The sequence below is a fragment of the Chrysemys picta genome, chromosome 5, assembly GCF_011386835.1.
Source record: "Chrysemys picta bellii isolate R12L10 chromosome 5, ASM1138683v2, whole genome shotgun sequence".
Lineage (NCBI taxonomy): Eukaryota > Metazoa > Chordata > Testudines > Emydidae > Chrysemys > Chrysemys picta.
Window position 1 is genome coordinate 50,125,911 of NC_088795.1, and position 288,358 is coordinate 50,414,268.

At 40.0% G+C, this 288,358-nt stretch overlaps 2 protein-coding genes and 1 long non-coding RNA gene across 3 annotated transcripts; 1 reads left to right on the forward strand and 2 right to left on the reverse strand.

The window, feature by feature from the left end:
* Positions 1–68,001: 68,001 nt before the first annotated feature.
* On the reverse strand, positions 68,002–70,779 carry LOC135983634 (uncharacterized). Its single transcript, XM_065596384.1, has 2 exons — positions 69,825–70,779; positions 68,002–68,830 (listed from the first exon to the last, which is right to left on the reverse strand). The coding sequence occupies exons 1-2, from the start codon at positions 70,399–70,401 to the stop codon at positions 68,355–68,357; spliced, it is 1,053 nt and encodes a 350-aa protein (XP_065452456.1). The 5' UTR covers positions 70,402–70,779; the 3' UTR covers positions 68,002–68,354.
* A 10,678-nt stretch (positions 70,780–81,457) lies between these two features.
* Positions 81,458–224,135, forward strand: LOC135984111 (uncharacterized). The gene is made up of 5 exons (XR_010602019.1): positions 81,458–81,586; positions 211,035–211,122; positions 211,429–211,591; positions 219,597–219,769; positions 221,863–224,135. It is a non-coding gene; the product is annotated as an uncharacterized LOC135984111 (long non-coding RNA).
* Positions 224,136–273,750: 49,615 nt separating this feature from the next.
* On the reverse strand, positions 273,751–276,376 carry LOC135983635 (uncharacterized). The gene is made up of 2 exons (XM_065596385.1): positions 275,023–276,376; positions 273,751–274,420 (listed from the first exon to the last, which is right to left on the reverse strand). Exons 1-2 carry the CDS (start codon positions 275,561–275,563, stop codon positions 274,029–274,031), a joined length of 933 nt encoding a protein of 310 aa, XP_065452457.1. The 5' UTR covers positions 275,564–276,376; the 3' UTR covers positions 273,751–274,028.
* Positions 276,377–288,358: the final 11,982 nt, after the last annotated feature.

Consider the following 288,358-nt stretch of genomic DNA (forward strand, 5'->3'; position numbering starts at 1 on the left):
GTTCAAAAGTTGAACCCAATGATATGGTTCAAAACAAATGCTATTGACAAGTCAACAATAATTAACCAACCCACTAGAAATTGGAAGTACAACCAGAAAACGCCAAAGATACATGACAAATCTGAAAAAAGTACTGTCAAAGGGTTAGTAAATAGTAGGTGGCTCTGTCTTTTTAAAACTCAGATGACAAATGAAAACTAGCAACTGTGAATTTCAGCACATAGAAAACACTTTGCAGACTGCATTCATATACAACATCAGCGGGAGATCCATACAACTGGAGAAAAGACAGTTGTAGTCAAGTTCTGCAAGGCATACCTGAGTACTGAATTTTGCCCATTTTATTAAGAGGAAGAATAATTCTCTGACTTGCCAGAAAAACAGACTAAATCATTTCAGATTTGACAAGAGAAAAAGGTTTTATTTGTAATTGTTTTAGTTTAATAGTGGTTATAAAGTCATGTGAATGAAAGCAACAATGGAAATTGTATCCATACTGAAGAAGAGACAATGGAACAAATGTAACAGCAGTATCTTAAAAGAGCAAAAGTAGTAATTAAGAAGCACAGTAAAATTCTCATTTCAGCAACCAGGGTCAATTTTTGTTTGTTTCTGAGAAAAATGTACAGATTAGAGCTATGTGAATATGAAAAAAATCTTATTTTTGGGTGATTCATTACAAATTAATCTCAGAACATATTTGTGGACTGATTAGTGGATCACTTCCCTTATCAAGTAACCCCATCAGAATCATGTAAAATTTGTGAATGCATATCACTTTTATGAGAAGCCAGGACATTTTGATTGAATTTCACCTTGAGATTTTTGGCTCATTCTGATTTGAAATTTAAAACAAATTTGTCAGTCCATGTGGATCAAGATTAAAGATTTTCACACAACCAACTGTGTCTTCCATTGCTCTAGTAGTGATGTGTATATGTTGGTATATATTACTGTTTATGCAGTAGTCACCATTGCCAAAATAAAATAAATATTCCAAATACTCCACTATGTCTGAACTACTGCAGTTATTCACAGGTCTGTTTACCACTGTGTTGGTAAATAATGACTTTTTAACGGCAACCATTGTAATAATAAAGGGTTATGACAAGCTGTTGAATAAAGATGGTTGGCTGACTCACAAACTGCCTGTCAGTACTCATGTTTCACATTCCACAGGATGTAGATTCAACATCCTTCAACATCTTGCTCGCTCATCTAGCAAATCATTTCAATTAAAAAAAAAAAAGTCTTTCTGCCAGATTTTTAGTGGGTGAGTTCAGATTTATGCCCCTTGTGCTTTATTTTTCAGGTTGCAGTATGAGTAATTAACAGCAGTGCTTGAAGCCTAGTAACGTTGTTTTTAATTGGTGTTGATGTTTTTTTTTTTAATTGTTGGCTTAAAAATTACTTTACCTGACTTAAGCTATTATTTTGTACAATGGTTTTAGACTGCTTTGAAACCATGGGGTTTGAGTAACTAGTGCCAGTTTATTATTCATTTTGATTACTATGTTGTCTCTATTTTAAGCTCCGAGTTTTGACCGTTCTTCTGTAAGAAAGGTGGGATGAACACCTGAGCTCCTTGATGCTGGCCTAAATAAGATAAACACAAGATGTTATCTGGTTAGCTGAGTCATATAGAGTTTTCTCACAATCTACTTAAGTGCAGGAAAGGTACAAGCACTTACAATTAGCCAGGTTCAATTACATTTCTAGGGGGACTCATCCCGCACATAGTATTTGGGATTAAAGCTGGTCTCAGACTTGATAGGGATGCAGCAACCCCAAGAGTATGTTCAGCATGGTAGCCAGCCCTAGACTATCTTGCTTTCCTCTCTACTAAGTGGCACTATGGGAGGTGGTGTGGCACAGAGTTCCCCTCATTCCCTGCATGTAAATATCAATATACTGTCACTATAAAGTAATTAATAAACTATATTAAAACAAAGAGAAATATAAAAATTGTACTAGTATAGATGTGAAGGAACAGACCTGTCAGAACAAAAGTATCACAGGATTGGCTAGGATCAACCATGTTCAGATATCAAAATGCCACACTAAACAATGGAAGATTCCCCTGAACTATGGCAGATAAACTTTTTTTTTAATGAACAAATTAAAGAGGGAATGGCAATTTTAATAGCACTTTACTTTTCACATTTTGAAAAGGTAAAAAAGTAGTAATTTTAAGCAATACAATTATGCTTTCAAGAGTCTGGGTATTTTTTTTCTCGTTCTTTTTAGAGATGGTAAAAATTTTCTCCTATGGGTAATAGTAATATTTTGAGTGTTTTCAGCTTGAATCAGGATAAACAAATCAAAATATCAAGAATGTTAAGATTCAAAAATGTTACCAAAATTTCAACTTGGTAATGTCAAAAAGAAAAATGTCCATTTAAAAATCAAATATATTTTAGTTTTTAAATGTCAATTCAAAATTAAAATCTGTATTTCCTAACAAAAATAAAATAAAACTTTCTTTTGGATGAAATAACATTTTCTGACAGGAAAAATTTTCACTTGAAAAATGTCTACTTTCTCTATTTTTTTAAGTGGGTATTGATGAAAATGTTCACAATAATACATGAAACTATGTGAAATATTTACTTTCATATAAAAAACATACAAATTAGACTGTTAATTTTTTTTAACATAGAAGCCTTCCTTATTCAATAGACAGCCCCTTTATTCATGAGGAAAGGAACCCTCATTTCCTCAAAAACTTAGAACCATTTTAGATAAAACTTTGCTTAGTTACACTATTTCTGAGATATTAATGAATGTGCAAACTAACCCCTTATCCCACTTCTGCATTTTGACTAGTTTTAATATTTTTATTATGAATTTCTCAAACCTCTTCCATCTATTTCATAGTGATAACTTAGGTAAACGGAATTTGTTTGAGTCTATTATTTTTAAAACTTTTGGATGGTTTTGCTTCTCTGGTATATGTATGGAATATGAATGCCTACAAAACTCAGAGGTAGAGTTTTAATATGAATAGAATTTAATATATATCTTGGTAAATATTTGTCAAAGTTTACATTGTGTCCAATTTACCAATATGTGTAATTTTCACATTTTTGGTCTGACACCCAAAAACTTACCCCACCCACCACAAAAAAAATAAAAAAATAATAATAAATCCTTCAACAGAAAGTATTGTGGCATGTCAGTGACTGGTCACAATAAAATTGAAAAAAGCTGACAGACGTTCAGCACTTCTGAAAACCAGGCCTCTTATTTAAATACATAGTTATAAAGTTAAATTTAGGTACCTATTTTTAAAGATTTTTAAAAATCTAAAATAACCCTCTAGTCTAAACTCAGTCTATAGTAGACATCTGTACACATCATAAACGTGCCACTAGGGTAAAGGCAATTATCAGTCCTTTCTGACAACGGATCTAGAACCAGGGCCACCCAGAGGATTCAGGGGGCCTGGGGCAAAGCAATTTCAGGGGCCCCTTCCATAAAAAAAAGTTGCAATACTGTAGAATACTATATTCTCATGGGGGCAGCTGTGGGGCCCGGGGCCTGGGGCAAATTGCCCCACTTTCCCCCCTCCCCCCATGGGTGGCCCTGTCTAGAACTTGCATAGAACCCTCTCCCCCCCCCCCCCGTCACTCTGTCATTCAGTTTCATAGACACTAACATCCATCAAATACACTTTTTAACGCATGTGTGTGTGTGGAGCTTGAAACTCACTTGAGGCCACTATTACTCCCTAAATAATGATCAGAAGAGGTAGAGGTATTGTAATTAAAGATGTGTTAAGGTAGATAGCAAAAATGAAAGTACTTGAATCACAAATTAGAATGAAAAACTACAATGGAAGATAATCCCCACTATCTGTGGATTATCCACATTGGTCTTCCTGTATCTTTTAATTTTCTTTTGCTGATTTAGACGCTGTATCTCTGCTAGCAGAAAATTCTCTTTAGTCTGTGCTATGTACAACTCATATATTTTTCTAAAACTGGAAGCAGGGAAAAGCAAAGGAGATGGCTCTCTGTTTCTGACAGTGACTGACTGAACTATTGCAGACCACCATCTACTGGTTAATAGAACATCATGGGATGAGCATGGTTCCCAAATGATCAGAATAAACAAAATACTTGCTGCCAGCTATTTTCACTTATGATTGAATATTACTACTACTAATGCACAGGACGGAAGACACATACATGGTTATTTGCAGTACATGCCAGTTTGCATTGATTCCATGGATATGAATTTTGCAATGACTGCACATATTTAGTTCAGTATTTTTAATGTGAGACCTGAACATACAAAGGATACACTTCAAAGAAACTAAGTGAATGCAGTGGTGATGTGTGAGAGTAATGAGCACTGGGTAAATCAGGGATACTCCACTGCAGGGATTCTCACAACAAATTTTTTGATGGCCTCAGAGTGCAGAGTGCAGACACCAACCAACTCTTGCTCTGAAAATTGTTCCTAAAATACTTTAGGAAAAACAAATAAATATGTACATATACATGTCCAAATCATTGTAATGTATTGTAGAGTTTCTTTTGCAGACTCAATAAAAATAAAGTACAGTTGTCTCTATTCTTTACAGGACCTAAATAGAATAAAAACACAAATAAGGTGCTTTGCATATTCCTATCTTTTTTGTTGTTGTTTCTTTTGCTTTTTGGTTGCCTTTAATAAAAAAAAAAGACTTGCTAGCTAGTAAGTCTGCTGCTGTGAAAATTAATATTTGTATGTTAATATCACTTTTCACAGCAGACTTACTAGCTAGCTGGGAGGCACTGAAAAGCGATACTAACAAACATAAAAATATCAATTTTCACAGCAGACTTACTCAGGTCTGGCAAGCGAGGGGACAAATTAATCCCTCGATGTGGGGAGGTGGGTAAGGAGGCAGCAGGGGCCAGGGCCAATGATGAGCTGATGGCCTGCACCACCCGCCTTCCAGCTGGAGGTCCAGGACCAGAGCCCGAAACCCCATGACCAGAACCTGCCGCCCACTACCCCATGGCTGAAGCCCAAGCCTCACTGCCCCCAGGAAGGTGCAGAACTCACTGGCTGCCTGCTTCTCCAGAGTTTGTGGCTCCAGAGGGGGCAGGGCCCAACCCCTGCTGGTGGCCCTGGGGGAGAGTCCATTACTTTTCCCCCTCTCATCCCCCTCCCGGTTACTGCCCAGGAGGCTGTAGCCACAAGAAAAGTCCCTGGTGGCCACATGCGGCATTTGAGAAATGCTGCTCTAGTGTGAATGCAAACAGTGCAACTTAAAGGACTGCTTATTTCATGGTTAAGACACTTAGGGTATGTCTACATTGTATACTATGCATGAGTCTCTGGGACCTGGGCTTGTGGACATGGTGTTCCCAAGCCTGTGCTTAAGCATCCACACTGCAAAATGACACTACCTGGACCTGAGTCACAGCAGAACTTGGGGTCTGACCCACCCTTCTAGTAGGATCCTAGGACCCACATCCTAAGTGCTTGCTGTCTCAAGTCAAGTTAATTTGTATGTGGATGGAAGGGAGACTTGGGCTCAACCCTGAGTCAAAGTCCAGGCTTAGTGTGCAGTGTAGACTTACCCTTAGAGTTAGAATCAAGGAATATTGTAACAGTTCCCAGATCTGCTTAAGAGACCTTGTGTGATGTTTGGCAAATTATGTATGTCTACGTGTATTTAAGAGTGGTAGCCGTGTTAGTCTGTATCAGCAAAAACAACGAGGAGTCCTTTGGCACCTTAGAGACTAACAAATGTATTTGGACATAAGCGTTCATGGGCTACAGCCCACTGTATCAGATGCATGAAGTGAAAAATACAGGAGCAGGTATAAATACATGAAAGGATCGTGAGGTCAGTCTAATGAGATAAATCAATTAACAGCAGGATACCAAGGGAGGAAAAATAATTTTTGAAGTGGTAAGAGAGTGGCCCATTACAGACAGTTGACAAGAAGGTGTGAGTAACAGTAGGGAGAAATTAGTAATGGGGAAATTAAGTTTAGGTTTTGTAATGACCCAACCACTCCCAGTCTTTATTCAAGCCAAATCTGATGGTATCCAGTTTGCAAATTAATTCCAGTTCTGCAGCTTCATGTTGGAGTCTGTTTTTAAAGTTTTTTTGTTTGAGAATTGCCACTTTTAGGTCTGTTATTGAATGACCAGAGAGATTGAAGTGTTCATCTACTGGTATTTGAATATTATGATTCCTGATGTCAGATTTGTGCCTTTTATTGACACCCAGCCAGCCAGTTAGCTGTAAAATTCCTCTTGGTGTCTGTTCTCTGCTTGCTTTACCTGTAAAGGGTTAACAAGCCCACAGGTAAAAGAAAGGGAGTGGGCATCTGAGCAACAGAGCCAATGGGAAGGCTAGAACTTTTTAAAATGGGAAAAAACTTCCCCTTTGTCTGTTGTTCTCCAGAGAAGGAGACACGGAGCAGCAATGCTATAAGCAGGAATGCTGTGTAAAGCTTGAACCAGCTATACAAATTTATCTTCCATCTCTAGAAGAAATAATTGAATAGGGAATGTTTAAATAGACACAATCAGGTTTATTTCTTTATTTTTGGCTTGTGGATCTCCTCCGTGCTAAACCCAAGGTGCTTTTTCTTTGCTTGTAATTTTTAAGCTGGACCTCAAGAAAGTTATTCTTGGTACTTAATTTTTGAATTGCTCTTTTAAAATCTAGCAAAAGCCTAAGTTCCAGATGTATTTTCTTCCTTTTTGTTTCTAATAAAATTTGCCTTTTTTAAGAACAGGATTGGATTTTTGGTGTCCTAAGAGGTTTGTGAATGTTGTTTGATTAGCTGGTAGCAACAGCTAATTTCCTTTGTTTCCTTTCTCAGCTCTTCCCCAGAGGGGGGTGAATGGGCTTGAGGGGTACCCCACAGGGCAGAATTCTCAAGTACTCCTTCCTGGACTCAAAAGGGTTATTTTGCATTTGGGTGGTGGCAGCGTTTACCAAGCCAAGGTCAAAGAAAAGCTGTAACCTTGGAAGTGTAATACAAGCCTGGAGTGGCAAGTATTAATTTTTAAGATCCTCGTGGGCCTCCACCTTCTGCAATCGAAGTGCCAGAGTGGGGATTCAGCCTTGACAGGAAGTATACAGTCAGTTTACAGCAGCTGAGGATTTGGACTAGTGTATTTTGTTTGGTGACAATCCAGAATATTTGTAGCAGTTTAATTCAATGTTTTTGCAAATAAAGTTCTAGTTGATTGCATAACTCCTCTTTTGATGTAAAAATGGGGGATTTCTCTCTCTCTCTCTCTCTCTCTCTCTCTCTGTGAATGCGTATCTATATAGATCTATAATATACTTGTACTTTTAAAAGTAAAAGTTTAATTCCTACCTGGGGGGTAGGAGGGGACCGTGAAAATCCACAGCCATAAGAGGACATTTCTTTGTTATACATGATTAGACAGTTCCTACCATTAAGTATTCTACAATAATACCTATTTCTCTGATACTGGTTCATTATCACAGTTTGTTTAGAATTTGTGAGTAACCTCTAGGAGGCAATTAGGCAGTGAGTGCCATCCTTTGGGGTACCAGTTACCACTGCCACAGCTTTACCAATCGAGGCACAAAACAAAGGCATCAGACACTTCAACATAATGACTTGGTAACCAAAAGCAAGTATGTTGCCAAGGCTTCCAGAATGTGTGTGGCACCAAGGGCTGACAAATTGCCAAAGACTATCTTGACTGAGAACCTGAAAGAAATGTTAGCAAGGAAGACCTTAGGACAGAACAGTGAGGATGAAGCTAGAGAAGGCTGCCACCCCCAGCATATTACACCTAAACTGAGATAATTAAATATTCCCCCAGTAAGGGACACAGGGCAAAACTGATGGATTATAAGTTAAATGCAGAACCTGGGAACAATACACGCTGACCGAGAAAGAGATCAGGCAACTCTAATTACTTGTTCTGTGCCAGTTAAATGCACCACTAAGACTAAACAGTGAAAAATAGATTACAGAGACACTGTCAAGTTTACAATCTTATACTGTACAAATTGTCTTCAGATCCTAATAATGCTATAGAAAAATATATATTTATCTATTTAGTCTTTTTTATAATCTATTTCACTTTCTTATTTTCAGTGCTTCAGTGTTTGGATTTCAAACACTACAGGGGAAATATTTTGTTTTCAGGAGCGAGGGGAGTTGTGATGCACCACCAAATTGGATAATTAAGTTTGCTAAAACTAAACCAGTTTGTTGTTCTCGGGGGGAAAAACTGATGAGCCCAATCTAGTTTTGTGAAATATATGAGTTTTAGGGAAGCCAATGTTATCTTATTACTCTTACATTAGTGTTTTTGTTTGCTGAGATTTTGAGATCTGCATTTTGTTGGGATGCATATATTTGTCTTTTTGATCTTCGTCCATCTCATGAAATATGCATGATCCAAACAAAACACATAGAAAGTTTAGTTCCTGCCATTTTGATAGTATTTACTTCCTATCCCTGTCATTCACCACTGAGCTATATTTATGAATTTTATGAAATTTTCCTTTGGCATCCTCTCCAATATCATTCCAGTTCTGTGCTGCCAAACTACGTCTTTGAGTCTGTCATATTCCACCTCATCCTATAGCTTGCTGCTTATAGAATGTACTAGTATGCAGTGCAGTAGCACCAAGACATGTTGTCAATATGTCCTCACCTGTGAACCAACAACTCTTTGTGCCAGGGGTCAGCAACCTTTGGCACACGGCCCATTAGGGTAATCGACTGGCGGACCGCAAGACATTTTGTTTATGTTGACCATGGTTTGTCGTTCCCAGTCAACGGGAGCTGTGGGAAGCAGCGGGCCACAGGAATGTGCTGGCTGCCGCTTCCCGCAGCTCCCATTGGCCGGGAACAGTGAACCACAGCCACTGACAGCTGTGGGGGGCCGTGCCTGAGGAGGGTCAACGTAAACAAAATATCTCACAGCCCGCCAGTGGATTACTCTGATGGGCCATGTGCTGAAGGTTGCTGATACCTGCTTTGTAGCATTGGAATCTCTTCAAAGGCCACTTGTGGGAAAGAACAGGTGGGCAGGTCTGTGAGGTAACTTTGAAATCAGCATTGTGATAAACAAGATTAGCAGAGAATCAATATATGTCTTTGAGAACTACTTCACCAACTTGCCCCCTCTTGAAGACAACAAAACTAACTCCAGGAATGGGCCTTAAGAACTCTACAAGAACTCTTGTAGCCCTCCAAGATAATCTCTTTTTGAGGACTTTTCTTCTTACAGAAAGTTCCATAAAGGAAGTGAAAATAAAATGTACAACTGAATCCATCAAACAGTCTGAAATGGGTTTATAAGAACTGTTATCCCCACTTATTAGCTATATTAATGAAGATGGAGAGATTTCATAGTTTAACAAATTTTATACTAATTCAGACACAGTTGAAAAAATTCAAAGAGGGAAGGTTTAACATGTGAGGGATTTTCTATAGCATGTAAAGCAGATTTCATATGGAAAAGTATCATATAGTTTTTAATTTGTCTTTTGATAGGTAATTTTCTTCATAGTGAGAATATCCTAGACCTTTGTGAATCACTTCTCTGTTTGGGGGATAAGTGCATTCTTGCAGTGGACTGCAATAGTCAATCTGGCTGCAAGCAATTGAAGCTTAGATGCATTTTATGATAACTTATTGTTTTCTATCGCTAATAAAGCTTGTGCTGTGGAGTTTCATTATTTTGTGTATGGAAACACTGTGTGTATGCCCTGGATCAAAACTGTAAATAAATGCAGAAAAAAATCAGAGCTGGCATAAGTAAATCTAGAATCGCTGGCAGAACCATGAGATTTGTGCTACTGTACAGCTTTGTTTCTGGGGTTTGGGGGGTTGGGTGGGGAAGGATTACCAACTGCCTATGGCATTCCTAACTGTTGGAGTCCTGATCCCATACATTTGGCATCCACCCTGAAGTGATTCTGAAATTAATTATTCTGTATCTTAATTATTTTCTGTGATTCAAGTACATTACTACAGGAACCAGTTTTTCTTTTTTTCTGCCACTCAGACATAGTAGTTTATAGCCCTACCTTGAGTGGATTTTACCTATTGTTGACAGATATCAACAAGGAAAGTCAAGGAAAGTGTGGGCCCCTTACTGAATGAGGGAGGCAACCTAGTGACTGAGGATGTGGAAAAAGCTAATGTACTCAATGATTTTTTTGCCTCTGTCTTCACGAACAAGGTCAGCTCCCAGACTGCTGCACTGGGCAGTACAGCATGGGGAGAAGGTGACCAACCCTCTGTGGAGAAAGAAGTGGTTTGGGACTATTTAGAAAAACTGGACGTGCACAAGTCCATGGGGCCGGATGCGCTGCATCCGAGGGTGCTAAAGGAGTTGGCGGGTGAGATTGCAGAGCCATTAGCCATTATTTTTGAAAACTCATGGCGATCGGGGGAGGTCCCAGATGACTGGAAAAAGGCTAATGTAGTGCCCATCTTTAAAAAAGGGAAGAAGGAGGATCCGGGGAACTACAGGCCAGTCAGCCTCACCTCCGTCCCTGGAAAAATCATGGAGCAGGTCCTCAAGGAATCAATTATGAAACATTTAGAGGAGAGGAAAGTGATCAGGAACAGTCAGCATGGATTCATGAAGGGGAAGTCGTGCCTGACTAACCTAATTGCCTTCTATGATGAGATAACAGGCTCTGTGGATGAGGGGAAAGCAGTGGATGTGTTATTCCTTGACTTTAGCAAAGCTTTTGATACGGTCTCCCACAGTATTCTTGCCGCCAAGTTAAAGAAGTATGGGCTGGATGAATGGACTGTAAGGTGGATAGAAAGCTGGCTAGATCGTCGGGCTCAACGGGTAGTGATCAATGGCTCCATGTCTAGTTGGCAGCCGGTTTCAAGCGGAGTGCCCCAAGGGTCGGTCCTGGGGCTGGTTTTGTTTAATATCTTTATTAATGATCTGGAGGATGGTGTGGACTGCACTCTCAGCAAGTTTGCAGATGACACTAAACTAGGAGGCGTGGTAGATACACTAGAGGGTAGGGATCGGATACAGAGGGACCTAGACAAATTAGAAGATTGGGCCGAAAAAAACCTGATGAGGTTCAACAAGGACAAGTGCAGAGTCCTGCACTTAGGACGGAAGAATCCCATGCACTGCTACAGACTAGGGACCGAATGGCTAGGTAGCAGTTCTGCAGAAAAGGACCTAGGGGTCACAGTGGACGAGAAGCTGGATATGAGTCAACAGTGTGCTCTTGTTGCCAAGAAGGCTAACAGCATTTTGGGCTGTATAAGTAGGGGCATTGCCAGCAGATCGAGGGACGTGATCGTTCCCCTTTATTCGACATTGGTGAGGCCTCATCTGGAATACTGTGTCCAGTTTTGGGCCCCACACTACAAGAAGGATGTGGAAAAATTGGAAAGAGTCCAGCGGAGGGCAACAAAAATGATTAGGGGTCTGGAGCACATGACTTATGAGGAGAGGCTGAGGGAACTGGGATTGTTTAGTCTCCAGAAGAGAAGAATGAGGGGGGATTTGATAGCAGCCTTCAACTACCTGAAGGGGGGTTCCAAAGAGGATGGAGCTCGGCTGTTCTCAGTGGTGGCAGACGACAGAACAAGGAGCAATGGTCTCAAGTTGCAGTGGGGGAGGTCCAGGTTGGATATCAGGAAAAACTATTTCACTAGGAGGGTGGTGAAACACTGGAATGCGTTACCTAGGGAGGTGGTGGAGTCTCCTTCCTTGGAGGTTTTTAAGGCCCGGCTTGACAAAGCCCTGGCTGGGATGATTTAGCTGGGAATTGGTCCTGCTTTGAGCAGGGGGTTGGACTAGATGACCTCTTGAGGTCCCTTCCAACTCTGATATTCTATGATGCTATGATTCTATGATATCTGAGAGGCCTATCTCTGATTTACACTTTAACACCCATATTGCTTGTTCAGCCAATGAAATCTCCCTGAATTTGAAATTCCTTGCAAATTATTCTCCAGTTAATATGTTAAAAGAGACCGTTATGCTCCTTCACTCATCATGGTAGTTCACACTAAGAATGAAAACTTCTCCACACAGCCGCAATTAATTGTATCTAGCAAATTTTTCAGGCACCTACCTTGTGAAAATAATTGGCTTCCTATCCACCACGTTCACACCACTAAATGCACATGGCAGGCTTTCAGACTTTGGGCAGTGAGATGATTCTTTGGGACATCTGCATACCTATCTAAACCTTTTTAAATAAGAGAGTCAACTTTTTCCCAAAGTCCTGCTTTAGAAGTGGAACTGACTCATTTGTGACGGGGGCCCAGATATAGTTGGCAACATTTAAACATGATTTCCAAGGGACAATTATCCTTATAAGTAGGAAAGCTCTGTCTACATGCAATCTGATTAATTAAAACATTTATTAGTATGCAAGATAAGTGTTATCCACTACTGTAGAGAGGTAGAAACAAAGACAGAAGAGTTAGGGACCAGATTTTCAAAAACACTCAGCAATTCTTGTCATTCTCACTAGGAGCTGCTGGACCATTAGTGCTTTCAGTTAAGTGTCTAAAGGGGAGAAAAAAACTCTTGAAAATCTGATTCCAGTTCTGGGGGATGAGTGCTTTTGAAAATGTGGTCCTGAATGACTTGAACTAAGGCCACAAAGGAAGTCAAGTGCAAGGCTGGCATTAGAATGCAAAGATAATTTGCTCTCAATTACACATTTAAAAAAGGATCCTTCTCACATTTCGAAGATGCCCCACCCTTGTGGTCAGAGATGTTGATTGCTTCAAACATGTAACAGCTTGTCTGAAAGGACAGGAGACATTAATCAGGCCTCAACTTTATTATTAGATTTCTGGAACTACCTGGCAGATAGCAGTGTACCGTGCAGGTAACCCCATTTTTATTTCATAATTACCTGGGGGCCTTTTATCAGCTCCCCCTCTTTTTCCATCCAGGTCTTTCCAGCAACTCCCTTGACAAAACCTTACCATACCTGGGGGCTTCCACCAGCTCCCCTTTTTTTTCCCTACAGGTCCCTTCAGCAAATCCATGGCCAGGACCTTACTATCAACCCCACCCTCACAGGAGGGTTAAGGTGGGCTATAAGAATGGGGAGTTGGCTCCCTGACATACCAATCATAGGAGTCCCCAACCATCCCTCGTTCTTTTAATGAACACCTCTTTTTAAGTCCTTTTCCAAGCCATTTATCCGGTCATTGTATAGCTTTCCTATGGAGTACCTGCACTGGACATCTGCCACAAGAAGGTGCCAGCAATTAGCTTGGCTGCCTCCTCCCCACCAGTTGGGTTCCCAGATATCTCCTAATGCCATCTTTTATATCGGTTAAAAACATGACAGCATCTAAGTTGGACAGGTGAACCCCATCCTCCCAAAACAGCTCTGCTGCCCCTATAATGCCAGGATGTGAAATTACTGCCCCTACTATGGTCCCAATGAATTTGGCCACCTTCTTGTTCACATACTTCCTTGGCTTGTCCACCATGGCTCCTCCCCACCAAATGAAGCATGTTTGATGAAAAAATGTTAACGCCTGGAAAAAGTTCAATGATCAGCCCCTAGTCCCTCCTTGCTCTGAGCATTAGTTCTACCTGTTTTAGCGTTCCCAAATAATTGTCCCCAAGATGCACCACAATTATATCTGGTGGCCGCTGACAGGCCTGCACAGCATACAGCAGCGGTATTAGTTGGTCCCATAACATGCCCCTTTTTGCATGCCAAATGAGTACTGCTTCACCACTAAAGCCCAGCTGCAAACCCTCATGCAACCTGGACGCATGCCTATGCACCCAAAAGGCAATACTGTGCCCACAGATCCGCACCACCGTCTGCATGGCTGGTCATCCAACATCTGTAATAAGATTACAACAAATGAATGCTGCCCCAATTATGAATGAGTGGGACCATATTCATGGGCTGGCTGCGCCCAACCTCATAAGCCCCTATCTCAACACAGTAACAAATTGATATGCTGTCAGGGGACTCCCATCACCATTCATAAGAAGGGGGCCTTGCCCCCTTCGGCTGTAGGCCTTCAAAGCCTGACAGGGCAAACTCCAGGCCCACCATCCTCCCAGAGCATAACAGATTCACCCCAGATGATTTGATCTGTGTAAAAAGGAAGGCTTGAGGTGACGAGTGCCCCTTTTAAATCCTGCATTCCCAGGGGATGAGTCAGCTACTACTCTGACCCCTTTTTGCAGCATTTTTCATCTCCCCTCCCACCAGCCATAAAGCACTGTTCCCTTCACTCAGCCAGCCAGCCAAACAACCCCCACCTCCCTGCTTAAAGGTGCAGGGTGGTCAAACTCCTACCGGCAAAGACAGTGAATCATGTGACTGAACTATCTATAAGGTAAAAATTGAGACCCAGGAACTGACAGCTTTCTCTGTTTTGCTACATAAAAGGTCTAAAACTGAGACTACTTGTTGCCGGTTCAATTCACTATCATGTGTGTCTCAGTGGCCTGATCATGAGAGAATTTACAGCATCAGGAATCCACTTAATTTTACTTGAATTGCTATTCAATAGTAAGTAACTCTTAACTTTAGTCTGTATACTTGTGATGATGGTGATGGGTGTAGCCAGATGTGCCCTCCCCCCATTTGCTCTTTCGAGTGCAGTCTGCACAGTTTCCTGTTATGCTATTACAAAGCCACAAGCAGCGGAAGCTCCCTAATGATATTAGATGCTTGCTTACAGCTGCATTGCTCTATATTACCAATTGTATTCATGCAAATATAAGGAATGAGTGAGATAGTGCGAGTGACAGCCAATGGCAAAACAAAAAGCAAATATTGCCTTTTATGGAACCATGGTATTTTCTTGGTGAAGGTATAAATCTCAAGACGGGCAGCCAGGTGGAGTACCAACAAGGAAATATAACAGTACGCTAAACTCAGGACTGGACTGGAAGTAGTAGAGCCCTCCTGCAGATCCAAAGGGACTTCAGTGACTCTTGTCGCCTAGTAGCCAATCTCCAGGCATCTGTCGCCTGATCACCCTCAGCCAACTGTGAAATCGAAACCAGCATCCGTGTCTGCAGCCTGCCAGCATGAATGTGTTGTGTGTATGAGTATAATTGTGCAAGTAAGGGATGCCAATAAATCAACCCTCCGTGCTGCTCTAGTTCAACCTTTGTTTGTGGTTTGGCTGGTTCCAAGAATGGGTAACAGTGGGTGAGGGGGAAGAGAATAGAAAAAAGATGATAACGATGTAATACACAGCAGTGGATGTCACTTTTTTGTGGCTGTATTCTGACATGGGTTGCTCCCAATCTTTTCTGTTGAATCTGTTCCACTGTGTATAAATAATTAAATATTCATTGGAGCAGGGGAACTAGACCCTGAGCATATGTCTACTCTGACATTTAAAAAAAAAACATGGCACTGAGTCTCAGATCCAGGTCAGTTAACTGACACTCATAGGGCTCTGGCTGTGGGGCTAAAAATAGCAGTGTAGATGTTTAAGCTCAGGCTGGAGGCTAGGCTTTGACATTCAACCCCCTCATTGGGTTTCAGAGCCCAGGCTCCAGGCTGAGCCCGAACAGCTACACTGAAATTTTTAGCACCATATCCTGAGACCCACAAGCCCAAGTCAGCTGATCTAGGCCAGCTGAGGTTGTGCTGTATATTTTTTATTTCTGGTTAGATATATTCATTGATCAGTAGAGGAGTTGGCTTACCTACAGAAAGCCAACTGGGTGGGATTTTATGGTAGTTCTAGTCCAGGCAGCACCACAGTTCCCAGGCAGTTCCCAACAGCTGTGCCCCAAAACTTACAGGGCTCATGTAGAGACGTGTAGTAAGAATGGAGATTGTGAATAACCTATGGTCAGTGGAGCACATAATGAGAGACTTTCAGTGATCAGTTTATAAAATTAGTATGTGTTCAAGGCCATTTTTGCAAGGATAATGGCTTGAAATTTCATTTAAAAAATAAAGCTTCATTCACCCTTTACTTTTGCAGGTACTCAAAATCATGGATAGGGGTCAGAGTGTTTGTGAACTTGAAATGCTGTCTCTAGTAATCAGTATGGGAGAATATTAGAGCTGTATAAAATAATATTTATCAGTTGATGAAAAAAATTCTACTAGCACTGCTATTGAGAGAATGATGAACAAGAAATGAAGGGTTTTGGTTTTTTTTTAATCTACAATTCAGTTGCAATTGTTCATTCCAATTTACTTCACAATCCCTGCCACTGTTATTTTTTGTCTATGAAGTTCATTCTTAGACAGGTGCTTGTGTGTCAAATGATTTCTAATTTCCTATATTTTGGAGATCTGCTATTTTTATTATTTGCTGATTTTACAGCACACTCCAAGTTGTTCAATGCAATGACAACTCCTCTGTTCATACCTTCTTTCATTGCTGAAGAATATTATTTTATACCACAAGGTTAATGCTCCCTAATGTATGCAGATCTCTATATTACACCTCCCACGTATGCCTCAACTTCTAACAATGTAAAACACAGCATCATTCAGTCTAACTGTGCAGTTCCCATCACATCAATTTGATAGGAACGTTACCCTAGGTGACCATTAAAGGGAAGACTGAATTCAAAATGAACATATTGACTTTCAAGGTGCTTAACTATGTCTCCTGAATACATTTCTGACTTACTAACCCGTATCTACCATGGCTGATTTCCAAATTCCTTAGTGGGAATATACTTCAATTTGTATGTCTGTTTAAAAAATATTGAAGAATTTTTTTCACTTGGTTTCAGTAAAGTCTTTAATGTTATCACATTTATCAGATTTCTGTGAGTCTTCAACTCTGAGCCTTCCAATCAAAATGAATACCTGAAATTTAAACAGAGTAAGTTATTCTTTAATCTTTTTTTTTCTTGGTTATCGAACATCTGCTTCAGTGTTATATAACGTGTGTATTCAAACAATTTTTTATAGTTATCACTATATTTCATCTACATTTCCTGAGCCCTATCCTAGATCTGTGAGAAACCCCAATATGCCAGATGTATTGGATGTATATCCAAGATTCCATTGCTTTTCCATCTAAATAACAGCAAAGACAATTTGATTTACTGAATTTAAAGATAAAGCAAATCTTTGTGGGTTAGAAACATTAGTGCAGGGCTCTGGTTAAATTCTTCTCTACTTCCAGAGCCTATGTGAACTCCTGATCCATAACACAACTACTTAATATTTGGGAAACATAGATAGGAGAGTTTTATTTAGAGTCAACTGGAAACATATAAGTAGATGAGACATAAAACAAACATCCCAAACTGCTGTTCCTGTTGACGATCCCATAGTACTTTTAGTACTCCCCCTCCCCCCCACAAATTCCAATACTGGTAATTACATTTTTCCTACCTATTTTCCCCTGGAGTTTCAATTGGATATAATATTTATACTTTACTTTCCTAAATTATTATGTAGTTTCTCTGTATGCTGTTGTATAGGTGACACATTCCACCAAATAGATCTTTGTGATTCAATGGAGAGTGAAGTTATTTCTTTATATATAGGCATTTGGGATTATTTTGGGTGAAAGGTACTACATAAATAATGGACACTATTTTCTATGATATAAATGAAAACATTACTGTATTTTGACCATGTTTGAATAGGTGGGGATTTCTGATATCACTCTGCACCAGCTGAGTACTGGTGTGGATTGTATTTAATGTACTAGTAACAGCACAACCATGAGAGCATGCTACAGTATGTCTCAGATCTAGTGATTACAGTCACTCGTCTGTAAACAGTGGTGATATTCAGTTGCAGCTGTGTAATTGTATTTATTTCAGAGGAGGAGTTGGAGTTTCATAGCTTATATCTATTGCTAGCGACAGAGGCCTTAAAACTGACAAGTTCAAGAAGCAACGGCATGAAGTCAGTCAGTGATACTCACTAGCCCAGAAGCAACATGTTATAGGTTATACTCATTAGGTCACACTATGTCTAGGAGGCTGGAAGTTACAAAATGTCAGATAACAATTAATGTGTAGCAATGATGATACTAATGAATAGTGGCAAAGAATGCTGGTTTTGATTCACTGCAAATGACACTACTAGATATGTTTGTGTAAACACAGAAGGAAAGGTGAAAAAGTGCTAGTCTGCCAAATAACATTTTATAGTCCTAGATTACCTTTATCTCTTTAAAAGTGTATTTAATGCTAAAACTCCACCCGATCTATAAGCCAAATTTGAAAAAAGTTGGTTCTATAATTTTAAATTTATTAATGTTAAAATATTGGCAAAAGTTTCTTTTATCAGTGTATCCTTAACTAGATTGGGAGATAGCTTGAACTGCTAATAATTTTAGTTTGAGTACCACTAAACTAAAACGTGGTTGATTATAACTAATACTGTAAATTACTGTATTCAGAGATTTACAAAAAACAAACCCTCCTCTACAAATAAAGAGAAGAAATGTTCTGGGTGCATAAATGTGTTCTCTTTCATCATGTTTCAGCAAGATTTTAATCTTGTACCTAACTTTAAGCATACGAGTAGTCTCATTATCTTCAACACGAATCCTTATGGGCTAGATCAGGGGTGGGCAAACTTTTTGGTCTGAGGGCCGCATTGGGTTTTATAAATTGTATGGAGGGCCGGTTAGGAGATGGAGTCGTGGCCCGGCGTCCACCTCCTATCTGCCCCCCCAATTCCTGCCCTGCCCCATCCACACACATCCCCGTTCCCTGATGGGCCCCCCAGGACCCCTGCCCCATCCACACACTCCCACTCCCTGTCCCCTGACTGCCCCCGGACCCCCGCCGCCCCATCCAACCCCTTCTCTCATTCCTGACAGCCCCCCGGACCCCTGCCCCATCCAACCCCCCCTTCTTCCTGTCCCCTGACTGCCCCCGGAACCCCTGCCTCTGACTGCCCCCTGGCGCCCCATCCAAGCCCCCTCCCCCCGACTGCTCCTCCGGACCCCTGCCCTCATTCAACCCCCTGTTCCCCCCAACCCCTATCCACACCCCCATCCCTGACCACCATCCCTAACTCCCCTGCCCTCTATCCAACCCCCCTTGCTCCCTGCCCCCTTACCGCACTGCCTGGAGCACCGGTGGCTGGCAGCGCTGGAGCCAGGCCATGCCGCCACCACCACCATGCCGCACAGATACCGGTTCAGGCCGGGGTCTGCAGCTGCACCACCCCAGGACCTCACAGCCCCGCCGCCCAGAGCATTGCGCCGGCAGCGGAGCGAGCGAGCTGATGTTGCGGGGGAGGGGGACAGCAGAGGAGGGGCCAGGGGCTAGCCTCCCAGGCCAGGAGTTCGGGGGCTAGGCAGGATGGTCCTGCAGGCCGGATGTGGCCTGTGGGTCATAGTTTGCCCACCTCTGGGCTAGATCCACAAAGCAGACTTAGGTTCATCATTGCAAGACCCTGCTGCTTAGTGGGATCCATTGCCCCAAATTAGGTATCCAGGTTCCATATACAAAGCATGGAGAGATTTAGGCACCTAAAAATGGGATTCATGAAAGCCAGCGCACTGAGTAGGGAGCTGCCTAAATGCTAGCCAATAGAAAATGCTGAGTAGAGGAGGGTGGCCTCAGGCCCCTAACTCAAAGGAAGTTAGATGCTGCCCTTCACTTGGCATTTGTGGATGTAAACCTTTTCTTGAAGTCAAGTACCTAAGCCAGGTCAACCATTTGTCACAAAAATCCAAGGACATGGTGCCACATTCCCCTTTACCCATTAGGCAGCAAACACAGGTTCAAATCTCCAGTCTGCTGGATGTGGGGCAGGAGCTTTAACTCTCACCTGTGCTATATGTGCCTTAGCCACCATGTTGCAGGGTATTCTACGGTGGGATTCTCTCACTCTCTTCTGTGGAAACTGTTCTACTTTGTATAAATAATTAAATAGCCCCTGGAGGATAGAATGGAACCAGGGTCTCCCAGGTGAATGCCTACACCACTGGGCTATAGAGTTGTTCTCTCACTCTTTGGCCTAATGAATATTGGAATGTTTATACAAACTGGAAGAGCTTCAAGAGGACACACTCAGAACAACTTACTTCCAAATAGCTTATAGCCCAGTGGTTAGGGCACCCTCCAAGAAGGTTGAAACCTCTGTTCAACACCTATATTTCCCACCTGATGGTTGAGTGCTCTAACCACTTTGACATATGGTTTAAAAAAAAAAAAAAAAAAAGGAGCAGCAGCAGCACCACTTTGTGTGAAGCCTAATCTGTGAGGCATACTCTGAACACATGTGCCAAATTGGGCCCTGCAGGCAAGACAAAGTGGGGAATGGCTACTTTATGAATCCTGCTGGGGTTTAGGCATGAGCGAGTTGCCAGACATTAGGACCTATACAACAATGAGCATGTGCACTAGCAAGAATTTAGGGAACTTTATGGGTGCAAACTTAGGCACCTATAGGGTTAGGCAGCAGCTGAATGGGGGATTTGAGGATCTAAATTTAGGATGTAGGAGGCCTAAATCCCTTTGCAGATATAGCCCTTTCTGCTTAAAAGTTAAGATGTGCTTAAATACTTTCCTTGGTTTGGTATTTTTGTTAAAGATGATGTCAATTACTTTCAGGCTTTACATAAATCTTAGATTTTAAGCCAAGTTTGAGGTTTCTAGCTTAACACCAAAAACTATGAGAAAGTTAGGTACAGCTAAAAATGTTGGTAGTGGGTTTCAACTGAAAGTTGGAACTCATTTCTAACTGTAATGTAGAGAAATGCTTAATTAAGTTGCCAATCCTGTAAGACAAATAGTTTATAAAGAAAATTATATAGTATCTACAGTGATATCTTCAGTATTTCAGTCTGAGACTGTTACAGCAAAAATAATAAAACCTTAAAAATATGGTTTTCTAATGGAAATGCTAAAAAATACTTACTGTCATCGCTGCTGCGCTATTAATGAAACAAGAAATGGGCTTGAAGTAATGGCATTCTAAAAACAAAGTTGATTTACAGGGAAGTGGGCTACATGAATAATTCACAATATTTTTTTTAAAATAAATCTGTCTTTTTATAATTGGTACTGGGGAAAGTGTTACTTATTAATACTTAGGTTCTTAACAAACACAACAAAAACTAGTCAATAGCAAATAATATTAAAATGGACATACTTGCATATAAAACAATGTCTGAAAACACCACTCAAAAGTTAAAGATTATAATGAGTTAGTTTTTACAAACATCCCAATAAAGTTACAACTAATCATATAAAATTCTGTTAAGAACCAGTTAATCCATTAATGTTTGATTTTAGTCTTCAGGTATATATTTTGCAGGTTACAGTATTTCATAAATCATAATGCAGTCTGCAATCATTTACTTAGGTATTTAACTTTACTGCTATGAGTAGTTCCACTGAAATCAAGTGCATAAAATACCTGCAGGTTTGGGGCCCTAGTCTGAATTATTATGAGCTCAATTATCATGCTCTTAATCAGGCAAAAGTTCACTGTCTTCAGCTAGGTTGCGCCCTTTAATCATCAGTGCAGCTACTCAATTGAGGAACATGTATATTCAGTATCTACAAATATAAATATATATTAAAAAAAGGAGTTCTGAAAAGAAAGATGATCATTCTAAACCCTCCAACCAATCCTCCATCCCCTCTTTCCTCACCTTTTTCACCTTTTATATTCAAGGCTAGGTTGGTTAATTGTAACTAGTCACATAACTCATGTGATTTTGGTTTTAGTTCCCTGATTGGCTACGCAGTGTGTTTAAAATTGTTAGAAGAAACCATTTTATTTCATTTGCCATCACGCAGTGGCTGATTTTTGTCTACTCTCCTTGAATCACAGAAAAAGGGAGTTACTGAGTGCTGCAGCTCATGTGTAGGTAAATCACTGAGTTTTCCAACCCCAAAGATAATGCAGAATTTGAAGGTCAATTTATATACTGAAGATGCTGGGATCAGTACATACGTCCTTCTCAGAGCCAGAGAAAAAAGGACATCACCAGGTTGGTGTGGCTGAGGGATTATTGTGGGATGTGTGGAGACAGGATCATATGGCCTTGTGGGTTTTTTTCTTCATTTTAGGTAGTTCATATGTATGCATATTTCCATTGTAGTGTGACTCACTTACTGCGTGCTTGTATGCAGTTTGGCTAGATTAATGTTTGCATTTAAAAAAAAAACAAACAAACTTCTAACTATAGAATACAGGTTGTAAAAATCAGTAAAACTGTGTGTATACTGTCAAATCATTGTGGTAAACAGCTGCCTAATGTGCTGCCAAATTATGAAACTAATAGCTAACAAGCAATAACTATTATACTCTTGGCCTTAAAATTGCTTCTCTTGCACTAGCTGCCCCAAATTCCAGTTTGAAATCACATGGATATCTCTGAATAGCTTCCCTCCTAAAACATTGATACATCCCCGTGACCTCTATTGGGAAGAGGGACAGGGACAGTGCAAGATGTGGATCCTGTTAGGAAGGATGAGGTGGTGGAGATGCCCACTTTGATTACCATTGCCTAGTCACTTGCATTCCTAGGTTCTGAACATCTGTCCTTGTCTGCAAAGTTGCAGGGACTGGCTTGTACGCCTCTCCTAAAGTATTGCTGGCAATCGTGGGCATTTAGGTTCTAGGTCTGCCTGCTCTGCATAGTCAAGATGAGTGAAAGCAGCTGCAAAGCATGGGAGAATGGATCTCAAATGGGCAACTGCTGTTTCTTCCTTTTCCCCCACTTATAGTTTTGAACACCTTAGTGCTTCTGGTGGCCCTCTGAGCTCTGACCTGCCTGTATTATAGGGAATTAAGTCTTTGGTGTGCAGTACCTAGTGGACATTTCTAGTCCCTTACAAAGATGCAACTTGAATTCATACATCCCTGACTACTTCTATCCCTATTTGACTTGTCTATAGCTGTAATTTTGGTGTTTGAGTGTAAAGTCTAAGTGGTGTTCTGACTCTTTTTTTACATTTCTTCTCTAGCCAAAATTGCCATTTTTGTCTGAAATTTTAAATGCACCAAAAAAGTAAGTGTGTGTGTGTGAGAGAGATCATTAGGATTAATGTAAAGAAATTAGAAATAAGAAATATGCCAGAAGGAAATACACACTGTTTGCAAACAGTGAATTAAGAAAGCCATAATAAGACAAATGAGAATATAATTGCCATAGTTTGTGTTGATGCTTTGCTTGGACATTTTATTCTTTTAAGTAAAAAAATGCATCTTAAAAGAAATTTTCAATATCAAAATATGTGCTCTTTAACTTGAGTCAAGAACAGTTGACTCTGCTGTCCTTTCTGCTGTGCCAGTGAAATTCAATCCTGTACTGGCATTGTGCCTTGACACTACAAAACTTCAAAGCACATATACAGTTCAGTGAGGTAATTGACAAGGGACACAACTATTTTGTGAAATTGGTCTGATTGCACATGCAAATTTATGTGGAAAATATGGCTAGTTGGGTGTTTGTTTGCATGTTCATTGTCCCAGTTTGTGCATAAAGTTAAAGTATTGTGCACACAAGGATAGGTAGGTACTTGTACATGCAAAATGCCTACATGAGTGGACCTGTACAGTTTAAAAATCTGACCATCTAGTTCTGTTGGTGAATAAATAAGTTAAAATAAACTATGTTCAAAGGTTTTAGAGTTAAATGCCCATTTTAAATAATACCCACAAATTTCAGATGCTTTTTCTGAACATATCCCAGTATTGCCAACAACTTGGCAGTATTGTGAGTGTTACTGGGCCAATTTTGGGGGGTTCTTCAGATAAAACATAAATAGCTGCAGAGGAATTTTGTCCAAGTTATCTGAATTTTTCCATTATGGCCACTAGAGGCCGCTGTACCATTTGTGCTTCCTGCAATACTCAGGCACTCCTTTGCTCACTGAGCAGGGCAGAACTTCAGTGCATCAAAACTGAACTAGCCTAATCTCTGAGCTCAGTTGAAGGGGCCTCTCCAGCCCCACCTGAGTACAAGAAGATAAAGGCTTGGGCAGATCCTTCTCCTTCTGGATCTAGTCAACAAGGTTCAACAAGGACAAGTGCAGAGTCCTGCATTTAGGACGGAAGAATCCCATGCACTGCTACCGGCTGGGGACTGACTGGCTAAGTGGCAGTTCTGCAGAAAAGGACCTGCGGATTATGGTGGATGAGAATCTGGATATGAATCAGCAGTGTGCCAAGAAGGCTGATGAAATATTGGGCTGCATTAATAGGAGCGTTGCCAGCAGATCGAGGGAGTGATTATTCCCCTCTATTCGGCACTGGTGAGGCCACATCTGGAGTATTATGTCCACTTTTAGGCCCCCCACTACAGAAAGGCTGTGGGCAAATTGGAGAGAGTCCAACAGAGGGCAACAAAAATGATAAGGGGGCTGGGGCATATGACTTGTGAGGAGAAGCTGAGGGAACTGGGCTTATTTACTTTGCAGAAGAGAAGGGGGGGGGGGGGAATTTGATAGAAGCCTTCAACTACCTGAAGGGGAGTTCCAAAAAGGATGGAGCTAGGCTATTCTCAGTGGTGGCAGATGACAGAACAAGAAGCTATGGTCTCAAATTGCAGTGGGGGAGGTCTAGGTTGGATATTAGGAAACACTATTTCTAGGAGTGCAGTGAAGCACTAGAATGGGTTACCTAGGAAGGTGGTGGAATCTCCATTCTTAGAGGTTTTTAAGGCATGGCTTGACAAAGCCCTGGCTGGGATGATTTAGTTGGGGTTGGTCCTGCTTTGAGCAGGGGTTTGGACTAGATGACCTCCTGAGATCTCTTCCAACTCTAATCTTCTATGATTCTATGATGGTCAAGGGACAGTGTGGGTGCCTGCTGCGGGTAAGTAGGTAGTTGGGAGAATCTGCTGGCGGGGACAATTATGGGGCATGTGGAAGTAATGATATGGAGAGTTCTCTGGGCAGTTGGAGAGAAGATGAGGGAGGAAGGTGTCAGAGCAGGTGCATAGGGGACCTAGGGTCAGCATTTTTGTGTGTATGTACTTTGCATACTTTAAGGTTGTATTTTCAAACTGTAATTGTTCGACTCATGCACAGTGGGGGTGGGCAGAGGGAGTTAAAAATCCACAAGACAAATTGAAAAAAATAATTTATTCTTTATTATTATTTTTTTTACCAATAAAAACAAAAACCACACAATCCCATGTTTTTAAGGACAATCTTGTGATTTTTGTGGGTTCTAACTGTAAGGGTTGGTAATACTGATATCCTGACTTTTTGAATCCAGATTTTTTTAAAGGGGTAAAAAACAAACAAAAAAGCAATTGAAAATCACTGTGTGAAACGTTGTATGCGGTATTGTTGTAGCTGTGTCAGTCCCAGGATATTAGAGACAAGGTGGGTGAGGTAATATCTTTTATTAAACCAACTGAAAAGCTTGTCTCGCTCACAAACAGAAGTTGATCCAATAAAAGATATTACCTATTCTACCTTGTGTAATATTAAGAAATTTTAAACTGGGTGCAGGAGAGATACTGTAAATGTCAAGGTGTGTAATAGAAGGTATGCTAACCAGCATGGTCATCAAGCACAGGGAATAGGGTTGCCAATTATGGTTGGATATATTCCTGGAGGTTTCATGATATGACATAATCTTTAATTCCTGGAAACTCCAAGACAATCTTGGAGAGTTGGCAATCCTATTAGGGAAGAGCATGGGTCTCTCCTGTGTTTCTCTACATAATGTATTCAGTGATTGTACTTTGATCTGAAAGTAGCATGTTCAGTTACGTAGTAGCTATAGTGGAATTCCATCTGGTTAAGTGAGTTAAAGATTTTACTGTAGGGGAGCAGAAGTCACACAAACTTCCCTGGAATCTAAGTCATCCATACCTTGTAGTATCAACAGCTCAGATACCCTGAAAAATAATCTATTGGAATAGCTCAGACTATACAATGTGATATGAAAGTAGAGTCAATAGCTGGTGGTTCCACCTTAGAGTAATTAAATTTAGTTTAATCATTCCTAAAAAATGAATTTCTTCCTTCTTATCCTCAATTGTCTTTTTTTATTTTCATAAAACACATTACATCATAACTGCCCATATAGGTTCTATAGAAAAGGAATGACACTAATAACAAATGTATGCATATCCACTCTTTAAAAAGAAAAAAAAGAGAGAACCACAGATGCTGTTGTGAGAAAGTTTACAAACTTAACAATTCATTTGAATTAAGTTGTAATTTAATTGCTTACCACATTGCCAGGAATATGTCTGAAATGGTTTGAATGTTGGGAACATTGTCAATTTTGACACACACACACACTTTTTTTTTTTCTTAAAGGAATAGCTGGTAGTATTGACAAGTTCTTTTGTGTGACCCACATCTGAACCTTATTACTATTTTTGTCCATGGAGAAAAAAGCTCAAACTGAAGTTCCAGATCTGAACTCCCCTAGACTTAGATGTTTAAAACCCGGATCTTAATTTTGTAGTCTGCACCTATCTTTGGTTTCTGTTAATGTCTTATTGCTTTACTAATTATCACTTTTTGGGTCAGGGTCAGCACTGGATGGAAAAATGTACCATAGCTTTAGTAGCGCAATCTACATTATTCTGCATTTGTACTTTCACACAGTTTTCATGAAAGTTCTGCATTAAGGTCTAAATCCTAGACTCAGATGAGAAGGATGTATAGAAAGACAATGGAATGGCTGTAGAATTACTCTAGGGAGGCTATTTTAGTCCAATGGCTGGAGAAGCCTTAGTGAGACCCACACAGTAGCAGACTTTGTCTTAGAGCTGAATTTTGATTAAATCAAAACCATATATGTGGATGTGAGAGAGAGTTTATATATTTCACCTATATTGAAAAATAGCTTTTCAGTACAAAAAAGTTTTATGTTTCATTACAAAACGTTGGTTAAAAATATCTTCTACACAAAATGAAAAATGCATCTTGTGAAATGTAAACAGCTTTGGAATGTTGCAGTTTTCTGTGAAATACTTTTTCTTTTAAACTGACCCAGCTGTGCCCCATTCCCCGTATCCCTGCAGGAGTTCACATGCAGTGAGACACTATACTATGCATGGTGAGCACACCACACATCCCATCTGTAGTGGAATTGCTCCAGTTCTATTGCCTGAGAAACCTCTGCACATGAAGATGTGTGGACCAGATTTTCCATAACAACGTGCACAAAGCTGACAGAGCAGAGTTTAATTTTCACCAAGCTGAATTGCAGTACTGTCACTTACAGAACCTTGCTCCAACATCTAGCCAAACTTTCTTATAGAAAAGCAGTAAACAAGTCTCTTATACTCACTTTTCTAATTATGGCTCTAGGTTTAGATATCAGCCCTGCTGCCTGTAAAGGAACAAAATCCAGGTGTAGAGTGGGTTCAGTTCTGCTGAAGTTAATAGTTTCACTCACAACCACCAGGAACTTGGCCCCAATTTTTTAAGTAACTAATTACCAGGAATAACTGAATATAACTTGTTGCCACCTGTCTTTAAGTGCTTATAACTCTTTAGAAAATATGAAAATCTTCCAAAGTACATTTCAAGATCATTTTAGAAATGTTAAAAATTGATTATTATAGAAAACTTTAGTTGCCTAATCTAAAACCTACTCTGATTTCCTAATACCCATGAATCTATGCAAATAGCCTGCTAGATAAATGCTGAGCAGTTGATAATAGAGAGAAATAAGGGTCAGTGGGTTCCTATTGCCCATGTTCTTTAACTGAGAAGTTGATTGAAAATACCTTGTTAACAGGATCTGCTAGAGATGAATATAGAGCCTTTGGTTTTAACACTGTTCTGTAGCTATTATCTTAAAAATCAAAATCATGACTAGTAATCCAAAAGTCCAGCATTATTTTTCTTAACTATTGGTATGTTGTGGAAAGCAATTTTGGTGAGGTTAAAAAGGGTGCTGTATTTGGATCACAGACATGGTAAGACTATATAATGAAAATGATTTTTTGATATTAGTGACCCACCTAGACTTGTATTTCTGTGAAGTTTGAGGTGTTCTTCTTAAATATATATGTGACAGTTGAACTATATGGAATATTTTTAGTTTTAATCAAATTAAAAATGTTATTCTGCTTCCAAAGTTTGCCTGCTATACAGATTGATCTTGATAACTTATTCTGCTAACCTAAAAAAATTCTATACTACATTGTCAAAATAATTCTTGTTTTTGCATTATATTCTGTGTATTGAGGAAGGTGTTTGATTTTAAGTGAAGACTTAAACAGGATCAAATATTTGTGCACATAACTGAATCTGCCTTGAATTGTAAAAATATTTCTTTATTATATAAGGTAGCTGTAATTTGTCTGTGGGAGATGTTTAGAGAGAAATAAAAGTGTGCCTATGCTTTCAGCTAGAAAATGGGGATAGTAATACTCCCCCTTTTTTTTTTTTTTTTTTGCACACACAGAGATTTTAATTGTGACGTTGTGTATTTGTAAGATGCTTTCTGACCCTCATATTCAAGTTCAAAAGAAATGCCAAATATAACTATATAGGCTGTGTGCCTCTTTATTTCGAACACAATATCTAAATAACATTTCAAATTATTCTGTTGCTTAATTTGATTTAAGAGCTGTTTAGTATGTTAGGATGATAGGCATTCTATCTTCATGACAGTGAGTTGCTGCATATCATGTGGTTATCCTGATGAGGATAGTTTTTAAATAAATAAAACCATAAAAGAATTTCTTCAACCTTGCTAAATCTGCTGATGCTGACACAGAACTCCAAGGAATTTGTAGTACGATATTGAAAAGCAGGTAGCCTATATGTCACTGTATTCAGCTACAATAGCAGAAAATAATATTACTATTCATGATGCAAGCAGTTTATCACTGTTCTTGGGGGGGGGGGGGAAGTTCTGTGAACTTTGAGACCTTGAAAACTAATATGCCAGAAACAATAGTGGAAAGATGGGAAGGTAGAAAAGGTAATTATTGAGGTGTTGTTAAATAAAAACCCTTTTGAGTCCCTGTATCTGAAAACATAGAAAGCTGTCCAGGCAGAATTTTCTGCCTATCAGAGAAATGCATTTCAACTCAAATTGTTTTAGACTAGAGGAATATAATTTGAGATTTCATAAAACCTGTAGAGGTTTATAAACAAGTATCAAGTGTTTTGTTAAAATAAATAAAAAAAATGTAAAGCTATTTCTGAGAAACACATTTTACACAAGGGAAATTACTTGGTATTCACTATAAAATAGGAAGGGGGGGGGAGAGGACGAAGCATTCTGAGCTAGATTAAATTGATCAGTACTTTCTTTGGTCAATAAATAAAAATAGAGACCTATTCCTAGACCCGTGCTCAAAATTAGTTTTGGTTCTGTTTTGTCCTGCTTTACCTATGCCCTATATTCTCTTCTCCCTTTGCTCATTCCTTCCCTTCCTCAATTCTTCAGTGTCCTCTGTTGTCAGTAAAAGAGGCCATCCTTCCTATTCCCCACTCTCCTTGAGGCAGGGAACCTCTTGGACTTGGCAGCAGCAGGACGTGAGGCAAAGTTAAGAGACATATTTGAAGAGGAGGAAGGAATATTTGTGAGTTGGGAGCCAGGACAGGGATGGCTATCTGAAGAGTTCCATCCTGACACTTCTGTTTCTGGGCCGCAAACCCTCCCTTCTCCCCACAAAAGGGTCTTATAAGCTTCCTGCCATGATTTTGTCTATATGTGGCCTTTATCTCTCACGTGTGCTACCAACAGTGTGTGTGATAAATGCTGGAGGGTGAGGCACATGTTTTGTTTCTTCGCCAACATTTCTGCACCGTTATACATCTGTGCTTCACTGTGTTTATAGAATACAGTTTCTATCTCAGCAAAATTTAGATAAAGATAAATATTATCAAAATATCACCCATGAAGAAAACACATTTTGAGGGTACAAAACTGTCGAAGAATCATAATATTCCAATTTCAGCCACAGCAGCTAGTACTGATCTCCCTTTGGTAACTCATCCATTTCGTTCTCTGCTATCCCTGTCAACTGGTTCAAATACACAGAAAAATATGGATCACTCTATTAGAAAGAGTGTCACAAATACACTATTAGATATTTGTTTGAATATGAAACTGTAACAATTAGTATTTGATTGTTACAGTTTCATATTCAAACAAATATCTAATAATGTATTTGTGAAATCTCTGATCGGTATTAACTTCTGCCATCATTTACACTCAGGAATTTTAGTGAGAGCGATATGGATGTAAAGGAAGACAGAATTTCAGCCAATATCACCAAATTATGACAGGAAGGGATTTTAAGAAGGAAATATACACATCCCTTTGAATGTTTCTCCTATATTGCAACCAGAACTTAAGACTGTTCTGGGTGGGCCTTAATTAGCTTGGCCTGATCCATAGAATTCTAAAGAAAGGAATGGGTGGGGGTGGGGGTGGGGGCGGGGGCTAGGAAATGTATAAATACTGAGGATACTTTCTAATCTTCACATATTTATGATTCATATTGTTTCCAAACTACATTCTGGAGGGAAAAAATGCAAATTTTACTTCAGGATACAGTGAATGATGTTTCAATTTCAAAGCATGCAAGTAAACCACTAAAGTAAAATTATTTGATGTTGGTTTATGATAGAAGTAAGCAAAAGTAATCACTTCGATTCACTGCCTGCCTTGAAAATGTCCTCTAGTCTAAAGTGACTGCACCAAATGAGGATGTACCAAGGAATATTAGTGTCAATCATTGTTTCTGTCATCCAACGTCACTCTCTTCAATAGTAACTTAGGGGGTAAAGTTTCACAAAATATATTGTACATAATTTTGTTAGTTTCTAACTGAAGAGTGTGTGTGTGTCTGGTACTGTCTAGTTGAAAAGTGTGTGTGTGTGTTTATACATGACACACATACTATATATGTATATAGATATATATATAGATATACTCTCCAGTTTGAGAATGGAGTGTAGACATTTTCTTTTAACTCTCTGAACAATAAATCATGTTTAAAACAAAGCTTTTGGAACACAACAAATATATTAATGGTGAAACTAATAAAGGACTATTTGCAGTTGCAAAAAGGTATGAGTGGGGAACCTAGCAGGAGAATCTGAAACCTTCCAAATTGATAACTTATTGTAACACTGTCTCTACCAGAAGACTAACAGTCAAGTCAGTAAGGCCCTAACAATGCACACATAAATAAAAGTTTAGGGCCTTGTTCTATATGGTCTTTTATAAATGTATGTACTCTTAAATGCTGATGTCTGTAAATCATTGCTTTAAAAATGGTAGTTTTTTTAAATGAGTCATACTTACCACAGTACTGTTTTTTTAAAATGAAATAAGGCATAAAAAGTGAAATATTTCTGTTGGATTACAGCCAGTGAAGGACAAACCTCAAGTCAATGGGATTTGTGGATACACAGACCTATACAGTGAATTATGGTTGAAATCCGAGCCAGGCCAAAACCAGTGCTGCTACCTCAGTGTCCAAAGCAGTATGATGGGATAATTTATGGAATATTTTATTTCTTTAAACCCTTCTCCCCATAAAAACCCTTGTATTATATCATCTGCTGCTAAACTCTTAGACAATAATAGGGGGCATTTTGGTGTAGGAGTCCTGTTTCTACCACAAACATGATGTAACTAACATAGTAGAAATAAATGCATTTTGATCGTGTAAAGTAAGTATTCCTACTCTTTCGGTACAAGCTCTGCTACCATTTTCCCTGGCTGTGTAGGAACTATTCTATATCATCTGAACTAGGAGAGTTCAGTGTAGTCTTTGGATGCTAATGCTGAAAATGTTTGAACATACCTGGAGTGACCAGATGCCCACCTTTCTTTCAAAGACACATGTACATTATGCCAGTGCATGCAAAGGAAACTCCAAGCAGCTGATCGTGTCTCCTTTGTAGAGAGCTCACTCATGCTTATGAATACTCTGAATACACATAAAATGATTTTGTATGTGGTCACTTGTGTGACTAGAACAGAATTTGTACTGTAAGAAGAAAGGTTTTATTTTTTTGACTTACACTCAGAAATTGGTTCCATTGCTAATGAGTGATTACTTTAGTTTGCTTTATAAGTTTTGAAGAATCAGTATAGTCAGTGTGACAGTCTTTATTACTGCTACTGCTCTCACTACATGACTTGTCTTCAACATGATTGATATTCTTATCGCAGCCCATATGACTCAGCTTATTGGGAAAAATTTGGGGGTACTGCTTAAGGCTTGTGGTAAGTGCATGCTATCTGATTTAGGGATACTCTCAGTAATATTAATAAATCAACATAACAGGTGACACTCTTGAGGAGTGTACAGTGAACTGAGGCTGCTTTGGAAAGAATCTCTTAACAAAATTAAAAGCAGACCCTAATATATATATATATCCATGTTTTCAGGGACACAGAGGAGACCACAGTTTGTTTACACTCTATTACTGCTGGTCCATTAAGAAGCTATTGCTGTCCTCCTCTTTCATAACATATTGATTCAGGGAATATAATTAAAGGACATTTTAAAGATAGGATGGATACTAGCCCTGCTGAAGCTCTTTTGTGTCCTTAAATAAGACACATTTTAATGCTGCATCGTATTGGATCCATAGCGGGGTGTTTAGGATATTAACATATAGTTGCATATTTCTGTTTTAATAATCATAGATTGGTTATCTCTTTCTGTTTATTATATAAATATACTTCAGTAATTTGTATTTGGACTGAGAGCAATTTATTTGGATCACATTTTGCATGCTTGATGTTTGTAGTCTGAATAGTCCTATAAAGTTGATTATATAATGAACATAGGCTAAGAGATTTCAAAAAGGCTGTACTAAACTATATATATAAAGTTCACAAGCCCTGCACTACATCCTTTTCTTAAAAGGAAAATAAATCTTTTATACTACTATGATTTAACATACATGTGCATTGTTGTCATAACTCCGCATTGTCCACATCTAACTCCCAGAAGCACATTCCTGAAGCACAATCTAGTGTGTGAAAGTTTGCATGCATGTGGGGTGTAAGTATTACATGCCTTTACTATGCCTGTACCTGTTTTACAGTTCAGTGTGGTTGGCGCAAGGGGTGTGTACCAAGTAATGGATATCGATGGTCCTACAGGGCCATTCCCACAACGCTTTGATTCCTCTGCTGTCTGACCCTTACCTAAAGGTGTAAAGGTCCTTGACTCCCCCCACTCTTGTCAGTGGTATAGCAATTTGTTCTGAGCACTTCAGAACAGTTTTCCGCTGAAATACATTGATCAGTTCAGGTGACCATAGATCCTGGTCTTAGAGAAGCCACCTGGTCTCTGGAACAGACATGGGTGCTGATGAAGATGTGGTCAGAGTATACTATCCTCCAAGACTTTGCCTGTTTTGGCAGGAATATTCACCTGTACTGGGAGATTTCAAGGAGGCTAGCATTCACAGGACTATGTTGCAGTGCTGGGAGTGCATGAACTGCCACAGACTCCTGTACTGGAGAGTGAAGAACTCCAATAGTCACTCAGAGTGAGGACCTAACAAATAAGGAGGTCCCTGAACTATGGCAGGAACCAACTAGTAAATTACAATATACCCACACCACTCTGGAAATATCTCCTCTTGCTCTGATAATACATACATGCACCTCCATTACATCCCACTCCCGCTCCACCACAGCATGTTTCCAGAGCCAAACATGGCTGTAAAATAATGACTTTACTGAAATCTCATGAGCACTGTAAACCATGTAGTAGATGCTATAACAAATTAATGAGCAATCACTGTGCCCTTCTGTCTGGGCATTTCTCAGCCAGCACTCCTGCAGTGATAATCCTTGGGGGGGAGAAACAGGAGGGTGAGAGGGGGCAGGTTTAGAAATGGCCCAATGGGGAAAGAACCGTTTTGTGATATGTACTTTGGTTCAAAAGATCGGAAACCATCCCTATTATGACCCCCCCCCCCCCCGCCCCCTTCCCACATCTTTTCTTCATATTATGAATAGGAACCAAGCAGAAGGGATAGGTGTGGTTGGTGGCTTGTATGCTAGCCTGCATAGGTCCAGGAAGGGAAGAGGAACTGTTGGGTTGTCAGGTGAACATCTGAGCAGCACAAACCATCATCCTAAGTTATCAGTTTTGATGAGGGATCCTGACACAGCCAGAGATGGGACACTAGATGATGTCTAGGTAAGACCCACCAGCCATATTTGGAGTCAGGAAGGAATTTTCCTTCAGGTCGTATTAGTAGAGACCTTGGGTGCTTTTCACTGTCCTCTGCAGCATGGGGCATGGGCTGCTTCCTGGTTTGTGGTAGAGTAAATGGTGGATTCTCTGTAACTTGAAGTCTTTAAATCAAGTTTTGAGGACTTCAGTAACTCAGCCAGGGGTTTGGGTCTATTTCAGAAGTGGGTGGGTGAGATTCTGTGGCCTGCAATGTTCAGGAGGTCAGACTAGATGATCATGGTAGTCTCTTCTGGCCTTTAAAGTCTATGAATCTGTAACATAATTGTGTGCTCTCAGGTGGTACGCTGAAGTGGGCTATATCCACCCATGGAATTCAACAAATAGCTGTGGTCTATTAAGGTTTTCCAGGAGCAATGTAGTGTCACATACTGTCCATTGGCTCACTCCAAAATTAACTTCTGCCTCCCTGTTGTTCCATGATGTGCAAATAAATGGCATAATGTATTTCCCTTTCCTGCCAGGAACCGGGAGCAGTGTGCACATGGCCAGGATCCAGCGGCCTGCATAGGCTTTGAGAACTTCCTTCCTGCATTGGATCTGTCCTGTGCCCCCTCTATCTGAAAGTATTCACCTTTAGTTTCATGTATGTTGAGAAAGGCAAAATATACTACTATAATGCAGACTGCATTTGCCACCCTGCCATCCAGGTGGTTCTGCAGGCATCACCAATGTGTTTGCATCTGCCCAAACATACACAATCACCATTCTACAGCTATTCAGTCTGTACTGTAGTAGAATTCTCTTTATTTTTTTTCTTGAGTTGGTGATCTCAGGGTATAGCCACATGAGCCCAGTTAGGACCAGATATGTAAAGTCCCCCAAAATAACTGCAGAAACAAATAATGTACATAACCATATCATTTCTGGGAAATAAAGTCCCTTCTTTCCTTTGCGATACAATCCCCATCTTCTGAGCACCCTGGCATGATGGACTCTCTTCATATGTCCAACGTTCATATTCATGAACTGACCCCTGTAATCCACTCAGCTTTGGAGAACAAGTGAATAGTAACCTTTTTGGTTCACATATTCACTCACCCTTTTTGGTGGGCAACTTATTGGGATGTGTGTTCCATCAAAGGCACAGTAGGGAAACCCCATTATCCAGCTATAATTTCAGGGACTTGAGTTGTGGCAACCTCCCATTGGTAGATGACAGTGTTGGTAGCCTGGTGAACCTATACAACCATCACCCCAAGAGCTGATTTCGCTAACCCTAACTGATTCACAGATGAGTGGTCGCTGTCAGGAGTTACCAGCTTCCAAAGTGTGATAGCCACGTGCTTCTGCACTACTGTGGGTTTCCAAAATCAATTCTAGTAGTCTGGCAGTGGGGGGAAGGTGGTGGTGGTGCAAGCTCCAAGGTCTGTGTCTTCATTCTGAAGTTCTGGAACTATTGGTCATCATCCCAGATTTCCAAGACTATGTGGTCCCACTACACCATGCTAGTTCTCTGAGAACAGAAGCATTAGCATAATCTTACCATTGCATTGAAAAAATATTCCATGGTACTCCAGTGGATTTTCATTCACCCTCTCGGTCTTCTGCCTACAGCATTTCAAATATTTCTAGAATGATTTCAGTATACTAGCTGGATCATTTGTCCTGTGAGCAGCAGAAGGAGCAAAACCACATCCCCAGGAACTTGCTCCACATCTTCCTTCAGTTGGGCAGAAGAGAGAGAGGAGTGGGAGCTGCAATCGCCAAATGTGTAAAGGTATCATACAGTATGAGCAACATGCAGCAAGGCAGCTCCTAGAATGTCTTCTGTGATGCACAGGACTGTGAGATAGCACCTTTGAAATAGTAATGCCACCATTTCTATTTCAAAGGGGCAGTGTAGATGCAGGTATCTTCTTGTGCAGAGCTTCTACCCATGTCCATCACCACATATGTGGACACTCAGTGCAATTACCCGGTACCCTCACCAGCACTACACGGACAAGTAACCTGGAAGCGCACTAGTTTTGATGTACCTATAGTGTCTGCAAAACATGTTACACTGCTTTATTGACTACTCCAAAGTTAATTATATGATTCACTCAGGTGAAAAATTTATAAATATGAAATAGTTACATTACAGCAATCATGATTGAACAATGGCTCAGTTCTCTTAAGCGTTCAGTTATTTTCTGAGGAGTGATTTTTGGGTATCAGCAGACACAATGTGTATGTTTCCAGCTGAGTGGTAGAGGTTCTTTTCAATTGTCTGGCTGATGTCTCTTAAAGAATGATGTCTTCTAAGTGCTTAAACAGTCATTTCCAGCAGTGACTTTTTTTTCATTAGCTCGTTTATTAATTTTATTTTATTATAAATACCCTTAGATCAAATATCTTTAGTTAATATTAGTCTCTGGATACATATAAAATATTTGGTCACTTTCCTAGCAGTTAGATGTTATAGCCTTAACTTTCTGATCAGGATCAAGTTTTTGTGAGTAGAATCCATAAGGCAGTATAAAGGGTTTTCTTTCCTAAGTGCCCCCCCCCATCCTTGTCAATAACTTTTATATTTACAATTGGATATTTTAATGTTTTCAGTAAGCACACACTGATAATCTCTGTAATTATGGTAGTCTGATTTGGTCACAGAGAAGGTAGGTTGGACAACACCTTGCCCTCTCCACTGCCCAGGACGATGCGTCTGGACTAAAAGTCAGGAAATCTTGTCTTTTTGTTCCTGACTCTCTTTGTGGCATTAGTCATTTAAATTCTGCAATTCAATATGCCCATTTTTCTCCTGGGGATAATGCCTGCCTATCTTTGTACTGTGCATAGAGAGATATAGATGTAAAATAATACTATATAGTAAAGCTAAATATTATTTTATTTTGTCTAGTGCTTTTAGTATGACTGACTATTAAAATGACCACTACAAGTCACGTAATGGCCTCAGTCAGACATTTCACTGAAAATAATTTCATTCACTAACCATTTCATAATAGTTACATGTAACAAAAGGAATGAGTTTCCAGCTAACCAGATTGATTATTTGAAATCATCCTTTCAGGTATCATATTTAAACTATTGCTCAGGTCATAAAATATCCTTAAGACTTACTACAATGGTGATGATTATGTAACACTACCAACTGATAACTGCTAGCAAATATGAGCTGAGACTACTGCTATTGATGTCTTGTTAATGGGGAAAAAATCACAACACTCCCTATACCTATACATTGTGCACAAGTCTATAAAAACAGTGTTATATTACTGTTGCTCTGTCATCCTCCCTCTTTTCCCATTTGATTGTTCACTCATCTGTTATGTTTTGTCATAAACTAAAATGTTATTTGGGGGCAGATATTGACTTTTACTATGTCCATGCAGCAGTAGGACCCTCATCTGGTTTGTGTATCTGGGTACTACTTTAATAAAAAATAATAAATGAGATCTGTTGACATTTTTCATTCTAAAACTTTTTGACAAAACATGTCCTTCTTACAAAAACAAATTTCTGATCTACATGTTGACACCTGCAGACATACCTATCTGTAAAAACCAATAAATCATCAAATTGTGCTACCTCATATCAAACTTTTCCTTCTTAAGATCAATAAAAGTAGCATTAGTGTATCAACCTTATCACAACTACAGAGGATTTTATCAGTAAACTCCATTATTTGCAAAAATGTCCTTCTCTAAAGCCTTGCTAATTTGAATTCAATAGGCCATTATGGTAGAACAATATATGATCAAGTCCTTTTGTGTAAACCATATAGATTCTTGAAAGAGAACATGGTAGATATTCATTACATCTCTTCATCTAGATCTATAGATATGAACACAATTTCCTCTCATTTGTAACCAGACCACTCACTGGTGGTTTTAGATTTCACTCCTCACAAAATATAGCAATGTTCATTAATATTCCCTGTTGTATTTCAGCAAGGATTCAATAGTCAATAACAACAATATGTTTGTTTCATGTTTAGGTCATGGCACAAACTGGTAAAAGGAAGAAAAATAACTTATGTCTGATACTGTCCATAATGTATGTGACTTACAAACAAAGATGTCTAAGTCCAAACTAAGGCATACTGTTGTATGGGAGATTTTACAGTGTACTTTAACTTTAACATGCTTAGTAATTTTTTTATTAAACAAAGCTGTTATCTTTGCACTGTTCAGACTTTCAAACACCATTTTAAATTCTCTGGAGTGTAACAGTATTGTTCAACTCTGCTTCCCACCCTCTCCCCCCATTAAATATGTGTTTCTTGAGTTTGCAAACAAAAATCCAGAAAGGATGATGATCCCTGCCTTTATCTTTGTACCTCTAAGGACTACCTTTACCTCAATCCCTATTTAAACCTGCCAAGTTTTACCCTGGGTTACCTGTGTGAAGACACTAAGTCTTCATAGGCCTGCATGTTCACAGCTTGTATACCACGCAGAATAGTGGAACCTCATGACCAAATGTGGTTGCAAATACAATATGGGGGTGAAAATAAGCTTCTCACACCCACATATCTGGTGGCAGATATTTGTAAAAGTCCTAGTAGTGTTTCAAGAAGGAGAGGTGGTTATGTTGGGTGGAGTCAGAGTAGGGTGACCAGACAGCAAGTGTGAAAAATTGGGACAAGTAGTGGTGGGTAATAGGAGCCTATATAAGAAAAAGACCCACAAATCGGGACTGTCCCTATAAAATCGGGACATTGGGTCACCCTAAGACAGGGAATAGCTATTTCATGAATTATGGAGTTCTTGCTAACCCATGTAATGTCTGTCAGTATATCCAGATAAGATAGTGTCTGGCCCAGCACTAACTTAATTTTGCATCTTGGCTCCAGCTGTTGGCAGTAACTTCAGGAGAAAGAAGTGCACATAAAGGTTTATTTGTTGCAGTTGTCTATGTATGTAGACCATCTGGGACATCAAGGGTATGTCTCCACAGCAGCTGGGAGTGAACGTTCCAGCCCAAGTAGTCAGACTTCTGCTAGGTCGAGCCTCGTAGTATGCTACAAGCAACAATGTCAACATTGCGGCTTGCTCTGGAGCTTGGGCTCTCAAGCCCACTCAATCCCCTAGGCTGACTGTGTTGGTCATAAATTGTGTGAGTGTGGGTGGGTGTGTGGGTGTGTGTATGAATATAATATTCCAAGACTTGAGAGGATTATAAACTAGGAGAAGCTATACAGTCATCTTTAATATTGCTTTAATTAGAAAATTAATATTCAGTTTAGTATTTCATAACCAGATAAGGAAGTAATGGGCATACTGTGTGATACTTTCTTCAAATTTAGAGATTGGTTTAGATTGCTGGTAGACCAGCAGTCAAAGGCATATTTGCCCTGCAGTGTGCGAAGGAGTAAGGATAATTGTTACTAAATCTACTACTAATTCTGTTAAGAATTTCAAGTGATTATGGATATGTGAGAATTCTCCTCCTCACGGCGTGCTTGTATGGACTCATCCAAGGTTTTAGTTTTTGTCTATGGCATTAGATTAATAAATAAATAAGTTTCTAGTTCTTGATTATAGTACAGTCAAACTTATTTTAAATAGTTTTGACTTTATATATAAGTTGTATGATGCATGCTACAATATAAATATTGTATTGTCATAATATTATGGATTCCTTGAAATAACTGCTGCTATTGAGGCTGTTGCTATTAAAAATATGCATTCTAAATATAAGAAAGATTTTATTGTTGTTTCCCAAATCACAACAAAGATCTTCTTAACCTTTTTTTTTTTTCATTTTAACACTTGTACTATAAAAAGGCACAGATATAAGTAGGTTCCATTATATTTAATGTGCTAGAAGTGCCCACAAATATTTATAAGGAAGAGCAAGTTTACAAGGAGTTATGAATTGCACTTAATGGGGTGAGGGAAGGGGAGGATCTTAAATGATCCTATTAATAGATTTTTTTAAAAAAATTCGCTTTAAAACGCAATGAGACGTAGCAAGCATGCTTCTAGGAAAAGATACCTCCGAACCAGAAGTTTTCTCTGACTTTATTAAAGTCTCCATCACAACACTTTGTGGTTTCCTCCCAGGAAATGAAGCACCAAAAACTTTATAGTTTTTAATGTTACATCTCTTTCTTTAGAATGTTAAACCCATTATCTTGGCATATAAACCATTAAACAACAGCTGTGTAAGAGAACATTTAATTTTTTCACCCTGAACTAAATCTTTCTTTCAAAACAATTTAAACAGATATCTCCTTAAAACTTAATACAAAAGTCTCTTTATTGTAAAGATCTAATCTTTTATGAGGTATTATTAGCCTTCCACACCATATTCTCACTACTAAAATCTTCTTTGTGGATTTCTCTGGAAAGCATGGGACTTGCTTCACAGCAAACTAGAAAGCTCAGAAGTCCCTCCTTGTTGTGTGGGAGTATAGTGGAGATGGACTTGATTTCTGTGGTGAAGTCCTTTTGGAGCTTACAGCATTGATGATTTGGGGATTGGAGAACTGATCCAAAGACGTCTCTCTGTCCTTGGCTCAGTTCTAGGAACACTTTATTTTTCTGTAGCAAACATTTAAAGGTTTCTTGCTGTCAGACGTCTATTGCAGCATCATTCTTTCGGAATTCTGCCAAGTTGGACCACTTAGGGTTAAGATGTATTGATACCACTGACAGAAACAATACTTTTGTCAGCAGACTTGCTGTGACAGCTCTGCAGTGAGTGCTGTTGACCAGGATGCCCAGAGTTCTTTGTACAATCCACTGCTTTCTGTATCACAAAGATCTGTGCTACTCTTTTTCCTCACCGTTGCTCTGGTACAAATGTAGGCTACTAGTACAGAATCAAAATCCTGTGAATATGCTATGAATGTTGATGCTGTAAACTGGGGACCATTATCAGGGCTTCAGGAACACCACATCTTGCAAGTGTTTGGTGAACTCTCTGGAAATATTGCCAATTCAACATATCTAGAGACATAATGGACTACAAAACTGTTTCCATTCCAGAAAAAAATAGCCTGTTGCCACTCACTGTCATACAATTTTGTAGAAAGTAGATGTTTCTCCATGTTATATACATCACAGGCTTCTACTTGGGTCTGAATTTGCCTGTTCAGTTGTGGCCACCTTAATGATGGTTGTGCTGTTGTCCTGCACTTAGGCTTGTCCGCATGAATTTTGGAAAACACTTCTTTCTGAAGTACAGTTCAAATAAATGTGTGTTGCCCTTTGATAAGCAGTCCATCAGCCATGTGAAGTCATTGTAGGCCTTTCTATATAGTGGAAGGTCTGTGGGAATTCATCCTTTGACTTTACTCTTTAGAAGAGTTCTGCAAGTTTCTGACAAGTCTCATCCTTTAGTTGTACATCTCTAATTTGCTGAACTTGGATGCCTGAGGCTGGAATTGCTCTGATATAGATAATGATTTTCTTTGTCTTTCAAGTTGCTGCTTCTTCCATTAGTGCCACTTTAGCAGGAGCTCTTGATAATGTTTGCTGCTATGAGTGCTCCTTGGAAGTGGTTTTGAAAGAAAATCATAACAACCATGCAGTTTGGATAAAAGGTGATCTTAGTGGGTTTGAACCCAAAAGTGACCCTAAGGGCGTGTGGTCTTTTTCTTTTGTAAAATCTAAGCCTAACAGATATGCACTGAATCATTCAAGTAACTGCTAGATCTTCCTTTCCCAAACAGGCATAGTGCTATTCTGTTTCTGTGAAATGTCTGGCCTCCTACTGACTGCTTCTGTGTAAGGACTGCTACTAACCTGGGGGGTGCGGGAATGCAATAGCTGCTACCATCGTTGGAGATCTTACTAATGATATTGTTATAAAACATGTGCAATGCCAGTTCTTTTTTTATTAAATATTTTTGTTGTGGACTCTCCCCCAGATCCACATGTAACGGCCATTACAAAGATCTATTACAGGTTTTGGTAGTAGAAATTTTCAGTGTAATTGGACACTCCCATTAATTTTCTGAAATTGGAAACAGACAAGTAATGCTTTCATTTTTTCTGTATCAGGTTGAGTTACCTGTTTGCTAATTATATGTTCAACACATTATTTGTTCCTTCCAAAATTAACAGTTCTTGTTCAGGATGAGACAAGCATGTTGAAAGCACTTCGGAACTGCATGAACTAAAACATCATAGTTGTTTTGTCTCTTCCTTATAACACAATGTCTTCACAGCAAATAACTTCAAACAGTCTTGTTATGATTTCAGAATTTTTTTTTAAATGTTCTGGGACTAAAAATATGCTGAGAATGAACTCACTAAAACTGTACCTCCCATATATTACTTCTGGAGAATTCTGCACCAAAAAATTAAAAAAAATTGCATATTTTATTTGTCAAAATAATGGAATATAATCACATCAGTTTCACTTATTTTGGTAATTTATTTAAACTACCACACAGAAAAAAAATCACAATAACTCTTCAGCATTTCTTAAACACACGAAAGTTAAATTACAATTATTTGATAACTAATACCTTGCATTCCAGGTATAGTCCTGGATTTTTCTTTAAATTACATTACAGAACACCAAAATTAAAAGTAAAATGTCATTTAAATTGCTCAGATTCTCACACATAAAAGTCATACTGTTTTGCTAATCATTGTCCTGCTTTTTTTTAAATGGGTAAGTAAAACAGATCCTGAGCTGTAATCTAATCACAATGTGCCACTCTGGCACAGGGAAAAAAAGTGAGAAAACATATAGATCTTCCTAGCTGAGGATTCCCTTACTGTCATTGACTAGAAGGGAAGACACGTGGCTACTGGGGTAGGAGCGTGTGTTCCCACAGATTTATTTGCTTTCCCATTTTTATGTGGGGGAGCAAAGAAATCTGCAGACAGTATGAATTCTTCACCTCTTCAGTGGCACAGAATTCCCCTAGGAGTAATATATGGAGTTGAATGTAGTGAATGGTGTATATTCTTTAGCAAAAGGGATTTGCATGCTGTGATAGCTAACTTTGAAAACATGTTGGTCTCTAATAATACAACTTGTGTCCGCTCATCTGCAAGAAATGTCTGGCCAATTGCAGGAAGTGTATGTCTTACTCTGCATGTGCTTTTATTTTTAATTGTGTGAAGCCCACGTAAAAGCAGAATTTCCCTATGGCTCTGGCACCCCAATCATTCCTACCCACAGTATGGGGCTTTTGTCTAGCTGGGAAATACACACTCATTTCTCTTTTCCCAAAAAGGATATTGAGATGTCATGTAATTGTGATAGGAACGGGGGACTAGCTGATGACACCAGCCTTACTTATGTACTTCTTCCATCTGCTCTTCCAGCTGTGGATGTGTATGCTTTACTTTTTAAATTCAGTGCTATCAAGTTTGTCTCCTAGGTATAAATTTCATATTGCTGTTAGTCCTATCAATGCTGGTATTATGCATAGCATTTATTGAAGAATTTTCTTCTGTTTCTTTCCCTACAAATGTCCAAGTCTGTGTTACTGGCTCATACAGAATCTTGTAAGTATTTTCAAGGGAGTTTTTGTTTTGTTTTGTTGTTTTTTGCTTTATCATTGCAGTGATAACTGTGCCAGACTCCATTTTACATTTTTATCCATTTAGATCAATCTTTAGATACTAGAAACCATAGTGGTGTCTGTTATTTTAAGGGTAGCTTCCTGTAGTTTCATATTCCATCAGATGGTTATATTGTTTCATTGATCTGGATGATTTGCATGCTCTTGCAAAATGTCATATTTGTGGCATGTGGAACACTCTCCCTCTGTTGCTGGACAATGCTTTCCTCTGTGGTTCAATGTCTTGCCATAGCTTTTCTATGCTTTCCTCCTACACAGGTTCTTTGGTTCCTCAGAGTCTAGTTGTAGACTAGACTTGTATCGTGAGCTAGTTGCTCTTTCATGTTTGTTTTATCTCAATATCATATGATATGGCAGGATTCCATTTACATTTATATTTGTACTTACTGTACACCATTCTAAACCTGCATTTAATACAACATAATTTCCTCATAGGCTTTTCTATGGTGCTGTCATCATAGTATGTCAGTGCCTCACAAAATCAATGGATTTATCTTCACAACACCAAGGTGAAGTGAGGTTGTAGTATTACCTAGTGCAGAGCTGATCAACATTTTTCAGATATATAATTTATTCATTAGAAAAATGCACTTTTTAAGTTGAGATGAAAGTTCATGAATTTGGCAAATAGTTTTCAGCCATTTTGGGAGGTGGTTTCCCTTATAACCTTAAGCACATCCTCCAGGATTCAGGAGACACAGATTCAATTGCCCCCTCTGCCTGCTGTGGAGAAAGGATTTGAACTTGGAACTTTCTTGCAGTGCAGGAGTTCCCAGCCATTGGGCTATTCTGGGATAGGTCTCTGTCTCTCTTGTTTGAAGCTGTTCCACTGTGTATAAATAATTTTGTCATATGATCAAGAATGTGAACTTGTTTCTCCCACAACCTATGCGAGCACCTTAACCACCAGCCTACCTGTCCTTGGTCTTCCTCTTGCTTCTAATGTATTGATTAAAAGTCTTTTTTTGATTCCCTTTATTACCGTAGCCAGTTTGAGCTCATTTTATGTCTTTGCCTTTCTAATCTTGCCCCCGCATTCCTGTGTTGTTTGCCTATATTAATCCTTTAGAATCTGTCCTAGTTTCCATTTTTTTATATGACTCCTTTTTATTTTTTAGATCATGCAAGATCTCATGGTTAAGCCAAGGAGGTCTTTTGCCACATTTCCTATCTTTCCTACTCAGCGGAATAGCTTGCTTTTGGGCCCTTAATAGTGTCCCTTTGAAAAACTGCCAACTCTCCTCAATTGTTTTTCCCCTCAGTTCTGATTCCCCTGAGACCTTACCTATCATATCTCTGAGTTTACCAAAATCTGCCTTCCTGAAATCAATTGTCTCTATTTTACTGTACTCCCTTCTACAGAATTGTGAACTCTATGATTTCATGATCACTTTCACCCAAGCTGCCTTCTAATTTTAAATTCTCAACAAGTTCCTCCCTAGTTATTAAAATCAAGTTTAGAACAGCTTCCCCTCCAGTAGCTTTTTCAATCTTCTGAAATAAAAAGTTGTCTGCAATGCAGTCCAAGAACTTATTGGATGATCTATGCCCCGCTGTGTTATTTTCCCGACATATATCTGGATAGTTGAAGTCCCTCATCACCACCAAATCTTGGACTTTGGATGATTTTTTGTTAGTTGTTTAAAAAACGACTCATCCACCTCTTCCACCTGGTTAGGTGGCCTGTAGTAGACTCCTAGAATGACATCACCCTTGTTTTTTACCCCTTTTAGCCTAACCCAGAGACTCTCAACACTTCCATCTCCTATGTCCATCTCCACCTCAGTCCAAGTGTGTACATTTTTAATATATAAGGCAACACCTCCTCCCTTTTCCCCCGACTATCCTTCCTGAGCAAGCTGTACCCATCCACACTAACATTCCAATCATGTGTATTATCCCACCAAGTTTCGGTGATGCCAACAATGTCATAGTTGTATTTATTTATTAGCACTTCCAGTGCTTCCTGCTTATTACCCATATTTCTCGCATTTGTATATAGGCATCTAAGATACTGGCTTGATCTTTCCTCCCACTTTTGTCCTGACCCTCCTTTCTCTCTGCCATTATGGCTCACGCTCCCTCCTTTTTCTGACCCATCTCCCAGGTCTCCATGTTCCCCACTTATCTGTGGGCTTTGCTCACCTGTCCCCGTCAAACCTAGTTTAAAGCCCTCCTCACTAGGTTAGCCAGTCTGTGTCCAAATAGGGTCTTTCACCTCCTCAAAAGGTGAACGCCATCTCTGCCCAGCAGTCCTCCCTGGAATAGCATCCCATGCTCGAGGAAACCAAAGCCCTCCTGGCGCCACCATCTTCGCAGCCAGGCATTCATCTCCACGATGCACCTGTCTCTGCCCGGGCCCATACCTTTGACAGGAAGAATCAAAGAGAATACCACCCGCGCTCCAAACTCCTTCACCCATACTCCCAGAGCCCTGTAGTCCCTCTTGATCTGCTCAGTGTCACACCTCGCAGTATCATTTGTACCCACATGGCTGGATAATCCTTGACAATGCCTCCGTAATGTCTCGGATACAGGCCCCCGGCAGGCAGCATACCTCCCGAGATGAAATGTCAGGGTGACAGATGGACACCTCCATCCCCCTCAGAAGAGAGTCTCCAACCACCACTACCCTACATTTCCTATACCCAGTGGTGGCAGCAGACCTCCCATCCCTAGGGGTACGAGGCTTCTCCTTCTCTACTGTAGGGGGTGATTCCTTCTGTCCTGTATCAAGAAGAGCATAATGGTTACCTATTACCACGGCGGGAGGGTTTGGGGCAGGGGTGGTGCACTGCCCACTGCCAGAAGTAACCAGCTGCCAGTGTCCACCCTGAGCCATCTCCTCCTCCACCAGTGGTGTATCAGCAGTCCTGTGTACTGGGACAGCAACCTCAGCTGTCTCCACATGGACACTGTCCAGGAATTGCTCATGGATCTGGGTGCTCCTCAACCTGGATGTCAGTAACTGGGAATTGCAAATCACAGTCTCTGCAAAAGCACACCAGGATCTGGGTAGAAGCATCCATGCTCAGGCACTCTGTCTGGCTACAGGCGCAGGTGGAGGAGACAGAAGCAGTGCTGGCACAGGTGTTGCAGGACTTCCTAACCATCGTAGGCCTTCCACTGTTAAACTCCCTCTCAAACACCCCTGTCTGCAGCCCACTGGTCACTCTGCCTCTGGTTTTTAAAGCCTGCTTGATTGTGAGTCACACTGGGGAAGGCCAATCAAAGGCAATCAAGGGAACAATCAAGGGAACAAGGTCAGGCACTCAGTCCCAACTGCCGCAGCAGCTGTAACTGAAACTTAAGTCACCTGAAATCAGAATCAAAATTAAAATTCAAGCAGTTGAGTAAACTCACTCACACCAACAGCTAGTACTCTCACTCTTACCTGGTAGCCTGTTCAGCAGTGGGATCTCTTGCTCTGTCTGCAGCCCCCTGTCTGCTTCGCTGCAAGTTCGAATCCGTTCTCCCCATCCGGCAGAGTGGGGCTTAAACCCAGGTCTCCTATGTCCTGGGTGAATGCTCTATCTACTGGGTTAAAGGTTGTAAGGGAGGCTACAACACCATTTACAATTGCCCCCCTGCCTAATCAGGTTCAGATTTGGAATGCAGGATTTCAATTTGCTGATTTTTTTTTTGTTTGATTTCTTGATTTGATTCAACCTGAATCAAAACTTTTTTTTCTCCCTTTTGTAGAATTACCTGTGAACTGAAAAAATCAGTTATTCACCCAGCTCTAATTTAGAGCTGTACAGACAACAGTAATGCCATGTTGATATTTTAATATTTGGAAATTTTCCATGAAAGGAAATGGAGTCCCAGGTCTGGGGCAGTCCATCTGGTGATTTGCCACAACTTGATTAACAATCTTGTTACTCAGCCAGTTAGAAAGGAGGAAATTATAGCTGGCAGAACCTAAAAACAAAATGGCCACCTTGTGATTGCTTCTCTCTCTCTCTCTCTCTCTCTCTCTCTCTCTCTCACACTCACTCACTCACTCACTTATTTGAAGAGTCTGTTATCAGACAAGCATATTGTGGAAAAGAAATCCAGTATATGGATGCTTCCATATTAGAAAGATCATTGGTGATGAAACAATGATAAACATAATAGCTCTGAGGAACTATAATTAATTCTCACCATTCTGATGGCTAAATTTCTGGGTGGAAGATATCCTGTCATTTCCACAAACCTGATATTTTTGCACTAGTTATGTCCATGTGTCTTTCTTTGATATTTTCTATTGTAAAAATCTAGATTCTTTTTGGACATACTCTGCTTTTCTAATTTAAGGTTTTCTGCAATTGTACCTCAAGAAGTTTGATAGTAAATTTGACACAGCTACATAGACTGTTGTGCTATAGGAATAGCATTATAGACTCAAATTATAATGATTAAAACCGAAATTATCAGGAAAATTAAGAGCAAATCAAACTGCTAAACAAAATATGCTATTTGTTTGAGTTCAAAAGCAGAAAAGTGATTTAAAACTTCAAAGGTGTGAAATTACTACCGCCCTTTGAAGTAGTAGTTTACATTTAATTTAAGGATTAAAAGGGTGACCATATATTACTTTTCTTACATTTTTCAATTTGATTAATCCAGTCTTTTCAGTTAGAAATTCTGTCAGAGATGTCTGAAATTGTTTAAAATATATATATATATATATATATATATATATATATTTATCTCCAGTATGCAGAATATTCATTTACATATATTTGTTCATTTCTGTCTGACACAATGCAGCAATAAAATGTGTTTCTAAATAAATAGATTTTAAATACTGAAAACTAGTTAGGAAAATGCAATAAAGTTCCTTAAGCAGGGATGGTGGTTCAACAGACTAGAATTGAATCCACACTCTTAGCAGGGTATGTTTGATATCACTGGCTAGCTTGAAAATAGTAATTACGCAGATGATCAGAAATGGTGGAGAATACAGAACTTTATTAATAATCTCGTTAAGAGTTTTTTCATGGATTGGTACAATAACTCGCTTGACAAACAGATAATAATGCAGTAGTGCCTCAGGCTAAAAGGGGATAAAAGTAGTAGTAGAGGAACAAAGAAAATAAAGGAGTATCAAGGTTGTTTAGCCAGAATTAGAAATTCCACCACATGGGATGCTTGAACATGCAGCATAACTGCAAATAATAGCACTGCTGATCTGCTCTGAGAGTCTTTGCAGTATGTCACCTGCATTCTACTGTGCTGCTGACTAATGATTTTCTGTGTCCATATATTTGTTATGCTGCATTTGGAGGCAGTAAATAAGGAAAAGAAGGATCAAACTGCTCATCATTACATTAAAGTGTATTTTTGTTCTGAAACCAAAGCATATTCTTTCAAATTAAAATATGTTCCCGGGACTTTTAAATTCTGTTTTACTTGAGAACATCAGAGTAGTGGTGAGACTGCAACAGTTTCAACATCTTTATATAGTGACTTTTTCAAGATGTTTTAATATGAGATTTTTAACTTGTATGTGATGCATGTTCCCCAATATTAAAGGCATAATCACCTAATGCATTTGAAAGAACAGGTTTCAAAACTGCTCTGCAGAACAAGTGACCATGAGAGCTGAGTACCTTCCCTCTCCCTAATTGCATTAGAAGATAGCTCAAAATACATGTAATGATATTAATAATCCTTTTCCAAGAAAGCAGGTTCTGTAGTTTCCACAAGAGTGATGTGATACATGATCACAAATGGAAAGGTGTTGGTGGTCTTTCTGAATTGTGAATAGGAGGGGACATGATTCATAAGAGACTCCAGCAAGGAAGTTTGAAAATACCTGCAATAGAATAAGTCTTTGTCATTGTTGCATTAGTGATGAAACTGAATTTATTTCATGAACACCTTGTCACTGAGCACTATTTAGGAAATGGCCTCTATGTTTAAGAGCTGCTTCTCACTGTTGAACAGTACATAGAGGATAAGCCACCCTGAAAAGAATACTAGCATATATATCCTGTAGTATTTCACAGTTGCAAGTCTGGAAACTCATTCTCTGGAATAGAAAGAAGCACAGAGAATACAAATCCAGTAAAGGCTGCGAAGTTGACAAAAGATCAGTTCTAGTATGAAACTAGATAAATATGGATTAGAACCAGGGGGAAACAGTCTGAATTGTGCTTTGAGAAATTTTAGTGGAGTGAAAAAAATCTTATTTTTCTGAAAGAATGGAAATGAACTATCCTTTACCATTGAATTTTGCCAATTTTTATTTTGATATCTCAAATATAATAGCATAACATTTTCAACACTTTTAAGTGACTCAAGAGCCTAAGACACATTTCCAAAATTGACTTAGGCCTTTAAGATTCTAAGTCTCATTAAAAGTCAGCTTTTGAAAGTGGGATTTGCATCACTTAAATGTTTTTGAAAGTGTTACATTTCCAAGATGGGTCCTAAAATGTGTGACTAACACACCTCATTGCCTAAAGTTAAGGTTACCAGACACTTTCCATTACAAAACACGTTGTCAGATTTCAGTGGTGTAAGTTTAAACCCTCCATGTCTGCCTCAGACTGAGTTTTTCTGTTGTTGTAAGTTTCAACTGAAAGGGTTCAAGTATTTCTGAGAATGATGCTAGGGGAAAATATTAGGTTTTGCCAATGTTAAGAAAAAATGTTAACGGTTTTACTGAGAAGCTCTAGTGCTTCCATGTTTTGGAGAAGGGATTTAAAATTTGGGGAGGGTGGGGCAGGAGAACTTTGGTGTCAAGACTGTGCTTTTTGCTGTACCCATGAAAATTGGCCCAAATTGGGCCAAGTTATAAGCCTTTGTAAAATTGGAGTTCACACATGCTTAGTTGAGGCATCTTAAAGTTTGGCATCTAAATTCTCAGAAGATTCCATCTTTGCTGAGCATGATCTGTTCCAACAAAGCTCCTAATTGTCAGCTGGACTGTGCAGGTATCATATACACAAATCATATACTCTATCCCAAAGCTTCAGGGACTGAGCAGGACTTCCCCTTACAATTGCTCCTCCAAATTGCCAGAGGCTACTGTGGCTCTAGACACCAGAGCTGAAAGCAAGCACACTCTCTCCTATTTTCTCACTGCTCCGGCTGCTGGCACCAAGGGTATGTGAAGGAGAAGGAGGAAGCGTCCTGACTTGAATTCACAGGCAGGAACTGGAGCCTGGAGGGACTAGGGTTAGTAGCAGATGAGGGAAGCAACAGTTCGAGCTACTGGGAAGGAGGGTATTTATAACCACGAGAGAACACTCACTTTCAGAATCTGGAATTTAACCAAGGAATCCAGAGTCTCAACATTCCTCTACAGTCTAGCAAATACTTCAACAAAAAAAGGTTAAGGGGTGAGTTGATAACAGTCTATAATTTCCCACATGAGGAACAAATATTTAACAGTGGGCATTGTTTCATTTTCTCAGATTATTAGGTATAAGAACGTAAGAATGGCCGTCCTGGGTCAGACCAAAGGTTCGTCCAGTCCTGTCTGTTGACAGTGGCCAATTCCAGGTGCCCCAAAGGGAGTGAACCTAACAGGTAATGATCAAGTGATCTCTCTCCTGCCATCCATCTCCACCCTTTGACAAATAGAGGCTAGGGACACCATTCCTTACAACATAGCTTTAGAATTACAGTAAGGGATAGATTCACAAAGAAACTTGAGTGTGGCAATGCTCAGTGTCAGCACACCTACTTTTGAAGTTCCTAGAAAATTACTGGGATTCAAAAAGCCTGAGTTAAATTATCAGGATTCCTATACAATGAAAGGAGGGAGATAGATGCCTCAGAATGGGATTCACAAAAGCCAGAACACTGAGTTGGGAGCAGTCTAAACTAGCCAATGGGAGATATTGAGGGGAGCAGTATGTCCTAAACCCCACCCCTCTCATGGATAGACACCTAATTCTGGGCTAGAGAAAGGTGCCTCCCGCTGCTTAGGATTCTCAATTGTAAACCCTCTTTTGGAATTAGGTGATTACAGAGGAGGAGCTCCCTCATAGCTTTTAGGCCAATGGTTAAGGTACTTAGCATGTGGAAGACACACAGTTCCAGCCCCCTCTTCCCCCAGTCCCTCCTGATGAGGAGAAGGGCTTTGAACAGGAATCTGCTATGTCTCAGGTGAGTGCCCTAACCATTGGGATATGACATGTTCTGTTTTGGACACCATTGTTCTCTCCTGTTGAGGCTGCTCATTGTAGGAAAAAAAATTGGCCATTGGGCCAGCGTGGGAGATAGCAAGCATGAGACTGACTCCATACCCTGTTATTTAAAGCATTCACCCAGGATGTGGGTGACCCAGGAACTACAATGTCTATATATTTTTAATGTATCCACAGTGGAAGAGCTTCCACAGGAAAGACTGAGTGACCCCCTCATCATAAGATTATCTCATAGCCTAGTGGTTAGGGCACACACCTGAAAGGTGGTAGATCCACTCAATATTTCTGCAGGAAATAAAATGAGATTATCCCTATTAAATGTTGTTTTATGAGCTGTGCGGATGTCATTGCTGATCCTTGTGTACAAAAAGGCATTTCTTATTTATTCACTAAATACATTGAAATATATTAAGCAAATAATTTTATAAAGTAAGATACAGGGGTAAGTTTCCCCTTCACCGCCATCCGAGACACTGACTTTCTCCCTATCATTGTCTTTGTGTCAGTCTATGCATAGATTCCCCATCCATTCCTACTACATCTCTCGAATCTACAATGTACTCTGGCCCATATTATCTTCCTTCTCTTCTCCAAACTTCCTCCAAGCTAGTGCAGAAACAATCTATTTTATTTTATTTATTAAAGGGGGAAAAAGGGTCAATTTAAGTATGCTCTGAGTTTTTATTAACATTTTTCAGATTGGATCTTCATTCCTCTAACTGGATGTCTGATCGTGAAGCTCAGTTCAGGGACAGATAACAGCAAAACTTTAAAAAGAAAATATCTGTGAAGATTGATTCTTTTCAGAGGGTCACTTAAAAGTACAAATGTAAAAATGATTACTTGGATGGCCTGAATTATTCTTTAGACAGAGTTTAACAGACTTGGCTATTTATATACAGTAGGTCAGCTCTTCTAAATCATAACTACTTCACAGTCTCTAAAGACAGTTATCAAGTATTTATGGAAAATATTTCTTTGTGTCTCCATATAGTCAACATGAGCACAATATTTCTCATTAGAAGAGCTTTCATGTTGTATCCTGTTATCCTGAACCATTAAATCAGATACTGTACATCTCTGTTTAGCTTACTGGGATTTTCTGTTTATCATGAAATAATCCAGTTCTGGTGACACTTGTAATCACAGAGGGCTTCAGTCTGATGACATTATGTAGACAACAGAGTTGGGTTATTTCTGTGTAAGAACCAGTTCATGTTGATTATCCCTATTACTAAAGGATGTAAAGGTCAAATTGCTTCTCTATGTAGCTATAAAACCAGAGTGGAAAGAGTCACATTGCAAAAAGAATGTCAGCATACCATAGAGAGTGGTTCCTGGGAAAATATCTTCCAGTATGACCACTCCACTACCTCCTCACCATCCTGGAGAGACAATTTCAGTGGAAACTAACCACAGGTGTCTTCTGTGTCCCAACAACATTTAACACCAATAGCCTTATCCACTACTAGAAAGCATGTGAGACTGGTCATTAAATAATCTTTTCCAGGTCAACTAATAGACCAAAACAATGTTGTTGAACATAGATAAAGGCTTACAGAAAACCAAAACCTTTGATGAAAGCTGACATTAATTATCATAGGCACTGCCCCAGATCAACAGAAAAATAAAGGTATATTTTTCCTGAATATTAACAAAAACAATGTAATGATGGCAATGTTTACCTGAAGCATTTCACCTTGTTAACAGGTATTGATCCTGCTGGGAAAGTATTACATGGATTATGCTGACTCACTGGTGCAGCTGGTTCATTATCCCGCCCAGGTATAAAGGAGATGAGACTACGCCGGTGGCACAGTGACTACAAGCTTGGGTTTGGGACAGGAAAGATCTAGCACTAGGAGCAGCAAGGCCTGTAAAGAAGGATTAGGCTGGGGTTTCATATAGTATTGTTTTCGTATTCCATTTTGTAAATAATCCAAACCTTAACATGTGACTTTCTTTGTATGTGTGTAGTTTTTCTTAGACTCCACCTGCCTAGAAGCAGAATATGAGAAATGCAAGATTAGACAGTGCTCAGATTGTTTTGAGGACCACTGGGTTTTAGTTAATGCACTACTTGCAAGACAGTGAAAACTAAGACAATGGCATTAAACTAAAACTACTATTAGAAAGATGTGAATCCCTTATTTAAAGATTGAGGGCCAGATACTTCATGTGTAACTCACAGAAGCAGATGTATTGACTTCCATATGACTACTCATCTGAGTAAGATAAGCAGGGTTTGGTCTGAATCAATAATTGCTTTGTTTACTGTTTTTATTATTATTATTTATTATTTATTTTATTCTTTACTTACTTATTACTTCACTCAAGTGCAAAGCAATATCTGCAGATTTTGGTAAAGGCACACCTTCCCACACTAAGTCCTTACTATACCAGCTATTGCTTCAGCTATGTAAGCTTGCTGACAAGAGCAAGGTCATCTATAATTACCTCTTTCCATTTTTTTCCCTTCTTCCCTGAAGGATAGTTCATGGAAGATCTTCATTATCTTCTCAAAAAAATTTAAAAGTATTGACTAGTTCTAATAGAAACTGAACTGTAATTTTCATTTGCTACAGAATCTCATGTATATGCCTACCACTACTTAGCAACCATGCTAAGGTAATAGTGGTTCTATTAATACAGTTTTCAGCGTAACTGTGCTATAGTTGGCAAGGCTATAAATATTGCTGTAATAATTTTATATGTAACCATCTAGTTTATGGGGTTTTATGGAAACTACAGTTAATGTTATAAGGAATTATAGTGATCTCTGATTCTACCAGTGTTTCAACTCTGCGGTTCATGAACACAGATGTTTAATACTTAGTGGCAGAGTGAAATCTAGACCAGTTCTCAGCCTTTATAACAGGCATACTTTACGCTTCAGGGAAAACTAAGTATCCTGTTATGCTAACTAGATCTATCTGTTCCATGCTGGCATTTTACTCTGGATACACTGACAAATGTTAGTTACATGGCAGTGAAAGAATGAGTTTTATTGACTTGTAAAGCATACAATTCTTGATAGCAGTGGGGTTGGGGGTGTCTGACTGTAGGTAATTAATGCACTCTTGGGTGATTTAAAAACAAACAAACAACAACAACCCGCATTCACCACCCTGGGATAGATGGTATGGCTTCACTTCAGAATCTACGCCCACTTTCTCTCCAGTTTATCAATTATATATACCAGTACTTGAAACATGTGGGCTTTGTTACACTGAGCTTGACCTGGCGGACTGACTTTTCCTTGGGAAAGGAAGGTAAATACATACAATCATGGTTTACCTCAAGAAGTCCTATACTTCACTGAAATTGGGTGATGATTTGCTCAGTTTGCAGATGATGAGGAAGAAAAGCCACTGAAAATAAACTCAAGCTTGAAGGAATGTAGTGACAAGCAGCAAAGGAAGAAGCATTGCAGAATAATGATGTTTAGATTTACTATACCCTGCTTTAACAGCCAGTGGCCAGCTTCTCTTGTACACATTTTCAATCACACAATCCACAGAGGAGGGAGGAAAATCCTTTTACTTCTACTCTGAATTCATTGAACTGTAATCACAGACTAATTTATTCACAGTCTCAATCTATGCTTTGTGCAGTAAAAAAAAAATCCTCTGAGGAATATCACTTTAGTGTTGTTTCCCTTTGTAGAGGGATGGGCCAGGATTTTTAAAAAGCTGAGGTTAGAAAAATGCCTTTGAGTAAAAAACAACAACAGATGTCTGATAATTCCATGGGAACATGATTGTCGTTCAGTTGAAAGCTCATCTTGATGTAATTTAACAAAAATAACAAATGCAGAATAAGTAAAATAGTGTATGAAAAATGTCATTTGACAGTAGATACACTTATGAAGTAGTTGAAAGTGCTGTCAGGATTTCTATTAGCTGAACTAAATTTTGATTGCAAAGAGAATGATTTTACATACAGGGAGAAAAATATGTTGTTGATCATTTTATATATCTCCATAACTATGTAGGGCATTTTATAGGCATAAATAAGAAAAGGTCCATGCCTCAAGGTAACTGCAGTCTATGGCCCTGACCCTGCAGTGTATTACACCTGAGCAGATCTTGGTGTCAGCAAGGAGCCCTGTTAACTTCAGTGTGATTCTCCATGGCTGGAAAGGTCTACCTGTACAACATGCACTGCAAGTACAGGCCCTGAAGCTAGATCAAAGACAAAACAAACTGACAGTGCTTCTGATGAGGATGTTGAGGGGTATGAAATGAGTGTGGAGGAGGAGGAGGAGACTGGGATAAGGAGGAGTAAACCCTGGTACTGTGGAGAAATTTATATCACACTCTTTGATTAGTCGAAAGCTAAATAAATTGTTGTGTGCTATGCTTAGAAATACTACTCTTTATATTAAGATTCTTTTAATAGAGAGTTAAGACTAGTAGATGTTATAATAAGGTTGCAGACATGAATGGTGTGTTATAGATGGTCTATAAGCATTACAAATATGTTATACTTATAACCATGGATTATAAATAACCTATTAATACATGGATTGTAAGCAACCTCTTGGATTCTGTAACAATTAGCCATTTATTAGAACAACCGTTCATTTATTATAACTTAACATAAAGTTATAATAAACTATTTATAAATCATTCATAAAGTATGACCAAAATATTAAAGCTAGGACAAAACAATCATTGAAGAAAATGAATGCGACTACAACAACAAAACAAAGTGGGACTCGGTCCTTGCAAGCACAGTTTTCTTTAGGGCCATCCCTAGACAGGATGGCGCCCCAGGCAAGGAGCATCTTCGGAGCCTTCTCCCCTCAATTTTTAAAAACTTTTGAATATTTTATTTTGTATTGCATTTGTAGCCCATTTCACAACTTTGATGCACAATTTGCATGCATGAGTTCTCTGTCATATAAGATGATAAATTTGCTAATAACAAAAACAGCACCCTGAGCCTGGCTCCCCCAAGCACAGCACCCCAGGGAGTCGCCTGGGTCACTTGGCCCTAAATCTAGCCCTTGTTATCTGCAGGGAGTGAGAGAGAATCTGTGGTAAAATTTGCTGACTTGAATTCCAAATTTGTAAGTGTGTATGTGCAATAGTGAATTTCACTACTGTGAAGTGTTAGAGTTGATAGCTGTTGCAGAAAAAGTGGAGAATAAGGAGAGGGTTGTCAGATATGCCGGAGTAGAGTTATACTCTCTGACTTCATTCTACCAGAAATGTCTCTGGCTATTTATACCCATTGTTAATAATTATTTATTGTTTATAATACCTGTCATTTAGAAAAACTGGATTTCACTGTTGGTTTTTTGTTTTGTTTTCCCTTGGGGGATATCTGATTGCCTCTCAAAGCCTTAAGTATCCTATACAGTGTCACCCTACTTCTTTCTGCCATTAAAAGACGTTGGTTGAAATACCAGCCTGCTTGAAATTGATGGGTATGTCTACACAGCAGCTGAAAAGTGTGGCTCAAATTACAGATAGACTTGTAGTGTGCATACTGCAGCACTGCTGGCAGCTCAGGCCAACTATCCATGTCCAATCCCACCTGACCCCCTGGATCCGAATTTGGGCAGCTACCTGAGCCATTGTCCATGCTGCAACATCCAAGCTGTTGTTTTTAGTGAAATAGTTTGAGCTAAGCAGGTTGACTCTGTCTACCAGGGCTGGCAATCACACTTCCTAGTTGAAGTGTAGACATACCTAATGGAGCCAGGATTTTGCCCTTTTATGTTTTAATAATCCTTTCTGGTATTGGTTCTGGATCAGCTGGTACTGATCTTTTTCAAGCCTGCTGGGCTGGTTGCTCAAGAATGACATTAGATTCTCCCTTTCAGGCCCTGCATGGTGTGTCTGCAATGATACTAGCCATATTTTATTAGATATCGGTATCTTGTTCATGAGATGGTCTGAAGCATCAGAAATCAACTGGATTTTATCAAGCATGCAAAGGGCTGAGGGAAAGGATTGTCCAGTAGTTAGGATGCTAGTCTGGGACTTAGAAGACCATAATTCAAATCCCTACTCTGCTATAGACTTCCTGCATGATTTAAGCATGTCACTGTCTCAGTCCTCCAGCGAAATGTAGGTAATAGTACTTGTCTACCTCTCAGGATGTTAAAGATGAATAAATTAAAGATTGGGGGGCGCTCAGATACTGTGATAATGGATGCCATACACGTACTTGAGGTAGAAGATACCACAAGCATATTTTCTCACTAATGGCCTTCTTTCCCTGTTGAACAAGAGGTGTGATCTGAAGTCCTGTGGAACCTTTGTATCCCTGTGGAGTAAGAACAACTATCCAATATCTACTACTCTCTGTAATCACTCAGGAAAAAAAAGGAGCTGAGCCACTCCTGACACTGTTTCTGTGTAGCTGGGGACCAGCCAGTGAAGAATGTGTATTTTTAAATAGTTAAGCAGTGACTGTACTACATGGTCTATTGTTTAAAAAGGAGAACTAATTCCTTGGCCTGGTCCCCACTAAGCCCCCACTTCGGACTAAGGTACGCAAATTCAGCTACGTTAATAACGTAGCTGAATTCGAAGTACCTTAGTCCGAACTTACCGCGGGTCCAGACGCGGCAGGAAGGCTCCCCCGTCGATGCCGCGTACTCCTCTCGGCGAGCTGGAGTACCGGCGTCAACGGCGAGCACTTCCGGGATCGAGTTATCGCGTCTTCGATAAATCGCGATAAATCGATCCCAGAACATCTATTGCCTGCCGCCGGACCCTCCGGTAAGTGAAGACGTACCCCTTGTCATGCACAGAGGTGGGGAGAAGTTAACTATAATATACTAACTAAATGGTATAGGATACAAATCTTCAAAGAAAAAAGAGTAATTACCTTTATGCCTGGAAAAAATGATAATAGTGTTCTATTTTCCCAAATGTATTTATATTTAAAAAAAATGAACTATGTTAAATCTTATCAACTAATTTTGCAATTTCAATAGAACTAGTGAATGTGTCTCCATTTAGCTGTATTATCACTGCAAATGTACAAAAATCCTGTTCCTTGTGAACTGAAATTTCATCGTTGTTAACAGAGGTCACAGAGCTTTTCAGAAGTTAGTGCCATTATTATGAAGCTCTCTGTTCTCCCGTGGCATTGAACTCCTAGTGACTGTTATAATATGAAAATACTTTCTCATTGAAAGTTTGAAACAAACATCTGAAAATAAAGATTGCATTGAACTTTAAATATTTGAGACCGATACATTATAATATAGTGACTTTGTTTTTTCTCTAGTGCTCAGGTGGAAATAAACCCTTAAAGATGGAACACTCTGCTTAGTTGCAATGGCTTTTAAGATATTTCATATATTGAGTTCTGAAATGAGAGAGCCTGCAGTGAATGATTCCACCTTAAAAAGACATATGATTTATTGCTTAAAATGTTCCAATTCCAGCCATAGTCACTGATCTGGAGCCTCTGGGTCAGCAGACTATAGCTTTCTATTCCTATGAATCTAAAAGTGGCATGGGGTATATGTATGGATTGATCTATCTACAAAATAGCAGCAGCAGCAGATTCACATGGCTATGATATAGCTGTGGTGGCAAGTGGAATGGGCTTTGATCTTGAGCAGTCCCATGCAAATCATTGTATTTTGGTAAGAATCACTACGAGAGCATTTAGGCTTCTTAAATCCCTCAAAAATTCATCTTCCAACCACAATTGTGGTCAGACTCATGCTCTATTTCCTTTGACCTCAGGACTATAAAGCTTCTGTAAAAATATACCTTCTTCTGAACATTGGACATGACCCCAGAATTAAAATCATCTTATTGTCAACTGGTCCAAGACTCATTTGTCATAAAATCAAACCAATGGATGTTAAGAATACACTTTAACTTTTGACACTGAAAACCATTTAGTTTCCTCCCCTCAGCTGTTTATAACAGCCATGTTTCTGCTTTATATAACAGTTCTCATCACTACCCCATTGAACATTCTTATCTTGTCACACAGACATCCTGCCGACCAAACAGAGGCCTTTGAAGATATTGAAGACCTATTACAAAGACATAGTTTATAAACAGTACTGAGCCAGACATGAAAAGAACTCTGGGTTGGGGCATAAAGTCTAGCAAAATGAAGAATAAAAGGATGCAACTTTATACTGTTATTAGACACTGTATTAGACAAGGGAACAATAATGAGATCATTATGACTTATACTTTAGAATCAGGGAACAAGAAAAAAGAAAGTCGTATTTAATTTGAGTTCAGATTAAGCTGGTATTTGGACATAAAATGGTTTATATTCACTAAAGTGTTCCATTCTATTTAAGATTAAAAATGTAGGGGTGGGGGAAGAGGGAACATCAGGAAATAGAAAAATCATTCAGGATTACTATTTGATGCTAGATCTGCCTTTATAGTCCAAGAGACTGTGAAGGAGCAAATTGGGTCAAAATATAAAGCCAGGGTATTGAGAGATTTTCTACATGGGGAAAAAAAAAAAATTTGCAGCTAGTAAAGCAAACAGTAAGAGGAAATCTGATTTACCAGGCTGATATAAAAGAAAATGCATGTTCTTTGGTATTCATTTAAACTATAAACTTCCATAGATAAAACTGCAATGATAGGCAGGACATGGGGGAAAAAAAGGCATCAGAAGAAAGAGAAGATGCCTCTTATTAAATATTAAACAAGTTCTTTGGTAAATGAGCAATCTTAGCACACACTGATTCCCAGCAGAGTGGGAGAGCCTACTATCAAATGTGGGGTAAAAATCTTATTGCTTAAGTGTATTTAAAATTGTCTGTCTAGAAGTGTCACTGGAATGAGGTTTAAAAACCAGTCTGCCTAGTCGAGAAGTGGTGGCCAGTATACCTACCTCTAGGCAGATACCCAGATTGTTTTAAACCTGTTCATCTGATCTTTACTAAGACTAAAAAGGGGAATATTCAATTATAATGTTCTAAATAAAATACCTGCCACCCTTGTTTCTCTCTTCCCCTCTTTTGTACTCAAACACACCTCTTTATGCACATTTGCCCACTGACCATATGTATTGAAACATTTCTGAGAGGGCAGGACTTCCTAAATAGCTATCAAAAATATGAATGGCATGGCATCACTAGTTTGCTTGATCATTATGTTAAAAGATACTTAACCCAGGAAAAAAAAATCTCCAATTGGAATGACAAGCGGTTTAGAAGCAAATCTTCAAAGAATGGTTCAAGATGCAGTCAGCAAAATTATTTTTAAATGTAGCAGTGTGACTTGATGGACTGAGATACAAAATTAGAGGAGTTTAAAACACTGGGAAAGGTCATAGAAGGGAGACAGGGCACACAGATATAAAGGATTAAATAGTATGATGAACTGAGGAGGTGAAGAGGACAATAGCTCTAAAGAATGTAACTCGAAGGGATAATTTAATTCATAAAAGATAGAAAGCAACATTGAAATAATAGAGAGACACTACCTGCAGACTATGAAGTTTGATAAAGCAAATATGAAACTGTCTTAAAAAAGAAGGCTCTTTGAAGATAAAGTAAGGATTGGGAGAACATTTTTATAGATCATGATCATAAGAGTTAGAAAACATGGGAGAAATTTAAAAAAAAGACATTGCAGTATAATTGTCAAGGTTTACAGCCTCCTTTCCAAACTGGAAAAGATAATGAGCACATGGGGAGAGTATTTTTTTTTTTAATCTGTAGAAAACAGATGTAATAATTGAGGAAGTAAAACCTGTTGGCGGGCTTATTAGCAATACTACTGATCAAGAACAATTTTAAGAGGAAGTCAAACACTGAGAAATATTGTAAAAAACATAAATAATGGTGCAAAAGTAAAGCCAAAGATCAAGTTATTTCATGTGGCCGCACTAAAATTGCTTTAAAAATATGCATTTCTGGTTTAAAGTGGACCAAAAATATTGTATTCAAGCACAGCTATTGAAAAATAGCCCTTCGGAGTAAATTCTACAAAGAATGTTTTCACATGAATTGGGTATATTTAGAAATGCAGTGTGTGAGGAGGGAACCATCCCCCCCCCACACACACACACACTTGAAATATTAGAAATAGCTGGTTTTAATGCTGCTGAAAAACTAAACAATGAGCGTTCAGGAGGCTGCAAAATCTATGACTTCTCCAATATGATGGCTAGGAATGTGAAAACTTGATCTGGTGATCACAAATGCAGGAAGCTTGGGAAACAAGCAGGGAGAACTGGAAGTCCTGGCACAGTCAAGGAACTATGATGTCACTGGAATAACAGAGACTTGGTGGGATAACTCACATGACTGGAGTACTGTCATGGATGGATATAAACTGTTCAGGAAGGACAGGCAGGGCAGAAAAGATGGGGGAGTTGCATTGTATGTAAAAGAGGAGTATGACTGCTCAGAGCTCCGGTATGAAACTGCAGAAAAACCTGAGAGTCTCTGGATTAAGTTTAGAAGTGTGAGTAACAAGGATCATGTCGTGGTGGGAGTCTGCTATAGACCACCAGACCAAGGGGAAGAGGTGAACGAGGCTTTCTTCCGACAACTAGCAGAAGTTACTAGACCGCAGGCGCTGGTTCTCATGGGAGACTTTAATCACCCTGATATCTGCTGTGCAATACAGAGGTGCACAGACAATCCAGGAAGTTTTTGGAAAGTGTAGGGGACAATTTCCTGTTGCAAGTGCTGGAGGAACCAACTAGGGGCAGAACTGCTCTTGACCTGCTGCTCACAAACCAAGAAGAATTAGTAGGGGAAGAAAAAGTGGATGGGAACCTGGGAGGCAGTGACCATGAGATGGTCGAGTTCAGGATCCTGACACAAGGAAGAAAGGAGAGCAGCAGAATATGGACCCTGGACTTCAGAAAAGCAGACTTTGACTCCCTCAGGGAACTGATGGGGAGGATCCCCTGGGAGAATAACATGAGGGGAAAAGGAGTCTAGGAGAGCTGGCTGTATTTTAAAGAATCCTTATTGAGGTTGCAGGATAAATCCATCCTGTTGTGTAGAAAGAACAGTAAATATGGCAGGCGACCAGCTTGGCTTAACAGTGAAATCCTTGCTGATCTTAAACGCAAAAAAGAAGCTTACAAGAAGTGGAAGATTGGACAAATGACCAATATAAAAATATTGCTCAGGCATGCAGGAGTGAAATCAGGAAGGCCAAATCACACTTGGAGTTGCAGCGAGTAAGAGATGTTAAGAGTAACAAGAAGGGTTTCTTCAGGTATGATAGCTACAAGAAGAAAGTAAAGGAAAGTGTGGGCCCCTTACTAAATGAGGGAAGCAACCTAGTGACAGAGGATGTGGAAATAGCTAAAGTACTCAATGATTTTTTTTGCCTCTGTCTCACGAACAAGGTAAGCTCCCAGACTGCTGCACTGGGCAGCACAGTATGGGGAGAAGGCGACCAGCCCTCTGTGGAGAAAGAAGTGGTTCGGGACTATTTAGAAAAACTGGACGAGCACAAGTCCATGGGGCTGGATGCTGTGTATCTGAGGGTGCTAAAGGAATGTAAGGTCTGAAGGCTATAAAAGTAAAAGCCCTGGGAGTGGGAAGCCCCTTTGTTCCACACAACAGGCTTCACGCTATACAAGAGGCCATTGGGAGATGTCAACTGGGTTGGTGGGGAGGCAGCCAAGCAAATTGCTGGTGCTTCCTTGTGGCGTATGTCCAGTGCAGGTAGTCCATAGGGAAGGCATCCAGTGACCAGATAAATGGTCTGATAAAGGACTTAAAGAAGGTGCTGAATAAAGGAACAGAACAGGGGAGGAGGGTTAGGGACTCCTATGATTGGTACTGTAGGGAGCGAACCCCCTCCCCATTCTCATAGCCCACCTTAACCCTCCTATGAGGGGAGTTGATGGTAAGGTCCAAGCCATGGGTTGGCTGGGGGTGACCTAGCTGGAAAATGAAGGGGGGCTGATGAAAGCCCCGAGTAATTATTTGAATATACATAGATTTGCCTGCACTGTACACTTTATCTGCCAGGTAGTCCCAGACATCTATATAATAAAGTTGTGGCCTAAGTGAAATTCATATCAAGTGTCTCCTGTCCTTCTTTTGGTATACCGAGACAATGTATCTGCAATATGAATTGCAAGCCAAAAATTAAATGTCCAGTTGAGGCCTTCTTGAAAATATCTAGGTTTTAGTTTTTAAAACTCTTCACTACTTTCATAATTGCACCAGTTTATTCAAATCCCAAACCATAGTCTGTATTCTATATCTAGCTTAGTCCATCAGTATAAGATCAAGTTTCAAAAATGGTTTCAAATGCTTCACGTCCTTCTTTTTTTTTGGGTGCCCATCATTAGAAGCCCACTGTAGGGCCTGATTTTCAGTAGTGCTGACAACTCTCAACTGAGTTAGAGGTGACTATTCAAAATTGTCACCCTTACCTTCTAGTTGGAGGGATACGCTGCTATAGAATATTTGCACCAGTTATTCCATTTCTAGTCTATTATTAATTATTGAACGTTCTCAGGCCAGCCTATGCCCTCACTTACACTTGTGAAGCCCATTACCATCTGGTGTAACTGAGGGGATAGAAGATAGTGAGGTTGCACAGGGGTAAGTGAAAGCAGAATTTTGACTCCATTTTTTTTTTTACTGGTATTGATGAGGCTTGGAAAGGAAAGAACCCAGTGTCTTTGTCTGCCTCCAGAGTGTGGGTGTGCAGGTCTCCCTGGTAGAAAAACATAAAACAAAGGAATCGAACAAAAACACTCTATGTCTTGTAAACCGAGTCACTGAATCAATATCCATTGAAATCCTAAATGACATCTTCAGAGGATCACATCTTGGTAGAACTTTCAATGTTTCCTTTTTGCCCCTTAAGTTCCCACCCCCCCTCCCATTTTTAAAGAGAAAAAATCACAAAGAAATAAACTCCACAGTGCGGGGAGGGGGAGGGCATTTAAAGACCAACACAGAAGAAGTTTCTATAGACATGATCATAATCCATTTTAAAAATTTTTACCTGAGCTTTTAAAGAAGGGGTGGGGAGAAGTAGTAAACTTGCATATTATTAAGGTAAATATTTTTCAAAGCACCTAAGTATCATTGCCTTTTAGTAAGACTTAAGGTCCTAAGGACCAGATTTTAAAAAAATTATTTAGGTGCAGAAATATGCAGCTACACACCTAGTGGGGTTTTCAAAAGCACCTAAATGCCAATCTGCATCTTTAAGTACATAAGTACTTAAAAAAAAAATCTGGCTCTTGATGCCAAAATCACTCTTGAAAATCGGACATAGGCACTTAAAGTTAGTTAGGTGCTTTTGAAAACTTTATTTCAAATTTTCAATAATGTATCCAATGGACTTTTTTTTTTTTGACTATATGGACTTTAAAAAAATCCTTATGCAAGAATACAAATATTAAGCACACACCTTCTAAAACCTCTATATCTGAGATAGCTCCATTTCCAGTTTCTTTATTGTAGTTCTCTGAGGTCAAAATGGTTCTTACACCATTATTGTTCTGAAAAACACTCCAAAAAACTATGTGCTCTTGACTATAATACTCATGGTAAAATCTAGTGGGGCGGGGGAGAATCACTGTGCAGAGAGAATAACGTATCCGTATGAGTTTTCGTGGCCTTAATAACAGCAGGAGAAAGGCCATAGTTTTTTTTTCTAATTTTAAAGAATTTTATCGTTTCTCTCCCCCCCCCCCCCCCCCCGTACTGCTTTTGTCAATGTTTTTTATTTGGAAGGGGGGAACTCTACAAGTTGAAGGTGGTCGAAGAGATTTGTTTAAAGTAACAGAAGCAATATACTTGTTAACATGTGAGAAAATATTCATGCTGAAATGGGAGGTACAGAATCATCAAGATAATGATAAAAAAAAAAGATTAAAAAAACCAGCAATGGATTAAAAATGGTTGTCCTGCTCAGTCAAAGAAAAAATAATCTACAAATCTATTTTGATGTGATTTTTTTTTCGGGATCTCTGTTTTTCTATGTAAAATTATTTTTCAACATAAGGACTCTGGAAAATGTTTCAACTGTTTTCTTTGTTTGTTTCTATATTTCCAAAATAAAAAATTTGCCTTTGTCTCTTATAGATTCCTTTTAGCACATTAGCTCTACCCTATAATTGAGAGAGCCCACCAATTAACATGCAAAGTTCATTACAATGTAAAATGCTTTAGAATGTTAGTGCTAATTCTTCACTAACTGTAAAAATGTATTCCAGAAAAAGTAAGATAGTCAAGCAATAATGACATAAGATTGAAAAGCCTAAGGCCTTGTCTACACTACGAGAGTAGTTTGATTTTACTTGCATCGAATTTTTGGAATCGATATTGCAAAGTCGAACGTGTGTGTCCACACTAAGGACAGTAATTCGACTTTGTGCGTCCACACTAACGGTGAAAGCGTCGACATTCGAAGCGGTGCACTGTGGTCAGCTATCCCACAGTTCCCGCAGTCCCCTCTGCCCATTGGAATTCTGGGTGTAGCCGGCAATGCCTTCTGGGTAACAAAATGTGTCGAGGGTGCTTTTGGGTAACTGTCGTCATCCGTCCATCACTCCCGCCCTCCCTCCCTGAAAGCGCCGGCGGGAAATCATTTCACGCACTTTTCCAGTCATTGACAGCGCGGACGCCACAGCACTGCGAGCATGGAGCACGCTGCGACCATCGCTGCAGTTGTGGCCGCTCTCAACGCCTCGCAGCTTATCATACAGGTTTCCCTGAGGCAGATGCAGAAAAGTCAGGCGAGGAGGCTACGGCACCGCAGTGATGTCCTGAAGTCTGAGAGTAGCACGGACCTGTCAGAAAGCAGGGGACCCAGTGCCGAGGACATCGCGGTGGCAATGGGTCATGTTGATGCCGTGGAACGGCGATTCTGGGCACGGGAAACAAGCACTGAGTGGTGGGACCGCATAGTGCTGCAGGTCTGGGATGAATCCCAGTGGCTGCGAAACTTTCGCATGCGGAAGGGAACTTTCCTTGAACTTTGTGAGTTGCTGTCCCCTGCCCTGAAGCGCAGTGACACCCGGTTGCGAGCTGCACTGAGTGTACAGAAGCGAGTGGCCATAGCCCTCTGGAAGCTTGCAACGCCAGACAGCTACCGGTCAGTCGCGAACCAGTTTGGGGTGGGCAAATCTACCGTGGGGGTTGTTGTGATGCAAGTAGCCAAGGCAATCGTTGATGTACTGCTGCCAAAGGTAGTGACCCTGGGAAACGTGGAGGCGATCATAGATGGCTTCGCAGCGATGGGATTCCCAAACTGCGGTGGGGCCATAGATGGAACTCACATCCCTATCCTGGCACCGGACCACCAGGCCACCCAGTACATTAACCGAAAGGGCTACTTTTCCATGGTGCTGCAAGCACTGGTGGACCACAGGGGACGTTTTACCAACATCTACGTGGGATGGCCGGGCAAGGTTCATGACGCTCGTGTTTTCAGGAACTCTGGTCTGTTTAGACGGCTGCAACAAGGTATTTACTTCCCGGACCACAAAATAACTGTTGGGGATGTGGAGATGCCTATAGTCATCCTTGGGGACCCAGCCTACCCGCTAATGCCCTGGCTCATGAAGCCCTATACAGGCACCCTGGACACTGAAAAAGAACTCTTCAACTACCAGCTGAGCAAGTGCAGAATGGTGGTGGAGTGTGCTTTTGGCCGTCTCAAGGGGAGATGGAGAAGCTTACTGACTCGCTGTGATCTCAGCGAAACCAATATCCCCATTTTTATAGCAGCTTGCTGTGTGCTCCACAATCTCTGTGAGAGCAAGGGGGAGACCTTTATGGCGGGGTGGGAGGTTGAGGAAAATAGCCTGGCTGCTGATTACTCACAGCCAGACAGCCGGGCGATTAGAAGAGACCAGCGGGAAGCGGTGTGCATCCGGGAGGCTTTGAAAGCAAAGTTCCTGAGTGAGCAGGGTAACCTGTGACTTTAAAGTTTGTGTACTGAGAAGCTAAACCTGCCCCTGTTTCTTTACCCAGTTAATGTTGACTATCCTATCCAGTTACATACCCCCTTCACCCCCCTTCCAACACACGTTTCGAAATAAAAATAGTTCAACTTTGTTAAAGCACACCATTTTCTTTAATACTGTTTTCGCGGGAATTTTTTAAAACTGGGACGCAGACTGTGGTGCGGAGCGGGTGTAGTGTAGTGACGCGAATGCAGCTTCTAAACTCAAGGATTGACAGGCTCCGCTCTGGTGGGCTGGTTGTTTCAACGGAGCCTGTCACCCCTCCTGATCGGGACTGTGTGTATGGGGGGGTCTATGTGACTTTGTGGCAGGGGGAGGACGGTTACAGATCCCCTGCTGTGTGGCTCTGTGATCCTGCCTAAGGACCGCCGCTTAAGATCTGTAACTGCCCTCCCCTGCCACAAAGTCACAGAGCAACCCACCCCCCACCACATAACATGAAAACAACCTCCCAGACTAACCAGGGTAACTAGTCACTGCATCACTGCACTGTGTATGTGCCCTGCTGCTGTGCCTGCCCCCGACTATGTACCCTGCCAAAGGTGACTGTCCTGTCCAATTACCAACCCCCTTTCCCATCCTCCTCCAAAAGAACATGATTGAAACAGTAGTTTACAGAAACGTATTTTTTATTATCAACTACACATGGCATTGGGAGGTGAAACTTGGACGGGGGCTTGTGTCAGGCGGGAAGGAAAGAACTTTTCAAATTTTGGGAAATGAGAGCCTTCTGCTACTAGAGCTCTCTGCAGGGGTGGAGTGAGACTTAGCAGGGACTCTGCCGCCTCTCCTTCTTTGCACTTTGGGTGAGGTGGGTATGGGACTTGGTGGCAGGGGAGGGCGGTAAGAGATGGACTGCAGCGGGGCTCTGTCCTCCTGCCTCCGTTCCTGCAGAACCTCCACAAGGCGCCGGAGCGTGTCCGTTTGCTCCCTCAGTAGTCCAAGCAGCGTTTGAGTCGCCTGCTGGTCTTCCTGCCGCCACCTCTCCTCCCGATCCATGTTGGCTTGGTGCATTTGGGTCAAGTTCTCCCGCCACTGGGTCTGCTGTGCTGCCTGGGCTTGGGAACAGGCCATAAGCTCAGAGAACATGTCCTCCCGTGTCCTCCTCTTCCTACGCCTAATCCGCGCTAGCCTCTGGGAGTGTGATTCCAGGCTAGGTTGTGAGACAGTCGCAGATGGGGCTGTGGAAATGGAAAAAAGGGAGTGAATTCCTCAGAAAGAAAAATGTAGTTGTGAACAAAGAACATAGTCTTTCTCTGTGAACAAGACCATGCACAACACCTATCACATGCGCACTCAGCACAAGGTCGAATTTTCGGCCTTCGCATTCAGTACCTGGGGTCTTGCACAGCACATTTGAGAAGCGGGGCAGCACAACGGAATTTCTGTTGCAGGCAGACATGGTAAGCCGTACACTTGTGGCAGTTTAAAACTTTTATATTACCACTGGCCTCATTTCACATTTAAAGCTATGTCAGTTCCTGCAGCCAGCAATCCGGCAAGCGGGAACTCTGCCCCTGTCCCACCCCCTCGCGGCTGTCCCCGGGAACGATCCCTTTCGGCTGCCCCTCTCCCGCCTCCACCGCGTGGCTACAAACCAGTGGTTACAGTTCTGTCAAGGAACGGGAAAGCAGTCCCAACACTAACATTCCCCTACCTAATTAAAAGCAGGTCACCATGGGCGACATCACCCTGATGAGGATCTCTGAGAGCGACAGACAGAGAATGCTCCGGGAAAGCCTCCAAAGACCAGGGCCGTATGCCGCCCTGCTATGCAGAGCAATGATTCCCGAGTACGTGATAGTCTTGTGGCGCGGCAACGTGTCGTACTTCGGAGGACCCAATAAGGCCGCTCTCCCCAGGAACCTCATGCAACGGCTTTCAAATTACCTCCAGGAGAGCTTCATCGAGATATCCCAGGAGGATTACTGCTCTATCCCCGGACATATAGACCGCATTTTACTGTAGCTGCAGTAGCAGGGAATAAACAGTAGAGCGGCTTGTGCAGGACAATCACTGAAAACCGGACATTGCTAGATTTTTTTTCAAAACTTGCACTGCCCATGACTAAACCGTTAAGCGCATAGGGCACACTAATCATGAACAACCCATTCTTTTAATTGTTAATATTCCTGTTTTGTTAAAAATAAATGTTTGGATGTTTACAACACTTACTGGCTGATGCTTCACCAGATTCTGTGTCCGGGGTAACGGCTGGGGACGCTTCGTAGGGGATCTCTGTAAGGGTGATGAAGAGATCCTGGCTGTCGGGGAAATCAGCGTTGTGAGCGCTGCCGACTGCCTCGCCCTCCTCATCTCCTTCCTCATCTTCCCCGTCCCCTAACATGTCGGAGGAACCGGCCGTGGACACTATCCCATCCTCAGAGTCCACGGTCACTGGTGGGGTAGTGGTGGCGGCCGCACCGAGGATGGAATGCAGTGCCTCGTAGAAACGGGATGTCTGGGGATGGGATCCAGAGCATCCGTTTGCCTCTTTGGTCTTCTGGTAGCCTTGTCTCAGCTCCTTGATTTTCACGCGGCACTGCGTTGCATCCTGGCTGTATCCTCTCTCTGCCATGTCTTTAGAGATCTTCTCGTAGATCTTTGCATTCCGCCTTTTGGATCGCAGCTCGGAAAGCACGGACTCATCGCCCCACACAGCGATGAGATCCAAGACTTCCCGATCAGTCCATGCTGGGGCCCTCTTTCTATTCACAGACTGCACGGCCATCACTGCTGGAGAGCTCTGCATCGTTGCCAGTTCTGCTGTGCTCGCCACGATGTCCAGACAGGAAATGAGATTCAAACTGGCCAGACAGGAAAAGGAATTTCAATTCAAATTTTCCCGGGGCTTTTCCTGTGTGGCTGGTCAGAGCATCCGAGCTCGCACTGCTGTCCATAGCGTCAACAGAGTGGTGCACTGTGGGATAGCTCCCGGAGCTATTAGCGTCGATTTCCATCCACACCTAGCCTAATTCGACATGGCCATGTCGAATTTGGCGCTACTCCCCTCGTCGGGGAGGAGTACAGAAGTCGAATTAAAGAGACCTCTATGTCGAACTAAATAGCATCGCAGTGTGGACGGGTGCAGGGTTAATTCGATGTAACGGCGCTAACTTCGACATAAACGCCTAGTGTAGACCAGGCCTAAGACTTCTTCCATGAGTTGGATTTATAACTATGGAACCTGCCAATGTCAGTCAGGGGACTGGTCTAAACTGCAGGCACCCACAACAACCTCAAGTAAGTTTTTGAACCATTGCTTTATGTGTGCTGTTCTGTGAAATGTTCTGATTCAAATGAAAGGCCCTAAATACCTTTAAAATGAGTATTATTGATAACTTAAAATATATTTAGAACAGCTGAATCAATCCTTTTGTCACATTTAATTAAACACATACATACATACACCTACAAAGTCTGTTTTTAGCCCCTGACTGAATTTGAACAGGTAAGAGTTGCAATAGAAACTCCCTGAAGAATGGATTTCTAAATAGCAATGCAGACACAACTTTAACTGTAACAACACTTGTAGACTCCATCATAGTAACCTGTGCTGATAATTCGTGTCAACTAGAATTAGTGTAATTAAGACTTCTAAAGGGAGGGGACTGCTTTAAATAAGGAAAAATTAATGAGTGCATTTACTCATATGACAGAAAAGCTGAAATGAACCCATCTGTGGTTTTGTTCATGGCTGGATGACAGTAACTGATGTCCTGTAATAACTGTCAGTTATCTCTCAGTATCCACATATGGGATATGACTGAGCTACCAGCAAGGTGGTATGTCATTGTCAGCATTTGTGTCTTTTCTCTGTGCATAGGATAAGTGATGAAACATGAATAAAGAATTATAGAAGGTACAGGGATTGATTCTCCTCTTTAATTGAAGTCAAAGTGTGTAAATGTATTATGGGGGGAACAGAACCTTCTCTCTCTGTTGCAACACAGTTGGCAGATACTCTTAAGAGAAAAGATAAAATTAAGTGCAGGTATATTACTGGAATTTAGGGTCTTGTTCTCCTGCCATAGGATGCTAGTAACTCACACCATCTCATCAACTTCAGTGAGAGTTAACCATATGATGTGGTGGAAGAAAAGGGCCCATATGTTTGAGATTCAGATAAAGGATTCCATGGATCAAAGTCCATGAAGGTATGCAAAACCTTTATGATGAAAATAGCCAATGAATCTTAACCAATACCTGGTTAGGTTACAAACTCAAAGGTTAGGACAATTTTACCAAAATGTTAGCCAAGATTCTCAAATCTTTCAGTGAGACAAGGCCAACCTTCCAGTGAACCTGATCTGATGTATGGTTACTTATGGAGAATATGCAAAACTCTGTGGTGTTACCCTGTAGTGTTCCTTTAGCTTTTTTTTCTTAACTCAAACACAATAGTTTGGGCTGTTTTGCGTTTTGAGTTCTGGGTTCGTACTCTAAATCTAAATTAAACTCTGGGATTTTATAATTTCCCTGGGGAAATGAAACTGAAAAACAGCTCGAAGCTCAAAACTGCTGAAATTTGTATATCTCTAGAATCACATGGAGTTCTCAGTTCAAAGAAAAAAAAGCTATGCAATAAACCAGGTAACTCTGGACATCATGAAATCTTTTTTTATATTGTACATATCATGGTCATGCCTACACTGTGGTGCTACAGCAGCACAGGTATGACTCTTCAGCTATGCTATTATAGACCCTTCCTACAGCAAAGGAAGAGTTTTTCTGTCATTGTAGGTAATCCACCTCTCTAAGCAGCAGTGGAAGAATTCATCTATTGCCCTACCAGTGTCTACACCTGGGGTTAGGTTGGCATAGCTATGTGCAACAAGCTGGTATCTTCTGTCACAAACTTTCTTTAACACAGTCTGGTTCCTGACAATATTTCACCCAAAACTGCCACCATATAACACACCTTCATAAATCAGTAAAACTCTATTTTCAAAATTGTGGATAATAAAACATGTTCTGTGAATGATTGGAATAAAGGACAAAACCACTTGGAATAAAAGATTAATCATATTGTCATTCAACAAGGTGGAGTGCTGTTTGTGGTTGCCACACTGTTCTGAGGGTAAAATTATTAGTATTCTCTCCCCACTTCCAGAAGTAGTCTATCCTTTTTCTTTTCTGTTACATAAATGGGCTCTAGTTTTCAGAGGTGTGAACACACTTTTGTGCATATACAAGACCTATTAAACATGTACAAGTTGGGGTTGTGCACTCTCAGAGGTCTGGGTAAATTGTGCATGTGCTGCTCAGATTCTTGCAAGGATAAGCCTGAACCATTATAAATTTAGGATATAAATGTTGACAGTAATAGCACTCTTTATGACTCTTCCACTTTCAGATGGTGGGATGAGCACAGACATTGTACTATTTTATTGCACCCTTTGTCTGACTTATCTGTTTAGATTGTAAGAACTTCAGGGTAAGGACTTTCATTCACAATGGGCATTCAGTCATGATAAGTGCTGAGCTTCCTTAACTCCCATTGGCTTTAATGGGAGTTAAGAGTGTTCATCACTTTTCAGGATTAATTACTGCGTGTTAGGCATTGTACAAACACAATCAGGTCATAATCTTGGTTGGGGCCTCTGGGTACTACTGCAGTACAAATAACAATATTATAGTGGCACAGCAGAGACACTATAATTAAGGTTGCATCACAACTTCTTTTTAAAAGTTCACCTTTAAAAATTACATGCTTGGTCAGATTCCTCTGAAATTTGGTGAGCCTCAGAAGGGTATCTAGGGTCTGGGTAGTGATCCAAACTTCAGCTCATTTGAGCTAGAGGTTGTGACGATATAGATGTATAACTGAAACCTTTTTGAAAAAAAAAAGACTAAAGGTGGATTTTTTTTTTTCAGAGTTAGAGATCAAACTATTGATACAATGCAGGTGAAAATGGCCTCCAAATATCAAGTTTTACCCAAGGTAGTGCATGGCACACACAAAATCTTTGGAAAACCAAACTGGAAAATGATGATTGAGAGTGTAATATATATTTTTTTACAGTGCACATGTACCAATACAGGAAAATGGTTAGATTTTGTATGTAATAACTTAAGAGTTAAGCTTTATCTAAAATTCAAATGGTTAGTCAGATTGCTATGTGTGTGAGATTGAATAGATTGACCTCCTCTCTAAAGCACTTTGATATCTATGGATGAAAAATTCTATATAAGAGCTTGGTATCTTGACAGATTGATTGTCATCTGAACCTCTATTGACCCTCTAGATAGCCACAGGGTTAGATGGCAGCTGAATGGGAGTATTTGGCTCACTGTGGAGCCTAAAACTGGGATTTAGTCATCTCATAGATTATATCAGCTTTTTATGAAATATATTATACTATGGTATGAAGAAAGGAACCTATTTTGTTTGAATGTGATATCCATTATGTTCAGTTTTATATTTTTCCATTAAGGACATCAAGGAACATCTAGTGTGACCTGCTGCATCACACAGGCCATAGCATTTCTCTTTTAATGAGCCCTACCTCAAGCCCATAACTTCTGACTGAACTACAGCATGACCTTTAGAAAGATATCCCATCTTTAAATAAAGACTTCAGGTGATGGGAGAATCATCTCTTCTCTAGTTAAATTGTTCCAGTGGCTAATTACCCTCATGGCTAACAATTTGCACCTTAATTGCAGTTTGAATTAGTGTATTTTCAACCTACAGCCACTGGATCATGTTATGACTTTGTGTGTTATATGATATTAAAAGTTTCTTTTCTTCTCATGTATGTACATATCTACTACATTCAAGTTGTTTCTTAACCTTCACTTTGATAAGGGAAATGACTTGATATCCTTAATTCTCCCATTATAAGCAGTATGTTCCAGGCCACTGATATTTCTTATATCCATAATGTTTCAGTATGTCCTTGTTATATTTATATGGGTGCTCTCTGCTATTAAAAATAGCACCTTTAAATTCCCAGAATGGTAATAGTTTTTCTTTAATGTGTGATTGGGAGGAATATTCTGAGCTTTGGGGGCTTGGCAATATTGGGTGGAAGAGGTTTCATAACTGAGGAGAGTTCTCAATCTTGGAGATAGGTCTTCACATGGGTAGAGGGGTGTTTTTGAGATGGTGGTTGTAGGTATGCCCATTGCTGTAGACTAGTGTGCGAGTGCTTGTTGGATAATTTACTTTTTGCTGCCCCTGGAAGTCACTTTATATCAAATATGATATACTTTATGAAAGAAGATATTATTGTGTTTTGGTTAGACTTTACTTACATCTTACAACTTACATCAGTTGATTTTAAAAAAGGAAATGGGAGCTCTCTCTCTCTCTACTTTCCACTTTTTGAACATCTCCTAAAGTGACCATACTGCTTAACAGCTGATTGTCATAGTGTTGTGTTTTTTTTCTCTCTCCAATCCTATGTACTGAGGAACCAGCTTGCCAGAATGACTGGACAACGCTGCACCTGAACATTGCGAAATGTTACCTAAGGGAGCCAGCTGGAAACAATCCAGCTTTCATTAGTGAAGTAAAGGACAATGAGGTGTACTAGGTTTTGATTAAAATAAGGCATCTTAATCACTGTAGTGAGTACTCCTCTGTCTAAATAAGGATTCTATATCTATCAGCCTTGCCCTTGGACAATTAACTGGGGCGAGGGACAATCAACGTGTCTGGCACTAGATTTAAAAATATAACCTTATTCGTGTCTAAGCCAAAGAAACAAGTACCCTGAAATGCTTAAAACAACAATAATGTCCTTTGGGTTTGTATTTTTTGTCTTTCCTTTTAAAAACAGAAGGGAAAACATATCCTGCATTTATCATAGAGAGATTTTGATAATCTGGCCATGGAATCTCCAAGAATGGTTTTTCAATGTCTCTCTGTTTCTATGAGAGAGAAGCAAGTCACAATATGCATGTTGTAGAAAGACTATAACACATCAGGTTCCTTCTGTAACATAAAGAATTAGAGAAGCAATTTCTTAGCACTTTAAATAACTACTTTTTGGGGAAAAAAGGTAGTTCTTAGAGTTTACAAAAGGTTATGCTTTTCTCAATGAGTCCTAGGTAATACAGAGGAGTTAGTTCACAACTAACGGTAGTTGAACCACTTAGATTATAAGCAATTAGACACATGGGCCATCTTTTTGTTATGATGCTTGTGCTGTTCTGACAGTACTTATACATGAAAAAGGAAGCTAAAAGGAAGAGGTGGGGGGAACTGTGATTAAATGGCAAAGTACAAAAAGATATTCAGCCAAACTACTCTTCTTCAGAAAGTGCAGCCAACTAATGCCAATAGAAAGGAACATAAACTCTAGCAGGCAATGTAAAATCAGGAAGTAAGTGAAATTTTGAAGAGCAATTAATCTTTAATATGTCAGAAGCAAAAAGTCTCTGTTGGAGAGTTGAGAGTAATTAACGAGGATAAGAACATTGCAAAGAAACTAAATACTTTCTTTACCTTAGTGGAACCCACAGAATAAAATAAATAGCAATACCAGGCCCAGATGGTATTCATCCAAGAGTTGTGAAGGAATGAAGTAGCTGAGCTGTGAATAAAATCATAGAATCATAAGACTGGAAGGCACCTCAAGAGGTCTTCTAGGCTAGTCCCCTGCACTCCTGGCAGAACTAAGTATTATCTAGACCATCCCTGACTGGTATTTGTCTAAACTGCTCTTAAAAATCTCCAATGATGGAGATTCCGCAACCTCCGTAGGCAAATTATTCCAGTGCTTAACTACCCTGACAGTTAGGAAAATTTTCCTAATATCCAACCTAAACCTCCTTTGCTGCAATTTAAGCCCATTGCTTCTTGTCCTAGCCTCAGAGATTAAAAAGAACAATTTTTCTCCCTTCTCCTTGTAACAACTTCTATGTATCTTTACTCAGTCCATGCCCCATTATGCACTGGTTATAAGGTGTGCAGATGCTAATATGCACTGAGGGGGGTTGTTTTTTGTTTTGTTGTTTAACTTATGCCATACTATGCACCCCTCCAATAATCACAAAAATACCTCTATAAAATAGGTAACTCTGCAGAAAAAGGGCCTCAAAATTCACTATAAGAAGGCTAAGCTATATGACTCAGAATACATCTTCATGAAGGCATGCTGAGTTTGTTGACTTTAAGGCCACAGAGGAGTTCATTAACTTGAGTCTATCAAAGATATTATCTGAACAAGAGACTTACCAAGATAAGCTTCTGCACATATTTGAATTTTTATGATGATGTTGACATCCAGGATCAGATATCATGTTGTTGTTTTTTTTAAAAAATGAGACTCAGATCCAGGTGCAATTAAAGAGTTCTCACTAAATGTATGTTCTGGTTTTGTTAACATTATAATGCTAAACAAGACAAGAGGAAAATTGAGAAGCCTAATGCTCACTTGTGACTGAATCACCGTATCTCATCTTAACTGTACAGTATTTGGTATTGACAATTGGATGCAAAAGTATTTGGCACTAGGTTATCTGTTAAAATCTAGACCAGATCAGGTGTAGCGTTGAGTTGCTATTAGAACTAATCAGGAGACAGGAGAAAAAAAATCCACGGAAAACTGCTGAATTTTCTTTCCCCTTTCCCTGACTAGCTCTAGTCACTACCACTTAGTGCTGTCCCATCCCCTGGGGGTATTTATTTTGATTTAGATTTATAAAACTTGCTCTATCAATTCTCTGGATGTTTTTTTTTTTAATGAGTTAAAGGCTGAATACACATGGAGACTGTTTCTTCCTCTTTCTCAGAAGTGTCACTTCCTAATCAAGGTCAAGATGTGGAGAAATTCTAGGGGGATGCTTTTTACAGGTGTAGCTCTAGCTGTTTTGCCAGCCAGGAAGAAAACATTTTTGGTGTTCCCCTCCCCTCCACTCCCCTTCCCTCCCTGTCAAAAAAAAAAATACAGTCCCAAAAGCCCAGTGGCACAGCAGAATGACACCCCATTCATACAGGCCAGGGCTTTATAAAGCAGCGCACAAGCGACCAGGGAGCTTTTGCGACCAGGGGCTGCTAACAGGGAGTTTCGCAAGGGAGTTGGGAAGGGGGCGAGGGTCCCTTGCCGGTTCCATCTGTTTTTCCCTTTATTCCCCTTAAAACCTATAAACCAACTACATTCAAAACTTCTTGCTTAAACAACTCTTTCAGTGGACAGGGGGCTGCAGACAGGGGATTTTGAGAGGGAGTTTGACAGAGGGAGACTTACGATGGTTAGGAAGACCCACAACACCTGTGCCAGCACTGCTTCTGTCTCCTCCACCTGCACCTGTAGCCAGACAGAGCGCCTGAACATGGATGCTTCTACCCAGATTCTGGTGTGGTTTTGCAGAGACTGTAACTTGCAATTTCCACTTACTGATATCGAGGCTGGGGGGACCATCCAATGTGAAAGGTGCCTGCTGGTGGAATCTCTCAGGCAGCAGGTGGGAGAGCTACAGAAGGAGGTGGCTAGGTTGAGGAGCATCTGAATCCACCAACATTCTAAGGATAGAACAAGAAGCAATGGGCTTAAACTGCAGCAAGGGAAGTTTAGGTTGGACATTAGGAAAAAGTTCCTAACTGTCAGGGTGGTTAAACACTGGAATAAATTGCCTAGGGAGGTTGTGGAATCTCCATCTCTGGAGATATTTAAGAGTAGGTTAGATAAATGTCTATCAGGGATGGTCTAGATCAGAAGTTCCCAAACTTATTTGGCCTACCGCCCCCTTTTCAGAAAAAAAATTACTCAGCGCCCCCCTTTTCAGAAAAAAAATTACTCAGCGCCCCCCTGGAAATCTACCTTCTTTAAGCGAACAAACAGAAAGATGCAGTGACAAATTTGTGTTCTTTTATGTATCTATCTTTCTACCTACGTCCTACAATATAGTAAAGAAAGATGTGTTATTAGAATATCGCCCACGACATCAGGTATACAGTGGTTTTTGCGTAAGATGGCAAAAGACAACCAAACTAAAATACTAATGAAACTAATAAACTGGGTTTTGTTCTTTGCTCAGCATTAGATATATGTATTTGATATTAAATTGTCAAATATCAAACTAAATTTATCAAGAAATAATTAATTAAAAAATAATCAATATGCAATTAAAATCAGTTAATAGTTTTAATTTAGTTTGCCCTTATTTAAATAATTGTTCCTTATTAACACACACCTTATTTACCAATTAACACAGATGATTCGCTAGATATAAATAAATGTTAATATTTAACAGTTTTTTTACGATTTCATTCCCGTTTTCGTTAATATTTTAATAAAAATATGACAAATATATTGACTGTACACTTCAAATAGTACTGTACCAACACAAGCCTGCTACGATTTTATTATTAGTAAGCACTAGAGACACAGAAACGTACGGTAGATATGTAAGAAAATGTATAAAAATACTCACGTGTAAATTGCTGTTTTATTGAAACAACAATAATACAATTTGCTTTGTATGTGATCCGTAATCCGTAAAGATCGAAGGTATTGAATATGAATAAAAAATTTTAAATACTTATTGCACTATTGTTAACTGCTTTTTACACAATTAAGAAACAATCTAAATTAGATTTCATACATGTCGCCTATTTATAGTATCGTATTGTAAACAAGTCATTACACGCACATATTCCTGCCGATGCATGCTGGACTTCCCGACAATGCGCGACACGCTCGCCTGCCAACACTTGCTTGTTAAGAGCTGTTGGCGGACTTGACACCTGATCGGTTATAATTTGTGAATTTATTTGGAAAATAAAGTAATCACTACAACTTTAACTCTATGTTACACAATAGATGAAACATGTACGAACGGTTTTTCAAAATTTTCTTATATTCTTTCTTTATGCTTCCACCGCCCCCTTATTTTTATTCAACACCCCCCAATTGCACCCGAGGCTACTACTGCCCCCCTCGATCGTTCCAGCGCCCCCCAGGGGGCGGTATCACCCACTTTGGGAACCTCTGGTCTAGATAGTATTTGGTCCTGCCATGCGGGCAGGGGACTGGACTCGATGACCTCCCGAGGTCCCTTCCAGTCCTAGAATCTATGAATCTGTGAAAGTTGTCTCCTATGGTGAACTCCCTGCTCACCTGCCCCCATGACCAACCCTGTACTTTTACGGTTTGTGCTTCATCCATTCAAGAGTTTCAAATCGACACCTTTCAGGGGCAAACAATAAATAAAATGAATGAATAAATAAAGAAGATTGATCTGCTCACTTTTTGACTAACTCTTTTCTATATATCATCTCCCTGTCAGTCAGCTTCCACTTTAAAGTTAATGATCAACAATGGTGCATAACTTTTTTATCACCTTTAAAGACAAAATTATTGAAAGTCAGAGCCCCTAGCAGTACGCAAAAGCATGTGTGCAAAAGTACATTTGAAATCAAATGGACATTTACTGTATTTGAATGTGCAAACTGGGCAATTAATTAAATGGCTTACTAGTAACGTTCATAGATAATTACTATATTTATCATAGTAATTCATTGTATTTGTGTTTATTTTGTAATGTATTTGCATTGCTGAGACACTCCTTAGGATAGGTGCAGCCATTTACTGTGTACTTACACAATGGAGACCCTACTTGGTTGAGGCCTTTAACTGTTTCTGCGACAGGAAAAGTTTAATAATAATCTAGAACACAACTTCTGAAAACGTAAATTCCTTTTAGAAAAAGAGCCAAATGCTTGTCCCTTCCGGTTGGACAAAGCTGCAATGAAATTTAATTCTAGCTTTTTAAAAAAGGTCATGAAAGTTTAGAAACAGAGGAATTGTAATTTGGAATATATTCCCTGTGCATTCAATGGTTATCTGATCCCTGAACCTGTTTAGTTTTGACCTTCATTGTTTGTAACCCTATTTTTGCTGACTCACCAGACTCCTAAGAAAATCACATAGAGAATGCTCCTAGTGATATTTCATTTTAATCCTTTATAAAGTACTACAGTATCTTACATAAATGATCCATAACAATCTTACATAGTGCTACTATACTAGGTGTATGGTTGTTGTGTAATGCTGTAGTATCTTTAAGGAGGAATGCCAGACTGACTGGTGTAGAAAAATAAAGGGGCAATTTTGAATTGTGCTATTTAAAGGAAGAAAAAATGCTCCTAAAAATCATCTCTGGAGAAACAACTTTTTTTCTTTTTTTTTTTTTTTACACTGTGCATTCATGCATGCAGAATGTTTAGCATTTGGTTCATCCAAAATGTGACTGAGAAAGCAGTTCTTCAGAAAATACAGCTAAGCAAACTGGATTACTAAAAAAGGGATTAGAATTATGATGGGTTATTGTCCAACCTGGAAGTGGAGTGCAATTTTGTTCATTCAATTTTTTTATTTCTGGGACCTAGTTTCAAATCCCATTTTGATCAAAATGACAGGATGTGATTTCAGCCGAATGACTGCTGCCCAGGTAAGAACTAAAATGGGTCCATGTGGATTAATATAGCCTCACATTCAGAGGAGAATTCAACACAGAGATAATCAAAAAATATCATTAATTCAGAGGTGTCCACACCTAGGAGGTATCATAAGTGACAGTGTTATGCAGCACCCTGTAACAGTTGACCTTTGAATCCAATTACCATCATATTCTATTTTGCGAAACCTGGAAGGTTTTTACTAGTGGCTTATGGGTGGGTAGCTATCTGCAGAGTTGAACTGCATGCAGATAATTTGAAACATCCCACCCCACTTCTGAAAACATGATCTAATATTCTATTCTACATGTTTTAAAGAAAGTCTGGCCTCCTCTTGCTTAAGCTTATATGAAATATTGTCACTTACTGTTCAGGAGTTGCTGATTTCCCTGTAAAGAGCAGCAGGAAGCTGGGAAGAAAGACAACTGGAGTGAAGCTGGAGTGAAAGACTTCAATGGAGGCCTATCAAGGCAGGGAATTGCTGCTAGGAGACAATAGATACTAGCAGGGAACACTGAAGTATCAGGTGGGAATTAAGAGAGACTATAGAAATTGCTGGGAGTGAGTAGGTACCAGCAGGGAACAGGCCTGGGAGACCCTCAGTGGAAAATACCAAGAATATGAACATGCTGGAAATTTGAGAACTCTGTTTTGGGAATGATTGTGTCCAGCCCTAAGGTGGAGTGTTGCTGATCCAGAGAAAACTTGTTATGATATTTTGATTGAGAGCCTGTATAAGAGGGAAACTGAGCAGGGGGTACCTGCAGAGTGACCTCAAGATACAAGGGGCACACAGGAGGCTACGCTTCACTTACAAGCTCTCCAGGCCCATTTAGTCCATTAACAGTAATACAGCAGTGTACATCTCTGTGTTATATGGAGCTCAGCTCAATGATAAATTCCTGCCTGCCAACATAGAAGGGCAGGTGGGAGTGTGTAGGAAGGATCTGTCACCAATTTTCTCTTTCTGAGGCCTACAGTGGAAATGCACTAGGACTATGGTGTATAATGCCTCCTCAGGGATGCACTAGCAGCCGTTCTATGACATGTGGTTGAAGGGTGGGGAGGGGTTTTTTAACTCCGGTTGGTGCTAGGGGTTCCATTTTTGGCCTATCAAAGGGAAAGAAGGCAAAGGAAGTAATAAGGAGAGGGCACTGAGGAGAGCTTGTAAGTGAAGTGAGAGGGTAAATAGTAAGGAGAAAACTAAAGTGCAGTTGACATGGACAGGATTATTCAGGGTGAGTTTTAATTTCAGGGCCCAAAAGGAAAAGAAACTAATGAAGGGATTTTAGAAAGAAACTGATGTGCTTGCAGTGAGTGGTAGCAAAGGAAGAAGAGTGGCTTTTAGGTTTACTAGAGGAGCAAGTAGTGAAAAGCAGAGAAACCAGAGAAGAAAAGTGGAAAACAATGAAGGTATGGATAAGGAGGGGGGACTTTGTATACAGGTAGCTTTGAGAGGCAGAAGTATAGTTATTTGAGCTAAAATTGTGGATGTAGATGAGATCACCTTAAGAAAAAGTTTAGAGAAAAAAGTGAATCAAATGGACTCATACTATCCAAGCCCTGGTCAATTCTAATAATGAATCAGAAGTCAATAAAATACTGGAACATTTCAGAATCTTATAACGTATGCAATTCAAGTTCAGAATGAGCAATTTTTTGAACCAAATGTATTAGAAGAGTGAATCTTTGCAAGTGAGGAGGTCTTTTTTTTATTAACTACTATCTTCATTTATTATCTAGAACTCAAGAAATAGAAAGAATTTGTTGTTACAAGGTAAATAAGTAGTTATGGTTACTGTTTCTGGTGACACTAACCCCTGATTCAAAATTATCAGACCATTAAGATTCTGCCTACAAAATAATCACCTTTTCTTTGTGTGTGTGTGTGTGTGTGTGTGTGTGTGTGTGTGTATAGTACTTCTAGTAAGAGGGAAAAAAATGGATTGAGAAATCGTAAGGTTGTTACAATTAGTGTAGAATTCAGAGAGAAAGATGTTCACCACTGTTTGACAAAGGGGGAAAAATGTTTGAAATAGAAGATACCGTATAATGAATGTGTTTGTGTTTAGATTTAGTTGAAACCTTCAATTCCAGGTCTAGCTGCTCATTCTTTAGTCTTGGGAGGACTCTTGTATGACATCTCCTATTAATGCTTATAAAATCTCTGTGGGCACACATTTTAGTTAGTGTTTTCTAAAAATGTTGCTTGGATCCTCCTCACATCAGCAAATTAAACATGATTGGGCTGACTATGATAATTTTACATTTTCTGTATAATAATTTATTTAAGGGGTAGCTTCCCCACCCTTCTAACTGACTTCCAAATATTTACTTGTATTTGAGTATCTACAGCATGAATGTGTTTGTGAAACAGGACTGCGTGGATGTTGCACACACTTACTGATAGCAAGTGTAACATTTTATCACAGCTATTAGTGCTGTATATGACCATGAGTAATGATCGTTAAGTGGTTCAAATATTTTAGTATTTGGAATTTTATTTTGGGAAATTGAATCTTAAATTGTTCTTTGCCATTGGGAATGTCAAATGGAGCAGAGCTGAATGATGGTATAATTCGCTAGTTCTTTCTAGATCTGATATGGGATGATCATGGATAATCTCTCAGACATAAGGGAGATCCTAAAGTATCTGGACTTATTGTCTGCTGTCATTCAGATTGTGCACATGTGTGTATGCATAGAGAACTTTTTTTAAAAAAATCTAACTACTAAAACTAAAATAGTTTTATGTGCCTGATAGTTTCATGTGCCTGGTGTAAAACTGAGCAGTTGAGGTTGTCTTTATAAAAGATATAAACAAGAAATAGAGGAGTGACTCACATTAAGCAGGTGAAGAGGAGTGACACCATATCTGAATATAGCCCACTGTGTTCACAACTCTATTCATCCTGCACAAGTAAAGTCAGTGAGAGCTTAGAACAGGGGTAGGCAACCTATTGCACGTGTGCCGAAGGTGGCACGCAAGCTGATTTTCAGTGGCACTCACACTGCCCGAGTCCTGGCCACCAGTCCGGGGGGTTCTGCATTTTAATTAAATTTGAAATTAAGCTTCTTAAACATTTTAAAAACCTTATTTACTTTACATACAACATTAGTTTAGTTATATATTATAGACTTATAGAAAGAGACCTTCTAAAAGTGTTAAAATGTATTACTGGCACACGAAACCTTAAATTACAGTGAATAAATGAAGACTCGGCACATCACTTCTGAAAGGTTGCCGACCCCTGGCTTAGAATGTAGGATGAAGTCTTAAAATCTGGACTTGACCTTGATGAAGTTTCATTGAAGGATAGCTTAATGTTAATTAGAACATCACACTTCATTATTCATCTTTCCTTCTGATTTTTATAAATTGTATGCACTTTTTAAAATCACGCTGTTTTTAAAAATAAAACAAAACCAACATACATGAAACCATATGTCCGATTGCTGAAAATGGTCAGGACTGATATTGTGCTCATCTCCAATAAAAGTATTGGAGTCATAGCTAACATAGCCATCAGCAAATCATCCTTTTAGAGAGGATGGAAAGGAAGAGGAAGGGAAATTATGGGCTAAACAGTGGTGGCAATTTAAATGCAATTAGCTGGGCATTACTGTCAGTATTAATATGTTGACTGTTGCTGATAATTAAAAAGACAGTGAGTATTTGCAATGAATATGCCTATGCATTGGTTATCCCCTTTTACTTTCAATGGGACAGATCTTAGTGTTCCTATGATCCAAATTATCCTCATTTACACAGAAGTAAATAGAATTATATACCAGGGTAATCATGTTGTTTGAAATACTATTTCCTTTCACACCACAACTAACACTATATAACCACATTCTTCAGAACAACACATATCAAATAGTGATTTCACAAAAGAGAAAATCTATACATATGATGTATATTGAGTATATCTATGCATTCTTAATGTCCCCATAGCTGTGGTCTTTGGGTTGCATACCCATGAGTAAATAAACATATAATTTTGAATAAATGCATATAGGATAACTAAGTTCCCTCACTGTGAGTTTCAGCTGCTATTACTATTTCTTTATTTTGTTTTTCTTACATCTTTGATTGCTTCCCTGGTACTTTGTCCTCCAATACATCTCAGTTAGGACTATTTTAAAAATTTCAAACCTCTTAGCAGTAATCAGAGTTTTTAAAAATTGCCAATAAAATTACACATGAATCAGCTGCAGGATAGGCAAATATTTGGTACTGGTAATAGTTTTAGGTCCACTATCTTTCAAACCATTAGAAAAACAAAATGGTCTTGTATTGTTGCAGGTTTTAGATTCATGCTACAGCTCAATATTATATTGAGGCAATCTGAATTGACAAGGGGGGGGAGAATATTAAAAAAAGTAAAACCCACAACTCTGCAGCATTTCTCAATTTTTTTTTCTGTAACATGTGCCAAAATATGATAACCACAAATTAGTTGTGTAGTTCACCTTAAACAAATAGAAATAAAACCTTTTATACCACATGACTCCAAATGGCAATTGTCAAGATTTTAATAATCACCTTTTTGGGCATGATGTGTATTACTTAGAATCAGTCTCACTAGCCTTCCAAAAATACAACCACCAAATAATAATAAATATGTGTGTCTATAAATATATGGAACTATGAGCTAGTTTCCTCCCCGCTTTATGCTGATATTGACTTGAGGGAGACTGCTCAGAGTATAAATGAAGATAGAGTTTGCATTACTGTTTTATTTACACTATGGTTTGGCTGAAGTTTCTCTGTGGGTTGTCAGTCATTACACTCAATTCCCAGTCTTCATTAGCACTGTGAATAATCCATATCTTGTTAGTGCCCACAGAATATGTGCTGAAACTATTTGAACTCATGTTTATGATGCAAGCTAAGTCCTCTCCAAAAACCTGTAGTAAGAAAGGTCCCTGCTATCAGGCATAATTAGATTTTAATTATCATTGACAAGTTACTGTGAAAGTGGCTTTGTCAGAACTTGTTTGTTTGTTTCTCCTTTTCTCTGCTCTTCCTTTCTTTCTTGTACTTAAAATGCCCACCATTTCCTTTGGAATATGTGAGTTTTGATTTCTTAGGTAAAATAATTATTTTAATCTTATGGTTAGAAAAATGTATTTGTAATAAAAGCCTAATGAGCAAACTCTGCATATTTATATGCAGACTGCACTTAACCTATTGTAATTCTCCAGTTCAGCTGAGTTGTATACTGGTACACTAGGCCAAAGAACATGTGGGTGAACATCTATGTCACAAAAAATGATTTGAAGGAGGCTTGCATTCCCTCTTTGTCAATGACAAGTGATTATATCTTGAACAATCTAGCCAATTATCTGTCTGTTATCACTCTTCCCTTTTTGGATAAGGTAGCAGAGAAAGTTGTTGAAAGACACATGTTACAGTATATGCCTACTTCATTACCCTGGTCACAGACACACCTGGTTATGGATCTGAGTATGATACAGAAACCACACTTATTCTTTGGCTGACAATTTCCTCCTACCAATGCATAATGATCTGATTGTCTATCCTGAAGCTATTAGATTTGTCAGCAGGCTTGGATACCATTGATCATGAGGTGGTGCTGCCAGCTGCTGTTGCATGCAGGAGTTGATACAGTGATTTTTGACTTGTTCTATTTCTTCCTGGTTGGGAGAACCCAAAAGGTTGTGTTGAGAAATTGCCCAATAAGTTTGAGAGCACCCTCATACAAGGTGTTATAGGGGTTACATCATGCTGTCACTCTTATTCATTAGCATTCATTACCAGTTGCTACTGCATATCTCCCATCAGTTAAATCCATTTGCCTGTCTTTCTTTAAACAAACAAACAAACAAAAACTTTTGTGCCAGATGCATCATTTTCTCTCCTCTTTCCTTCTCCCACCAGAGAAAAGGAGAAAGGAGCAGTAATTGAAAGTGAGGCATGGATAGTAGCTGCTGGCATATACTAACCACTTCAGTAAAGCAGGACTATAGAGTGCAGTCTGCGGAAGGATGGAGGGGCTGGTGGGCCTTAAGCCTCCAAGAGAGTGCCTCCCTCCACTGAAAGAAGAGAGCAGGGATATGATCAGAGCAGGCTCAATCCCTGCCTTCTCAGTCCTTTTGGGGACTAAGTAAGATTTGCCCCAAAGAGTCTGAGCAGTTTTATCAGGGCCAGATTAAGTAAAATCACCACAGATCCATGCCAGCAGTGGTGGCTCCTGAAGTCATCTGATTTAAATCAGTGTTTTCATTTTATTATATGCATAGTGTGCTAAATAAAAGTAAGCTTCTGTTCTTCAAGTTTAGGAAGAAAAGTTTGAAAATGTGACTTGAGCATAATCAACAGTGATGACTTCTGGAATCTGTAGAAAGCCTGAAAGAAGAGCTATATACTGTCACAGACATCTCATTGGGGTTAACTCAAATACCCTGACTACCCACCCCAGGAGAGGACTCTGGTAAAAGAATGTAATGGGCCCAGTCTGCCCACCAAAGCTGATTTCTGAACTACTGCTTCTCCTCATCCTATGCCACTTACTCTGCCTTTCTGGGTTTGCTGGTGGCAAAGGAGAGTGGATCCAATTGCTACTCATAAAAGGAGTCAATGGGGCCCATGCTACTGCCTCTGCCTCTTTGGGAAGGAAGGACTTTCCTTTATTGCCACCACCTTTTCAAATTGGTTGCAGTTCCATAATGCAAGGGCTGGCCCACAATAAGGGTGTAGCCAGAGGGGTTCCAATGTTGTGCTGTGTCTAGGGCCCCAGACTGTGTTTATCTAGCCCTGCTCAGGTGGAAGGAAAACAGAGGCAGAGGTAGCTGGCCAGTTCTTTATTTCACTGAGGCAGCAGATAGGAGCTGATGAGATGGTATGGGTGGTTGAAAAGGAGGAAGCATGGGAACCTGTGACCCAAAGTCTGGGTTAGGAAGTGAAAGGATAGAGACTGTGACCTGCTAAAGACAGATGAACCAGTATCTGGTGGACATTGTGCTATGGATGAGAGTGAGCTGGCTGAATTTCAACCCTTACAAAATGAGGATATATAAGCATATTTGTATTCCCATCGTGCCGAGGAGCACCAGTCATTAACCAGGATCCTGTCATACTAGGCTGCACGCTGTACATACACACAACGAAAAGATGATCCAAGTTCCAAGAAGCAGATAGTCTAAGTATAGGACCAGGGAAAACAGATCAATCCAGACAGATTGGAGGAGTACAAGGAGACAATGAGAAAAACATGATAGGTACCAGCAGTCAAAAACATTGTCAGTGAGGTGGGAGAAACAATGGGAAGTAATGGACAAGCTTGATATAACCCCCAGAACAGAGAGCATATGCTCACCTTTGGGAACCATCATTAATAATCTAGTGATCATCTTGAATTCTGAAAGAAGGAAATTAAGAATAGCTGATAAGAAATGTTTTCATCTTTTTCAGTTTGTACTCAAAGAGCAGGAGCTATAAAATAGAAGCAGAGATCCCCAGGGTCAGACTGGGTTACCCCTAAATGATATTTAATGCTGATAGATTCAATGCTGGTCCAGAGTCAGAATAATAGAATTCAAGGCCAGAAGGGACCACTAGATCACTTAGTCTGGTCACTTTTTGAAACCATATACACAAATGAATCACAGTCTATATACTTGCCTGCTTTAACGTTGAAATAATTCTTTCATTTACATTCTTAGTTGATAAATTCTTACATAGTTTACTATAGGCTTGGCTACAAGTGTTGTCTTTGAAGTTACAAATTGACAGGATGTGAGTGACTGGTTTCTTGGGATTATGAGCAACCTGAATATTTTGTGATCTTTGGTCTATGGCATCCATCTATTGCTAACTCCAGCTTGTCTGGGTCGCAAGATAGATTGGAATGCCCAAGGGGACTATCTGTGACTCCATCGTAAGACTGTTAGTGTTAAACTCTGAAAGTCCAGAGTTTCAGGAGTTCACACTTATCACTGAATTGATTAAATTGAATTATAGAACATAGAGCCACTATGGGGGTGGGGGGTCTGCCCTGCTTCTTGATAATCTGCCCTGAGGTTGGCACTCACAGTTGTGATCCACTCCAGACAGTGTTAACATGTGGTCCTTTCTTTTAGTTGCAGATTCATGCTTTTTTGTCAATTCACGATTAGACTGTTGTAACATGCTGTATGTAGAACAGCATCTTCAGTCTTTCATCTATTAGGAACCTGAAACTCATATGCAAGTTGCATGCTTTGTAATGGATACATGATACCTGTGTTTTGTAATCAGCAATCATGGCCACTTGGCTCTTGGATAGAATTTTAATGTTAGTTTTGCGCTGTAAAATTTTGTGTGGTTAGAGACCTGCCTACTTGAGAGACTGGCTCTCTTCATATGCTCTATTGCCACAGTTTTATTCAGTAGAAGTGTTAAAGTTGGAACCCTCTATATATAACAGAGAGGCAACTGCAGGCAGGACGTTCTCCCAGAAGAACGCTTGAATTTGGATTTCACTCTCTGCTTTGATCCAAAATATATGGTTAACCTTCAGAAAATACCATGAGGTCCATCGTCTTACTGGGGTATCTGGGACCACAGAGGAGTAGCATCTGAGCTGGATAAATAGGCATGCCAATATCCCATTTTATCATCTGATTAAAGCTTGATTTGTGTTTAAAGGTTGAAGCCTACCAGGGTGTCTTGTTGTATTTTGCCTTGTTGTATGTGATTGTAGGTGGTGGCAAGGTTCCCAGGCCATTTGGATGTGTGACTTTTTTGTATTTGAAAAATCAAAATAAAATCAATTGGGTGTCTAGTATACCTGCACACAAAGGTTTGCTGTCTGAACACCTGTATAATTAAACATTTGAAAAACAAAGTTATAAAATTAAAATAATTCTAGCTGTAAAGAATCAGAAGACTAAATAAATGAAACTGATTTGTTGGATTGAGTCAGTTTCATTTTAACATGCCACCGTCTTTTTTTTATTTTTATTTTTATTTTTTTTATTTTTTGGACACGTAGTCATTTGTTACAGAAAACAGATCCCTACTTTTGAAAGTCCTAGTGATGTGCAAGAGAATAGAGGGGGAAATTATGATTAATTTTATGTATGAGTCCAGAGGTGAAACACACTCAAGATGGGGGGGAACATTGTCCAATTTCAGGTGTTTGCATTCTTCAAAATGATGATGAGCACATATATACAGGAGAAAAATCTAACTAATGAGCTGCTGTTTCCTAATCAAAGCATAAAATCTAATGGCATAATGACAGGTTGCCCATTTCAATGTCATTCATGAAATGCAAAAAGTAGCACATTGCATAGTTAAGTAATAAGACAGCATTATAAAAGTTATGGGTAATAGAGGTTTTTAAATAAACAAATCAAATGTATGTATTTTAGTTTAATAGTTTACACAGTCTATTTATGTTAAAGTAAAACACATTTTAATCCTCCATTACATCAAATTATTATTTAATGATTGAAGAAAAAGGAAAATATTGATAAATACCATTATAAAAGACTCTAAAAATGCTGTATCTTATAATAAATTAAATTAGTGTGCCATGTTCTGCCTAGTAATGGAGGTAAGACAGATCTCTGAAGAAATTATGGGTAGAAAAGAGTAAAAGACTTTTCACATTTAGGAAGTATAAGAAGTATTTTTTTTTCCTCAGAGAGAAAGCAGTGCTACATATATTGCATCATTCTAAGTGAAAATACAGGACCATACTTTTAATAAGATATTTCACGTTCTGTCCCAATAATGCACTCACATCAAATAACTGCAAAGAAAGATGCCCAGCACATCTACAAGGGAGAAAATACAAGAGGGAAGGGAAGACCGGAGTAAAAGAAGCAAAGAGGAGCATAAAAGAGAAAACATAGAAGAAAACACAGTAACGAATTTCTAGAAATTCGTAAAGATGCCTCCAATTCTGGATCCTCCTACTTTAAATTAGCAGGCCCTAGCCTTCCTGATTGTTTACTGCATGATCTAATCTTACACTGTGATGCTATTCAAATGTACCACTCCGTCTATTCTTTGTTTAATGGGTTACTAGCCAGTCGTCAAACAGTAGGGAGTGTAAACAAACAGAACGTTGGGGGAAATAGTATCTCAAGAAATCATGCGTGCGATTCCCTGGATTTTAAAACACTGGATATTATTCCAAATCTAAGCATTTAAAATTAATAAAACCAACCTTACCTGGCACTTTTTCTGAAATTTTGTCCTAAACAAACTTGCCAGTGGCAAATTGTGTTCTGTTGAAATTCCTTTAACTACACACTAAAATCATGTTGCTCCAAGGCTCTAACTGACCTTGTACGTTTCCCATGCAGCATGTGAAAATATTCTCAGAGAGTATCGACAATGGTAAAATTGTGGTAAAACAATATTAAACCCCCAAAGTTATCCCTGTGTAGGAACACTAGGTTCCCACACCTATCTCCCATCCATATTCAAGTTTCCCCATTCATTCCCTCCCCCCAATCATATTATCTTACATATATCTGTTTTAGGCCTAGTCTACACTATGACTTTAATTCGGATTTAGAAGCGTTAAATCGAATTAACCCTGCACCCGTCCACACAACGAAGCCATTTATTTTGAAATAAAGGGCTCTTTAAATCGATTTCTGTACTCCACCCCGACAAGTGGAGTAGCGCCAAAATCGATATTGTCATTTTGAATTAGGGTTAGCGTGGCCGCAATTCGATAGTATTGGCCTCCGGGAGCTGTCCCACAGTGCACCATTGTGACCGCTCTGGGCAGCAATCTGAACTCGGATGCACTGGCCAGGTAATCAGGAAAAGCCCCGCGAACATTTGAATTTCATTTCCTGTTTGCCCAGCGTGGAGAGCACAGGTGACCATAGATAGCTTAGCTCATCAGCACAGGTAACCATGCAGGCCAATAATCGAAAAAGAGCACCAGCATGGACCGTACGCTATATGGGGAGAGGATTCAGTGCTAGCAGAACTTTGTTCAAAAAGACAAAATGCCAAAACTTTTGAAAAAATCTCCAAGGGCATGATGGAGAGAGGCCACAATAGGGACTCGGATCAGTGCCACATGAAAGTCAAGGAGCTCACACAAGCCTATCAAAAAACAAAGGAGGCAAATGGTCGCTCTAGGTCAGAGCCGCGGACATGCCACTTCATACATACAGAGAGCATGAACAGGTGGGAGTTGTCTTACCAACTCTGAGAGGCCAATTAAGTAAGAGAAATTTTTTTTGAAGTGATAATCAAGCTAGCCCAGTACAGACAGTTTGATAAGAAATGTGAGAATACTTACAAGGGGAGATAGATTCAATGTTTGCAATGGCTCAGCCATTCCCAGTTCTTATTCAATCCTGAGTTGATTGTATCTAGTTTGCATATCAATTCCAGCTCAGCAGTCTCTCCTTGGAGTCTGTTTTTGAAGTTTTTCTGTTGTAAGATAGCCACCTGGAGGTCTGTCATTGAATGGCCAGACAGGTTAAAGTGTTCTCCCACTGGTTTTTGAGTATTCTGATTCCTGATGTCAGATTTGTGTTCATGCTCTCTGTATGTGTGTATATATCTCCTCAATATATGTTCCACTCTATATGCATCCGAAGAAGTGGGCAGTAGCCCATGAAAGCTTATGTTCTAATAAATTTGTTAGTCTCTAAGGTGCCACAAGTACTCCTGTTCTTTTTATTGGCATTTCAACATCCTCAATGGTTATTTTCTGGTCCAGGAAGTAAGTCCCTTGCTGCAGCTCTTTAAACAGAGTAGTGTTCCTGAAGATGCGAGCGTCATGAACCCTTCCCAGACAGCCCACGTTGATGTTGGTGAAACGTCCCTTGTGATCCACAAGTGCTTGCAGCACCATTGAAAAGTACCCTTTGCGGTTTATGTACTGGGTACCCTGGTGCTCCCGTGCCAAGATAGGGATATGGGTTCCATCTATCGCCCCACCACAGTTAGGGAATCCCATTGCAGCAAAGCCATCCACTATGACATGCACATTTCCCAGAGTCACTACCTTTCGTAGAAGCACCTCAGTGATTGCTTTGGCTACTTGCATCACAGCAGTCCCCACAGTAGATTTGTCCACTCCAAATTGATTCCTGACTGACCGGTAGCTGTCTGGCGTTGCAAGCTTCCACAGGGCTATTGCCACTCGCTTCTCAACTGTGAGGGCTGCTCTCTTCTTGGTATTCTGGCGCTTCAGGACAGGGGAAACCAAGGCACAAAGTTCCAAGAAAGTGCCCTTACACATGTGATAGTTTCGCAGCCACTGGGAATCGTCCCACACCTGCAACACTATGTGGTCCCACCAGTCTGTGCTTGTTTCCCAGACCCAGAATCAGCGTTCCACGGCTATAACCTGCCCCATTAACAGCATGATCTCCAAAGCACCGGGTCCTGCGGTTTGATAGAATTCCATGTCCATGTCCTCATCACCCTCGCTGCCGTAGCCTACTTCTCGCTGCCTGGTTTTGCAGGTTCTGGTTCAGCATAAACTGCACGATAATGCGTGAGGTGTTTACAATGTTCATGACTGCTGTCTTGAACTGAGTGGGCTCCATGCTTGCCGTGGTATGGCGTCTGCACTATTCACCCAGGAAAAAGGCGCAAAACGGTTGTCTGCCGTTGCTTCCCTGGAGACGGGGGAGGATATACCCAGAACCACCCACGACAATGTTTTTGGCCCCATCAGGCATTGGGATCTCAACCCAGAATTTCAATGGGTGGAGGAGACTGCGGGAACTATGGGATAGCTACCCACAGTGCAGTGCTCCAGAAATGACGCTAGCCCCGGTACATGGACGCACATCACCAAATTAATGTGCTTTGTGTGGCCGCATATATTCGACTTTATACAATCTGTTTCCAAAATTTAAATTATATAATTTCGGATTAATCCCGTAGCGTAGACATACCCTTAGATTATATATGTATCTTTCTAGCATTGAGATCTAATTTTCTTTAAAAGAGATCACAATTATTACTAAATATGTCCTGCTTGTTTTTGTTTGTTTTTTGTTTTTCTTTCTTTCTTTCCTTTTATCTGTCGGGCTTCTCCCTCCTGCCCCAATATCTGTTTCTCTTCTGATTAAGTTTTACTTTTTCTATTTCCCTTTCTTAACGTTTTTTCCCCTTCATCTGTCCCTCTTCCTTTCTATGTTTCCTTTTCCTTGTTTCAGCCTTTTGCCCCAGTCTGGTTTCTCATCCATTAGATATCTTTACCTACTCCATTGGATCTCCGTCAGATATTACACTCATGTGGTTGGAGCTTAGAGCATGTCTACAATTACCTTTATAGTGATCGATCCAGCGGGGTCGATTTATCGCGTCTAGTGAAGACGCGATAAATCGACCACCGAGTGCTCTCCCGTCAACTCCAGTACTCCACTGGAGCAAGAAGTGTAGGCGGAGTCTATGGGGGAGCATCAGCAGTCTATCTACCGCAGTGAAGACACCGCGATAAGTAGATTTAAGTACGTCAAAGTTGCGTAACTTAGATTGATGCCCCCCCCCTCATTGTAGACCAGGCCTTAGTTAACAACTCTGTTGATGATGCACAAGCCACAATAGAATCACTCTCCTTTCTATTTCTGTACTTCATAAGCTCTTAAGTAAGAAGGTACCTTTTTTTTCTGAATTTGTTTCTAAGATGATTGTCTCCTTAGCTGTAGTGGGAACTACCTGTGTAAATTAGGTCATATTAATAAGAAAAGGTCACCAGATCATGGCTTTTCCAATGATGCAAACAGGTGTTAAATCTGCCCTAAATGGGATGATGTCCTAGGGGCTACGCTGGGAGTGGAGGTGGTACAGCTGGAATGCACTGATTAGAAGTAATAAGTTTGCTTAACTTGGAGCAGTGCATAGGGCACGTCTACACTGGTAAAGTTACAGCGCTACTCAGAGAGCACAGAAGGGAAACTGCTGTTGTGGGTTCACACTGACAGCTGCCTACACAATAGCATGTTCACACTTGCGCCACTTGCAGCGGTATTCAGAGTGGTGTACTCTGGGCACCTATCCCACAGAGCACCTCTTTCTCTTTTGCTGCTAAGACTTGTGGGAAGGCGTAGGGGATAGCGGGGCATCCTGGGTCCTGTCCCAATGCCCTGTGATGCATTGCTTTGCATCCCAGCAATCCCTGTGCTTCTGTCCACATTTGGCGCCATCTTTCAACAGTTTGTGTACTGCGTGCCCTGCCTCTTTCTGGCTGTAGGAATGGATCCTGAACTGCTGACCAGTATGCTGCTCGCTCTGACCAACACATCACAAGTGGAAGTGGAGTTATTCCTTAAACTACAAAGGCAAGAGGAGTATGACATTGATCTTGCCATGCATAGTAGCTACACCACGAGATTGCTTATGGCTTTTGGGCTCGGGAAACAAGCAGTGAGTGGTAGGATCACATTGTGATGCACGTCTGGAGAGCAGTGGCTGCAGAACTTTCTCATGAGGAAAGCCACATTCATGGGACTGTGTGATCGAGGACATGAAAATGAGAGCTGTCCTGTCACTGGAGAAGCACATGGAGATTGCACTGTGGAAGCTGGCTACTCCAGACTGCTACCGATCGGTTGCTAACCAGTTCGGAGTGGGAAAGTGGACCGTTGGAGTCATATTGATGGAAGTGTGTAGGACCATTAATCACATCCTGCTCCAAAAGACTGTGACTCTGGGCAACATACATGACATTGTGGATGGCTTTGAACAAATGGGCTTCCCTAATGGCAGAGGGGCAATAGATGGCACACACATTCCAATTCTGGCACCAGACCACCTAGCCACTGAGTACATTAATCACAAGGGGCATTTCTCAATGGTTCTCCAGGCTCTTGTGGATCACCATGGACATTTCACAGACATTAACTCAGGCTGGTCCGGAAAGGTGCATGACACACGCTTTTTTCAGAACACTGGCCTGTTCAAAAAGTTGCAACCAGGGACTTTCCTCCCAGACCAGAAGATCGCTGTAGGGGAAGCCAAAATGCCCATTGTGATCCTGGGAGACCCTGCCTACCCCTTAATGCTGTGGCTTATGAAGCAGTACACCAGGCAACTTAACAGCAGCAAGGAGTGGTTCAACAACAGGCTGAGCAAGTGCAGTATGACTGTTGACTGTGCATTTGGCAATTTAAAAGCCCACTGGCGATGCTTGTATGGGAAGCTGGACCTGGCCAATGACAATATTCCTATGCTTATAGCCGTGTGCTGTACACTCCATAATATTTGTGAAGGGAAGGGTGAAAGCTTCACTCTGGGCTGGACTGCAGAGGCTCAGTGCCTGGAGGCTGAGTTTGAACAGCCAGAGACCCAGTGCCATTACAGGAGCACAGCGCAAGTCCATAAGGAACAGGGATGCCTTGAGGCAGTAATTTAAAGCTGAAAACCACTAATATTTGTTGATATGCTAGGGATTGCAGTGCTTGAAATGCTAAGAGGTGATTGGAGCACATAATGCAAGAAGCGGGGCTTAACATAATTGTATGTTGCTTTGCAGTGCTCTGTTTGCTTTCACTTAATAGAATAAAGGTTTCTTTCAAACCAATACAATTATTTTATTAAAAGACAAAACCCGAAGGAGAGATTCAAATGAAAAAAATTCATCAGCAGGGAGGGGGAAGGGAAGATCTCAAGAGGAGGAGGGGTCCCAGGATGGCTACAGATTTGTGCATGTCCAGGTATCACATTCAACCTTCTCCTTTGGAGTACAATGCGGCGGGTGCTATACTTCAACAGGGCCAAAATGCAGAGGGATGGGTGTTGAGTGCAGTGGGTAGTGGGAGTCCACAGTGCTGGACTGTGAGGAGGGAGGAGTGGAATGCTGCAGGTAGAGAGTGGAGCCACTCTGTGTCTTCTCCCACTCCGGGATGGCACAATGGTGCAGGGTGTTTTTGCATACCCTCCCCCACTAATCAGTTTGAAGGGAGGAGGAGGGGGTCTCTGTGGCAGATTGGTTGCATAGAAGGGTGCAGCATAAGCCCATTGGTTCCTGGGCACCCAAGATTTATAAAACCTTGCCCTTACCCAAGAACACCATTCTGTGCTGGGTTGAAATTCTCCTTCACCCACCCTTGGGATTAGAGTAGGACCAGGTGTTGTGTCCTTGCTGTGGGCATCATGCTAGTCACCTTTTTGGAGCTAGGAAAGGAATTTTCCCTTCACAGAGAGATTGAGGTAGGTCAAGTGGCATTTTTCAATTTCCTCTCAGGAGCCAGGGCCACAGTGGGTAGGTTATGTTGTAAAATACATGTCACAATTTGACAGGTGCCTACTGCAGGTAATTTGTTCAGTAGTGAGTCCAGTTTCACTGGTATCAGAAGCAGAGTAGAAGAATAGGGTTGGGTAACTAATGTCTGGTAGGGTGAGAAGACAACCCCCTATTTGCCCCCTCCATTAACTTTCGTATGACAGGAGGGCAATGGGGTCCTAGCACCAGATTAGTGGATATGGGGTGTTGACATGACCAAGTGGTATGGATTAGAAGGGAAGCATAACCTGTGCTAACTAGTTATTGCCAAATAGTTTCCAGTTTAGTAGAATTTAAGGCCAGAAGGAATCATTAGTTCATCTAGTCAGGCTTCCTGTATAACACCGGCCATAGAATTTCACTTAATTATTCTAGACCGATCCTAATAATTTCTGTTTGGCTAAAGCATATCTTCCAGAATGGTGTCTTGATCTGAAGAAATTGAGAGAAAATGCACCACTTCCCATGGTAGTTTGTTCCAAGGACTAATTTTTCTAATCACCCTTACTGTTAAAAATGTATTTGAATTCTAGTTAAACTACATTCTTGGTCTTTTGTCTTTCTTCCTACTGTGTATGCAACAATATTGGCAATTTATTCACAGTCAGTGTGTATTCTAATGGTACCGCATGCACAACATTTAGATTAAAACAATTAACATGGCACACATTAAATGGATTAAAAACTGACTAACTGATAGGTCTCAAAATGTAATTGTAAATGGGGAATGATCATTGAGTGGGTGTGGTTTCAATGGGCTCCCACGGGGATCAGTTCTTGGCCCATCATTATTTAACATTTTTATCAATGACCTGGAAGAAAACATGAAATCATCACTGAAAAAGTTAGCAGATGACACAAAAGTTGGAATGATAAATAATGAAGAAGACAGATCACTGATTCAGAGTGATTTGGATCTTTTGGTAAACTAGGTGCAAACAAGCAATATATGTTTTAATATGGCTAAATGCAAATGTATACATCCAGGAACAAAGAATGGAGGTCATATTTACATGATGGAGGACTCTATTCTGGGAAGCAGTGACTGAGAAAGAATTGGGGGTCAGGGTAGATAATTAGTTGAATATGAGGTCCCAGTGTGACGCTGTGGCCAAAAGAGCTAATATAATCCTGGGATGCATAAAGAGAGGATTCTTGAGTAGAAGTAGAGATGTTGTTTTACCTTTTATATTTCGCACTGGTACAACCACAGCTGGAATACTGTGTCCAGTTCTGGTGCCCACAACTCAAGAATGAAGTTGATAAATTGGAAAGGGTTCAAAGAAGAACCACAATGAAGGATTAGAGGGTTAGAAAATATTCCTAATAGTGATAGACTCAAAGAGTTCAAACTATTAAGCTTAACAAAGAAAAGGTTAAGAGGTGACTTGCTTACAGCCTGTAAGTACCGACATGGGGAACAAATATTTAATAATGGGCTCTTCAGTCTAGCATAGAAAGGCATAACATGATCCAATGCCTAGAAGTTGATGCTAGAGAAACTCAGACTGGAAATAAGGTGTAAACTTTTAATGTTGAGAGTAATTAACTATTGGAATAATCTACCGATGGCTGTTTTGGATTCCCAATCATGGGAAATTAAAAAACAACAACAAGGAATTATTATGGAGAAGCTCTGTCATGCATTATACAGGAAGTCAGACTAGATAATCACTGTGGTCCCTTCTGACCTTGGAATCTATGAAACTATGAATGGGTATGATAGGTTTACATGCAGTAGCTTGCATAACAATTTTGTATTCATAGATTATAAAGCCAGATGGGACCATTTTGATCGTCTAGTCTGACCTGCATAACACAGGCCATACAACTTTCCTAAATCAATTTCTGTTTGAACTAAAGCATATCTTTAGAAATACATGAAATCTTGATGTAAAAATGTCCTATGATGGTGAACCCACCACAGTCCTTGGTAAGTTGTTCTAGTGGTTAATGCCCTCACTGTTAAAAATGTGTTCTTAATTTGAAAGAGAAGGTGGGTGAGGTAATGTCTTTTATTGGACCAACTTCTGTTGATGATAGAAACATCCTTAATTGAAGACTTAGTCTTTAAATCATGATTTGAGGATGTCAGTATCTCAGCCAGGGGTTAGGGGTCTATTACAGGAGTGAGTGGGCAAGGTTCTGTGGCCTGAAATGTGTAGGAGGTAAGACTGGATGATCATGATGGTCACTTCTGGCCTTAATTTGAGTTTGTATCTGCCTAGTTTCAACTGATGGCCAGTTCCTTTTTTTCCTCAAATCCAGCAGGGTGATGCTTTACTAAACTGGCTGTCCAATAATTCCTCACCATCACTGTAGTATCTGTACTTATCCTTCCAGATCACAAATCTTTTCTTCCAGCATAGCATTAACCTTAACTTCATGATCCAGATTTGTTCACTGTCCGCTTCCACTGAAATATCACTTAGCTTTCCAGGGAAAGAAAGAATCTTTTCTTTGTTAGCAACTGTCTTGATAACAAAATGTGACTTACAAGGTGTAAGGAAAAGAGCCTCAAGTCCTGGAACTGATGATTACATGGGTGTCGCTAAGACAGGCTGTGCAGGGGGGAAAGGGAGGAGAAGGTGGCTAATGCAGCAATAATTCATCCTTGTAGACAGCTGGGCAACCTGAGTGACAAATGCACGGCAACTGCTATATCTAAAGTATCTTGAACAATAAACTGATTTAACAATATAAAACCGTGGCATGCAGCCAGCTAGTTTTATATCTTAAATTTCAGGAGCTCCACCAGCTTACAACATACATTCATCTCTGAACTTTAAGAGTGCCCAATATAATAATGTCAGTTAGTTACAGTAAATAATGAACAAATGGCTGTCCATAACATTAACACTGCCACATAATGGCTGTTTAGAAAGGGAAAATGTCAGTGGCTAGAGGCATAGAACTCTATTTTTTGTTTGACGAACACAGCCCTTGGCACTAATAATTCAATAAACATTTGTTTTAGAAAGGCTCTGTCTTATTGGTAGCTATTCTATAATGGTTGCTTTTACAATAAGTACATTGTGATGTCACTAAATTCTACTATTTCAAATGGTTTCTTCTAATGAAGGCTCAGAAAATTAATAACTAATGAAGGCTGAGGGTAAGCCCTGTACACTGTACATGAAATTCAATATGATTAATGGAGATAATGTATGCTGTTATGAGTACCATATAAAAAAATAAAACCCTCACACAAAATAGTGAAAGCTTGTCTCTCATAAATCAGTTTTTTCATTCATATTTATTAATATTGCACAGAAATTTAGATACAATGAAGAAAAATTAGGATAAACAGTTTGGAGGATTTAGAAGAAAGGTTTGAAGAATAAAATGTTATTAATTTGCAGGATACAATAGCAGAGAAAACTATGAAGTGAAACGGAAAGGAGAGAATTAAAAACCTCTCTTCCTTTCTCCCTTTAACTTAAGATTTGCTTGGTCTTTTCAAGTATATCTTTGGTTTTGACTTTATAGCAAGAAATGTGTCAAATGTCAATAATGCACTTCTAAATTTGATATTTTTATCCACAACAAAAATCCCATACTGCACAGACCTGTGATATTTTCATTTTTCTTTGATTGTGCAGTGTGTGTATTGCTTTGCTAATCTATGCTAGCTGCATGAGTTTTAGGACAGGACTCTAGAGTGTGTACTTAAGTAAATATTGAGTATATAGTATGACTTTTTTCAGTGTGGCTATCTCCTTGATATGCAAGGAGATCCATAGCTTTGCCCTTTATATTAAAATATGCGGTACAAAGAAAATGTAATAGTTACATCTCCTCTACATTTCTATAGCTACATAGACCTTAAGCCATGTCTCTTCTTTGTTCTGTTCAGCACTTAACTTATAACTGGAGCTGACTGAAAAATTGTCCCCCAAAATAAATAAATTAATTCATAAATCAAATCAGTTTATCAGAAAATCTTGACAATTTTTCAACTACCTATAACAATAACAAACTGGTAGCAATTATAATTTAATAAATGTTGCTGATACTCAGATGATCTTTATAAAATAATGAGAGAAAGATTATACTGTATGCTATGTTAAGTTAAACTATATGTGCTTTTGCATTTTCCTTAAAAAAACAAAAAACAAACAAACCAACCTTTAATACGACTCTTTTGGCTGGATTTTAAAGGTGTAAAATTCAGCTTTAAACAGAAACATAACTTAGTGGGAGTAAATTAAATTCTCCCTCCCCCCCCACCAAGGCCCTTTTATATAGCCATTACTCCTGCTGTATGGTCTCTTTACATTGCCTGAGCAGTAAAAAGGGGTCTTAGTGTTCATGTGAATCAGTTCCATCTTGCTGTCGTGACTAAAATAAGATTTACTATATCTCCTCTTGCTTGCCCTAGGAGCCAACACAGCTTGGAATGAAAAGAAAAATGTTAGAAATTTGCAATCCCCTATGGGGGAGGGATAGCTCAGTGGTTTGAGCATTGGCCTGCTAAACCCAGGGTTGTGAATTCAATCCTTGAGGGGACCACTTAAGGCTCTGGGGAAAAATCAGTACTTAGTAATGCTAGTGAAGGCAGGGGGCTGGACTCAATGACCTTTCAAGGTCCCTTCCAGTTCTAGGAGATGGGATATCTCCATTTATTTAAAAAAATATTTCATATACGTTAAACAGAAGGACAGATTCGCTACTACATGCTGCCTTAGGGATGCATAGCAGCTGTAAAACCATCTTAACCAGCTAATTACACCAGGTTTATGGCTGCTTTGCATTGCTGAAGCAATAAAAAGTAACTAGTGCATACCAGCAAATCTGAATCCGAATTTAAATTCCAACTTCAAGAAATAATTATGCCCTTAGTTGTATATGTGAATCCCTATATAAGACAGTGGAGTTACACAAGTATAACTCAAAACATAATGTGAAGACAATGGAGATTACACAGGTACTGCTAGGGATAAAATTTGGCTTTCAAAATATCCCCCTCCACCCCCCCAAAAAAAAGATTATGAACAATTCCAAATTATGCAAAACACAGCAATATCATGGAGGTGAGAACTGGATAAATTTTTCACAGTGAATACCGATAATTTTACTAATTTTTGGTATGTCAAATCATTTAACAACTTGTTTATCAAACACGTCACACTATGGATTGATCACAAACCATTGCTTTGAATATTTGCTTTTCATTCTGATTGGTCACTTCAGTCATTGGGTGGTGTTTCTGCTTCCTGACTGGATGATTCACAACCCCCGACCAAAAGTTTTCAAGATGGCCACACAAAGATTTCCATTGATAGTACTCATGCAAATACACCAACAATTCGGTGTGTGCTAATATTTTGATTTGTATACACAGACATATTTGGGGTACTCTAATTGGGTACTTTATTAGTGCTTCAAGGTCAGTTTGCATGCACAAATCTGAGTTTTTCTCCATGCCAAAACTTGGGCAAAAAGTTGGTGCAGTTTTAGAAGTATTTGGAAATGTAACCTCTCCCCTATTTCCCGATCCATGCAAGAGACAACTGCAGCATTTTTTACCTTGTACTCCTATAGCATTGTTGATCTTGTACTCCTTTAGGACCATTTTTAGAACTGGAATACTACTTCGGGGTTTGCATTTTCTGTTTTGTTTTTTTATTTTTTTCTTGATGTGCAAACTTGCCTTTACCTGTCTGCCAATCAATTTCAGTATTGACCTGCAGTATCACCTTCCCTGATCTGAGACTCCTAATCAATTCAAACTGTGCCAGATAAATAATGGAATCATTTCCTTGTATCATAACTCTTTCCTAAATTCCTATAAATATGTATTCAGTATTTTTATTATCTAGTATTTAGTCCAAGTGAACATACGCTTGAATACTGAGCAGAAAACAATGTAAAGATGTATTCCCTCTGTAGAACTGTGGAAATATTAATTTTCTGTGAAATGAATATTCCAGATGTTTGCAGGAACACGAGAGCAGAGTGAAAGAATTAAATTCAGTAATGATGTACCATTTAGCTTAGACTGGTTATGAGAGGTCTAAATGTCAGAATCATCATCTTCTGTGCTGTCTCACAGATGAGATTCCAACTCCACTGGGGCTCCACGGCCCTGTCACTATGCAGAGTTTTTCTGCAAGTGTTTGGACAGTTTTTTGGTTTTTGTTTTGTTTTGTTTTTCCAAAAGATTAATTTGCTGTGAGCTTATCCCCAATAAGAAAATAAATTAATGTCATATTTGTAAAGGAATAAAAGTGACTGATTCATGGTTATAGATTGTTTAATAATCACTGATAAGTAGAAAACAAATAAAAGTAATAGAGAATCTGGTTTGTCAGATACATGACATATAAACATTAGTCAAGGCAATCAATATACATTCATCATTCTTTGCTACTACACATTTACGGAGTATTTACACAGTGATAAAAAGACAATGTTTGCTTGTGGCATCTCAAGCTGTAAAACATTAATATTTTATCATTCCTTCTTTATGAGAAAACAATAGAAATATTTGAAGAGTTTGCCTGGCAGAATTATACTAATTCCGAGTGATGAGAAGGGCACCAGCTCCAAACGAGCTCCTGAGTTACATGGATTGTCCAAAATGTAAAATAAAAACACATTTTTGATCAAAAGCAATTATATTTTTCCCTCTGAAGTATGACATTTCACTGTGTAACTGCACAGGAAATTAAAACTCTTTTCACAGGTTTAATAATAGATGAGATATAGGCTTCGAAATAATTGTTTGTATTGAGTTCTGTCATTCTCTAGCACAGCATGCAAGCTGTGGTTCACAACTTGCACCTCTGTCAACTCCAAGACGGATTAGAAAAAAGCAATAAAGGGTTCCATTTGGAGCCCCCCAGGAAACAAACAGGTGTCGGAAACAAAAGCAAATTTCTAACGTTTTTCTTTTCATTCAGAGTGCTATTTTCAGTCATATTTGCTTGCCTGACAGAGTTCAGTGCAGTATCATACTTCTCATGCCAAATTTCTAATGAGCATGCCTCTATAGTCCTGTATCATCATGTGGCAGCCACTGCCTGTTTTCATACCTATAGATCAGATTCTGTTTTCAAGTAAAAGGACACTTTTAAATTTCTATGTCGTGCCCAGAGGAATGTAAGTGTGAATTAATATCACATCTTATTAGATATGGGCCCCCATCAGAGCAACCCCAAACTATGGGATTGTTGAACACTGTATCCGGATCTTAATGTTGCAAATGGAATCATAGAAAGCTAGGGCTGGAAGGGACCTCTAGAAGTTATCAAGTCCTGCCCTCTGCAATGTGACAGGACCAAGTAAATGTAGACCATCCCTGACAGGTGTTTGTCCAGATTGTTTTTAAAAACCTCTGGTGATGTATCTTCATAATAAGCTGAATCACAACACCAGATCTAAACTTACAAGTGTTTGAGATCCAGATCAAGAGTTGAATTCTGGACCTAATTCGCTATAATATTACTTCAGTTTCACGGTGGTGTAATTGCATTGAAGTTATATCAGTCTAAAAGTAGAGTAACACAATAATGAATCAGGACATTCTCTTTCATTCTATCCCTGTACACTATTCGGTGAGCTAGGTCTTGCAGTCCTTACTGAAGAATTACACAGACCACACTCTCATTTAAGTTGTCAGTTTTGCTTGAGTGTGCCTTGCATAAGGATGCGGCTCTGCTCTTATGTGTATGAAGAAATTAGAATGACTTTTATTCCTGCTAGAGGCTGCATAGGGAATGTGCTGTAAATTATAGCAAATTATAAAGTTTGTATGTTTATTGGGCAGGAATTCAAAAAGCCAGTTTTACACATTTGTCAGGAATGATGGCTTTTGTTTTCCCTTTCCTTTCATTTTCTGGTTTGAAGATAAAAGTTGTGTGGTGGATGATGTTGATTCAGAAGCAGAGAAATGAAAATCGGTGATACCTGTTGAGGAAGAAACAGAGGTGGGGCTGCATGAGATCTGTGTTGCCTAGTAACTGTCAATAGGCAAGCATTTAAACAGAAGAAAGTGAATGAGTCTGAATCTCCTCTCATGTACTCTGGTTTTACAGGGACACCATTGACTTCAAAAGTGTTACTGTTTGCTCGACAATTGGTGTAAGATGAGAATCAGGCTGTGGTTTTTTGTTGTTTTTTGTTTTGTTTTTTCTTGTCCCTTCTGTATCAGTGAAAGATGGAAAGCAGAAAAGCCATTCTTTGAGAAAACTGTAGCATGGCATAGGCTATACAGTACCATTGTGAATCCTGTGTCTCTTGATTGCTATCACTGATAATGTAGTGAACCCCTTTGTCTTCCTAATTCTGGGCCCAGCTGTGCAAAGGGCCAAGCACACTCAACTTGCATTGGCTTAAATGGGAGATGAGTGTGTTCTATTACTCTCAGGAGTTGCTCAGCATCTTGCAAGATCTAGCTTTGTCAGTACTGTGGGCAGTGGTGCCATATGCTCTAATTAGAAAAAAAGGAATAGCATGATACAGCAAAAAAAACTTCCTCTAGGAACTTCTCAAGCAAAAAGCAGGATTGTATTCCAGTCAGTCACATTTGCGTCATACTTTATATTAAGGTTACATTTGTAAATGGTTTATAAAACGTTAATAAGTGATGAATAGATGTTTGAAGAAATGGCTAACCAGTTGTTAATGTCCAAACGATTTATCAATGGCTTATAACTATGCTGTATAACTAGCTATAATACATACTACTCATGTAGTCACATACTTGTAACATCTATTCATCATTTACTAATGCTTTATAAGCCATTTATAAATGTGCCCTTAGTATAAAGTGTGACCCATATTTGTATAGCATCATATAAGTATGATGTGATGGAAATAGAACTGATATGTAATATTGTTATGAATAAAGTAGGAGATATTACACAATAATCTAAGACTACTGAGCTGTAACAATTTTATTAACTCTATATAGGTGACCTGGTTAGTGAGGGGAAGTTTTGTATATTGGTTTAAAAGACTGCTGTATATGAATGTATATATGGACAGAAGGGCTTGGCAGACCTGGAGGGTCCCTTCCAGTTCATGTCTTATGTTTCTAAAATCTCATCTGTCAGGGTTTCAGCTGATCACCTATAAAGGTCAGAAAGGGATATTTTTCTCACCAGTGCAGTCTGGGTTTTTGTTTTGTTTTCTTCCTCTGAAACCCCAGAGATGACCACAGCTGGAGATGGGACACTAGATGGGATGGGTCAGGGCTCTGAAGTGGTACTGAGAATTCTAAGGTGCTTGGCTAGGTGTGGTTCTTATTCACATGTTCAGGGTCTAACTTATCCCATATGTAGAGTCACAAAGGAATGTTCCTGCAGGTATGATTGACAATGATCTTTGGGAGGGGATGGGTCTCCTTCAACATGGGGTGCAGATCACTTGCCAGGATCATCTGCGTATTTCTCACTTAAGCAGTTCCCTGCCATTACAGGAGCCTCAGAGAATGGTACACCTCAGTCCCTCCTGTTTTCAGTCTATGGCACACAATAGTTTAGTCTCCTGAGGACTGTAATACTTTTTGTCTACTTCAGGTTGTTTGGTTTAGTGTGTGAGTGGCCTATGATACATATGAGATCAAACTAGATGATCTGGTAGTCTTTTCTGGCCTTGAGTTCTATCACATTATATTTGCATGGATCTAGCTTAATAGGGGGCAGTGGAAAGAATGAACAGGAAGGGGACACAATGGCTGCCCAGAAAAGTAATCTCCAACCGAACACTTGAGGTGGCAGGTGTAAGACAATTGCTTACTTCCAGGTTAAAATGACTCAGCTGTTTCACCAGGTTGAGAACAAGAGAGAAAAGGGAAAGCTAAAAAGTTACAGAAATTCTTCTCAAAAGAAGGGAGCTCAATTTTCAGTGAGCTCTGATAGTTAAACAATCTGACAGGCTCTGAGGAGGAGGAGTCTGGAGTAGTTAGGTCAGATCCAGGGAATGGGAAACCCTGAGGAAAGGCAGGTATCCAGATAGCATGGTTTATTTTAAGATACATTTTCTCTAAAATGCTTTTTATCCAATAAATAATAATTTACTTGAAGAAGGCTGTTTGGTCTCTAAATTCCAGGTTATTAGATCATTGCTCCCAGAGGGAACAGAACTGCAGGATCTGAGCCTACATCAAACCTAAGGCTAAGGCAATCACTGCTTTTACCATGGCCCCATCTGAAAGTGGGAGAATCAAATGATTCCATTCTGAACCAGATGGCAACTTGAGGCCTGAGACCTGGAAAGGGGGAGCACTCAACAAGACCCAGAGGAATGGAAGATGCAGTTTGCCTAGTAACTGTGAAACATATTCTAGTGCCATGTTAGCTATACTTGTATCACCACATATTTCCCTTTTTGTAAAATATTTATGTTGCTTAGCAGAAAAGATAGATTCTATTAGAACACTATTAAACTCAGAGTATATTAAACTGTTTCCAGATGTCAAAAGAAAAAGAGTAGGTATGAATTACTCAAAATAATGTTGTCCATGTTAAAACATAACAGAGCAAACTCAACATGAATACATTAAAAAACAGAGATGTATTTACATTCTTTTGACACACACTTCAGTCTCTGACCCAGTCAGCTGCTCATCATAGAATCATAGAAATGTAGGACTGGAAGGGACTTCAAGAGGTCATCAAGTCCAGCCCCTGTGCTGATGCAGGACCAAGCATTCATATTCAAATGCTACGGTAATTTGGTAAAACTTCATTTCACTGAGAAACATATGTAGGTAGTAAGGCTACACTGTTGCTCTGAATATCAAGAGAACACAAATACGGACTCTCTATTTTCAATGGGCATGTACAAGATATATAGTATTGCATATATTAATTAAGCCCCACTTAACGTCCTTGAAACTGTTTTATTAGACTGGACTTCATTCATTGTGAATATGCAGAAGTCGCTGTGGTTATGATTCTAGGCCTTGGTTTCTCAGCCTGAGAGTTGACTCCTAAAGTGATCACAAACCGGTTTATAGGGGGTTTTGACCACTCACCCATTTTTGTTAGATATAGTTCCCGGTTTAGAATGTAGCTAAAGGTTCTGTTGTAATATGGAGTCATAGTATAAAAAAAACTTGTGAACCACTGTGTGGGCAAAATAAAATCAAACAAGGTAAGCAGTAGGTTTTGACCTTAACATATTCAAGTCTAGGTTGAACAGTATTGGGACATAAATATCGAGTAATAGACTGCACATCTGCAGGGATCCACAAATGTTTCCTAATTTGGAATAAATGTGGCAGATAGACCATGAGTTACATTGACTAAAATAATGTACAGTGGTCATATATATTGATTTGAGTGCTTGTATGACTACTACCGTTTTTCTTCTAGTCAAGGGTTATACCCCTTTCTGAGATCACATGTCTCAAACAAGAAAGCTTTATCTGTCTAGCATGGTTCTTAAAAAAATTCCTTTTCAGTACAGCCTTATCTACACATTCAACCACAGCTCTCAAATTTTCTTTATGGTGTGTCAGAGTGTTTCTGTACACTTTAATAGCATCCAGATAACTGAATCCCCTAGACTGGCCTTTCAACATCAGTGACATTAACAATGTGTAGGCTTAAATCTGTAAAAAGGACCATTAGCAGTTTCAGATTTCAGATCCGAAAACTCTGCAGGTATACAAGTGTCACCAGTGTATTAAGGCAGCAAAGCACAGGGTTTGCTTTCTTCAAATAAATCACAAAGCACAGATGAGATTTTGTAAGCTGTGCACTCTGAAAACATTGTAGGTAAATAGATTCAGTCAGGATTGACACAACTAAATCAGTATCTGGCATCAGTTTATTGGAGTGTGTATTTTCTCCAGAGGTTCAAATGTCAAGATAGCAAAGTATTTTATGAACAGGTTAAGGTGAACTTCAGTTATCTACAGTAAGGACCATTAATGCCAAGGGGCAGTAACTTCACGTAACTGATTTCTATGGTGAGAAGTTGAGGCATATTTAAGCAAAGTCTCCTATTTTTTTTCCCCACATTGATGACTGTGAACATCTTTTGCAGAGAATATTACATTGCTAGCTATGTTGAGCATGACTGATGCAATGGAAGTGGCTGACATTCATGATGCTTACTATATATATGAACCATACTGTGTTTACGACGCTTCCAGTCTGAAGCTGGTCTTGGAGACTGCAGTGTTAATTTAGTGTTTGAACACAGTGTACAATAGCCTGAGCAATTCCTTGTCCATTGCTATGGTTCATGCAGTTAATGTAACTATGCACAGATTTCTGAAAAGTGGTGTCCGTTTCAAGTAGTACTCACTCTCATAAGCTACAGTATAATGTCCCACTCATCCCACCTTAGGTGGCCATACAATGGTGGGGGAGGGTGTAAAGAGTCCTGACCCATGGTGGCCCAGGTAAGGGCTGGATAGCAGCCTGTGCACTTGGAGAGGCCACTAGCAAGTTGCTCCATACTGGAAGAAACTCTTCTGTGGGAGGGAAGAAGGTGAAGCTGTTGTACTTCTCTATAGCAAGAGGGAGGCACCACTTACTGGGTGTAGCAAATTACTCCCTCAGCACAGGCAGGAATATCTAGGTATCCTTGTTCCTCCCTGAAGAATACCTGCCGATGTTCACCATTCGGTGGCATGGGCAGCACAGAGCCAATTCAAAAAATGAGAGAGAATTTTCACTTTAAAACATTAGGAATCACTTTCTTCCACAGGTTTCAATTCAGTTCAGTTTTTTTGTTTTAACATGGACATTTTTATTTAAAAAATCCGTTTTTAAATGTTCAGATTTTTTCCTCAATTTCTCCTCCTCTACCCTCACTCCCAGTCTTTGCCCCCTTTTCTTCCCTTGCCATTTGACATGGGCTGCAGATGAAAAAGGGGAATAAAGGGGGATTCCCCCCCTCCCCCGAAAACTTTAAACAGCTCTAGTTGTAGCTAACATTCAATATGATATGGTGCAAATTAGGAGTAATTCAACTAAAACCAATAGACTAGATCCTTGGGTACTGTCAAGGTGCTCTATGCATAACATCTAAAAGGTAGATAGAAAGTGGCTGTAAGCCACAATTCTGTTTCCCAATCCTGGAGAAAGCCTGGGGCTGCTATGAATTATTCTAACAGTAACGGTCCTCTAAAGAACCCTCCCATTAACTGCTGATTCCGTGTTCCCCTATGTCCCAGGGCAAAGACCAGGTGGCATAGAACTGATGTTGGCTTTATGCCGCACAACGATTCTTTTACATCAGTGAAATCCTGAGCTGCTCCATTAGAGTAGTTTTCCAGCTCTTAATTTGCTGCCAGAGTAGCAAGAAGCAACTGGAAAGGACAGTCAAGGATCTGGCCCAGTGGAGTTATGAAACTGCTGTGAGAGGAGAATCAGGCAAATAATTTTGAACCTCATGAGAGTCATCTGGCTAGTTTATTCCAACAGCAACTAAAATCAATATGTAACATCTGTTCTACTCTCTTGTGATGACAGAAGTTATCTGCAGGTATTATATGATTTTGGTGTGTCCAATAGCTTTGAAATAAAATTATTTTTAACAGAAATATATCCATATGCAGCAGAGAATAATACAAGGATTTCCAACATACAATTCTGGAGCCTTAATGTTTCATCTGACCTACAACAAGGATGGTTGTGGTTTTTTGTTTTTTTTTCCCTCTGCAAGTTCTCAGCGGTATTGTGAATTCGCCGTACATGGCAGTAATCTCCTGAAGGAGAATAGAACTTTAAAATTATTCTGGTTACAGTTCTTGGGGCAGAAGGGAAATCTCCAAGTAAACAGTCATAAAATTAATACATAAGAATGGCCATACTGGGTCAGACCAAAGGTCCATCCAGCCCAGTATCCTGTCTGCCCACAGTGGTCAATGCAAGGTGCCCCAGAGGGAGTGAACCGAACAGGTAATGATCAAGTGATCTCTCTCCTGCCATCCATCTCCACCCTTTGACAAACAGAGGCTAGGGACACCATTCCTTACCCATCCTTGCTAATAGCCATTAATGGACTTAACCTCCATAAATTTATCTAGTATCAGAGGGGTAGCCGTGTTAGTCTGAATCTGTAAAAAGCAACAGAGGGTCCTGTGGCACCTTTGAGACTAACAGAAGTACTGGGAGCATAAGCTTTCGTGGGTAAGAACCTCACTTCTTCAGATGCAAACTTATCTAGTTCTCTTTTAAACCCTGTTATAGTCTTAGCCTTCACAACCTCCTCAGGCAAGGAGTTCCACAGGAGTTGACTTTGCGCTGTGTTAAGAAGAGCTTCCTTTTATTTGTTTTAAACCTGCTGCCCATTAATTTCATTTGGTGGCCCCTAGTTCTTATATTATGGGAACAAGTAAATAACTTTTCCTTATTCACTTTCTCCACAGGACTCATGATTTTATATACCTCTATCATATCTCCCTTTAGTCTCCTCTTTTCCAAGCTGAAAAGTCCTAGCCTCTTTAATCTCTCCTCATATGAGACCCGTTCCAAACTCCTAATCATTTTAGTTGTCCTTCTCTGAACCTTTTCTAATGCCAGTATATCTTTTTTTGAAATGAGAAGACCACATCTGTACGCAGTATTCAAGATGTGGGCGTACCATGGATTTATATAAGGGCAATAAAATATCCTCCGTCTTATTCTCTATCCCTTTTTAAATGATGCCTAACATCCTGTTTGCTTTTCTGATTGCCGCTGCACACTGCATGGACGTCTTCAGAGAACTATCCATGATGACTCCAAGATCTCTTTCCTGATAAGTTGTTGCTAAAATAGCCCCCATGATATTGTATGTATAGTTGGGGTTATTTTTTCCAATGTGCATTACTTTACATTTATCCACATTAAATTTCATTTGCCATTTTGTTGCCCAATCACTTAGTTTTGTGAGATCTTTTTGAAGTTCTTCACAGTCTGCTTTGGTCTTAACTATCTTGAGCAGTTTAGTATCGTCTGCAAACTTTGCATCCTCACTGTTTACCCCTTTCTCCAGATCATTTATGAATAAGTTGAATAGGATTGGTCCTAGGACTGACCCTTGGGGAACACCACTAGTTGCCCCTCTGCATTCTGAAAATTTACCATTTATTCCTACCCTTTGTTCCCTGTCTTTTAACCAGTTCTCAATCGTTTCAATCCTCAATTCTTTCCTCTTATCCCATTACAACTTAATTTATGTAAGAGCCTTTGATTAGGGACCTTGTCAAAGGCTTTCTGGAAATCTAAGTACACTATGTCCACTGGATCCCCCTTGTCCACATGTTTGTTGACCCTTTCAAAGAAGTCTAATAGATTAGTAAAACATGATTTCCCTTTACAGAAAACATGTTGATTTTTGTCCAACAATTTATGTTCTTCCATGTGTCTGACAATTTTATTCTTTACTATTGTTTCAACTAATTTGTCCGGTACTGACATTAGGCTCACCAGTCTGTAACTGCCGGGATCACCTCTAGAGCCCTTTTTAAATATGGCGATATATTAGCTATCTTCCAGTCATTGGGTACAGAAGCTGATTTAAAGGACAGGTTACAAACCATAGTTAATAGTTCCACAATTTCACATTTCAGTTCTTTCAGAACTCTTGGGTGAATGCCATCTGGTCCCGGTGACTTGTTACTGTTAAGTTTATCAATTCATTCCAAAACCACCTCTAATGACACTTCAATCTGTGACAATTCCTCATATTTGTCACCTACAAAGGACAGCTCAGGTTTGGGAATCTCCCTAACATCCTCAGCCATGAAGACTGAAGCAAAGAATTCATTTAGTTTCTCTGCAATGATTTTATCATCTTTAAGTGCTCCTTTTGTATCTCAATCGTCCAGAGGCCCCACTGGTTGTTTAGCAGGCTTCCTGCCTCTGATATACTTAAAAAACATTTTGTTATTACCTTTTGAGTTTTTGGCTAGCTGTTCTTCAAACTCCTTTTTGTTTTTTTCTTATTACATTTTTACTCTTAATTTGACAGCGTTTATGCTCCTTTCTATTTACCTCACTAAGATCTGACTTCCACTTTTTAAAGGTTGCCTTTTTATCTCTCACTGCTTCTTTTACGTGGTTGTTAAGCCACAGTGGCTCTTTTTTTAGTTCTTTTACTGTGTTTTGTGTTTTTTTTAATTTGAAGTATACATTTAAGTTGGGCCTCTATTACGGTGTCTTTGAAAAGTGTCCATGCAGCTTGCAGGGATTTCACTCAGGTCACCGTACCTTTTAATTTCTGTTTAACTAACCTCCTCATTTCTGCATAGTTCCCCTTTCTGAAATTAAATGCCACAGTGTTGGGCTGTTGAGGTATCCTTCCCACCACAGGAATGTTAAATGTTATTTCCAGGCGGTCCTGTTATAGTTACCTCCTGGACCAGATCCTGTGCTTCACTCAGGACTAAATCGAGCATTGCCTCTTCCCTTGTGGGTTCCTGTACCAACTGCTCCAAGAAGCAGTCATTTGAAGTATCAAGAAACTTTGTCTCCGCATTTCCTCCTGAGGTGACATGTGCCCTGTCAATACGGGGATAATTGAAATCCCCCATTATTATTGAGTTCTTTATTTTGATAGCCTCTCTAATCTCCCTTAGCATTTCGTAGTCACTATCATTGTCCTGGTCAGGTGGTCAATAATAGATCCCTAATGTTATATTCTTATTAGAGCATGGAATTACTATCCATAGAGATTCTATGGAACGTGTGGATTCATTTAAGATTTTTACTTCATTTGATTCTACATTTTCATTCACATATAGTGCCACTCCCTCCCCGTATGACCTGTTCTGTCCTTCTGATATATCTGTCCCCAGAATGATTGTGTCCCATTGATTGTCCTCGCTCCACCAGGTTTCTGTGATGCCTATTATATCAATATCCTCCTTTAACACGAGGCACTCTGGTTTGCCCATCTTATCAATTAGACTTCTAGCATTAGTGTACAAGCACTTTAAAAAACGTGTCACTGTTTATTTGTCTGCTCTTTTCTGAGGTGTCAGATTCTTTTTTATGTGAATGTTTTTCATCTGATCTGGCCCATACTTTATCCTCTTCCATCTTCTCCTCCTGACTAAAACCTAGAGAATCTCTATCAATAGACTCTCCTCTAAGAAAAGTCTCTGTCCGATCCACAGGCTCCTCTGCCGCAATCGGCTTTCCCCTATCTTTTAATTTAAAAACTGCGCTGCAACCATTTTTGCATTTGTTTTGTAAAGGTATTTCCATTAAAAACTGCACCTACACTTTAAGTGTGGCCATAGTTTGAGTCTTTTTATAGAAACTGCAAGCTCTTGGTACTTTTTGCTTACTTTTCACAGTATGTGTGTTTATATTAAAGAATTTCAAAGGAAGGGTCAACTAGAGGCACACAATGCACTACTGGATTAAGCACATACATTTTTCTAGAGAAATCCACAACGTAATGAAATGACAGCTGTATTTAAAAAAAAAAGAAAATATGCGCTGTACTGCAAAGTCACAATGCAAATGATGTATTTGTTTTATAGTAAAGGCCCAAATCATGATAAAAGCCTTATTAGTCCAGGTCCTGGATGGATAGAAAATCAAAGCCAGTCCCTGCTCTGAAGATATTATAATCTAAGATCCAGATCTTGACACTACCAATGAGAATAGTGCTTTACACATTGAAATCAATGGGACATTTCCAAATCAATGGGAAAGTATTCTACTGAGAGCTAAAGGAGCAAAAGTGTCAGAATCTGGCCCTAAATTAGAAAATTAATCTAAACTTGACTAATGAAACTATGCCAAGATTTATTATAATACAAAGGTAGAACATAGTTTTCAAAAATATTCTAGAGTAAGAAATGAAAAAGGTGTATACTAAAAAAGGATTTCATTTTCACTGCCTTCTTTACTCATAATGTCTCCTCAGCACCACCCAAATTGGTTCACTTAATCCTGCTGAATTTGCCAAAGATAATATATTCCTAAACAAGATCCATCCACTATATGTAGCTCCAAATCCCTATGTCTCAAGATGACAAAAATGATAAATAAAAGAGCAAGGCAACAAAACAACTGTAAACCTACATAAATCATTTTAGAGGTGCACAATGGTCTTGCCATTTCTCAAATAAAAGAATGCTGTATGTGGAGCATTCTGAAGCCTCTCAGTAGCTGTCCAGAGGGCCTCTGGCATAGAAGGCACAAATGAAGGGTGAAAATAAAGTTTAAATGAGTTTCATGAGACAGGTTGATAAGGTCACTGAATATACATAAATTGAGAGAGAGAGAAACAGAAGTGTCAGTACTGTGGCTCTTCAGCCCAAAAAGCTTACATAGATGCCACAAGTACTCCTGTTCTTTGTATAGATGCACAGAAGGGCCTAGAATTTCAACTGGCACATTTTATTTTTGGTCATTGCTCACATCCCTCCTTTGAGCAAAACTATTTTAATGATTTAGACCAAATTCTGCAGGTGCAAATCTGGAATAATTTACTTGTTACCTCTTGGCCCATAATTGGCAAATGGTTTCGAAAGTCTCTTCTGCTTCTGCTGCTGTGGGTGTTTTCACCTCTCTCTCTCTCTCTCTCTCTCTCTAAGAAAAAATAAATAATAATTAAAAAATATATATATATATATATATGCCAAATTTTCAATAGATTATGCATGTTCCAGTGTCTGGAAGCAGCAGATATAAAAATTCAGATTAGAAATTAGGTGCACATTTTTCACAGTGAGGGTAATCAACCATTGGAACAACTTACCTAGGGAAGCAGTGAAGTCTTTCTAACTTGTAGTCTTTAAATCAAGATTGAATATAATTCTAAAGAATATGTTGTAGTGCATCCAGAAGTTAGGGGCTTGATGCAAAAATCACTTGTGTAATTCCATGGCCTGTATGGCATAGGTCAGACTAGATGGGAAAGGTAATATCTTTTATTGGACCAACTTCTGTTGGTGAGAGAGACATCAACTTATACAGAGCTCTTCTTGAAAGCTGGTCTCTCTCACCAAGAGAAGTTGGTCTAATAAAAGATATTACCTCACTCACCTTGTCTCTCTCATATCCTGGGCCCGGCACAGCTACAACAACACTGCATAGGTCAGACTAGATAATCAGTCAGCCCAATAATGTCCATTAATTTATATTTATTTTGTTTTTTCTCCCACTGTTTTCTCTTGCAAAGATCAAACATCTGGATAGTGTTGCACAGCTACCAGAGGCTGATGTTAGCACAAGGCTACAATATATTATATACAAGAGTTTGGAGGCGGTGGGCTAGTAAAACAGTTAACGTATTTTTAAAATGTGTAGGTGGCGAGAGCATGAAGAGTTCAGTTTAATTAACCCTACAGCATAGACCTATCACTGCGATGAAGTCAGTGCAGTTATTTCATATACAACGGATGTAACTGATTGGTCCAGTGGGTTGATTTTATCGCATTTATTTTAATGCAGTTCTACCAGGAATAAATTTGGCCCGCTCTCTCTTGTATAAGTGTTTCTCTGGAGAATGCCTGTCTGAGCTTGCTAAATTCTCTATAAAACACTTTTTTAATACTTCACTTTAATTATGTATTTATTTATTTATCTGTCTACTGTTAGCCTGGCAGCCTCATGTGCAGTTCCTGTAAAGTGATGATTTACAATTCTTGTACTCTGAGTATTTGTGCATGGTCCTTGGGGGCTCAGTAAGTAAGACTCTACATAGTGTACACAATTTATAAGGCTGTGGCGACTAGTGTCTGAGAATTTGAACTCACTAAATAGGGGCTTATTGTAGACTAGAATTATGTGTCAGAATAACTTGTGTCATCTTAGGGTTGAATAAGACCCATCTATGCTACCAGCACAATCCGATCAGGTGACCTGCTTGCAAAGTGCTTAGCAGGCAAGGTAATTGGCAAATATTTTTCAAAGATTGTAACAAATATGAGATACACAAATACCCTTTCTAGTCTAAATTTATGGTCCTCTTTGCACCCTGCACTGCTAATGAATGCAAGAAACCTGCAGAATATCTTTTTACATAAGAATATTTTAGGATAATATATATATATAAAGAAGGCAATTTTGTAAGTAATCCTTAAATTCCATTCGAACAAAAACAAAAAAAAAGTTTTGCAAAGTGAAATCTGTTTTTCCCACTTCTATCAAATTTCCATGTGTGCAAATGGTAGCTGACACTGCTTGGGAGTTTTGTTTTACAAAACAGAACAAAACCAGAGATGTTTCAGATATGGCAGCCTTTTAGTCTGAAACCTTCCTGCCTCCTAAAGTTCTGGATAAAGGAGTACAGTTAGACTGTTATATCTTACACCCATCTGTATTAATTCTGCAAACCCCCCACACCCTTTTGATCTTTGAAAGCAAAACATCTTTTTATAAATACATTTGTTTGTTTAGAGGGGAAATGCGTGTGCTATATTTGGTAATAAGTAATACTATTCATATATGAAGAAGGATGATTCAGTGGTTAGAGCAGTAGCCTGGCATTCATTTGAACCAGGAGGTATTCTTTCCTGTGCTAAAGACTTCCTGGACAAGTCACTTTGGACAAGTCACTTCAGGGTATGTCTACTTTGGAGTTCGAGATATAATTTCTAGCTCAGATTGACATAGGCCCACTAGCTCTGATTGAGCTACAATGCTTAAAACAGTGGTGCAGTAGTGACTATGCTACTGGCAGCATAACCTGCTAGATGCCTCAAGTACAACCCAGTCTTAAACACCAGGGTCCTAGTCCATCCCACCATCCATGCAGCCATGGCTACACTGCTATTTTGAGTGTGCTAGGTGGATCAGAGCTAATGCAGATATGTCTACCCTAGATGCAATTTACACCTCCAGCTCCAGTGCAGACATACCCTTCGTCATCAAGGCCCAGATCCTCAACAGGAGCTAGGCACCTAAATACCTTAGAGGATTTGGACATCAGTTCCCCATCTGTAAAAGGGGATAATATTACTGCCCTAACTCACAGAGGTGTTGAAGATAAATATTATTTTAAAATGTGAGGTGTTCAGATACTTTGGTAATGGGGGCTGTATAAATACCTAAGAGAGATGGAGGGTTGAAAACCCTTAAGCCATAACTATAATATACATTTTAAATGTGTTGTGATGAAGGCAAGGGGAAAAAAAACTGTGTTGTAAATTGTTTCTTTTATCAGAAGTAAAGATGGTGCCTTAACCCATGATTACAAATTTCTATTCCAAACTCAATGATTGTGACTTTAAAAAAAAAATCTTTGTTGATAGACTGATAAATTACATCTATGAAAACATAAATCATCCAGTAGTGTGGAATATTGCATTATACAATCTATTATATTTAAATGTAAGGAGTTTAAAAAACAAAACAAAACAAAACCAACCTCTTGTTCTTCCTCTTAGTGCACAACTGTGATAATGCAGAAGAAAAAGCAATCATTTTATCTTAGAGCTTTTTCTGGAAATATATATAAATGTATATAGAAAGCATATATTCCATTCCAATATAGTACCCATAGATATCTCAAACAACTTGATTCTCCAGTTTAGAAGTGGATGAAAATTTACAGTGTGATATTTCTCTGAAAAATTTCCACTGCTGATGGTAGAAACCAAAACTCAATAATACTAATTACTAGAAAAATACATTTTACAAGTACATATTACAATGCATTACTTAAACATACACATTTGTTTGTTAATAAAGAGAATCATAAAGGTAGAAGAGGGTTTTTTCCTACTGAAAATTTGTCTAATTAGTAGAGAGGGCAAAATTCATAACCTTGTAACCCTCCTTCCCTTACCACCGCTGTCCTAGAACTGGGGTGGGGGGGGGAAGGAGAGGGCATTCTGTATAATTCAGATAAAATGAAGCTCAGTTTGGTTTAGCTTTATAAATCAAGCCCCTCCCTTCCTGTTTTTTCCTCCTGTTTTCCTCCCCCAAAATTTCCTTTTCTTATTACTATTGCCCGCATCAATTTTCTAAAGAGATTAGTGTAATTTAGAGGTTTGATTTGGCAAAACCTCCATTCACACATTTGATGACTACATATAATTAATTAACGTTCTTTAGTTTACATTGCGCTAATCAAATTGTCTTAGGTAAAAAAATTGTCTTGCCCCAACCTTCTGTTCGTTAACAGTGCAGGCTCTGGAGTAGGACCAGGGCCAGCTCCAGGCACCAGCCCACCAAGCACATGCTTGGGGCGGCACCTTGGCGCGGGGCGACGCTCAGGTTTTTATTGATTTATTTATTTATTTATTTTGGTTTGTAGGGGCAGCGCTGGAGGTTTTTTTTGTTTCCATGGCACTGGGGGGGTGGGGCTTCGGGCGGCGTGGCACTCGGATGGGGGGCGGGGGCTTGGTGCGGCACAGCGCTCAGAGGGTGAGCAGGGGCTTGGCGCGGTGCGGCATGGCGCTCCGGGTTTGTGGGGGCTTGCGCAGTGCTTGGGGGCGGGGCTTTGGGCGTGTGGTGCTGGGGGGGCGGGGATTTCGGCTGTGCAGGGTTCGCGGGGGGTTTCGGTTTTGCGGCGCTCACGGGGGGGGGGGGGTACGGCGGGGCGGCGCTCTTCTTTTTTGCTTGGGGCGGCAAAAAAGTTAGAGCCGGCACTGAGTAGGACCTTGAATTTAGAACAGCAAGGATATTTCTACACCTTCTCATGTATGCTGCAATCTTTGCAACACAAATATATCTGTTCTCTTAGGTTCCTTCTTGATACTCTCCCTACCTTCAGGGGATGGTATCAGATTCTTCCTGGCTATCTTATCATGTGAAATATAAATGAAGTAATAGATGAGAAATCACATACAAAATGGTTATATTACTATACTAGCACTAAAATGGCTTACGATGTATCTGGATCTCAGGATTTAGTTTACTTTTGTTACAATTTATAAAAAATACAGTCTCTAAAATTCCATGTGCTCTTAACTAAAACAACAAGCAAAATCACTTTACTGCAGCGGCACTTGCTTCAGCCTCTGCAATCAGTGAAAGTTTCAATTACCTGTCTAGCTAGTGTAGGGTGATTCTGTACACAGAACAGTATGGACGGATGCGTGTGCACACACCTTTTTGCTGAAATGCATATTATCCTTACACATTATTCTGAAGCCACAGCCATATGTATTAATACCTTGCACTGTCAGGCAAATGTATTGTGGAGGTATTATCCAGATTTATGTGAAACTTGACAGTTTTAATTCATAGTGTTTAGTGTTTAGTTTAACTTTTGTTTTGTTTTCAATTCAAGTATGTTTGCAAAGCAGGAGTTTAGCACTGAGTTTTGTGTTCAAACCCAATTCAAAGTGAAACTCAGCCAAACTGATTGTGTTTCACCTACTTTTGTGCCATGCCATGCAAAAGTCATTTCTCATTGTTCAAAAGGAAAACAATAAATCAGCCCAGCTTAAGTCACAAATTGAGCCAGGTTTGCCTGTGAAAGTTTGCCAACATTAGTAAATCTTACAACCTACCTGTACAGACCTGAAGAAGAGTTCTGTGTAGCACCACCCAAACACAAATAAAGATCCTAGCCACCAGATAGGAAATTCAACTAACAAAAAATCCATGGTAGGGTTTGGCTACTAGTTGGCAAATAAAGCAGATGAATACTGAAATGTCCAGATTTCTGAACTGTCTGTAAGTACTCGAAAATACTCAACCTACCTCTGGAAGCTGAGTATCCATAATTGCTATATATCCTATATTATAATGCAATCATTTAAGGGATTTTTTAAAAATTATTGAAATGTAAAGTTATTTGAAAATCTCTGCTGTTATAAAAGCTTTATATTCAACTTCAGAAGTTAAACTAGAGGCCAAAGAAAAGGGCTAACTAGCTCTGAGAACATTAATGTCATTGAGCACTGAACTATTCTCGTTTAGCCTTTCAGTATTATGTACTTTATAGTGCATTCATTCCAGCTCTCCTGCCACCATCACTCATATCTAATTTCAGGTGAGACACTGGCATTGGCCAGACCTGGCATATTGCCAATTATGTCCTAATATTGGCTCAGTTGTGACCCCAGTGATTACTCAGTATAATAAAATGGAGAACTAGCAAAGAGGAAGTTTCCCCTCCCCCAAAGTTCTGCCTGAGATACAGAAGAGGCCTCACTACTAAAATCCAAATGATTTTCAAGGGAAGTAGTGCCTTCTTAAGTCAAGGTGCACACAAATTAAATGTATTGGATAAAATACTGACATTATTCCCAAAATGGGCTGCTTGAGATGCATGAGCCAATGAATCTCAAGCCAACTAATGAGGCAAAAATGATAATCATCATAATCAGCGCATGAAAAATAGGAAAAAAAGGCACCATATCTAGGACTGATCTTTTTTTTCCGTTAAAACTGTTTAACAGAAAATTGCTTTTTGTTTTGTTTTTTAAATAGAGCAAGAAAGTTTTGACTTTTTCTTCAAAAACCGAGAAACTTTTCAAAATTTGGTTTGATGCTGAAAATGTTAAGGTTTTTTTTCTTTTTCTTTTCTTTTTTTTTTTTTTTTTTCTTTTTCTGAAAAGACAGAATTTTTCAGGGCATGGGGACAAGCTTTTTCAGACTAGAACCTATAGGTAAGAAACTGAAACAGTAGTTGTAAGAGAGGTTTCACCACACGTTTGTGGACATCATTTCTGGACATAGAGGCTGAAAGCATCTATAGTTGCAGAAGGGCGAGGGTTCACCTTGAGCTTTCGGATGCCATTTCCTGTGCTGGTAGGAGGAAGGAAATGTGATGGCTAGGATCTAGCAGCTTGAGGAAGGAGGGAAGGGTTTTTCACCACCACCCTTTACTGAACTGCAGCCCCATCACATACATGAAAGCTCAAAGAGACATCCATTCCACTACTTCTGAAACAGAGTCTTGTCCTTCCCTGCTACTGATGTCTGCAACGAATAACTGGGTCAACTACTGAGGGAAATTATCAATGCCTTTTTCAGAAAGCGCAATTGGCCAACTAAAGAATGCAGTGAAAAGAATTTCCCTCCCCCTACCCCATAATTTTGACAGATCTTTGATTTTTGCCCAACTTTTCTTTTTCTTATTCTCACTGACTTTTATTAACTTCTTCCTATAAATTTGTGACTTGGAGCTCAATGTCAAGCATCACCTGAGAAGTCAGTCAGTGTTGTAGGTGTTCACCTCTTCCTAAAAGAGACTTAGAAATTGAAAGGATTAAGCCCTTAGAGAGGAAAAAAGATTGTGTTTGCCACTTGGTGTTTTCCAAGTTTCCACTGCTTCAGTTATGTATAATATAACTTTCCCGGCAAGCTTCCAAATTTCATATTCCACAAATAAGAACATTATATATAAATATTTTTATCTGTGGAATATGAAATTTGGAAGCTTGCAGGAAAAGTAAATTATTCTTCAATAGTCAGAATTTGTCCAGACTAGTGTGTAGCACATATCTTCAGATTGAGCAGCCTAATAAGAACTGAAACATTGACATCTTTTTCATTAGGTGAAAATGTCACTGCCTCAATTCTGAATGTGAAGCACATTTGGTTGGGAGTGCAAATAAGCAGGAAGTGTAACTGGATTTTTTAGTTATACTCTAACTCTTTATATGAAAGGGTTATGAAGTTCAGAGATGCTGGCTGCCAAAAGCTCCTGGAGTTAGTATTCCTCATTTATCCTTTACTTTGATTGACACGTGTTGGACGTTCTATAAATAAATAATTGGATTTTTTTCAAAGTTCATTTGGTGTTAAGACCAACATAGGCCTTGCCAGAATGTTTGAGGGAGATTACCTTAGCTTGTGACTGAGTAATGCTAAACTCTTTGAACATGTTGATAGAGTTGTTCACTCTAGCTTCCTTGCCTCAGAATGGCTGCTGTATTCTGATCTCAAAGAACTATAGTCAGGAAAGAGGTCTTTTGTGCAAAATACTTAAACTATTTTTTATGCATTTTTATGCAGGCTAATCTTTCTGAATCACAATATTGAAACACTTAATGGTGTACCCTTGAATGAAAATCCACTGCTACCTTTGTTTTATCTTTTAAGATAGTTACGAACACAGTGAGTGCTGATGGGACAAAATCTGAAGTGTTTATTCTTTAGGATGCATAAATTTCTTACAAACCATACCTTTTAGTTATGTTACTATGAGTCATGCACAGAAATATATAATCATGATTTACATAGAAAGGAACAACCACATTAATCCAGTTATTTAAAACATGTTCTACTAAAGGCAAAGTTTTCAGCAACAAAATGGGTTTGCTGCGTACCAAGGCTCACTACTTTCAGCTTCTTTAATCTTCTCAGTGCTCTGAAGTATAGACAGTTCTGTGTTGATTTTAGTGATATCTATACTTGCAGAGTGAATAAAAATGATTAACAGAGGAAGTTAATGTTTTTGACTGACCGAAGATGGCCAGAAGTTGAGAGTGCTTCTGTGTCTCCTTGTATTGCTTTTGTATGTGTTCCCTGAAGCCATCAATAGCCAGCCAGGTCTTCAACAACTCACAAACATTTATCCCACATCATGGGTCCATAGGTTTTGTTAGATTTTGTTTTTATTTTATTTTATTTTAAATACTGCCTCTTTACCTTCCTTTTATTCCTTCCTGAGCCCAATGGCCAATCCTAAACGGATCTAGGCCCTAGGTCCAAAATAATGCAATTTTTCCCCAGGAAAGCCCCTCACAACATCCACATAGAATGTCTCTGAACCTTTGTTTTCAAAATAAGAGGTTGCATAAGCCACGCCTTTCCTTTTACTAAAGGGAAATGATTAAATCAGATTTGAAGTAGGGATTTTTTTTTTGGCGGGGGTGGGAGGGAGGGGAAATAACATTTTACTATAGCCTCACATTATGGTTAGTGTGGCTCCATCCACCCAAGAGGGTGCATCAGGAGTCATGAAAGATATAAAGGCTCAGATCATCATCTGGTGTGATTTGGCATAGGGAGCCATTGATTTCACTGGAACTACACCAGTTTGCACCAGCTAAAGATCTAGCCCACATCTCCTGAATCTTCCTAGTGGTACTTGGTGCAGAATTTCCCTCTTTTCCCCCATCTAGCCCTCCCCCATGAAGCCAGCCACTTCTGCTGGCAGGTGCATGGGATGCAGGGAGAGCAAGAGCATGATTCTGACTGTTCCTCGCCTCCTTTCTATTGAGATCTTGGGTGGGAGGGGAAGGGAAGTATCTTGGTATCCTCAAGATCAGGGATGAAACGCTGGACAGCTCCTACATGGGTGATGCAATTGGGGAATGGCTCCTTACTCCCTTTGTCTCCTTTCTCCCTTTCACTCCAACAGTAAAGCCATGTAATAAAGGTCACAATCTGGCCAATAATATGCTAGTGGTAGCTGAAATGTGCTATTGGAGCATGGTTCCAATATGTTTTACATAAGCCAGGATCTGTTGACTCTTTTGTATTAGAAAATGTCTTTCCAGCTTTCTTTTACAGATGATTATTATTATCTTTTCTGTGTAGTCAAGTCTTTGCTTGAACTGGTAACAATTTCTGTCTTACATTAAATTATTTGAGGAAACAGTTACTCATTATATTGGAACAGTTTCTGCCATTCTTACTAATACTGAATAGCACCTATTTTGTTAGGAGTCCAGTTATTTTAAATAGGGTTACTCAGAGACTAAGATTCTGCAGTCTGAATGAAGGCAAATAATTTTTCACTGGAATATGAACTTTCCAGATAAAAAACTTTTTTGGTGGGGTGATAGAGGTGACAATGTAAAGAAGAATAGAGAGAAGGCAAATATTCTTGTTCCACTGAATTTCAACCTAGTTGGTTAGGATTTCTTATCCTACAGCTACTGTCACTCCTGTGAGAGATGACTGACTGCTGTAATGTACTCTTGTGCATCAGCAGTGTCCTAGCCAGCATGCATCAATATACAGCAGAAAACACTGTAATCAGTCTGCAGTCTATGCTGAGGAAATCCTACGTACTTGCACTTGCACCATGAATGCTCATGAAGCCAGCCATGCATTATAGTTGGCCCACATTCCATTGCTTCCTGTGGATTTTCTCAGAGACTGTGAGAACTTAAAACTCCCTGATTTAAATCCACCAGTCACTCTGGGAAATGTGCAAGTAATAGCGGATGGCTTTGCTGCAATGGGTTTCCCTAACTGCGGTGGGGCAATAGATGGAACACATATCCCTATCTTGGCACCTGACCACCTTGCCAACCAGTACATAAACCGCAAGGGGTACTTCTCAACGGTGCTGCAAGCACTGGTGGATCACAAAGGACGTTTCACTGACATCAATGTGGGATGGCCGGGAAAGGTGCATGACGCTCACATCTTTAGGAACTCCAGGCTGTTTGAGCAGCTGCAAGAAGGGACTTACTTCCCAGACCAGAAAATTACTGTTGGGAATGTTGAAATGCCAATAGTTATCCTTGGAGACCCAGCCTACCCCTTGCTCCCATGGCTCATGAAGCCATACACAGGCAGCTTGGACAGTAGTAAGGAGCAGTTTGACTATAGTCTGAGCAAGATCAGAATGGTGGTAGAATGTGCCTTTGGATGTTTAAAAGCTCGCTGACACTGTTTGCTGACTAGGTTATACCTCAGCGCAACCAATATTCCCATTGTTATTACTGCTTGCTGTGTGCTCCATAATATCTGGAAGAGTAAGGGGAAGACGTTTATGGTGGTGTGGGTGATGCAAACCCGCCCCCTTTGTTGATTTTAATTCCCTGTAAGCCAACCACCCTCCCCCCTTCGATCACAGCTGTCAAAGGAAATAAAGTCACTATTGTTTTGAAACCATGCATTATTTCTTTATTAATTAAAAAAAAAGGGGGAGATAACTGATAAGGTAGCCCGGATGAGGAGGGGAGGAGGGAAGGACAAGGCCACATTGCTCATTGCAGCCACACTATAAATCAAAGTTGTTTGAATGACAGCCTTCTGTTGCTTGGGCCATCCTCCGGAGTGGAGTGGCTGGGTGCCGAGAGCCTCCCCCCACGCCCCGCATTCTTGGTGACGAGGATATGGAACTTGGGGTGGAGGGCATGTGGTTGTACAGTGGGTGCAGCAGCGGTCTGTGCTCTTGTTGGCTTTCCTGCAGCTCCACCAGACACCTGAGCATGTCCATTTGCTCCCCCATTAGCCTCAGCATTGCATCCTGCCTCTTCTCATCACGCTCACTTAATGCTTTCCTAGACTATGCCACAGAATGCCTCCATGCATTCAGTTGTGCCCTATCAGTGCGGGAGGACTGCATGGGCTCTGAAAACATGTCATCGTGAGTGTGGTTTTTTTCGCCTTCTAATCTGCGATAATCTCGGACGGAGATGATAGGGGGAGCATAGAAACATTTGCACCTGTGGGGAGATATAAAGGAAGAGTAAAAATTAAGATGATACATTTCTGAGAACAAAAGGGAGACTCACAGTGAATCAAGCAATTCACAGCAGACAGTACATGTGCTTTACGTAAAAGGTCGCATTTTACCTTTTATATTGAGCACCTGCCAGTATGGTGACACATCACACATGGCTGGACAACAGAATTCGGTTTCCAGGCAACCATGGTAAGCGGGTTTGGCTTCTAATGCCTTCATAACATGTGGGAATGTTTTCAAACCTCAGTGCCCTCCTTTCCCATAATAAGCAATACCGGTTGGGTTTGCCATTTAAAAGGAGGGACTGCGGTTTTCAGGTGGATGTGCATCCCCCTCCGTGTGGCTATTTGAGACGATCCCTTCACTCTCCCCCCACCACGTGGCTTTTCTCAGGGATGATCCCTTTTAGCCAAGCGCAAACAGCCCAACATGAACGGGGTTCTTTTACTGTTCCCTTACAAAAATTCCCCTATTTCAACCAGGTGACCATAAATGATATCATTCTCCCGAGGCTAACACAGACAGATATAGACCGAATGTTGCTTGAAAACCCAGGACCATTCGCTGCCATGCTTTTTGCTGCAATGATTCCAGACTACTTGCTACTGGCTTGGCATGGTTAAGTGTCCTACTGTGAAGGATGAAATAAGGCAGCCCTCTACAGAAACCTTCTGCAAAGGCTTTCAGAGTACCTCCAGGAGTGCTTCATGGAGATGTCCCTGGAGGATTCCCGTTCTATCCCCAGACACGTTAACAGACTTTTCCAGTAGTTAAATTTGACCTAATCCTGTAGTGTAGATCAGGGCTATCACCAGGAAGGGAGTAGGTGGAACCATGACACAGACCTCTCATGTGACCACCATCAGACCTGGCTATCTCCTAAAGGGGTATTGCAGGCTATTCCCTTCTAAATAAATGACATAGTTATTTATGACATCATCAAAGCATGATTAATATATTATAACTTTTTATTATGTGATAAAAGCATGGGATTACATTTGAAGCCATATTACTGTTATGTTCAATAACAACATGAAATAAAATGGTCCTAAAGCAACCATTTGCTAAAGTATATGCTTTATTCTGGTAAATAAATTATGTGAACTGACTGGTGAATTGTGTGGAAATAAGAGGACTCTAAATAACAATTCCTCTAGCACTGAAAATATTTAATTTAGTTCCAGAAAGACAGGCATAACATATTGCCTAAATTTCTCCAGGGTAAGCAAAGTAGACCCTCCCTTTTGTCACAAAATTGGAAAGTATTAGGGAAATTCATACAAAATTCTAGGTTGAATATTATTTGTTTTTCACAAAATCAAAGGCTCAATGCCCATTTATTATTTAGAACCACATTATAATTTCACCGGAGTAATTGAAAACAGAATCCAGTCTGCATTTAACTTTTCTCCCAGGCCTGAGAAGCATTCTGCCACCAATGCCCTCTGCCCCACTAGAAATGAATATATGCATAAATACATGATTGACTTCTATCTTTATTTTCACTCCAATCCCATTGAAGGAGCTCTAAATTACACCAACGGTGTGATACACCTTTGGGGAGCCCCTGGGTTGGGATGTTGCAAACATGGTTTACAGTCATCTTTGCCCCCATATTTCTACTCCTCTCTCTTGTGCCATAGCCCAGATGCACGAGGCATATGTTGGCCACAGTTTGGGGTCTAGAATTCAGGTTAATGCTCAGTTTTTATTCGGTCCCCTGTTCAGGCAAAATTCCGTGCAAAGTCATAGAGACTTTTGGATGAATAAGGTCTGAGGGGAAAAAAATAAATGAATAGGGGACTTTAGGGTTTGGCTTAATATGGGACTTCCTACAAGGCACACTGAAATCAGTGGAAAGACTCCCATTGGCTTGAATATGCATTAAATTAGTACTTAACCATTGGAACAATTTACCAAGGATCATGGTGGATTTTCTACTGATAATATCTAAATCAATATTAGATTTTTTTCTATAATATATGCTCTGTTAATTATTTTGGGGGAGGTACCATGTCCTGTGTTGTTCAGGAGGTCAGACTAGATCATCAAAATATCCTTTCTGGCCTTGGAATCTACAAATCAGTCCCATGGTAAATTTCATGGAATATTAATCATGAGAAGATTAATGTAAAGCAAAACAAAAGAAAAAAAGCCATACTAATTGCATTTTATCAGTGTCACTAGCTGCAAATAAGGCAAATTTTTTTTCAGTTTATATAGGTGATTATGGAGGAATATTTTTAAAAAGGCATGAAGTTACTATAGAGGTGCACCCATAGGTGTACCTTCTCATACCTCTTATCAAACTATGAGTAGATTTCTGTGCAAATGGCTTTTCTCATATATATACTAAGAAGGCTAATGCCTTGTTCATCCAGTAACCCTGGGGGCTGTGGGGGAGAAAAGTTTTAATACATCAAAGCTGCTCATTTCTCAGCTCGGGTTTTCAGATAATTTAATGCCTTTGGAAATCACACAGGAGTTCTCACTGTCGATGTGGCATTAAACTGCATTTTAAGTGCCAGCATAAGATGCAACAACATCATTACCTTGAATTAAAGTGCAAGAAGAACATTCTACTGGGAGCATTATGGTATCCTACATGAAGAAAATAATTCATGAGTACTATTCATAAAATTAGCTTTATATTTCTGTTCTAGAATAAATGAGAGAACATTCTAAGGAATGTGTGCTAAATCAGAAGAAGACCGCCCCTCCTAAATCTCAATAACTGTCTAGGGTAATCTTTGACAGCTGGGTGCTATTACAATTCATACTAACGGTGACAGTGTGGACTATGCTAACCCAGAGCTTATTGCTACTTATCTAGCATGGGCATGAAATGAGGTGACATGGTAATGAGTTGATACAAATGACTTTTATAACTTTTGCAGTGCTACCCAGCTGAGGCAGGCAATCAGAGGAAAACCATTGTCTGCCTTTTATGATCATTTTAATCATTGAATATGTTCCATTTGATTTAATACTGATGTTGGTTAAAATGCTAAAGGAAAATAAGTCCATTTTTCTTTCCCCACCCCTCTCACCCCCACAGATAACAAAATAACACTGTAGTGGTAATAGGATTTTAGTCAAATAATAAAATATGGGTCCAGGAGCTATTTAACGTATTTGTTTACCATTAAATTTGTTTACTATTACTATATGATGAAGTTTTGAGACAGGAACCAGGCTATTGTCCTTTCATGGATTTATTAAAAGAATAGGTAAACAAATATGAATCTAAGCAAATATGTCACTAACTCATTTACTTCTAATTTCCCTAAACTAATCAAATATAACACAAATTAAGGTTACAATTGAAATTCAATCAATAGATCAATGGTTCAGCTGATCTGGCTTGCCAATTATTACAATGAGTAATTACATCAGTTTATAAGGCTAACACAAGAATTACTTTGATACTTCACGGGAAAGTTAAGGAAGGAATGCCTTTCTGTTAATCTAATCCATTGGGCTAAAAGTGTGTTAAAAGCAGAAGCTGACATTTGCCATTGTTTTAACAATGTACTAGCTTGCCAATTGGATTGTTCCACCTTAAGTTTCTCTGAACGTACAACATTTGTTAGACTCTATTTACTTAGTTTATTTCCCCTTCCCATATTAATTTTGTCTTGCACTTTTATACAGAAGCAGAAATAATTCTTAAATTGGGAATTTAGCAGCTTTGCAATGACAAGCTTTTACCCCCACCCCACCCCCCGCCCGCCCCAAAAAATAAATAAATTCCCTGCTAATTAAATAACAGATTTGGAGTTCTTTAGTATCTATAAGTGAAAACAGTTAGTGATGAATAGGTGCTCTAATGGAATGTGGGAGAAATCCATACAAAGCCACTCTCACATCATCATCATCTTAGGGTAAGTCTACACTTAGAGTGGCTTGTAGAGTATAGACACTGCATACCCACTTAACATAGGTATAAATAGCAGTATAGATGGTGAGGGACTGCTTAGGCAAGTAAAGTATAGTCCCTTGCATGTATACCCTACACAGCTCTCTACAAACACAAGCAGTGCCTCCCATATCAGCAGTGCCGGAGCCTTTCCCTTGTTGCTTTCCCCTGCCAGAACCTTTTAGTGCTGCGTGTAGCTACAGACCACAGACAGGGCCGCCGAGAGCGGGTTTGGCCCCAGTGAAAAAAAATTTCAGTCCCCCCAGCAAGGGTGGACCGGCTAAACAGGGCCAAAGGGGAGGGGGGGAAAGCCGGGCCCCGGGCCAGGGCCGGCTCCAGGCACAAGCCTGGCAAGCAGGTGCTTGGGGCAGCTGCTCCGGAGAGGGGCGGTGCGTCCAGGTATTTGGCGGCAATTCGGCGGACGGTCCCTCACTCCCGCTGGGAGCAAAGGACCTCCCGCCGAATTGCCGCCGCAGATCCGATCGCAGCTTTTTTTTTTTTTTTTTTTTTTTGGCTGCTTGGGGCGGCCAAAACCCTGGAGCCGGTCCTGCCCAGGCCCTCTTCCGGACTGCCGGGCCCTGGTAATTTGTACCAGCTTCCCCCCCTCTCGTCGGCCTTTCTCTGCTGCACATAACTACACTTACTCTAGGCACTGCTGCAAGTATAGACAAGGCTTTGCAGTATCTAAATTGTGTGAATGGTCTTATTTAATGGTCTAAAAAAATCTGGTGAGTGCATGGCCTACTCCAGCACTCTCTCAGCTAAAGTAGCCTTGCTTATTAATTCTAACCTTCATTTAACGTTTGACCAAATGAAGTTATCCAGGCACAAACTCAAATCTGCCCCATGTTTCCTATCACACGTATCTAGCTTTAACAAAAGAATATCTACTTTTGCTGTTGGAAAAAAAGACGTTGTGCTTATTTTATATATGTTCCATGATCATTTTCTCTTAAAGTGCAGATTTAATATTAGAAAAATGTGCAGAATTTTTGTTAGCTCTGACCTTATTTATAGCAAATAAATGCACAGGTAGTTAAAAAGTACATCTATAACCACTGTATACTGGCACAGTAAAGAGCTGACATGAGTGAGGAAAGATCATATGCTTGATCCTGATGCATTCAAACCAATGGGAAAACTCCCATTGACTTAAGTGGACCTAGGGAGAGAGTTGTCCCCTGAGATGTTGTCTTTCATCTATGAAAAAAGTTGCTCTATTTAGTCTATCAAGAAAACGACAATCAGTCCTTCTGCAGATCTGTACACCCAGGCAAGTGCTTCCTATGTTTCTTCCAGGCTTTCTGAACATGAAAATCTACATGAATTTTCGTTCTTAGCATATGTCTACACTGCAATAGAACACTGCAGCTGGCCTTTGTCAGCTGACTCAGGCTTCCGGGACTTAGACTGGGGGGGCTGTAAAATTGAGGAGTAGACATTCAGGCTTGGGCTGGAGCCTGGGCTGTGGAACCTCATGGGAGCCTGGGCACCTATATTGAAATTGTATACTTCTTTCCCCACCTACCCCCAGGTGAGTCAGTTGACACAGGCCAGGTTGGTGTTTTATTTCCATTCTGTGAAAGCAGATACTGTACATGAAGAGCTTTTTACGTTAGACCACTTTCTGAAAAAGAAATGGGCAGACAAAGAAAGATTTAAGTATTCAAGGAGTCTCCATGAAAGAACTACATGATGAATTTTCAAATTTAGAGATGTGCACATTTCACTATATGTAGCAGACTGGGATGAATGATTTATTCAGTGTATTAAGTTTATTTTTCCTCTTGTGAAATATCATGAACAGATTGCAATTTCCCCTATATTTATTATTTGATTTTTTTTTTACCTGAGTTTTAGTTTTAACTGTGTGAATTAATCCCAAACAGATTTCTGCAAGTATTTGATCCTATTCAAACTGTTGGTTAAGTGTTTAACCAGATAAAATCATATGATGTTTCTTTTCTCAGAGTGGATGAGCATGAAAACACATTGTGTGAAAACTCTTGGCTGTGAATTCATAATTTGATTTCTGCAACCAAGCATACCTGTAAAACTCAATACTTCATTATCATCATTTATTGTATTGCAATAGTGCTTTGGGACCCCAGTCATAGACTAGGACCCTCTTCTGCTATGCTCGGTACAAACACAACACAAAAACATAGTTTATGCCCGGAGGAGCTGAAATGCTTGGAATAAGTAAACACAAAAGGGACAAAAATGTGACAGAAGTCATTTTTTTTTCCTGGCTATCCATAGATTTTTAGTTTCCTCTACATTGTAGTGTGATATATATATCAGGTATGCATACAGCAGAGTTGCATCCATGAGAGAATTGATTCTATTGCAGTTACTTCAATAAATCCCTAAAAAATTTAGTAATTCACATGAAAAGTTTCTCTTTCTTTTATCCAGCTGCAAAAATGTTAGAATATATATTTTAACAAACAACTATTTGCAAACATGAAAATGAAAACTGATTAAAGAAAAGGAAAGCCATTTTTTTTTCTGGTCTGTGGATGGAAGGATCCACCTTCCAAATGCTCATTGTTACAGTGGGATTATACCCAGTTGTAAAATCATGCTCTTAGTGTATAGTGAAAAAAATATTCCGTAGTATTTGAATGTTTGAGAATAGCTGCAGTCTTTCACAGTTTAATATTTATTAGAAAACGTTTTGTTCTAGTTATATTAACCTTAAATAAAACTTTATGATGTGTTCATCTCCATATCAACAGTTGCTTTATCAAAAACTATGGCCCCAGGGACAGTTGCATACTGGCAGAACTACCAGCACAGACACAGGACAGAGGCAGCTTGTGCTACCTCTTTTAAGGGATTGGTTCAGCCACAATAAGTTTTGCCCCTGCTGCAGTAGTCCTTATGGGGCTTTTCAGGGTGCAGAATCTCCAAGCCACATCCCTCTCTCCCTGATCCAGTTGAGCCTAAGCACAATGATGATTGAGCCTCTAGTCCTCAGCGAACTTGTACAGGTGAAATAGGTGCACATAGGAAACATGTAAGAAACCTGTGTTGCATCAGATAGGCATTTTCTCCCCAAACACTTAGCAGTTAGGAGTCAGAACATGTGGGCGATCAGCATCCCTTTTCTTCTTGTCATAGCATGAAGTAGTTACACAGATATATGCAAACGTATTACTATCTGTCCAGCACTGCTGTATCTTCATTACTATTAGCCACTTTATCCCCCGTGATGTTCTCTTCCAACAGCAATTTCTCCAGGCAATCTATCAAGGAAACTACACACTGTTCTTCTGCATATCAGTACACCCCTCAGTGCTTCTTGTGTTTTTTCTAGGTTTCTTGTGCATGCCGTCTTTGATTTTATTCTGTAAAATAGCAGCACTCATTGAGAAAGTTTCTAGAACCTTTTATAAGTATAGGAAATATTTATTAAATATTTCTAAATATATACCTAAATTGATATATAATTGTAAAATAATATCCATTTAGCTTTCTAATGACCAGTCTGCAGCCACTCCACATATAGGACTCCATTTGAATGTGGGTTTCTTCATAGAGCAACTGAAAAATCACTCTACTGTATATTCCTCTAATGAATATGGTTTCCCAAATAATGTGAATAATATTTCATGCCTTTTTTTGTATATGCAAAATAGTAATATTCTGTGATTTCGGGGCTTTTCTTTAATTGGTGTATTTTGAATGGTATGCCTACAGATGGCATTACCTGAACTTTTCCCTAGTCTTTTATCTGAGATGCACAGATTTCAAAATACGTGGATGTCAGAGAAGCTCATATTTGAAATGGCTTAAATTTCTGCAATATGTAATATTGCATCACTAGATGTCTACTTAAATTAGATTGTGTGTCAGACAGGCAGATGCTGTAAGATGCAGCATACTGGAGCGTGAGAGGGCAGCTAAATAACAGCTATGCATACAACATTTTTCAAAAGGTACAGTTGCAATTTAATTTTATGCATATCCACCCTAGGTCATCAACTGACTTCTATTTAGATATTTGAAAAATTAATAGCATATTACATTTGTGCAAAACTTAATAGTATGAAAGTATAATCCAGTTGCAAGAAAATTCAAGTTATTTCTTGTGAATTTCTTTGTTAAATCTTAAAAGTAACTCATTAAGTATATGTAGAGATTCTCTCTCTCTCTCTTCAGAAATGTCTCTCTCATTTTATGATCTATTTTCTTTGCTTGTTTAGCCTATAGAGATAAGGTAACTTGCTAATATGAATATGTATGTCAAATTGCTTAGATGAGATGCTAGTTTCTTCACTCCTTGTACTCTCCTGCCCCCACCTGGTGGCTATCACTATCCATCCTCTTCATATGAACCTGATGCCAGTCTCACTTCTTCCATCTTGTTGTTCTAAAAATGCAAACCTCCTTGCTTCATAGCTGGTGTGAATATAGTCAATCATCACAGTAGTGAGAAAAACTGCTCCTTAAGGTAAGAAATTAGCAAAGTTGCTATACCCCTTCTCCCCACATTACCTTATCACAGACTTATGAGGAACTGGTGCAGAGTCTAGACCTGCCATACTCTGGTATTATGGATTCCCTCTGCATGCCTCCTCTGAACCTCTTTCTCTCCTCATACCGAAAACACCATTTTTTTTTCTGTTTGAGGCCCTTGCAAGTCTCCTATACCTAGAGATGAATGTCACTGTGAAAATGGATTTTTGGATCTGATGCTCTGCTTATGGGATTCTCAGTTCCTCCTGTAATATTCCATACTTCAGCTCTGCATAGCTCAGAGTTTTGTCTTTTGAATGTGACTCCTAACGTGTAGTTGCATTACCGAGTTACACTATGATGCATCCTCAGGTCTGTGTGGTATTCCTGTATTGTTCCAGGCATTCTTTTCCCAGTGTCGGTCCACAGACCACAAAAATGATATGAACATAATGGCCATGCAAGTATTGTTATTGATCAAGATGAACATTTACATTCTCAGAAATTCTACCTTGTCAAGATGAATTTCTAAAACTCTGAATAGACCCAGAAAAGTAAGTGTGTCATGCATGTCATTGCAGGGAATCTTTTGAAAACAGTTGGGATCCTTCTTTTCAAGAACAATAGCAAAAGTCCCTAATGTTCTAATGGAAGTTTCTGAATTAGGAACTTCCCCAGAGCAGATGTATCAGCTATAGCTCACTTTGCAACTCTGGAATAGTCAACACAGTTTTTTGATTTGCCATGCACCTGCTTCTATGTAAACAGTTTTTCTCTTAAATCAGATTGAGGGAATGAGAAAGTTATTGCCTGAGAATTAAGTATACTCTTTTCCTCTAACTAGTGACAAAAAAGTTAGCAAATGAGTCAGCTGATGTAGCTTATGTTTACAGATGGCTGGGAAGCTGAATTTTATCTTTGTTTTTAAAAAAATGAGCTTTCAGAAATATTTTTTGTCCTGAATTGGGATAAAAAGCCAAAACCTTAAAAATTTCTGTAGAGCTGAAATTCTGTAATATTTCATTTAAGAAGCACCAAATGTGCTGTTTCCAAAATTAAATATGCTTCCTGGGATCCCCAGCATGGTAGGCTGTAGCAGGCTGAAATTGCTATGATTCTTTTCTGTTTCATTCTGCCCCTCACTAAATGGCAGTGATGAAACTGACCAGACATTTTGTTGTGTAGCCTCCGTGGTGCTTATCCTTTGGTATTACTTCAAGCACATCGATTATAGATTAGAGTTTTGTGAACCTTTCCAAATTTGGTTCTTTTTATTATTATTATTATTATTATTATTGTCAGGACTGGTTTACGTGCTTAAAAGGCCTAGAAGTTTGAAAAGTTGGGGGGATTGAATGAATATGGATTTGGTGTGCCAGATCCTCAAACTAATGTAAATCAACATTGCTGTATTGATGTCAATGAAGTTACACTGATTTACACTAGCTGATGTCCTGTCACCTTCTATTCAAATCCTACAAAGAATCAATAACCAAAGTTTGGGTTCACAGAAGTTTACTAGTTTGATGGAACTGAAAATATCCATATTGTTAAATGTTGTGAGTTTTAGTTAGAAGACAAAGAAAGGCTTTTATTGAGAGGAAAAACATTTCAAATTAAAAAATCAAAATAAAATGCACTCCCATGCTTGTAATCATAACTATGAAAACAAGAGGATGAGGTAGGAGGATGCAAGACCATTTGAATGCTTATCTGAGCAATACAGACCCATAGGAGACCCTGCAAGCCTCTCCCCAACAACAACCACCCCTCCCTCAACAGACCACCTCTGGTCTGTTCAAGAAGAGAACAGTAGGACTTTTCCCAATCCTTCTAACGTCCTTAGGTGGCATCTTACTTCTGAGAGTCCCTTTATCTCCTTAATCGAGTCTCTCCTACTTCTCTTCCTTCTCCCCAATTGAATCTGTGCCACCCAACTTCTCCAGCCACAGTGGCTTCTGTGTTCCTTGTCTCTCAGCCATTGCATAAAGACCACAAGCAATAGTATTTTATAGACAGCAGCACCTTGCTTAGCCTCCAAATCTTTTTTTTTAATTCACAGCATAAGACCCATTTATTCAGATGGTAAAAGGAATGAATTTAACTGAAAGAGACTAAACATCCACAATGTAGAATAAAACTGAGAATTAAACCAAGCTATAATGTGAAATCAAAGCTATGATGAATATGTCAAAGTATATTCCCACACTTGGAAAATAAAAGGAGAAAATGGACTTTTATAACATAATATTATGTTAAGGGACACCTAATAAAAATAGCAAGATAAAACAGCACTTGAAAAATGTCTGCCGTGCAGTCATAATGAGAGACTTCTTAATAGAAAAGTGATGATTTTCAGAATTTCAATTACACCTACAAAATTTGCTATGCTTTTATACTATTATTTTCACTCCTTCAGTTGCTGAGCTTTAGACAGTTCATTTACTTACAATGCCTCAACAGTATTTTAATCATCACTCATGTCCATTCTTTCCTCCTCATGGTATGTTTTCATCTAATATCTCCACTTTCTTTTTTGCTAAATTTTGAAAAATGTCATTAGTTACTGCCAACTTGAAGATATTTTTAAAGTTTCAGATTAAAGATATCCCATAACTCGGGTTTTTTATTGCATAAGGAGGACAGCTGAGTGGCTTAGCATCCATGTTTGGCATGAAAGACTCAGTTGCAAAAGAACTATTTGATCTCATGTTTCCTGAGCAGTGGTGATTAGGTAAAGAGCATATGTGCTTTATTTCATGGTTGAAGGTGATTCTAATGGCTAGGGTGACAGGAACTCACTGCATGGTCACCATCTGCTTCCTGATTTATTATGTAGTAGTTTCAGAAGTGGCTGCTGTCATCCAGAAGAGGAGACTTAACATTTCTTGACGTGGAAAATGGTCAGCAGTAGAGCTGATATAACTATTTCAGATTTGGCCATTTTTGTTTCGTTTACAAGCTGTCTACAAGCAGGTCATTATATGTAGAAATTAGTTTATTTGTAATTGTTTTACAAATAGTTTTTATAAACATATATCTGAGCCAATGAAATGTTTTCAAACACTTCCTGGGTCCCCATTCAGTAAAGCTTGTAAGTGCATGCTTAACTTCAAATAAGCATGTTCCTTATCTTATCCTTAAGCACATGCTTAACACTAAAATCAATAGGAGGTAAGAACATGCCTAAGTGTTTTGCTAAATTGGGGCCCTAAGTGATATTCAGAATTTGCTAATAGAGCTGTGTGAGTAGCCAGCTGAGTTACTTGACATATTTTTTGTTTTCTGTTTGGATAATATAATGCACACACCTTTTGTTCAAATATACTAATTTGTTTCCTCAATACCCATAGAAATGAAAGCTCATTCCCAAACATTTGACTAAACAAAACACAGTGGTACGAATGTTCGTGAAAAAGTAAATAAAAGGGGTATCAGATGAAATCATGATTCAGATTTAGCAAATATCCGTTAAATACTTGTTCCCCTACTGTGCACCCAGCTCTAGGCATTACTAAAATTAAAAGCTGATATCCTCGCAATCTTACTTTGTTTGTTGGGTTGAACATGAATGCAAGAAAATACTGACTTGGATGGCCAAGTGTAATGCCAACAAGAAATCAGACGGGCCCAGATAATCTTCATCCAAGAATATTAAAGGAACTGGCACATGAAATTGCGAGCCCATTAGCAAGAATTTTTAATGAATCTGTAAACTCAGGGGTTATACCTTATGACTGGAGAATTGCTAACATAGTTCCTATCTTTAAGAAAGGGAAAAAAGTGATCCGGGCAACTACAGGCCTGTCAGTTTGACATCTGTAGTATGCAAGGCCTTGGAAAAAAGTTTGAAGGAAAAAGTAGACAAGGACATTGAGGTCAATGGTAATTGGGACAAAATAGAATATGGTTTTACGAAAGGTAGATTGTGCCAAACCAACCTGATCTCCTTCTTTGAGAAGGTAACAGATTTTTTTAGAAAAAGGAAATGCAGTGGATCCAATTTACCTCAATTTCAGTAAGGCCTTTGATATGGTTCCACATGGGGTATTATTAGCTAAATTGGAAAAGATGAGGATCAATATGAAAATTGAAAGCTGGATAAGGAACTGGTTAAAGGGGAGACTACAACGGGTTGTACTGAAAGGTGAACTGTCAGGCTGGAGGGAGTTCCTCTAGGGATCTACTAGTGGAGTTCCTCAGGGATCAGTTTTGGAACCAATCTTATTTAATCTTTTTATTACTGACCTTGGCACAAAAAGTGGGAATGTGCTAATAAAGTTTGCAGATGACACAAAGCTGGGAGGTATTGCCAATACAGAGGAGGACCGGGTTATCATACAGGAAGATCTGGATGACCTTGTAAACTGGAGTAATAGTAATAGGATGACATTTAATAGTGAAAAGTGCAAGCTCATGCATTTAGGGATTAATAACAAGAAATATTGTTATAAGCTGGGGAGGCATCAGTTGGAAGTAACAGAGGAGGAGAAGGACCTTGGAGTATTGGTTGATCATAGGATGACTATGAGCCGCGAATGTGATATGGCCGTGAAAAAAGCTAATGTGGTCTTGGGATGCATCAGGCGAGGTATTTCCAATAGAGATAAGGAGATGTTAGTACCGTTATACGAGGCACTGGAATACTGTGTGCAGTTCTGGTCTCCCATGTTTAAGAAGGATGAATTCAAACTGGAACAGGTTCAGAGAAGGGCTACTAGGATGATCTGAGTAATGGAAAACCTGTCTTATGAAAGGAGACTCAAAGAGCTTGGCTTGTTTAGCCTAACCAAAAGAAGTCTGAGGGGAGATATGATTGCTCTCTATAAATATATCAGAGGAATAAATACCAGGGACGGTAAACTATACCATAAGTTTATGGAGGGAATGGGTATAATGGAATAGCCTAATTTTGGCAATTAATTCGTCTTTGACTACTAGCGGTAAATATGCCCAATGGCTTGTGATGGGATGTTAGATGGGGTGGGATCTGAGTTACTGCAGAGAATTCTTTCCTGGGTGTCTGGCTAGTGAGTCTTGCCCACATGCTCAGGGTTTAGCTGATTGCCATATTTGGAGTCGGGAAGGAATTTTCCTCCAGGGCAGATTGTCAGAAGCCCTGGGGGTTTTTCACCTTCCTCTGCAGTGTGGGGCACAGGTCACTTGCTGGAAGATTCTCTGCACCTTGAAGTCTTTAAACCATGATTTGAAGACTTCAGTGGCTCAGACACAGATTTGATACAGGAGTGGGTAGGTGATATTCAGTGGCCTGCATTGTGCAGGAGGTCAGACTAGATGTTCATAATGGTCCCTTCTGACCTTAAAGTCTATGATTCTATGATTTTAAGAAGACAAGCCTGTATCTGAAAAATATATAGGGGCCTCTCTGTGTTATTGGGATAAGAATTGTAAATACTAATATAATATTTTAGAGTCAGAGAATGAGAATTATCAAACGCCATGGCTATCCTTTCTTCAGGCTATTTTTTTTAAACAAGATTTTTCAAAATTTTCTCTTGAGACAAAGAAGATAATCTTATGTGGTTCTTTCTTTTTTCATTTTCCTCAGAGGAGCTCAGAGACTTGAGTAATAGATAAATATTTTTCCTTTCTTCTTTTACTCCACATCTGCATGGCAAATTTTAGGTCATAATAATAACATGAACAAGCCCTTAAAGTATCTCAGTTAAAAGTAGAATTAAATTTAGTCCTAATCACCTATATTTAGGTTTATACATTTCCCTACAAAGCAATATTGTATTATGGAGGCATTAATTGTATCTCCACTGTCAAGTTTATAATAAGATGTGCCTTTAAAAACAAGATTAAAATCCCTGTTTCACACTTTACTGAATAACTGTCTCAAGTGTGGCACAACTGATTTTTCTATCTCAATTTTTAGTAAAGCATTTACTGACTTTTGCAAAGGAAACATTCCTATAGCTTTTTAAAAAAATGTTTTTGCATTGTTTCCTTTACACTTCTTCATGTTTCCCTAACTAAACTCTCACAGCCCCCATAAACTCAAATCCCCCTATCTCCCATCTCCACACAAACATTCAGACAATATTTTGAAATTTTTAAAATGAAAGGCATAAAAAGTTGTTCGTTTTATTCAGGAGGTTATATATATTATATTAAAAATGGGCCTACACTCATATTAGTTGAGTGATATAATATATTTTATATTATAAAATATTTTATATTTTATATGGGTGATATAATATATTTTATTGGACGAACTTCTACTGGTGAAAGACAAGCTTTCAAGCTACACAGAACTCTTCTTTAGGTCTGAGAAAGGTACCCAGAGTGTCACAGCTAAGTACAAACTGGAACAGATTATTTAGCATAAGTAGTTAACACACATTCTAAGGGATCAATCACGGTGAAGTGGCTCGTTAACACCTCTGCAGGCATAGGATTAAAAAAAAAGTGTGGGGGGGAAGGTAGTGGATTACAGATTGTTGTAATAAACCATAAATCCAATGTCTTTTATTAAGACTATGATTTTTAGTGTTTAGCAAGATTCTGAATTTAAGCACCTAGACTCCTCTTTTGAAAGCATTGTGCAGGTGCCTTTTGAGGATGAGGACTGAGAGGTAAGATATGGAGTGATCATTTTTGTGGAAAGTGTTCACCCACAGTGTTTTTGTCTGTTATCATTTTCCTGTGTGAGTTGATTTGAGAGAATAATGACTGTCTGGTTTCACCTAAATAGTTGTTTTGGGCATTTAGTGCACTGGATAAGGTACACTACATGTTGTGAAAGCTATTTGTAGGACCCATCAATCTTGAAAGGTGTGTTGTATGGATGTTGATTCTTGTAGAAATTTCAGAGGGGTAGCCATGTTAGTCTGTAACAGTAAAAACAAAAAGGAGTACTTGTGGCACCTTAGAGACTAACAAATTTATTTGGGCATAAGCTTTCGTGGGATATAACCCACTTCATCAGATGCCTGTAGTGAAAAATACAGAAAGCAGGTATAAATATACAGCACATGAAAAGATGGGCATTGCCTACCAAGTGGGGGGTCAGTCTAATGAAGCCAATTCAATCAAAGTGGATGTGGCCCATTCCCAGCAGTTGACAAGAAGGTGGGAATATCAGAAGTAAAATTATTTTTGTAGTGACCCCGCCATTCCCAGTCTTTATTCAGGCCTAATTTGATGGTGTCAAGTTTGCAAATTAATTTCAGTTCTTCAGTTTCTCGTTGAAGTCTGTTTTTGAAGGGATTTTTTGTTGAATAATGGTGACTTTTAAGTCTGTTATTGAGTCTCCAGGGAGATTGAAGTGCTCTCCTACTGGTTTTTGAATGTTACAATTGTGATGTTTAATTTGTGTCCATTTATTTTTTTGCATAGAGACAATCTGGTTTGGCCAATGTACATGGCAGAGGGGCATTGCTGGGACATATAACATTAGTAGATGTGCAAGTGAACGAGCTCTTGATGGTGTGGCTGATGTGGTTAGGTCTTATGATGGTGTCCCTGGAATAGATATGCGGACAGAGTTGGCAACAGGGTTTGTTGCAGGGGTTGGTTCCTGGGTTAGTGTTTCTGTTGTGTGGTATGTAGTTGCTGGTGAGTATTTGCTTCAGGTAAGTGAGGACTGGTCTTTCTCCCAAGGTCTGTGAGAGCGAGGGATCGGGATAGGGTGTAGATCCTTGATGATGCATTGCAGAGGTTTTAGTTGGGGGCTGTAGGTGATGGCTAATGGCGTTCTGTTACTTTCTTTGTTGGGCCTGTTCTGTAGTAGGTGGCTTCTGGTTACCCTTCTGGCTCTGTCAATCTGTAGAAATTTATGTCTCTACTGGTTTTATATCTGTAGTTCTGGCAGGGAATGGTGCCACTTGGAGTTGGGGGGCCCTAGTCTATTGGGAACGTGCTTCTTCTGAGTTAAAAAGTCTGGGACAATTCAGCTTGGAAAAGAGATGACTAAGGGGGATATGATAAAAAGTCTATAAAATCATGAATGGGGTAGAGAAAGTGAATAAAGAAGCATTATTTACTCCTTCACATAGCAAAAGAATCAGGAGTCACCCAGTGAAATTAATGGGCAGCAGGTTTAAAACAACCAAAGGACGTACTTTGTTACACAATGCACAATCTTTAGAACTCATTGCCAGGGATGTTGTGAAGGCCAAAACTCTAACATGGTTTAAAAAATAATTGGATGAGTTCATGGACAATAGGTCCATCAATGGCTATTAGCCAAGATGGTCAGGGACTCAACCCCATGATCTGGGTGCCCTAGCCTCTGACTGCCAGAAACTGGGAGTGGATAATCGGGATGGATCACCTGATGATTGCTGTTCTGTTCATTCACTCTGAAGCAACTGGCATTGGCCAGTGTTGGAAGACAGGATACTGGGCTAGATGGACCATTTGTCTGACCCAGTTCTGATGCTCTTATGATGAGCTTGGCAAGGTTGGGAGGTTGTTTGAAGGGATGGGGGTGGGAAAGATTTCTTTCAGGGTGTGGTTCCCAATGAGTATACATTGTGATTGTTTGACAATACTCCATATGGAGTATCCATTGTGGGTTGGTTGCTGACAGTAGGTGATAATTAGAGATGTGCACTCATAGGATATGTGTGGGTTTTTTTCCCCTGTATTGAATCAGGTTCTTTCAAAGTATTTAGGTGTCCCATTGCATGATGCAATCAACTTCTTTGGTGGAATTTCCTTGTTTGGTGAAGACGGATATAAGTGTCTTTAGGTGTGTATCCCAGACTTTCTCCTTGGAGCATATTCTGTGATATCTGAGTGCCTGGGCTCTAGATAACAGATTTCTAGGTAAGTTTTATGTTGCTATCAGTTTACCTACCTGACTCGGCAGCCCTGCTCAGAACTCAAGGCTTGTAAAGGGGATGTGGCAGTGAGTAGGTATGTAGGGGGAAATACATTAAGCATGGCTTGGGGAGCATAAAACAGGGGAGAGGAGGAAGAATTTTGAGCCGGAGGAGCATACAGGAGTAGTGGGGTTTGGGCTGTATGGGCCTGCAGTGGAGAAGTCAGGAGAGGGGAGAAGGAAGACTTGTCGTAGTGCAATTTGTCTCCCCTCTGTTCTTCCACTCCAGTCCCTTCTAGTGTAAGCCTCATTTCTCCTTTTCCATAAAAGCAAAACCTAAATTCCTCTGGGCCCCTCTATATTCATTCACCATGCTCCCCTACAGACAAGGATCCTCAGACAAGGATCTGGCACCAACATTCATAGCTGACAGTATATTCATTGTCATAATTACTCTGTGTGACTGTGATTTAAAAACCCTAATTTTAAATCTGACACCAGCCTGTTATGATTTCGTAGTAATGATGGGTCAGACAAGTGTTTGAAAAGAAAAAAAGGGTTAAAATGTTCTTTTAAAAAAAAATCAGATCCTGCTAGTCTAGCTTTGTTTCACTTTTAAAATGTCTTCTCCCCTGTTCCTGAGAGACTCAATAACTTGGTCAAGCCTTTCTACTCTTTATTACAGTTAATTCTGGTCAGGGACAGAAGCAGTACCAGTGACGACGATAACCAATTACACAGTGGTAATAAGGAATAGCAAGTAAATGCAGCATCCACAATCCATGAACAACCCATATATAAATTCAAACAGTTTTCTATAACAATTTAATAAGTTGTACAGTTTTAATAACAAATTAATGATGATCAAAATAGGTAGCACTTATTGAATACATTTACTTATGTTACCTAAGATATTTAAATGGACAACCAACAAGCTAGAGATGGTAAATGACAATTATAATCCCTATTTTCACTGAGCATATTTAGGAGCAGGTGTCCTAGACAGTCTACACATCAGAGAACTATTGTCTTCTCAATAGCACTTTTTTTAACCCATTGCTGCGTTTCATACACAGCATCCTAATCTTTGATAATATTTATAAATAAAATTATGATAAACTCTCCAATTGTATCAAAATATTTTCTAAGAGATCTAATGAGAGACTTATTGTGATCTTCTTTTTAGAGTGCTAAAAGATTAAACTTCCTCTAAGGAAGTGATTTTTTTTTTAGATCATTAAATATTTAGAAGACAAAGAATATCTAACTCGATTACAAACTAATGTTGTAGTTTTATTTTCAGTCAGATTTCTACCACCCAGAGCATTAAAGGGTATTTGCTGATCCTTAGAGCTGTATGTCTAATTAGCCTAGTTAAATTAAAATATAACTCTCTGTGGGATAATAGATTATTAGATTATCTTTTCAATATTGACAATCAGACTTTCTCCTAGAAGGACTTTCCCCAAAGCAACTTCTTTTACTCTTGTTAGCCTGCGCCTTTGGGGTTTTGGGACTGAAAGTGATTAGGGCTGATGAACCCTAATAATGAAAGAATACCAGAGGTATGAGTTTTCATTAAATAAAAGATGCATCTCAGATGGATTCTACTCATGCAATCATCCACATTATTAACAGGAAACAAAAAAAAGTTACAGCTATTTTAGCTGGTTTGGAAAAATTTTGTGAATTAAAGGACATCCTTCTATAAGAAGTAAATTAAGAAGGTTGTGGACATTGTCAGTATGTTTGTACTATTGGTTTTACTCAGTGCAAGAAATAAAAACAAGAGGGGCTTGGGGAAATACTAGTCAGAAGATATAAAATAAACTTTAACTGTTTTCCTTATTCTAATGAAGGTCCTTGTTCAATGTTTGAAGAAAGCAACATTTTCTGTAGTTCTGTACTATTACATGACACTTGCTAGGTCTCATAATTGCAGGAGGAGCTGACTTATTTGACCATGCAAACAAAACTTACGGTCACTTTAGTTCAGGGATTCAGGATAATTTAATGTATTTGGCCTGAAATGTTCATCCAGGACTAGTGACAACTGTAGTCTAGCTTCTGCTTTGTTAAAATGTGTGTATTTCATGTGACCATGAAGTTTATTTCACAAACTGCCTAATAATGTAATCCTACACTATGTGAAAAAGTTGTCACCCTCCTTAAGTTTTCACATTGCTAATATCTCACAATCAAAATTTTGGCCTGCCTGCATGCCTTTCTTACCTGTAGTGACATTTTCTGATATATTAATTTCCGGTCTTCTAATTTTGCTTCGTAAAGTTGCAACATATTTTGTATGACTATAATGATGTAAAAAGTAATGCTTTGAACATTAACAAGATGCATTCACAATGTTGCAGGCAAAAGTTACAATGACATCATTACTGATGACATGAACCAGGATGAGAAAATGTTGTATTTTTCCCATTGTGTAAAATAACTCCTATGAGAGAAGATTTAAGATTATGTGTATCAGACAATCAGGTGCTTATGACAAAGGAAGACTTCAGAAATTGAAATTTGAACAGTTTGACTTTGCCCTTGTGTAGGGAATATGCCACTGATAGTTTCAAATAGTCTTTGAGCTAGTGCATGTGGTCCTTTATTTCTGTCAATAGAGGCTTGTGTTTTAACCAAGGACCCCTGGGTCTCAAATCCGCAAAGATAATCCAACAAGGACAACTGTTACAAGTAGTAGCCTCTGTAGGTGTTGATGGACCTTAATTGTGTAGCTGCCACTGCCTCACTGTGGCTCATTTATTTCATCTCTAGTCATTAGGTCATGAATGAGATACCCTAGTTCAGTCATCTGCTGAGGTTGAACTCTGGAGATCTGGATCCAAAAGTATGAGTCTCATGAAAGCCTACATTACAACTCAATCAGACGAATTGGGCTACAAGGTGTTACTCTGCATCAACACTAGGCAAAAGGTCAGGTTAAGCTGGCATGTTTCAGTTCCCTGCCACACTCTCCATTGTGCTGATGGAAAGAAGGCAGAAGAGAGAGACATCTGCCACAATGGTTTTTTAATCTGTTTAAGGAAATAAAGCAAGGGAGAGGATTATATAGGTTTGTCTTAACCCCATAATCCCCTAATTAACAGCCTCCACTGGGCCAATGTATTAAGCATCAACAGTACTTTACACACACTAACAACTGTTCTCGTCATTTACTTCAGACCCCACTTGTATAAGAGAGTGTTCTGTGTGCCCCATAAGAGCTCTCATCCATGACCCCCAATCAGTTTAGTGGTCCCCAAATGCCAGTTATGAACCTTTTCTCCTCAAAGCCTTTCCTCCCTCCTCTGGTAGATTGCCAAAAATCATTAGGCTCATGTCAAGGCTGAATCTCCACTCTGTCACTTTGAGTACAGAAGGTGGGAGCCCGCAAGGATTTTAAAAATTAATACTTGCCACTCCAGGTTTGTATTAAACTCCCAAGGTTACAGCTTTTCTCTGACCTTGGCTTGGTAAACTCTGCCATCACCCAAATGCAAAAAAACCCCTTCGAACCAGGAAGGAGCACTTGGGAATTCCTCCCTGTGTGGTACCCTCAAGCCCTTTCACACTCCTCCCCCAGGGAAGAGTTGAGAAAGAAAACAAAGAAAATTTGCTGTTGCTACCAGCTAATCAAACAGTATATGCACAAACCTCTTAAGACACCAAAAATCCAATCCTGTTCTTAAAAAAAGGTAAATTTTTATTAAAAACCAACAGGAAAAAATACATCTGGAACTTAGGCTTTTGCTAGATTTTAAAAGAGCAATTCCAAAAATTAAGCACCCAAAATAGCTTTCGTGGGGGTTAGCTTAAAGGTTACAAGCACAGGAAAGCATCTGGGGTTAACACAGAGGAGTCCACAAGCCTTAAAAAATGAACAGAAATAAACTTAATCACATTTTCTTAAACCTTCCTAATTTACTTACATATTTGGGTTGTTAAAAGTAGTTCTAGATATGATCTGATGGTTTTCATATCTGGTTCAAATTTTACACCAAATTCCTGCTGCCCGTCTCTTCAGCCCAGAGAGAACAACAGCCAAAGGGAAAGTTTCTTTCCCAATTTTAAAAAGTTCTAACCTTCCCATTGGCTCTTTTGGTCAGGTGCCCACTTTTTTTTTTCTTTACCTGGGAGACTTTTTAACTCTTTACAGGTAAAGCAAGTAGAGAACAACTACTAAGAGGGATTTTACAGCTAACTGGCTGGCTGGTGTCCATCAAAGGGAGCTACCCCTCCCCCACACTTCATTTATCGCAGCTCACACGATGTGCCAGCAATCCAGAGGAAGGATGCCAGGGGAAGATATGTTGTATGGATAAGTGTTATATTTAATCCACATAAACTGCTGTGTCTTAAAGAAATTCATGGATCTATAAACACTTCAGACATTTGGCACATGTTTTGAGAGCCATTGTCACACACTGAGAGACCTGGAGGTGGAGAGTTCTTCATGCTGGCAGAGATAGGAGGCTCAAAGAGAAGGGGGAGTACAATAGGCAGACTGCCTGGTGGAGCGTAGGCATGCATCATGCTGTTGCAGACGCTCTTGGATGTATGTAGTGTTACAGAAGTGGGTCAGAGGCTGTGGTGTGTTTCAGGAAGTGAATGACAAACTCAGACTCCTTAATAGATGTTCCCTCTAACTGACAGGTTATGTTAGCATTGCTAAATATGGTAGGTTGCTCTTGATATAGTTACTTCTAATAACCTCAATCATAAACAAATTTGTATAGTGAAAGAACTTTCCAAGCCCTTTTTCAGCCCCCCATCTTCCTACAGAAGGATTGACACCATCAGGAGAAGTTGCTCCCTCTGATTACTGAAGCAGCTTCATTTTGTCGTCCCCCCCTGTCCTTAAGGATAATTTCAGCAATGTTAAGGCAGAATAGCTTTCCAAATGAATTCACTGTTTGACTGTCAGCTCTACTGATCTATTGCTGCAGGGTATGTGCTGAATTTGTTGACTCTTCATGGAGGATGTAATGGGGTGTTCCCCCCATGCTGGCCCTGAAAGGGTTAATGGAGATTGAGAAGGGAGTTAATTAACCTGACAGGTCAGGCTAAGGGGAATCAGGTGGCTAAGCAATCCCTTTATTGAGTGAGGGAGCCCAGCTGAGGAGGAATGAGCTGGTCAGTCACTCCCTGGAAGAAGAGAGGAGTGTTTGGAAGCTGCAAATACACCTCTACCCGGATATAACGCTGTCCTCGGGAGCCAAAAAATCTTACCGCATTATAGGTGAAACCGTGTTATATTGAACTTTCTTTGATCCGCCGGAGTGCGCAGCCCCGCCCCCCGGAAGCGCTGCTTTACCGTGTTATATCCGATTTTGTGTTATATCAGGTTGCGTTATATCGGGGTAGAGGTGTACATGTAACCTGTGGTTGCTCCCTGGGAGGAAGGTGTGGAGAAGTTGGCAAGCCGGGGTGCCAGAAGGTAAGGAAAGGGCTCAGGGAAAAGCAATAAGGTTTAAAAGAGAACAGACCTTGGTTACTGACTAGAGGGTAATTGATCTGGAACCCAGGCAGGCCCAGGTTCCCTGCCAGCTGCTGAGGGAGCGGCTCTGTGAGGCAGTGAATGGGAAGGCTGCCCAGGATGGCAGAAGAAAGACTTTGATACCCCAAAAGGAGAAAATGTGTACAGTGACCTGGCAAGAGGGCTGAGTCATGAAGAGGCAGCAGCAGCTCATGGAGCAAAAGTGAGGCTGCACAGATGCAGGGAGATAGAAAGGGGCATCAACCTTGCAAGATATTCCCCAGAGTGACCAGGAGACCGCACCATCCTAATGGTGAGTGGGGCACCCATCACAGAGTGGCATTAAGGTTTTCTGAGAGATTGTGAATCAGAGGGATTTGGGCTATATATTACCTTTTGATATGTGTAGGAGATGGCAGTGAATGCCTTAATGGATATTGGAGCATGGTATCACCAGCACTGTGAAGTTTGCAAGCAATAATTTCTTATTTTTATGCTTTCAGAAATTTGGGAGTGTGTGAGGAATCCTGATTAAAAATTACATTTAATGAAAGTTTAGGTTTATTTGTGTGAATATATGAGACAGATTAGGTTAGGTCTTGTTAACAACACTAGAACAGGCAGTTACGCAACAGCAATTAAGGTCACACAAATATGATAAAATACAGATAACATTGCATCAGTATAATTTGCCTTTTTGCAGCTAGACTCATTAAAAAGTCTATGTAAAAATGAAATTATTTTGTCATCCACTTTTAAAGATGATTGAAATATGTAAATGCTCTAAAGTACAATTTCATTGTTATGCATGAACTGCTTCTTATTAGTAAAATAAATATGGCAAGGAATGTTGTTGTTATAATGTTTATATATGGGAAAGCACAGTGTTATTGTACTAACGGGAACACCTCCAATATTTTATGAAGGGTATAGTGAAATCTGCTTTTTCCTTTTTATCTTGCTATCCTTTTTATCTTGCTATGTAACAGTGCATGAACAAGGGCACATAATTAAATTAAAAGGTAATAGACTTAAAAACAAATAAAACAGACTCTACGTAGATTAAAAACATCACTAGATTATTTGAAAACTATTCATTTTTTAGCTCTGAAGACATTAGTTATCTGTATTGTCATAGCATTGAAAGGCCCAGTCAATATGGGTGCTCATTGTTCCAGACACTGTACAAACACAGAAATAATAGAGAACATACTGTGTCAAAGAAGATGTAATTTCAGTTCTGGACAGCAAAGGAAACATCTTGTGTATCTGTATTTTCTCTTACTGTCCTACTTACCTTCAATTGAAATGCGCTTAGTAGGTTTTTGAATTACATTGATCCAATATATGTTCTCACAATGAGCTCCTGTATTTTTCATTTAAAAAAAACCCTGCAAAATGTTGGCTTTTCACTTAATTAGTTTTAATAAGTTTCTCCATAAATGAACTGACGTGAAATCTAAAGGTTTATCTTGGTCCCTTACACTTAGTCAAATTCTGTAATGACTTACACAGAAATTTAACTCAAACTCTTGGTACAAGAGGATCTGCCTAACAGTCTGACTTGCACTGCTAATGCCTGGTCTACCCTAAAATTAGGTTGACCTAGCTATGGTGCTCATGGGTGTGAAATATCCACAGCACTGTGTGATGTAGCTATGCCTACCAAGCCCCTGGTGTAGACACAGCTAGGTCTATGGAAGAATATTCCCTTGCTCTAATTATTGTTGTATGGGGAGATGGTGTTCCTATAGTGATGGGGGTGATGTGGGGGTGGAATCCTTCCATCACTGTAGGCTGCAACACACTATGGGGTTATGCTGGTATAGCTAAGGTGCCATAGATATGCCACTATAGTCTCAGTAGTGTAGACATGGCCTGAGGCACTCTGTATGGGTCAAGTTCTCCACTGAGTTACACTGGTACAATTATTTGAAGTTGGTATTGCTTTGACAACAATATGTATATAAAAGGGCAGAAGCTAGACATTAGCAGGAAAACATAATTTAGCTGGCCAAAAGGAAGTACAAATTCAACTAACCTATTTTGCTGTTGGGCAAGTAGGTCAAAACTAGGAAGATGTAGGGAAATAGGGATAACTAAAGAGTTCCATACAAATCCACTTTAAAATTTGACTGACAACAGTGGATGTTCTTGTCAAAACCCACAGAGTTCTCCACCCTTCACTACACATACACAGAGTACCATGGCCAGCCTTCACCCTTGGTTTCTGGGGCAGCATAGTCCCAGTCTGTTGAGTATTGATGCAAAGCCCAAAAAGAGGTGGGATAAAGATGGCTTGGCCAATCCAGCGTCTCCTATTTCATCCCTAATTTTGGAGACTAGCTAGTGCAAATTAGAGTAGCAATGTTCCAGTCATGCCTCCACCACTGGTTATACCTCCACACATCAGTATATTCAAGGGGGATGGTACAGAGCTTACATACCCTGCTGTGCACGGTTTAGAGATTCACCTACAGTGAGGGAATTGTTAGTTGCCTATGCACATTTGAGCCACTGGTCCATAGAGACCACAAAAGGGCTGCATCAGATTTGGAATACTTAAACAATGCTTTGTTGTCTTGCTAGTTTTTATATAGTGTAAATAATTTTATTTGCTATGTAAACCTTCACAGATATTTGTTTAAATTACACCCTTTATTAAACAGTTATTTCCTTTTAAAATTGACCATATTAGACTGGCAGCCACTCAATATTTTAAGGAGTTAGGTAGCTGAGCACCCTCTCATACAATTCAAGATGTCTGAAAAATAGTCTTAGTAGTTTTCCATTTCAAAATATGAACACATTCCGTTTATTTCATAACAGTAATCAAATAGGAATTAACATAAAAATACCTAATTGTTTCTAGGGTAATAGCATGAGTGAAGGAGATCTTATAATAAACAACCCAATCCATAGCACACAAATTTGACAGACTAGTTAGCTTATTAAAAGGTATCAGTGCACACAAATGGTTGAAATACTGTATGCATAAAATGATCGTCATGCGGAAAAAACATAATACAAACAATATGCTCAATAGTTCAGCAAACAGACAGTCTAATTGGCATTGAAGCATATCCAATACGATTAACATATTTCAGATTATCCTTTTCCTATATGTTAAAGAATGAAGATAATTTCTCTAAGATACAATATGAACATAAATTTACTGCATTTGTAAAGACCATTAGCCTGCAGTTCTGATTTCTGTAATTCATACCAGTGGTCTCAGGTAAAGGCTGTTAGGACTTATTGCATTGACAACTCATTGATGTACCATTATACCTTGACATAATGTATACCTGTTCCATGGCTCCCTGCATACTCGTGCTCCATCACAGATCACTAAATCATCTTCTTGGGGATACTTCCTCATGTTCTCCTTCCACACCACCACAGTCCCAAATCCCATCAACTACTGCTACCCATATTTCACTCAGTCTTTCATCTGTATCTTACTGTTTTCTATGCCCCACAGCCCCTTTTCTCTCTTCTGTCCATCATAACACCCATTGCTGCCTTTCCAACATGCATAGTCCCCTATATTATGCTACAGTAAAATTATTTATTTATCCAAGTGCTACATGAAAATATGGACACAATCAAATTAGTACTGAGACTGAAGCAGATACTCCAGTTCATAAGGTGATACTGCCAACAGTGAGCTACTTAAAGCAGGAAATAGTTATATTTATCTGAAGAAACAATTCAACAAGTACTCCTGATACATTAATAATTTTGGTCTAACCACAACAAATCATCCCTTGGAACTTTTATCATATGGCTTAGGGATAGGGTGTGTGTGTTGGGGGGAGTAATAACTGACTTCTTTTGTAGTAGATGTCAAGCAACTCAACAAGTTGCTGAGTTTAGATTTTTCAGGATTCTCACAATATTTTTCATTTTGGGTTATTCTGAGTTGTATACAGAGATTATTAGAAAGCCAGTGGATTGATTAATAAAAACAGAATGACATGGATTTAACAAGAGGTGAGGAGGGTGATTCTTATTTTCTTCACTCTGGATGCACCGGAGGAGGCGGGTGAGGAGGGAATTGGGAATGCTGGAGAGGAGGAGGTTGCAATAGACAGGGCATGAACAAAACATTTTCCCATAGGAATTAGGAGGAAATTATTTAGATTTTAGTTATTTTTTCAGAGAAAAAAAGACTTTATAAAGGCATGCACTAGGAATTAAAATTGGCTGGATCTGGTTATATGCCCATTTGGGGTCCTTCCAGTAATAGTTTAGTTATTTGAAGAGTGTGTTTACTTTGTTCTTGGGCTACCTGATATTATATGACAGTTTGAAAATAAAGAATTGGACGTCAGCAGACATGTGTGATGGTTAAACAGCATTAACGGTTACTTAGAGTCAGCGTGATACTAGCATTCAATAGTCTACTGTTATATTAGCTCTGCCATATAAACTACAGTGCTGTGAACTGCTCTTGTTAAACAAGAGATCTTTGCTCCTACCTATTCATTCCAATTATATTTAATTATCTTTTGGATATATTGATGACAATCCTTGTTGGTGAGTGCTGCAGCAGTTGGCATGCATTCTGTGTTGACTGCCAACTAAGTCAAAAATTATACTTGGTTAATTGAACAATGTTCCTTGCAATGACAGTTAATAGGATGCTGGTTTCTGGCTCCAAGTATGTTACTGTCACTGGTACAGTATTCTTGGTGATCAGCCATAGTATAATACATGTCTCATTCCAGGTTAGGCTGTTCAAAACATGCATTATATGTCATCCTCAAATAGGACTTGCATGCAATTTTTAAAATTATATTTTTATTAAAACAGTGATGTTAGTACAACGATAAGGTTGTACGATAAAGATCATAAAAAGTCAGGAAATATGAAGGTTCCAACAGTAATGTGAACTCATCCATATAATGTGTTTTAAATGTATATCATAACTTTATATAATATAAAGAATAACATTTTAAGTAGAAATAGTTCCAAATTAAAGCCCATGAAATCTGGATCCAAATTTTGGATGTTGGGTCTACTAACTTATAAAATTAAGTAGAAAAGCAGATATTACTGCAATGCTGTAATATTCACATTAATGGAACTTTTGCGTTTCTTAAAAATGCAATCATAATGTTGCATTAAAAAATTAAGCTTGCACTTTTTTTGCTTTTTGTGATGTTTAAAGATTTGAAGCCATTATATTTGTTTTGCGGGATAGCTTTTTATTTATGGTGGGTGGGTGTTTTTTTGGTTTACAGAAACAAAATTTATTTATTTATCCCCATTTGTTTTTAGATTAGAATTCCAGGTCTCATCTCCCATGTACTTCTATATCAAATTAAGTCTCTAGCGAATATGGTTGATCAATAGGGCTTCTTGGTATGGTGTCTGCCACCACTAAAGAGTTTCCTAGTCTATATTAATAGGTTTAGCCTCTATAGTCACTGGAGACCTAATGAAATAACAACTCATGAGGCTTCAAGAGAGCAACTGAGAGGGGAAGGTTTCAGACTCTCTAAATGCTTTGGGTTTTTGTTTAGTTTGGGTAACACTTTATTTATTTGTAATACCTGATAGTCATCTGGGGAAAAATACATCTTGTTAAAGATGTAATAGCCTCTGAGTCCCCCAGGAGGTGTTCCAGAAAAACCAGGGGAGACCAGGCTTTTCACTTCTGATATTTCTAAAGTAAAACAACCAAACACAAAAACCAAACCAAAACAACCCTAAAAAAACTAAATAATTATTTTGGTCTTTCTATATATAGCAAAAAGAAGGAGGGAAAAAAACAAAAAAAGGCTCTTACACAATATTTTAAGTCCTTTGCAAGTCAGTTATCAAATAATTTGGGCATTTAATATTCTTTAAACAGCCAATGAAAAAGAGAAAAAGGAGCAATTGCCCATGCTCGCTAATGTTGCTCTTTGGTAGGGCTTGCCTAAAATTTTCTGCCAGAATTGTTTTGCAATGGGTTTTTGACAAAACATCCTTCCTCCACCACAAACATATAAACAAAGTGTCTGAAGGTTACATAGAATGGGAATGAGAATGTGGGGTATGTGACTGAGAGTCAGTGTAGTCCAGTTATAAATTCAAGACAATCAGGTGGGTGCCATTGGCCTCTGTACAGGCTCATAAGGGTGAGGGTGGGATGCCCAGTGGCACTGGAACACTTTCTTAATAGTGGGGCTACTGAAAGCCAGCTCCCTTACCCCTGTTGCTGCTCCCCCAACCCCCCGTGCTGGGGCCAGGAGCAGGGCCATGTCGCCAGAAGGAGGGGACCTGGACAAGGGTAAGGGGGCCAAGGCTGGGGACAGCAGCCAGAACCCCTCCTGAGGAGCCCCACATGAAAACTGAGGGTGCTGCAGCACCCCTCCCTCCATCTATGGGGAAGTCTCCTTGCACCCACAACCTATGCACACTTGTACAGTGCCAATCTGTTCCTAAGATGATGTATGTAACGAGGAAACTTGGATACATTTTCCTTTGTGTACTCCATGTTACATTTCTAGGAACTTCAGAGTTTTGAGTTTGGAAGTTGTTTTATTTCAGTGTCAATCCAACCAGTAACAGAGTAAATACAAACAGAGTGCTCTCTGCCAGAAAGTTTACCTTTTTTTCCTTCTTGCTGTTTTTTCCTAAACTAAATCTGTTTAGAACGAAAGGATGTGTTTTCCTTTTGTTGTACAGAAACATAACATAAGGATTTGGGGAGACAATATATGAAAAGGGATTTCAATAGTTAATGTGAAACATATTCAATAAATTGATATTGTGAAGAGTCATTTTAAGACAACCTGACAGTAATAGATGCAATGTTTTTAGCTCCTCAATATACAATACAAAACTCTTTTTCTGCTTCTATCTTGCTTGTTTTTTCTTCCACCACCCTCCCCCCATTTTGTTTCTAATTATACGATGATCACCTGAATGAATGTAAAAGCCACCCAAGACAGTGTGCTAAATACACCTCTACCCTGATATAATGCTGTCCTCAGGAGCCAAAAAATCGTACCGCGTTATAGGTGAAACTAGGGTGACCAGATTACCACTATAAAATATCGGGACGGGGGCGGAGCCAAAAAAGGGGGGGCGGAGCAAAAAAGGGGGGGACGGGGACAGAGCAAAAAAAAAAGTTTTAAGGGGCCTGGGGCATTAGCAGGCCCCGCACGCTGCCCTCCCCGAGTCCCCGCGCAGCCTCCCGCCCCCTGGCCCGCCACGGGCATATGCGGGGCGCAGTGGGTCTGGGCGGGGGCAGCGCAGAACGGGCAGGAGCTGGGGGGGGGCGGCAGGGGCCGAATCCCCGCTGCTGCCAGGGAGTCCCGCGCCTCTCCCTCCCGCTCGCGGCTGTGGCTCCTTCCCGGCGGGACGTGCCTCCCGCTGCCCCGGGCACATGCGGCGCGTGTCCCCCGCGCCAAGTCTCCCTCCCGCCGGGAAGGAGCAGCTGGACGCGCGCCGCATGTGAGTGGGGCAGGCCGGGGGGCGCGTCCCGCCGGGAAGGAGCCGCAGCCGCGAGCGGGACGGAGAGGCGCGGGGCTCCCCGGCAGCAGCAGGGATTCGGCCCAGGCCCCCGCGCCGCCCACCTGGCCCCTGCCCGCTCCGCGCTGCCCCCCGACTGGACCCACCGCGCTGCCCCGCGGGCTGCAGGGCTGGAGTAGCCTTCAGGCTGCGCTCCCGGCCCCGGGTGCAGCAGCCCGGGCAGAAGCCCTCTGGCGTGGCGGGGGGGCTCACAGCTGAGCCCCCCTGTCTCCCTCCCTTGCCCACCCCCCTTTGCCCGCCCGGTGCCCGGGTGCTGGAGCTGACTCACCAGCTCCAGGATCCAGGCACCGCCGCCGCCACCCCCTCCCTCCAGGCTTGCACCGCCATGCTGCAAGCCTGGGAGGGAGGAGGAATGCTGGGGAAGAGGCGGGGCCAGGGCGCGGATTTGGGGAGGGAGCCAATGGGGGAAGGAGAGGGCGGAGCTGGGCGGGGGGCCTGAGTGCCGGAGCGGAAGGGAAAATTTCTTCTTTGTCCAGTGTCCCGACCAAACATTGGTCGGGACGCGGGACAAAGAAGCAAATATCGGGACAGTCCCGATAAAATCGGGACGTCTGGTCACCCTAGGTGAAACCACGTTATATCGAACTTGCTTTGATCCACCAGAGCGCACAGCCCTGCCCCCCCGGAGCGTTGCTTTACTGCGTTATATCCGAATTTGTGTTATATTGGATCGCATTATATCGAGATAGAGGTGTACTTCAAACACCAGGGGGAAAAGGAGCTCAGTTAAGGAATCTGAGATGCAGCAGAGTAGGCCATACACCAAAAGAGCATTTCCATTATGGGATACTTGCAGCACTTAATCCAATTTTTGGAGTTGGTTTAGGAGTAACTAAACTTTGAATAACTTTTGATCAAAACTGTTTTTAGGCCTCTGTTTCAATCTTTAAAAATAACAGTATATTTTCTTGTTGGTTGGTTGTTTTGTACATTAGTATATAAAGCCCTCAGCTGAGGTTGAGGCACTGAGGTACCAGAGGGTTGTATGAATATACAGTAAGAGACTGTGCCTGAAAGAGCTTATTATCTAAATAGATAAGACAGAGACCCACAGAACTGAAGTGACTTGCCCCAGTTCATGCAATAGATCAGTGCCAGAGCTAGGGATAGGACCCAGGTCTTCTGACTCTGTGTACAATCCACTAGGACACACTGTTGCACTCCATAGTTCTAACAATGACCACAACTCAAGGCAGTGAAAAAAACACAGTAAAATATGTTACTTAAGTTATAAAATCTTTGTGGCCAGGGACCATCTTTTTCTGTTGGGTTTGTACAGCGCCTAGCTGTACAGTGGGTTCCTGGTCCATAAGGCAGTCTCCGAGAGCACTGTGGTAATACAAATAGTAAATACTACTAATGTTCTCATGTTTCTGGACCAACTAGTTCCCTCCCCCCAAAAAAATAAAATCTTGTAAGAGCCTATTTTCATGTTTCCAGACCAATTTTAAAAGGGCTAAATAGTTCAGGTATAAATAAGAATGCAAACCTCACTAATATCAATGTGAGAGACCAAACAGCCTTAGAATAAATTCATTCTATTCCCAGGCAACTGAATGGAGCCTAAGCCAGTTTGCTCCCAGGACTTATTTGATGCAGACACAATGGTTAAATTAGGTGAGCATGGAATTAGGCAGCAGGCACTACCCACCCATCACTCATACTCTCCCATACGAGCCATTTAATTGGTTCCAGTGTGGGGTCACAAGGCTCCTTAACATATAACCCATAACTTAGGATAGGCTCTCCTCAATTTACCCCTCATGACTCAGCTCTCAGCAACTTCCCCGCCCTGTGAGGGGGACAGTGGGGACCTCGGCCTGCAAAAGGCCACAAGGTTTGACCTGATCCTAGGAGGCAAAGGCCCACCACCTAATCCCAGGTCTTTTATCTCTGGGGACTCTTCATTTTATCCTTTTTAAGCACAATGGAATCTGGCTGCAAGTTGTGATAAATTAACTCCACCCAAGTATTTCAGTGAGGTACTAAGTGCATTCCTACTTAACCCATTGTGGGTTGAAGATACTCCAAGGAAGGCGAAAAGCTCCCTAGTCCTCTGCTAATTGACCCATGGGGGGAAACAATCGTTCCTGACGCCCAAATAGGTGATCTGATAGACCCACAGCATCTGTCAGGCTGGGTTCCCATTCCTATTGTAGGGTGGAGCTGCTGGAATGGAGCCGGAAGAGGTGCTGCTTGGCCCCCACTCTAGGTTAAATTCTGTGAGTTGGAGAATGCTGACCAATCAGCACCCTTCCCTCCAGCTGGTCATTGAGTGCCAGAGACCCCAAAGAAGTGGAGGAGGAGCTTTCTGGTGTCCCTCAGCAAGTGTCTCCTCCCTCACTGCTCGGACTCTCCCACTTCACCACCAGCCCCCATCAAGTTCCCCCACCCACTGGGGCATTTTGGCCTGATGTCTCCAGCTAGCCTTTGCTGGTTTGAGAAAGTTTTGAATACTTGTCTACACATACACTTATTTTTTTTACAATTTCTTGCAGAATTATGCTTTTCTACCCTAAGTCTAAGGAATAAAATCTATTTTGCTATTCTGTTTCCTTTCTAATTCACCCAGCAGAACAGTTTACTTTATTAATTATTCATTGCTGGGAAATCAGGCATGATTTTGAAGCTTAAAAAGAAAGATTAAGAAAAATGTAATGTTAACTAACTTGTGAGCAGAAGGTTCAAGCCATATCAAATCAGACCTTGTACAGTAAATTAACTCTCAAAACGTAAAACTTCTTCAGATGGAAAAGGCAATGATGAATTGTTTTAAGCAAGCATATCCAACCAGATTCTTCTAATAAAAAGTCCTGACCCGTGAATGTTCAACAGTCTGCTGATCTCAATTGAGCAGAAAGATTGCAGAATTTTAAATGCACCGGCCAGATGATTGAGTCTCTTATTTCCAGCATACATGCATGGTGGAAATAACTCTATTAGCATTCCCATATACTACAGCTTCTGTATTCCACAAAGCCATTCTTCAAGTGTGTGGAGAAAAATTGTTTCCGTAAGATGTAACTAAGAATCACATTATGCAAGTGCATAGAGGGCAGCGAAAAATAGTTTCAGTAAAAGGAGAGGAGACCTTTAGTTATGGTACAGCAAATACGTATTAAAACTATTTGGCTATAATGATGATGTGAAGATGACTTGTTTTGCTAATACACAATCATTCTGCTGACAATATGAAAGGATTACAATAATGGAACTTATTTAAAGTGGTACATACTTTTGGTGGCATTTAACAAATAATTTAAAGATGCTTTTTATATGTGAAAGTGAAAATTCTATTTTTGATGGAAACGAATGAAGTTTGATGAAATAAAATCAAACCTGCTCAGACTTAGTGGGTTTTAAATACCCTAAAGCAATTCTTAACATTTATGTTGACATTTGGAATCGGCTTAGACTTTTGTAAACCATGTAACAATGACCTGTAAAGTTATTGTACTAGTGGATTTTCAATTAACTACAATGTTATGAATGTGAATCTTTATGAACAGCACTCTGCGTCTAAAAGTAAAGCTTGCTTACCCTTCTGTGATCTTAACTTGTAAAAATAAGTATTTGCCCTCAGTGTTGCTTGATCTGTTTGGTCAAATTGAAAACTTTTCAGGAGCACATACAATTGTGGGGCTAGATTATTATCAAAAAGGGCTAAAGTTCAGGTTCTAAGGCGCCTTCCCAAAAGGCTATATTAAGGCTTAAATTGCCTTCTGTTTATTTTCTCCAGAACATGCAATTAATGAAATATGAAAAGAAATTGCATGTTCATGCACACAATTTTAAAACTAGTTTTGTTGGAGATCAATATTGCATTGAAGAAAAATGGTTAAAATAGCAAATAAAATCATACACATCCAGATCATGCCTGTCGGGCGGGGGGGGGAGGGAGAATCCTATGTTAGGCTGGAAAAGGTCAGCATAACTGAAAAATGGGGCAATTTGGGGAGGACTGTGAGCCTAAAATTAATCTTCCCTCCCAACTTCAAGGAAGCCTTGTCCAATAGATAGTGACTCAGCTGGTGTAGTGTGGCTGTTTGAGGAGGGTAGAGAACAGTTTGTTGCTGTCTATGGCATCCTCCTCCTCAACTTCACAGGGATTTCGTAGTGCAAGCTAAAAATGTGCCCCTCAGCATTATCTTACACTGAATCCCCTCTGCAGTGTGAAACCCCCATCTACATGTGCGTACTGTCTAAATTTAACTACAGTAATTATTTTGGCCAGATCCTAATACTTTTACTCACAATCAGCAGTACCTTATTCAACATGTAGTGCCGCTGAAGTCAGTGGAGCTGCTAGGGGGGTGCGGTGCTATTCAGTGTGAGAAAAGGGTTATCACTATCTAGCCCTTAGGTAAAAACATTTTACTCTTACAGGATTTAAATTCAAAGCAAACCCTTTCATAGTTATATTGTCACCATCCTCATGTGGAGTGTACAGTACTCTGTATTAAGTATCATAAATCTTGCTACCTATAAATAATAAAACAAAAATAATTAGCCGGAATATAGCATGCTTCATCTGAGGTACTGAAAACATTAATTGATTATGCTTCATATCATGTCTGTGTCGTAAGTGTATATCCTACTCTTTTAATCTGAAGTAACCTTTCCTTTAATATTCTGTTCACTGATAGGTTTCAGTAAAACAAAACAATTCATATGGAAGAAGAAAAGGAAAATGGTTGTCTTGGACACCACAATAAATAAAAAAACAGTATAAACTGTTTTTAAAGGCAACCATGTTGCCAGTTAATGATGAAGAGGAGGTCACATTCCAATAGCCTCCTTTTTCCTCTTCAATCCATTTAGTTATTTGCTGTGCTATTTTTCCAAATAGGAAAAAATATATTCTGCTATTTAAACATCCATTAAGAATCAACTGCATGCTGATATGTAATTTAATCAATTTCTTTGGTGATCTGGAAATTCTTTGAGTATTTTAGTTTTAATTTGAAACATGAACGTATGCACATTATTGAAATGAAAAACCCCAATACAATATCTTTAAAAGACTAAAGTTATTACAATAATATTCATAATGTGACATCTGTGGCACTTTGAATAACAATGAATGGAATTCAGGTAGAAACAAAAATAATCTTTTATGAAATACTGAAAATTCAGAAAGTAGTAGACCATAAAATTAAAACAGCTCAGCAACCTCACATTTGTTTCAGTTCTTTGGCCAAATTCTGCATTGACTTGCACCTAGTTCAATTTAACTGAAGTCGATGCAGAATTGGATCGAGTAAAGATAAGGCAGGCACAGAGTTCTGCCTCTCTTCTCTGTTTTTAATCACCTCTAAAGGCTCAAACTCAAAACCTTAAAATACAATTAAGTAAAAACGTGCTAAATTTAATCCTGTTTTGAGGTCAAGGACATATATTCAGAGAAGCATTTATGGCTGTGTAGATCCCACCGTAGGTGTGCAAATGCTTCATGCATGCAAGATGATAGTCTCTGAACAGCTTTGTCCTTTGAGCTGCCCGAGTGCTTTGCATGTACCAGTCCCCGATCTGAACGTATAAAGGGTAGAGCTGTAAAAGTGAGATGGAACAAGAATTATTCACCCCTTATATCGATTTGCTTCTTTAGTTAATGAATTAGTGTTAATTCCCTTCTATTTTCCTCTCATTTATTGTATTTTTGCAAATAAATAAATACAATAATTTCCTCAGTGCTTCGCACCACTACCTTTGCATAAAATAGGGGATTCAAAGTTCTCCGGTTTCAAACCATGTTTCTGTTGTGGTGGACTCATTCTGGTTACAGACTGCCATAGTCACTTTTTCTTTTTTTTAAGGCTATGTCTACATTTTGAGCTGGAGTAGTAAATTCCAGCTTGTGGAGACACTGACATGCTAGCTCTGACCAAGCTATTATGCTATAAATAGAGAATAGCTGCCACAGTGCACGTGGAAGAAGCTATCCACCCAAGTTCATACCTAGTGTCTCAGATGAAATTGTTCTTGAGGTGGCTAGCCCCTCCTGCCACTTGTGCTGCTGTGGCTAAACTTCTCTTTTTAGCTGTGTCCTCAAACTGGAAATTCCATCTTCACCTTTAAATGAAGACATAAGTCATGCATCTGACCGCTCCTCAGTATGTCAGTCCTTTTCAATCAAGACAAGAAAATCCAGGGACACTCAGCTGAATTTACATCTCCTCAAACAATCAGTGAGAAGTTCTTTAGATCCTAAGGAATGAAGATTGTCCTTCAAGATGGGAGCAGTCTCTTCTAAATCCCAGTCAGCCAGTGTCCCTGCCAGCTGCTATGAAAGACCCAAGATTGGTACTGGCAAAACATAGCACTGTCAGGAAAGTTTTCGGTGGGCCCAGATCCTATCTCAGTACTGCCTACCACCTGCTGGTTATCACTTGGTTTGCCCGGGTCTGGATTTGATAACCTTTGGGTCATGCTGCAAGACTTGATCTTTCTCAGGCCTTTCTCAGGGTGTGTTGCTGGGAGAATTATAGGGTAGAATTTGTTCTGGGGTTGAGAAGATTTTGATGAGATCCACCTTTAATCAAGGATAAGCAAATGAATTGTTAGTTAAATATTTGTACTGTTCAGCAAATTTAATATTTGATTTATCCTATCCTACTACACAATATTTGATAATTCTGTGGAGATTGATGTTTTGCGTTTTCATGAAAACTGAATTAGGAAATGGTGTTATGTCCATAAAACTCCCAATAAAAGATATGGGAAACCAATTATCAGACTCAAAAGACAAAGCGGTAATACTTACCATGAAAGTGAAGCCTTTTATGTTTAAAAACGACTTAATAAAAACGCCTGAAAACTTGTGCACACCTGGAGAGTGGGAAACCTGATTTTTACATATAAATATGTATATATATTGATCAGTTTTGAACATTGGTCCTCAAATGCTACCTAAATTTTGCAGCTATAAAAGAGAAAATGAATGATAAAAATGTAGGCCCTTCCCAAAATAAGATGGTCTCAATTGTTTTTCCAGACGAAAATCAACCGGTACTTTGGAAGATGCTGAAGGACACTTTTACCTTTCTCATTTCCAATTCTGGAACTCTTATTTTGGTATAGTGAGTGTGTTTCACTGATAAGGATGACTTTTAGAATATAATTGAATATTTAACTTGTAGCGTATCCATAGGATGATTTATTATTGCTAGCTAGGAATAATACGTAATATTTTACATCAAGATTAGATTTTTCCAACTTGGTCCTTTATAACCAAACTTGCATTACATTCCAAGTACTCTTAACATTTTTATTGTTAATCAAGGGTTGGCAAGATTCCATATTATGTAGCTCTTCCTTGCTTCAAAAATACAATATCCTGAAGTACAGATTGGGGGTGGGGGGGGGGGGGGGGGAATCTGAGATTAAAAATATTTCTAATAAAAAAGTAGGGCTGGATGGGGAGTAAAGCTTTGGTAATCAGACACCAGTTTTGGGGGGATTCAATGACTCAGGAAAGCAATATGTGTACATAGAGTGGCACTTTATTTTATTGAAAATTATTCCATAAAAAGGAGAGCCTTGTTTCTTCCATGGATGTTCCTTGCTGCATTTGACATTTTAAGGGTGTTTTGCTTCTGACTGGCCAATAAAGAGGGGGGGGATATAAGGGGAAAAACACATCTGCCAATGTTCCTATTTTTAAATTAATTCTCTTTACATTGCTCATTTGTTTTCTGCTGATGTTTGTGCAATAGAATTTTATTTGTCTATCAACATTCATACAATGTCAAAGTTGTATGCATGAGTTTTTTTACATAAACTGACAACAAATGTGCAAAATTAATGCCAAATGTGTTTGCATCTTTACAACAATTTTTTTGCCTAGCACCCAGCCCAAGTAGATGCACAGGGTTAAGGGAGCAGGAATGCTCCTCCACTTGCCATAGAACAGCTTCAGAGGCACTTTGTCAGTTCTACTTAAACACAATAGGGAGGAAGGAAGACCTTCATAGCACAGGATCTCCCAGTATCTGCTCCTTCACAGGGTCCCTTTTTCTTTGCTCTCTCCTACCACCAGTGCACTGCTGTACTGCTCTCCTTGGCTCCTTCCCCACACACAGCCAATATAATGATACCAGTTATACTACCAAGGGACCCTCCATGGCAATGGGATCAGAGACTATTCCCTGTGACTCATCTGACCAATCTCAAATAACCAGTACAGGTCAAATGTTGAATACACACAACTGTTGACACAGAAATAGCCGAGTTAAATATTCACAAAACCAACCTGATAGCTTTCTTTGACAGGGTAACAAGCCTAATGGATGGGAGGGGGGGAGCGGTAGATGTGGTATACCTTGATTTTAGTAAGGCTTTTGATACTGTCTCGCATGACCGTCTCATAAACAAACTAGGGAAATACAATCTAGATGGAGCTACTATAAGGTGGGTGCATAACTGGTGGATTACCCAGAAAGTAATCATCAGTGTTTCACACTCATTCTGGAAGGGCATAATGAGTGGGGTCCCGCAGGAATTGGTTCTGGGTCTGGTTCTGTTCAATATCTTTATCAATGATTTAGATAATAGTAGAGAGAGTACACTTACAAAGTTTGCGGACAATACCAAGCTGGGAGGGGTTGCAAGGGCTTTGGAGGATAGGATTAAAATTCAAAATGATCCGGAGAAATGGTCTGAAGTGAACAGGATGAAATTCAATAAGGACAAATGCAAAGTACTCCACTTAGGAAGGAACGATCAGTTGCACACATACAAAATGGGAAATGACTGCCTAGGAAGGAGTACTGCGGAAAGGGATCTGGGGGTCATAGTGGATCACAAGCTAAATATGAGTCAATAGTGTAACGCTGTTGCAAAAAAAGCAAACCTCATTCTGGGATGTATTAGCAGGAGTATTATAAGTAAGACATGAGAAGTAATTCTTCCACTCTACTCCGCATTGATTAGGCCTCAACTGGAAAATTGTGTCCAGTTCTGGATGCCACGTTTCAGGAAAGATGTGCACAAATTGGAGAAAGTCCAGAGAAGAGCAACAAAAATGATTAAAGATCTAGAAAACGTGGCCTATGAGGGAAGATAGAAAAAATTGGGTTATTTAGTCTGTAGAAGAGAAGAGTGAGAGGGGCCATGATAACATTTTTTAAGAACATAAAAGGTTTTTACAAGGAGGAGGGAGAAAAATTGTTGTTCTTAACCTTTGAGGATAGGACAAGAAGCAATGGGCTTAAATTGCAGCAAGGGCGGTTTAGGTTGGACATTAGGAAAAACTTCCTAACTGTTAGAATGGTTAAATACTGGAATAAATAGCCGAGGGAGATTGTGGAATCTCCATCACTGGGGATTTTTAAGAGCATGTTGGACAAATACCAGTTAGGGATGGTCTAGATAATACTTAGTCCTGCCTTGAGTGCAGGGGACTGGACTAGATGACCTCTTGAGATCCCTTCCAGTTCTATGATTCTATGAAAAGACAGGAAATTACAATTAATTTTGGAATAACACAGAACAATCTTCAATTAATTTGTTACAAATTTCTTGCTTAGTTCTAATGGCTAACAAAACACTTTGACAGTTTTGATCTGTTTCCTAGGCTAGGATAAAGAATTGAAAGTAGCATTGTGCCTGAATACCATTTGTTTTATACTTGGATAATATTTATGAATAAGAATTAATGTTTATTTTGTTATTTGCTTAGAATGCCTCCAAATGACTAGCATTATAAAACAGGCACAAGTACAATTTCTTTAGATGATAATGCCTTCCTGGCAGTGATTGCTTATGGTTTTTGAGGCTCTAACTGGGTGATATCAAAATGATACCTAATGCAATTAAAACAGCATTTAAGACATGCGAGTCAGCTTGTTGGAGGTGCAAGATTAGAACTGCTAAATCATAATTTTAAAAGCTGGTTTTAGATCGGATGATACGTTATTCATTTACCACTGCTTAAGAAACATGAGGAATCGGTGCTGCCGTATGCACTAGGTAAAAAGCAAATCACAGCTGTTACCATGCTTGCCACAAAGATGTAAATCTCTTGTCACACAAAGGTAGATGGAGAGTAGATTATCTGCATTTTTTAAAATCAATATGATGATGATGATGATAATAATCGGCTCTTACTACCTCCTATAAAATTATTAAGAGGTTTGTAACCTTAACTCCACAATCTGCAATGTCTCTTCTGTGAGGTCCCATTATCAGACATGAAAAAGTTAAGTTATAAAAAAAATATTGCTATAATTGCTAATGAAATTACTCTTTTAAGTTTAGAAGGAAATGCAGGTATTATACACCCTATTATCAGGCTGTAGCTATTACAGCTAATGTACAGGATACTTAAGAAAACCTCCACAATCAATAGAATGTCTTCTGCTTCATTGAATCATGTACATTTTGGAGTGACATAAAACGTTATTCCTTATTTATAGTGTTATGAGGTGGAATGGATCCTAAACTTTTCACTGTAAGGGTGTATTTTATTTTCTCACTTGCAAGGGCAGAACATCGCTTTGTATATTCCTCTTGAAACGTTCAACGGAAACTTAAAAAGTTCAAAGTGATTAAAGATCCAGAGATGGTTTACAGTGTTACTAGAAAGATGTATTTGGCAAAAGAGTTAATTTAGAAAATTATGAATGGTCCAGACTAAATCTCCTAAAAAATTATAGATTATAATGGAACCATTTGCTGCAGCAAGAAACCTCCACCTCTGGAGTAAAATTGGTAGTCATAAAGTGTAAAATTAAAAGCTATAAATTGCAAGTGAATTTAATGAATATCATGCTAGAGCTGTGCCATCTAATTGTGTTTTGTATCATGTGCCCACAAAGGCAGTGTTCCTGAAACACCACTGAATAGTCATGCCAAACTTTTGTACAGAAAAAAGTACATGGTGGTTGAACATACTCAAGCAGGGGAAAACACTACACTCACCAATGACGTGCAGATGAGACATTTCCTGGTTCAAGAGGTTAACCCAGCCAATCAGTAAACTACCTTGGTAGGTTTATAGCCTATTTTCTTACAGAGTTGTTCACTTTTTTTGATGGGGGGAATGGGGTATCCTGCTGCTTCTCAAAATATATGCTGCTTCTAAGGTGTTTTGTTTAATTTGCTGAATTTTTCTTTTATGTTAATTAGCAGAGCACCAATTCAGCAGTGCACAAAAACTTGTGCTTCACTTTAGGCATGTACTTAAATGCTTTGCAAGACTGGGGCTTCTTCACAGTAGTCAGTGTTTGTCAAGTACAGTGCTCAATTGGTGCGATTTGAATTGGGATGGGAGAGGTTGATGTCTGAGAATATTCGCTTCTGGGAATCAAATCCCCAGTGCAATCTGGTCTATTCCCAGAACAAACCCTTAGAAAAAAATCCTTCAAAACATTTCCCTTGACACATTGTTTTATGAACCACAGGGAAAAGTCATTTCTGGCAGGGAGGAAATAGTGGCAGGCAGAGAGAGTGTGATTTTTATCAATGACATGGAAATAATGTGAGCCTTCCCTTCACTTTGCTGACCGAATTTTTAACGAGGAGCTGCTGCCTTCCCTTGCTCTCAGAGACTAAGTAAGAAGTGGCAGGTGGGGGTAAAGAGGTCAGGGCAATTGCAGAAGGTAGCATTTTCCAGTTTGATAGAGTACACTTGGGATCCAGAAAAAAAGTAAAATAATCTCATCACTATTAGTAACATATGCCATTTGGGTCCATGGTTCATCCTGTTAAATGCCCTGTCTTGAATAGAGGCCTGATACTTTACCAGAAGAATGCCATACCGCATCTAGCCATTGTGTATGACAAGACTGAGGGGGGAAGGAAATGTCTTCCTGAACTCTGCAGTGATTACCTATCTCCACAAAGAATGACATTGCAATAGTCCCATTTAGCCTATAAAAGACAGGTGTTCAATTACAACCATTTTTACTGGTAATAAAATAATCCATCCCTTTATAATACATAAATAATACAATTAGAAAGCTCATTTATATTCTATACATTTAAAAAAAATCTGAAAACAGTGTTTTTTACAATAAGAACAATAACCATGAATAATCCCATTGAAGTCAATGGGACTACTCACCTGTTCTAAGTTAAGTATGCATGTAAACATCTGGGCCTAGGACTGAAGTTGCTTAACAGAGCTATAAGTCAAAATTTACACTTGGTCTTCTGACCCTATGCCTGAATCAAACCTGTGCTATGTTGGTAGTCCTATACATTGATAAATCTTGTAAATAATCAAGCATAACATTGTTTTAATGAAAAAAAATTAGGCATTGAACACAGTTGTATACATTAGTAATATTATTTAAAGTGGAAGAGTAAAATGTGTTTTTTTTTTATTACTGTTGTAAAATATTCTTACTTTGTGTTGCACTGAATATCTTTGTTTATGAATGATTAGTACATCTTACTCTATATCTCATCACTTACACAACATCAATAGACCCAAATAGCTTTAGTTCAGCAAATTAGAATGCAAATTGACATTTGGCTGCCCCAAAGAATGTTGGAGCATATTGATATTTTATGAATGATGAATGTTGCACTGCACCTAATTATTCACAAACTATCAATAAGCCAAAAAATTATTAATTTCAGCATATCAGAATGAAAAATGAAATGTGAAAATACACACTATAAAAATGAAGTGAAATGAAAATAGTACTCCCTACAAGTAAATGTACACACTTTGTACTTCAGTTTATATTGTTACTAAACTAGGCTTTGATCCTGTAATGAAGCACATGCTTAACTTTTGTGTATGTGTAGTCCCATCGACTTTAATCTGACTGTTTACATGCATAAAGTTAAGCACGTGTTTAAAAACTACCACTAGGACTCTGCTTCTGTAATGGCTGTTGTCTATTTATTCTCAAAGAGATAAAGAAGGTTTACTTTAAAGGGTGGGATTTTTCAAAAGCACCTGAGGATTTAGAAGCCCAAGTTCCATACTGAAAACCATAAAACCTATTTTAAAAATGTCTACATAGCTTCTTTTTATTAGTCTCACATACATGCACTTTGATTAAAAAAAACCAGTCAGCGTGGAAAAGCACAAAATAGTTGGAATTAAGAGTCTGAAGGGCCAAATGTTGTATTAATTTAGATGAACTAAATGGGCCAAAAGGTGTTAACATAACCCAGTCACTGTACAACATTAAACAGTGTTAAGAGGCTTGGGGTTTTATGTGCAGAGACCACAGCCTGCTTAATACTATAACAAACACACTATTAAAAATCATTTTAACTGTTTGTTAAAGATATAGAAAAAAGATAAAGTATTTGAAATGTAAAGTATTAGGTAAGGCTTTCATTTTTACCAACTTGTTATTCTATTTTTTTTTGCCCTGTTTCTCTTTAAGTGCATAGAGTTCTAGAGGAAAAACAAACAGACTTTGTTTGACAGTTTCTTGGATGGTATTGACGATGGTAAAACTGTCCTTTTGGGTAAAAGAGAGAAGTTTGTCGAGATGAGCTGGATCTCCTGCTGCTGTTAGTCTGATCCTGTTTTTCTTCAGAGGGTGTCTGGGATTCTGAAGGAACTGGTGGGGGTTGTCTAGCCCAATTTGGTCAGAACATCTCTCAGGATTAGACTGAAGAAGGTGTAGGGCCCCAGGAGACGATGGGATTGGCAGCAATGATGAATCTCACTTTAATGGTCTCCGTCCATTTTTTCATATTTTGTCTCAGTCTCTCTTTTTTTAATAAGGATGTAAAAAGGAAGTGATGGGTGAAATAGTCTTATCCTCTTATTATTTTGTTTACTAGTTAGGCTTAGCTCTTGACAAAATATTTGTTTTACTGATTTCTGTAGTTACTTTTATTGTGTTTTTTTTTTTTTTTTTACTAAAGGCATGTTTACACTATGAAATTAAGTTGATTTTATAGAAGTCGATCTTTAGCAACCGATTTAATACAATCAATCATGCGTGTCCCCACTAAGCTTATTAGGTTGGCGAAGTGCATCCTCAATACCGTGGCTAGCATTGACTCACGAAGTGGTGCACTGTGGGTAGCTATCCCACAGTCCCCGCTGCCCATTAGAATTCTGAGTTAAGCTCCCAATGCCTAATGGAGCAAAAACATTGTCGCGGGTAGTTTTGGGTACATGTCATCAGTCTCCCCTCCCTCCCTCCTTCCCTCCCTGAAAGCAACAACAAACAACCGTTTCACACCTTTTTTCCTGGGTTATCTGTGCAGACGCCATAGCACGGCAATCATGAAGTCCACTTAGCTGCACACTGCTTTTGTGAGCATTGTAAACACCTCACGCATTATCCTGCAGTATGTGCAGAGCCTAGCTAGGAGCCGCCAATATGAGGAAGATTGTGAGGACGACATGGACACAGATGTTCCTGAAAGCACGGAATGTGGCAATTGGGATATCATGGCGGCATTGGGGAATGTTGATACAGTGGAATGCCAATTCTGGGCCCGGCAAACAAGCACAGATTGGTGGGACCACATAGTGTTGCGGGTATGGGATGATTCCCAGTGGCTGCAAAACTTTTTCATGTGTAAAGCCACTTTCATGGAACTTTGTGAGTTGCTTTCCCCCACCCTGAAGCGCAGGAATACCAAGATGAGAGCTGCCCTCACAGTTGAGAAGCGAGTGGCGATAGCCCTGTGGAAACTTGCAATGCCTGACTGCTACTGGTCAGTCGGGAATCAATTAGGAGTGGGTAAATCTACCATGGGGGCTGCTGTGATCCAAGTAGCCAAGGCAATCAATAACCTTCTGCTAACAAGGATAGTGACTCTGGGAAATGTGCAGGTCATAGTGGATGGCTTTGCTGCAATGGGTTTCCCTAACTGCAGTGGGGCGATAGATGGAACTCATATCCCTATCTTGGCACCGGACCACCTTGCCAAAGAGTACATAAACACAAGGGGGTACTTATCATGGTGTTGCAAGCACTGGTGGATCACAAGGGCCATTTCACTGACATCAATGTGCATGACACTCGCATCTTTTGGAACTCCGGGCTGTTCAAAAAGCTGCAAGAAGGGACTTTCTTCCCAGTCCAGAAAACTACCGTTGGGGATATTGAAATGCCAATAGTTATCCTTGGGGACCTAGCCTACCACTTGCTCCCATGGCTTATGAAGCCGTACACAGGCAGCCTGGACAGCAGTAAGGAGCAGTTCAACTATAGGCTGAGCAAGTGCAGAATGGTGGTAGAACATGCCTTTGGATGTTTTAATGACAGCCTTCTGTTGCTTGGGCCATCCCCTGGAGCTGAGTGGCTGGGTGCCCGGAGCCTTCCCCCCCGCTGCGTTCTTGGGTGTCTGGGTGAGAAGGATATGGAACTTGGGGAAGAGGGCAGGCGGTTACACAATGGATGCAGCGGGGGTCAGTACCCTAGTTGCCTTTCCTGCAGCTCCACCAGACACCTGAGGTTGATGGTGAGGTGGAAATTGTTGAAATCCTGGTGGAATTCCTCAAGGGCCTCTTTCCCATGGGTGAAGATGTCATCAATTTAGCGCAAGGAGAGTAGGGGCATTAAGGATGGGAACTGAGGAACCATTGAGGGGGCTCAGGGTGGGAGTTTAGGTGTGGAAGGGTACTCCAGGCTGGGATAGAGGGTTGGGGTGCAGAAGGGGGTGAGGGAGCCCACAGGGAACCTCCACACAATATCCTTGTGCCCGCAGGCGCTGGCCCTGCAGCTCCCAGCCAATGGGCCCTGCGGAGCTGGCCCTTGGGGTAGGGGCAGTGCATGGAGCCTCCCTGGTTGTCCGTGCATCTAGGGGCTGCAGGGACCTGGCAGCAGCTTCCGGGAGCTGCACGGAGCTAGCTCAAGCAGGGAGCCTGCCTTAGCCCCGGGCCTCTGCTGCGCCACAGACCGGACTTTTAACGGCCTGGCCGGCGGTGCTGACTGGAGCCGCCAGGTTCCCTTTTTGACTGGGTGTTCCAGTTGGAAATCTGATGTCTGGCAACCCTACTTATATAGGCCTGGTTGCAAACATCCATTCTGCAGCCAATCTGTTTGGTTTTGTAATTGTAGTGTGTTCTGCCTTGATCATGAAGTGTTGTTATATTACACAGAAATCAAGGACCCATTCTACCTTTAAAATTAATCTTTGTATTCTTTTTTTCTGTAACTAAGCTCTTGCTCTTAATCCTTGTTCTCATTCTCTCCACACAGTTTGGTTTTATGGCTGTAGTAATACATTACTGTAACAGGGTCTCTCAAAATATTAGGGACATAGATAACTTATATTTTAAACAAGATGATCTCAAATACTAACTCTGTGTTGTGCTTCAAGAAACCTGTGTCTGTGTTACAGAACATGACCAGCTAAAAGCTAATTGGAATAGTGATCTATTTTATTTTTCCAATGAAACTAAAAGCAGGGGAGACTATCATAAGTGAAAGAATGATTTTGAAACATTGTAAATCCATTGATGAATATGATAGATTCCTGCCAGTTTAAGAACAGGGGGGGCTCTGATGTTGTTTTGCTTTAATTTGTATACAAGTACTGATCCCTCCCCATATTTTAAACAAAATTTCCCTAAATCTCTTCTGACACAAAGGTTATTTGAGGTAAATTTTAAAAGCAAATATATTTATAGCCAGCTGGCTACAATCCTGTAAAACTGTACTCGTGTGCTTAACTTTATGCACTATGTGTAGTCTGACTGAAGGCAATGGAACCACTCACATTGCATAAAGTAAAACATGCATATATATATATATTTTTTTTTTGCCTGAGTAGGGCCTTTCAAAGTAAAAAGGATGAGATTTGAGCTCTTTGATGGAATGCTCAATACTTTAAATTGTAATATGGTGATTAGATACAATAAGTGTGTTAGAAGTAACAACGGACCAAATACTTTATGCACATGAGTAACTCCTTTATGGAACTACTCATGTACTTATCACATGTGCAAGTGCTCGCAGAATTGGTTGTGTCTTAAATGATAAATAGATAGCAAGATCCTTACCCCTGTATCTGAAACCAGGCAAAAAGGATCAGAGAGGCATAAATGGGCTCTAAAAATTCCATATCTGGCCAATTTCCCCAGCACAGACACTGTGGGAAATGGTCCTGTAGGGACCCCCCATAGGATGCCAGGTGTAGGGACATAGTATAGAGCATAGTGATGATTCCAAGCATCACTGTTCATAGGACACCCTAAGGAGACTGGTATAACTTAGACACACCTCAATGGCTGTCTAAGTTATGCCGTGGGCCACTCTAGCCTCTGGATCAGCCCAGGATCAGCAGGGGCGACTCTAGCTTTTTTGCCTCCCCAAGCACAGCAGGCAGGCTGCCTTTGGCGGCGTGCCTGCAGGAGGTCCACCGGTCCCGCGGCTTCGGCAACCTGCCGCTGAATTGCCACCGAATCTGCGGGACCGGCGGCCCTCCCGCAGGCACGCCACCAAAGGCAGCCTGACTGCTGCCCTCACAGGGACTGGCATGGTGCCCCCCGCGGTTTGCCGCCCTAGGCACGCGCTTGGACCGCTGGTGCCTGGAGCTGCCGCCGAGGATCAGGAAGACCCAAAGGTGGCTTAAAACCACCTTTCCCACTATTTCTTCCTCTGTGTTCTTTGAGGAGCAATGCAGAGTCTCATCAGAGTACTTTAGATGAGTGCTTTGTTCCAAACTGATTGATACTGTGGAAGAAATTGTTTATAGAACCATGGTAAACTACAAAGAAAATCTAAATGTAAATATGTTGTTCTAACTCTAAATCTTGCATGGTATTTCTTTTTGGTTTTGGTTTGATAAAATATTGGCCAGTATCCTTACTAGTTTCTTTCTGATTTCTTTGCAATATCTAATGTCATTCCTCTGATTTTAGGACTTCTCTTGTGCTCCTTACATCTTCTTGACTTAGCTGGATTGCACTCAGGATTCCTTTCCTGTGTAGGAATGTACAGGAGAATCATAATTTTTCTAAATTATAATATTCTTAATACCAAAGACTTTCTACAGTTAAAGTTGACAGAGAAGTCAAGTTGATTCTGTCTCATTTGCTATAAAATTAGAATAAAAATGTGAATAATTACCTGCCCAATGCTTGGAATTAGAAAATAAACTCAAAATAACCTATAACATTTCTCTTTAAAATGAAGCTACACAGATAGCATTTTGTACTTAAATTAATTAAAAAACCCAAAAGATTTTGACTCCCACCTGCCCCCTCATCTCTCAAAAAAGGTTAATCAAGGTATTTGTTTGGATTCTAAAACTAAGTCAAAGGCAAAATAAAAGTAATCTCTTCAGCTGACACCAACTCTTGAGAAATTACTCCCCACACACACCTTTTACAGCCAGAGTGTGATACTCCTTCGTACATTGGGTAGTACCATTCACACTTCAAGTAGTCCAACTGCTCAAGAAGGTACATTTCAGCATGCGGAAGGATGGCACAATCTAGCCTAAGTCAAGTCAAAAAAGAATTAATGTACCTCTTTATTAATTCTTGTGTATAGCTCCAGCTCACCCAGGGTATGATTCTGCAAGCACTTACACGTGCGGCTATCTTGGCTCATGTTTAAGTATTTTGCAGGACTGGATGATCTGGATAACATTCTCAGTTAAATCTTCCCATTCTCAAATAAGACTGACATTTTTCAGTGACTATTAAGTGTTTCAAACATGGGGTTCTCAACTTGATGCTTTTAAAAGAGTCCTGATTTTCAGAGTGGTGCTCAGCACTTTCTGACAATCAGACCTCTTTAAGTGTCTCAGATTGGGCACCCCAAACTTGAAGTGCCCAAAATTACTTTTTAAATCCTTGCCCTGAACATATGGCTTAAAATATAAATAATTGTGCAAAATATGACGACGATACAATACTTTTTTTCCCACTGACTTTCAAACACTATATTTGGGCTGCTATCTTCTCTCCCGTCCTACCTGATCTATTTTACCAGTGTAATATTGACAATGAGCAGAAGGCTCTACTAATAGACTTTTTTTTTGTATGTCATCTCTATTAATAGAGGTTTGCAACCAGCTGATCTCTTTGTGGATGAACAGTCATTTTGATCCACCAGGACCACATCATCCATCTAAGAGATTCTTTTTCTGCCTCATGTTCTTCTGCAATCAACTTTCCCTTCCAGTGCCTGTAAACATGCATCCCTTGCTGAATCTCTTAAGAGACTTTAACACACTGAATAAGATGGCTATAAAATACAAGTTGAGTAATTGTAGTTCAGTTTAGCACACATTTCTAGCTGTTTGTTTGTTTGTTTGTTTGTTTTTTTAAACATACAGATAACTCCATAAGGGCTGATGCTATTTTGAAACTAAGCTATTATAAGCCAAATCCTGCCTGTGTGACTCACAAGTAGTCCTGTGTGTTCAGCTCAATCTTTGGTTGCCACATTCTTCACAGCCTGATTAAAGAGTTGGTTGATCAGAGTTCCTACACTGCTGGCTGGTACCTAAGAGGCTCTACACCTCTCTGCCACTTCTTGGACACCATGCGGCGCCAGAGGAGTACTTGTGTTCCTCCTAGCTCAGAGGCTGTAGTTTTGTCCAGCTTCTACATGGATAACCCAAGGGATGGGGAGGAGGTCTCCTTACTTCTTCTCTCAGGGCACAGTGAGATAAAGGCCAGGCAGACTCTGACCCCTAAGGATTATTCATGAGTAAGAATCACAACATTGTGTTTTACGACTAGGAAATTAATTAGTATTTATTTTTTCATAACTGTCCTGATCCCAATAGAAGTGAGCACTTCCAACTGCCTTTAAAGTCAGTAGGAATTGGGTGTCTCTTGTGAGATGCGGTGTGTTCTCAGCACCTTGCAGGATCAGTCCCTTATTCAGCCTGTAAAATATATGCAACTGAAAAGCAGCCATGAGTGTTGCTTATTGAAAGTTATAATAAAGTGACAAGAATATAGCTGCAAATATGCTAGTGTGACAAACTTTAAAAGATATTTGACATGTCGAGTTTACCAGTGCCTAACAGAATACCCACACATCATGAGTAAATGGATTAAAAGATCTGAAAGAAATCATGAACAGAAGGTGTACCTTTCATGAGAGAAGAGAATTGATCTTTTTTCCTCTCAATCTCAAAGTTTCTGATGCCTGTCTAGCATATGCTTCATAAAATGTAGGAAATAGTGAAAAGAAAAGTTATGCTGCATCAAATCCCCAATAAACTCCTATTGGAGGGGAAAAAAAATATAAAATTTTAGCAATGCTTTCAGAATCTAGCCAGATAACTACTTCCCCCATCCCCCTCCTCATATTCAGCATGCGTAGTTTTCAACTAGAAGGTTGAAAATCTTGCTAATATCTTGTAAACCAGTTAGTCTTTTCTGTTAACTATCAGTTCTAATATATCCTTTGAAAACTATGCCTTCCTATTCCTTCCTTCCTTTAAAAAAAAAAAAAAAAAAAAAAACCCAGTTTTGAAAAGATTTACCTGCACTTCATCTGCTGTGTGCATTATAGTCTGTTCTGGGGTTACAAAACAAAGATGCGCTATTTAGAATGAACCCTTTCTATGGATGGGGTTGTGACAATTAAGACACCCAACTAGGATTAATAAGTAAGGCTTGGGATCTAAAAGAGGCCTCTCTGGTTTTAGCTCTGGGAGAGGAAAGAACAAGAGAGACCAAAGGCTACTAACTGCTTACAGCTACTGGAACTGGAGGTATAATTTCCTTCTTGAAGAGACATCCAAACTAGCTCTGATTGAGCTAGCAAGCTAAATATAGAGGTATTACTGAAGTGGCATGAAGAGTTAGTCACCTGACTACACCTAGTCTCTCAGATGGGATTGTACTCATGGTGGCTAGCCCCTCTCACCACTCATGCCATCACAGCTGCCCTTCTATTTGTAGCATGTTACCGATGGTAGCTTTGACAGATATGTCTCCTCCCATTGGAAATTACATCTTCAGCTCAAAATTTAGACATACCCTTAAGGTTACATTGATGAACACATACTCACTCCAATGCCTTTTACAGAATTATAAGTATTAATGTTCACCAATATATGAAATTCACTCCTATGCAAGGGCCACCACAAGGCCTATGTTCCACTTCAATCCCATTTATACCCTCAAAATAGGTCTTAGGCTTTGTGCAGGTCCCAGTAAAGGAATTTGTACAACCCTTGCCTTGGGGTTAAATAATCTACCTGTTAATTTGAATCTACCTGTCTCTTTACACACAGGAATGGGTATATATACTGTTATTTTATTCAATATGCACACTTTGGACACTGCCACTATTTTATAAAAATAAATTCTACATAATTGTACTCTTCCATGTAGAGAGATTATTTAACACTTTCTATTCCCCATCACACAGGATTGTGTAACAGCAGATATAAAATCATATGATAAGTAACATGTTGGTATATATTTTGAAATGCACCTTCATAGCTGTCGGATACTGAACACACCTTACAAATGAAAGTCTTCCATAGTAATAACTTAATCCATTTTGTTTAATTCTGAACCCACTCAAGTTAACAGATTTGAAAGTCTATGCTTAATTCATATCTCTCTGAGTTCACAATGTACTGAAACACTGGGGAGGAGAGCAGGAGCAGTGAGATAAAAGTGCAACAAAAATAGGGTGAAAATAAAACAGTGTCAAAATAAATATAAAGACAGAGAGGATATAAGAGAAGGAGGGATGGAGAAACTAACCAAAATATAAATGCAGGATGTATATTATATATAGGGCACCAATTTTGAGGATGTTTTGTCTCCATTACACTTCTATTTTAGCATGGATATACTTCTGTTTATTTTAGAGTATGTTTAACTTTTTTTTTAAATTGTATCTGCAGTGGGGAGGAAATATGGGTTTAAACTGCTGCCAGGGATCAGAGGAGGGAATTTAGGAATCTGAACTAGTTTTGCAAATACAAAATTTGTGGGGACTGCAGGACCTTAAAATCCACAAGGTTTCTTGATCCCTAGTTTCATTATCAGCACATCCCATTCAGAAACACTCCACTCACATACAGTTGGGTATTAAAAAGGCTCTCTGAGATTAACTCATTGTTTCTAGTTACAAAGATAATTCATTTATCATACTCGCATGGCAACACCTACTTTCAGAGTACTTGCTGTTTCACACAGTGTCACCAAAATCAGGTCCAAAAATATATGTATAAAATGGATTTTATATATATACACTAAATATATTTACTGTACAACACACTTGGGGAAAATGAGTACAAAATCAAAATATTAAATGGGAGTTAGCATGATCATAGGCACCGAAATAGGCATTAACATCTAATACAATATCCTGGGAAAAATAAAAGCCAATCTGACTTCAGGCTAAATATGCAGAAGCCTATTATATATGGCAGATATTGTAATGAGTAAAAGTGCCTCAAAACTCAAAAGATCGTAAATTGAAGGGAATTCAGAGAAGAGCATCAAATGATTAATGGTTTAGAGGGAGTGACTTTTGAGGATAGATAAGACCGCAATTTCATTCTTTTAGATATTTGTAAGGCACCTATCGCTGTGGGCTACAGACGTCAAGCACACCTGACTAGTGTTAACTCAATTGTTATGTCTACATTGCAACTAAAACCCCACAGTTGGCATGTGTCTGCTGGCTTAGGCTTGTGGGGTCAGGCTGTGGGGCTGTTTCAATGCCATGTAGACTTCCCAGCCTGGGCTGCTGCCCGAGCTCTGGGACCCTCCCACCTCACAGGGTCCTAGAGCATGGGCTGCAGCCCGAGCCTAGAAGTCTACCCTGCAATTAAATAACCCTGCAGCCTGAGCCCTGTGAACCTAAGTCAGCTGGCACAGGCCAACCGTAGGTGTCAAATTGCAAAATGTTCAAAAGACAATTCTGTGAATTCAGCACTCTGGTTCTTCATGATTTCTTACTTGTGTCTACGTGTCTATGCTTTTGTGTAACTTGTATGTTTTTTGTAAATGACAAGTAGGGGGAGGTGAACTTAAGCAATGGGAAAAATTAGGAATAATATCAAGAAATGTTTTCTAATGATGAAATATTGTTGCTGAATAGTCTTCAATAGGGGTTGGCAGTTGGTCATTGAATGGCTACATCTCTTCCAAATTTAAGTTATTCTTATGGCTGAATCTATATGCCATTCAAAATTAAGCTTTGTGACACTCATTGACATTTTTACTATTTGAAAATAACATGAAATGAAAATGCCCAAATAGATTAAGGCAGGACATTCGCACTGATGTGTGCTACATGGAAACATGTATAAAGTTTCCAATAGCCTCAATTTCAAGATTTCTAAGCTATGAATCAGGAATGAGATCCTGCCAGGTTAGATGGGCTGAATGTATAGTAAATGTGGGTCTAAATCATTATACCTGAGAGACAATCCCTTGATGATCCCTTTTGACCAATGATTTTGATTGTGCTATTGTCAGAGTGCTCTTTATACCATAGAATTTTATAACTTAGTTGTATAGACTGGTTTGATTGCCTCCAACTCATGGTATGTTTCTAAAGGTGAAGAGACCTGCAGTTAAGGGCATCCAGTATGGAAATTACTTATGGTAAATGGTTTCATGGCTTCAACTTAAAATTCAGATGGGTTCTTATAGGAAAGAGAAGTTTTAACTAGGTCTGTAACCTAAACCCCAAGGCTGCTCTGCAACTGAGCTTAGCAGCTGAAGATCTTTAAATCTATCATATCATCAGGATTGAAAGGAAGCACTTAAAATCTATTCCCTTTGCAGCCACATTTAACAGTTTCAATTAGCATCCTAAACAGTGTAAGTTTACTGTTGGGAAAAGCATGTAAGGAGATACAGAATTTGTCAAATTAGATCAGAACGCTAAAATACCAGCTCCAACAATTTCTTGAACTGAAAAGGCCATGCTTTCCACACAAAAATTATACCTTTTAAAAATGGACAGATATATATTTTTCTAAAGTACTGGACACTTTTTTCTTATTTTTTAAGTCCATTGGTTAATCACCGGAGTATTGCTAGCCTGAAAACATTAACCTGAACTTGATCTACTTGAATATTTTCAAAGATTTCAGGCTAAGAGCTCAGGAGTAGGGTGTCTGCCATGAGCATGGGCTCACAAGCCAGGGATATTAACTCCACAAATCCTCAGAAGTCATGGAACTTGCAGGCTGTGTCCTCTCAACACTTTGAGGCTGCAATCCTCCCTTTGGAGAGAAGGATAAAAAAGATCCTCTAGGGGGTGATCCTTCTGCAGATTCAAACTGAAACAGGGTTTTGTTCAGTGTGAAATGTTGAGCTCCTAAAGTTTCAGCTAAAGACTAAGTCAAAACTTTATTTTGCTGTGCAAAAAAGGATTGTTAACCTGTTCTAAAAAGAAAACCACCCTCACTATCTCTTCTAAATTTCTAGTATTCACACAATCATTAATAATACAATCATATTTCAGCCAATGAGATTTGATTACTCATAATTAGTTACTTGTATTGTGATTGGTCATATGTTTATTCTTCCTGATCAGATGACTGCAACTTTATATACATGAAAATAGTGAATAACTAATTAGAGAATTTTTCTTCTTTGTACACTAATATCCCCTTTTAGTTGCAAATACAGGTATTTGAACAAAAGCCAGGCCATTCCTGAAACTTTTGATTCAAACAAAAACCTGCTTGTCAGGAGATAATACTATAGGAAGGGGCACAAACACGGTTGAACCAAACAGCTATTTGTTCATTCAGATCTATCCTGTTTCATAGTGACATCTCAGAAGGAACTTTTTTTTATCTTTTGCATCAAAGAGTTAAATGAAAATCTTACATTCACAAAACAGAACCAGGCTTGGTTCATATGTTAATGAGTGAGGCTAATTGTAGCTTTCCCTAGGTAAACTCAGTGTCAATTATTTATGAACCATTGACAGCAGACATAACATTTCCAACTGACAACCTTCAATCATTTTCTTTACAATTATGAAATGTTCAAGGTGATTTAGATAAGAGATTAAATGATATTATTTAGAAGAGAAAAGAAATTTAAAAAGATACAATAGAAAACAGAGATATAAGAAATTAAAGCACTTTGAAAGCCACTACTTAAAGGGCTGAGAAGGCTGTTCCAGCCCTTGGATTAAGTTGCCTCTATAGTGGGCATGGAGCCATTCCATGGCCTGGAGAGAAGTTTGCTACAACCCAGAGATCTTCCAGAACTGCATTTGCAGGAGACTCCCAGCTCATTCTGGTTAGCATTGTATTATATACAGTATCTAGCTGGGGGATGCATCATACGTTCTTCTCCTCTTTCTGTTTAAACCTTAATAATTTTATTAAGATGATGTTAAAAAAAATAAATAGTGAACAAAGTTTGAGCATAGAAGTTTCTGGTTATCAGGGAATAACATACAGATTATCGAGGGTGCAAAGTTTGGTTTAAGATCAAGTGGCATGAGGAATACATAGTCTGCAATATCCCCAATTGGGGGTAAAAGGTTGATGGGTCAAAAGTACAGACATTGAGATATGAGGGTATGAAGTTCATAAAGTGGTTGTGTTCGGGTGTGGAGTATAATGAGTGGATATAATGATGAAGATGGATTGACCCTCATTTGGTGAGATTTAATGTTTAGGGCAGGGGTAGGCAACCTATGGCACGCGTGCCGAAGGCGGTATGCGAGCTCATTTTCAGTGGCACTCACACTGCCTAGGTCCTGGCCACCGGTCCGGAGGGCTCTGTATTTTAATTTAATTTTACATGAAGCTTCTTAAACATTTTAAAAACCTTATTTACTTTACATACAACAATAGTTTAATTATATATTATAGATTTATAGAAAGAGACCTTCTAAAAATGTTAAAATGTATTACTGGAACGCAAAACCTTAAATTAGCGTGAATAAATGAAGACTAGGCACACCATTTCTGAAAGGTTGCCGACCTCTGGTTTTGGGAGTTTATGGTTCCAGTTCATATGATCCAACGGAGAAGGTCACTTGGTCCCTTTCCCTAACACTGCTCTCAAACACACAACAGTTCTGGACATGTTTCCCATTCCGTTCCTTTAGTATTGAAGTCACCCAGCTGGCAGACAGCACAGGATTTGGGGACATAGTGGTCACAAAGTGACTCTTGGTCATTGTGGCAGGGGCCCAATTGTAAAACTTTGCAAGGGGCATTAGATTTGTTTGAACAGGCCCTGCTGCTAAATGCCTAAAATGACTACACAGGCTGAATACCAGCCTTATCATTTGCTTCTAAATTTTCAAGACTCCAGTTTAAGTGAATGACACTTCTATGCATGCAAGAGGCCAGGATATATCTGGTTTGTGTATCTGAGAATAGAATGTTGTCTATAATTTTTAGCCAACATAATTTGTATCTCCTGGTACTGAATATTATAGTAGTTAAAAACAGTAACAAATACTACAACGGAATATAGATAGGCCCTTCAAAGCCATCTAACTCCCATTGAAAGGCAATGAGAATTGGGTGCATTACTCCTTTAGGTACCTTTTGAAAATCCCAAACTATATCTACTACTCTCATACTTTAGAGGATATTAGAGTATGCCAGCACCTTCCCTGATAGATAATGCAATAGGGGCCTGATTCTTAATGGTATTAAGGTGCCTAAATATGTAGATAAGTTTCCCACTAAGTGCCTAACTCCCATTAGGAGTCAGAATAATGAGATTCAGTGTACTTTATTTTCCTTTTGTCATCCTACACAGTCATCATAAAAACATTCAGCTGAGCTGGCTGAAACCTGTGACTTTCTGAATGAACTGCATATTGCCATCTGATTGCTGTTGTTTCACTTGCATTTGACATAAAATACAATAATAGAAATTATCTTTATTATTATGCTTAAATCACCGCTTGAGGAAATAGTCCCCAATCTTAGAAACAATATTCTTCCTGCAATTGATATAGTATTTATACAGACACTCCCCGGGTTATGCAAGACCCTGACTTATGCAAATTCGCACTTATGGAAAAAGTTCCATAAGCTAGAGATAGGATTTTCGAGTTGTGGAAATTTTTGCGTAACGTACGGGTATACATTTCTGAATTACGCAAAATTCGAGTTATGCAAGGCTTTCCAGAATGGAACGATTGTGTAAGTCGGTGGGCGTCTCTATTCATTTTAACCAAATCATCTCTAATTTGAATGTAGATACTTAAATAGCCCTTTCATTTAATATTTAAATTATTTTTGTTTTTTAAACAAAGGAATTGGCTCTGCCTAATGAAACAAATGGGGTTTTAGTGACATTGAATGAGAACATCTAGCTAATAAGAGAGGCTAATGCTTAGGTTGCTTCCACGTATGGTGCAAGTCGTTCCCTCCTTCAGAGAAACACATGGGAAATGTCTGTAAGGTAGAAAATCTCCAAGAGGATCCAAGAAGATCCTTTGCTTTCTCACTGACCCCTGCACTGGTAGAAAAGCAATGTGGCCAACCTTCCAAACCAGGGTTGTCCTGAATCTCCATACTGGCTCTAGTCTTGTTGCATCACCTTCCCCTTGTTCCCTGACTGTTCCATTATACCTATGCTATCAGGGACTCTGTTGAACTGTGGCTACTCTTGGAACCCCAGAAAGTGTGAGGATATCTCAATGGAAAAGAGAAGTGTTCCAGGCTGTATGGTCTTTTCTTACTGATTTCTTTGTGTCCATAGAGGGAGAAGATTTGCAGATTTTCAAATTAAATGCCATTTACATCAGCCTATTTAAAGTTGTGTCCTTTAGGCTTTCAGTGGTTTTAAAAGTGGATAATGGTTATAAAGTTTCACCACAGTCCTAACATTTTACCATAGGTTTGTTTTTGAAATAGCAAATTTAATCATTCAAAATGTAATAGCCTCAGTGACCACTTGAGAAACATAGTAATGCCAGTTGTGACAGAAATGAAAATCATTGAACACCCTTTTTGTCAGACAGCTCCACAGCTAAGAAATGTATTGCAAGTGTTCAGCACCTCTCTGGATAGGTTCCACATGAGCATCTCACTGCTTTTATTTATTACTAAATATTTAACACTTGTAAATATCTGTTCAGAGATCAATGGATAAGCTACCACTATTATGCTTATTCATCATTAGTTTAGATGAATAAGTTTATAATGTGTATATATATATATACATATATAGTGTATAATGTAACAGGTACTTTTATCGGAGGAGCTGATGATCTTTACAAATATTTTTGTTTAAAAAAAATCATTTGCCTCTCTCATATAAATACATACATTTTAAGGAAACATATGTAATGACTCCATAGGTAAGATTGTAATGAGATTTGCACTTAAAACAGGACTCAAATACTTCTGTTTCACACAGTAATGATTGAAGTTAGCTGGAAAATTTTGCTAATTCTCCTCACAATTATATTTCTAATGTAACATTTTCAGTAGAATATTTTCTAAGTGTTTCTAAGAGGAAATAGTAGAAATTCCCCACCTCCGTCTCACACTTCCTTTGAGTGCCTCTAACTAAATAATTAATTAAATGCACATCTCTTCCATCATGCTGGTATTTGTAGTCTTAACTATGATCATATTTAGAATACACCAATTCTCTCACACAGAATTCATTTCTGTAGTTCCTATATAAAATACCAAATAACTTTTCCTGAACATTACAGAAAAACTGCCATCATTTGCAATCTGAGTCCATATCTCATTTATGTATGTCAATACAAAATCCCATGCAGAACTGTAAAAAATACAGTTTAAGAAAGGTACACATAATCTATGTTAATCATTAAAATATATTAACACACACAACCTCTAAACGTGGTCAAGATATCATTATGACCATTAATTGTTCATGATTGGAGCTCTAGAGGGGAATGACTGAGGTTGAAAATGGGAAGTAGTGAGCAGAGCTTAGAGGAGATAGTGAATGAACTATGCCTTATATCCTTGCTTTTTATAGTTTGCATAGGTGAGATGTGTAATTAGTATTTAAAATCAAATGTAACAGCTGTTAACTGTTTTTTGGGGGGTGGGGGTGTATGTATATATAAAATACACACAAATTACAAGTACACGTGCACACAGAATGTATGATAGATTATGGAAGTAGGCATGAGGACTACTCATATATCTAACTGGAACTAACCTTTCAAACTGTGGCACCAAAAATGTCATATATGCTTATACTGTGCAAGATGATTGTCATGATGGAGGCATATTTATTGCGCATAATTCAGTTTATTCATGAAAAATTCACATAAGCATTTTGCGATACCATGCCTGTAATTTGTAGTCTTCCTGAGGGTTAAAGAGTCGTTTTGTTTCTTTTTTTTTCCTTTTAAGCAGGATAGTGTTGGTGTAGGTGGGGATAATAGAGCTTTATTTGTGCTTTTTTTGTTTTTGTGCTGTAAAATATATTTTTTAAAATAACTGTTTTTAAATTCATTTTAAAAAGTGCAAAGTAAGACCTTTAAATTGAAATAACTTAGCAAAAGTATGAAGTGGAATAATCGGATTAATTTACTGAACGTGTTCTAGTAAAACAGGCCACGATCTCATACCTCTGCATGAATTTGTTGTTTTCAATTCCTTTGTTCTCATATGAGAACAATGTTTGCTGGTTAGCAGACGACAGATGCACTCTGAGATCTATTCTTCCTTTTCAATTCACCCCACAAGTCCCATTTCTATTACTGAAAGCTGCACATAAACCTTAAGGGGAAAAATTAAAATAGAACACACTGTTCTTAAAATGACACAGTTAGGAAAATAACCCATATTACACAGCTTGTCAGTATTTTGTCAGTATTAAAAACCACTATAACATTTGTTGATGAAGATGACAATTTATAATCTTTCAGCTGTAATTCCATCCTTTCTCTGCCACCCCAAAAATGTGATATAAAGACGACTGGCCAAATGCCTTTCTCCCCCTCTCTCCCTCCAGCCCCACTGTCTTTGGCTGGTCTGGCAGGAAAAAAGGGTAGTAATTCCTTTAAGGGCTCACACTCAGGAGTTTGGGTGATAGGAATGGGACAAGGCATCATCTGAACAAGCGGATGGGCTAGTGGTACTAGGTTACCTATTGGCTCTGTTGACTTTAGGGAAGTATATGAACACTGTTCCTCCACCTAAGCCCCTTTCACACCCAACTGACATCTGCAAGGAGGTGGCAGAGGCAGTTATATGTGGCCCTGGGGGCCCCCTTTGTGGGGTTGGGATCACAACAGTGGCATGCAGAAGCAGGACCCAGCGTGTGGGTGTTTCCCCCTGGCAGAGGCTTTTCCTTGATTGGGGAGGGTGAGTAGACCCCTTTGGAGGCAGAAAGTTGGCCCCATCAGGGTGCAAGTTGGTTGGATGGGCTCTTCCCCTTCTCTCTTGCATGGGACAGTCCAGCATGGCTTTCCTCCCATCCCTCAGAGGTGGAGGGAGTGTGGGAGTAACCCCTGGGGCAAGGGGCAGATGGCTAGCTTGGCTCTCCCCACTACACAGTGTGTACAGCTACACTGCAGCTGGGAGAATTCCTCACAGTGCGAGCAGACAGATACATGACAATGGTGGTAGAGCTAGCATGCTAAAAATAGCAGCATAGCCCCAGTAGCATGGGCTAGCTGCCTGAGTATAATCCTGCCTGACATACTTGGGCAGCTAGCTTGAGCCACCAACTATGCCGCTGGCCACACTTAAGGATAACTACTGTGTGTTTGTCTATCTGCACAGGGAAGCACACCAAGCTGCTGTGTAGACAAAGCCAGTCATGTGTGAGTGACCCCTTGTGGAGGTGGCCAGGGTGGCTGTTTGGGCTCTCCCTCTCAAGACAAAGCCCACGAGGGGCAGGTGGTGTCATGGCTAGGAGGGCCAGTCTCTTTCAGGGCTAGTCAGAGGTTCAGCAAAGAAAGGTTTAAAGAGAGAGGGATTAGGAATTTAGTGGTCTCCAGAGGGAAGGACTGTTAGGGATGGCAAGATGACATAATACGAAAAGAGTGTGGGGAGGCTGGGATTGACCCAGGCAAAGCCGCACAAACAGGTCTAGTGTCAAGGCTGCTGCTATCAGTCCTCTCTTTCTTCAGTTCATGGTGATGTCAAAGAGCATATGTTGTTGAGGTTGTCCATGTGAACTGGAATCCCATCCATTTAGGATTGGAATGGTTACATCCTCAGCACAGCTTAGAAAAGGAGTCTGATGGGTTATAACCTATCAATGGTGGCATCTGAATGCATACCAGCGTATGGGGGTCACTACTGAGGATTAGAATTCAGTGGTTTGTGTCTCGCTGTCTGGAGTAGCTCACAACTGTGAGTGCCTACCTCAGGGCAGACTGTCAGAAAACAGGGAAGACTCCTCAAGCTGGTGGTGTATTATAAAATTAGATTTCACCAAGCCAGTAACAAATATGAACTCCTGAATCACTATATTCATCTTACCATAGAGCAGGGATCTGCAACCTTTGGCACGCAGCCTGTCAGGGAAATCTGCTGGCGGGCTGGGTCGGTTTGTTTACCTGAAGCGTCCACAGGTTCAGCCAATCATAGCTTCCACTGGCCGTGGTTCGCCATTCCAGGCCAATGGGGGCTGTGGGAAGCAGAAGCCAGCACATTCCTTGGTCCCCGCAGCTTCCCGCAGCCCCCATTGGCCTGGAAGGGCGAACCGCAGCCAGTGGGAGCTGCCATCGGCTGAACCTGTGGGCGCAGCAAGTAAACAAACTATCCCAGCCCACCAGTGGATTTCCCTGACGGGCCACATGCCAAAGGTTGCCAATCTTGCCACCCAGACAAACTGGATTTAGTGATAATAGTCACTTATACCAAAAATCACATAACATTTAGGTTGCTTCTAATCCCAAGAGACCAGTCACTTAACCCAGATCAACTGGTACTCTCAATCTTATACCAAAGACAACACTGGTAGTTTATTATAGAATTAGCTAACTAAAGGTTTATTAGCTAAGAAAAGGAAATGAGTTATTGAGAGGATAAAAAAGGTAAAATATATGTACAGGTGAGTCACAATTTGAAATGGTCGCAATGATGTAATCAACTGCCAGTTTCCCAAAAGATTTTTTTTCTGGATACCCAGACTCTGGAGATCTTTGCTTTTCACCTTCTCTGTAAGAATCTAAACAGTCCAGAGATTGATGGATTTTTGCTTGAATCCATTCGTATAGCTTCCTCTCATAGAAAACAAGGCAATGGTCACTATCCATATGGGTTTTCCTTTGATGACAGACAGTGAGAAAGGCATTTTGAGTCTTTGACCTCTGGTCATCACACACAATAACCACTTGTTTTGAAATTGGCACTTTTCTGATCAAGATCAAGTGAAAAGGGCTGGTGACTGGATATGTGGGCAAAATACTGTGTATTTAGCCCACAGGATGGTGACAGTTTCTTCCTAAAAGTTTGCTGCAGGGCCTTCAGGGTGAGGAAGCTTTGAGTTGGCATGGATGGAGGGACCTGGTCTGGGGAACAAGGAACAGGTTGAGAGCCAGTGTTTGAATATGAACACATTGGGTCCATAGATGTGAAGCCAGTTTAGTTGGAGGTTTACAGCTAGGCTTCAGTAGTGAGGTGAATCTGAGTTGGCATGGAAAGAAGGGAATGCTCTGGGATCATACCATTCTTGTACTCTTTGGCAGCCCCGAAGCAGCCAGCTGAAATTATTATTGTACATCTGGGTGAAAACTATTTGTGATTTTCTAAGGGGGTTGACTTAATCGTCAGGCACAGAGAGATTTATGGCAGATCCAAGACATTTTCCCACGAGTCTGAAATGCTGCAATGGAGAGTGTGGTGAGGAATCAGTAGGCCTTCACGGGTTAATTTATATATCCCCTGACCTTGGCATCTGTAACAGTGTGAACTGGTAATTACCTACCAAAAATATCATATTGGTACCAGAGTTATTCAGAGACTATGGAGTATCTCTCTCCCACTTGGAAGAAGTTATATTTTTGGCTAATGGGGAGAGGGGAATTGTTAACTGTCTGGGGACCTGGCTGGGTTGTGGGAGGCAACCAAGCGCAATTACTGAATCTCCTTATTGCCAGATGTCCAATGCAACTACTGATTCCATAGCAGTCCACTTCCCGTTTAAAAGAGATTTGGAAATGGACTTAGGGAAAGGTATTCCTGACAGAAGATGAAAAATGGGGTTGAAGCTCCTAATCTCTCATACAGAGAGGAGACAACTCACTTTTACCAGCCTCTTAACCCTCATCTGATTGGAAGGAGGCTGGGTCCCAGCAATGGGCTGGCGATCATCTGTGGAGGGCTTGGGGTGCTGACAGCAGCCCTCAACCTCCTAGGGGAAATGCACTGTATGGGTATGTCTACACTACGGGATTAATCCGAATTTATATAATTCGAATTTGGGAAACAGATTGTATAAAGTTGAATGTATGCGGCCACACTAAGCACATTAATTCGGCGGTGTGCGTCCATGTACCGGGGCTAGCGTCGATTTCTGGAAAGTTGCACTGTGGGTAGCTATCCCATAGCTATCCCATAGTTCCCGCACTCTCCCCCGCCCATTGGAATTCTGGGTTGAGATCCCAGTGCCTGATGGGACAAAAAACATTCTCACAGGTGGTTCTGGGTACAGCCTCACCCCTCCCTCCCTCCCTGCATGAAAGCAATGGACGGCAGACAACCATTTCACGGCTTTTTTCCTGGGTGAACACTGCAGACTCCATACCATGGCAAGCATGGAGCCCGCTCAGCTGAGGACAGCAGTCATGAACATTGTAAGCACCTCGTGCATTCTCGTGGAGTTTATGCTGAGCCAGGACCAGAAAAACGAGGCGAGGAGGCAGCGGCAGCGCAACGACAAGCGTGATGAGGACATGGACATGGACACGGACACAGAATTCTGTCAAACCGCGGGCCCCGGTGCTTTGGAGATCATGTTGTTAATGGGGCAGGTTCTATCCATGGAACGCCGATTCTGGGGAAGGGAAACAAGCACAGACTGGTGAGACCGCATAGTGTTGCAGGTGTGGGATGAATCCCAGTGGCTGCGGAACTTTTGCATGCATAAGGGCACTTTCATGGAACTTTGTGACTTGCTGTCCCCTGCCCTGAAATGCCAGAATACCAAGATGAGAGCAGCCCTCACAGTTGAGAAGCGAGTGGCGATAGCCCTGTGGAAGCTTGCAATGCCAGACAGCTACCAGTCAGTCGGGAATCAATTTGGAGTGGACAAATCTACTGTGGGGGCTGCTGTGATGCAAGTAGCCAAAGCAATCACTCAGGTGCTGCTACGAAAGGTAGTGACTCTGGGAAATGTGCAGGTCATAGTGGATGGCTTTGCTGCAATGGGATTCCCTAACTGTGGTGGGGCAATAGATGGAACCCATATCCCTATCTTGGCACCGGAGCACCAGGGTACCCAGTACATAAACCGCAAGGGGTACTTTTCAATGGTGCTGCAAGCACTTGTGGATCACAAGGGACGTTTCACCAACATCAACATGGGCTGGCCAGGAATGGTTCATGACGCTCGCGTGTTCAGGAACACTACTCTGTTTAAAGGGCTGCAGCAAGGGACTTACTTTCTGGACCAGAAAATAATCGTTGGGGATGTTGAAATGCCAATAGTTATTCTTGGGGACCCAGCCTACCCCTTAATGCCATGGCTCATGAAGCCATACACAGGCAGCCTGGACAGGAGTCAGGAGCTGTTCAACTACAGGCTGAGCAAGTGCAGAATGTCGGTAGCATGTGCATTTCGCCGTTTAAAAGGTCACTGGCGATCGTTACTGACTCGCTCAGACCTCAGCCAAACCAATCTCCCCATTGTTATTTCTGCTTGCTGTATGCTCCACAATCTCTGTGAAAGTAAGGGGGAGACCTTTATGGCGGGGTGGGAGGCTGAAGCAAATCGCCTGGCTGCTGATTACGCGCAGCCAGACACCAGGGCGATTAGAAGAGCACCAGGAAGCGCTGTGCATCAGAGAAGCTTTGAAAACCAGTTTCATGACTGGCCAGGCTACAGTGTGAAATATCTGTTTGTTTCTCCTTCATGAAAACCCGCCCCCTTTATTGACTCATTCTCTGTAAGGAACCCACCCTCCCCCTTCCCCCAGCTTGCTTTCAAACCAAATAAAGTCACTATCGTTTAAAAATCATTTATTCTTTATTAATAGATTATAAAAAGAAGGAGGGAACCCGGGTGGGAGGAGAATCGGCAGGAAGGAAAAGGCCACTAAAAAAAGGTTAAAAAATTGACAGCCTTTTGTTTGGGCTGTCTACTGGGGTGGAATGGGAAGGTGTATGGAGCCTTCCCCCGCCCCGCGTTCTTACACGTCTGGGTGAGGAGGCTATGGAACATGGTGAGGGGGGAAGGGGGTTATACAGGGGCTGTAGCAGCACTCTGTTATCTTGCTGCCGTTCCTGAAGCTCCACCAGATGCTGGAGCATGTCTGTTTGCTCACGCAGCAGCCCCAGCATTGCATCCTGCCTCCTCTGATCTTCCTGCTACCACCTCTCATCTCGAGCGTCCCTCCTGTCCTCACGTTAGTCCCTCATGTCCTCACGTTGGTCCCTCCTGTCCTCACGTTCACTGGCTTCTTTCCTATACTTTGAAACCGTGTCCTTCCACTCATTCAGATGAGCTCTGTCACTGCGGGTGGATTCCATGATTTCTGCGAACATCTCGTCTCGCGTCTTCTTTTTCCAACGCCTTATCTGTGATAGCCTTTGGGATGGAGGAGGGAGGCTTGAAGAATTTGCAGCTGCTGGAGGGAGGGAAAAAAGGAGAGAATTTTTTAAAAAGATACATTTTGCAGAACAATGCTTATACTCTTTCACGGTGACCAACGCTATTCACATTACATAGCACATGTGATTTCTGTGCAAGGTTGCATTTTGCCTCTTAATATTGAATGCCTATGGCTTTGCTGCTAGATATCACAGACGCAGGTCCGGGCAACAGAATTCGGCTTGCATGTGGCCATGGTAAGCCATTGTCTTTCGTCTTCTGCGCCCTCCTTTCCCACATACCAAGCAAAGCCCGTTGAGTGCTGCGGTTTTCCTGTTAACATTCAGCAGCAGAAAACAAACTAACCACCCCCCCACATCCAATTCTCTGGTTGATCGCTTTATCCCTCCCCCCACCATGTGGCTGGTATCAAGGAAGATCCCTGCAGGAACCAAACTAACACCCCCTACCCCGCCATGAATTCTCTGGGATGATCGCTTTACCCTTCCCCCCACCACGTGGCTGGTATCAGGGAAGATCCCTGATAGCCAAATGCAAAAAGCTCTGGGCCAATTCCCCGCCCCCCTTGCGCTTGGCTTACTGCAGGAAAGGATTTCTTTTCAGCCACAGGCAAACAGCCCAGTAGGAACGGCCACCTCTGTCCCCTTATTTAAATTCCTGTATTTCAACCAGGTTACCATGAGTGATATCACTCTCCTGAGGATTACACAGCGAGATAAAGAATGGATGTTGCTTGAATGCCAGCAAACACCGGGACCATATGCTGCCAGGCTTTGTCATGCAATGATACCAGATTACTTGCTGCAAGCATGGCGCGGTCAAGTGTCCTACCATGGAGGACGGAATAAGGCTGCACTGCCCAGAAACCTTGTGGCAAGGCTTTTGGAGTACCTCCAGGAGAGCTTCATGGAGATGTCCCTGGAGGATTTCCGCTCCATCCCCAGACACGTTAACAGACTTTTCCAGTAGCTGTACTGGCTGCGAATGCATCCCAAGTCCTCAGGGCAAAGTAATCATTAAAAACCCTTGCTTTTAAAACAAGTTTTATATTTTCAAAGGTAAACTCACCTGAGGTCCCTTCCATGGGGTCGTGGTCTTGGATACTGGGTTGGGAGGGTACTTCAGTCAGTCTGAGAAAAAGATCCTGGCTGTTGGGGAGAACGGAGTGCTGGGTGCTCTCTGCAAGCTCGTCCTCCTCCTCCTCCTCTTCCCCGTCCGCAGAATCCTCGGGTGTAGCTGATGAGATTATCCCCACCTCGGAATCCATGGTCAGAGGTGGGGTAGTGGTGGCGGCCCCCCCTAGAACTGCATGCAGCTCGTCGTAGAAGCGGCATGTCTGCGGCTCTGACCCCGAGTGACCGTTTGCCTCCTTTGCTTTTTTGATAAGCTTGTCTGAGCTCCTTGACTTTCATGTGGCACTGATCTGAGTCCCTATTGTGGCCTCTCTCCATCATGCCCTTGGAGATTTTTTCAAAAGTTTTGGCATTTTGTCTTTTTGAACGAAGTTCTGCTAGCACTGAATCCTCTCCCCATATAGCGATCAGATCCAGTACCTTCCATACGGTCCATGCTGGTGCTCTTTTTCGATTATTGGCCTGCATGGTTACCTGTGCTGATGAGCTATCTGTGGTGACCTGTGCTCTCCACGCTGGGCAAACAGGAAATGAAATTCAAATGTTCGCGGGGCTTTTCCTGTCTACCTGGCCAGTGCATCCGAGTTCAGATTGCTGTCCAGAGCGGTCACAATGGTGCACTGTGGTATAGCTCCCAGAGGCCAATACCATCGAATTGCGACCACACTAACCCTAATTCGAAATGACAAAATCGATTTTGGCGCTACTCCGCTCGTCAGGGTGGAGTACAGAAATCGATTTAAAGAGCCCTTTATTTTGAATTAAATGGCTTCGTTGTGTGGACGGGTGCAGGGTTAATTTGATTTAACACTGCTAAATCCAAATTAAAGTCATAGTGTAGACCAGGCCTATGAGTTATTGCTGGATAGTTTCTAGCAGAATTAATAAATTTGTGGCCTAATTAAACCACAGCCCTTGCATCTTGCCTTTGTGTTTGCCTTGGAAAACTTTGCCTTAACACTGCCGTATGTCTGAAGTGACACCATGGAGACTGAGAGCAAAATTTGGCTCAATAGTTGTTTGGCAATAAGGTCTTTTTAACTCTCTAAATGCTTAAACATGATTTAAGGCTGAAAGCTACATCAGGCACACTTGAAAAAAACATGTAACAATATTGGTACTTCTCCCCAACCATCAGTGCCCCTTTTGTAATTTCCATGTGTCTTGGGTCTCCAGCTAGAAGAGAAAGTGTTGGAATAGCAGTATCATGGAATAGTGCCTCTGCTCCCCAGCCACACTGTGGCTGTCTCCTATTGAGGACCACAAAGAGGGACAATCTCTTACCAATCTCTTTTCCTTTGCACATACATGCAGAGGCAGCTATAGTCTCTAATATTCATTGTTATGGTGTTGTCTTTTTGTAATCAGTTGTTTTTGAGTTATTGAGGGATAACATAACTTAATGTATTGTTCACTGATAAATTAAAATGCGGATATTATGAAACTTCAATTAAAATGCCCAAGGAAGTAATAATATATCTTAGAAAAATCAAAATATATTAATGTTGAAAAAACAAATGTTCTTTTAACTTAAGATATTGATTGAGTGACTTTAAACCACTTGATATTCTAAAAGTATTTCAAATAAAAGACAAAGATGACCTTTCACCATGATCATATTCCCAAGATGTTCCTGCCTGTTTGTATATACACACAAGTAGATATTGTATTGACTTCCAAAGATCCTCCATAGATGACACAAAAAGGTAAAATCTCTTATTATAAAAAGTTTAATACCTTACAGTATTTGTCTAGTATGTACACTGAACAGTACATCCCAGATTAGATTCACTGTATAGGCTGTCACCATGATTTCCCAATAATTAGCCTATTGACTTTTTTGTTTGTGGCTTTTGTTTTTGTTCCTGACATGAGTGCAAAATGGAAATCCAGGTATTTAGACATTCAGTAAATTCTTGTTTAAAAGCCTTACGGTCTTGGCTAACCCAAATGCTGTTTCATAATATGTAACCAATTTCCATTAATTTCACTTGTGACTACTCATAGCTTCACAACTCTACATTTTATACATAATTATTATTTTCTTGTAAAATTTTCATGAACCTCCATGGAGGATGAGGGACCACAGAAGAGTTTTGAAATGGACTTAGAGGTAAAGATTTGTACCACAATTTTGAATAAAGCTATTAAGCAGATTCAAGACATGGAATTGGACTTTTGTACTCACCTACAGATAAAAACACTCAAGTGCACACACATGCAACTCTCCCTATGCTTCTTGAAAATAAAGATATCTGATGTGAGATTAAGAATTTACTTGTTTTTTTTTTCTTGTTAAATTATGAACTGCATTGTACAGAGGAAAGAGTAGAAATAAATCCAACATCCCTCAAACTTTGGGAGTTGAAATAAGATGAGAAATGAGCTGAACTGAGTGTCGGTTTTGGAAAGCTTGAAACCAAGCCAACATAATCAAACCATCAGCTTCTTTGCCAATCTCTAGATTTAAACTGTAAAGAGCACTGATTCAAAATAGAGACAAAATAAACAAAAGCAAACAGAAGAGAGAATGATGGAACTATAAACAGGAAAATTATGTTCGAAATGTGGAGAATGTCTCTGAGTAGCACAGAGACATTCACAATAACTTTTGTATTATTATAGATAAGACAGCTGCAACATTTTTTGGGAGTGGGGAGTTGTGAAAAGAGAACTTAACACCTGACATATAAAATCAGTATTATAAATTTGATCAACCTAAATGTCATCCCCTTCCACTTCACTTTACAGGCCACTTCGTCCCTTGAAATATGTGTTGACTGCTTACGCTAAACAATCTGTTCACCATGTATTTAGTTGTGACACTTTCAGTACATTATTATGTGAGACAGTATCAAAAGCCTTACTAAAGTCAAGCTATACCACATCTGCCACTTCCCCTCTATCCACAAAGCTTGTTGCCCTGTCAAAGAAAGCTCTCAAGTTGGTTTGACAAGATTTGGTTAGTTTGACAAATCCATGCTGACTGTTACTTAGCACCTTATTATCTTCTAGTATTTGCAAATTGATTGCTTAACTATTTGCTCCATTATCTTTATGGATACCAAAGTTAAGATGACTGGTCTATTATTCCCCAGGTTGTCCTTATTTCCCCTTTTATAGCTTGGCACTATATTTGCCCTTTTCAGTCCTGAAATCTCTCCCATCTTCCATGACTTTTTGAAGATAATCGCCAATGGCTTAGATATCTCCTCAGGTCAGTTCCTTGAGTATTCTAGAATGTATTTCATCAGGCCCTGGTGACTTGAAGATATCTAACTTGTCTAATTTTTAACTTGTCCTTTCCCTATTTTAACCTCAGATCCTATCTCATTTTCACTGGTATTCCCTGTATTAGATATCCAATTGCTACTAACCTTTTGTTGAAAACTGAAACCAAAAAGTAATTTAACACTTCTGCCATTTCCACATTTTCTATTACTATTTCCCCCTCTAATTCAGTAATGGATCTACCCTATCCTTGGTCTTCCTCTTGCTTCTAATCTATTTGTAGAATGTTTTCTTGTTACCCTTTATGTCTTTAGCTAGTTTAATCTCATTTTGTGCCCTGGCCTTTCTAATTTTGTCTCTGCATACTGTTGGAAAACAATTCCCAGAGAGTAGTTATCAGTGGTTCACAGTCAAGATGGAAGGGCATATCAAGTGGCATCCTGCAGGGATCGCTTCTGGGTCTAATTCTGTTCAATATCTTCATCAATGATTTAGATAAAGTCAGAGAGAGAACAGTTATAAAGTTTGTGGATGATACCAACCTGGGAGGGGTTGCAAGAGACAGAGAGAGAATGCTTTGGAGAATAGGATTAAAATTCAGAATGATCTGGACAAATGGTCTGAAGCAAATAGGATGAAATTCAATATGGACAAATGCAAAGTACTCCACTTAGGAAGGAACAATCAGTTGCACACATACAAAATGGGAAATGACAGTCTAGGAAAGGGTGCTGCAGAAAGGGATCTGGGGATCATAGTGGTTCACAATCCAAATATGAGTCAACAGTGTAACACTGCGAAAAAAAAATAAAAAGAAAATTTTAAAAAATCATCATTCTGGGATGTATTAATAGGAGTGTTGTAACCAAGACTCAAAAAGTAATTTTTCCGCTCTGCTCTGCGTTGATTAGGCCTCAACTGCAGTATTGTGTTCAGTTCTGTATGCCATGTTTCAGGAAAGATGTGGACAAATAAGAGGAAGTCCAAAAAAAAGCACACACAAAACAAATCTAGAAAACATGATCTATGAGGAAAGATTGAAAAAATTGGATTAGTTTAGTCTGGAGCAGAGAAGACTGAGAGGGTACATGACAGTTTTCAAATACATAAAAGGTTATTACTACAAGAAGGAGGGAGAAAAATTGTTCTCCTTAACATCTGAGGACAGGACAAGAAGCAATGGGCTGAAATTGCAGCATTTTAGAGCAGTTTAGGGTGAATGTTAGGAAAAACTTCCTAACTGTCTGGGTAGTGAAGCACTGGAGTAAATTGCCTAGGGAGATTGCGGAATCTCAATCACTGAAGATTTTTAAGAGCATGTTAGATAAAACACCTGTCAAGGACGGTCTAGATAATAATTAGTCCTGCCAGGAATGCAGGGGACAGGACTAGATGATCTCTCGAGGTCCCTTCCAGGCCTATAATTCCATATATCTTCCAGACCTGAAGAAGAGCTTTCAGTAAGCTCAAAATCCTGTCTCGCTTATCAACCAAAGTTGGTCAATAAAAATATTATATATATATGTGTTTCCCCTTCCAAGACAAACAGAAGTTCAAAAGAAAACAATACAATTCCAAAGCATTTCTTCTTGATTAAAAATCTCTGTAAAGTCTCTCTCTGTCCCTGGAATCACTCTCTCTATAGACTCTGTCACTTCAGCCTTTCCATTTCATAGATTCATACATTGTAGTTATCTAGTTTGATCTACTGTATAACACAGGCCATAAACTTCTCCCAAAATAACTTCTAGAGCACATGTTTTAGAAAAAAAAATCCAATCTTGATTTAAAAATTGTCAGTGATTGATAATCCACCATGACCCTTCGTACGTTATTCCAATTTTTAACTACTCTCACCGTTAAAAATTTAAGCCTTATTTCCAGTCAGAATTTGTCAAGCTGCAAGTTCCAGCCATTGAATCATGTTACACCTTCTCTGTGAGGTTGGAGAACCCATTATTAAATATTGTTCCCAATGCAGGTGTGATGAGTTTACCCTTCCCCCAGGGTGCATGGAACTGGAGTACTGCTGAGACCTCTGTCTCACCAGACTGAGCTCCCTCTCACACTGTGCTGCTGTGACAAGCTGCAGACCACTAGGTCCTGCACTCCCACCAGCATTCACACAGGGACACATCTGACTGCAGTTACATGAATGCTTCTACTAAGACACTCAAGAACTGAAAACTGAGTGAGGCTCCAGCCAAAATATCCCCAGCTCCCTAGCCTAGGACCTTGGAGCTCTACCGTCCTGCCCCGGTCAAAAGCCTGATCAGTATATGAGTTATTACCTAGTCTGCCACTTCTACAAAGAAAAGTGAACCTGCACCAACTCTTGTTCCTGAGCTGAGATTTTTCTCCAAGCACTTCACTCAAACCACATTATTTTCAGTCTTTCTGTAGTTAATAGATCTGTTTTATAACACTGCTCTACAGCCAAAATGCTTCTGAAATAAATGTAGTCAAACTTTACTAATTCTGGGTCACTGAGAACGAAAATGATGCTTAAAAGTGTTGATTGGCTCTAGTTTTCAAGATATGCTATTGGGTCAATATATACTACCCTTGACTTGGGAATGGCAGAGGATAAGTGAGTTATAAAGGGAAGGGATCTCAATTTAAACCAGAAATAACTAAACTAAATCTTTGACTGGATCTATGAATAAATCTATGACTAGGTTTGGACAGTACTTGCTTTTTAGGCAAAACAATGAATGATGCAATCTAAACCTGGTATTGTATCATACATGATATGAATTGCATCATGTTATTCCTAGAAGTCATGGATGATACAATCATAACGAAGCTTACATCACTCTGCTGAACAAATTGCCCTATATCAGCTCTAGAAATCATACAGTGTCGTGCTCTCTTATTTGTCAGTGTTTGATTTTGCAAAGGGACACATTTCTGTTTAGCCAAAGTGAGCAGAGATGCCTCGTACTTGTGCGAACAGTGCAGATAACTTCTGCTATGTTTCTGGTGAAGTGACTTTGCATCACAAAAGCGCAGTATAACCACTATGGTTAAGAAAGCCTATCACCTTTATTTTGGCTGCAAAATTGGAGATCAGGACAAGAGGTGGGCCCCACACATATGCTGCAACACTTGTGCAACAAATCTTCGCCAGTAGTTGAACAGGAAAAGGAAATCTATGCCTTTTGCAGTGCCAATGATTTGGAGAGAGCCAACAGATCATACCAGCAATTGTTACTTCTGCATGGTGCCTCCAGTTGGGAAAGGTGTGTCAAAGAAGAAAAAGTGGACTGTGCATTACCCAAACATTCCATCAGCTATATGCCCAGTATCCCACGGAGAAGGACTGCCGGTTCCTGATGCACCAGAATCATTCTCACTTGAGTAAGACGAGGAAGAGGATGAAACTTCTGGTCCTGAACCATCAATGTCACAGGACCCACATTTTCTCCCATCCTCCTCCTCCGAACCACACCTCATAACACAAGGTGAACTGAATGACCTTGTCAGGGATTTGGAACTCCCCAAGAGTAAGGCAGAGCTGTTGGGCTCCAGACTACAGCAGTGGAATCTCCTGGCAGGTGATGTTAGGTTTTCCATGTTCCGTGACCGTCAAAAGGATCTTGTCCCATTCTTCTTCATGGAAGGTGATCTTGTAGCCTGCAACAACATCAATGGTGTGATGGCAGCCCTCAACATCGTTCACGATCCACGTTAGTGGAGACTGTTAATTGATTCATCGAAGGCGAGTCTTAAAGCTGTTTTACTGCATAATGGCAATGTTTAGCCATCAATTCCAGTTGGTCATGCAGTCCATATGAAGGAAATCTAAGACAACATGAAACAACTTTTGAGGTGCATAAACTATGACCAACATCAGTGGCAGCTTTGTGGTGATTTGAAGGTTGTTGCTCTCTTGCTTGGTCTGCAGACTGGATACACAAAGTAGTACTGTTTTCTCTGTGAATGGGATAGTCGTGCAAGAGATTCCTAATACATCAAGAAAGATTGGCCACTCCGACAGTCATTGTAGCCTGGGAGGAAAAGTGTTCAGCATCCACCACTTGTTGAATCAAGGAAGATTTTGTTACCACCCTTACACATCAAACTGGGTCTGATGAAGAACTTTGTCAAGGCCATTGACAAAACACAAGCAGCTTTCAAGAACCTCCATGGAAAATTTCCAAGGTTAAGTGAAGCTAAGATAAAGGAAGGTGTCTTTGTTGGTCCTCAGATTCGTGAACTTCTTCGAGATGATGCATTTGACCATGCACTGCGTGGCAAGGAAGAGACGGCATGGAAAGCCTTCCAGTTAGTGGCAATAAATGTTCTCGGAAACAACAAGGCAGACAACTACAGGTTGTTGGTGGAAAACCTCCTCAAGGCATACAAAAGCCTTGGTTGCAACATGTCACTAAAGATACATTTTTTGCACTCTCATCTAGATTTTTTTCCACCAAACTGCAGAGCAGTGAGCGACAAGCACGGCGAGTGAATTCACCAGGACATAGCGTTTCTCCATTGTTGCAATCAGGGCAAATGGAGCCCATCAATGCTTGCAGACTATTGCTGGACAGTGACAAGAGATGCTCCATTTAATGAATACAAGAGACAAGCCAAGAAGCGCCGAGTAGACACTGAATAGGAATAAACTATGTACATAATAGTTTTTTTGCCTTTTGTTTCATAATAAATTTTATTTATATAACCCTTTTGCTGATTTTTAAAGTGTTCCAGTGAGGCCCAGTCATGATGTCCCTTCCCCCTTTTATATCTTCTTCCAACCTGCTGGAAAGATCTTTTGATGTGACCTGAGTCACACATTCCTCTTTGTGTTGTGCTATCTCTAAGAGGTTTCTCTTGTGCCCAGATCTGGGCTAACTCTTGTGAGTGTGTGTATTTCCTCAATAGGCCATAAAAATTGTTTGGCCTTTTTACTGTCGTACCTGAAAGGCTGCTTGTGGGTGTTCCCAACCTCACAATGTTTCAGTAGTACATACATAGGAAAACTTCATATAGAATGGCAGCAAACACAATTTACAAGGTTATTAATGTTCAACAGATTAAGACATTTAAAATGATACCTCACAAGGCATTCTTTGTACAATCTTTATATCACCATGGTGACAATGGGGTGCAGAGGGTCTCTTTGGAGCACAGAATATCACAGTAGGACTTGCAGACTATAATCAACCTTTCCTGACCTTACCCTTTTCTTTTTTAGACTCAAAGATCTCAATCTAGATTATCATTATGAGGCTTGTTTTCTAATATTTTAATCATTCTGGTGGCTCTTTTCTAAACCCTCTATAATTTATCAACCTCCTTCTTCAACTGTGTGCACCAGAACTGGATACAATATTCCAGCAGTGGTTGCAACAGTGCGAAATACAGAAGTGAAATTACATGTCTACTCCTACTCAAGATTCCTCTGGTTATGCTCCCCAGGATGATGTTAGATCTTTTTGCCCCAGTGTCACACTGGGAGCTCATGTTCAGCTTATTACCCACCACCCATGTTTGGGAGTGATGGATAATCATAGGCAGGGGAAGGCTGTGCCTCCCCAAACAGCCTGGCATGGCCCCACCCATGCTCTGCCCCCAGGCTCCCCCCAGCATTCTGACCTAGCCCAGGCTGGCGGGGCTGGCTGGCCTGCCTCCTGTAGGGACTAGGGTGGCTGGTGCTGGGGTGCACTACCCGCCTGCTGCTCAGACCATGCCACCCAGTGCTTCGGGGCTGGGGCCACTGCCGCCTTGTGCTTCAGGGCTGGTCACCCAGTGCACCGGGGTTGGGGGCACTGCCGCCACACCACCCGGGGCTGGGGCCGGGTGTCATGGTGGGGAGTGCTCTGGGCTCCTGTGGGGGGGGGAGGGCAGAAAGGGACGGGGGGCCTCAGGCACAAGCGGGGGGTCTAGCCGCCCCCAACAGCCAGGTCACCGGCCATCCATGCTCCCAAATCTTTTTCAGTCACTGCTTCCCAGGATGAAATTCCTCTATCGTGTAAGTATGCCCTGAGTTCTTTTCTCCTAGATCCATACATTTATATCAGGGATTCACACCATTTGCTGTCCGGGCAATGTTTATATACTTTCATTTAACATGCTAGAACATAGTCAGAAAACATTTAATGTACTGCAGTTGATCAATGTGCAATGTGTGTGGGCATCTCTCTCTCTCTCTCTCTCTCTCTCTCTCTCATATATGATCATTTGATGCATTCCTTCAGTGTTAGAGAACACTTGTAATTTTAATTGCTCTCCATAGAGTGATTCCTAACATCTGTTCTATTTTACTCAGTTACCGTTCTACGATTGCAAATTATCTGCTTCTTTTGCCCTTTTTCTGTCTGGGGTCCACAAACATTTGTTTGTTGTTAATTTGTTCTTTGTGTCCAGGATATCAACAGTCCTTCAATCTTTGGTTGGAGAGGTGTCCGCAAACAATTTCTAGGTGATATTACTGAGACATAGAGGGACGGCCTGGACTCCCTAATGTGGGCTACAACCCTGAGGTCCTAACTTATGAAGAAGCTGTACACTCCAGTCTTAAAAGATGTCCACTGTTTTTCTCCATGATTTCTTGCCTCTTAGTCCTCTGTCTTAGATCTTCTACAGACTTTTTCAGCAACCACACACAGGCTTACTAATTGGCTCCCCCTTTCCTGGAAATATCATCATAGGTCTTGCTGGTCACTGTAGTAGCCTACCAACAGCTGCTACATTTTCCAGGCTTCCCTCTGTCCTGAGAGTTGCTCTCAGGCTTACAACTCCAAAAGATACTAGACTACAAGTACCAGAACTTCTTTGACCTGGGAGGAAACAAAATTCAGGTCAGAGCTGGAGCCTGAATCTCTCAAATGTGTAGCTCAAGTGTAAATATGGATTTAGGTGCTTAACTTTATATGTACCTATGTTTGACAGGTTGGCCATTCGTTGTAATTAGACAGTTCCTTTAATCATGTTCAGTAGAATACATATGAGACTTTGCCTCACTTTCAGTATGTGTATATTTTCTGTTTCTCTTTTCCCAGTTTCTTGGAATGAGCAGTCTTCTAAAATGTCATAAGACTATATGAAAAAAATTGAGTACTGTGTATAGCTTTTTTTTAGTTTGCTTCTAAAACTATCTTTAATAGGCAATATTCAAAAATAAAAAAGAAAATTTATTTTATAGAGAGAGCTAACATTTTAATCAAAACTCAGTCCAAATCTATTTTACTAATTTCTCTTTTTGTACAATCAATCAAAGTTTTAATTTGAATACAACCAATCTGGCAATCTCTAGTTCTGGAAGTAATATACATTGGAATTGATTTACAGTGTACTGTATTGTTATAAAATTATAAGAATTCTAAACACTTCTGAAATATATAGACCCAAGATCTTAAAGTGGCCCTTCAGTCTCCAATGTGTTATATAAGATGTCCTTGAAGTGTCAGTCATTCAATTCAAATAACATCAGCAGGCTACAGCTGCCAGAACTGAGAGCTGAGAATGCAGAATCTGAAAATCTAATATAGAAATTAAGGTAAAATGCAGTGAAATATGAAGACCGTATGCTCTGTGACTGAAAAAAAACACACATAATGATACAAGCATACAAGGACAAATGGAAGGGACCAGAGAACTTATGTAGTTGTTATAATTACCTCCCTCTCCAGCTTAGTCATATTTACACCTGTAAGCATATTTGTGTGCTGCTTACTATACAAAAATCTGAATTCAGGCTGTGTTTCGAGTAAACACCGGATAGACTATAGTACAAAACCCCACAGCCTTTGATGATGATGCTGGGGAAGATGAGGTCAGATTCCAAACCTGGGGTCAATTCTGAATCTCACCGCTAATTTCTATGTCTATGGTGACCTGAAGCAAAATCCCAGATCCAAACATATTGACACAATATTGTAATCATTTTATTATTGTTATTACCTCCACTCTTTATGGTGAGATTTATCTTTACAGCTTAATCAAAACCACATAGTCAAATCCTAGAGTGGTTTGTACCTATGCATTGTTAGTTGACCTTTCGTCAAAAGTCATACACAATTCCCTACATCCCCATTTCCTATTGTAGTAAGAAGGAACACAGCATTTCACAATGTTGCTTTAAGGAAGCTACATTGAAGCACTAACCCAGCCGTGCATTGGTGCATATACTTAAAGAATTTCATAGGTCTCGTATGCTTCAGCAGATATGAGTAGCAGATGAATTGCTATCATACAATGGTAATTGTGTAATAGAAAAAGAATAAGGATTACTTTAAGCAGTGCAGTTAAAATTACAAGTGTTCTATAACATCTAAGAGAACACATCAAATGAAAACAAGAAAGAGAGGAGTAATGCCCAAACACTTTGGACCTTGATCAACTGTGGTTTATTGGATTTGTTTTGTGACTTCGTTCTAGCACATTAAACACACACTGAACTGAAAAATCAGTTATTTGCTTAGTTCTAGACTCTAGGCACTACTGTAAATATACAATAATAAACAAGACAACTGTTAACATTCATATTGGGTTACAGTTTCACAGTCTAGGCACAAAGGTGGTGTTTACTATTCTTTAATTTTGAATAGAAAGCACCCCAACAAAAATATACATTATTTTTGTGTGGGAGACAGTGTTTGGCATTTTAGAAACAGTTGAGTATAATGCATAATTTATAATGAATGTATCAAATGAACTTTTCTTTTCCATTTCTGAAATGGGATTTGTTTTTCAAAATTATTAAATGAATTTTTGCGCAGTTTTGCTTACCTCTGGATTTCTTGCAAATAGTTTTCAGTGAATATTCAAGATGTTTTGGTTAATTGTATTCATTCAGGTAAGTCACAGGATATTGTTTCAGGTTCCTGACTGAATTTGCTTTTCACTAATAATTGCAGATGCAGGCGTTTGACATTCACTTTTTCCAGACAGTCGTGAAAATAGATTTTATCACCCACATGTTCACAGATCACAAAACATCAAAGCTGGGAACATGAGGAAATTTTGTAGGTGCTTTTCTACAACATTGATTCAGCTCTAATCACTGATAAACTGATTACTGACTAATCCTGTTTACCTTTACATAGATTCCTAACTCTTAAATTCATTGGGGCTACTCATGTGAGTAAAGATAAGCATCTGAATAAGTGTTTGCAAGATCAGATCTATATTTTAAATAGTATTTTATGGATTAATAATCTTCAAAATATTTTACCTTGCTTGAATTTGGGAGGGGAGATTTTGTAATGTGTAATCTTCCTTTGGGAATATGATTTATTGCACAAATGAACTAAATTTTAAAATAAAAACTCCATGGGTGAAATCCTGGACTCATTGAAATTCATGCCTAAACTCTCATTGATTTCACTTACAGCCAGAATTTTCATCCCATAAAAATTGCTATCCCACAGCACCAGCCATGAAACAATGGAATACAATAGTTCTAATTACCTGCAATGTGAAAGAAACTCCAGTCTCTAGTTTAGCATTACCATGTTGGACCTTTTTGACTCGCTGTAAATAACAACAAAAATCCATAATTCTATTTTTACTCAGATTGTAGTAACTGCTCACTCAACTAAGAACAATTACCTGCTTTTTAGACTATAAGAGCTTTGAAGGAGTTGTTAACTACTATCTCTTTTATTGGCTTGTAGACACAAACGGTGGATTTTTAAATACTGTTGTAAAAAAACCAAAACAATTAAAGGCAAACAGAACAACAAAGGAAGTTTGACTCCAAAAAATTACATATACTACAAATAATATCTAGGGGGTTTGTTTTCAGCTCATATAAACAAGTAAATTTACTATATTTACTGTTATAAATTCAGTCTGTACAAAAGCTACATCTTCTTATTTGTTTTAAAAAGGAGAGAACAAAAAAAGAACATGAATAAAAGTCAGAGATTTAGCTGAAGTTTCCCTTTCTTCTACTTTTCTCTTTATAATTTAGCTCTTCTCGCTCTCTTTCCTCTGTTGTCTTCCCTGCATCATACTTTTGCTTCTTTATTTCTCTTTCTGTTCCTTTCATCAGTGCTTCTCAGTCCAAACCTCTGTCTCTCATTTCTAACTGCATATTGAACCTTCTCTGGTAATGCTCCTTCATATAACTGTCATTCGCCATTCTTTAATCTAAATTCCTTCTCCATTTTATGTCGATTCTCTTTTGATGCTCACCCTTGTGATTATTTAAGATCACTGTATGAATTGTGCAGCTGAAATCAATAAGCCTGACTTCATTTCCATGGTCCACATAGCCTCTACTGGCTCTGAGCCTCTGGGCTTGGGAGCCTGAGTTCACTATTTGCTTCTTTTTCAGTTATGTTAATTGAAGTCTTCTTAAATGTCTAATTGTTCTAAGCATCAAAAAACATGTGTTGATGAAGACAAGTTTTTCCAGGGTTAGCACAAAAATACAAAACAGCTGTGACTTAATTGGCTAACGATAGTTTGAGATGAAATATTAAACTTCTTGGATTGTAACACCTTGAGTCTTATTTTCCTCTCACTTGCACCATTATAAAGAAGGAGAAACTCTACTGAAGTCAGTGGAATTAGCCGAATGCCTGAAGGCAAAGCTAAAGTTTTTCCAGAATAACTCCCCAAATGGACACTCTATTCTGAAATAAATGTGACTTTATTCAGTTTAATTACTCTGCTTTGGAAACTAAATTGTTATTCTGTAATAAAATCATCTTTATTTTTCAGAATAGTGTCCACATGGAGAGTTACTCTGGAATAGATAATTATACTAGAATATCTACAGTGAAATAGTTATGACAGTCAGTTTTCCCCATGTAGTCAAGGCCTAAATAAGATTCTGCCCATTTGTTCCTTTTTCTGTCTATGTTCTCTATTTTCTGGCTCCACCAACAGAACATTGTTACCATACTACATTTTATTAAATTCAGTACCTGTATTACTTACTCCTACTGAATGCAGATCCTCCTACTCCAAAGGAAAAAAAAAACTTTAGTGAACTCAGCAATGCTAGGCAGAACATTTTTCCAAATGCTTGAAATGTGTGAGAGACAGATGTGCTGATTTGTTAATGTATTTTATATAAAATAATGTAAGGTTAATGTTTTGCATTAGATTCAAGTTTGATGAAGCTGGGGTATATGTTGCTTCTGTGTATCTATTGGAGATTGATATGAAAGCTTTTGGAGTGCTGAAGTATAGTGTAGGCAATATTCATTCCTTTCCGCATTCATAGGTCTTTCTCCTTAATTTTTTATTTCCATTTTTTTAGGTTTTGAGTGGGGGATTGTGTGTGACTGAAACGTTCCTTAATTGTCAATAAAGCAGTTTTTTTATTGCTAATTTTAAAGATTGTGTGCCAAATTCATGGTGTGAAGGGAATAATTTGGACAAATTGGTGAAGTGGCATAAAGGGACATAAAGTTGCCCTGTGTGTGTGTAGGTACCTGCTTTGGTGTGTATTTGCTATTTTTCTCACTGCACACTTCCTAAGACTTTCTCAGAGAGTAAGTTTTTCTTGTTTGTGTACCCACTGAATGCCCATGGGGTGCAAGTTACACTATTTTACCACTAACACCCAGTAAATCTCAGATGTAATTTGCATAGTTGTTAAAATCAGAATAAATATGTCTCCAGGACTTTTATGGGATTACTTATACCAGGGATTAATCTGGGCCAATATGCTTATGTTACTGACTCATGAAAACTAATGAACAATTTTCTGTCTGCCTTAGAAGTACGGTATATATGCCTATAATTCACATTAATTTCTACCTCACAGATATCTACTTTTGTAAAACATCTGATTTATCACTCCACGGGTGGAAGGAAATATGGTCTGGGACTCACAAGACCTGAGTTGAGTTCCTGGCTCTGCCATCGATTTCCTTTGTGACCTTGGGTACATCACTTAATCGCTCCATGCCTCTGTTCCCATTTTTCTGCTTGTATGTTCTGTACAGTCTGTATGTGGGTGAACGCCACACAGAAGGTTGAAATCTTTTGATGCTACTCTTTATATACCTTGACCTGATTAGGGATTGTCCTCCTCTTCAATTTCCAAGTAGCATGCTGGTATTGACTTTATCTTATGTTCTATTCTAAAATTGCAGGATCTGATTCTCAGCTCCAAGCACAGCAGAACACAAAAGGAGATGAGGAAAAGTGACGTCAGATCACTTTTGTAGGCTGATCCTTGGGTTGTGGTTGTGAGTAAATCAGCTCTCAGCACAACTTAGCTCAGCCTCTTGACCAATAGTTAGCTGCCCACCACTCAGCAGCCAAATATAGCTAGAGCACATGAGTGCTCCAGCCATGGCCTTGACACCAGAGTTGGGTAGGATAGAGCTGAAACCTCAGCTTTGTTGACTTTCTCTGCTTCTTTAGTGCTGTGAAGGGGTTGTGGTATACCAGAAAATGTAGCCCACAATAACCAGAGTTAGTTGGTTTGACACATGAACAGCTTCAGACAATGGACTTGATTTTGCACTGCTACACACACTTGTATTTTCATATGGACTAGTGCAAAATAGGAGTAAAACATTACCATTTTGACTTGGTAGTATTTTACACTCACTTTGTACAGGTGTAAATGACAACACAAAGTTTAGGGTAGTGGAGAATCAGTCCTATTAATTTGTTGAGTCAAATGACCTGAAATTATGCTGTATTTTTCCGGAAAGAGCTAGACATATCTCCTATGAAGTGATTTTTAAAATTCCTCTTTTGATAGATGCCAAAGTTTAGTTGCAAATGTGTTAAACTTCTGGATTTCTATTTTAGAAGGCTCCAAAAATTGCTAATACTGTGACAAATATTTTAGTATTCAATCATCATATTTATTGAGGGGGAAATGACAAATGAGCAGAGTTCCGGAATAGGAGATTGAAAATTAATGTTTTTTTTTCAGCTGAAACCTCATGTTTTTTATTGAATCTTAAATTAATCAGCATCAACATCATATTTTGAATTAGTTTCTGCTGTGAGCAAATTTTAAAAGGAAGTGTAGGTTGTGTTTGAGACTCTTAAGAGGCAATTTTGATCTATGAAATGAATGCTTGATAAGATCAATTCTGGTATTTGATATGATTTCAAATTTATTATAGGAACCTGCATATTTGTTATCAGTGAATTTTGCTAGACAAATCATTCTATTAGAAATACCTCTTGCACAAAAGTTGCTCGTTTCATGGTTTGTTTTATCTGCTTATAATGGACCAGCTCCTCAGCTGATGTAAGTCAGCATTGGAACTATACTGATTTACCTTAGCTGAGGATTGGCCCCAATATTCAGAACCTTTCTATTAATTTTAGCCAAGGCCGCAAACATAGGTGAAATTTTCAACACAACTGGGTTATATGTATATATATGGTATCTTATTTAATTCTCCTATGCATCTTCTACAAGGTGATCTAATGAGTGAAACCGTCACTATCTGAAAAGAATTCTTTGGTGATTAGAATTCTTTTACCTGAACTTCACCCCAATTTAAAAGAAGCTTAAGATTTATCAGGAGCGAAAGAACTCAACCTCTTCAAAGGGTCGTTTGCAAGCCTGCATACCAAGCAGAAATCATACACCTGGAAAGGATGACCTTGGAGGAACAAAGCAGTACCTGCTTTACCTGTTAATGTCGCTGACGTTCCTTTCAAGGTTCCAGTGGATTTTATTTTCAAATTATGATCATGTCAAACAATGAAGCATAGTTTTCTTTTCATATTGAAAGAAACTGAACTGACGTTGCTTGGTCTGGCTCAACTAAGGTTCAAGATGACCAAGATTTACCAAAAAAAACAACAAAAAAACCACACACACATATTGGGTTATCTTACTCAAGCAACACTGAAGTGGGTGAAGGAGAGTGGTAACAAACATAATAGGTTTCCTGAGCCATTTTACTAGTGCAGGGCAGATACAAGCAGAATGTGGAAGGAGGTGGGGCATAAAATGCATTGAACAGCATTCTTTACAACTCATTCAAAAGAAATGTGCGAGCTACTCCCCGGTACCTTCTCCCAGGTACTAGCAGAGGGTGGGAAGGGAGATTTGCTCTGATACAGTAGAACCTCAAAGTTACAAACTCCTTGGGAATGGAGGTTATTTGTAATGCTGAACAAAACGTTATGGTTGTTCGTTCAAAAGTTTACAACTGACTTTTAATATACCTTTGAAACTTTACTATGCAGAAGAAAAACACTGCTTGTCATTTATTATTTTAGTAGTTTATGTTTAACACAGTACTGTACTGTATTTGCTCTTTCTTTCTTTTTTCTTTTTCTTTTTCTTTTTCTTTCTTTTTTTGGTCTCTGCTGTTGCCTGATTGTGTACTTCCGGTTCCAAATGAGGTGTGTGATTGACTGGTCAGTCCGTAACTCTGGTGTTTATAATTTTGATGTTTTCTACTGTAGTATCAGTGGAAGAAATCTGAGCGGGGGAAGGCTAGTATGGACAAAGCTGTTGATGGATACCAAACCAGAGATGCTGAAAGACTGACAGGTATATGTTTGACTAGATCTATCTCTACTGATGTATAAAGATTGTTACGCACATCAAGAATTCACAAGGTACGTTTGTTTGTTTTTTAAGATACAATTCTGAGAGCAGAATTGTTTTTAGCTACTTCAGGTATTAGAACAAATCACTGCCTATTCTCTTTAAATGAATTTAGATGGGGTGTTTTCTGTGTGCTCTTCTGTTTGTAACATCTGGGAGATATTAACCAACTTGTTGCCAATAGACAGGAAATATAGTAGATGAACAAAAATCCAAGTTTTAAACCCTGCACTTTTGTTTACACTATAGATATACAGTTTCAGAGTAACAGAGCAGAAGGACTATGCTTAAATCCTTAATCTTCTCAAGAGAGTGGAAGAGAGAGAGAGAGGGAGAGAGACACTAGAGGAGTACTTAAAATGCAGGAATCTGCAAATTGAAATTGGAGAACTGAGAGAGCTGGTTTTATATGGTATGTGTGTTCATAAGGAAAGTTTCTCAACTGGTGATGCAATAGTATGTTTGATTTAAGAAAGGCTTGAGGTCCAATCTCAATCTCATTCCCACTGGTGTAAATCAGGAATAACTCTACTGAAGTCAATGTAGGGATGGAAAAGGCCTTAAAACAAACATGGCATCATTATTCATTTAGGTATTCCATAACTAATCATTTTAAACAAATGTAACTCATATTAAAGTAAAATTCTGCCCCTCTTACCTCTCTCCCTAAGTCTGAGTCTGTCACTTTTTGTGTATCTAAAGGATCACCCTGATTTGGGGGGGGGGGGGGGGAGGAGGGAGAAGTTTATAAGCTTGTGCTCTGTTTGCTTCACTCTGTGTTTTAAGAAAAAAGAAAATTAACTGGCAATTAATTTTCTTTTCCTTGATGGAGCTCTAATATTTGAGTCTTTTTCCTTTCAAAGAAAGTTCATTGTGTGGCTACAAAGAGAATATTTTTGCTTTAATTAAAACATTTTGTACTGTAATTGAGAGAACAGACCTTTTGTGGACTTGAGCAGTTTAATGAACTAACTGCAGCAAGAAAGAATGACTCCAGTTATAGATTAAATAAGCAGTGTTTTGGAATAGACTAGATGGAGCACAAAAAAGTTCACGCTTCTAGAGTTAATCATCTGTAGAACTGGAAAAGTTACATAATTATTTTGAGAGACGTGAGTTCTCTCTGTCTTTTAAGTGTTAAACCTTTTGAATGTTTCTCAGCTACCGAGGGCCAAATTCTGTTCCATATACATCTACAGAAAATACTCTTGGATATCAAGGGGTGTCTGTCCATAGAAATTAAGACTTTGGATAAATCCTCTATCTGTAGAAACTCCATTGATTACAGAAGATTTGCTTCAGATTTATATGTCTAATCAGTAGAATGTGAAATTTCTCTAGGCACAAGGGGCTGATCCAGAGCTCATTAATGTGAAAGGAAACACTCCCAATGGCATCCCTGGACTTTGGACCAGGTTCTTACAATACTGTACAATAAACTAGGGCAAAAATTTGGTCCAATGAGAACAAAACTCACCAGCTGAATGTCTGGCTCTTAAAGTTGGTGTAGTTCCATTGAAGTCAATAGATCTTTGTCAATGTATAGCAGCTAAGGAGCTGGCTTAGAGTCTTTAGGGGGGAAATATTTATACTAAATAAAATTCCATTAAAAATCAGTTAACTATTTATTTAGGATAAAATAAATAATATTGGGGGAGTGAAGTTGGGAAGGGTTAGGGTGCCGTTTAAGCATCAGAATCATAATTGTCACAACGAAGGTATAAAACCTGAGAATTATGGAGCTGATTCAGATCTTACTTGCATTGGTATAAAAGAGTTCCACTAGTTGACTGTGTCTGGTGTGGGGAAATACTTCCTTTTGTCTGTTTTAAGCTTGCTGTCTATTCGTTTCATTTGATGAACCCTAATTATTGTGTACTAGAAGGAGTAAACAACACTTCCTTATTTATTTTCTTCATACCAGTCATAATTTTATAGATCTCTATCGTCTTCCCCCTTAGTCATGTCTTTTCCAAGCTGAAAAGTCCCAGATTTATTAATCTCTCCTCCTATGGAAACTGTTCCATACACCTAGTGATTTTTCTTGCCCTTTTCTGAACCTTTTCCAATTCCAATATATATATTTTTGAGATGGGGCGACTCGTTCTGCATGCCGTATTCGAGATGTGGGTGTGTGTACCATGGATTTATATACAGGCAATATATTTTCTCTTTTATCTCTTTTCTAATGATTCCCAACATTGTATTAGCTTTTGTCAGGGTTCCCTCCCCACTCTGAACTTTAGAATACAGACATGGGGACCCGCATGAAGACCCCCTAAGCTTATTTCTAACATCTTAGGTTAAAAACTCCACAAGGCACAATTTCTCTCTTATACCTTGGATTAAGTAACGCTGCCACCACCAAGTGATTTAAACAAACATTTAGGGAGGGCCACTTGGAGCCCTACCTTTCCCAAATATCCCCCCAAGTCCCTACACCCCCTTTTCTGGGCAGGCTTGAGAATAATCCCCCAAGCCCCTACACCCCCTTTCCAGGGGAGGCTTGAGAATAATATCCTCACCAATTGGTACAGGTGAACACAGACTCAAACCCTTGGATCTTAAAACAATGAAAAATCAATCCGGTTCTTAAAAGAAGAATTTTAATTAAAGAAAAGGAAAAATAATCACCTCTGTAAAATCGGGATGGTAAGTACTTTACAGAATAACAAAAGACTCAAGAACACAGAGGATCTCCCTTCTAGGCAAAACCTTAAAGTTACAAAACCAGGCATAAACCTCCCTCTTACACAAAGAAAAACACAAGCCAAAATAAAAGTAAACTAATGCATTTCCTTGCTAAATACTTACTAACGCTATAGGAGTTGGATTGCTTGCTTCCTTGATCTGTCTCCAGCAAGCACACAGAACAGACAGACAAAGCCTTCCCCCAGATTTGAAAGTATATTGTCCCCTTATTGGTCCTTTTGGTCAGGTGCCAGCCAGGTTACTTGAGCTTCTTAACCCTTTACAGGTAAGAGGATTTTGTGCCTCAGGCCAGGAGGGACCCCATAGCACTGTATACAGAAAGGTGGTCACCCTTCCCTTTATATTCATGACAGCTTTTTTGACTGCTGCTGCACATTGAGTGAATGTTTTCAGAGAACTATCCACATGACTCCAAGATCTCTTTCTTGAGTCATAACATCAAATTTAGGCCCCATCAGTTATATGTATAGTTGGGATTATGTTTTCCAATGAGCATTATTCTGCATTTATCAACACTGAATTTCATCTGTCATTGTGTTGTCCAGTCACAAAGTTTTGTGAGATCCTTTTGTAACTCTTTGCAGTCTTCTTTGGAAGACTATCTTGAGTAGTTTTGTATCATCTGAAAATTTTGCCACCTCACCGTTTAACCCTTTTTCTAGATCATTTACGAACATGTTGAACAGTGCTGATCCCAGTAGAAACCCCTTAGGGACACCACTATTTATCTCTCTCCATTTTGACAACTGACCCTTTATTCCTATCCTTCATTTCTTATCTTTTTAGCCACTTACTGATCCATGAGGACCTTCCCTCTTATCCTATGCCAGCTTACTTTGCTTGAGAGCCTTTGGTGAAGGACCTTGTCAAGGCTTTCTGAAAATCTAAGGATCACCCTTGTCCACTTGCTTGTTGACCCCCTCAAAGAATTCCAGTAGATTAGTGAGGCATGATTTCCCTTTAGAAAAACCATATTGACTCTTCCCCAACAAATTGTGTTCAACTATAGGTCTGATAATTCTGTTCTTTACTATAGTTTCAACCAATTTGCCTGGTACTGAAATTAGGCTTATTGGCCTGTAATTGGTGGATCCCCTCTTGAGCCTTTTTAAAAAATTGGCATCACGTTAGCTATCCTCCAGTCCTCTGGTACCAAACCTGATTTAAATGATAGTTTACATACCATAGTTAGTAGTTCTGCAATTTCACATTTGAGTTCCTTCAGAACTCTTGAGAAAATACTATTTGGTCTTAGTGACTTATTACTGATTGTTTAATCATTTTGTTCCAAAACCACCTCTGACAGCTCAATCTGGAACAGTTAATCAGATTTGTCACCTAAAAAGATAGGCTCTGGTTGAGGAATGTCTCACATCCTTGGTTGTGAAAAATGATGCAAAGAATTTATTTAGTTTCTCCACAATGGTATTATCTTCCTTGAGTACCATTTAGCATCTTGATCATCCAGTGACCCCTCTATTATAGTTTCTTTAAAAGGTACAGTGCCAAAAGTGAAATCTCTGCAAGCTGCTTGGAAACTTAATTTCTGTTTAACTTCCTCATTTTTTGTGCAGTTCCCCTTTCTGAAATTAAATGCTACTGTGGTGGGCTGCTTTGGTGTCCTCCCCTTCAGGGATATTAAATTTTATTATGTTATGGTCACTATTACCAAGCAGTTCAGCTATATTCATCTCTTGGACCAGATCCTGAACTCCCCTTAGGACTATATCAAGAATTGCCTTTCCTCTTCTAGGTTGCAGGATTAACTGCTCCACGAAGTAGTACTTTAAGGTCTCAAGGAACTTTATCTCTGCATCCCATCTGGAGGTGACATGTACCCAGTCAATATGGGGATAGTTGAAATTGAGTTTATTTTTATAGCTTCTCTAATGTCCATGACCATATGTTCAATAGTGTGCTTATACAATTTGTGGATGACACCAACATGGGAGGGCTGTAAGCACGTTGGAGGACAGGATTAGAATTCAAAAAGATCTTGGAAAATTATAGAATTGGTCTGATAGCAACATAATGAAATTATATAAAGAAAAAGACAAAGTACTGCACTTAGGAAGGAAAAACCAAAGGCACAAGAACAAAATGGGGAAGTACTACTGAAAAGGATCTGGGGCTTATAATAGATCATAAATTAGATATAAGATCACACTGTGATTCCATTTTTTAAAAGATAACTTTCTGAGATGTATTAACAAAAGTGCCATATGTAAAACATGGAAGGTGCTCTACTTAGCACTGGTGAGGCCTCAGTTAGAGTGTAGTGCACAAAACTGGAGACAATACTCCAAGAAAGGTGTGGACAAATTGGAGAGAATTCAGAAACAGGGGGAAAAGGACAAAAGGTTTAGAAAACCTGACCTCTGAGGAGAGGGTTAAAAAAAAAAAGAGAGAGAAGACTGTGTAGAAATGGGGGAACAGGGAGGACTCGTTAAGGTCATGTTAAGAAGAGTGTTCTCCATGTACATTGAAGGTATAACAAGAAGTAATTGGCTTCAACTTCAGTGAAGGTGATTTATGTTAGATATTAGGGAAACGTTTCTTACTCTAAGGATAGTTAAGGTTACCAAGGGAGATTGTGGAATCCCCATCATTGAAGAATACCTGTAATTTTAAGAACAGATTAGACAAACACCTGCCAGGGATGGTCTATTTTATTTCATCTGGCCTCAGTGTAGGGGGGATGGACTAAATGATCTCTCTCCTCTTGTACATGGAAGAGTAGTGCACATTCTCCAACCATTAGGATGCACAGTGCACTGATCTTGTTCTTTTGGCCAGTACTTGCAGAGGCAGTGGAGCCATGATGCATTTGCTCCATGCACCCTTTCTAGCATTCTTCATGGCACGGAGGGTGTGGCCCCATTAGAAACAGAACACCAGACTAGATGAACCATTCTTTAGATTCAGTATGATAATTCCTGTATTGCCCACGAAGCAAAACTTACAAGCAAAGTATATATGTGAAACATAACAAAACTATGCTAGATTAGGAAAATGGGATTTGTTTGCTATATACATTAATAGTGGCTCAGAATATTCAAAATAACTTAAAGCTGGGATTGTTAACAAATAAAACAAACATAATTTATTCATGAGAATATTCTGAAGTAAAATGATAATGTATTAAATTGCAAGGAGAATTTACTGAAAACTTGTATTTTGATTTGATTTGACATAATAAGCACCCAGACTACAGCTACAGATTCAAATTACTGATAACTAGCTTGGGTTGTTTCAGCTCATGCTTGGACTGTCAATGTTTCTTTTTACTCGTTTCATGCTTGACCTACTGGAAGGCAGCAATGGTATATACAAATGTATAGTATTTTTTTTCTGGTCCCTGACTAAAGTTTGTTAAAAAGAAAAATGTATCAGAAGATCTATATTGAATTAATACCCATATAGAAACCTTATCTGTGAGAGGCTTAAAGAAAAAGAAATTCATGAACTGAAACTTCCGCCTGTCCAAAAAGTCAGACTGCCTCTAATGACCACCTGGCACCTTTAAGTAGAGCAGGGCGGTAAATTGCTGGCTGGACGAATTAAGGGAACTGTGCTCTATGGTTTGGGGGGGGGAGGAGATGAAAACTGCTGCAAAAGGGTGAGTGTGGTAACTGACTCATCCCCTGGGAATGAGGGATTGAAAAGTGACAGCCCTATTCCTTAACACTGTCTTTTGCATGGAGCAGGGATAAGGCAAGGAAGTATGTGAACAGGGATGTGGCCAAATTCCTTGGGACCCTAGGAGGGGCAGTAATGTCACATCCTGGCATTGTATATGGGGCACCAGAGTTTTTTTGGGAGGATGGGGTTCACCTGTCAGACTTAGGAGCTGTAATGTTTTTGGCTGATATAAAAGAGGGCAACCTGGGAACCTGACTGGGTTTGGGGAGGAGGCAGCAAAGCTAATGGCTGGTGGCTCCTTGTGGTGGATGTCCACTGCAGGTACTCCATAGGAATGGTATACAGTGACCAGATAAGATAAATGGCTTGGAAAGGGATTTAAAAAGAGGTGTTCATTAAAGGAACAAATGGGGTGTGGTTGGGGACTCCTATGATTGGTATGGCAGGGAGCCAACTTCCATTATTATAGGCCACCTTAACCCTCCTATGAGGTGGGTAGGGATGGCAGTAGATGGTAAGGTCCCAGCAATGGATTTGCTGGAGGGACCTGGATGGAAAAAGAGGGGGAGCTGATAAAAACCCACTGGGTAATTATGGAATAAACCTGGGGTTAGTACACTTTTATCTGCCGGGTAGTCCCAGACATCTAATAATAAAGTTGTGGCCTCATTAAACCCATGTCAAATGTCTCCTGTCCTCCTTTCAGCATAGCCAGACAAAGATTAGCACTCAGATGCATTAAAAGTGGAGGTAGGAGCTCATCTTAACCACTACAGATTAAGGTACACAATTACATTTTTCACTGTCAACATTTTCACCTTAGCAGGCATAATAGTGCCATGCAGATGCAGACTAAAAACTGTAATTTTCACACTCTTTCTACTCACATTGTTTATAAGAAGGTATGGCAGTGAAGCATGCACAAACCTGCATTTAATTGTCAGCATAGCCCTTCCTTTAAACAAGTTAGTTAACGATATGCCTTTCACAGTGAATGTGGAAAGCATCTCAAATAGCTGTAGAAAAACTGAGAAAGTTAAAAGGCTCAGTGTAACCCCCTACAAAAAAGCTGGTGAGGAGTAAATCCTCCTCCCCTTCTCCCTCCCACCCCCCAAATTGAAAATGCAAAAGGACAAGTTTACATCTGTAAAGGAGACAATGGGCCTAAGTCTTATTTCACACCATTTTAAATGAGGAGCAATTCCACTGAAATCAGTTGTTACACCAATGCAAAGCCAGTGTGACTGAGAACAAAATCAAGCCCAATGTATGTATGAACAGGGAAGGACAATTGGCCCTTTGTTGGATGGGCATAGGATACTTTGTTAAAGAATTCTCAAATGTATATGGGTTGTGGTATGTATTTTTAAGATTTTTTTTTCCGTTTAAAACTAAATGCAATCACAACTTTGTACCTCACCGTCTCTGTGTCAGTGTTACATCTGCATCCTATCTACTAAGTAACTTCTGTGGGGAGGAAAATATACACTATATGGTAAATCTAGGCTGGGTTAGTTTACAGTGTTGGCCTGGGCATAAGGAACTCCACATAAGTCACTTGCCTCATTTGTTAATGGGCATGATTGGGAACGTCAATGGAGCAGTAAGGTAGAGACAGGATGTCTGTATTAGCTGATATAAGGGGGAAGACCCTGGTACCATTTACAGTGGATGAGATAAATCTGGAACGTAAGTAGGTAAAGAACAGGTCGTGCATGTACAGTGTGTGGATAGAGCATACTGTACAGGGATTGGTTCCTGCAGAGTAACCATACCAATTCAGAAACTTGTGATGCTTTGTATAATTAAGAATGCATGTGATGTTAGTGATTGATTTTGATTATAAATATTGGATGTGTGATCTATCCTATATCCATCCCCCATGCTTGGTCATTAGATCACGCGAGTTAAACAAGGACAGTATCCATGCCCTAGATATAAAGTTGATCAGAAAAATATCCAGCTAGTAAGCAAGAAAAAATTCTGCCACAGTGTAATTTTACAGCATTTGTTCTTTGAGACGATGACCTTTTGTTGTTTATTTTCCCCTTTATTATAAGCAGGGCATTTCATGGAGCACCTTGAAGGAAAACATCTAGAGAATACTGAAATAGTCAGAACAGCATAGCTTATCCACGAATATCTTCTTTATATCGACAGACCATTTTTGCAGATCTTGGATCAAATGAGATACAAAATGTGTATCCATGCAGGATTCTACTTATTTTACTGCCATGTAAGTAACGGAGTATTTTTTATGTTGACATATTATCTCAGTCATGTAGTTTAATATGACTGGTTTCAGAGTAGCAGCCGTGTTTATGCTCTCTGTATGTGTGTATATATATCTCCTCAATATATGTTCCATTCTATATGCATCCGAAGAAGTGGGCTGTAGTCCACGAAAGCTTATGCTCTAATAAATTTGTTAGTCTCTAAGGTGCCACAAGTCCTCCTGTTCTTCTTTAATATGACTGTTACAAACAACATGAGGTGATCAAGAGACTGTCAAAAATAAAATCAGAGGATGAGAGTTTTGGGTGCTCTCAGCCAGTTGGTAACTTTCTTTGTCACAATTTAAGTGTTTCATGAAACTGTTAAAAAGCAATTAAACTATATAATCACAAAATATTTTTTGTGGTTTGGAAGGAAGTCTGTATAGCCACTTATGTAACTTCAGGGACTGGTAGCTTTTTCAGATAAAAAAAAAAAAAACTACTTAGTGCTTGCCATTAAAAATAGTTTATTTTTCAAGAGTAGAGTTAGTCAAAAATTTTCCAATGGAACTGTTTCCCCCCAGAAAATGTTGATTTGATGGAAACAAAACATTCCATAGGAGCATATCAGTTCTGTTGAAACTGTCAATAAAAACCAGGCAGGCTGGCCCCTCTGCCTGATTGTTTTCCTGATAGCCTGCTTGCCAGCTATCTGGGTACATTGCCTGCTGGCCAGCTTATTGGCTATGCAGCCAGCTGCCCAGTTGGCAGCTCAGCTATCTAGAGGGGGAGCCCTAAAATGGATTTTTCCATTTTGCTCCAAGTTCCACAAAGATGGCAGTTTGTTCTGATGCTGAACGAAACACAACGTTGACAAAGGATTTTGAAATGAAAATTCCCTTCTCTGACAAGTTGTAGTCAAGAGTTACAATATCTGAAATGTTTTCCTACTAGTAGAATAGTAAATAACTGTTGTATATCAAATGTTGTGGTCTACTAACTGTGGGTAAATGTTGACATATAATGGTAGCCATTATAGTGTGCATATGTAAATTTGCACCAAATTCTCCACCTCAATCTTAAAGTTAATTAAATCGAAATCTAAAACATAACATTGGTCCCTAAGCACTGGGCTATTGAGTAGTAGAGGCACTCCTCCTCTCTGGTTTGGTGAATGGTATCTAAGTCCAATTTGGAATCTACCCTAAAAATTAAAAAAAACTTTCATTTCAGAAATATTAAAGTGAAATATTTCAATACTTTAATACTTCTGTGTCCCCCCCGCCCGACTGAACAATTTGCTAAATCTTTCAGTTGATCCAAACCCGCATTTTTCAGTAAAAATACACTTTGACCAAAAAATTTTGCTCAGCTCTGGTATTGAGTTCATTGAATGGATTTTTGCTACTATTTTGTTTCTTTCTAGCCCTTTTGATTACATTATGAATTCTCAAAAAGAAGAACAGGAGTACGTGTGGCACCTTAGAGACTAACAAATTTATTAGAGCATAAGCTTTCGTGGACTACAGCCCACTTCTTCGGAAGTGGGCTGTAGTCCACGAAAGCTTATGCTCTAATAAATTTGTTAGTCTCTAAGGTGCCACACGTACTCCTGTTCTTCTTTTTGCGGATACAGACTAACACGGCTGTTACTCTGAAACCTGTCATTATGAATTCTGTCTTTGCAAAAAGGAGAACTGATTTTGTACTGACTGTGCAGAGACACTGTATAAAAGCCCCCCACTGACATTGGTAACTTTACCTGGAGATATAATATATGTTAAGGATATAATCCCTCAAGTGGCTGGATCTACCTTCCTTCTGACAAAGATATAATTAAAGCTCAGTTAATTCAATTAAAAATATTGACCTGCTACTGCTACACTTTTATTTCGATTACATGGCTACTGTGGGATTTTTTCAACTTCAGTAATGTTTCTTGTCATGCAAGCAAGCCCATGTTAGAGGTGGCAGACTAGCTATATGAAACAAGCCATGAGCAATGATTGGAATCTTCAGATAGGAACCAGAGGCAGAGACTAATTAATGTTTTCTTCTATTAATGTTATCACAGCTAGACCTCATATAGTGTTTTGCTATCCCTTTTCTGAAGGAAATTTTGGAGAGCGAGAGAGAAGACAAAGATGCGGGAAGAGAGAACACCACAAGAAAGGCTATTTTGTTTATATCTGTTAGTACTTGTTAGTAAATATTAATCCTTTTTTCTTGGATGTTAAATTCATTTGTACATTAACTATTCTCCCAGAATCTTTTACCATATTAGCAAAGAGTGTGTTTTAATTCTAAGGCCCACATTACTGGCTCTTAACCAGTGAATGGCCTGTATTCAGAACTTCATGTGTTCAAGTATTGGGCTGTACTTCATTCCTGCTGGTGCCTCCAAGTCTATGGGAATATAAATATCTAGGGAAAAACCTCTCAAATCGCTAAAGAAGTGACAGTAGTATGGTATAAACAAGACTAGGTGATTGATAAGGAGTGCCTATGATTTAATTATGCCTTGTGTACTTGTTATTGCAGATATTTTCTGTAATGGATGAAGTAGGGATCTACTGAAATATATTTTGAGTCCATAAGAACTGCTGGTTGTCAGAGCTTTCAGTAATAATGACTGTATTAGAATTCCCTTTAGCTTATCAATCATGTAATCTAAAGTACTATAAAGCAATTAGGTAAAATTAAAAAGTCAAAAACAGAACAGTGTTAAATTGTGGGAAAGCAATTATCCTTCCAAAACCTTTTTTTAATCTCATACAGTATGAATGTTAGGTCAGGGAGTACAAACTGCCTGCATCCCATCAGTTATAGGAGAGAGACACAAAAGACAGCTGTTTGCCTTGCACCAAAGGTGGTAATCTATTCTTTCTATATAGGGATGTTCTACCTCAGATTGTTAATCTTTATTAAATAATAGGCTCAAATGGAATTATTTAATCCATCGTGAATCATTAACTTCAAGCGTGCAAAATATACATGATGAGAGGTAGCAGATATGGAAATCTTTAAGAATCTGTTTTTGAGATTTACAACCCAATTTTGGAGATTACCCTAAACAATCTTCAGAAAACCATGCAAATATCTGGATGCTTACCTGAACCAGACTCTGACTGCAAATTTTCTAAGGTTAAGCCATCACTAATCTATATATTTCCTTAGTATCTGTTCTGTGCCTGTTAAATAACAATTGAATGAAAATCTGTTAGGACAAAGAATGAGAGTAGAGAACTATTAATTCTTGTAAACTCTCACAGCAGTTTTTGAGACGATCTGAAACCAAAGTTTTAAAAGTTCTGGCAAAGTTAGATCACCCCCACTGTCACCTATGGGATCACATTATGTTTCCAAATAATTTTACACTTTCTTGACCAGATGGCTATACCTCATCTATTCAAAAGCATAAACTGGTTTCTCTCTTTTGAGTAGCATGATGGCTTGTCTAATGTATAGCCATTAATGGTGTTCAAACTGGTGATCGGTCTGTCCCTGACTTTTTTTTTCTTCTATGACACTTTTCCCTGTTATGCCCTTAGCAGGCATGGTAAGGGCTGAAAAAAGCCACCTGTTGATTCAGTACCACTATGGGATCTTTTGAACTAGTGTGACCTTTGCTTGGCTGAATGCCAGCATTGGGTCACACTGAGCTGAGAGTGTAGCACAAAACAGTCACATAGGACAACCTGGTCCTATTAGTGCAAAATAGTATGTTGTTTGTGACACATTTAAAATAAAATGCCTGAAATTCAACAGTGTTACAAATTAAGTGCTCATGTTTTGAAGTGAAGTACAGTGTAATTCAGATGTTGGTTGCTGTAAACTTCTTGATCTCTAATTAACCACTTAATTCATAAGAAAAGGATGATTTTTTTAATGGGAGAAAACAGTTGAATGTGTTTAGATGAATCATTTAATGTCAACAAATGATTATGAGATCTCAGAGGCAAAAATCATCTAATTGGTCCTTAGGTTCTAGGAGCAGCTGAGTGTTTGGGAGGATACTATTACATAAATATTGTCACAAATTATCTTAACTCAATTATATGGCGTTTGTGACAAGTTATATTGAAGGCAACATGCACATCCATTTATTATTTAGAATGGGAAGTTAGGGAGACAATATAATTTTTGTGTGGATTAGTTATTCTTTACATATTAATAATTGGACTAAATTCTTCCTCTTATGCCTGTATAACTGTAGTTCTCATTGGAGTAGCCCTACTGTAACAGATAGCAGGGTTTCTTCCGCTACTTTAATTGTATCTACATGCTCTTGGTATGTTTGGTTGCATTTCCATTAATTCACATGTAGAAACAGACAATGTTTACTACTTAAAGTGAAGTTCAGCTCTTAATAAACGATAGAAAGTGGCAGTGTACGGTTCTTTGTCTATTGTATAACAACCCTCTCCTCAAGATCTTTCCATGTTAACAGCACCCATCCCCACTCATATACAGACTGGGACAGATTCTCAGCTGTTGTAAATCCGTATACTCCATTGCCAGACTCCACAAATCAACAAGCTTCCACCTCTACTTTCCAGATTTTGCTTCTGTGGATAGCTGTTTTATCCTTCTATATCTGCAACTTTATCCCCCTCTTCTAGTTTACTGTTCTTACCTTGCATCTCCATTGTCAGTTCACTATCTTTAGATTCACTTATCATGCACATTTGTCACAATATATAATAGGTTAAAGATATATATTGAAGACTAGCTATCAAACTTACAGGGCTCTGCTCAAGACTCTAACTATGGAGCAAAGTTTCATTCCTTCTCGTTCCTCCCCCCCACATTTGAGCCTAATTAACTTGCATCCTTATAACTTGGTGTGCCTTGGCAACACCAATAATAATCCTGCTTGTACTTTTGTGTAAGCAGAGTCAGAATGAGCCCTACCCTGACATCTGGTGGTGAGCTGTGGAAAAGGACTTCAGGGGCTGATCTCATTTGCATTGGCACACCCACCCTGCCTAGCATGATGGACTGCTTGCCCAAATGCTGTGGGATCCCCAGTCTCTTTGTTATTGGGTCAGGAGTAATAAAGAGTTGTTATCCTGATTATGTGAATCAAGGACAGTAGAACTGTACTTGGCACTTTATGAGGGAGGGACTCGCCCTCAGCTAAGCAGCACTCACTAGGCAAGGGACATGGGTTCCAAAATCCAGTGAATGGAGAGAGGCTAGGGGCAGGTATGTGTACCTAGTAGTGTAGCCCCCCCCTCCCCCCTGAGGGCACTAAACTCCACTTTGACCTCTTCTTTCTCCACCGTGTAATAACAGAGCTAATTTTGACTCATTAGGAGTCTTGTTACATGCTGCAGAGCTGAAATCTCTGATACCTAGGTCTAAGTATTAGACCTACTTTGTGCTAGTGGTACACCAGCACTGAGGCTCCCCTACTACCAGCTAAACTTACTGAGAGCTGAAGTCACTAAAGAGCTGAAGTTACTAAGAGCTGAGATCACTGAGAGCTGTGCTAAGTAGGGGGAAGCCTGAAGACAAGTTGGTGAGCGGCTAGCGGAGAGGTGCCGAGAATGGAGCAGAGTAGCTAGCAGGATGGCTAGTGGAGAGTGGAGCAGATAGCAGGGCAGCTGATGGAGAGCAGCGAACAGCAGGACGGCTAGTGTAGAGGCGCAGCTGGTGGTGAAGACTGCAGCAGAACCCCATGGAGAGGCATGGCACTCGGCCGTCAACCTGAGCATCGGAGCATGTAAGATGCCCCCCATACCTCCCCCGACTTCCACCCAGGCTGGGAGATAAACTCTGCAGATGAACTTCTGAACTCTGGGGGCTGCACTGACCAAGGTCAGAAACTGTGGGTGGAGTGACTTTTGGGTTGCTGGACTTAAGATCCTGAGGGCAAAAGGATGCTGCCAAACTTAATTAGGGGTGGGTCTTTTGCTCATGGTTTGTGTTATGAATCCTGTTTGTGGTGTTTCCCTAATATAATGCTGCATTGTTTCCCTCCTTTATTAAAAAGCTTTTGCTACACTCAGACTCCGTACTTGCGAGAGGGAAAGTATTGCCTCTTAGAGGCGCCCAGAGGGGTAGTATGTAATTGTCCCAGGTCACTGGGTGGGGGCTCGAGCCGGTTTTGCATTATGTTATTGAAACGGAACCCCTAGATTCTGAACCTGGCCCTTGTTGCTGCCAACTCTGATGGGCAGAAGGGTTACACTTGCTATCTGAAGTATTTCTTTAGGGCACTGAGGGACCATTACTGAACAGAGAAAAGTGCTTCATATTGGAGGTGATGGTCTTAGCCAGAGTCATTGGGCTAGATTCTGACCCCCAGGTACAGTCACTACTGGGATGAAGTCACTCTCAGTTGCACACATGTATCAGAATTTGACTAACCAATTTTACATTTACCAGTTCCAGGTTGTCCCTCTTTTGGTTCTCAAACAGATGCTGGGCATATTTGGCTCTCACTCTGCCAGTGGAGTTACTCTTCATTTACACCAGAGGAGCATAAGAAAGATCAGAATCAGGCCAGCTGTCTAATTTCTGGTTCTTTAAGATGTTGGATTCACACACATCTCCAGCCAGCCAATTGGGGATTCTGCTTTAGTGTCTGTCTGGCCAGTTGCCACCAAGCACAATATGACAGACACAATACACTGCTTCCTGAAATCCAGAAGAACTATTGTCACTGGGGCATTTGATCCTGAGAGGGAGCATAATGCTTGAACTACATTCAGTGTATCTGAGGCATTGCCATACTTGTTTCTTTTTGTGTGTTGTGGCACTTGGTGATTCTCTCTTCTCCACTTTGAAGAGTGAACATTCTCATTTAACACTCTTCCTTACCAACCCCAATTAAAAGAGAAGTACTTTTGAAACTTTCATTTAAAAAAAAGGGGGGGGGAGGCAAAAACATCTTTCAAGAGATCCTTGGTAGTCTTCAAACAAATGTCTTTTTGAACTCAGATTGTTACTGATGAACATTCTGATAAAATTCAGACCATGGTGAAGTGACACAAACAGAATCTTAATCTGCTCCTCCATACCCATTTCCTGTACGATTAACACCAGGCAGTGTGATTTGTAGGTTCCCATGACGCAAAGCAAAAGTGGCTAGATTTTCACAAGCATTTAGCAAATTGAGTGCTGACTTTTTTTTTGAAAATCCTGCTCAAGTGTCACAACAATAGTTGCTGGGTAATGAGAAAATCTGGCCTCAATTGTGGATTCTGAACACTAGGAAACATGGGCCATATGTGATTTGATTAAGTCACACAATAAAGTCTGTGGCAGCTTCAAGAATTGAACCCAAATCTCCAGAATCTGTCTCAAACACAAGACCATTATTTCCTGTAAATGAACTGAATTTAAAATATAACTTGTAATATAGTCACCTGTACTACTGATACAAAGCTTCTTTATCCATTGTGAATTATGAGTTGCATATCCTCTCCCCCATTCCTTCATCAAAAGAGTCCTTGCATATTTTTGAGAGGCATTTTTAATGACAACATGGATCATCTAAATTTAGCAAACAGCTTTAAAAGCCTATAGTAAAGCTTTTTAATTAATGCAGAATTAGAAAGGGTTAGGATGATCTCTAACTGCACAAGTGATTGTTTTAGCTTTAATGATTGGAATGCCTTAATTCAAACCCAAAATTTCAATGTTCAAATAAAATTATTTTTAAAACGCTTTCAAGTAATGTATTCACTATTTCTTAGTCAGAGATAAAATAATAGCTTAAAGTTTCTCATGAGCATGACTTCCTAAGTATTTCAGTGACTTTTAATCAAATGCATGCAGCAAACAGTACGAATTTGTACGCATTTGTGCTACAATATGCTTTGTGAGTACACAGGAAGTCATTCTATGCAGGGTGGGTTTAAGATGTTAATTTAAAATGATTAAAATAATTCAGATGCAATAGTTGAAGGTTAAACACTTAGGCCAGGTCTACACTAACCCCCTAATTCGAACTAAGGTTTTGCAACTTCAGCTACGTGAATAATGTAGCTGAAGTTCGAAGTACCTTAGTTCGAACTTACCTCGGTCCACACGCGGCAGGCAGGCTCCCCCGTCGACTCCGCGGTACTCCTCTTGTCTAGCTGGAGTACCGCAGTCGACGGTGAGCACGTCCGGGTTCGACTTATTGCATCCAGACAAGGCGCGATAAGTCGAACCCAGAAGTTCGATCGCTCGCCACCAAACTACCGGGTAAGTGTAGACCTACCCTTACTGTGTGTAGTACATATATGGCTGTACATACTATACCTGATAGTGACATAACTTAATATGAAGCTTTTACTGCCTCATTTCCTTTCTGTCCATGGTTAACTCATCTCTTTTGAGACTACTTTTATCATTCCAAGTTTCTGCACAACTTTCTATTTTTTTCTGCCTTATCTAACCCGTTCTTATCATTGTTAGCTTTTTTGACTTCCACTCCACATGGTTTTCAGAGAACTATCCACAATAACTCCAAGATTTTTTTCTGGACTGGTAACAGCTAATTTTAGATCCTACCATTTTGTATTGTGGAAGTTGGAAAAAACGCAGACATCTTAGTCTTCCAGGAAGAGCAAGAGTCAGGCTAACTCTTCTATTTAATAATGCGAGACTTTAATGCAGGGCCTGGGTGAGTGGGAAAAACTGTGAGAGGTTATTTTGAGTTTGTGTTAGATAAGAATGGAACACAGACTGTAGCAGAAAATTGCTGAGAAAAGTAAGATATCAGGAAGGAATATGTATAAACAAAATGCAGCTGTTGAATATTACTGCATATTATTTGTAACAAAGGGTATAAATGTTTGGCTTAATTGTTTATCTAATGGAGACCTGCCCCTGTGTACTCTCCTGAGCATTTGCAATTGCCCGAAAATAAAGCTGCCTCTGGCTTGTTGCTTCAACCTCAGAGTGAGGACTCGTTTTTCTCCCACAGTATGTATAGTTGGGATTACGGTTTCCACTGGGCAATACTTAGCAGATGAAATTCAATACTGATAAATACAATTTTGTTGCCCAGTCACCCAGTTTTGTTAGATCCCTTTGTAGTTCTTCACAATCAACTTTGGACTTAACTATCTTGAATAATTTATTATTTTCTGCAAACTTGGACACCTCACTGTTTACTCCTTTTCCAGCTAATTTATTAATACGTTGACCAGCACAGGTCCCAGTACCAATACATTGGGGATCCTGTTATTTACCTTTTCCCGTTGTGAAAGCAGGCCATTTATTCCTAATTCTTTGTTTCCTACCTTTTAACCAGTTATGGATCCATGAGAGGGCCTTTCGACTGCTTATTTTTCCTAAGAGCCTTTGGTGAGGGACATTGGCAAAGGCTTTTTGAAAGTCCAAGTACACTATATCAACAGGATATTGTCCACCCACTTGTTGACTCGCTAAAGAATTCCTGTATGGTATGATTTCCTGTTACAAAAGTCATGTTGACTGCTCCTCAACTTACTTTTAAATATTGGTTGTGTGGGTTTTAATTCTAATTGACCCTTTAAAATTTGTGAGGCTCTTGGGCAATAAAAAACATTTTTAATGGTATTTGGGGAAAATGCTTAAATGTTTGTTTCTTCTGTACTTCCTGTTGCAAGCCCAAGATGAAGGGACCAGCTCCTGTTTGACCAGGAGTTGGCTGACAGCTTCACACAGTATATAGCAGTAATATTGGAGATGGCAGTAATCCTACTTGGGGGGGCGGAGGGGCAGAGGTTCCTAATATATCAGTGGGGTAAGAAAGGGAAGCCGAGGGACACTGTTTGCTTTTCTCCAAACTTCTAAATCCACACCAGTTTTCCAAGACATTTCAACTGTAAGTGTCAGTAGTAAAGTAAGTTTAATTCTTGATTTCTCTGCAGTTCTGGTCTTCCCCCATCTGAAAAAAAAATAGAATTGGAAAAAGTACAGACAAGGGCAACAAAATTGATTTTGGGTATGGAACAGCTTCTATATGGGGAGAGATTAAAAAGATGGATACTGTTCAGCTTGAAAAAGACAGACGAAGGGGAGGATATAATAGAGGTCTATAAAAATCATGAATGGTGTGGAGAGACTGAATAGGAAAGTGTTATTTACCCCTTTGTACAATACATATTTATTTCACCCAAAGAAATAAATAGGCAGTAAGCTTAAAACAAACATAAGGAAGTACTTTTCATACGATGTACAGTCAACCTGTGGAACTCATTGCCAGGGGATGTTGTGAAAGCCAAAAGTATAAGACAAGGAACTGGGCTAGATGGACCATTGGTCTGACCCAGCATGTTCATTCTCATGATATTAAATAAATAATACAAGACAAACTAATAGCTCACCCCCCCTTTTCAAAATATTGGAAAACATGTCCTGAAAGTGTAAACACTCAGCTCTGTAGGACCAAGACAAGAAGAGAGAGATCAACTTTAACAATACCATGTAGGCTACAAATTCAGTATAGCGGCCTTAATTCCACTCTTCATTATTTCTGTGTTATGTTCTAAACTGGTTACACCAAAAGGAAACATAGTATTCAAATTGATGTTCTCCATCGCCCCATTGGATACTTGATATGAAGCTCATGTTCTTCCTGAGCACAGGGGATAAAATCAAAACTGAAGTGAGTGCTGTACTCACAAGTCTTAACTGATTTTTAATGGTGCAGTTTTCAGACATGATTTAATGCATTAGAATTAGCATAAAATATGATTTTATGGTGCAGTTTAACTCTTTATTTCTCTTTTTTGTATTATGGGCACAAATATCCTGAACAGTCACTGACTAATATTGAGCATTTCTTTTAAATACAGTAAAAGCTTTGGTATGTGGCATATTGGGGGAATGGGACATGCTGGTTAATCAAATATTCCAGTTAACTAAGAGTTATACTTACCAATGGAATACCAATTTTCAAAGAATTAGAATACAATAAAATAAATAAAGTATAAAATAGTATACAGGTACTCACCAATCCAGTAGTAGGTCTGCACTGCAGAGTGGTTGGTTTCTTGAAGCACTTAGGTGTATACAGGTACAGTTTTCTATACAGTAGGTTATCTTACGACACTACATTTCACTATGGGCAGCGCATGACGTACACCCAGATCACTAAAAATACACAACACTAAAACTATACTGAACATAATTTAATCTTTCTTTGATGATTCAGAAGTCATTTCAGGATCTTGCAGTGCCTCAGGATCATCATTATCAATATCAATCATTGCAGAGATTGGGATGACTCTTTAATGACCGACCCTATGACACACCCTGGAAGCTGGATTTTTTTTTTTTTTTAAATAAATTCCTGCTATCAGCTTCCTTACTTTTCTTCTCCCTCTTTTGCATAAAAGTAGATTGCAGAATGTGCAATTGCATAAACGCCTGGGTAGTATACTGTTGTACTTAAACTACTGCACAGGATCTTTTCAGGGGGAATAAGGCAAAACGCCACATTTATTAGTAATACATGTATTCATTAACACTGTATCATATGCATATAATATATTACACTTACACTCACACACACACACAAACACACTCAGTCTTGTTGTTACCAATTAGTTGCTCCCCTTAACTTCACTGGCCAGGTGAGTTAGATGGGGAAGGGGGTGGAGCCGGGCTTCTGCCGATCTGGATCGATGCTCCCATGTTGACAAGACGAGACCCGGGGTCCTCTGCAAGACACCTCACTTTTATAGCAGCTTTCCTCTTATGCAAATCTATACCAGCTTTCCTCTTATGCAAATCTATACCTTGTGGTGGGTCTACCCACGTGTGACCTCTGTTTTCATGGGACTTTGTATCAAAGCCTCATTTAGAAACTTTGCATTGCCCTTGGTATAATATTATAGCCCCTAAGGATAGAATAAGATAGAAGAAAAATTTCTTTTTGCTAGCAGTAGAACAAGAGCTCTCCCCCCCCCCACTCTTAATCAATTGCCCTGTTGAATGAATGAGGTGTGGATGAGCAAGGCATGGAAGGCAGCACCTCCAGACAGCCTCAACTGTTGGAGAGGGGCTGGGAGCCAGACCCAAGGACAATAAAACGTGTCAAGTGGGCTCATTAAAGACAAGCAGACATACCGACGGCCTGGGGGGGGGGTTAGAAGCAAGCACCTTCTTTTGGAAACACCCTCTTTGCAGCATTGGGACAACACTCAAAAGAAAGCAGCACAAAGGACCAATGGACACAGACACAGATTTTGAATCTGGTATAGATTTGCATAAGAGGAAAGCTGCTATAAAAGTGAGGTGTCTTGCAGAGGGCCCCGGGTCTCATCTTGTCAACATGGGAGCATCGATCCGGATCGGCAGAAGCCCGGCTCCACCCCCTCCCCCATCTAACTCACCTGGCCAGTGAAGTTAAGGGGAGCAACTAATTGGTAACAAAAAGACGGAGTGTGTTTGTGTGTGTGTGTGTGTGTGTGTGAGTGTAAGTGTAATATATTATATGCATATGATACAGTGTTAATGAATACATGTATTACTAATAAATGTGGCGTTTTGCCTTATTCCCCCTGAAAAGATCCTGTGCAGTACTTTAAGTACAACAATACTAGTCCCAGTTACTAGATTGAAGATTTGTATTGGGAGAAAACAAAAATGTCAGTTAAGAGAGCTTTCCGGTTAGTAAAGTGCTGGATCACACAGCTTTTACTGTAGTTTTATTTCAGCTTCTATCAATAAATTCTCCAAATCTCCGATCATGCTGATCTAGGGAAAAAAAGAATATTTTGCTAAGTCATTCCATTCTGCTTGGTCTAGTTTCAGATGAGGCATAGACACCTGAGTTCCAGTCCATCTGACACACAGCAGGAGCTGTTGCAGGTGAAAGTAGAGGAGGTCAGGAGTAGCACAGCTCACCTGCCTCTGCGAAAGCAGAAAGAGAGTTCCCTCTTCCTCCTTGGCTTGGGTAAACAACATTCTCCCATTGTTTCCCCTTGGCTGGTAGAGCAAGAGCTCCATGTCCTCTTTCAGTCTGCTGTAACCAGTGGAGAGGGTATTGGATAGTGAATACTCAGGGACAGAATGGGAGCAGAGTGGAGACAATAGGAAGAACACCAGAACCCACAGGAAGAGAGAGAGGGTCACTTCAACAGGAAGAATAATAAATCTATATTCCTCCTTTGATTTCTTTCTTTTTCTTCACCCTTTTTAAAACTGCAGCCTCAAGATCTGCACAGAGAACAGGGAAAGACTTACTGCACTGGGTATTACCCTTAAATTACGGATATCTGGTAACTATCAGCTATCAGTAAATCTGCTGCTGATAGTTTTCTAGCATAATTTTTAAAGGTTTTAGCTGTGTTTTTTTTTCCATCTAGTAGTTATAAGTATTCTTCTTTTATCAATTAAAATACAGCATCCACCAGCACTAACTTAGTAAGTTACACTTTAGCAAAGTAAGTTGAAGTAATAGGAATATGACATATTGTGTACAAGGTGAGAACACATCATATGAAGGGTAAATTGTTAATCAGCAAAAGTACGCTTCATATGAAGACTGGTGGGTATTCTCATACAACCACGCATCAGGTCACATGTAAGTGTTTCCTTTAATTTTTCACCATGATTATTTTTTCCCTTTTATCTCCTGACTTTATATATTAGTTTCCTCTAGCAATTTTCACTTTAGGTTTGTTTACAAGATCTTTACTGCTCTCTGCAAAGAAAAAAGGAGAACAGACATTCACTACATAATTGGGTAGTATAAAAAATAATAGCTTAGAAGAGTTAAGCCCAAGGAATCAAATCAGAAATACCTATTATAATCAGAGGCAATGACGACTAACTATGATTTGGCTAGCTAAGCAGAAGGTAAGGGCCAACTTTCTTGTTGCAGGTACATCAGGGTGCCTTAAAGCTGCTGGAACAATCCCCAAGAAACCAAATAACTGCATGTGTAAGATTATTTCAGAACTTTTAATGCTGAGATTTAAAATCTCTGATGGAGGCACAGATGGAGACAATGCTGTCACTGCAAAGGTTGCTACTGGAAACAGATTGATTCCAGTAATCAGACTGGACTACTAATGGCTACAAGTGCCCTGTGCCTAACCAACATTGGCAGACTGCTTTCCTCACAGTGATAAGTGTACAGGCTGTGTCTTGCATCTCATTTCCAACTTTGGCAAGCTAAAATAATCTGTTAATGAATGAAGACATTTTTAAGCATGTAGTCAGATGTCAACAGCAGTTGGTAATCTTGCATAACTATCATATTTCATTCCACTTGTAATCAAGCAAAAAATAAACAAACTACTGATGTTTGGCCAGTAGTATACACATAGCCCTAAAAAGTGTTTGAAACGTGCAACTACAAAAGAAGAGCTGGATATTACTTATACTGCTTAGAGATTTTCTCTTTAGAGTGCAGACAAGCAAAGCATTTGAAAACCATTTTGTTAGTAGAATACAGCAAACCCAATCAAACCGTTTATTCTTATGCATACCAATGGCAGGGGGAAGCTTTGGGAGATTTGTTATTAAAAATGACATTCAGCACAGGAGATGTTTCTGCAATTTATTTGTTTGTTACAGCAGATATCAATCAGCCTCAGAGTAGATAAAAAAGCAATAACTGAATTTCAATAAGTTCCAGAGATTTACTATATAGTGTTGATGTCATTAGAGACAGAATTTTACAGAAAGCTGTAAAACTTCAATGCTATAATGCTATAATATTAGGCATAAAACTGCTTCTCTTATGTACTGTTAAGGAAAGCAGCCAGACTGATAAAAAGATGTATATACTAAAATTCACTACTTGTTTAATTTGTACCCATTGGGTACTCTCAGTGTAGTGTTTTTCTCCTCTCCTTATATATACTTTTGTAAGTACCATGGATAACAATGGAAGTTGTGGACATAAGTTTACAGCATATGCTTATGGTGTTTTAGGTAGGCTCGTATTAGAGGGAGAATGGTCTTCTATTAAGTAATTGGATGGGATAATCAGGTGACCTGGATTCTATTCCCACCTCTGCTACAGACTTTCTTTGTGACCCAGAACATGTCACTCATTGCCTCAGGTTTTCACTTCAACTAACTGGGCATTTTAATACTGCCCTACCTCACAGCTATGTTGTGAGTTTTAAATAATGTTTGCAATGTACTCTATATTACTGAGATGAAAGCCATAGAAAAGCCTAACAATAAAGTCATGGATTCTTTCAACAAGTGCCTGCTAAATAGGGATGATCAGACATCACTGTTCCCACAAACTACATAGATTTCTTATATCAATTGAACAGTTTCAGGTACCTTGTGTCTAGCATATTTTCATTTAATATGTATTGGTTGTAAATTATCTGGCACAGAGTGCATTTGACATAAATCAGATTACTGTCCATTTTTCACTGTAGAATTTTGTCCTGTCAAAAGTTAGCTTATTCATAAAGGTGCTGTATATTTTCTAAAAATCTGAAACCTTATGTACAAATTGCTCTGTGATTAGGCGAAGTTTAATATTGGTAGGTTTAATCTCTAAATCAAATGAGGTATAAATCATTATGACACAATGAGCACCTATTTACTGAAACCTCGGTCATATAAAGCAATTACATCTACATTGACACCTATAGGCACCTTCTGGTTGAAAAATATTGTTCCAAAGCGTTCCCCAAATATACTGAGTCCAACTCTGCTCCATCTGTATTAAAGGACCACCTCCAGCAAGAATTACTTGTATTTAACTGTTAAATGTTGTCAGTGAGCTTGGCAGTGCACTACACAAAAGCGAAAACAATCCTTGCCCTAAAGATTTTTGTGACTCGCATGAGCAGTTTTGTAAGATGGTTTCATTGTTCTTGTCAGTTAGTATAAATTAAAATAATGCCAATAGAAATAAATGTGACAGCTACACCTCTCTTACTCAAATACCTTGTTTCTTTCTCAACATTTACATATGTACCAGGAGGAACACATTATTTTGTTATAATCTATTCCATTGACATTGTGTCTTCAATTTACTCAGGGTGCACTTTTGGCTGCTACACGTCAATGCAATGTACTGACACTTTGTGTTCCATTCTGATTCCCTGCTGCTCAGCTGGAGCCACAAAGTGAAATTAGCATGTTCCCAAACACTTCTATTCCATGCATCTGATGAAGTGGGCTTTAGACCACGAAAGCTTATGCTGAAATAAATTTGTTAGTCTCTAAGGTGCCACAAATACTCCTTGTTCTTTTCACTGATACGGACTAACACGGCTACCACTCTGAAACTTCAGAGTTTGTTAATTTCACTTTCCTGCTCCATTTCATTCCTCCTTCCACCTATCTATTCTGCTCCAAGCCAAGCAGTAATGAAATGAAAGGAACAAGACCAGTGACATGTTCTCTATAGTGCTTGAAGAGACCTTGATATTGCTATACTTTGGTGCATCATTTGAAGCAGCTGGAGGTGGGGGTCCAAGTTAAACAGGAAGAGAGACAGAGAAGGCAGGTTAGAGGGTGATAAATATGAGTGCACTTGATGCAAAAACCATGGACAACTAAACCAAATAATTTTAGGCATAATCCTTTAGCTATATCCTGAACAAAATCTGGCCTATTTTTAAAGGTTCTCATCGATTTTAACACAAGTACTCTGTACCTTGTCCATATCATCCAGCAAACTTGCACATGTACACTTCTCACATACCAATAGGTTCCTCTATGATGTTTCTTCTCTCCTCTTCCCACCCTCTCTCTCCAAAACACTCAGGAATTTCCCCCTTCTTCTTTCCCCTCCATGATGACCTTCTGGTAAATTTGTTACATGCAATCACCAAAAAGGCCTATGACTTTTTATTCCCCACCTACTGTACTTTGTCCCTTGCCAGAAAAAATTGTGAAATTTTAAAAATGTATTACATATATAGAGATATCACTGTGTTCATCAGGTAACACAATTATGAATCATGTAACAATTTGCCCTGACTTGAGTCCAAACAAGATAGGGATTTCCTCTCTATCACCACAATAATTTTTTTGCCGTAGTTAAGAAATTTGGCCTGACAGAGCTGTGTTGTTATATCCAAACAAAGATTTAGGTGAATTGACAGAGCTATGTGGGAGTTTGCACTATGCCTGGGTTTAGCCAGTGTAACTAGTTCCTGCTTTTTCAACACTAAATTCATAAAACATTTTAACAATTAAATTTTTGAAACCTGTGGTTTCAAAAAAATAACTTGCATTAATACTGGTTGATAATGAAATCTCAGAGATTAATAATATGTATTTATGTAATTTTACCACTATGGTCTAAACTTTGCTCTTTTACCCACACACAAATTGGAATAACTCCATTAACTCCAATTTATGTTGCTGTAAGAGCAGATTTGGCTATGTATAAAACATGATCAAAAGTATGGGGGAGGGGAAATCATGTGAAAAGTGTCAAGTAATTAATGGCTTCAATTTACAGTTAATGTAAATATTAAGAGCCTAATCCAGAGAGGTTTTGAAAATTCATATACCCATTCAAACTGGGTTATTTTCAGATGTATATCTGTTTAGGTTCTGGCTATGCAGATAATTTTCTATTTTGTAGAATAGAAGTGTAAGGAACTTGTCACTACAAACAGATATATTGCTTTGTGTAATGTATTGATAAAGAGCTGTCCATCAAAGGATCTGCTGAAACAGACAGGTCATCTCTTTGGTGAGTCATTTATAACAGTGTAATCATTGCTAGACTACTGGCTATTTTATTTTTGTTTTAGTAAGGATTAGAAAAGAACAAAGAAGTGGAAGGGAAAGGACAAATATTGAAATATTTGCCCTCTTGACCTATCTTGAACTATTTTTGAAACAAATACTCAATTCCTGGTTCTGTCCCTGACTTGGTTGATCTTAGCCACACAACTTTACATCTTTGAGCCTCATTTTCTCTCTGTAGGAGGATAACTGTATTTATGTAACCACAATTTAAGGGTTTTCTTAGGCCTAACTAAATAATAATGGAAGCTCTATGTAAGTTCATATTAAGTAAGTACTAAGTACTATAATACTAAGTATTATATTAAGTACAATGAGAGGCAACAGTGGGACAAGAAGCAGGGACCTGTTAGAACCCAAATAGGGTCCTAATTCAGCAATTGGATTCAGACTGTGCCTGGGTGCAGGCATTCAGCCACAATCTGATTACAGGCTGAGAGTTTAGGGGTGGACAAATTATTTATTGTTAGTAATTTATTAACAAAATTTGTATATCAATTACTTTAGGAAAATAGACAAATACATTTGCATTAGCTAGCCAGCTCTATAGATGGTGGAATTGTATTTAACACAGCATTTATTTTAACAATTAATTCAATTGTTGAATAATTTGTGATCCCAGCCACTTCCCCATTATTCAACTTAATCCACTCCCTCCCGTGTGCTCAGTCCTTGGAGAGGATATGTTTCCACCACTAGAATTGTCCTTGCCCTTGGCCTTTACCTGCCTGCTCCTCTACTACCTATCCCATTCCCCAACATATCTCCAGACTAACAAAATGACTTCCACAGAATCAGAAGGGGCCAATGACAATCCCACAGAAGCATTTGTGTCCTTCTTCCAAAGGGATAGGGCAGATATAGGGACATTATTCCTAATGCAGATTTTATTCTCAAAGGAGATACCAAAGTGATTTAGGAAGTCCAGGAGACTTGCTCACACTCTTCTAAATTTTTTTGAAGAGGTCACTTATTTAGTAGTATTATCTTAGCACTTAGGAACCCCAGTCATGAACCAGAATCCTTCCCCCCGCCCCAAGAGTCCAGTGACAGCAACAAGAGATCCCAGTAGAGGTCAGAGTTCAACTTAAGTTTAAAAAAGCAGGTCCTTATAAGACAGGACAGTTTCAATGACAGCATGAGAATTATAAGATTCCCTTAAGGGAAAAAAGCCTATTGAGGCGGTTTTGAAATAATTTTTAAAAATATTTGTATGTTGAATCACTTACATATGCAGCAATTTGGAGCTGCCAAGGTGATTTCTCAGGTGATTCTATTCCATTTTGGGTTCTTGTTATAATGAATAGTGGGTTCCCATAATCTATTTGCTGGCTAAATCCAAAATAGGCTGATGGAAATAATATAACCGGGGAGATGTGCTGCAAATTTGACATCATTTCTATGTAATTCAATTTAATTCAGATTGCATTTTTAAAGAAAAAAGTGAAGTGAATGGACTCCTGAGCAAATACTTAGCAAGCAGATATTATGGGATACTGCAGCCATCTCTTCAGGTTTCATGTTTTGGAAGTAAAAGATAAGTTCTAATGGTGGGGTTTGGAGGAAAATGGGAATTCATCAAGAGATGGTTTGTGATAGCTATTTACTTTCAATCCTGGACTATTAAGTATTACACAGAGAGGCCTCCTCATATAGTTTTTCAGCCGAGAGGCCAAGCCATTTGGAGTAAAAATGAAGATATTTCATAAAGGCTAGTGAAAAATATATTGAAACAAAAACTGATACTTTGCAGAGGTCTGATGTTTCAATTCTCACTCACAATGCGTAAGTCACACACAATTTTCCAAGCTAGAGGTCACTTTCCCTAGTCTTCCTCTGGCAGTGTTATAATTCTGTATCTGTCAGAATATAGCATCATTAAGAGATCCAAAAATCAAGGACTCCACCTAACTTCCATTAGGCCTTAATTCAGCAAAGTGCTTAAGTCAAAGGACAACTCACATCCTTGAAGTTATGCATATACTTAAATAACTTGATGAACTGGGTCAATAGTCAGATGACACTTGGAGTCCTAGATTCTTGGTTTTCTTAATGGCGCTATGTCCCGGTAGATACAGAATTACACCACCATTGAAAATGTTAATTTATGTGACTGAAGGTTCAAAACCTTAAGGGGCGTTGTTTGCATAGAGCAATTTGCTTTGCAAAACATGCAATTTTTATTCTGTAGTGTTAATGATATAGTGATAATAATTAACCTAGAGGTGTGCCTCTCTTTATAACCATAAAGGAGTGAAGTGATTTGTTAACTGTAGTAATGAATAATAATACATAAAGCAACCCATACTTCCTACTCACAGGTAGGTGTGTCTGTGCCTCTTACTTGCTTATAATTCACATTTAGATTACTCATTCTAATTAATGGAGCAGACATTCTTATAAAACATGCATTAAATTTAAAAATAAATCACTGTGTTGCAGGAGAATATTTTATACAGTATATATTATTATCATTTTTATTTGCTCTATAACAAGATAACTATTGGAAAACAAGGCAGCCAGATTATTTTCCTGTGTAATTAGTGGCAGATTGCAATATGTAATGATCTGAGGGACATGAAGTTTCACAACATTCTGTTAGCCTCTGACAGCCATAAGGTGTTTTTAACTACTACTCCATGTCCATTACTATCCATGTTTTTTCAAGTGGATCAGCAAATCACACCTGACTTAAAAAATCAATTGTCATAGGCAGTGTACAATTTAGAGATGAAGGACTAGATCCACAAAGGGATTTAGGTGCCACTTCAGGCACCTAAGTAGAAAATTGTGTTCCTCGAAACCCCTGTTCAGCTACTATCCCACCCTGTGTGACAAAAGTCCCTAGGTATCTAGATTTCTTCTGGTGGTGATACTCACAGCTGTGTGAATCCTAACTGTGCTGAGCAGCTCAGAGTTTGCATCTTGCTGGGAGTCTCAATCTAGGTGTTTCCCCAACCTATCTCACCTCTGGGGCATGATCAAGTAGGCCCGCTTAGAGACCACCTAAAAGCATGCCTACCAGATCTGGCCTCAGAAAAAACACACCATAAGATGATGTGGCTGTGGTGCTACTTTTGAAGACCAGGCTTCAGGCCTCCCCCTCTACTTGACATTTATTGCTGGCTAGTTTAGGGGTCACCCTTCTCAGCTTGCTGGCCTTTACTAATCCAATTCTTAGGCATCCAACACTCCCCATCCTTTATATAGGGAGCCTGAGTTTCTAACTAAGGGCTGAGGAGTCCACAGGTGTCCTACCACCCAAAGTCACATTTGTGATCTAGACCCAAATTGGTAAACGTAGGTTTGGTAAAGATACTGCTAAGCAGGCTTTTCTCCTTTCATGTTCATGTTTCTCCTTTCGTGTTCTTTTACCTTTGTGCTTTCAGCTGTACATTGATGGCATTTCTTCTTTTACTGTTTTGTTCTGCCCTTTGAATCTCTGCTTTTTGGATGTCCCTGTAACATCTGCACTAAAGCCTACGAGTTTAGGATTCCATTTTAGTAATCAGTGCCTGAAACAAAAGCTGCATAAGGGAATGTTTCTGAAACTGAAAGACCAATTTTTCTATATCAAGATGGCTACTAAATTGTTTTGTGAAGAGATGTAAAAAGATTCCCCCCTGCCCCCCAGCAAAATTAATGACTTGATAGCTTAAGTTGTGATCAACTATAATAAATTTTATCTAGGATTTAGATAGTACTTTTTCAGCCACAGATCTTTAGCAGCTTTACAATGGTGGGCAAGTACCATTGTGATGAGTCTCTGAACAATGTTGATAAATTTGTTTCCTCTTAAATTTCAGTGACCAAATTAAAAATCCTGGTTCAGAACATGCCTTCTCTTCAAACTAAGCAATTCTAACCTTTTCAGTATCTCCTCATATGGAAATCTTTCCAGGCTTCTAATACTTTTGTCATCTCTCTCTGGAGCCCTTTATTTTTGCTATTCCTTTTATGAGATAGGGTGACCAGAACTTAACTCAATATTTCAGGTGAAGCATACCACTGACTTTTATAAAAACATATTTTCAGTATTGTTTTTACCCTGTTTTTTAAACATTGGAACATGTTTGCTTGACCCCTGATACACATTGAACAGATAATCTGGATGAGCAGTCTACAATGATGCCCAGTTCTTTGCCCACTAGTTTGTTAATTTAGAACCCCATAATGTAGAAGTAGTTCAGCTTACTCCTCCTAGAGTCTATTAATGAATTGCAACTGCCATTATGCTGTGCTACTCACTCCCTAATTTCTAAGGTTTCCCTGAAATTCCTTATTCTCTTCTCTAGCCAGTTCAGGGCAATCTATGGTAAAGTCCCTTGCCTTAAGTGTTTTTCCTAATCTAAATTTAGATTCCAGGACTTCTGTGTTACACTTGTGTGTCATTAGTACCACTGTATACTCATGCATGTTAGTTAACCCAAGTTTAGTTTTTTGTTCTTTAAATCAGAAAAATGCAACACCTAGATGTCTTCTGAAACCTACCATCTTAGAGCAGGTTGGCAAATCAAAAGGTTCTTAGCTATCTGTGAATATAGAAACTATCTTGAGTCTTAACTAATACTTTATACATGGATATGACAATGAATGGAATGTGTGATTTTATGAATGTTGCTGAAGGATAAGCTCAAAATTTCCTGACTTCTCCAGTTATAACAGATCCATATTTCATTTTGCAATTTAAAATAATACTGGTCTACAATTTTTGAGAAGTCGTCTGCTTCAGAGATAAAATGTGCTATTTATTATGTATTTTGATGTGCTGAATTCAAATATGACAATTAAAACAACTGATTGGCTACTGTTTCTAAGATATTTAAGTTTGTACATTTTATGTCTATGTCTATTGTGTAGATAGTAGAGTTTTAATCATAAATTGTAAACCTAGGTCTTTTCATGTGTTTATGGTGGCTTTACATGATAATATTTCACCTGTCCTGTTTATGGAACACTTTAAAAATCAGCAAAAGGGTTATATAAATAAAATGTATTATGAAACAAAAGGCAAAAAACTATTATGTACATAGTTTAGTCCTATTCAGTGTCTACTCGGCGCTTCTTGGCTTGTCTCTTGTATTCATTAAATGGAGCATCTCTTGTCACTGTCCAGCAATAGTCTGCAAGCATTGATGGGCTCCATTTGCCCTGATAGCGTTTCTCCATTGTTGCAATGTCCTGGTGAAATTGCTCGCCATGCTCGTCGCTCACTACTCCGCAGTTCGGTGGAAAAAATCTAGATGAGAGTGCAAAAAATGTATCTTTAGTGACATGTTGCAACCAAGGCTTTTGTATGCCTTGAGGAGGTTTTCCACCAACAACCTGTAGTTGTCTGCCTTTTTTCCGAGAATATTTATTGCCACTAACTGGAAGGCTTTCCACGCAGTGCATGGTCAAATGCATCATCTCGAAGAAGTTCACGAATCTGAGGACCAACAAAGACACCTTCCTTTATCTTAGCTTCACTTAACCTTGGAAATTTTCCACAGAGGTACTTGAAAGCTGCTTGTGTTTTGTCAATGGCCTTGACAAAGTTCTTCATCAGACCCGGCTTGATGTGTAAGGGTGGTAACAAAATCTTTCTTGATTCAACAAGTGGTGGATGCTGAACACTTTTCCTCCCAGGCTCCAATGACTGTCGGAGTGGCCAATCTTTCTTGATGTAGTAGGAATCTCTTGCACGACTATCCCATTCACAGAGAAAACAGCAGTATCCAGTCTGCAGACCAAGCAAGAGAGCAACAACCTTCAAATCGCCACAAAGCTGTCACTGATGTTGGTCATAGTTTATGCACCTCAAAAGTTGTTTCATGTTGTCATAGGTTTCCTTCATATGGACTGCATGACCAACTGGAATTGATGGTAAACATTGCCATTATGCAGTAAAACAGCTTTAAGACTCATCTTCGATGAATCAATGAACAGTCTCCACTCATCTGGATCGTGAACGATGTTGAGGGCTGCCATCACACCATTAATGTTGTTGCAGGCTACAAGATCACCTTCCATGAAGAAGAATGGGACAAGATCCTTTTGACGGTTATGGAACATGGAAACCCTAACATCACCTGCCAGGAGATTCCACTGCTGTAGTCTGGAGCCCAACAGCTCTGCCTTACTCTTGGGGAGTTCCAAATCCCTGACAAGGTCATTCAGTTCACCTTGTGCTATGAGGTGTGGTTCAGAGGAGGAGGATGGTAGAAAATGTGGGTCCTGTGACATTGATGGTTCAGGACCAGAAGTTTCATCCTCTTCCTCTTCCTCGTCTGACTCAAGTGAGAATGATTCTGGTGCATCAGGAACTGGCAGTGGGGTACTGGGTGTATAGCTGATGGAATGTTTGGATAATCCATAGTCCACTTTTTCTTCTTTGACACACCTTTCCCAACTGGAGGCACCATGCAGAAGTAACAATTGCTGGTATGATCTGTTGGCTCTCTCCAAATCATTGGCACTGCAAAAGGCATAGATTTCCTTTTCCTGTTCAACCACCGGTGAAGATTTGTTGCACAAGTGTTGCAGCATATGTGTGGGGCCCACCTCTTGTCCTGATATCCAATTTTGCAGCCAAAATAAAGGTGATAGGCTTTCTTAACCATAGTGGTTATACTGCGGTTTTGTGATGCAAAAGTCACTTCACCACAAACATAGCAGCAGTTATCTGCACTGTTCGCACAAGTACGAGGCATCTCTGCTCACTTTGGCTAAACAGAAATGTGTCCCTTTGCAAAATCAAACACTGACAAATAAGAGAGCACGACACTGTATGATTTCTAGAGCTGATATAGGGCAATTTGTTCAGCAGAGTGATGTAAGCTTCGTTATGATTGTATCATCCATGACTCCTAGGAATAACACGATGCAATTCATATCATGTATGACACAATACCAGGTTTAGATTGCATCATTCATTGTTTTGCCTAAAAAGCAAGTACTGTCCAAACCCAGTCATAGATTTATTCATAGATCCAGTCAAAGATTTATTTTAGTCATTTCTGGTTTAAATTGAGATCCCTTCCCTTTATAACTCACTTATCCTCTGCCATTCCCAAGTCAAGGGTTGTATATATTGACCCAATAGCATATCTTGAAAACTAGAGCCAATCAACAATGTTAAGCATCATTTTCGTTCTCAGTGACCCAAAATTAGTAAAGTTTGACTACATTTATTTCAGAAGCATTTTGGCTGTAGAGCAGTGTAATTAGTTTTATTTTTGTGTTTGGTTATGTTATCCTGCTGCTCACTGTTAAAAAACTGCAATGTAGCACTTCTTGGGGATGTAATTAGGAACACATGACACTCAATAATAAATGATTTGATCATTTAAGGTTTAATCAGCAAAGGGCTGAATGTTGTCAACCTTATCCAACAAAGTATGTGCATGATATTAAACATGTTATTAGTCCTATTGTTCACATGCTTAAAGTTCCACACATGCTTAAGCACTGTACTTTGCTGAATCATTTAAACAAACACAGAAAAAATAAAAAGGAACAGCAGCTGCCACTCCCACAGAAAACATAATAGAAAAAAGCTGTTATTAATTGAGAATAATCTTCAGGAATTTCAAGAATTAATCTCTACTAATTCATTTGTAAGATAGCTTCTTCCCCTCCAGATATATTTATATACTTGCCTCTTTTTCCATAATTCAACTATCTAAACTGATTTGATTTTTCTTGTCAATCTAAAGTCTCAAAATACATTTTTAGATTGTGTAGCCCTCCAGTGTAAGGGTTTTTCATTTTGTTTTGTTTGTTTTTTAAATAAATTTCCTGGATTGTTTTTAAAAGAAGTATCAACTTACTTTAATGGAACAAGTTTAAAATATTAAACTGTTTTTCCCCCCAAAGGGCTGACTAATGAACTATGAGTGATTTAGAGTTTACTTGATAAGAATTCAACCTTAAAGAATAAGAATAAGTTGTGCCTAAATAAGGACTGTATCTAATTAAATATACATAATTTCATTCTTTCATTTTCTTTGGCAAAGCTTTGCAAGCCTTAATATTACTTTAATCAGTATATTCAAAATGAAGCAATAAAAATTGAAATTAGCTTTGAAAAATGGAAATTAAGCAAACACTTGCAAAGAATTCTGTTCTTTTGTCAGAGTGCCAAAGTAGAATTAGAAGTCAACTTTATGAAATTTATTAGAGAATTAGTACAGTTACATGAAAGAGAAAATATGATTTTTTGCTGTTTTAATTATATGCCCAATTTGGTGCTATTACAGTAGTTTTTCTTGATTAAAATGTTTAATGGGCAAATTACACAGAAATATCTGGCATATTGACAACTTGAAGAGTTGACTGAGCCAGCTGCTGAGGCCACTAAAGAACACTTTCATGTTAATCCTGACTATTGGTTCTTCCTAGTTGTACTGCATGTGAGAGAGCTGGTCATATTTTTTTGTATACATACATACACCCCACCGAAGGCACGTGATCACAAATCATATAAGCACACAGTAACAAGGATTTAGTATAGATATTAAACAATAAGGACCTTCCCGAAGACTTTTTTTTAAGAGTTATCTGTTTGCATGAACTATTTTTGAACTCATTTAGGCATATTCGATTTTAAAAACTGAGGTTTTGCAGTGTTTTGACATAATGGCCTGATTTTTAAAACAGTACACCTGCAAGGACACACACAGTTGTCAAGATTGCATGTGAAATCATGATAAATTCACACACAAATTAGGCGGAATTGCAAGAACACTTTTGACCATGGGTTGTTCTGAAAAATGAAATGCCAAAGATTCCTTTTCAGATTTTTGTACAAGTAGAACTTTGCTAGTGCATTTTTGGCCAGAATTTACTTTCTCCCCCATTCCTCCCATCTTTCTAGCTATTGGACAGAAGTCCATTTAGCTGTCACGCTCTGATCCAGAAGTAGATGGGTTTTACTGAAATCTGTTCTGCTTCAGTGTCTGACTTACCTTTTAGGTCCTGTTGTTACCTACACAATATACCCATGTACACCAATGAAATACTGTATGATGTCAAAACATTACAGTTGGATATAGTACTCTTCTTAGAATCATAAAATATTAGGGTTGGAAGAGACCTCAGGAGGTCATCTAGTCCAATCCCCTGCTCAAAGCAGGACCAACACCAACTAAATCATCCCAGCCAAGGCTTTGTCAAGCCAGGCCTTAAAAACCTCTAAGGATGGAGATTCCATCACTTCCCCAGGTAACCCATTCCAGTGCTTCACCACCCTGCTAGTGAAAAAATGTTTCCTAATATCCAACAAAGACCTCCCCCAACTGCAACTTGAGACCATTGCTTCTTGTTCTGTCATCTGCCACCACTGAGAACAGCCTAGCTCCATCCTCTTTAGAACCCCCCTACAGGTAGTTGAAGGCTGCTATCAAATCTCCCCCTCACTCTTATCTTCTGCCCAGTTCCCTCAGTCTTCCCTCATAAGTTAAGTGCCCCAGCCCCCAATCATTTCCATTGCCCTCTGCTGGACTCTCTCCAATTTGTCCATATCCCTTCTGTAGCGGGGGGAACAAAACTGGACACAATACTCCAGGTGTGACCTCAACAGTGTTGAATAGAAGTGAATAATCATTGCCCTCAATCTGCTGTCAATGCTCCTACTAATACACACCAATATGCCATTGGTCTTCTTGGCAATGAGGGCATACTGCTGATTCTCATCCAGCTTCTCGTCCACCGTAATCCCCAGGTCCTTTTCTGCAGAACTGCTGCTTAGCCAGTTGGTCCCCAGCGTGTAACAGTGCATGGGATTCTTCCTTCCTAAGTGCAGGACTCTCCACTTGTCCTTGTTGAACCTGATCAGATTTCTTTTGGCCCAATCCTCCAATTTTTCTAGGTCACTCTGGACCCTATCCCTACCCTCCAGCATATCTACCTCTCCCCACAGTTTAGTGTCATCTGTGAATTTGCTGAGGGTGCAATTAATCCCATCATCCAGATTAATAAAGATGTTGAACAAAACTGGCCCCTGGACTCACCCCGGTGCACTCCGCTTGATACTGGCTGCCAACTAGATATTGAACCGTTGATCACTACCGACAATCTAGCCAGCTTTCTATCCACCTTATATTCCATTCATCCAGCCCATACTTTTCTAACTTGCTGGCAAGAAAACTGTGGGAGACCGTATGAAAAGCTGTGCTAAAGTCAAGATATATTACATCCACCACTTCCCCATATCCACAGAGCCAGTTATCTCATCATGGAAGGCAATCAGGTTGGTCAGGCATGACTTGCCCTTGGTGAATCTATGTTGACTGTTCCTGATCACCTTCCTCTCCTCCAAGTACTTCAAAATGGATTTCTTGAGTACCTGCTCCATGATTTTGCTTGGGACTGAAGTGAGGCTGACTGGTCTTTAGTTCCTCAAGTTCTCTTTCTTCCCTTTTTAAAATATGGGCACTATATTTGCCTTTTTCCAATCATCCAGGACCTCTCCCGATCACCACGAGTTTTCAAAGATAATGGCCAATGGCTCTGCAATCACATCAGCCAACTCCCTCAGCATCCTTGGATACATTAGATCTGGACCCATGGAGTTGTGCACGTCCAGCTTTTCTAAATAGTCCTTAACCTGTTCTTTCACCACTGAGAGCTGCTCACCTCCTCCCCGTACTGTGTTGCCCAGTGCAGCAGTCTGGGAACTGACCTTGTCTGTGAAGACTGAGGCAAAAAAAGCATTGAGTACTTCAGCTTTTTCCACATCCTCTGTCACTATATTACCTCCCACATTCAGTAAGGGTCCCACACTTTCCCTCACCACCTTCTGTTTGCTAACATACCTGTAGAAGCCCTTCTTGTTACCCTTCACATCCCTTGCTAGCTGCAACTCGAATCATGCCTTGGCCTTCCTGATTACACCCCTACATGCTCTAGCAATATTTTATACGCCTCCCTAGTCATCTGTCCAAATTTCAACTTCTTGTAAGCTTCCTTTTTGAGATTAAGCTCACCAAAGGTTTCACTGTTAAGCCAAGCTGGTCACCTGCCATATTTGCTATTCTTTCTGCACATCAGGATGGTTTGTTCCTGCACCCTCAATAAGGCTTCTTTAAAATACAGCCTGCTCTCCTGGACTCCTTTCCCCCTCATATTAGCTTCCCAAGGGATTCTGCCCATCAGTTCCCGAAGGGAGTCAAAGTCTGTTTTTCTGAAGTCCAGGGTCCACATTTTGCTACTCTCCTTTCTTCCTTTTGTCAGGATCCTGGACTCCGCCATCTCATGGTCACTGCTGCCGAGGTTGCCACCCACTTCTACTTCCCCTTACACATGATAAAAGATTATTAAAAACTGTTGTCAAAATAATACAAGTTGTTTGTGTTTTAAAAAGAGGCGGGATTTTATTTAAACTGGAACAAACCAAACTGGATTCCACCTGCCTACAACAACATTAATTAGCTGAAGCATATAATTTTTAAAAATTACAATAATTTGAATATATACACACATTAGTTATTTCACTTAGAGATATGGTTTTTTTAGAGGGTTATATTTAACATACTATCTCTCTATGCACAGGAAAAAATCTTATAGGTTATTGGATTTTAACAGCTCCCCCCTCCCCCAGGTTCAAGGTCCCCTTTCCCCAAATATTGCACTGGGTACTGTCTAATGCCCAAATAAGTTTTGAGACTCAAGTGCTTCTCCAGTAATGCTTGCTCTAAGGGGAGCGCATTAGACCATGCCCACAGGATTTGAAGGACCTTGGATAATCCTGTTCCGGATCTCTAGAACAACATGAATCAATTAGAGGAGATGACTGCTCCGATGATGATGAACAAACAGGCACCAATGCTCAGAAACATGCCAAACATGGACTGCCTTGTCGAGCCAGCCTTAAACTACAGGGACGCTCTTTTGCATGTCTGTCTGTTCTGCTCAAGCTCAGTCTTGTCACTTAATCTTGGTTCCACTCAGTCCCGGTTTCACTCTGGCTGCCCTCTCTCTGTTTACTCACAGACTCTGTTTCTCTCCATTTCTCTCTCTCTCTGTCCTCACACACCTGTCTTTGTTCCTCATCTTCCCCCTCTTTTCCGCCAACTGTCACTTCCCCTCCCTCTCAGGAGAGAAGCCACATCTTCTCACTTTCTCAGAAGGGAGGACTACATCCTCTCCACACAAAAATGGCAGTGCTTTCACCCTGAAGACATCCTAAATCATATCTCCATACTGCATCGAATCCCTTTATCATATTTACATGTATACCATTATGACATGTTTCATAGTTAAGAAGTGGATAAGACAAGAATATGTATTGCCTGAGGCTGTTTTCAGCTGTTGGCAACCCCTTCTCCTCCATTTACTTAAGCTGTGTTATGAGGAGTCCATCTCAGTTGCCCCATTGTCTGGCCAATCACTGTTTAGTCTAGCATCTGGTAGTTCTTGGCTATGACTCACGCTGCATTCTCTCCCCTCTTAAGGAGGTAAAAAAATGCTAGTAATGCCAGAGGCTAGCAAAAGATTGACATGCTCTAGCCTCTTGAGCTTCAGACTTCTTTGCTCTACAGGCGTCAGTAAGCTCTCTGCTGGGGTTAGTAGGGGGAACTCAGGCACACCTACTCTTCTAGGTTCTAATGCAGGCACCTATATATAGTAGTTGGAACTAGTTTCTCCCCTCACCCACTACTTTCCCAGACTGTTTCCTACCACACTTTTCTGTAGGCTATTTCCTAGACTCACGCTATGTTTCTCTTCTTCTGTAGGTCTAGCTACCAAAGCAGCTTCTCACCATACTGTTGCTGAGGAACTCTATTAGTGGTTCCTCTGCCTTTCTGGCATCCACCCCTCCCTGAAGAGGCAGCTAGTGTCCCTGTTAACTCTATAGCAACTGGGACAGCATGGGGTCTGTACACCCTGTGATATATACAGACATCACCTATTCCAAAAGGCATCTAACATTATACAGTGAAGGGGTATTCAAAGTCTAATGTTGGGGTTTGTTGTGGGAGCATAGCTAGGGCCAGGTAGAGAAAGATGGCCTTTCAAGGGAGGAATGGAGTTTTGATGAGTGACATGTAGTGGAAAGAGCAATGGGATGGCTCGCCAGGTTGGAATTTCTCAGCTATCTGGGGGACTGGTTTCCAAGCAGGGATCTTTTCCCTACCAGGGTCCCCTTCGGTGTCTTCTTGCTTGGGCTATGAGAGAAAATACCAGCATGCTAGTCCAGTGATGTTGATGCTAAAATTGAGTTTGTTACCCTCCCAAATGGATTCAGAGGAAATATGCCTGGGAAGTCTTGTTTCCCCTCTATCACTTTCTCATTCCATGTTGTGATAACTCAGCACATACAATGTTTGTATTGTCATTTTGGCTGTCTTAGTGCTGTGCAAATGCCTTTCTAAATTGTTCTCTACTATCACCCCTGTGGCCATGGCTACAGATTTCTTCCAGAATAGCTATGTCAGGCAAGGGCATGAACAGGTGATCTCTGGCTGACATATCTGTGCCAGCAATGTTCCTTAGTCTAGACACAGTTAAACCTGCAAATCTGCTCTTTTACTGGTATGGTTTGTTTCATTTGTGGGAGATGGTTTTTTATACCTATAGAAAGAGCAGCTTTGCAGTTGTTAGTATCTATTAGTAAACATTAACCCTTATAGTCCTTTTCTTTCTGTATATTTGATTCATTAATATATAATCTATTATTTAGAATCTTTATGATATTAACAAAGAGTATGTTAAATTCTAAGGCCCAGAACACTGGTTCTTGACCACTAAGTAACCCTAGTCAGGAATTCTAGGCATTAGATTTTTTAATAATCTTTGGAGTCTTCAGGTCTATAAAACTCCAGATATTCTTGGAAAACATCCCCTTAATAATATATATAAGCAAATATAAACCTGGGAAACTGATGAGGGATGACTGTTAGAGCAGATGTTTCCTGTTAGAGAATCAGTGGGGGAAGAAAGACCCACTGAAAGATCTTATTTTGAACAATTGTTAGTATTTGCAGCTGTAAATAATTATGTCTTCACACACAAATCAGGTAAACAGAATATATAAAAATAACATCAGAACATGTTTCTTTTGGCAAAGAGGTTTCTTTCTTTAAAAACCCTTTATAATGGCACAGGTGTTGGAACTTAGTTGGAGAATGAAAGTGCTGCATTCTACCCGATACAGTGAAGAAGAGACACAAAGCCAGCTCTTTATCACATTAAGGGGTAATGTATCTATTCCTTCTGTATAGTTCTGTATTAATCTCTGATAATCTTTGATTAAATAATTCCAATTGAATCCGTTATTTGACAATCTCAAATAATTAATCATATAGTGCCTCCATGTGACGAGCGTTTTGCCAGTATAGTAAACATTTCTAGTGTAGCCATAGCCTTCATTTGTCTTAGTGTTGCTCTTTTCCAGGTTTCTCTATTTATTATCTTTGTTTCAATTATTTTTCCCGTATGTACTGAATCTCATTTGGGTATTCCCTTCCTATATTTCTAATCTCTCTAGTTCCTTTCTATTCATCTTTCTTCTCTGGTGTCCGTAATATTCCAAGATGTTAAGAAAGACTGGACTTTACATCCCTCAATTAGATACCATGTATTGCTATCATCATCCTTTGTGTGCTGTAGCCTTTAGCCAGTTTTCATTCCACATGCGAGTTCTGACATCCAACCTAATATTTGAATTATTTCTGCGAGTAAGAAACCGTGTATCAATAGCTTATAAAAATCCATATATATTACATCCACCACATTCCCTTCAGCAACTACTGTTATAATGCTATTTGATAAAAAGGGATTTTTTCCCCTATATATGTATTTATTCTACCACATTTGGATCTGAATGGATCAGGAAGGTGACACAGGTCACTGACATCGTAATGTGGAGCAGCAGTGAAGTAGAACTGAGCTGATGCAAACGCCACACCATTCAGATACTTTAGGCCTATTCCAGTGCTCTGACCCAAATAACATGATCTGCAGATAGCAAATAACTTCTCCTGTGTTCTGAATCAAAAGGGGAAAATAAGCTATTTGGGTCAGAGTACGCAAAAAGGCCTACCCAAGTGACTAGTCTCTTCCAGACACTAGGGTTTGCATATCTTGTGGCTCCATTTAATTTGCAATTTTCCCATGGCTCCAGCCCAATGTGGCAGATAGAGCTGAACATTAAAAACATTACCTAAAGCCCCATTTTTAATATCCTCCATTAATTTAAAAATATAAAATAATATATAGCACTCTGTAAATCTAGCACACTCTTCTTTTAAGGGTCTAATGCATTGGGATAAAAGACAAAAATAAAATCAAGAGAGACACAGCTTTCTGCTGCAATTTTCACCCCCTGGATTTCTTGAATGTGCACTTGATTTAGGTTAATGACATTGTCTGCTTTCCCTTCCAAAGTTATCGAAAACAAACGGACTTTTCACTAAATCTACAAAGCTTCTATTCTCTCTGGTGTGTTATTCATCCCCCCTAAATAGAGTATTTTTGAGGATATGCACAAGACATGGTATTTAGAAGAAAGATTGCATGGGCATACTGCTCCATTAGAATATAATCATTTATGAATTTCCTATTCATTAAGTTTTACACCCAGTGCCAAATATACAACTAGATTTGTGCTACAATGTACTATGCCACAGTGAGGGGAATCAAAGTCGGGCATTCAGAATGAATTAGGGGTGTATATTCTGGTTCCGCAGAAACTCACATACAACTGAATACAATAGTAAACTAAGTATATAAACAAGCCTATTTGTATAGGTTTGTTTTAAATGGGAACTATTTACAGGACCAAAATGAGTGTCGATCTTCTCAAAGTATTTCAGTTTCTGAATGAAGGAAATAAATTTGACCTTTATATAATATTTTAGTTCTATAAAGGACTGTTATTAGAAAAACAATGAAAAATACTTACTACTACTAAAATATGTAAGTACACATGCCTAATCTGAACATGGCAAAGGGTGTGAATTTAAGCACCTTGTATAGCTTTTGATTTTTTTTTTAAATTGCAATTCCGAGTTTGTAAAATGTATCCATAGTGCACCATGCAAGGACCTCCACAGTACTTTACTGCATTGGAGCTGCATGCAGGTTGTGTAGGACCCTCCTTGAACACTTGAGGAAAGGTATTTAAATAACCTAACTTTGGTCCAGTTTAAGAGGAACAATCAGGTTGGGCTTGGAGTGGGTCATTGAAAGAAGGGTCAAAGAATCTGTATATAAGCACATGGGGTGGAGGGGAGAAACAGCTTCAGGTTTGTGTAGGGGAGAAATGTGCTATTCCATGTTGATTTATGCACTGGAGCCATTCTGAATAAATCAATTGCACCTCCTACATCCAACCACACTTTGCTGTCATTAATGTGGTCTTATGCAGATGAGGTGGTTTATATCCTATGAATGATTAGATCTTGATCCCCATCAACACAGAATGTCATTTTCAAGCACAGAATGTGAGCCCTTCAAAACCCAGGAAACCATTTGTGCACCTGTTGGTTCCAAATAATTCAGTAGGGCAAGGGCAAGCTAAGGCCCAAACCCTTCTCATTCAAAGGAGCTATTTGTTTGAGAGGACTGGTCTTCACATGTATTGCAGAGATAATATACATGAGGACTCAGTATTAAAGACCAACAGCTGTGACTGGATCTGAAGAATTTTGTTTGAGTCCAGATCTGTCTCCTTTACAACAAAAGGTCAGCAATCCAAGAAATCTTCCTGCAAGAGGATAACAGTAATCTCTTCCTACATTAAGCCAGTGTAGACTTTGGGCATCAGCTGAATGGATCTGTATGGAAGGCCTTTGTCCTAAATATTTCAAGCAGCTAACCTGTTGATCTGTGGCAGATGTTTTGTTATCACAAGATGTGCAATATTTGAATGGGATTTTTTCTCTGGATTTGCCACCTAGGGACCAAAACCAAACAATCAATCAAACAAAAATACCCAAGAAGGGGGTGAGGAGGCAATTTTACCCCAGGTCAAATTGGCAAAGATGCTTGAGGCCACTTGCTGGTTTGAACTAGAGTATGGTGCATTCTCTATAAATTTCCATTCACATACCTGCTGATAATTTTGAACAGAAGGCAGTGTATGCTCAAAATTGCTTTGAAGCTATTTTATGTTTAGTTTCCCCTGTGCATTTTTCCTATTGTTTAATCACCTACCCCACTTTCCTCCACACAGTTGCTTCCTTAGCTCTTCTATGATATGTGAGAAAGAGGATCATAGTAATATAGGTTTAATAGTAACACTTTTGGGAGTGCACAAGTGCTCTATCTATTATTAATTATTATTTTTAAAATTAAGAGACTGAGGATTATTGTTTCTGCTTCTCTTAATTAGTATATTTGTAAGCAAGACTGACTTGGCTTGTCCTCCTATTGTGTGTTATGTATGTATTTAATACTATGATGTTCAGACAAATGTTAAGTGTTCTTTCTCCTCTATATTAGGTGTCTGTAATTCAGCAAATAAGTGTTCATACCCCTTCCCTCAAAAATATACACATTCCACTAAATTTAAAATCAACAAAATATTTTCCCCTGGTTCATCCAGTTTCAGAATTTTATCATCATTTGGTTTGGGACTTTTGCCTAAGTAAAAAGCAGCATAGGGATTTCAGGATTTGGCCTCACATCTTTTGCCATTTTTTCCAGTTTTTCTGGTCATGCAGAACATTTGCACAGATCTGATCATTATTGTCTTTCATGTAATGATTTGCTGAAATTACTAATAGGCAAAATGGAAATGTACAAAAGTTAGATGAAGACTTAATTATCTGAGCAAATCTTCAAATTGTGGGGAGACATTAATTAGCATTCTGTTTCAATAACCATTTAAGAGCTAAAATATTTGTGAAGCGCTTGCTCACTCTTTGTAATTGCTACATGTACAACTACTATTAATTAGTTCTCCTTATAGAGGTAATGAAACCCCCAAATCAGTCACCTTTGTCTAGACTGAGACAGACTAACTAGAGAGAGAAGGAAAGAATATAATCAGTTTTGTTGTAAAACTACCAAACAATAAGAAGTCAGTTCAAAGACAGACTTAGCATTTTTAGATGGGCCTGCAAAGTTTTTCTTCCTTCCCTGAAGGGGTTGACTTATCACACTACTGTGGCAGTCAACTTGAGGATATTGTGGAGGATTATCTATCAGATATTATTTGGATTACAAAACAAGTTTACAGAAGAAGTTACAAGTTGGAAAATGTTTGAATAGCCCTAATATTTTTATGTATTTTCCAAATCTATTTTTCAATTAAAAAGATAGCTTTTCAACTAAATTTTTGCAAAAAAGTGTCTGATTCCAATAGAAAAGTTCAATTTTCCAAACTGAAAATCAAATTAATTTAGTTTTTGGCTGAAATATTTTGATTCTAAAATACCCCCTCATGGAAATTTAGTTCAGGCACCTCCTCTCCCCATTTCCTTCCATGGGCCAGGCTCCCAAGTTGGACTTTATCTCCTTGTAGTATGGGTATTTGACTTCCATGACTGTCCCCAAGAGGAAAGACAGCAATGCATTGTGGGAGATATAGTCTAACCAAAATTTTAGATGGGAGGGTGAGTGACAACCCACCAGCTCTATTGAATCTTCTGATTCACTGTTCAGATTAAATACTTATTGTGTGAATTTAGTCCTGCAATATGGCACAACATTCATAACCCTGACAAATGAAGTTCTCTGATCACAGAACAGATTTGGCACAGGCAGTGACTTTCCTGACTTCCCATCTATATATCTGCAGGGGCCATCACACAGTGAGGGGTAAGACTCCATGCGCATACACTCTTGACCTTTCTGCCAAGACTGCTAACAAAGTTGTCAATTAGTAATTATTTTCAGATAAGCATTTGGATTAGCAACACCATTCACTGTTGCATCTAGGCATGTACTGTGGTGGTTTTTTGGGGATTTGGAAACTGGGCCATTGGAAGATTGATTGAGAATATCAAAGAGATAGTTGATAGCAACAGCTCTATGAGGTTGAATTTAGCCCCTTTCTAGTGGGAGTGACAAACAACAAGTGAACAAATCTGTTTATGTCTCATTAGAAATGTCTTTAGCTGTCCACTCCCCTAGATAATTAGACTTCTGACAAATGTATCAAATAAATGCAGTATCAAATGTATCAAATAAATATGAGACTAGCATTTTACAACATCTGAATTACTTTCTTCTGATGTTACAATTAAATGCTATTGGGTAATAAGGTGAGGCCTATTTGAAGAGGTCTTCATTATATTAAAATATAAAGGCCAAATTCCACCCTCAGTAACACTAGTGTAAATCAGTTGTGACAGATTAAATTAATTTAGAACAGCACGAGAACATTTAAGCACAAAATATTTATAAAGGGAGATGATATACCAAGGCATGAATTATGCACTATATATCTAGATGTTTATTTCAAGAAATAGCTCCTAAATCTTGACTGTTCTGCTTACCCACTTCTGTAAATTATGTATTCATTGCATATATTCCTTAAATGTTTATAATATATACGTTTCACAGTGGAGATTCATACTGCATGCTGTCTGATATTAAGGTGGTGCATTAGAATCTGTCAGAGGTGCAGAGATGCATTTGGGGATAAGTCAGAGATGGATATTACATTCCCTGTTTTTCGAAAGATGCAAATATACAGTTACTGGAGGCAAAAATCAAAATACATAATTAAAAAAAAATTGATTAACCACACTTCTATTAATTTAGTTGGTGCTTCTGACTATTATTCTTTAATGAATAAGCCTGAAATTAATGGAATTAAATGTGAACTATTGTGACATTAGCAAATTTACATACTGTTCAATGCACACTGTATAGATTTCATTTTAAGCTAGAGAAGCTATTGTGTACTGCTGACTGGCCCACTGTGTCATTTATGAAAGTGATATTTTATTTTGATTTGTGAGAGTGTGTATATTCTACACAATTTGTCTTTGCATGGACATATTACTGGCTTATGAAATTGGCTATAGACATGTGAGGGAATGAAATTAGTGAATTAAACTAAAGGAAATCTTACAGCTGCAAAACACCACTTGGGGGGCCTAGACTGGAAAATCATAGTTTTCCAGCATTTTTTCCAAAAAAACATTGCATGCTGTTTAGAGCAGGAAGACAGTCATAAGACAGGCATAAATAGTAAAAGCATTGACGGTAAGAACCATTCTGACATCAGACGTGTGACACTCCCCTCCAATAACATGACCAGAGAGAAGCCCAATCAGACAGATCTGTGTCCTGGGACACTGGAAGGGGTGGGAGGGAAGCATAGTGATCTTGAGACAACAAAAGCCTAGTTTTCCTGTTATTAGACCAGGAAGGGACATGTCTGGGACAGGAACTGGAAGAGCAACTGCACTCTGCCACCCATCCAGGCTCAATAGATACCCTAGCAGATATCCACTAGGAAGTTCAGATTGCTGCACACAGCCATAACTGCTTGTCATAACTATAAAGGGAAGGGTGTAACAGCTGTCCTGTGTACAGTACTATAAAATCCCTCCTGGCCAGAGACTCCAAAATCCTTGTCCCTGTAAGGGGTTAAGAAGCTCAGGTAACCTGGCTGACATCTGACCCAAACTACCAATAAGGGGACAAGATACTTTCAAATCTTGGTGGGGGAAGGCTTTTGTTTGTGCTCTTTTTTGGGGAGTCGTTCGCTCTTGGGACTGAGAGGGACCAGACATCAATCCAGGTTCTCCACATCTTTCTAAACAAGTCTCTCCTATTTCAAACTTGTAAGTAAATAGCCAGGCAAGGCGTCTTAGTTTTCCTTCTTTTCTCAACTTGTAAATGTACCTTTTACTAGAGTGTTTATCTTTGTTTGCTGTACTTTGAACCTGAGGCTAGAGGGAGGTCCTCTCAGCTCTTTACGTTTGATTACCCTGTAAAGTTATTTTTCATACTGATTTTACAGAGATGATTTTTACCTTTTTCTTTAATTAAAAACCTTCTTTTTAAGAACCTGATTGATTTTTCCGTGTTTTAGATCCAAGGGGGTTGGATCTGTATTCACCAGGAGTTGGTGGGAGGAAGGAGGGGAATGGTTAATTTCTCCTTGTTTTAAGATCCAAGGGGTTTGGATCTGTATTCACCAGGGAATTGGTGAAAAGTTTCTCAAGGCTTCCCAGGGAAGGGAATCCATTTGGGAATGATGGCAGCGGACCAGACCTAAGTTGGTAGTTAAGCTTAGAAGTCTTCATGCAGGCCCCCACATTTGTACCCTAAAGTTCAAAGTGGGGATACAGCCTTGACACTGCTAAAAGCCATTCAATGTGACTTTGGCTTCACAAATTCTCTATAGATCTGAAAAGATATCTAGAGACTTTTTTTTTTGTTTTTGGAAATGTGGATATCAATTCTTGTGGTGTCCTTTTTTCTGGGGATTTTGATCTTATGCTGTGCATTTATGTGTTTCATGAATATAGGACTGTGATAGACCCAGGCCAGTTGGGTACAGCAGAATAGCAGAAGGCAGATATACTGACCACTGGATTAACAGTTTTCTGTTCCCTGACTGACCAGAGCAGGGGCTGCTCCAGGCTAATGAGACCACCTGACTCTAATTAAGGCCCCGCTGATACTATAAAAAGGGCTCACTCCAGTCAAGCAGAGGAGAGCCAGGGAGCCAGAGGAGAGGAAGTGTGGCTGAAGGACTGGTTAATGAAGACACCCTCAAGTTATTGATAAGGGAGCCCTAAGTTAAGGGAGAAGAAGGAGAGCTGTGGGGAAGTGGCCCAGGGAAATGTAGCAACTCTGGCAGTGAAAGGTTGGCTGCCAACAGCTGCTACCATTAGGGTCCCTGGGCCGGAACCCGGAGCAGAGGGCGGGCCCGGGTTCCCCCCCAACCCACCACTACAGGAACACTTCCTGGGAGGGGAAGTCAGGCCCCTGTCAGGACAGGAGGCTAAACTGTTCTAAAACAAGCCCTAGGGACAACAGAAACTGTGGGAATTCTCTCACCAACCTTCTTGCTGGCTTATGATGAAAAGGGCTCAGTAGACTGTAACCCTGGACCTAGAGACAGAAGGGCTACGTGGAGGGTCACAGAGAGCCACTGAGGCTAGCATATACTGCCTAGAAGCGCAGGACCCACGGGAACAAGGTCAGAGCTCTGCCACAAGGACACAGCTATGTCTTAAAAGAGGATGATATAAGCATGCTAGTTTATCTATCAGGCTGAGTTTACATAAAAGGTTCATCTAAAACTCAAATCATACTGCCTGCTATCCAGAATAAAATGGAAATATCTACCAAGATCAGAAAAAGAAAATATGATTTGGATAATATAGCAGCATTAATTCAGATTTAAAAAATAACAATTTAGAAAGATCCTTCAAGTTCCTAGAGGGGCATAGTTTGTAATAATAAATCTAATGTAATGAGTTTTGATGCTTTGTTTTCAATTAAAGAATCACAATCTGTTCGTAGATTAGTTTAGCCTTGTTCTGTAGCTCATTTGCCACTTTTGTATTAGTTCCCTCCTTTAGAACTATTCTGAAGTTAAGCAAAAACTGTTAAAATAGTTCTTCATAAAAAGCTTTTATATATGAGAAACAAGGTTTATTAAACCAACTGCCTCATATCCCCCTAAATGGTCATATTTCAAATTGTCCAGAAAGGCATTTGAGACTGTATATGTGCATTTATATTTCAAAATTACCATTCAAAACATAATTTAGGAAAACTATTGCCACTAATTACAATATTGTTCACAGTTTGTGATGGGTACTACTTTAATTTTTAAATAAAATTTCATAGGTAGAATATAAAATGTAGCTAATAGGCATTGAAGCCAAGGAAGTGGGGTTGAGGGAGAGTAGAACTTAGTACCATTGGATATGTTCTTCTCTAGACTCATTTGTGTAACCTCAATTAATTCCCATACTAGACTCATAGACTCAGACTTTAAGGTCAGAAGGGACCATTATGATCATCTTGTCTGACCTGCCGCATGATGCAGGCCACAGCCGTCCCTACCCTTTCCCTTGACTCTGCTGTTGAAGTCCCCAAATCCTGTGGCTTAGAGACTTCAATTAGCAGAGAATCCTCCTGCTAGCGATCCCTGCCCCATGCCACGGAGGAAGGCGAAAAACCTCTAGGGCCTCTGCCAATCTACCCTGGAGGAAAATTCCTTCCCGACCCCAAATATGGCGATCAGTAAAACCCCGAGCACGTAGGCAAGATTCTCCAGCCTGACCCTCATTAGCCATTATACTATTTACCTGCCATGGCACGCTGTTCCTTTGACTAAAATCATGTTATCCCATTAAACCATTCCCTCCATAAACTTATCTAGCTTAATCTTAAAACCAGACAGGTCCTTCGCCCCCACCGTTTCCCTCGGAAGGCTATTCCAATATTTCACCCCTCTGATGGTCAGAAACCTTCGTCTAATTTCAAGCCTAAACTTCCCCACGGCCAGTTTATATCCATTCGTTCTCGTGTCCACATTAGTACTGAGCTGGAATAATTCCTCTCCCTCCCTGGTATTTATCCCTCTGATATATTTAAAGAGAGCAATCATATCCCCCCTCAGCCTTCGTTTGGTCAGGCTAAACAACCCGAGCTCCTCCAGTCTCCTTTCATATGACAGGTTTTCCATTCCTCTGATCATCCTAGTGGCCCTTCTTTGTACCCGTTTCAGTTTGAGTTCATCTTATTTAAACATGGGAGACCAGAACTGCACACAGTACTCCAAATGAGGTCTCACCAGCGCCTTGTACAATGGAAGCAGCACCTCCTTATCCCTACTAGATATACCTCGCCTAATGCATCCCAAGACCGCATTGGCTTTTTTCACCGCCACGTCACATTGTCGACTCATAGTCATCCTGCGGTCTACAAGGACCCCGAGGTCTTTCTCCTCCTCCGTTACTTCTAACCGATGCGTCCCCAGCTTGTAACTAAAATTGTTGTTAGTTATCCCTAGATGCATCACCTTACACTTTTCACTATTAAATTTCATCCTATTTCTGATACTCCAATTCACAAGGTCATTCAAGTCTCCCTGCAGAATATCCCTATCCTCCTCCGAATTGGCAATACCTCCCAGCTTTTTTGTCATCCGCAAACTTTATCAGCCCACTCCTACAATCGGTTCCGAGGTCAGTAATAAATAGATTAAATAAAATGGGTCCCAAAACCGAACCTTGAGGACCTCCACTGGTGACCTCCCTCCAACCTGACAGTTCACCCTTCAATACGACCCGCTGCAGTCTCCCCATTAACCAGTTCCTTATCCACCTCTGGATTTTCATATCGATCCCCATCTTTTCCAGTTTAACCAATAATTCCTCGTGCGGTACAGTATCAAACGCTTTACTGAAATCAAGGTATATTAGGTCCACCACATTTCCCTTATCTAATAAGTCCGTTACTTTCTCGAAGAAGGAGATCAGATTGGTTTGGCACGATCTACCTTTGGTAAAACCATGTTGTAATTTGTCGCAATTGCCATTGATCTCAAGGCCCTCAACTACTTTCTCCTTCAGAATTTTCTCCAGGACCTTGCACACTACAGATGTTAAACTAACAGGCCTGTAGTTACCTGGGTCACTTTTTTTCCCTCTCTTGAAAATAGGAACCACATTAGCTATTCTCCGGTCTAATGGAACAACCCCCGAATTTACAGATTCATTAAAAATTAACGCTAAGGGACCTGCTATTTCTCGCGCCAATTCCTTCAATATTCTCGGATGAAGATCATCCGGTCCGCCCAACTTAGTCCCATTAAGGTGTTCAAGTTTGGTTTCTACCTCGGATACGGTAATCCCCCCTCCTGTATCCCCCTCTGCCACGCTGCTAATATTCCTAATCCCTTCATTGGCCTCATTGAACACCGATGCAAAATATTCGTTTAGATATTGTGCCATGCCTAGATTATCCTTAATCTCCTCTCCAGCTAATTACACTTGTAAATGAAGAGAATAGTGCCATATATCTCTTGTAAAATTGTTCATTGTAACTGAAAAAACCCTCCATATTGGTAAAGAATCTATGAAAATAATAAAGGAATAGTCAAAGTAATAAATCTAATACTTGAGAGTATATTTTATATAATATATATAAATTAGAATTTCCACCAGGAATCTTGACTTCATAGATTTTAAGGCCAGAAGACACCTTTATGATTATGTAGTCTGACCTCCTGTATGAGTTAATCAAATATATATAAAATTTAGCCAATTATGCAGAGAAAGATTACTACCAACCATTGGTATCTGGTGCCCAAAATAACTGGAGGGATGTAAATAGTCATATCTGTTTTCTTCCTCCCATTCATCCTGTTTAGTAATTTTTTCCTAAACTAGCATGCAGGAAAATGTTCTCTTTGGGACTAGACATGTTGGTGGGAGGAGGGAAGAAAAGGGAGTGACCTCTTTTCTCCTCCATTTTTAGAATTGAAAAGAAAAAGTGGGACATTTTATAGCAAAGGGCAGGGCAGAAGCAAATATTATTCCTCTTTGTTGCTCCTTCATTGTTTTCTCCCAGGTCTAGCTTCTCCCCCTTCAGTTTGGCAATACCTACTATCTCCCTATTCTGTCTTACTCGTCCTGACTCCATTCCACCTTCCCACTCATACACTTGATCGATTCACATACATCTACATTCACTAGCTGACTCCATTTCCCCTTACCCTGAAGTCTGTCAACACAACCCATCCTTCTGCTGCACCAGAACATCCTCAAGTCTCTTCAGCTCCCCTCAACCCAACCCTTCCCCCAGAAACAAACACACAGGACACCTACCTCTCCTATCCAGATAGAGAATACTTCTCTCTGTTAGCCTCCACACAACTCAGAACCCTCTTCCCTCTGATGCTCCCTGAGTTATCCTTGGATTCACTAACAGACACACTTACTTTCTACCTATTCAAAGAAACTGACCTGGAGGCTCAGAATTCTTCCTTTTTCTACCTAGAACCCACCAACACTAGAATGAAACACACCCCTCCATCAGAAAACTCCTTAAAAAAAAGTAGGCAACATGTACTTGTCATCTGAACTATGCCCACAATAACGTGTGAACCTGCTCAGCACCTTCTCCCTCTGCTTCCTACAATCTGTGCACTGCAGGGCCAGAAGTCTCCCATGCAGTCAGATACTGTATCCTTAAAGGCTGGAGCAGCTCTAGTCCCACCAACAGTAACCCACTTGCAATAGGTGATATTACACCCCGCAGTATATCAGCCACTCTACAAAGGTGTGGTGTTATTGATGGGGATAGCTCCTAATGAATATTAGCCCCCGTATCAGCCAGATGGCACACTGGAAAAGATTATATATATTTGATATCTAAGTAATCAGCCCATTCCACTAACACTCGTGAAAAAGAAATTGCACCCATGACAAAAAGAGAGATGGCCCTGCATTTATGTGTTTTAAAAGTAAAAATGAGCATATCATTGTACTCCACTCTCACAGAGCAAAATCAAAAGTTACAGCCAAGATGGTAAACAAACAGCCACATACCAATTGGCTGTCCCATTAAAGCCTCATAAATGGGGGGCGGAGGGGTAAGTCAAACATAATAAGGGTTTGGGAGATAACTTGGAACTCTTATTTAACTACAGATCATCTAGAAGAAAGGAAAGCCAGACTTCCAAATATATTCCAAAACCAAAGCAAGATTTATTTTCACATTGGACAAGACCATTTATTCACAGTGACTTATCTAGTGAGCAGAAGAAAATTAAAATTTCCAGACCAGACCACAGCTCCATCAAGTCAGGTATCCTGCCTCTAGCTATAGACAGTACCTGCTATATAATCAGGATTTAGAAAAATGCAATTAGAATGATTTTGACCATCTCATTAATTACTTGCTTTAACAAGAGAAGACTAGAAACAGCTCTTTCCCTCACAAAGAGATGGGACATTGTCATATCAAATCAGTCATCATTGAGAAGAAACACTCCTATAATGCTAGATAGAAGTAGACTTCCATGTTTCCAACAAGACTATTTTGACAAGAGACTTTTAGTGGTACACATGGTGACAATGTATCTATCCAAACTATTACTAGCATAATTTAAGACAATGCTGTATAGATCCGTATCCTCAAATGTGTGTCACTGGAAAGGGAAATGAGAGTACCTATTTTGCTACACAGAAAATGATACATGTTTGATCAGAGTAAACTGTGCCTCTATCCTCAAGAGGTTGTCAGCAGCCCAGATATTGACCTGAGGATAAGCTATAACAACCTCAACACTGCTACGTACAATATGTAAAAAAACAATGGCTGGCCAGCTGCTCCATAGTTCGAATGTATAGGTCTGGATATTAATAATAATATGAGCCAGTCAATGATACAAAACTCTTCCTAATGGGAATAATTTGAAAGTCTGACCCTAACAAGGCAAAGTACAAAGCATGTCTCACAGATGAATGTGTGTGGCTTATATTGGCTTATATTTACTCTAAAATTATCTCACAGACAACATTTAAAAGTCAACTGCAAGTTGTTTATGCCATACACAGGATTTAAAAATTGGATATAAAATGAAGGTATGTATATATGGATCTGTAGTGCACATAACACTTATCACATAAAGTAGGCATAGAAAATTATTTAGGGTATTTGCCTAAATAATAAGTACTAGCTCAGGAAAAATATTTAAACTCAATAATTCAAGCATTTCTCTCAGTGTTCATATTTACTGTTACAAAATACATGGTGATATGAGAGTTATTGCATATAGCCAGATGCATAGACAAAAAGCTTACACCTACACCTGCCATCTATCATGACTGATGAAAATATGCCATATTCCCTCCCATATTTAATCAAAGATTATCAGAGATTAGTACAGAACTATGCAGAAGGAAGAGATACATTACCCTCTCTCTCTCTCGCAAAAAAAAAAAAAATGTTTGGCTGAAAACTAAAGAGAAACAAGGTGGATAGTGGAATAACTTGTACAAGACCAAGCTTTGTATCTTACATGCTTGTCTCTCTCATCAAAGGAAGTTGGACCTGTAAAAGCCACAACCTACCCAAGAGCTCACTTTCTCCCACCATGTTTTCAAGGTGAAAGTCTGGATCAAGACAATATATGAGGCCTGAGAGTCTTTTGTTGCTGACACCATTCCAACCTAGTGCAACTCCTTTCATATCAATGGAATCACTCCCAATTTGCATTACTGTAAGTGAGAAGAGAATAAGAGCTGAATGTGGAACATGATGCTTTAAAGTAGGGAACAGAATTTGATTTCTATGAAATGGCTTCATATGGCAGATTGAAATGAGAGAGCACAGTGCACAGTATCAGTGTAGTGTGAGAGACTTCTCCAGTTTAACCCTAGAAGGTGATATTGTTTCCATTATACTTACTACCTGACATAAAGGGGGTAATTTAGATACAACATGTTACTTTACTTAGTATTGCCAACCTCAAGAGATCAAAAAATAATAAGTCAAAAGGGGCTTCTGCAGTCACATGTACATTGTGTACCATTGACAGGGGTGCCAAGTTGAGAAGGCGACTGCTAGCCACTCCACTCACATTTGGCCCCACAACCTGTCCATCATGGCAGGTGGTCAGTGCGGCCAAAACTAAATGACTGGCATTGCAACCCGGTGTGCAAGGGTGTCACAGAACCATTTCATAATGTGGCCTTCATCATGATGGAGTCACAGCACCAGTCTGATTTGGCCCTGAGAGGCACCGTGACTTCCGTGTCACAGGTTACAAAGCCACTCACTCAATTTTATCTCCCCCACTTCATGACAGAGGGGCCACAGGACCAAACCTGAGTGGTCACTGAGGTGGCCAGAGCTGCTTCTCCTTGCTGCTCTCAAGGGGCTGGCTTTTGTATGAAGGCTCTGCCTAGCCTCACTTTGCTCCCAGAAGCCCGTGTTTCCACTGCTACACCTGCACGACTTGCTCAGCAACAGCCTCAAGACTTGCTACAAGTATGGAGAAATGTGGTGAATTAGCCAGGAGTGGGGCAGTAGATAAGAGAGAGTTTTGGTGTGTACCATGTGAAAAATTTCTGTAGGTATCCTGCTGAATCAGACCACTCAAACTCATGAGGTGTATTCTTTAAAAAAAAAAATAGGCCTCATGACTTTTCACTAGACTGTATGGTGGGGTTGGGGGTTTCTTTGGTCTGTCTTTGGGTACGTCTTCACTACCCGCCGGATCGGCGGGTAGCAATCAATCTATCGGGGATTGATTTATTGTGTCTCATCTAGACATGATAAATCGATCCCCGAACGCGTTCCCCGTCGCCTCCAGAACTCCACCAGAGCGAGAGGCAGAAGTGGTGTCGACGGGGGAGCCGCAGCCATCGATCCCGCGCTGTGAGGACGGGAGGTAAGTCAATCTAAGATATGTCTACTTCAGCTACGTTATTCATGTAGCTGAAGTTGCGTATCTTAGATTGACACAAACACACACACCCCATGTAGACCAGCCCTTTGATTTTCAATTCCCTCCCCGATCCCCTGTATTACTATTATGGGAGTGGGACAGAAATGTCAGTTAAGATGATTTTGGCCCCTGCTGCAGGAGGTCTCACTTATCTCCACATCTGCCCATGGCCAGCCCTGAAATTATTGCTGTCCCCCAGCAGCCCTATAAGTTCTTTCCATACCCTACCTTCACACCACTGATACTCCTAGGTCTTCAACCCTCTCCCAGGTCTGCAGGACTGCAATGGGGTCCTCTTTCTATCCCTAAGCCAGGACATGTAGAGGGAAGCAGCAAAGGCACCATCCTCTCCATACTTCTTACAGAAAGGAGGGAGGAATCAGAGTTTCACTGAGCTACCTGACTTTTGCTCCCTCTTTCCCCACCACCCGCCCTCCTGTAAGAATGGTGAGTAAAGGGGAGACACTCTGCAGGCTTGCAGCTTGGATGAAATTTCAAAGGAGTCTAGGGCTTCTTGCATCATTGCCAAACCAATTGCAAGAGTGGGCAATACTGGTTACCAGCTGGTTCAACTGAGGATGGAATATTTAATGTTGTTAATTGAGGGAGGGAAACATCTGGACCGCTATGATTTAAGAGTATGATACTCCTGCCTGGTGGTGGGTTTTTTTGTTTGTTTTTGTTTTGTTTTTTTAAATAATCACACACATGCGTCAAACAAATCATCTCTCTCCAGTGAATGGAGGTTAGAGATGTATAGGAAAATGGGGCAGAGTTAAGAATCTGAGGTAAGCACTGCTAGCAAATTAGCTTCTAGGTTACTAAATATGCCAATATATATTGCCACAGAAGGAAGATAATATTGAATGAGTGACGTGATAACACCACAGAAGATTGAGATTTAGTGTAATTTATGTTGGTGAGCTAGCTACAATTAATGATCATAAAAAATAGAATAGCCATCCCCTTTAAAAACAGATCTACAACTTTGGTCTTTTCAGAGCCAAGGCTTAATTTATGTTTGAATTGTAATGTGAAAATACAAATAACAGCTCAGAAATAAAAGCCATGATAAGCACTAACCCTTGGGGTTGCCTTGGGAAGCCTCAGGTACAAAGTGAGATCAGGGCATCAGGCTCTCAATCTCTTCTGAGCTCCCTTTTGAAGTGAGGAACTAAATGCCTACATAAAAGTGAGGCAGCCAGCATTAAAATGAGATGCAAAATGGAATTGGGGGTGGATGCGCAGAGAGGAGAAGGTCAACAGAATAGTCTACTAATAATACATTAACTTGCATCACTTAATGTTACCCTGGTAATCTGTCAAACGAAGAATTTAAGGAGTTGGTGAGAGAAAGAGACAGAATGAACAGTAAACTCTAGAACCCTAGCAATATTTAAAAGAAAATGGAAAAAACAAACTGGAGATGTATCCTTTCTGGAGAGGGGGAGTCTAAAGGAGAGTAGGATTTTGATCTGTTCTATTTTGTTTACAAGCACAGCACTGGAAAACGTTGTTCTGCCACCATTAACTGAAAAGAGGGGAAAAACTTAAATAAAGTTAAATTGGTAAGAAATGGGGTATTAGGGAAATGTGAGAGTAAAAAAGAAAAACGTACCAAGCTTTAACATAATTAAATAACTAATTAAAGACATTTTTATAGAACTCAGCATTGGAGTAACTGCTAAGGTTGACCATCAATGTACAATACTCTCCCCACCACTGCTTACTTTAAAATAAAATAAATAAATGTAATGGTATTTGAATAGTCCCTTGAATATTCATATTTAAGAAAATAACAGAACATATTGCATTAAAATACTTTGAAAATAAAGAAAAAAGACAACATGTATTGGATTAATGTGGTAATTTTAGGATACTTTACAGACATACCATTGTAAAGAATAGGAATGTATATTATTGATCATTTATATAGCGATGCAGCTTTAAATAGTGATCTAGAAGAGATGAACTGTTTGTAGAATAGAAGCCCTTGACCCAAAATGTTTTCATTCTAATGGCCCAGGCAAGAACAACAGAATATGATACAGGCAGCACAAGTACAGACCACAGGGTCATTGTACACAGAATGCTTATGGTATTCGATACAGTAAAACCAAGATAAGAAAACATTGATATGCCATTCCACTCTGAGAAGGGACTGTAAAAATGTTATCATTGAGTTTCATGTTGATTGTCCTTCAATGATTTCCAGATCAACTGTGCTCAGTTTACAAAACATAAAAATGCCTATTGGAACTTTCAAAAGTGTTAATCACTGGCCTAACTCTGCTCCCACTGAAGTCAATATTAAAACTCCCATTGATTTCAGTGGGAACAAAATCATGCCATGCTGTTTCTGAAAAATCCCACCCATATTTTCTAATTGCACACTAAATCCTGCAAACTAAAATTAGGATTTTAAAGCAAACCAGGTTTTTTTTAAATCTGGTGCATTAGTAGAAACAATAAAGGTTCTGCAGGCCAAATTAGTTCCTTTGTTACATCTGTGCAGCACCATTGTCTTCAGCTGCTTACACCAGAGATATCTGCTTGCACAGGTGTAAACAATTGGAATTCAGTAAATTATTTGAACTAGAAGATGGAATGAAATGGAATGGAATGAAATCCACAGCTTACTATCTCTTAGCTAGGCAGAAGAGAACAACAGAGGTTACCAGCTGGACACTCAGGCGACATTTAAGTTTAGAGTTATGGGCGTAATTCCCAGCTCATTCAGACACTTGTGCTAGCTTTTATCTGGCTAGCACACTAAAAATAGTAGTGTAGCTGTAATAGTATGGGTAGTGGGTAGTCGGGCGGCAGGAACTAGCAATGAGGAGTACAGAACCATCTGAACCCTGTGGCTACGTATGTGGCACAACTAGCCTGTGTTGCCATTTGTTGCTACCCATACCATCCCAGCTATTCTACTATTTTTAGCGTACTAACTCAATGACAGCTAGTGTAAGTACGTCTATGCGAGACAGGAATCACACCCCCAGCTTATAATATAGACGTAGCCTCAAGGGCAAGTCTCATGCATGTATCCGCTGGTCAAAACCCAGCAGCTCCTCTAAGGAAAGGAGTGGTAATGGGACATTGTGATCTAGCCATAAAGAGACATATTTTTTCTGTGAAGGCGAGGGAGCAGCAGGAACTGTTACAGGATAATCAGACAGGGAATGGATGTGAGGCTTTAGACACTTAGGGGCCTAAATCCCTTTGTGGATCTAGCCCAAACTGCTACTTTAGGTGCTTAAATCCAAAATTTGGATCTTAAAACACCCACCCCTGTAGGCTCCTTAAGTCCCCAGGCACCTAAGTTTCCACTGGTAAAGTCCCCTAGATGCCTAAATTTATGCTACTGGCATGCACAAAGCTGATTGAGTCCTGATTCCTTGGTGCCTACTTCACACCCAGAATCATCCTCAAATTATTCCTTGCTCCACTAATCTTGCCTGAAATGCCCAATCTGCTAGGTGTGCTCATTGCCAGTAGCCATTGGCTAGTATAGGCAGTTCTCTGTTCAGTGTTCTGGCTTTTGTAAGTAAGTCATTCTTAAGTGCAAAAAGAACAGGAGTACTTGTGGCCACCTTAGGGTATGTCTACACTACGAAATTAGTTCGAATTTATAGAAGCTGGTTTTATTGAAATCGATTGTATACAGCCGATTGTGTGTGTCCACACAATAAAATGCTCTAGGTGCTCTAGTCGGCGGACCGCGTCCACAGTACAAGGCTAGCGTCGACTTCCGGAGCATTGCACTATGGGTAGCTATCCCACAGCTATCCCACAGCTATCCCACAGTTCCCGCAGTCTCCGCCGCCCCTTTGAATTCTGGGTTGAGATCCCAATGCCCGGATGATGCAAAACAGTGTCGCGGGCGGTTTCTGGGTACATGTCATCAGGCCCCTCCCTCCCCCGTCACAGCAACGGCAGACAATAGATTCGCGCCTCTTTACCTGGGTTACCTGGGTTACCTGTGCAGACAACATGGAGCCCCGCTCAGCTCAGCTCACCATCACCATATGTCCTCTGGGTGCCGGCAGACGTGGGACTGCATTGCTACACAGCAGCAGCTGCTAACTGCCTTTGGCGGTAGACGGTGCAGTAGACTGGTAGCCTTCATCGGCGATCTGGGTGCTGGCAGCCATGGGGCTTGCCTTTGGCAGTAAATGGTGTATTACGACTATTAGCCGTCCTATTACAAGTCGGGTCATCGCACGTTAGCAGAGTCTTCCCCGAGCAGCCGATTGTGCAATAGGCCTGAAGACCATCGTCATACGCCGCCCCGTATTTGCTGCCAAGCACCCAGAAAGATGCCGAGGGCTATCAGTCACGCTGCACCGTCGTCTTAAGATGTAAAAAATAGATTTGCTCTGTATTCATTTGCTTCCCCCTCCCTCCGTCAAATCAACGGCCTGCTAAGCCCAGGGTTTTCAGTTTAATCTTTGGTGGGGACCATTCTGTGTGACAGTTGTTTGTGTCTCTCCTTGATGCACAGCCACCGTTCTTGATTTTAATTCCCTGTGCCTGTACGCCATGTCGTCACTCGGCCCGCCCTCCCTCCTTCCCCTAGTCCGTCAGATACTAAGTTTGCGCCACAGCTCAGAGAGCCGAGAAGCGGTTCGCGCCTTTTCTTTGAATTCTGGGTTGAGATCCCAATGCCCGGATGATGCAAAACAGTGTCGCGGGCGGTTCTGGGTACATGTCGTCAGGCCCCTCCCCCCTCGTCACAGCAACGCAGACAATAGATTCGCGCCTTTTTACCTGGCTTACCTGTGCAGACAACATACCACAGCAAGCATGGAGCCCGCTCAGCTCAGCTGAGCTCACCGTCACCATATGTCCTCTGGGTGCCGGCAGACGTGGGACTGCATTGCTACACAGCAGCAGCTGCTAACTGCCTTTTGGCGGTAGACGGTGTAGCATGAGAGATAGTCGTGGGGCTGGCAGCCGTAGGGCTGCATTGCACCAGCCCCTTGCCAGGCGACGGTATATTATGACTGGTACCCATCATCGTTGTACTGGTGTGGCTGTCAATCATGGCCACCTGGGCAGACATGCTACTGTTTCGATGATGATGGCTACCAGTCGTAATATACTATTTTCTGCCAATTGCCCAGTATTGTCTGCTAAGCACCCAGAAGAGGCCGAGGGCGATGCTGGGTGCTGGCGGACGTGTGGCTGGCAGACGTGGGGCTGCATTGCTACACAGCAGCAGCCCCTTGCCTTTTGGCAGATGATGGTATTTTATGATTGGTAACCGTCATCATCGTACTGGAGAGGCTATCACTCATGCTGCACCGTCGGCTGCCAGCTTAAGATGTAAAAAATAGATTTGTTCTGTATTCATTTGCTTCCCCTTCCTCCGTGAAATCAATGGCCTGCTAAGCCCAGGGTTTTCAGTTTAATCTTTGGGGGGACCATTCTGTGTGACAGTTGTTTGTGTTTCTCCCTGTTCCTGTACCTGTACGCCATGTCGTCACTCGGCCCTCCCTCCCTCCCACCCTCCCTCCTTCTCCTGATCCATCAGATACTACTTTCGCGCCTTTTTTCTGACCAGGCACCATAGCTAGCACTGGGATCATGGAGCCCGCTCAGATCACCGCGGCAATTATGAGCACTATGAACACCACGCGCATTGTCCTGGAGTATATGCAGAGCCAGGACATGCCAAGGCGAAACCCAGACCAGGCGAGGAGGCGATTGCAGCGCGGCGACGAGAGTGATGAGGAAATTGACATGGACATAGACCTCTCACAAGGCACAGGCCCCAGCAATGTGGAAATCATGGTGTCACTGGGGCAGGTTCATGCCGTGGAACGCCGATTCTGGGCCCGGGAAACAAGCACAGACTGGTGGGACCGCATCGTGCTGCAGGTATGGGACGATTCCCAGTGGCTGCGAAACTTTCGCATGCGTAAGGGCACTTTCATGGAACTTTGTGACTTGCTTTCCCCTGCCCTGAAACGCCAGGATACCAAGATGAGAGCAGCCCTCACAGTTGAGAAGCGAGTGGCGATAGCCCTGTGGAAGCTTGCAACGCCAGACAGCTACCGGTCAGTCGGGAATCAATTTGGAGTGGGCAAATCTACGGTGGGGGCTGCTGTGATCCAATTTGCCAGGGCAATGAAAGACCTGGTGATAGCAAGGGTAGTGACTCTGGGCAACGTGCAGTCAATAGTGGATGGTTTTGCTGAAATGGGATTCCCAAACTGTGGCGGGGCCATAGACGGAACCCATATCCCTATCTTGTCACCGGAGCACCAAGCCACCGACTACGTAAACCGCAAGGGGTACTTTTCAATGCTGCTGCAAGCCCTGGTGGATCACAAGGGACGTTTCACCAACATCAACGTGGGCTGGCCGGGAAAGGTACATGATGTTCGCGTCTTCAGGAACTCTGCTCTGTTTCGAAAGCTGGAGGAAGAGACTTTCTTCCCGGACCAGAAAGTGACCACTGGGGATGTTGAAATGCCTATCGTGATCCTTGGGGACCCAGCCTACCCCTTAATGCCATGGCTCATGAAGCCGTACACAGGCAGCCTGGACAGGAGTCAGGACCTGTTCAACTACAGGCTGAGCAAGTGCCGAATGGTGGTGGAATGTGCATTTAAAAGCGCGCTGGCGCAGCTTACTGACTCGCTCAGACCTCAGCGAAAAGAATATCCCCATTGTTATTGCTGCTTGCTGTGCGCTCCACAATATCTGTGAGAGTAAGGGGGAGACCTTTATGGCGGGGTGGGAGGTTGAGGCAACTCGCCTGGCCGCTGATTACGCGCAGCCAGACACCAGGGCGGTTAGAGGAGCACAGCAGGGCGCGGTGCGCATCAGAGAAGCTTTGAAAACGAGTTTTGTGACTGGCCAGGCTACTGTGTGAAACTTCTGTTTGTTTCTCCTTGATGAACCCTCCAACCCCCCCCCGACCCACTTCACTCTACTTCCCTGTAAACCAACCACCCCACCCTCCCCTCCCGCTTGCAGAGGCAATAAAGTCATTGTTTTTTCACATTCATGCATTCTTTATTAGTTCCTCACAGAAGTAGGGGGATAATTGCCAAGGTAGCCTGGGATGGGTGGGGGAGGAGGGATGGAAAAGGACACACTGCATTTAAAACTTTAACTCTTATTGAAGGCCAGCCTTCTGATGCTTGGGCGATCATCTGGGGTGGAGTGACTGGGTGGACGGAGGCCCCCCCACCGTGTTCTTGGGCGTCTTGGTGAGGAGGCTATGGAACTTGGGGAGGAGGGCTGTTGGTTACACAGGGGCTGTAGCGGCGGTCTCTGCTCCTGCTGCCTTTCCTGCAACTCAACCATACGCTCGAGCATATCAGTTTGATGCTCCAGCAGACGGAGCATTGCTCTTGCCGTCTGTCTGCAAGCTGACGCCACCTATCGTCTTCAGCCCGCCACTTGCTCTGTTCATCCCGCGATTCAGCCCGCCACCTCTCCTCTCGTTCATATTGGGCTTTTCTCATCTCCGACATTGACTGCCTCCACGCATTCTGCTGTGCTCTATCAGCCTGGGAGGACATCTGCAGCTCCGTGAACATATCGTCCCTCGTCCTACGTTTTCTCTTTCTAATGTTCACGAGCCTCTGCGAAGGAGAAACATTTGCAGCTGGTGGAGGAGAAGGGAGAGGTGGTTAAAAAAGACACATTTTAGAGAACAATGGGTACACTCTTTCATTACAAGGTCGCATATTTCGGTTTGCAGGCAGCCATGGTAGGCCACAGTGTTTTGGCTTTTTTAACCTTCTTAACATGCAGGAAAGGTTGCAAACAACAGCGCATTTCCCATATCAAGGATGAATTGGGTTGTCCATTTAAAATGGGGTTTCAATGTAAAAGGAGGGGGCTGCGGTCTCCCGGTTAACATGCGGCACAAACACAAGTAAACCACCCCCCCCCCACACACACACACACACGATTCTCTGGGATGATCACTTCACCCCTCCCCCCACCGCGTGGTTAACAGCGGGGAACATTTCTGGTCAGAAGAGCAGGAACGGGCGCCTCTGAATGTCCCCTTAATAAAATCACCCCATTTCAACCAGGAGAGCTTTCTGGAGATGTCCCTGGAGGATTTCCGCTCCATCCCCATACACGTTAACAGACTTTTCCAGTAGATGTACTGGCCGCGATTGCCAGGGCAAATTAATCATTAAACACGCTTGCTTTTTTTTTTGTAATGTTTACAAATAGTTACAAAGTTACACTCACCAGAGGTCTCCTGTGTGCCCTGAGGGTCTTGGGTGAGTTCGGGGGTTACTGGTTCCAGGTCCAGGGTCACAAACATCTCCTGGCTGTTGGGGAAACCGGTTTCTCCGCTTCCTTGCTGCTGTGAGCTACCTACAGTACCTCCATCGTCATCTTCCTCGTTCCCCGAACCGTCTTCCCTGTGTGTTTCTCCAGTGAGAGAGTCATAGCACACGGTTGGGGTAGTGGTGGCTGCACCCCCTAGGATCGCATGCAGCTCCGCGTAGTAGCGGCAAGTTTGCGGCTCTGCCCCGGACCTTCCGTTTGCTTCTCTGGCTTTGTGGTAAGCTTGCCGTAGCTCCTTAATTTTCACGTGGCACTGCTGTGTGTCCCTGTTATGGCCTCGGTCCTTCATGGCCTTGGAGATCTTTTCTAATACTTTTCCATTTCTTTTACTGCTACGGAGTTCAGCTATCACTGCTTCATCTCCCCATATGGCGAGCAGATCTCGTACTTCCCGTTCGGTCCATGCTGGAGCTCTTTTGCGATCCTGGGAGGACTCCATCACGGTTACCTGTGCTGATGAGCTCTGCGTGGTCACCTGTGCTCTCCACGCTGGGCAAACAGGAAATGAAATTCAAACATTCGCAGGTCTTTTCCTGTCTACCTGGTCAGTGCATCTGAGTTGAGAGTGCTGTCCAGAGCGGTCACAATGAAGCACTGTGGGATAGCTCCCGGAGGCCAATAACGTCGAATTCTGTCCACACTACCCCAATTCCGACCCGCAAAAGCCGGTTTTATTGCTAATCCCCTCGTCGGAGGTGGTGTAAAGAAACCGGTTTAAAGGACCCTTTAAGTCGAAAGAAAGGGCTTCGTTGTGTGGACGTGTCCAGGCTTAATTCGGTTTAACGCTGCTAAAGTCGACCTAAACCCGTAGTGTAGACCAGGCCTTAGAGACTAACAAATTTATTAGAGTATAAGCTTTTGTGGACTACAGCCCACTTCTTCGGATGCATATAGAGTGAAACATATATTGAGGAGATATATATACACACACATACAGAGAGCATGAACAGGTGGGAGTTGTCTTACCAACTCTGAGAGGCCAATTAAGTAAGAGAAAAAAAACTTTTGAAGTGATAATCAAGCTAGCCCAGTACAGACAGTTTGATAAGAAGTGTGAGAATACTTACAAGGGGAGATAGATTCAATGTTTGTAATGGCTCAGCCATTCCCAGTCCTTATTCAATCCTGAGTTGATTGCTGAGCTGGAATTGATATGCAAACTAGATACAGTCTCTCCTTGGAGTCTGTTTTTGAAGTTTTTCTGTTGTAAGATAGCCACCCGCAGGTCTGTCATTGAATGGCCAGACAGGTTAAAGTGTTCTCCCACTGGTTTTTGAGTAATATGATTCCTGATGTCAGATTTGTGTCCATTAATTCTTTTGCGTAGAGACTGTCCGGTTTGGCCAATGTACATGGCAGAGGGGCACTGCTGGCACATGATGGCATATATCTCATTGGGAGATGTGCAGGTGAACGAGCCCCTGATGGTATGGCTGATGAAGTACTCCTGTTCTTTTTGCGGATACAAACTAACACAGTTGCTACTCTGAAACCATTCTTAAGTGCCTAACTCTCCCCATGCAGGAGCCCAGGCACCTAACTGAAGGTTGTTGAATCCACCGGGTGACTAGACATCTAAAGTTCCGGGACTGCAATGTCCCCTTTGTGGACCTAGCCCTTTGACTCACTTACAGAGATACCCTCCTTCCCACTTTTTGTTGTGACTTGTGGAGCAGGCTGGCAGGAAGATACATTGGGGAATGATTGACAGATCAGTGACTGGAACATGTGGACAAAAGAAGGGTAGGAGAGTGGAAAGAGGCAAAGTAACTAAATGATTTCTAACTAGGGAGCAGAAGTGAGGAAGGAGGTGAAGGATGAGGGGTCAGGGTTCTGAAAATGAGCATATATTGATAATCTGTCCCTTCGTGCAGATAAGGACGACTATTTTTTTATTCCAGTTAACTGTTCCAAGAGTTAATTGCTTCCAAATGCAAATGAGAACATTCAAAACCTGAAGACTGTCACTCATTATTTCCACTACATGCATGCTAGTAGGTACTTAGCCTGCTTTCAACATAATCAAGCAATCTACAGGATGAAAGACAGGTTCGCAGACCGTATTTCTCTTTATAAAAGATAATACAAAATGAAGATGGCAGCAATTTCATAAAGGAAAAGCTGCAGAGGAAGGATTGGGCCTGAGAGGGAGAAATCATTACAAATCCAACAATTTCATAGGGATCGATAGAAAATCCACAATGAAACTGGTAGCCCTCAGATAATATTTTGTGCAAAATCCAGAGATTTAAGGGGGATCAAGAAAAAGGGGGGATTTATGTCCAAAACAGAAATACCTACCCACCCATATTGTAATTCAGGAGTCATCTCTATGTCAGTGACATGTGAGACTCATAAAAACTCTCAGTAAAGAGGATTTTATATTGAATTAGGACACCATCCTTTCAAAGAAAATGCTTCCTCTTAGGCTTGGTCTACACTAAACCCCCAAATCGAACTAAGGTACGCAACTTCAGCTACGTGAATAACGTAGCTGAAGTCGACGTACCTTAGTTCGAACTTACCGCGGTCCAGACCCGGCAGGCAGGCTCCCCCGTCGACTCTGCGTACTCCTCACGGCGAGCAGGATTACCGGAGTCGACGGGGAGCACTTCTGAGTTCGATTTATCGCGTCCAGACTAGACGCGATAAATCGAACCCAGAAGTTTGATTGCCTGCCGCCGAACCAGCGCGTAAGTATAGACAAGCCCTTAGAGAGGTTATAAAATGCTGAGAGTGCACCTTCTAATGGTGATTCAGTCCAATCTGAGCACCCTTTAATACCAGACATAAGGAGAGAAATAGGGCCTTATAGTTCTATAACTGTGTCCTTAATACCTTCATAACTAAATTCCTTTATCCTAAAATAACATGTTTTCTGTATAAAACCTGACTGACTGTTACTCTTAATGACAAAGCTGTAGTCTTGAAATATGTGTTTTTAAGTTAAGGTATAATTTTTCCTTAAAAATATTGCTGTCTCCAGATAATCTCATGTTTTTATAGCTGGACATGGATCATCTGGATCATTAAAGGCCAACTTTTCCAACTAATTCAATCACAAAAGCTATACAGAGAATCCCTTGACCTTTATCACTATGAAAAGCTCAATCAAGATTAGCGCAGCAGTCCCTGTACCATGCCCAGACCTAAAATTGGAATGTAAGGATATTGTCTACTGCAATTAAAAAAATAATAATAAATCCCCAGTACTGAGTTTCAGGGCCTGGATCACATGACTTGGGCCCATGGGGCTCACACTGCGGGGCTAAGAATAGCAGTGTAGACATTTGGGTTCAGGCTGGAGCCCAGGCTGAGATCCTGACAGGTAGGTAAGTAGGTCAGTCTCAGACCCTGGGCTCCAGCCCGAGTCTGAATGTCTACACTGCTATTTTATAGCCCCATAGCCCAAGCCCTGCGATCTTGGGTCAGATGAACCAATGAGAGGGATTTTATTGCAATGTAAACATACCCTAAGGGTTCAAGGAAATTGGAGGACTCTAAACGGTACTAGAGTTGCCTCATACCAATTTTCTCCATCTATTAAAAAGAAAAGGAGAGGGAAGGGCAATATCTGGTGACTGAACTCACCAGTGTCATGAGATGACTTCAAAATGAAAGGCCTAGAAACTGTGTGCTAATGACAACGAACAGGCAAAAAAGAGTATTTTTCTAGCAGCTATAGCAAATTTTGGGGATAGAATTGTACCTATCAAAGATCAGTAATAAAGAAATTAAGCTGTGACCTTTGGGTTTGGAACAGTAAGGGTTTTTCACTGCCTGCCCTGCAACTCTGGATGCCCTAAATTCTATACTGCCGTGGCTCCCATACCGGAAACTAACACCTAGTATACAGGTCACACCCCGTCATCCACCTCCCAGTTACTTTTAGCAGGGTGACCCCAACATCCTCCCAGTCCCAAGTTTCCCCCAAACTGTCTGTTTTGTAGTGTCTAGCCCGCTAGCTGAACACTTACATAAATTAGTATCCAGCAGCTTAAGGGAGCAGCAAAAATAATGTCTCTTTATAACTTGAACTGGAGTTAAACACTTTTAATCAAAGCACTAAATTGGTTTATAGTAAAAGTAAAACATCTATTCAAGCAAAAGGTCAGAGGCATAAGTGGTCCCAAGAATAAGGAAAAGACAGAAAGGGTTAGAAGCAAAAAATAAGTACAACACTACAATCTGCCCAAGCAGGTTTCTCACCTATACTCAGTTCCCAGAGACTTTAATGCTCTTGGTTACAGAATAAAACATTGTGATTTCAAGAGCTCTGGCCCCCTTCACTCCCTCAGTTGATGGATGTCAAAATGACCTTTTCTCGCTCTCTCTCCTTATATTTTCAAAAATTTCATTGAGCCTGCTTTAAGGGTCAGGAAGGCTTCCTGGGGGTGCTGTCTCCATCTCCCATTGAGATTATTAAGTAGTCATCTTTGTCCACTTGCTATCCTGATGGCTGTGTCTACCTTGCATGTAAATGTGATTTTCTTTGACCACACCTTGCTTAATTTACATTGGAAACACATTCAAGAAGGTGGGACCACGTTCCTTTGTCTGGAACAGGTGTGGGTTAGGTACTGCTTGCCAAATATATTTTAAGATCATATTTGAAGCACATATCAAAAATGTTTACCACACATACATTGTGAAAGATTAATAATCAGTGAGTTATTAGTTTTCCAATGGTACATTACAAGCCACCTTTTGGGTATATATCATGACAACAGTATGCCAGTTGGGACTGGGGGGACTCTTAGGGTCACAGAAGCACAAAAGAATTGGTGTGTTAGTTACCAAAGGGGTAACTAGACAGGAAGGGCAAGCAGTAGATAAACTATGTTAGCCACTAGTCTAAGTTCAACTTCCCTCTTATAACAGCATTGATTGCTAAAGAATTTCTGTTTCTGTAATTATCTTGTTTCTATGGTTACTGCACATTGGTTTGAATGAATTAGCTAGCCTAGAAAAAGTCTTCACAATAGATTATTAACTGGATGAATTTAAATATTTGGTCATACTTCTCAGAGTATCAATTTAGTCCCCTAACTATGGATTTCAGGTGCCTAACTTTCAGGTATCCACATGGAAAGTTGTAGTCAGCCGTCCATATGCGTTCAACACCACACATCTGTCCCATCAGTGTACACCTATTATTTATGCCACCATCAAGCCCTTACATTTCAAGCAAAATTTGTTGCAAATTTGTTGCAAAATTACTTGTTCACATATTAGGATAAAACTGCAAATACTATGTTATTTATAGGTAGAGAAGTGCTGATCACAATACACACCCATTTGTCCATGAGTAACAGAGAAATGCATACATGTCATATGGGAATCCATGTTCAGTTTCTTCATGGGGTATTTTCCGATGCATATATACATAAATTTCCTGCATAAATTGGCATGCTAAATCCTTAAATCTGGCTAAATCCTAGTAAAAAACAGATGACTAGCATACTAGCTGATCTTTTTAAAGTAGGCTTAAAACATATTTATGTCTGCAATACATTAAATACATTTTGTTTAGTTTTATCTATGTAGATTTTCTTGAATGGCAATCCCCTTTTCTCATTTACCATTTTTTATGTCTAGTTCAGTTATGGTAAATTTGGCACATTATTTTTTGGTTTGGGGAATTAGAGATGAGACCAAACTAAAACAGTAGGCCAGAAGCCCCTCAAACTACAGGATAGTTCAAATCTAGCTCCCAACTTCACAGCTTGTTTGAATGATAGCAGCAAGCCAAGCTATTAAAAAACGGGCAAGAGTTCACCTGAAAAGTTCGTCAAAATAATTTTCATAATGCAGGTTTCAGACAAACTTTTTTCTTCCATTTATTCAGATTTTTAATTTTTTTTTCTTTGTTCCAACTTCCCCTTTCTCACCTTTTCCTCAACTCCCAATGCATAGGGGAAGGGGGCATTGAAAGATACTTAAAACAAAAATGGAAGAAAAAAAGTGGGGAAAAGATGGGTTTAGGTTGCATTAAAACACTGGAAAACTTTGGAAACACTTACTTTTTTCATGAAAAAGTTTCCATTGTTTTTAAAGGCCACTTTTGACAAAAAAAACCCCCAACCTTTTGATTGAAAAAATTTCAACCAGTGTTGGTAACAATATTCATAGACTGTATGACATACCCTAATTAAAATTTTGACCACTACTCATGGTAATAGTTTCCAAATTACCCTTAAAATGAAATGCAGGAAGTGAGTCAAGAATGGATTTCTGTACTGAATGGCCCTAGCAAGCAGGCTAAGGGAGGAATTTAATACAGAAATAAGTTTTAAACTATTTTAAGGTTATTTTCTCCCTGTGTGAAATATACTTGATGCTACCTGGTACACTGGCAATATCCCCAAATGTGATTTACAAGTGCTGATACAATGCAATGAGTGATGTACAAACAATGAGAGAAACCTCTGCTTTGAGAGTATACATAAGAGGCTGGATTTACAATATTACAGGAACAAGAAGGTCCCGGAAAACAGTGACCAGCATGACATAGGTGTGTATCAAGAGTTCAGATTCAAAGTCACCTCTTAGGGTGAAGGCAGGCACCTCAATTACCTTGTTCATGGTTCCCTGGGGCCTGGGTGTAGCTGTCAAGCAGTGCCTTTTATGAAGTCTTCTCTTTTCCAGCAGGGAATATAAATCAGTTCTAACCACAGGGAGGAGAGGGGGGAGAGTTCCACAGCCTGTGAGTATCATGGCTCCCTCCCCAATGCAAGCTGTCTTAAAAACCCCCACAGGAAGTCTCAGCTCCCACACGGCTGTGCGGTTAAAGGCCAAGACTTAGTCCTGGGAGCTTCAACAAAAGAAAAAGCCTAGCTCATCTTCTCTTCTCCAAGAGTACAGACTAGCAGTGCTTTTAAACTGCTTCTCAGCATGTAACCCTGAGCTCCAGCTCTGTTTGTTTCAGAGTACTGCTCAACCTGGGGCTGCCCCCAGGTCTGACAAGCCACAGAGGTGCAGTGGATTGGGGCTGACTGTGACCACAGGAGCTGTTCAGCTCATGCTTAATTGTACATGTGGAGCAGTCCCTTTGAACCCAATAGAAATAATCATTTGCATAAGTGCTTGCAGAAACAAGGCCTTATTGAGAAAATTGCAATGAGATGTTGGAACAGCTAGTAACCAGATGGGATATCTTAGAAAGGGACATATGGATGGAGAACGAGAGAGCTATTCTTTTAGAATTTATATTATTGATTATTAATTATTATTATTAATTTATTTTATATAGGAATATTTTTTCTATTATATTCAACAGTACGATGCAAAAAACCTAACAGAACTTTTCTATTTGTCCTCTGTTAAATTCTATAAGACTTTTCTGCAAGGGTAAAAGGAGTTGATTAAATACCCTAAAATAGACAGCCATTTATTAACTAAGAGGCAGTGATGTTTTCAGGAAATACTAGTGTGATAGGGCTACAAATGAAAGGGCAAAGTTGCATTTAAATTGGACTTTTATTTAACCACGTCTTATCTGTAAAAATACATTGTTGGGTAATTGCTTGAGGACCTATTAAAAATTTCTGAGAATCAAAGGAGATGGATTTTGGGACAATATTAACAATGTAAGAAGAGTTCCAATTATATCTTAACCAGCTGATCTTAGTTTAAATGCTCAGTTATCTGAAATTTAAACATAATCCACAAGATGCAGCTTCGGTGCATAAAAACACTGGGCCCATAGGTGCTGGAATTAGGTGTGGGGGGGCAGCCCCCCCGGCTTGAAGTGGTTTCCACAACATACAGGGCTTACAGTTTGGTTCAATGACTTTCAGCATCTCCACTGTACAAATTGTTCCAGCACCCCTCACTGGGCAAATTTCAGTTCCACTCTAAGGGTATGTCTACACTATGAAATTAGGTCGATTTAATAGAAGTCTATTTTTTTAGGAATCAATTTGATACAGTCGATTGTGTGTCCCCACCAAGCACATTAAGTCGTCGGTGTGCATCCACGGTACCGAGGCTATCGTCGACTTTCGGCGCATTGCACTGTGGGTAGCTGTCCCACAGTTCCCGCAGTCTCCGCCGCCCATTGGAATTCTGTGTTGAGCTCCCAATGCTTGATGGGGCAAAAACATTGTCGTGGGTGGTTCTGGGTACATGTTGTCAGGCCCCCCCTCCCTCCCTCCCTTCGCGAAAGCAACAGCAAAAAATTGTTTCTCACCTTTTTTCCTGGGTTACCTGTGCAGACGACATACCATGGCAAGCATGGAGCCCGCTCGTCTCACTGTCACCATATGTCTCCTGGGTGCTGCTGGCCGACACGGTACTGCAGTGCTACACAGCAGCATCCCCTTCCTTGTGGACTGCAGATGGTACAATACGACTACTAGCTGTCGTTGTTGTCCCGTGGGTTCTCCTGACCGACCTCGGTTAGGTTGGTCGGGGATACCTGGGCAGACATGGGTGCTCCGGGCTGGCCTCGGTGAGGTCAGTCGGGGGCGCCTGGACAAAAATGGGAATGACTCCAGGTCATTCTCTTCTTTAAGTTTCCTCTAATGGAGATTTAGGCCTGCCTGGAATATCATGCCAGCTGGAGGCTTCTGCCTTAGGCTGCTCTCCCAGTCAGCAGCACCGCGTGGTCGCACATACCCCAGCCTACCCCTTGCTCCCCTGGCTTGTGGAGTCTGGACAGTAGTAAGGAGCAGTTCAACTATAGGCTGAGCAAGTGCAGAATGGTGGTAGAATGTGCCATTGGACGTTTAAAAGCTCGCTGGCGCAGTTTACTGACTCGGTTAGACCTCAGCGAAAACAATATTCCCATTGTTATTACTGCATGCTGTGTGCTCTACAATATCTGTGAGAGTAAGGGGGGGGGGACGTTTATGGCAGGGTGGGAGGTTGAGGAAAATCTCCTGGCCACTGATTACACACAGCCAGACACCAGGGCAGTTAGAAGAGCACAGCAGGGTGTGTTGTGCATCAGAGAAGCTTTGAAAATCAGTTTCATGACTGGCCAGGCTACGGAGTGAAAGTTCTGTTTGTTTCTCCTTGATGAAAACCCGGCCTCTTGGTTCACTCTACTTCCCTGTAAGCCAACCACCCTCCCCGCCCTTTGATCTCCACTTGCAGAGGCAACAAAGTCATTGTTGTTTCAAATTCATGCATTCTTTATTAATTCGTCACACAAATGGGGGGATAACTGCCAAGGTAGCCCGGAAGGGGTGGGGGAGGAGGGAAGCACAGGGGTGGGGTAGTTGTAGAGGCACCCCCTAGAATGGCATGCAGCTCATCATAGAAGCGGCATGTCTGGGGCTCTGACCCAGAGCGGCCGTTTGCCTCTCTGGTTCTTCGGTAGGCTTCACGCGGCACTGCTGTGGGTCCCCTCATCTATTATTGGGAGTGGACTACATCCACCCTGATTGAATTGGCCCTGTCAACACTGGTTCTCCACTTGTGAAGTAACTCCCTGCTCTCCATGTGTCAGTATATAATGTCTGCATCTGTAACTTTCACTCTATGCATCTGAAGAAGTGAGGTTTTTACCCACAAAAGCTTATGCCCAAATAAATCTGTTAGTCTTTAAGGTGCCACCAGACTCCTTGTTGTTTTTGTAGATATAGACTAACACAGCTACCCCCTGATACTTGTTGTAACCTCTGTCCTTCATGCCCTTGAAAAATTTTTTAAAATATTCCAACATTTCGTCTTTTGGAACGGAGTTCGGATAGCACAGATTCGTCTCCCCATACAGCGATCAGATGCTGGAGCTCTTTTGCGATTTTGGGACTCCATGGTCACCTGTGCTGATGAGCTCTGCATGGTCACCTGTGCTGATCAGCTCGCTATGCTGGCCAAACAGGAAATGAAATTCAAAAGTTCGCGGGGCTTTTCCTGTCTACCTGGCCACTGCATCTGAGTTGAGAGTGCTGTCCAGAGCGGTCACAATGGAGCACTCTGGGATAGCTCCCGGAGGCCAATATCATCGAATTGCATCCACACTATCCCAAATTCAACCCAGCAGGGTCTATTTCAGTGCTAATCCCCTCGTCGGGGAGGAGTACAGAAATCTATTTTAAGAGCCCTTTAAGTTGAGAAAAACAGCTTCACCGTATGGACGAGTGCAGGGTTAAATCGATCTAACACTGCTAAATTCGACCTAAACTCGTAGTGTAGACCAGGGCTAAGATATTGCACATTAGTGCAATACTTTGCTGAATCAGGGTCTAAGCACATACCCAATTTTAAATATGTGAATAGTCAAATTGGCTTCAATAGACTACTCAAAACTTAAAAATTAGACAGGTGCCTAATTTTTGGGATCAAAATGGGCATTGCACCTGCTTATGTCAGGGCTGAATTTGGTCCAAAATCTTCAGTGGTCAAAAATAGTTGCCGCAAGTAATCAAAACCTGGATTAACTCAATTTTGGCATCCCTGGCCCTTCACTCAAGACTTTAAAGATCAAAGGTTGACTATATTTGAATTGAAAACCTGAGTAATTAATCTGAGATGCATTTGCGAATGCTAATATTTTTGCTATAATTATGTAACTGGGCCATGTTCATTGATTAGTTGCATGACAGGCTACTGAAAGCTTTGGAGGGACTGGAATAGAGAGAGACTTTTTTCAAAGCATGTTTTACTTATCCCTAGTGGCTTCACTCATTCAGTATTTCCCTAATTGGTTAACACAAACCACATTAAATATTTATCATAGGCCCTAAAACTAGATATTCTACACACCTCTATGCATTTAATGTTCTAGTAATATATGAAATTTAAAGATGTTGAGAATAAATATTGATTGATAAAATAAAACAGTAGATAAAAATTTGCAGAACTGAGCAACACAGTAATTAAAAAAAATTAGACAGGTTGAATTTGATTTTCAGAAAAACAGAACCTAGACACCTCAAATGAAAGCAAACAATCTGGAGTCCCGGTCACTGAAAGCCATATCAAATCTCAAAATCAGTTTAAAAAGAAATCCCTTGGCCTATTTCAGAGAGAGCATTTGAAAGCCTGTCCTAGTCTTCAGGATATTCATTTGATTTTTCTAAACATAGGCAAACTTCCTGAAGTTTACACTGAATTCAGACCACCGGAGGTTTAAGTTATAAATTAACTTCTGATTTTGTACAATTCTTCAGGAGCCAGTATGCTGGAGAGGGCATAGATCACTGTTTTCCTCCCGTCCCTAAATGCCAGAGGCTTTGTAAAATGTTTGATATGGTTCACATTGATCTGTAACATGGCCAGACAGACACACAGTCACCAAAACTAGTAATTTGTACTAGTAGCCAGAGGGGAGAAATCTCAGATTTAATTTCTTACTTGTTCAGCAGTGTGTGTTGCTTCCACACACTATAGAAATACTGCAAACTTTGGAGTAAATCTTGTCCCTAAGTCCACCGGTGCATGCTGTCCTGTAGGCAACAAAAATGGTATAATTCTATCTTGTAGTAAGGACTGCAGGAAGCCTGCACAAAAGGACTTCTTCATCCTTTGGATCTATTTTCTACCATATGTGCTGATGTTTGTTTCCTTGGTTTAGGGGATTCTTTGGGTGATGGCAAGCTGAGGAAGGAGAAGGAGGAGCGTGAGCATGAGAGCAGAGAGCTCTTCAAGCCTGAGATTGCAGGAGAAACTGCACAACAATTCCACTGATATTATATGCCCTGCTGAGGAGCACCTTCCCTCGCTGGTTGTATAAGAATTCCCTTTCCACGATCTGCCCTTAGGGATCAATCCTGCTCCACTGAAGTCAATGCAATTTTCCCTACTAATTTCAGTGGGAGCAGGATCAACCCTAACATAACTTTCATTTGAGGATCTCAGAGAATGTTACAAACAATACCTAAACCACACAGCACCCTGAGACACACTCTAGGCATGATTATACCCTTTTAGAGGTCAATAAGAACCCATCTCCCCTTTGAAAAACTGACAAAATTGGGAGAATTATTGTCCACCATCCTTGTGACCAAGAAAGTCAGCTGCAGGTCATCATCAACCATCTGAATTTTATATACAGGGATCTGGTTCCAATGCGTGCTTTTAATGAACAGTTAACAGTAGCTGTGGGACCAGCTAATACCATTCCTCAGCTGGCTGTTTTCATTCCTCACAGATGATCATTATTCTCAGGAGGAGGAGGAGGATTTAGAAATAGCAAAAATAATTACTTTGATCATTAGAATAAAAAGGAATATTGATCACAATAGGGTCCCTTTTCCTTGAAGTCGTCTTGCTTTTGAGGCAAGTTTGTCAAGCAATCACTAGTCCTCCCAAGATCAACCAGAGCAGGAAAGTGGTAAACTGGAAAACTTGTATTTATATTAAAGTGGCAGGAGTTACAGTGATTTCCCATAAGGGGACTGAGTATGCCTCTCCAGAACTGTATCCAAAAGGATGGAGTATGTCCAAGTAGGGGTCAGATATTTTGTTGAAGAATCTCAAAGGGTCAGTTAATTCCTTTCTACTTGCCCAGCTGGGCGGACATCCAAACTGATTGTAGCCCACCAACTTCATTGATACCCACCATGGGAGATGTCAGCAAAAAGTCCTATTCAGTTCCTGTAACTGGGCATTGGTCGTAGGCACTGCACGGTGAGGAAATGTGCCTCTGTATCTCATGCAGCTTCTTTCTCTACTCTCTGATGTAGAGGAGGCAAGTGGGTGGGATTGTGGCTTACAGTCAGGGTCCTTTAGAAAGTCTGAAGATGTAGAGGGGGCAGGGCTTTCACACTCACCCTAAGGTTAAGTTTATAGTATTCATGGGTGCTAGCTGAGATCTACAATGGAGTAACCTTGCCAGATAGATTGGGGTGGTTTCTCCAGGACAGATAATAGTTTTTATATAAAGTTTCAGCCTCCACATTTAACTATGTGTTCTGTATCTCATTGTTTTTGTGTCCACAACACATACAACATATATTATCCTGTAGCATCATGGAGTGCACTGGCTATACATAGGAAGCTGAACAAATGAGGTAGTTAAGAACACTGGTTTTATCTTTAGAAAAGAGACAATTGAGCAATATATTTACATTCTAATATCTTTTACAAGATCTGTATGTCATTTACTCTGCAATTAACATTCATAGGTCCCATGTACTTTTGATCAAGAATCAAAAGAATTTCCTTATGCAGTATTTATAAGTAATTGCTTTTGATGCTTCCTGCACTTATGCACAGTAAATTCAAAGACCTCCTCTTTATGGTATTCAAAGACAGAGCCTAAACAGTTCTTAAATTCGGAAGG

Excerpts from the sequence above, each read along its gene's own strand:
- LOC135983635 (XM_065596385.1), bottom strand. The coding sequence starts at position 275,563 with ATGGAGTCCTCCCAGGATCGCAAAAGAGCTCCAGCATGGACCGAACGG. Across the intron at positions 274,421-275,022 it reads GGGCACACAGGAGACCTCTG|CTGCAAATGTTTCTCCTTCG; the intron begins GTGAGTGTAACT and ends CTCCTCCACCAG.
- LOC135983634 (XM_065596384.1), bottom strand. The coding sequence starts at position 70,401 with ATGCAGAGCTCTCCAGCAGTGATGGCCGTGCAGTCTGTGAATAGAAAG. Across the intron at positions 68,831-69,824 it reads ATCTGGTGAAGCATCAGCCA|CCCCATCTGCGACTGTCTCA; the intron begins GTAAGTGTTGTA and ends CCATTTCCACAG.